This window comes from Heptranchias perlo, chromosome 1, assembly GCF_035084215.1.
Source record: "Heptranchias perlo isolate sHepPer1 chromosome 1, sHepPer1.hap1, whole genome shotgun sequence".
Classification (NCBI taxonomy): Eukaryota; Metazoa; Chordata; class Chondrichthyes; order Hexanchiformes; family Hexanchidae; genus Heptranchias; species Heptranchias perlo.
In genome coordinates this window covers 197890686-198179043 of record NC_090325.1, presented here as the reverse complement: position 1 = coordinate 198179043, position 288358 = coordinate 197890686, and the positions used below count along the sequence as shown (strand labels likewise).

The window sequence follows — 288358 nt, the reverse complement described above, 5'->3', positions numbered from 1 at the left end:
CAGGCTGGAGGACGGGACACATTCAGTAGTAGCCAAGCAGGAACGCTGGATGGTGCCTAAAGCTAAAGCACAAGGTGCATTCATTTGGACAACAGCAACAGTCTGAGGTGCGGGCCAGAACCAAGAGGCAGACAACATAGGGAGGGCGTTTCCCCCCTCTGCCCACCATTTTAAAACCTAACTTTTGCAAGTGACGCACGAAGGACTTGGTCTGTTTGTTTGTAGCTCCCTGATGAGCCGCAAGATGGCGAAACCGGTCGGAGTGTTCCAAGAAGGAACGATGGATGGTACTTCAGGCTGGAGGACGGGACACATTCAGTAGTAGCCAAGCAGGAACGCTGGATGGTGCCTAAAGCTAAAGCACAAGGTGCATTCATTTGGACAACAGCAACAGTCTGAGGTGCGGGCCAGAACCAAGAGGCAGACAACATAGGGAGGGCGTTTCCCCCCTCTGCCCACCATTTTAAAACCTAACTTTTGCAAGTGACGCACGAAGGACTTGGTCTGTTTGTTTGTAGCTCCCTGATGAGCCGCAAGATGGCGAAACCGGTCGGAGTGTTCCAAGAAGGAACGATGGATGGTACTTCAGGCTGGAGGACGGGACACATTCAGTAGTAGCCAAGCAGGAACGCTGGATGGTGCCTAAAGCTAAAGCACAAGGTGCATTCATTTGGACAACAGCAACAGTCTGAGGTGCGGGCCAGAACCAAGAGGCAGACAACATAGGGAGGGCGTTTCCCCCCTCTGCCCACCATTTTAAAACCTAACTTTTGCAAGTGACGCACGAAGGACTTGGTCTGTTTGTTTGTAGCTCCCTGATGAGCCGCAAGATGGCGAAACCGGTCGGAGTGTTCCAAGAAGGAACGATGGATGGTACTTCAGGCTGGAGGACGGGACACATTCAGTAGTAGCCAAGCAGGAACGCTGGATGGTGCCTAAAGCTAAAGCACAAGGTGCATTCATTTGGACAACAGCAACAGTCTGAGGTGCGGGCCAGAACCAAGAGGCAGACAACATAGGGAGGGCGTTTCCCCCCTCTGCCCACCATTTTAAAACCTAACTTTTGCAAGTGACGCACGAAGGACTTGGTCTGTTTGTTTGTAGCTCCCTGATGAGCCGCAAGATGGCGAAACCGGTCGGAGTGTTCCAAGAAGGAACGATGGATGGTACTTCAGGCTGGAGGACGGGACACATTCAGTAGTAGCCAAGCAGGAACGCTGGATGGTGCCTAAAGCTAAAGCACAAGGTGCATTCATTTGGACAACAGCAACAGTCTGAGGTGCGGGCCAGAACCAAGAGGCAGACAACATAGGGAGGGCGTTTCCCCCCTCTGCCCACCATTTTAAAACCTAACTTTTGCAAGTGACGCACGAAGGACTTGGTCTGTTTGTTTGTAGCTCCCTGATGAGCCGCAAGATGGCGAAACCGGTCGGAGTGTTCCAAGAAGGAACGATGGATGGTACTTCAGGCTGGAGGACGGGACACATTCAGTAGTAGCCAAGCAGGAACGCTGGATGGTGCCTAAAGCTAAAGCACAAGGTGCATTCATTTGGACAACAGCAACAGTCTGAGGTGCGGGCCAGAACCAAGAGGCAGACAACATAGGGAGGGCGTTTCCCCCCTCTGCCCACCATTTTAAAACCTAACTTTTGCAAGTGACGCACGAAGGACTTGGTCTGTTTGTTTGTAGCTCCCTGATGAGCCGCAAGATGGCGAAACCGGTCGGAGTGTTCCAAGAAGGAACGATGGATGGTACTTCAGGCTGGAGGACGGGACACATTCAGTAGTAGCCAAGCAGGAACGCTGGATGGTGCCTAAAGCTAAAGCACAAGGTGCATTCATTTGGACAACAGCAACAGTCTGAGGTGCGGGCCAGAACCAAGAGGCAGACAACATAGGGAGGGCGTTTCCCCCCTCTGCCCACCATTTTAAAGCCTAACCTTTGCAAGTGACGCACTAAGGACTTGGTCTGTTTGTTTGTAGCTCCCTGATGAGCCGCAAGATGGCGAAACCGGTCGGAGTGTTCCAAGAAGGAACGATGGATGGTACTTAAGGCTGGAGGACGGGACACATTCAGTAGTAGCCAAGCAGGAACTCTGGATGGTGCCTAAAGCTAAAGCACAAGGTGCATTCATTTGGACAACAGCAACAGTCTGAGGTGCGGGCCAGAACCAAGAGGCAGACAACATAGGGAGGGCGTTTCCCCCCTCTGCCCACCATTTTAAAGCCTAACCTTTGCAAGTGACGCACTGAGGACTTGGTCTGTTTGTTTGTAGCTCCCTGATGAGCCGCAAGATGGCGAAACCGGTCGGAGTGTTCCAAGAAGGAACGATGGATGGTACTTAAGGCTGGAGGACGGGACACATTCAGTAGTAGCCAAGCAGGAACTCTGGATGGTGCCTAAAGCTAAAGCACAAGGTGCATTCATTTGGACAACAGCAACAGTCTGAGGTGCGGGCCAGAACCAAGAGGCAGACAACATAGGGAGGGCGTTTCCCCCCTCTGCCCACCATTTTAAAGCCTAACCTTTGCAAGTGACGCACTAAGGACTTGGTCTGTTTGTTTGTAGCTCCCTGATGAGCCGCAAGATGGCGAAACCGGTCGGAGTGTTCCAAGAAGGAACGATGGATGGTACTTAAGGCTGGAGGACGGGACACATTCAGTAGTAGCCAAGCAGGAACTCTGGATGGTGCCTAAAGCTAAAGCACAAGGTGCATTCATTTGGACAACAGCAACAGTCTGAGGTGCGGGCCAGAACCAAGAGGCAGACAACATAGGGAGGGCGTTTCCCCCCTCTGCCCACCATTTTAAAGCCTAACCTTTGCAAGTGACGCACTAAGGACTTGGTCTGTTTGTTTGTAGCTCCCTGATGAGCCGCAAGATGGCGAAACCGGTCGGAGTGTTCCAAGAAGGAACGATGGATGGTACTTAAGGCTGGAGGACGGGACACATTCAGTAGTAGCCAAGCAGGAACTCTGGATGGTGCCTAAAGCTAAAGCACAAGGTGCATTCATTTGGACAACAGCAACAGTCTGAGGTGCGGGCCAGAACCAAGAGGCAGACAACATAGGGAGGGCGTTTCCCCCCTCTGCCCACCATTTTAAAGCCTAACCTTTGCAAGTGACGCACTAAGGACTTGGTCTGTTTGTTTGTAGCTCCCTGATGAGCCGCAAGATGGCGAAACCGGTCGGAGTGTTCCAAGAAGGAACGATGGATGGTACTTAAGGCTGGAGGACGGGACACATTCAGTAGTAGCCAAGCAGGAACTCTGGATGGTGCCTAAAGCTAAAGCACAAGGTGCATTCATTTGGACAACAGCAACAGTCTGAGGTGCGGGCCAGAACCAAGAGGCAGACAACATAGGGAGGGCGTTTCCCCCCTCTGCCCACCATTTTAAAGCCTAACCTTTGCAAGTGACGCACTAAGGACTTGGTCTGTTTGTTTGTAGCTCCCTGATGAGCCGCAAGATGGCGAAACCGGTCGGAGTGTTCCAAGAAGGAACGATGGATGGTACTTAAGGCTGGAGGACGGGACACATTCAGTAGTAGCCAAGCAGGAACTCTGGATGGTGCCTAAAGCTAAAGCACAAGGTGCATTCATTTGGACAACAGCAACAGTCTGAGGTGCGGGCCAGAACCAAGAGGCAGACAACATAGGGAGGGCGTTTCCCCCCTCTGCCCACCATTTTAAAGCCTAACCTTTGCAAGTGACGCACTAAGGACTTGGTCTGTTTGTTTGTAGCTCCCTGATGAGCCGCAAGATGGCGAAACCGGTCGGAGTGTTCCAAGAAGGAACGATGGATGGTACTTAAGGCTGGAGGACGGGACACATTCAGTAGTAGCCAAGCAGGAACTCTGGATGGTGCCTAAAGCTAAAGCACAAGGTGCATTCATTTGGACAACAGCAACAGTCTGAGGTGCGGGCCAGAACCAAGAGGCAGACAACATAGGGAGGGCGTTTCCCCCCTCTGCCCACCATTTTAAAGCCTAACCTTTGCAAGTGACGCACTAAGGACTTGGTCTGTTTGTTTGTAGCTCCCTGATGAGCCGCAAGATGGCGAAACCGGTCGGAGTGTTCCAAGAAGGAACGATGGATGGTACTTAAGGCTGGAGGACGGGACACATTCAGTAGTAGCCAAGCAGGAACTCTGGATGGTGCCTAAAGCTAAAGCACAAGGTGCATTCATTTGGACAACAGCAACAGTCTGAGGTGCGGGCCAGAACCAAGAGGCAGACAACATAGGGAGGGCGTTTCCCCCCTCTGCCCACCATTTTAAAGCCTAACCTTTGCAAGTGACGCACTAAGGACTTGGTCTGTTTGTTTGTAGCTCCCTGATGAGCCGCAAGATGGCGAAACCGGTCGGAGTGTTCCAAGAAGGAACGATGGATGGTACTTAAGGCTGGAGGACGGGACACATTCAGTAGTAGCCAAGCAGGAACTCTGGATGGTGCCTAAAGCTAAAGCACAAGGTGCATTCATTTGGACAACAGCAACAGTCTGAGGTGCGGGCCAGAACCAAGAGGCAGACAACATAGGGAGGGCGTTTCCCCCCTCTGCCCACCATTTTAAAGCCTAACCTTTGCAAGTGACGCACTAAGGACTTGGTCTGTTTGTTTGTAGCTCCCTGATGAGCCGCAAGATGGCGAAACCGGTCGGAGTGTTCCAAGAAGGAACGATGGATGGTACTTAAGGCTGGAGGACGGGACACATTCAGTAGTAGCCAAGCAGGAACTCTGGATGGTGCCTAAAGCTAAAGCACAAGGTGCATTCATTTGGACAACAGCAACAGTCTGAGGTGCGGGCCAGAACCAAGAGGCAGACAACATAGGGAGGGCGTTTCCCCCCTCTGCCCACCATTTTAAAGCCTAACCTTTGCAAGTGACGCACTAAGGACTTGGTCTGTTTGTTTGTAGCTCCCTGATGAGCCGCAAGATGGCGAAACCGGTCGGAGTGTTCCAAGAAGGAACGATGGATGGTACTTAAGGCTGGAGGACGGGACACATTCAGTAGTAGCCAAGCAGGAACTCTGGATGGTGCCTAAAGCTAAAGCACAAGGTGCATTCATTTGGACAACAGCAACAGTCTGAGGTGCGGGCCAGAACCAAGAGGCAGACAACATAGGGAGGGCGTTTCCCCCCTCTGCCCACCATTTTAAAGCCTAACCTTTGCAAGTGACGCACTAAGGACTTGGTCTGTTTGTTTGTAGCTCCCTGATGAGCCGCAAGATGGCGAAACCGGTCGGAGTGTTCCAAGAAGGAACGATGGATGGTACTTAAGGCTGGAGGACGGGACACATTCAGTAGTAGCCAAGCAGGAACTCTGGATGGTGCCTAAAGCTAAAGCACAAGGTGCATTCATTTGGACAACAGCAACAGTCTGAGGTGCGGGCCAGAACCAAGAGGCAGACAACATAGGGAGGGCGTTTCCCCCCTCTGCCCACCATTTTAAAGCCTAACCTTTGCAAGTGACGCACTAAGGACTTGGTCTGTTTGTTTGTAGCTCCCTGATGAGCCGCAAGATGGCGAAACCGGTCGGAGTGTTCCAAGAAGGAACGATGGATGGTACTTAAGGCTGGAGGACGGGACACATTCAGTAGTAGCCAAGCAGGAACTCTGGATGGTGCCTAAAGCTAAAGCACAAGGTGCATTCATTTGGACAACAGCAACAGTCTGAGGTGCGGGCCAGAACCAAGAGGCAGACAACATAGGGAGGGCGTTTCCCCCCTCTGCCCACCATTTTAAAGCCTAACCTTTGCAAGTGACGCACTAAGGACTTGGTCTGTTTGTTTGTAGCTCCCTGATGAGCCGCAAGATGGCGAAACCGGTCGGAGTGTTCCAAGAAGGAACGATGGATGGTACTTAAGGCTGGAGGACGGGACACATTCAGTAGTAGCCAAGCAGGAACTCTGGATGGTGCCTAAAGCTAAAGCACAAGGTGCATTCATTTGGACAACAGCAACAGTCTGAGGTGCGGGCCAGAACCAAGAGGCAGACAACATAGGGAGGGCGTTTCCCCCCTCTGCCCACCATTTTAAAGCCTAACCTTTGCAAGTGACGCACTAAGGACTTGGTCTGTTTGTTTGTAGCTCCCTGATGAGCCGCAAGATGGCGAAACCGGTCGGAGTGTTCCAAGAAGGAACGATGGATGGTACTTAAGGCTGGAGGACGGGACACATTCAGTAGTAGCCAAGCAGGAACTCTGGATGGTGCCTAAAGCTAAAGCACAAGGTGCATTCATTTGGACAACAGCAACAGTCTGAGGTGCGGGCCAGAACCAAGAGGCAGACAACATAGGGAGGGCGTTTCCCCCCTCTGCCCACCATTTTAAAGCCTAACCTTTGCAAGTGACGCACTAAGGACTTGGTCTGTTTGTTTGTAGCTCCCTGATGAGCCGCAAGATGGCGAAACCGGTCGGAGTGTTCCAAGAAGGAACGATGGATGGTACTTAAGGCTGGAGGACGGGACACATTCAGTAGTAGCCAAGCAGGAACTCTGGATGGTGCCTAAAGCTAAAGCACAAGGTGCATTCATTTGGACAACAGCAACAGTCTGAGGTGCGGGCCAGAACCAAGAGGCAGACAACATAGGGAGGGCGTTTCCCCCCTCTGCCCACCATTTTAAAGCCTAACCTTTGCAAGTGACGCACTAAGGACTTGGTCTGTTTGTTTGTAGCTCCCTGATGAGCCGCAAGATGGCGAAACCGGTCGGAGTGTTCCAAGAAGGAACGATGGATGGTACTTAAGGCTGGAGGACGGGACACATTCAGTAGTAGCCAAGCAGGAACTCTGGATGGTGCCTAAAGCTAAAGCACAAGGTGCATTCATTTGGACAACAGCAACAGTCTGAGGTGCGGGCCAGAACCAAGAGGCAGACAACATAGGGAGGGCGTTTCCCCCCTCTGCCCACCATTTTAAAGCCTAACCTTTGCAAGTGACGCACTAAGGACTTGGTCTGTTTGTTTGTAGCTCCCTGATGAGCCGCAAGATGGCGAAACCGGTCGGAGTGTTCCAAGAAGGAACGATGGATGGTACTTAAGGCTGGAGGACGGGACACATTCAGTAGTAGCCAAGCAGGAACTCTGGATGGTGCCTAAAGCTAAAGCACAAGGTGCATTCATTTGGACAACAGCAACAGTCTGAGGTGCGGGCCAGAACCAAGAGGCAGACAACATAGGGAGGGCGTTTCCCCCCTCTGCCCACCATTTTAAAGCCTAACCTTTGCAAGTGACGCACTAAGGACTTGGTCTGTTTGTTTGTAGCTCCCTGATGAGCCGCAAGATGGCGAAACCGGTCGGAGTGTTCCAAGAAGGAACGATGGATGGTACTTAAGGCTGGAGGACGGGACACATTCAGTAGTAGCCAAGCAGGAACTCTGGATGGTGCCTAAAGCTAAAGCACAAGGTGCATTCATTTGGACAACAGCAACAGTCTGAGGTGCGGGCCAGAACCAAGAGGCAGACAACATAGGGAGGGCGTTTCCCCCCTCTGCCCACCATTTTAAAGCCTAACCTTTGCAAGTGACGCACTAAGGACTTGGTCTGTTTGTTTGTAGCTCCCTGATGAGCCGCAAGATGGCGAAACCGGTCGGAGTGTTCCAAGAAGGAACGATGGATGGTACTTAAGGCTGGAGGACGGGACACATTCAGTAGTAGCCAAGCAGGAACTCTGGATGGTGCCTAAAGCTAAAGCACAAGGTGCATTCATTTGGACAACAGCAACAGTCTGAGGTGCGGGCCAGAACCAAGAGGCAGACAACATAGGGAGGGCGTTTCCCCCCTCTGCCCACCATTTTAAAGCCTAACCTTTGCAAGTGACGCACTAAGGACTTGGTCTGTTTGTTTGTAGCTCCCTGATGAGCCGCAAGATGGCGAAACCGGTCGGAGTGTTCCAAGAAGGAACGATGGATGGTACTTAAGGCTGGAGGACGGGACACATTCAGTAGTAGCCAAGCAGGAACTCTGGATGGTGCCTAAAGCTAAAGCACAAGGTGCATTCATTTGGACAACAGCAACAGTCTGAGGTGCGGGCCAGAACCAAGAGGCAGACAACATAGGGAGGGCGTTTCCCCCCTCTGCCCACCATTTTAAAGCCTAACCTTTGCAAGTGACGCACTAAGGACTTGGTCTGTTTGTTTGTAGCTCCCTGATGAGCCGCAAGATGGCGAAACCGGTCGGAGTGTTCCAAGAAGGAACGATGGATGGTACTTAAGGCTGGAGGACGGGACACATTCAGTAGTAGCCAAGCAGGAACTCTGGATGGTGCCTAAAGCTAAAGCACAAGGTGCATTCATTTGGACAACAGCAACAGTCTGAGGTGCGGGCCAGAACCAAGAGGCAGACAACATAGGGAGGGCGTTTCCCCCCTCTGCCCACCATTTTAAAGCCTAACCTTTGCAAGTGACGCACTAAGGACTTGGTCTGTTTGTTTGTAGCTCCCTGATGAGCCGCAAGATGGCGAAACCGGTCGGAGTGTTCCAAGAAGGAACGATGGATGGTACTTAAGGCTGGAGGACGGGACACATTCAGTAGTAGCCAAGCAGGAACTCTGGATGGTGCCTAAAGCTAAAGCACAAGGTGCATTCATTTGGACAACAGCAACAGTCTGAGGTGCGGGCCAGAACCAAGAGGCAGACAACATAGGGAGGGCGTTTCCCCCCTCTGCCCACCATTTTAAAGCCTAACCTTTGCAAGTGACGCACTAAGGACTTGGTCTGTTTGTTTGTAGCTCCCTGATGAGCCGCAAGATGGCGAAACCGGTCGGAGTGTTCCAAGAAGGAACGATGGATGGTACTTAAGGCTGGAGGACGGGACACATTCAGTAGTAGCCAAGCAGGAACTCTGGATGGTGCCTAAAGCTAAAGCACAAGGTGCATTCATTTGGACAACAGCAACAGTCTGAGGTGCGGGCCAGAACCAAGAGGCAGACAACATAGGGAGGGCGTTTCCCCCCTCTGCCCACCATTTTAAAGCCTAACCTTTGCAAGTGACGCACTAAGGACTTGGTCTGTTTGTTTGTAGCTCCCTGATGAGCCGCAAGATGGCGAAACCGGTCGGAGTGTTCCAAGAAGGAACGATGGATGGTACTTAAGGCTGGAGGACGGGACACATTCAGTAGTAGCCAAGCAGGAACTCTGGATGGTGCCTAAAGCTAAAGCACAAGGTGCATTCATTTGGACAACAGCAACAGTCTGAGGTGCGGGCCAGAACCAAGAGGCAGACAACATAGGGAGGGCGTTTCCCCCCTCTGCCCACCATTTTAAAGCCTAACCTTTGCAAGTGACGCACTAAGGACTTGGTCTGTTTGTTTGTAGCTCCCTGATGAGCCGCAAGATGGCGAAACCGGTCGGAGTGTTCCAAGAAGGAACGATGGATGGTACTTAAGGCTGGAGGACGGGACACATTCAGTAGTAGCCAAGCAGGAACTCTGGATGGTGCCTAAAGCTAAAGCACAAGGTGCATTCATTTGGACAACAGCAACAGTCTGAGGTGCGGGCCAGAACCAAGAGGCAGACAACATAGGGAGGGCGTTTCCCCCCTCTGCCCACCATTTTAAAGCCTAACCTTTGCAAGTGACGCACTAAGGACTTGGTCTGTTTGTTTGTAGCTCCCTGATGAGCCGCAAGATGGCGAAACCGGTCGGAGTGTTCCAAGAAGGAACGATGGATGGTACTTAAGGCTGGAGGACGGGACACATTCAGTAGTAGCCAAGCAGGAACTCTGGATGGTGCCTAAAGCTAAAGCACAAGGTGCATTCATTTGGACAACAGCAACAGTCTGAGGTGCGGGCCAGAACCAAGAGGCAGACAACATAGGGAGGGCGTTTCCCCCCTCTGCCCACCATTTTAAAGCCTAACCTTTGCAAGTGACGCACTAAGGACTTGGTCTGTTTGTTTGTAGCTCCCTGATGAGCCGCAAGATGGCGAAACCGGTCGGAGTGTTCCAAGAAGGAACGATGGATGGTACTTAAGGCTGGAGGACGGGACACATTCAGTAGTAGCCAAGCAGGAACTCTGGATGGTGCCTAAAGCTAAAGCACAAGGTGCATTCATTTGGACAACAGCAACAGTCTGAGGTGCGGGCCAGAACCAAGAGGCAGACAACATAGGGAGGGCGTTTCCCCCCTCTGCCCACCATTTTAAAGCCTAACCTTTGCAAGTGACGCACTAAGGACTTGGTCTGTTTGTTTGTAGCTCCCTGATGAGCCGCAAGATGGCGAAACCGGTCGGAGTGTTCCAAGAAGGAACGATGGATGGTACTTAAGGCTGGAGGACGGGACACATTCAGTAGTAGCCAAGCAGGAACTCTGGATGGTGCCTAAAGCTAAAGCACAAGGTGCATTCATTTGGACAACAGCAACAGTCTGAGGTGCGGGCCAGAACCAAGAGGCAGACAACATAGGGAGGGCGTTTCCCCCCTCTGCCCACCATTTTAAAGCCTAACCTTTGCAAGTGACGCACTAAGGACTTGGTCTGTTTGTTTGTAGCTCCCTGATGAGCCGCAAGATGGCGAAACCGGTCGGAGTGTTCCAAGAAGGAACGATGGATGGTACTTAAGGCTGGAGGACGGGACACATTCAGTAGTAGCCAAGCAGGAACTCTGGATGGTGCCTAAAGCTAAAGCACAAGGTGCATTCATTTGGACAACAGCAACAGTCTGAGGTGCGGGCCAGAACCAAGAGGCAGACAACATAGGGAGGGCGTTTCCCCCCTCTGCCCACCATTTTAAAGCCTAACCTTTGCAAGTGACGCACTAAGGACTTGGTCTGTTTGTTTGTAGCTCCCTGATGAGCCGCAAGATGGCGAAACCGGTCGGAGTGTTCCAAGAAGGAACGATGGATGGTACTTAAGGCTGGAGGACGGGACACATTCAGTAGTAGCCAAGCAGGAACTCTGGATGGTGCCTAAAGCTAAAGCACAAGGTGCATTCATTTGGACAACAGCAACAGTCTGAGGTGCGGGCCAGAACCAAGAGGCAGACAACATAGGGAGGGCGTTTCCCCCCTCTGCCCACCATTTTAAAGCCTAACCTTTGCAAGTGACGCACTAAGGACTTGGTCTGTTTGTTTGTAGCTCCCTGATGAGCCGCAAGATGGCGAAACCGGTCGGAGTGTTCCAAGAAGGAACGATGGATGGTACTTAAGGCTGGAGGACGGGACACATTCAGTAGTAGCCAAGCAGGAACTCTGGATGGTGCCTAAAGCTAAAGCACAAGGTGCATTCATTTGGACAACAGCAACAGTCTGAGGTGCGGGCCAGAACCAAGAGGCAGACAACATAGGGAGGGCGTTTCCCCCCTCTGCCCACCATTTTAAAGCCTAACCTTTGCAAGTGACGCACTAAGGACTTGGTCTGTTTGTTTGTAGCTCCCTGATGAGCCGCAAGATGGCGAAACCGGTCGGAGTGTTCCAAGAAGGAACGATGGATGGTACTTAAGGCTGGAGGACGGGACACATTCAGTAGTAGCCAAGCAGGAACTCTGGATGGTGCCTAAAGCTAAAGCACAAGGTGCATTCATTTGGACAACAGCAACAGTCTGAGGTGCGGGCCAGAACCAAGAGGCAGACAACATAGGGAGGGCGTTTCCCCCCTCTGCCCACCATTTTAAAGCCTAACCTTTGCAAGTGACGCACTAAGGACTTGGTCTGTTTGTTTGTAGCTCCCTGATGAGCCGCAAGATGGCGAAACCGGTCGGAGTGTTCCAAGAAGGAACGATGGATGGTACTTAAGGCTGGAGGACGGGACACATTCAGTAGTAGCCAAGCAGGAACTCTGGATGGTGCCTAAAGCTAAAGCACAAGGTGCATTCATTTGGACAACAGCAACAGTCTGAGGTGCGGGCCAGAACCAAGAGGCAGACAACATAGGGAGGGCGTTTCCCCCCTCTGCCCACCATTTTAAAGCCTAACCTTTGCAAGTGACGCACTAAGGACTTGGTCTGTTTGTTTGTAGCTCCCTGATGAGCCGCAAGATGGCGAAACCGGTCGGAGTGTTCCAAGAAGGAACGATGGATGGTACTTAAGGCTGGAGGACGGGACACATTCAGTAGTAGCCAAGCAGGAACTCTGGATGGTGCCTAAAGCTAAAGCACAAGGTGCATTCATTTGGACAACAGCAACAGTCTGAGGTGCGGGCCAGAACCAAGAGGCAGACAACATAGGGAGGGCGTTTCCCCCCTCTGCCCACCATTTTAAAACCTAACCTTTGCAAGTGACGCACTAAGGACTTGGTCTGTTTGTTTATAGCTCCCTGATGAGCCGCAAGATGGCGAAACCGGTCGGAGTGTTCCAAGAAGGAACGATGGATGGTACTTAAGGCTGGAGGACGAGACACATTCAGTAGTAGCCAAGCAGGAACTCTGGATGGTGCCTAAAGCTAAAGCACAAGGTGCATTCATTTGGACAACAGCAACAGTCTGAGGTGCGGGCCAGAACCAAGAGGCAGACAACATAGGGAGGGCGTTTCCCCCCTCTGCCCACCATTTTAAAACCTAACCTTTGCAAGTGACGCACTAAGGACTTGGTCTGTTTGTTTATAGCTCCCTGATGAGCCGCAAGATGGCGAAACCGGTCGGAGTGTTCCAAGAAGGAACGATGGATGGTACTTAAGGCTGGAGGACGAGACACATTCAGTAGTAGCCAAGCAGGAACTCTGGATGGTGCCTAAAGCTAAAGCACAAGGTGCATTCATTTGGACAACAGCAACAGTCTGAGGTGCGGGCCAGAACCAAGAGGCAGACAACATAGGGAGGGCGTTTCCCCCCTCTGCCCACCATTTTAAAACCTAACCTTTGCAAGTGACGCACTAAGGACTTGGTCTGTTTGTTTATAGCTCCCTGATGAGCCGCAAGATGGCGAAACCGGTCGGAGTGTTCCAAGAAGGAACGATGGATGGTACTTAAGGCTGGAGGACGAGACACATTCAGTAGTAGCCAAGCAGGAACTCTGGATGGTGCCTAAAGCTAAAGCACAAGGTGCATTCATTTGGACAACAGCAACAGTCTGAGGTGCGGGCCAGAACCAAGAGGCAGACAACATAGGGAGGGCGTTTCCCCCCTCTGCCCACCATTTTAAAACCTAACCTTTGCAAGTGACGCACTAAGGACTTGGTCTGTTTGTTTATAGCTCCCTGATGAGCCGCAAGATGGCGAAACCGGTCGGAGTGTTCCAAGAAGGAACGATGGATGGTACTTAAGGCTGGAGGACGAGACACATTCAGTAGTAGCCAAGCAGGAACTCTGGATGGTGCCTAAAGCTAAAGCACAAGGTGCATTCATTTGGACAACAGCAACAGTCTGAGGTGCGGGCCAGAACCAAGAGGCAGACAACATAGGGAGGGCGTTTCCCCCCTCTGCCCACCATTTTAAAACCTAACCTTTGCAAGTGACGCACTAAGGACTTGGTCTGTTTGTTTATAGCTCCCTGATGAGCCGCAAGATGGCGAAACCGGTCGGAGTGTTCCAAGAAGGAACGATGGATGGTACTTAAGGCTGGAGGACGAGACACATTCAGTAGTAGCCAAGCAGGAACTCTGGATGGTGCCTAAAGCTAAAGCACAAGGTGCATTCATTTGGACAACAGCAACAGTCTGAGGTGCGGGCCAGAACCAAGAGGCAGACAACATAGGGAGGGCGTTTCCCCCCTCTGCCCACCATTTTAAAACCTAACCTTTGCAAGTGACGCACTAAGGACTTGGTCTGTTTGTTTATAGCTCCCTGATGAGCCGCAAGATGGCGAAACCGGTCGGAGTGTTCCAAGAAGGAACGATGGATGGTACTTAAGGCTGGAGGACGAGACACATTCAGTAGTAGCCAAGCAGGAACTCTGGATGGTGCCTAAAGCTAAAGCACAAGGTGCATTCATTTGGACAACAGCAACAGTCTGAGGTGCGGGCCAGAACCAAGAGGCAGACAACATAGGGAGGGCGTTTCCCCCCTCTGCCCACCATTTTAAAACCTAACCTTTGCAAGTGACGCACTAAGGACTTGGTCTGTTTGTTTATAGCTCCCTGATGAGCCGCAAGATGGCGAAACCGGTCGGAGTGTTCCAAGAAGGAACGATGGATGGTACTTAAGGCTGGAGGACGAGACACATTCAGTAGTAGCCAAGCAGGAACTCTGGATGGTGCCTAAAGCTAAAGCACAAGGTGCATTCATTTGGACAACAGCAACAGTCTGAGGTGCGGGCCAGAACCAAGAGGCAGACAACATAGGGAGGGCGTTTCCCCCCTCTGCCCACCATTTTAAAACCTAACCTTTGCAAGTGACGCACTAAGGACTTGGTCTGTTTGTTTATAGCTCCCTGATGAGCCGCAAGATGGCGAAACCGGTCGGAGTGTTCCAAGAAGGAACGATGGATGGTACTTAAGGCTGGAGGACGAGACACATTCAGTAGTAGCCAAGCAGGAACTCTGGATGGTGCCTAAAGCTAAAGCACAAGGTGCATTCATTTGGACAACAGCAACAGTCTGAGGTGCGGGCCAGAACCAAGAGGCAGACAACATAGGGAGGGCGTTTCCCCCCTCTGCCCACCATTTTAAAACCTAACCTTTGCAAGTGACGCACTAAGGACTTGGTCTGTTTGTTTATAGCTCCCTGATGAGCCGCAAGATGGCGAAACCGGTCGGAGTGTTCCAAGAAGGAACGATGGATGGTACTTAAGGCTGGAGGACGAGACACATTCAGTAGTAGCCAAGCAGGAACTCTGGATGGTGCCTAAAGCTAAAGCACAAGGTGCATTCATTTGGACAACAGCAACAGTCTGAGGTGCGGGCCAGAACCAAGAGGCAGACAACATAGGGAGGGCGTTTCCCCCCTCTGCCCACCATTTTAAAACCTAACCTTTGCAAGTGACGCACTAAGGACTTGGTCTGTTTGTTTATAGCTCCCTGATGAGCCGCAAGATGGCGAAACCGGTCGGAGTGTTCCAAGAAGGAACGATGGATGGTACTTAAGGCTGGAGGACGAGACACATTCAGTAGTAGCCAAGCAGGAACTCTGGATGGTGCCTAAAGCTAAAGCACAAGGTGCATTCATTTGGACAACAGCAACAGTCTGAGGTGCGGGCCAGAACCAAGAGGCAGACAACATAGGGAGGGCGTTTCCCCCCTCTGCCCACCATTTTAAAACCTAACCTTTGCAAGTGACGCACTAAGGACTTGGTCTGTTTGTTTATAGCTCCCTGATGAGCCGCAAGATGGCGAAACCGGTCGGAGTGTTCCAAGAAGGAACGATGGATGGTACTTAAGGCTGGAGGACGAGACACATTCAGTAGTAGCCAAGCAGGAACTCTGGATGGTGCCTAAAGCTAAAGCACAAGGTGCATTCATTTGGACAACAGCAACAGTCTGAGGTGCGGGCCAGAACCAAGAGGCAGACAACATAGGGAGGGCGTTTCCCCCCTCTGCCCACCATTTTAAAACCTAACCTTTGCAAGTGACGCACTAAGGACTTGGTCTGTTTGTTTATAGCTCCCTGATGAGCCGCAAGATGGCGAAACCGGTCGGAGTGTTCCAAGAAGGAACGATGGATGGTACTTAAGGCTGGAGGACGAGACACATTCAGTAGTAGCCAAGCAGGAACTCTGGATGGTGCCTAAAGCTAAAGCACAAGGTGCATTCATTTGGACAACAGCAACAGTCTGAGGTGCGGGCCAGAACCAAGAGGCAGACAACATAGGGAGGGCGTTTCCCCCCTCTGCCCACCATTTTAAAACCTAACCTTTGCAAGTGACGCACTAAGGACTTGGTCTGTTTGTTTATAGCTCCCTGATGAGCCGCAAGATGGCGAAACCGGTCGGAGTGTTCCAAGAAGGAACGATGGATGGTACTTAAGGCTGGAGGACGAGACACATTCAGTAGTAGCCAAGCAGGAACTCTGGATGGTGCCTAAAGCTAAAGCACAAGGTGCATTCATTTGGACAACAGCAACAGTCTGAGGTGCGGGCCAGAACCAAGAGGCAGACAACATAGGGAGGGCGTTTCCCCCCTCTGCCCACCATTTTAAAACCTAACCCTAACCCTAACCCTAACCCTAACCCTAACCCTAATGCGCGGCCGCTGAAAAGCGAGCGACGCGTGAGGCATTCTGGGAGATTGAGTTTCGTTTAACGAGCGACCGGGTTTAAAAAGGAGGAAATCGGTGGGAAGTTTAATTAATTGTTTAAAATACCCTCATAATTAAAAGGCATAGCCGGAGGTGGGGGTTTGGAGAAGTAGCTTCATGTTTTTATCTTAAAAAATGAGGTGAGGCGGACAGGTAATCAAGCCCCGGGGTCAGCAGACAGTCAGACTCCGTGGCGCCAGAATGACCTGGAGCATTAAAACAGATTCAAAGGTTAAAAAGCAATATTTTTAAAAACATTACCTCAAAAAAAATAACCCCAAACATCTAAGATAAACTAAAGGAACATTAAAACATTAGGTTAAAAAATATAATTTAAAAATAACGAACACGTGGAGCGAAGGGGGCGGGGCCAGCCCTGCATGAGACAGGACTCATTACATACAGGACAGAAATTCTAACCAATCCCAGGTCAAGGCTAGCCTGCTTGTGGGCGGGAACAAAACTTCAGCCAACAGTAGCACACAGGGGAGGGGCCAGTCCAAGGCTCCGTACTTATAAGCAACTGTAAACAACGTTAAAATCCTTTCTCCCTGATGAAGCTTAAGGATAAGCGAAACGTCGGAGAAAAAAAAGATTCCAGGCCGGAGAACTTACTGAACGAAAGAGTTTTTGGATAGTACTGTTGCAGGCAGAGAACCATCGAAGCCAGAGAGCCACCGGAGGGGAGGTGAGACCGGTGGAAAAAGAGCCTTTCCAGGCGGGACAGCCGGCTGAGCTGGGGAGTGTTTGGAGGACGCAGTCCCAGGCAGGAGACCATCTGAGCCAGGGAGCCACCGTGGGGTGAGATTACAGTTACTAGCGGGGACCTCTATTACCAAATAGAAGCTAGTAACATCTTTTAAAACCTTTTGCACCTTTCTACACCCAGGGAATGGCTAACACTATGCGGAACACATGCAGGTTGTCTGACAACCGTACGCATATGAGGTCCGACCCTGGTACACATAGGTGTCTCCCCGTAGCCAGGGATGAATTTGCTACAACAGTGAGAATAATTTATAGAATTTTCCAGACAATCCACCATCTAATATTCTTAAAGGGCCAGAATCAGCCCCCTAAGGTCATCTTAAAACAAGCTGATAAACTAACCTGCTTTATAAAACCGGCAAAACCTTCACAGGAAACCCTAACCAAATTGGCTTTGAATTCAGAAAATTGGGCAAAACAGACCAGACAGATTCTAATTGAGCACTATACAACAAACCTGGAAGAATTAGAAAATGAATTTGCTCAGGCTGCAGTGACAGAGCGCCTGGAAGAAATGATGGCGAAAGCCACTAATTGGATTAAAAAGAGTCTTAGACATAAATTCAAAATTCAATCAATTGATGAGGCAAAGAGACATGTGGTGGGATTAGCATCACGGTTGACAGAGCAAGGGACCAGCACACAATTGAGGACAGAACAGCGGACCGGCACACGGACTAGGACGCCCCCACGCCATAGGCCAAATACCTGGGCAGCCTTGTTCCACCAGCCTGCGATCACAGCCCCCTCATGCCGCAGACGGACTGAAAACCCCCCCCCACCCCGTGGGCCAGCTGCCACGACTTTGTCACGCCACCGACGGACACCCCCACCCCGTGAGCCAACTGCCACAACCTCGTCAAGCCACCGACACACCCCCCCACCCTTTGAGCCAGCTGCCATGACTTCAGCACGCCACCGGCAGACCCCCCCACCCCTTGCACCAGTTGCCACGACTTCGTCACACCACCAACACACCCCCCCACCCTTGGAGCCAGCTGCCATGACTTCGTCATGCCACCGATGGACCCCCCCACCCCTTGCACCAGTTGCCACGACTTCGTCACACCACCAACACACACCCCCACCCTTTGAGCCAGCTGCCATGACTTCGTCACGCCACCGACAGACCCCCCCACCCCGTGGGCCAGCGACCCCGACTTCATCACACCACCAGCAGACCACTGAAACCCCCCCTTCCTTGCGGTCCAGGGCAGTGACCCCCCCTTCCCCGCCATCCAGGGCGGCGACTAGCCCTACCCCACCCCACAGGCCAAGGACCAGGATTTCCAATGTGGCCATCATTAGGGACCTGGACATCACACTTGGCTCTCAAGAGCCTGAGCCACGTAGACCCCAGCACTACATGGGGAACCAACATCAGACCGTATTAAACCAAATCACTAGGGATTCCTCAGACCCAAAACAAACAGAAGGGAGAACCCCTCCTACACCAGGGACAAATCCATGCACAACATTCCTGTACCCCAAAACCAGGGTCATGTACCAACCGCTCCCACAGAGACAAAAGAAAGACTGTACCAAACCAACCATCCCAAGAAATACAGCAGTTCTAGAGCCCGAGATCAGTGTCACAAAACAACCCCTTCCACAGAAACAAAGGAGCGACCAGACCGGACAGGTAAACCCAATAGACACAGAAATGAGGACAGGAACAATGAGAGCCCAGACAGACAACACAGTAGGAGAGGCAGAAATAGCTGAAGCCGAGGTAGGGAACACAATAGGGGAGGCAGGGGTAGCAGACATAGAAACAGAAAACACACCAACAGGGGCAGAACCTGACTCTGAAGGGGAAGATGCACAGAGAGTGACGAGGCACCCCAACACCAGCCGAAAAAACATTACCTGGAAATTGGAACCCAGAAAATCCATTTTAATAATAGGAGATTCCAACCTCTCCAAGATAAAAAGATGCCCAAATCCCACCACCCAAATTGATAGCTTTCCAGGAGCTAAATTCATTCATGTCACAGCAATTCTGGACAAATTGGAACCCTGTCCGGAGACCAAAAAGGTGGTGCTCTCAGTTGGCATTAATAATCGAACGCAGAGACCACTGACTGCAACCAAGCAACTGCAGTCATTACTTAAATTGGCTAAGAGCACATTCCCAAATGCTCAGATCTGGGTGCCGGAAATTAACTTCAGTAACTTACTTCCAGAAACGGAGAGGGATACAATCAGAGGAATTAACCAGCATATAAAAAAACAGAATTACATACCAGCAATTAATGCTAGATCCTTTAAAGTGGGGGCTGACCACATCCATTGGACAGATAGCACTGCCCATAACATAATAAACCAGTGGATGAAGTCTTTAAACTAAAAAGGACATTAACCCAAGAGAAGGGTAGATTACACCTGGGAAAAACTGTTATTAATATTTCCCAACTCTTTAACCCCACAGAGGTACAGGAGAGGGTTTTAAACAAGGGCCTTACATTTGTTCCAACCCCAAAACATTGTAAAGTACAAATTCAGGAAGATCTGAAAAGGTTTTACAGGAGAGTAAAACTGACCGATTACTTTAGCGATTCAGAAACAGACAAGCAACCTTTTACACCACCATCAGAATGGACCCCACCAAACAATAAAATAGAGCCAGAAATCCTAAACTTTATTAAACAGACTCAATCACAAATTGAAAAAATCCCTAAACAGACAGACAAGCAAAACCTCACTGGAAGAGAGAGACGGGCAATCATAGAACTTAGAAACAATCTAGATATAATCATAAAACCAGCAGATAAGGGCAGTAGTATAGTGATCATGGATAGGCAACAGTATCTACTTGAAGCTCACAGACAGCTTAATAATACAGCCCACTACACGAAATTAGCAGGACCAATTTACCAGGACACACGAAAAGAGATTGGAAACATTTTAACAGAACTAAAGAAATCTAAACACTTGAATCAGAAACAAGTGGAATACCTAAGGGGGGAACAACCACAACCCAGAAAATTCTACATACTACCCAAAATACACAAGCACCCTGACACATGGACTGTACCAGGAGAAATACCACCAGGAAGACCCATTGTGTCAGACTGTGGTAGTGAATCCTACAGGATAGCAGAATACATTGACTCATTCCTAAACCCCTTATCACAGAAGCACCCTAGCTACATTAAAGACACTTACCACTTCATAGAAATAGTGAACTCACTGACCGTACCCCCGAACGCAATACTCTTTACCATGGACATTGAAAGCCTATACACAAACATAGAAACAGACAGAGGCATACAGGCAGTGGAAAATATCCTTAGAAAGTTCCCCCAACCCCACAGACCAGATGCAGCCATAATCCAGCTATTACACCTAGGACTAACAAAAAATGACTTTGAATTCCAGGAGCAATTCTACCTACAGATTAAGGGCACGGCTATGGGCAAGAAATTTGCCCCGGCCTACGCAAACATATACATGGCAGACTGGGAAAACACAGTCTTTGAAAAGTGTTCCAAGCTCCCGATGTGTTATTACAGATACCTGGATGACATATGGGGAGTCTGGACTCACACAGAAACAGAATTGCAAGAATTTGTAGGTATTCTCAACAGTCACCACCAATCTATTAAACTTAAAGTTACAACACATAGAGAAAGTGTGGATTTCCTGGACACCACAGTATTTAAATTACAACAGGAGAATAACAGCCACAAGCTAGCAACAAAGGTATTCTTTAAAGAAACAGACACACACACACTCCTGCACATAAACAGCCACCATCCAAAACATACCTTTCGGGGGCTGGTGAAGTCACAACTGACACGTTTTCACCGCATATGCACAAACGGAGAGGACTTTAGGGAAGCCACCACAACCCTATTTACTGCACTGAGACAGAGAGGTTACACAAAAAGGTTCCTCAGGCACCTTAAGTCTGATTTCCTGAGGGGACTGAATAGCCCACGGCCAAACAGAGAAGTAGCAAGACTACCACTGATAACGACATACGATACAATGACCAAACTAATACACGGAGTGATTAAAACCCAATTTGGGAAACTAAAAGAGGATGTTGACACACTTAGTCGATACCACATAACGTCGGCATACAAAAGAACTCGGAACCTTCGCGACATGCTGGTTCGGAGTAGGATAAGAAAACAGACAACCCAGAACTGCACAAACCCAAAATGTGGGACGTGTAAATACCTAATAATCCGCAAAATGATACAAAATAGACACACAGGAAAAGCAGCCCTAATTAAACAAAGAATTACATGTGAACAGCACAATGCTGTTTATGCAATTCGATGCAAACAATGCCACATCTTGTATGTAGGAGAAACAGGGAATAGTCTAAGGATGAGGCTCACAGGGCACCTCAGTGCTATTAGAACAAAGGATGTATACAAACCTACCTCCCGACACTTCATGGAGCATGGTCTTGAATCCCTGGAATTTATGGGGTTGGAGACCAACATGAACTGGACAACCTCACAAAGGAAGAGGAGGGAAAAACACTGGATAACAACCCTACAAACTCAGTTACCAAAGGGCTTAAATCAGATCTAAAATGGGGGAAATCCAACATCAAAAAACAAAACTGCCCCGACCTTAATTACCACAAATCCCAACCCCAACTTGATAAACCTCCCAAACCGCAACCACACCACACCCTACCCTAATCACAATAAACAGAGCTAACCCCTACTGTTTAAGCTAACCAAAACCACTAAACCCCACACTGCCCACAACAAACAGACCAAAGCCCCAACCCTAACTACAAACAGACCACATCCATATCCCAAATCCTAACTCCAAATGCACCCCACTCTACCCCTAAAGCCTAACCGTAACTCTAATACAGCAAACCTAATCTCCCACCCCACCCCTAAAATCTAAGCCTAACACACCCCACCCTACTCCTAAACCCTGACCCTCACTTAACCCTACCCCTAATGCAACCCTAACCCATAACTCCAACCCCCCAGCCCTGAATCTAATCACAACTCTCCAAATGCACCCCACTCTACCCCTAAAGCCTAACCGTAACTCTAATACAGCAAACCTAATCTCCCACCCCACCCCTAAAATCTAAGCCTAACACACCCCACCCTACTCCTAAACCCTGACCCTCACTTAACCCTACCCCTAATGCAACCCTAACCCATAACTCCAACCCCCCAGCCCTGAATCTAATCACAACTCTCCAAATGCACCCCACTCTACCCCTAAAGCCTAACCGTAACTCTAATACAGCAAACCTAATCTCCCACCCCACCCCTAAAATCTAAGCCTAACACACCCCACCCTACTCCTAAACCCTGACCCTCACTTAACCCTACCCCTAATGCAACCCTAACCCATAACTCCAACCCCCCAGCCCTGAATCTAATCACAACTCTCCAAATGCACCACACTCTACCCCTAAAGCCTAACCGTAACTCTAATACAGCAAACCTAATCTCCCACCCCACCCCTAAAATCTAAGCCTAACACACCCCACCCTACTCCTAAACCCTGACCCTCACTTAACCCTACCCCTAATGCAACCCTAACCCATAACTCCAACCCCCCAGCCCTGAATCTAATCACAACTCTCCAAATGCACCCCACTCTACCCCTAAAGCCTAACCGTAACTCTAATACAGCAAACCTAATCTCCCACCCCACCCCTAAAATCTAAGCCTAACACACCCCACCCTACTCCTAAACCCTGACCCTCACTTAACCCTACCCCTAATGCAACCCTAACCCATAACTCCAACCCCCCAGCCCTGAATCTAATCACAACTCTGACCCTGGACCCTAACCCTGATGCACCCTACCCTACCCCTAAACACCTAACCCTAACCCTGATGCACCCTACCCTACCCCTAAACACCTAACCCTAACCCTGATGCACCCAACCCTACCCCTAAAACATAACCCTAACCCCACCCCACCCCTAAACACCTAACCCTAACCCTGATGCACCCCAACCTAACCCCAATATAGCCCTGAACCTAACTGCGACCCTGACCCTCACCTAACCCCAACACTAACCCCAGTGCAGCAACCCTAACCCTAACCTGAACCCCCCAACCTCAATACAACATAACCCTAACACTACGTAAAATAAAGGGTAGAGTTCCAACACCAATAATAATAACTAAATACGACATAGAGGCCATAAATTGGCAAAACCCAGGAACTGATTATAACCCCAGAGGGGGATCAAAGGATTACGGATCAAGAAATTACTAAGAAGCGATCGGCAAGAAAAAGAAGCCAGGTGGTAAGGTAAAGCGTGGGCCAACCAAAAGTGGCAGGTATAAGTGACAAGAAGCTCAAGGGATGAGTGAGAATACGAACACAAGAGGGTGTAACTACCCTCCTGCCCACACCATACAACCTAACATTCAGGAGTGACACGCTTTACATTACCACAGACAAAAAAAGATATAAATGCCAAGAAAAGAAAACCCAGAGAATATATCTTGCAAATACCTTAAATCTAAACTTGATCAGTGAGGTAGATGGTTAAATAACTTTTTGTTCCCCTTTTGCCCCCCCCACAAAAAAAGCAGCAAGCAACTTATAAAAATAGGGAGCACCAAGGAGGTTTTTTTAAATTTTAAAATCTAAAATATTTAAAAGGTGCACTTAAAATAAAGCATGGCTGGAAATGTGGGTCTGACAGACATGGAACTCATCTTCCCAAACCCCCCCCCCCCCCCACGAGGTTTGGGACAGCAATAAGGGCACAAAAGATTACATATTTTTTAAAAAAAGTTGTAGTTCCCATAGACACGGTCTCTGGACATGGATGCGGGGACGGCCCCTTTAAGAGATGCCTGGTGCTGCGGGGACGGCCCCTTTAAGAGATGCCTGGTGCTGCGGGGAACGCGACAGCAGGGAGCTGCTGGATATCGACCTCGGTTTTTTTAAAAGAAACCCTTTCCCCGGGGATCTGGAGGAGTGGGGGACACGGGTGAGAATCCGATAACTTTATCTAGTCTTTAGATTTTGAGCGTTCACCGGGTGATTTTTATCTTTGAAATCGGGTTTTTTTCTCAGCGACTGAAAAGCGAGCGCCGCGTGAGGCATTCTGGGATATGGAGTTCTCTCGGGTCAAACACGAGGGCAAGACCCGTAAATAAAAGGGTTTACTTGGTCTCTCTGGGGCTGGGGGACCTTTCTTTCCCCCTCCTCTCCCCCCGGGGGGCGGGTGGCAGCGGTTACGGGAGTTTTTATGGGGAATCGGACCTTGGAAATCAAAATTTTGTTCCACGCGGCCGCTGAAAAGCGAGCGCCGCGTGAGGCATTCTGGGATATGGAGTTCTCTCGGGTCAAACACGAGGGCAACGCTCTTAAATAAAAGGGTTTACTTTGGTTTTTTGGGGCTGGGGGACCTTTCTTTCCCCCTCCTCTCCCCCCGAGGGGGGTGGGTGGCGGCGGATTCGGGAGTTTTTTTGGGGAATCGGACCTTGCAAATCGGTTTTTTTCTGCGCGGCCGCTGAAAAGCGAGCGACGCGTGAGGCATTCTGGGAGATTGAGTTTCGTTTAACGAGCGACCGGGTTTAAAAAGGAGGAAATCGGTGGGAAGTTTAATTAATTGTTTAAAATACCCTCATAATTAAAAGGCATAGCCGGAGGTGGGGGTTTGGAGAAGTAGCTTCATGTTTTTATCTTAAAAAATGAGGTGAGGCGGACAGGTAATCAAGCCCCGGGGTCAGCAGACAGTCAGACTCCGTGGCGCCAGAATGACCTGGAGCATTAAAACAGATTCAAAGGTTAAAAAGCAATATTTTTAAAAACATTACCTCAAAAAAAATAACCCCAAACATCTAAGATAAACTAAAGGAACATTAAAACATTAGGTTAAAAAAATATAATTTAAAAATAACGAACACGTGGAGCGAAGGGGGCGGGGCCAGCCCTGCATGAGACAGGACTCATTACATACAGGACAGAAATTCTAACCAATCCCAGGTCAAGGCTAGCCTGCTTGTGGGCGGGAACAAAACTTCAGCCAACAGTAGCACACAGGGGAGGGGCCAGTCCAAGGCTCCGTACTTATAAGCAACTGTAAACAACGTTAAAATCCTTTCTCCCTGATGAAGCTTAAGGATAAGCGAAACGTCGGAGAAAAAAAGATTCCAGGCCGGAGAACTTACTGAACGAAAGAGTTTTTGGATAGTACTGTTGCAGGCAGAGAACCATCGAAGCCAGAGAGCCACCGGAGGGGAGGTGAGACCGGTGGAAAAAGAGCCTTTCCAGGCGGGACAGCCGGCTGAGCTGGGGAGTGTTTGGAGGACGCAGTCCCAGGCAGGAGACCATCTGAGCCAGGGAGCCACCGTGGGGTGAGATTACAGTTACTAGCGGGGACCTCTATTACCAAATAGAAGCTAGTAACATCTTTTAAAACCTTTTGCACCTTTCTACACCCAGGGAATGGCTAACACTATGCGGAACACATGCAGGTTGTCTGACAACCGTACGCATATGAGGTCGGACCCTGGTACACATAGGTGTCTCCCCGTAGCCAGGGATGAATTTGCTACAACAGTGAGAATAATTTATAGAATTTTCCAGACAATCCACCATCTAATATTCTTAAAGGGCCAGAATCAGCCCCCTAAGGGCATCTTAAAACAAGCTGATAAACTAACCTGCTGTATAAAACCGGCAAAACCGTCACAGGAAACCCTAACCAAATTGGCTTTGAATTCAGAAAATTGGGCAAAACAGACCAGACAGATTCTAATTGAGCACTATACAACAAACCTGGAAGAATTAGAAAATGAATTTGCTCAGGCTGCAGTGACAGAGCGCCTGGAAGAAATGATGACGAAAGCCACTAATTGGATTAAAAAGAGTCTTAGACATAAATTCAAAATTCAATCAATTGATGAGGCAAAGAGACATGTGGTGGGATTAGCATCACGGTTGACAGAGCAAGGGACCAGCACACAATTGAGGACAGAACAGCGGACCGGCACACGGACTAGGACGCCCCCACGCCATAGGCCAAATACCTGGGCAGCCTTGTTCCACCAGCCTGCGATCACAGCCCCCTCATGCCGCAGACGGACTGAAAACCCCCCCCCACCCCGTGGGCCAGCTGCCACGACTTTGTCACGCCACCGACGGACACCCCCACCCCGTGAGCCAACTGCCACAACCTCGTCAAGCCACCGACACACCCCCCCACCCTTTGAGCCAGCTGCCATGACTTCAGCACGCCACCGGCAGACCCCCCCACCCCTTGCACCAGTTGCCACGACTTCGTCACACCACCAACACACCCTCCCACCCTGGGAGCCAGCTGCCATGACTTCGTCATGCCACCGATGGACCCCCCCACCCCTTGCACCAGTTGCCACGACTTCGTCACACCACCAACACACACCCCCACCCTTTGAGCCAGCTGCCATGACTTCGTCACGCCACCGACAGACCCCCCCACCCCGTGGGCCAGCTACCCCGACTTCATCACACCACCAGCAGACCACTGAAACCCCCCCTTCCTTGCGGTCCAGGGCAGTGACCCCCCCTTCCCCGCCATCCAGGGCGGCGACTAGCCCTACCCCACCCCACAGGCCAAGGACCAGGATTTCCAATGTGGCCATCATTAGGGACCTGGACATCACACTTGGCTCTCAAGAGCCTGAGCCACGTAGACCCCAGCACTACATGGGGAACCAACATCAGACCGTATTAAACCAAATCACTAGGGATTCCTCAGACCCAAAACAAACAGAAGGGAGAACCCCTCCTACACCAGGGACAAATCCATGCACAACATTCCTGTACCCCAAAACCAGGGTCACGTACCAACCGCTCCCACAGAGACAAAAGAAAGACTGTACCAAACCAACCATCCCAAGAAATACAGCAGTTCTAGAGCCCGAGATCAGTGTCACAAAACAACCCCTTCCACAGAAACAAAGGAGCGACCAGACCGGACAGGTAAACCCAATAGACACAGAAATGAGGACAGGAACAATGAGGGCCCAGACAGACAACACAGTAGGAGAGGCAGAAATAGCTGAAGCCGAGGTAGGGAACACAATAGGGGAGGCAGGGGTAGCAGACATAGAAACAGAAAACACACCAACAGGGGCAGAACCTGACTCTGAAGGGGAAGATGCACAGAGAGTGACGAGGCACCCCAACACCAGCCGAAAAAACATTACCTGGAAATTGGAACCCAGAAAATCCATTTTAATAATAGGAGATTCCAACCTCTCCAAGATAAAAAGATGCCCAAATCCCACCACCCAAATTGATAGCTTTCCAGGAGCTAAATTCATTCATGTCACAGCAATTCTGGACAAATTGGAACCCTGTCCGGAGACCAAAAAGGTGGTGCTCTCAGTTGGCATTAATAATCGAACGCAGAGACCACTGACTGCAACCAAGCAACTGCAGTCATTACTTAAATTGGCTAAGAGCACATTCCCAAATGCTCAGATCTGGGTGCCGGAAATTAACTTCAGTAACTTACTTCCAGAAACAGAGAGGGATACAATCAGAGGAATTAACCAGCATATAAAAAAACAGAATTACATACCAGCAATTAATGCTAGATCCTTTAAAGTGGGGGCTGACCACATCCATTGGACAGATAGCACTGCCCATAACATAATAAACCAGTGGATGAAGTCTTTAAACTAAAAAGGACTTTAACCCAAGAGAAGGGTAGATTACACCTGGGAAAAACTGTTATTAATATTTCCCAACTCTTTAACCCCACAGAGGTACAGGAGAGGGTTTTAAACAAGGGCCTTACATTTGTTCCAACCCCAAAACATTGTAAAGTACAAATTCAGGAAGATCTGAAAAGGTTTTACAGGAGAGTAAAACTGACCGATTACTTTAGCGATTCAGAAACAGACAAGCAACCTTTTACACCACCATCAGAATGGACCCCACCAAACAATAAAATAGAGCCAGAAATCCTAAACTTTATTAAACAGACTCAATCACAAATTGAAAAAATCCCTAAACAGACAGACAAGCAAAACCTCACTGGAAGAGAGAGACGGGCAATCATAGAACTTAGAAACAATCTAGATATAATCATAAAACCAGCAGATAAGGGCAGTAGTATAGTGATCATGGATAGGCAACAGTATCTACTTGAAGCTCACAGACAGCTTAATAATACAGCCCACTACACGAAATTAGCAGGACCAATTTACCAGGACACACGAAAGGAGATTGGAAACATTTTAACAGAACTAAAGAAATCTAAACACTTGAATCAGAAACAAGTGGAATACCTAAGGGGGGAACAACCACAACCCAGAAAATTCTACATACTACCCAAAATACACAAGCACCCTGACACATGGACTGTACCAGGAGAAATACCACCAGGAAGACCCATTGTGTCAGACTGTGGTAGTGAATCCTACAGGATAGCAGAATACATTGACTCATTCCTAAACCCCTTATCACAGAAGCACCCTAGCTACATTAAAGACACTTACCACTTCATAGAAATAGTGAACTCACTGACCGTACCCCCGAACGCAATACTCTTTACCATGGACATTGAAAGCCTATACACAAACATAGAAACAGACAGAGGCATACAGGCAGTGGAAAATATCCTTAGAAAGTTCCCCCAACCCCACAGACCAGATGCAGCCATAATCCAGCTATTACACCTAGGACTAACAAAAAATGACTTTGAATTCCAGGAGCAATTCTACCTACAGATTAAGGGCACGGCTATGGGCAAGAAATTTGCCCCGGCCTACGCAAACATATACATGGCAGACTGGGAAAACACAGTCTTTGAAAAGTGTTCCAAGCTCCCGATGTGTTATTACAGATACCTGGATGACATATGGGGAGTCTGGACTCACACAGAAACAGAATTGCAAGAATTTGTAGGTATTCTCAACAGTCACCACCAATCTATTAAACTTAAAGTTACAACACATAGAGAAAGTGTGGATTTCCTGGACACCACAGTATTTAAATTACAACAGGAGAATAACAGCCACAAGCTAGCAACAAAGGTATTCTTTAAAGAAACAGACACACACACACTCCTGCACATAAACAGCCACCATCCAAAACATACCTTTCGGGGGCTGGTGAAGTCACAACTGACACGTTTTCACCGCATATGCACAAACGGAGAGGACTTTAGGGAAGCCACCACAACCCTATTTACTGCACTGAGACAGAGAGGTTACACAAAAAGGTTCCTCAGGCACCTTAAGTCTGATTTCCTGAGGGGACTGAATAGCCCACGGCCAAACAGAGAAGTAGCAAGACTACCACTGATAACGACATACGATACAATGACCAAACTAATACACGGAGTGATTAAAACCCAATTTGGGAAACTAAAAGAGGATGTTGACACACTTAGTCGATACCACATAACGTCGGCATACAAAAGAACTCGGAACCTTCGCGACATGCTGGTTCGGAGTAGGATAAGAAAACAGACAACCCAGAACTGCACAAACCCAAAATGTGGGACGTGTAAATACCTAATAATCCGCAAAATGATACAAAATAGACACACAGGAAAAGCAGCCCTAATTAAACAAAGAATTACATGTGAACAGCACAATGCTGTTTATGCAATTCGATGCAAACAATGCCACATCTTGTATGTAGGAGAAACAGGGAATAGTCTAAGGATGAGGCTCACAGGGCACCTCAGTGCTATTAGAACAAAGGATGTATACAAACCTACCTCCCGACACTTCATGGAGCATGGTCTTGAATCCCTGGAATTTATGGGGTTGGAGACCAACATGAACTGGACAACCTCACAAAGGAAGAGGAGGGAAAAACACTGGATAACAACCCTACAAACTCAGTTACCAAAGGGCTTAAATCAGATCTAAAATGGGGGAAATCCAACATCAAAAAACAAAACTGCCCCGACCTTAATTACCACAAATCCCAACCCCAACTTGATAAACCTCCCAAACCGCAACCACACCACACCCTACCCTAATCACAATAAACAGAGCTAACCCCTACTGTTTAAGCTAACCAAAACCACTAAACCCCACACTGCCCACAACAAACAGACCAAAGCCCCAACCCTAACTACAAACAGACCACATCCATATCCCAAATCCTAACTCCAAATGCACCCCACTCTACCCCTAAAGCCTAACCGTAACTCTAATACAGCAAACCTAATCTCCCACCCCACCCCTAAAATCTAAGCCTAACACACCCCACCCTACTCCTAAACCCTGACCCTCACTTAACCCTACCCCTAATGCAACCCTAACCCATAACTCCAACCCCCCAGCCCTGAATCTAATCACAACTCTCCAAATGCACCCCACTCTACCCCTAAAGCCTAACCGTAACTCTAATACAGCAAACCTAATCTCCCACCCCACCCCTAAAATCTAAGCCTAACACACCCCACCCTACTCCTAAACCCTGACCCTCACTTAACCCTACCCCTAATGCAACCCTAACCCATAACTCCAACCCCCCAGCCCTGAATCTAATCACAACTCTCCAAATGCACCCCACTCTACCCCTAAAGCCTAACCGTAACTCTAATACAGCAAACCTAATCTCCCACCCCACCCCTAAAATCTAAGCCTAACACACCCCACCCTACTCCTAAACCCTGACCCTCACTTAACCCTACCCCTAATGCAACCCTAACCCATAACTCCAACCCCCCAGCCCTGAATCTAATCACTACTCTCCAAATGCACCACACTCTACCCCTAAAGCCTAACCGTAACTCTAATACAGCAAACCTAATCTCCCACCCCACCCCTAAAATCTAAGCCTAACACACCCCACCCTACTCCTAAACCCTGACCCTCACTTAACCCTACCCCTAATGCAACCCTAACCCATAACTCCAACCCCCCAGCCCTGAATCTAATCACAACTCTCCAAATGCACCCCACTCTACCCCTAAAGCCTAACCGTAACTCTAATACAGCAAACCTAATCTCCCACCCCACCCCTAAAATCTAGGCCTAACACACCCCACCCTACTCCTAAACCCTGACCCTCACTTAACCCTACCCCTAATGCAACCCTAACCCATAACTCCAACCCCCCAGCCCTGAATCTAATCACAACTCTGACCCTGGACCCTAACCCTGATGCACCCTACCCTACCCCTAAACACCTAACCCTAACCCTGATGCACCCTACCCTACCCCTAAACACCTAACCCTAACCCTGATGCACCCAACCCTACCCCTAAAACATAACCCTAACCCCACCCCACCCCTAAACACCTAACCCTAACCCTGATGCACCCCAACCTAACCCCAATATAGCCCTGAACCTAACTGCGACCCTGACCCTCACCTAACCCCAACACTAACCCCAGTGCAGCAACCCTAACCCTAACCTGAACCCCCCAACCTCAATACAACATAACCCTAACACTACGTAAAATAAAGGGTAGAGTTCCAACACCAATAATAATAACTAAATACGACATAGAGGCCATAAATTGGCAAAACCCAGGAACTGATTATAACCCCAGAGGGGGATCAAAGGATTACGGATCAAGAAATTACTAAGAAGCGATCGGCAAGAAAAAGAAGCCAGGTGGTAAGGTAAAGCGTGGGCCAACCAAAAGTGGCAGGTATAAGTGACAAGAAGCTCAAGGGATGAGTGAGAATACGAACACAAGAGGGTGTAACTACCCTCCTGCCCACACCATACAACCTAACATTCAGGAGTGACACGCTTTACATTACCACAGACAAAAAAAGATATAAATGCCAAGAAAAGAAAACCCAGAGAATATATCTTGCAAATACCTTAAATCTAAACTTGATCAGTGAGGTAGATGGTTAAATAACTTTTTGTTCCCCTTTTGCCCCCCCCACAAAAAAAGCAGCAAGCAACTTATAAAAATAGGGAGCACCAAGGAGGTTTTTTTAAATTTTAAAATCTAAAATATTTAAAAGGTGCACTTAAAATAAAGCATGGCTGGAAATGTGGGTCTGACAGACATGGAACTCATCTTCCCAAACCCCCCCCCCCCCCCACGAGGTTTGGGACAGCAATAAGGGCACAAAAGATTACATATTTTTTAAAAAAAGTTGTAGTTCCCATAGACACGGTCTCTGGACATGGATGCGGGGACGGCCCCTTTAAGAGATGCCTGGTGCTGCGGGGACGGCCCCTTTAAGAGATGCCTGGTGCTGCGGGGAACGCGACAGCAGGGAGCTGCTGGATATCGACCTCGGTTTTTTTAAAAGAAACCCTTTCCCCGGGGATCTGGAGGAGTTGGGGACACGGGTGAGAATCCGATAACTTTATCTAGTCTTTAGATTTTGAGCGTTCACCGGGTGATTTTTATCTTTGAAATCGGGTTTTTTTCTCAGCGACTGAAAAGCGAGCGCCGCGTGAGGCATTCTGGGATATGGAGTTCTCTCGGGTCAAACACGAGGGCAAGACCCGTAAATAAAAGGGTTTACTTGGTCTCTCTGGGGCTGGGGGACCTTTCTTTCCCCCTCCTCTCCCCCCGGGGGGCGGGTGGCAGCGGTTACGGGAGTTTTTATGGGGAATCGGACCTTGGAAATCAAAATTTTGTTCCACGCGGCCGCTGAAAAGCGAGCGCCGCGTGAGGCATTCTGGGATATGGAGTTCTCTCGGGTCAAACACGAGGGCAACGCTCTTAAATAAAAGGGTTTACTTTGGTTTTTTGGGGCTGGGGGACCTTTCTTTCCCCCTCCTCTCCCCCCGAGGGGGGTGGGTGGCGGCGGATTCGGGAGTTTTTTTGGGGAATCGGACCTTGCAAATCGGTTTTTTTCTGCGCGGCCGCTGAAAAGCGAGCGACGCGTGAGGCATTCTGGGAGATTGAGTTTCGTTTAACGAGCGACCGGGTTTAAAAAGGAGGAAATCGGTGGGAAGTTTAATTAATTGTTTAAAATACCCTCATAATTAAAAGGCATAGCCGGAGGTGGGGGTTTGGAGAAGTAGCTTCATGTTTTTATCTTAAAAAATGAGGTGAGGCGGACAGGTAATCAAGCCCCGGGGTCAGCAGACAGTCAGACTCCGTGGCGCCAGAATGACCTGGAGCATTAAAACAGATTCAAAGGTTAAAAAGCAATATTTTTAAAAACATTACCTCAAAAAAAATAACCCCAAACATCTAAGATAAACTAAAGGAACATTAAAACATTAGGTTAAAAAAATATAATTTAAAAATAACGAACACGTGGAGCGAAGGGGGCGGGGCCAGCCCTGCATGAGACAGGACTCATTACATACAGGACAGAAATTCTAACCAATCCCAGGTCAAGGCTAGCCTGCTTGTGGGCGGGAACAAAACTTCAGCCAACAGTAGCACACAGGGGAGGGGCCAGTCCAAGGCTCCGTACTTATAAGCAACTGTAAACAACGTTAAAATCCTTTCTCCCTGATGAAGCTTAAGGATAAGCGAAACGTCGGAGAAAAAAAGATTCCAGGCCGGAGAACTTACTGAACGAAAGAGTTTTTGGATAGTACTGTTGCAGGCAGAGAACCATCGAAGCCAGAGAGCCACCGGAGGGGAGGTGAGACCGGTGGAAAAAGAGCCTTTCCAGGCGGGACAGCCGGCTGAGCTGGGGAGTGTTTGGAGGACGCAGTCCCAGGCAGGAGACCATCTGAGCCAGGGAGCCACCGTGGGGTGAGATTACAGTTACTAGCGGGGACCTCTATTACCAAATAGAAGCTAGTAACATCTTTTAAAACCTTTTGCACCTTTCTACACCCAGGGAATGGCTAACACTATGCGGAACACATGCAGGTTGTCTGACAACCGTACGCATATGAGGTCGGACCCTGGTACACATAGGTGTCTCCCCGTAGCCAGGGATGAATTTGCTACAACAGTGAGAATAATTTATAGAATTTTCCAGACAATCCACCATCTAATATTCTTAAAGGGCCAGAATCAGCCCCCTAAGGGCATCTTAAAACAAGCTGATAAACTAACCTGCTGTATAAAACCGGCAAAACCGTCACAGGAAACCCTAACCAAATTGGCTTTGAATTCAGAAAATTGGGCAAAACAGACCAGACAGATTCTAATTGAGCACTATACAACAAACCTGGAAGAATTAGAAAATGAATTTGCTCAGGCTGCAGTGACAGAGCGCCTGGAAGAAATGATGACGAAAGCCACTAATTGGATTAAAAAGAGTCTTAGACATAAATTCAAAATTCAATCAATTGATGAGGCAAAGAGACATGTGGTGGGATTAGCATCACGGTTGACAGAGCAAGGGACCAGCACACAATTGAGGACAGAACAGCGGACCGGCACACGGACTAGGACGCCCCCACGCCATAGGCCAAATACCTGGGCAGCCTTGTTCCACCAGCCTGCGATCACAGCCCCCTCATGCCGCAGACGGACTGAAAACCCCCCCCCACCCCGTGGGCCAGCTGCCACGACTTTGTCACGCCACCGACGGACACCCCCACCCCGTGAGCCAACTGCCACAACCTCGTCAAGCCACCGACACACCCCCCCACCCTTTGAGCCAGCTGCCATGACTTCAGCACGCCACCGGCAGACCCCCCCACCCCTTGCACCAGTTGCCACGACTTCGTCACACCACCAACACACCCTCCCACCCTGGGAGCCAGCTGCCATGACTTCGTCATGCCACCGATGGACCCCCCCACCCCTTGCACCAGTTGCCACGACTTCGTCACACCACCAACACACACCCCCACCCTTTGAGCCAGCTGCCATGACTTCGTCACGCCACCGACAGACCCCCCCACCCCGTGGGCCAGCTACCCCGACTTCATCACACCACCAGCAGACCACTGAAACCCCCCCTTCCTTGCGGTCCAGGGCAGTGACCCCCCCTTCCCCGCCATCCAGGGCGGCGACTAGCCCTACCCCACCCCACAGGCCAAGGACCAGGATTTCCAATGTGGCCATCATTAGGGACCTGGACATCACACTTGGCTCTCAAGAGCCTGAGCCACGTAGACCCCAGCACTACATGGGGAACCAACATCAGACCGTATTAAACCAAATCACTAGGGATTCCTCAGACCCAAAACAAACAGAAGGGAGAACCCCTCCTACACCAGGGACAAATCCATGCACAACATTCCTGTACCCCAAAACCAGGGTCACGTACCAACCGCTCCCACAGAGACAAAAGAAAGACTGTACCAAACCAACCATCCCAAGAAATACAGCAGTTCTAGAGCCCGAGATCAGTGTCACAAAACAACCCCTTCCACAGAAACAAAGGAGCGACCAGACCGGACAGGTAAACCCAATAGACACAGAAATGAGGACAGGAACAATGAGGGCCCAGACAGACAACACAGTAGGAGAGGCAGAAATAGCTGAAGCCGAGGTAGGGAACACAATAGGGGAGGCAGGGGTAGCAGACATAGAAACAGAAAACACACCAACAGGGGCAGAACCTGACTCTGAAGGGGAAGATGCACAGAGAGTGACGAGGCACCCCAACACCAGCCGAAAAAACATTACCTGGAAATTGGAACCCAGAAAATCCATTTTAATAATAGGAGATTCCAACCTCTCCAAGATAAAAAGATGCCCAAATCCCACCACCCAAATTGATAGCTTTCCAGGAGCTAAATTCATTCATGTCACAGCAATTCTGGACAAATTGGAACCCTGTCCGGAGACCAAAAAGGTGGTGCTCTCAGTTGGCATTAATAATCGAACGCAGAGACCACTGACTGCAACCAAGCAACTGCAGTCATTACTTAAATTGGCTAAGAGCACATTCCCAAATGCTCAGATCTGGGTGCCGGAAATTAACTTCAGTAACTTACTTCCAGAAACAGAGAGGGATACAATCAGAGGAATTAACCAGCATATAAAAAAACAGAATTACATACCAGCAATTAATGCTAGATCCTTTAAAGTGGGGGCTGACCACATCCATTGGACAGATAGCACTGCCCATAACATAATAAACCAGTGGATGAAGTCTTTAAACTAAAAAGGACTTTAACCCAAGAGAAGGGTAGATTACACCTGGGAAAAACTGTTATTAATATTTCCCAACTCTTTAACCCCACAGAGGTACAGGAGAGGGTTTTAAACAAGGGCCTTACATTTGTTCCAACCCCAAAACATTGTAAAGTACAAATTCAGGAAGATCTGAAAAGGTTTTACAGGAGAGTAAAACTGACCGATTACTTTAGCGATTCAGAAACAGACAAGCAACCTTTTACACCACCATCAGAATGGACCCCACCAAACAATAAAATAGAGCCAGAAATCCTAAACTTTATTAAACAGACTCAATCACAAATTGAAAAAATCCCTAAACAGACAGACAAGCAAAACCTCACTGGAAGAGAGAGACGGGCAATCATAGAACTTAGAAACAATCTAGATATAATCATAAAACCAGCAGATAAGGGCAGTAGTATAGTGATCATGGATAGGCAACAGTATCTACTTGAAGCTCACAGACAGCTTAATAATACAGCCCACTACACGAAATTAGCAGGACCAATTTACCAGGACACACGAAAGGAGATTGGAAACATTTTAACAGAACTAAAGAAATCTAAACACTTGAATCAGAAACAAGTGGAATACCTAAGGGGGGAACAACCACAACCCAGAAAATTCTACATACTACCCAAAATACACAAGCACCCTGACACATGGACTGTACCAGGAGAAATACCACCAGGAAGACCCATTGTGTCAGACTGTGGTAGTGAATCCTACAGGATAGCAGAATACATTGACTCATTCCTAAACCCCTTATCACAGAAGCACCCTAGCTACATTAAAGACACTTACCACTTCATAGAAATAGTGAACTCACTGACCGTACCCCCGAACGCAATACTCTTTACCATGGACATTGAAAGCCTATACACAAACATAGAAACAGACAGAGGCATACAGGCAGTGGAAAATATCCTTAGAAAGTTCCCCCAACCCCACAGACCAGATGCAGCCATAATCCAGCTATTACACCTAGGACTAACAAAAAATGACTTTGAATTCCAGGAGCAATTCTACCTACAGATTAAGGGCACGGCTATGGGCAAGAAATTTGCCCCGGCCTACGCAAACATATACATGGCAGACTGGGAAAACACAGTCTTTGAAAAGTGTTCCAAGCTCCCGATGTGTTATTACAGATACCTGGATGACATATGGGGAGTCTGGACTCACACAGAAACAGAATTGCAAGAATTTGTAGGTATTCTCAACAGTCACCACCAATCTATTAAACTTAAAGTTACAACACATAGAGAAAGTGTGGATTTCCTGGACACCACAGTATTTAAATTACAACAGGAGAATAACAGCCACAAGCTAGCAACAAAGGTATTCTTTAAAGAAACAGACACACACACACTCCTGCACATAAACAGCCACCATCCAAAACATACCTTTCGGGGGCTGGTGAAGTCACAACTGACACGTTTTCACCGCATATGCACAAACGGAGAGGACTTTAGGGAAGCCACCACAACCCTATTTACTGCACTGAGACAGAGAGGTTACACAAAAAGGTTCCTCAGGCACCTTAAGTCTGATTTCCTGAGGGGACTGAATAGCCCACGGCCAAACAGAGAAGTAGCAAGACTACCACTGATAACGACATACGATACAATGACCAAACTAATACACGGAGTGATTAAAACCCAATTTGGGAAACTAAAAGAGGATGTTGACACACTTAGTCGATACCACATAACGTCGGCATACAAAAGAACTCGGAACCTTCGCGACATGCTGGTTCGGAGTAGGATAAGAAAACAGACAACCCAGAACTGCACAAACCCAAAATGTGGGACGTGTAAATACCTAATAATCCGCAAAATGATACAAAATAGACACACAGGAAAAGCAGCCCTAATTAAACAAAGAATTACATGTGAACAGCACAATGCTGTTTATGCAATTCGATGCAAACAATGCCACATCTTGTATGTAGGAGAAACAGGGAATAGTCTAAGGATGAGGCTCACAGGGCACCTCAGTGCTATTAGAACAAAGGATGTATACAAACCTACCTCCCGACACTTCATGGAGCATGGTCTTGAATCCCTGGAATTTATGGGGTTGGAGACCAACATGAACTGGACAACCTCACAAAGGAAGAGGAGGGAAAAACACTGGATAACAACCCTACAAACTCAGTTACCAAAGGGCTTAAATCAGATCTAAAATGGGGGAAATCCAACATCAAAAAACAAAACTGCCCCGACCTTAATTACCACAAATCCCAACCCCAACTTGATAAACCTCCCAAACCGCAACCACACCACACCCTACCCTAATCACAATAAACAGAGCTAACCCCTACTGTTTAAGCTAACCAAAACCACTAAACCCCACACTGCCCACAACAAACAGACCAAAGCCCCAACCCTAACTACAAACAGACCACATCCATATCCCAAATCCTAACTCCAAATGCACCCCACTCTACCCCTAAAGCCTAACCGTAACTCTAATACAGCAAACCTAATCTCCCACCCCACCCCTAAAATCTAAGCCTAACACACCCCACCCTACTCCTAAACCCTGACCCTCACTTAACCCTACCCCTAATGCAACCCTAACCCATAACTCCAACCCCCCAGCCCTGAATCTAATCACAACTCTCCAAATGCACCCCACTCTACCCCTAAAGCCTAACCGTAACTCTAATACAGCAAACCTAATCTCCCACCCCACCCCTAAAATCTAAGCCTAACACACCCCACCCTACTCCTAAACCCTGACCCTCACTTAACCCTACCCCTAATGCAACCCTAACCCATAACTCCAACCCCCCAGCCCTGAATCTAATCACAACTCTCCAAATGCACCCCACTCTACCCCTAAAGCCTAACCGTAACTCTAATACAGCAAACCTAATCTCCCACCCCACCCCTAAAATCTAAGCCTAACACACCCCACCCTACTCCTAAACCCTGACCCTCACTTAACCCTACCCCTAATGCAACCCTAACCCATAACTCCAACCCCCCAGCCCTGAATCTAATCACTACTCTCCAAATGCACCACACTCTACCCCTAAAGCCTAACCGTAACTCTAATACAGCAAACCTAATCTCCCACCCCACCCCTAAAATCTAAGCCTAACACACCCCACCCTACTCCTAAACCCTGACCCTCACTTAACCCTACCCCTAATGCAACCCTAACCCATAACTCCAACCCCCCAGCCCTGAATCTAATCACAACTCTCCAAATGCACCCCACTCTACCCCTAAAGCCTAACCGTAACTCTAATACAGCAAACCTAATCTCCCACCCCACCCCTAAAATCTAAGCCTAACACACCCCACCCTACTCCTAAACCCTGACCCTCACTTAACCCTACCCCTAATGCAACCCTAACCCATAACTCCAACCCCCCAGCCCTGAATCTAATCACAACTCTGACCCTGGACCCTAACCCTGATGCACCCTACCCTACCCCTAAACACCTAACCCTAACCCTGATGCACCCTACCCTACCCCTAAACACCTAACCCTAACCCTGATGCACCCAACCCTACCCCTAAAACATAACCCTAACCCCACCCCACCCCTAAACACCTAACCCTAACCCTGATGCACCCCAACCTAACCCCAATATAGCCCTGAACCTAACTGCGACCCTGACCCTCACCTAACCCCAACACTAACCCCAGTGCAGCAACCCTAACCCTAACCTGAACCCCCCAACCTCAATACAACATAACCCTAACACTACGTAAAATAAAGGGTAGAGTTCCAACACCAATAATAATAACTAAATACGACATAGAGGCCATAAATTGGCAAAACCCAGGAACTGATTATAACCCCAGAGGGGGATCAAAGGATTACGGATCAAGAAATTACTAAGAAGCGATCGGCAAGAAAAAGAAGCCAGGTGGTAAGGTAAAGCGTGGGCCAACCAAAAGTGGCAGGTATAAGTGACAAGAAGCTCAAGGGATGAGTGAGAATACGAACACAAGAGGGTGTAACTACCCTCCTGCCCACACCATACAACCTAACCCTAACCCTAACCCTAACCCTAACCCTAACCCTAACCCTAACCCTAACCCTAACCCTAACCCTAACCCTAACCCTAATGCACTAACCCTAACCCTAACCCTAACCCTAACCCTAACCCTAACCCTAACCCTAATGCACTAACCCTAACCCTAACCCTAACCCTAACCCTAACCCTAATGCACTAACCCTAACCCTAACCCTAACCCTAACCCTAACCCTAACCCTAACCCTAACCCTAACCCTAATGCAGTGTAGCCTAACCCTAACCCTAACCCTAACCCTAACCCTAACCCTAATGCAGCGTAACCCTAACCCTAACCCTAACCCTAACCCTAACCCTAACCCTAACCCTAACCCTAACCCTAACCCTAACCCTAATGCAGCGTAACCCTAACCCTAACCCTAACCCTAACCCTAACCCTAACCCTAACCCTAACCCTAACCCTAACCCTAATGCACTAACCCTAACCCTAACCCTAACCCTAACCCTAACCCTAACCCTAACCCTAACCCTAACCCTAATGCAGGGCGTTTCCCCCCTCTGCCCACCATTTTAAAACCTAACCTTTGCAAGTGACGCACTAAGGACTTGGTCTGTTTGTTTGTAGCTCCCTGATGAGCCGCAAGATGGCGAAACCGGTCGGAGTGTTCCAAGAAGGAACGATGGATGGTACTTAAGGCTGCAGGACGGGACACATTCAGTAGTAGCCAAGCAGGAACTCTGGATGGTGCCTAAAGCTAAAGCACAAGGTGCATTCATTTGGACAACAGCAACAGTCTGAGGTGCGGGCCAGAACCAAGAGGCAGACAACATAGGGAGGGCGTTTCCCCCCTCTGCCCACCATTTTAAAACCTAACCTTTGCAAGTGACGCACTAAGGACTTGGTCTGTTTGTTTGTAGCTCCCTGATGAGCCGCAAGATGGCGAAACCGGTCGGAGTGTTCCAAGAAGGAACGATGGATGGTACTTAAGGCTGCAGGACGGGACACATTCAGTAGTAGCCAAGCAGGAACTCTGGATGGTGCCTAAAGCTAAAGCACAAGGTGCATTCATTTGGACAACAGCAACAGTCTGAGGTGCGGGCCAGAACCAAGAGGCAGACAACATAGGGAGGGCGTTTCCCCCCTCTGCCCACCATTTTAAAACCTAACCTTTGCAAGTGACGCACTAAGGACTTGGTCTGTTTGTTTGTAGCTCCCTGATGAGCCGCAAGATGGCGAAACCGGTCGGAGTGTTCCAAGAAGGAACGATGGATGGTACTTAAGGCTGCAGGACGGGACACATTCAGTAGTAGCCAAGCAGGAACTCTGGATGGTGCCTAAAGCTAAAGCACAAGGTGCATTCATTTGGACAACAGCAACAGTCTGAGGTGCGGGCCAGAACCAAGAGGCAGACAACATAGGGAGGGCGTTTCCCCCCTCTGCCCACCATTTTAAAACCTAACTTTTGCAAGTGACGCACTAAGGACTTGGTCTGTTTGTTTGTAGCTCCCTGATGAGCCGCAAGATGGCGAAACCGGTCGGAGTGTTCCAAGAAGGAACGATGGATGGTACTTAAGGCTGCAGGACGGGACACATTCAGTAGTAGCCAAGCAGGAACTCTGGATGGTGCCTAAAGCTAAAGCACAAGGTGCATTCATTTGGACAACAGCAACAGTCTGAGGTGCGGGCCAGAACCAAGAGGCAGACAACATAGGGAGGGCGTTTCCCCCCTCTGCCCACCATTTTAAAACCTAACTTTTGCAAGTGACGCACTAAGGACTTGGTCTGTTTGTTTGTAGCTCCCTGATGAGCCGCAAGATGGCGAAACCGGTCGGAGTGTTCCAAGAAGGAACGATGGATGGTACTTAAGGCTGCAGGACGGGACACATTCAGTAGTAGCCAAGCAGGAACTCTGGATGGTGCCTAAAGCTAAAGCACAAGGTGCATTCATTTGGACAACAGCAACAGTCTGAGGTGCGGGCCAGAACCAAGAGGCAGACAACATAGGGAGGGCGTTTCCCCCCTCTGCCCACCATTTTAAAACCTAACTTTTGCAAGTGACGCACTAAGGACTTGGTCTGTTTGTTTGTAGCTCCCTGATGAGCCGCAAGATGGCGAAACCGGTCGGAGTGTTCCAAGAAGGAACGATGGATGGTACTTAAGGCTGCAGGACGGGACACATTCAGTAGTAGCCAAGCAGGAACTCTGGATGGTGCCTAAAGCTAAAGCACAAGGTGCATTCATTTGGACAACAGCAACAGTCTGAGGTGCGGGCCAGAACCAAGAGGCAGACAACATAGGGAGGGCGTTTCCCCCCTCTGCCCACCATTTTAAAACCTAACTTTTGCAAGTGACGCACTAAGGACTTGGTCTGTTTGTTTGTAGCTCCCTGATGAGCCGCAAGATGGCGAAACCGGTCGGAGTGTTCCAAGAAGGAACGATGGATGGTACTTAAGGCTGCAGGACGGGACACATTCAGTAGTAGCCAAGCAGGAACTCTGGATGGTGCCTAAAGCTAAAGCACAAGGTGCATTCATTTGGACAACAGCAACAGTCTGAGGTGCGGGCCAGAACCAAGAGGCAGACAACATAGGGAGGGCGTTTCCCCCCTCTGCCCACCATTTTAAAACCTAACTTTTGCAAGTGACGCACTAAGGACTTGGTCTGTTTGTTTGTAGCTCCCTGATGAGCCGCAAGATGGCGAAACCGGTCGGAGTGTTCCAAGAAGGAACGATGGATGGTACTTAAGGCTGCAGGACGGGACACATTCAGTAGTAGCCAAGCAGGAACTCTGGATGGTGCCTAAAGCTAAAGCACAAGGTGCATTCATTTGGACAACAGCAACAGTCTGAGGTGCGGGCCAGAACCAAGAGGCAGACAACATAGGGAGGGCGTTTCCCCCCTCTGCCCACCATTTTAAAACCTAACTTTTGCAAGTGACGCACTAAGGACTTGGTCTGTTTGTTTGTAGCTCCCTGATGAGCCGCAAGATGGCGAAACCGGTCGGAGTGTTCCAAGAAGGAACGATGGATGGTACTTAAGGCTGCAGGACGGGACACATTCAGTAGTAGCCAAGCAGGAACTCTGGATGGTGCCTAAAGCTAAAGCACAAGGTGCATTCATTTGGACAACAGCAACAGTCTGAGGTGCGGGCCAGAACCAAGAGGCAGACAACATAGGGAGGGCGTTTCCCCCCTCTGCCCACCATTTTAAAACCTAACTTTTGCAAGTGACGCACTAAGGACTTGGTCTGTTTGTTTGTAGCTCCCTGATGAGCCGCAAGATGGCGAAACCGGTCGGAGTGTTCCAAGAAGGAACGATGGATGGTACTTAAGGCTGCAGGACGGGACACATTCAGTAGTAGCCAAGCAGGAACTCTGGATGGTGCCTAAAGCTAAAGCACAAGGTGCATTCATTTGGACAACAGCAACAGTCTGAGGTGCGGGCCAGAACCAAGAGGCAGACAACATAGGGAGGGCGTTTCCCCCCTCTGCCCACCATTTTAAAACCTAACTTTTGCAAGTGACGCACTAAGGACTTGGTCTGTTTGTTTGTAGCTCCCTGATGAGCCGCAAGATGGCGAAACCGGTCGGAGTGTTCCAAGAAGGAACGATGGATGGTACTTAAGGCTGCAGGACGGGACACATTCAGTAGTAGCCAAGCAGGAACTCTGGATGGTGCCTAAAGCTAAAGCACAAGGTGCATTCATTTGGACAACAGCAACAGTCTGAGGTGCGGGCCAGAACCAAGAGGCAGACAACATAGGGAGGGCGTTTCCCCCCTCTGCCCACCATTTTAAAACCTAACTTTTGCAAGTGACGCACTAAGGACTTGGTCTGTTTGTTTGTAGCTCCCTGATGAGCCGCAAGATGGCGAAACCGGTCGGAGTGTTCCAAGAAGGAACGATGGATGGTACTTAAGGCTGCAGGACGGGACACATTCAGTAGTAGCCAAGCAGGAACTCTGGATGGTGCCTAAAGCTAAAGCACAAGGTGCATTCATTTGGACAACAGCAACAGTCTGAGGTGCGGGCCAGAACCAAGAGGCAGACAACATAGGGAGGGCGTTTCCCCCCTCTGCCCACCATTTTAAAACCTAACTTTTGCAAGTGACGCACTAAGGACTTGGTCTGTTTGTTTGTAGCTCCCTGATGAGCCGCAAGATGGCGAAACCGGTCGGAGTGTTCCAAGAAGGAACGATGGATGGTACTTAAGGCTGCAGGACGGGACACATTCAGTAGTAGCCAAGCAGGAACTCTGGATGGTGCCTAAAGCTAAAGCACAAGGTGCATTCATTTGGACAACAGCAACAGTCTGAGGTGCGGGCCAGAACCAAGAGGCAGACAACATAGGGAGGGCGTTTCCCCCCTCTGCCCACCATTTTAAAACCTAACTTTTGCAAGTGACGCACTAAGGACTTGGTCTGTTTGTTTGTAGCTCCCTGATGAGCCGCAAGATGGCGAAACCGGTCGGAGTGTTCCAAGAAGGAACGATGGATGGTACTTAAGGCTGCAGGACGGGACACATTCAGTAGTAGCCAAGCAGGAACTCTGGATGGTGCCTAAAGCTAAAGCACAAGGTGCATTCATTTGGACAACAGCAACAGTCTGAGGTGCGGGCCAGAACCAAGAGGCAGACAACATAGGGAGGGCGTTTCCCCCCTCTGCCCACCATTTTAAAACCTAACTTTTGCAAGTGACGCACTAAGGACTTGGTCTGTTTGTTTGTAGCTCCCTGATGAGCCGCAAGATGGCGAAACCGGTCGGAGTGTTCCAAGAAGGAACGATGGATGGTACTTAAGGCTGCAGGACGGGACACATTCAGTAGTAGCCAAGCAGGAACTCTGGATGGTGCCTAAAGCTAAAGCACAAGGTGCATTCATTTGGACAACAGCAACAGTCTGAGGTGCGGGCCAGAACCAAGAGGCAGACAACATAGGGAGGGCGTTTCCCCCCTCTGCCCACCATTTTAAAACCTAACCCTAACCCTAACCCTAACCCTAACCCTAACCCTAACCCTAACCCTAACCCTAACACACTAACCCTAACCCTAACCCTAACCCTAACCCTAATGCAGCAACCCTAACCCTAACCCTAACCCTAACCCTAACCCTAACCCTAACCCTAATCCTAATGCAGCATTTTAAAACCTAACCCTAACCCTAACCCTAACCCTAACCCTAATGCACCCACTCTACCCCTAAAGCCTAACCGTAACTCTAATACAGCAAACCTAATCTCCCACCCCACCCCTAAAATCTAAGCCTAACACACCCCACCCTACTCCTAAACCCTGACCCTCACTTAACCCTACCCCTAATGCAACCCTAACCCATAACTCCAACCCCCCAGCCCTGAATCTAATCACAACTCTGACCCTGGACCCTAACCCTGATGCACCCTACCCTACCCCTAAACACCTAACCCTAACCCTGATGCACCCTACCCTACCCCTAAACACCTAACCCTAACCCTGATGCACCCAACCCTACCCCTAAAACATAACCCTAACCCCACCCCACCCCTAAACACCTAACCCTAACCCTGATGCACCCCAACCTAACCCCAATATAGCCCTGAACCTAACTGCGACCCTGACCCTCACCTAACCCCAACACTAACCCCAGTGCAGCAACCCTAACCCTAACCTGAACCTCCCAACCTCAATACAACATAACCCTAACACTACGTAAAATAAAGGGTAGAGTTCCAACACCAATAATAATAACTAAATACGACATAGAGGCCATAAATTGGCAAAACCCAGGAACTGATTATAACCCCAGAGGGGGATCAAAGGATTACGGATCAAGAAATTACTAAGAAGCGATCGGCAAGAAAAAGAAGCCAGGTGGTAAGGTAAAGCGTGGGCCAACCAAAAGTGGCAGGTATAAGTGACAAGAAGCTCAAGGGATGAGTGAGAATACGAACACAAGAGGGTGTAACTACCCTCCTGCCCACACCATACAACCTAACATTCAGGAGTGACACGCTTTACATTACCACAGACAAAAAAAGATATAAATGCCAAGAAAAGAAAACCCAGAGAATATATCTTGCAAATACCTTAAATCTAAACTTGATCAGTGAGGTAGATGGTTAAATAACTTTTTGTTCCCCTTTTGCCCCCCCCACAAAAAAAGCAGCAAGCAACTTATAAAAATAGGGAGCACCAAGGAGGTTTTTTTAAATTTTAAAATCTAAAATATTTAAAAGGTGCACTTAAAATAAAGCATGGCTGGAAATGTGGGTCTGACAGACATGGAACTCATCTTCCCAAACCCCCCCCCCCCCCCCCACGAGGTTTGGGACAGCAATAAGGGCACAAAAGATTACATATTTTTAAAAAAAGTTGTAGTTCCCATAGACACGGTCTCTGGACATTGATGCGGGGACGACCCCTTTAAGAGATGCCTGGTGCTGCGGGGACGGCCCCTTTAAGAGATGCCTGGTGCTGCGGGGAACGCGACAGCAGGGAGCTGCTGGATATCGACCTCGGTTTTTTTAAAAGAAACCCTTTCCCCGGGGATCTGGAGGAGTTGGGGACACGGGTGAGAATCCGATAACTTTATCTAGTCTTTAGATTTTGAGCGTTCACCGGGTGATTTTTATCTTTGAAATCGGGTTTTTTTCTCAGCGACTGAAAAGCGAGCGCCGCGTGAGGCATTCTGGGATATGGAGTTCTCTCGGGTCAAACACGAGGGCAAGACCCGTAAATAAAAGGGTTTACTTGGTCTCTCTGGGGCTGGGGGACCTTTCTTTCCCCCTCCTCTCCCCCCGGGGGGCGGGTGGCAGCGGTTACGGGAGTTTTTATGGGGAATCGGACCTTGGAAATCAAAATTTTGTTCCACGCGGCCGCTGAAAAGCGAGCGCCGCGTGAGGCACTCTGGGATATGGAGTTCTCTCGGGTCAAACACGAGGGCAACGCTCTTAAATAAAAGGGTTTACTTTGGTTTTTTGGGGCTGGGGGACCTTTCTTTCCCCCTCCTCTCCCCCCGGGGGGGTGGGTGGCGGCGGATTCGGGAGTTTTTATGGGGAATCGGACCTTGGAAATCGGTTTTTTTCTGCGCGGCCGCTGAAAAGCGAGCGACGCGTGAGGCATTCTGGGAGATTGAGTTTCGTTTAACGAGCGATCGGGTTTAAAAAGGAGGAAATCGGTGGGAAGTTTAATTAATTGTTTAAAATACCCTCATAATTAAAAGGCATAGCCGGAGGTGGGGGTTTGGAGAAGTAGCTTCATGTTTTTATCTTAAAAAATGAGGTGAGGCGGACAGGTAATCAAGCCCCGGGGTCAGCAGACAGTCAGACTCCGTGGCGCCAGAATGACCTGGAGCATTAAAACAGATTCAAAGGTTAAAAAGCAATATTTTTTAAAACATTACCTCAAAAAAAATAACCCCAAACATCTAAGATAAACTAAAGGAACATTAAAACATTAGGTTAAAAAAATATAATTTAAAAATAACGAACACGTGGAGCGAAGGGGGCGGGGCCAGCCCTGCATGAGACAGGACTCATTACATACAGGACAGATATTCTAACCAATCCCAGGTCAAGGCTAGCCTGCTTGTGGGCGGGAACAAAACTTCAGCCAACAGTAGCACACAGGGGAGGGGCCAGTCCAAGGCTCCGGACTTATAAACAACTGTAAACAAAGTTAAAATCCTTTCTCCCTGATGAAGCTTAAGGATAAGCGAAACGTCGGAGAAAAAAAGATTCCAGGCCGGAGAACTTACTGAACGAAAGAGTTTTTGGATAGTACTGTTGCAGGCAGAGAACCATCGAAGCCAGAGAGCCACCGGAGGGGAGGTGAGACCGGTGGAAAAAGAGCCTTTCCAGGCGGGACAGCCGGCTGAGCTGGGGAGTGTTTGGAGGACGCAGTCCCAGGCAGGAGACCATCTGAGCCAGGGAGCCACCGTGGGGTGAGATTACAGTTACTAGCGGGGACCTCTATTACCAAATAGAAGCTAGTAACATCTTTTAAAACCTTTTGCACCTTTCTACACCCAGGGAATGGCTAACACTATGCGGAACACATGCAGGTTGTCTGACAACCGTACGCATATGAGGTCGGACCCTGGTACACATAGGTGTCTCCCCGTAGCCAGGGATGAATTTGCTACAACAGTGAGAATAATTTATAGAATTTTCCAGACAATCCACCATCTAATATTCTTAAAGGGCCAGAATCAGCCCCCTAAGGGCATCTTAAAACAAGCTGATAAACTAACCTGCTTTATAAAACCGGCAAAACCGTCACAGGAAACCCTAACCAAATTGGCTTTGAATTCAGAAAATTGGGCAAAACAGACCAGACAGATTCTAATTGAGCACTATACAACAAACCTGGAAGAATTAGAAAATGAATTTGCTCAGGCTGCAGTGACAGAGCGCCTGGAAGAAATGATGGCGAAAGCCACTAATTGGATTAAAAAGAGTCTTAGACATAAATTCAAAATTCAATCAATTGATGAGGCAAAGAGACATGTGGTGGGATTAGCATCACGGTTGACAGAGCAAGGGACCAGCACACAATTGAGGACAGAACAGCGGACCGGCATACGGACTAGGACGCCCCCACGCCATAGGCCAAATACCTGGGCAGCCTTGTTCCACCAGCCTGCGATCACAGCCCCCTCATGCCGCAGACGGACTGAAAACCCCCCCCCACCCCGTGGGCCAGCTGCCACGACTTTGTCACGCCACCGACGGACACCCCCACCCCGTGAGCCAACTGCCACAACCTCGTCAAGCCACCGACACACCCCCCCACCCTTTGAGCCAGCTGCCATGACTTCAGCACGCCACCGGCAGACCCCCCCACCCCTTGCACCAGTTGCCACGACTTCGTCACACCACCAACACACCCCCCCACCCTTGGAGCCAGCTGCCATGACTTCGTCATGCCACCGATGGACCCCCCCACCCCTTGCACCAGTTGCCACGACTTCGTCACACCACCAACACACACCCCCACCCTTTGAGCCAGCTGCCATGACTTCGTCACGCCACCGACAGACCCCCCCACCCCGTGGGCCAGCGACCCCGACTTCATCACACCACCAGCAGACCACTGAAACCCCCCCTTCCTTGCGGTCCAGGGCAGTGACCCCCCCTTCCCCGCCATCCAGGGCGGCGACTAGCCCTACCCCACCCCACAGGCCAAGGACCAGGATTTCCAATGTGGCCATCATTAGGGACCTGGACATCACACTTGGCTCTCAAGAGCCTGAGCCACGTAGACCCCAGCACTACATGGGGAACCAACATCAGACCGTATTAAACCAAATCACTAGGGATTCCTCAGACCCAAAACAAACAGAAGGGAGAACCCCTCCTACACCAGGGACAAATCCATGCACAACATTCCTGTACCCCAAAACCAGGGTCATGTACCAACCGCTCCCACAGAGACAAAAGAAAGACTGTACCAAACCAACCATCCCAAGAAATACAGCAGTTCTAGAGCCCGAGATCAGTGTCACAAAACAACCCCTTCCACAGAAACAAAGGAGCGACCAGACCGGACAGGTAAACCCAATAGACACAGAAATGAGGACAGGAACAATGAGAGCCCAGACAGACAACACAGTAGGAGAGGCAGAAATAGCTGAAGCCGAGGTAGGGAACACAATAGGGGAGGCAGGGGTAGCAGACATAGAAACAGAAAACACACCAACAGGGGCAGAACCTGACTCTGAAGGGGAAGATGCACAGAGAGTGACGAGGCACCCCAACACCAGCCGAAAAAACATTACCTGGAAATTGGAACCCAGAAAATCAATTTTAATAATAGGAGATTCCAACCTCTCCAAGATAAAAAGATGCCCAAATCCCACCACCCAAATTGATAGCTTTCCAGGAGCTAAATTCATTCATGTCACAGCAATTCTGGACAAATTGGAACCCTGTCCGGAGACCAAAAAGGTGGTGCTCTCAGTTGGCATTAATAATCGAACGCAGAGACCACTGACTGCAACCAAGCAACTGCAGTCATTACTTAAATTGGCTAAGAGCACATTCCCAAATGCTCAGATCTGGGTGCCGGAAATTAACTTCAGTAACTTACTTCCAGAAACAGAGAGGGATACAATCAGAGGAATTAACCAGCATATAAAAAAACAGAATTACATACCAGCAATTAATGCTAGATCCTTTAAAGTGGGGGCTGACCACATCCATTGGACAGATAGCACTGCCCATAACATAATAAACCAGTGGATGAAGTCTTTAAACTAAAAAGGACATTAACCCAAGAGAAGGGTAGATTACACCTGGGAAAAACTGTTATTAATATTTCCCAACTCTTTAACCCCACAGAGGTACAGGAGAGGGTTTTAAACAAGGGCCTTACATTTGTTCCAACCCCAAAACATTGTAAAGTACAAATTCAGGAAGATCTGAAAAGGTTTTACAGGAGAGTAAAACTGACCGATTACTTTAGCGATTCAGAAACAGACAAGCAACCTTTTACACCACCATCAGAATGGACCCCACCAAACAATAAAATAGAGCCAGAAATCCTAAACTTTATTAAACAGACTCAATCACAAATTGAAAAAATCCCTAAACAGACAGACAAGCAAAACCTCACTGGAAGAGAGAGACGGGCAATCATAGAACTTAGAAACAATCTAGATATAATCATAAAACCAGCAGATAAGGGCAGTAGTATAGTGATCATGGATAGGCAACAGTATCTACTTGAAGCTCACAGACAGCTTAATAATACAGCCCACTACACGAAATTAGCAGGACCAATTTACCAGGACACACGAAAAGAGATTGGAAACATTTTAACAGAACTAAAGAAATCTAAACACTTGAATCAGAAACAAGTGGAATACCTAAGGGGGGAACAACCACAACCCAGAAAATTCTACATACTACCCAAAATACACAAGCACCCTGACACATGGACTGTACCAGGAGAAATACCACCAGGAAGACCCATTGTGTCAGACTGTGGTAGTGAATCCTACAGGATAGCAGAATACATTGACTCATTCCTAAACCCCTTATCACAGAAGCACCCTAGCTACATTAAAGACACTTACCACTTCATAGAAATAGTGAACTCACTGACCGTACCCCCGAACGCAATACTCTTTACCATGGACATTGAAAGCCTATACACAAACATAGAAACAGACAGAGGCATACAGGCAGTGGAAAATATCCTTAGAAAGTTCCCCCAACCCCACAGACCAGATGCAGCCATAATCCAGCTATTACACCTAGGACTAACAAAAAATGACTTTGAATTCCAGGAGCAATTCTACCTACAGATTAAGGGCACGGCTATGGGCAAGAAATTTGCCCCGGCCTACGCAAACATATACATGGCAGACTGGGAAAACACAGTCTTTGAAAAGTGTTCCAAGCTCCCGATGTGTTATTACAGATACCTGGATGACATATGGGGAGTCTGGACTCACACAGAAACAGAATTGCAAGAATTTGTAGGTATTCTCAACAGTCACCACCAATCTATTAAACTTAAAGTTACAACACATAGAGAAAGTGTGGATTTCCTGGACACCACAGTATTTAAATTACAACAGGAGAATAACAGCCACAAGCTAGCAACAAAGGTATTCTTTAAAGAAACAGACACACACACACTCCTGCACATAAACAGCCACCATCCAAAACATACCTTTCGGGGGCTGGTGAAGTCACAACTGACACGTTTTCACCGCATATGCACAAACGGAGAGGACTTTAGGGAAGCCACCACAACCCTATTTACTGCACTGAGACAGAGAGGTTACACAAAAAGGTTCCTCAGGCACCTTAAGTCTGATTTCCTGAGGGGACTGAATAGCCCACGGCCAAACAGAGAAGTAGCAAGACTACCACTGATAACGACATACGATACAATGACCAAACTAATACACGGAGTGATTAAAACCCAATTTGGGAAACTAAAAGAGGATGTTGACACACTTAGTCGATACCACATAACGTCGGCATACAAAAGAACTCGGAACCTTCGCGACATGCTGGTTCGGAGTAGGATAAGAAAACAGACAACCCAGAACTGCACAAACCCAAAATGTGGGACGTGTAAATACCTAATAATCCGCAAAATGATACAAAATAGACACACAGGAAAAGCAGCCCTAATTAAACAAAGAATTACATGTGAACAGCACAATGCTGTTTATGCAATTCGATGCAAACAATGCCACATCTTGTATGTAGGAGAAACAGGGAATAGTCTAAGGATGAGGCTCACAGGGCACCTCAGTGCTATTAGAACAAAGGATGTATACAAACCTACCTCCCGACACTTCATGGAGCATGGTCTTGAATCCCTGGAATTTATGGGGTTGGAGACCAACATGAACTGGACAACCTCACAAAGGAAGAGGAGGGAAAAACACTGGATAACAACCCTACAAACTCAGTTACCAAAGGGCTTAAATCAGATCTAAAATGGGGGAAATCCAACATCAAAAAACAAAACTGCCCCGACCTTAATTACCACAAATCCCAACCCCAACTTGATAAACCTCCCAAACCGCAACCACACCACACCCTACCCTAATCACAATAAACAGAGCTAACCCCTACTGTTTAAGCTAACCAAAACCACTAAACCCCACACTGCCCACAACAAACAGACCAAAGCCCCAACCCTAACTACAAACAGACCACATCCATATCCCAAATCCTAACTCCAAATGCACCCCACTCTACCCCTAAAGCCTAACCGTAACTCTAATACAGCAAACCTAATCTCCCACCCCACCCCTAAAATCTAAGCCTAACACACCCCACCCTACTCCTAAACCCTGACCCTCACTTAACCCTACCCCTAATGCAACCCTAACCCATAACTCCAACCCCCCAGCCCTGAATCTAATCACAACTCTCCAAATGCACCCCACTCTACCCCTAAAGCCTAACCGTAACTCTAATACAGCAAACCTAATCTCCCACCCCACCCCTAAAATCTAAGCCTAACACACCCCACCCTACTCCTAAACCCTGACCCTCACTTAACCCTACCCCTAATGCAACCCTAACCCATAACTCCAACCCCCCAGCCCTGAATCTAATCACAACTCTCCAAATGCACCCCACTCTACCCCTAAAGCCTAACCGTAACTCTAATACAGCAAACCTAATCTCCCACCCCACCCCTAAAATCTAAGCCTAACACACCCCACCCTACTCCTAAACCCTGACCCTCACTTAACCCTACCCCTAATGCAACCCTAACCCATAACTCCAACCCCCCAGCCCTGAATCTAATCACAACTCTGACCCTGGACCCTAACCCTGATGCACCCTACCCTACCCCTAAACACCTAACCCTAACCCTGATGCACCCTACCCTACCCCTAAACACCTAACCCTAACCCTGATGCACCCAACCCTACCCCTAAAACATAACCCTAACCCCACCCCACCCCTAAACACCTAACCCTAACCCTGATGCACCCCAACCTAACCCCAATATAGCCCTGAACCTAACTGCGACCCTGACCCTCACCTAACCCCAACACTAACCCCAGTGCAGCAACCCTAACCCTAACCTGAACCTCCCAACCTCAATACAACATAACCCTAACACTACGTAAAATAAAGGGTAGAGTTCCAACACCAATAATAATAACTAAATACGACATAGAGGCCATAAATTGGCAAAACCCAGGAACTGATTATAACCCCAGAGGGGGATCAAAGGATTACGGATCAAGAAATTACTAAGAAGCGATCGGCAAGAAAAAGAAGCCAGGTGGTAAGGTAAAGCGTGGGCCAACCAAAAGTGGCAGGTATAAGTGACAAGAAGCTCAAGGGATGAGTGAGAATACGAACACAAGAGGGTGTAACTACCCTCCTGCCCACACCATACAACCTAACATTCAGGAGTGACACGCTTTACATTACCACAGACAAAAAAAGATATAAATGCCAAGAAAAGAAAACCCAGAGAATATATCTTGCAAATACCTTAAATCTAAACTTGATCAGTGAGGTAGATGGTTAAATAACTTTTTGTTCCCCTTTTGCCCCCCCCACAAAAAAAGCAGCAAGCAACTTATAAAAATAGGGAGCACCAAGGAGGTTTTTTTAAATTTTAAAATCTAAAATATTTAAAAGGTGCACTTAAAATAAAGCATGGCTGGAAATGTGGGTCTGACAGACATGGAACTCATCTTCCCAAACCCCCCCCCCCCCCCACGAGGTTTGGGACAGCAATAAGGGCACAAAAGATTACATATTTTTAAAAAAAGTTGTAGTTCCCATAGACACGGTCTCTGGACATTGATGCGGGGACGACCCCTTTAAGAGATGCCTGGTGCTGCGGGGACGGCCCCTTTAAGAGATGCCTGGTGCTGCGGGGAACGCGACAGCAGGGAGCTGCTGGATATCGACCTCGGTTTTTTTAAAAGAAACCCTTTCCCCGGGGATCTGGAGGAGTTGGGGACACGGGTGAGAATCCGATAACTTTATCTAGTCTTTAGATTTTGAGCGTTCACCGGGTGATTTTTATCTTTGAAATCGGGTTTTTTTCTCAGCGACTGAAAAGCGAGCGCCGCGTGAGGCATTCTGGGATATGGAGTTCTCTCGGGTCAAACACGAGGGCAAGACCCGTAAATAAAAGGGTTTACTTGGTCTCTCTGGGGCTGGGGGACCTTTCTTTCCCCCTCCTCTCCCCCCGGGGGGCGGGTGGCAGCGGTTACGGGAGTTTTTATGGGGAATCGGACCTTGGAAATCAAAATTTTGTTCCACGCGGCCGCTGAAAAGCGAGCGCCGCGTGAGGCACTCTGGGATATGGAGTTCTCTCGGGTCAAACACGAGGGCAACGCTCTTAAATAAAAGGGTTTACTTTGGTTTTTTGGGGCTGGGGGACCTTTCTTTCCCCCTCCTCTCCCCCCGGGGGGGTGGGTGGCGGCGGATTCGGGAGTTTTTATGGGGAATCGGACCTTGGAAATCGGTTTTTTTCTGCGCGGCCGCTGAAAAGCGAGCGACGCGTGAGGCATTCTGGGAGATTGAGTTTCGTTTAACGAGCGATCGGGTTTAAAAAGGAGGAAATCGGTGGGAAGTTTAATTAATTGTTTAAAATACCCTCATAATTAAAAGGCATAGCCGGAGGTGGGGGTTTGGAGAAGTAGCTTCATGTTTTTATCTTAAAAAATGAGGTGAGGCGGACAGGTAATCAAGCCCCGGGGTCAGCAGACAGTCAGACTCCGTGGCGCCAGAATGACCTGGAGCATTAAAACAGATTCAAAGGTTAAAAAGCAATATTTTTTAAAACATTACCTCAAAAAAAATAACCCCAAACATCTAAGATAAACTAAAGGAACATTAAAACATTAGGTTAAAAAAATATAATTTAAAAATAACGAACACGTGGAGCGAAGGGGGCGGGGCCAGCCCTGCATGAGACAGGACTCATTACATACAGGACAGATATTCTAACCAATCCCAGGTCAAGGCTAGCCTGCTTGTGGGCGGGAACAAAACTTCAGCCAACAGTAGCACACAGGGGAGGGGCCAGTCCAAGGCTCCGGACTTATAAACAACTGTAAACAAAGTTAAAATCCTTTCTCCCTGATGAAGCTTAAGGATAAGCGAAACGTCGGAGAAAAAAAGATTCCAGGCCGGAGAACTTACTGAACGAAAGAGTTTTTGGATAGTACTGTTGCAGGCAGAGAACCATCGAAGCCAGAGAGCCACCGGAGGGGAGGTGAGACCGGTGGAAAAAGAGCCTTTCCAGGCGGGACAGCCGGCTGAGCTGGGGAGTGTTTGGAGGACGCAGTCCCAGGCAGGAGACCATCTGAGCCAGGGAGCCACCGTGGGGTGAGATTACAGTTACTAGCGGGGACCTCTATTACCAAATAGAAGCTAGTAACATCTTTTAAAACCTTTTGCACCTTTCTACACCCAGGGAATGGCTAACACTATGCGGAACACATGCAGGTTGTCTGACAACCGTACGCATATGAGGTCGGACCCTGGTACACATAGGTGTCTCCCCGTAGCCAGGGATGAATTTGCTACAACAGTGAGAATAATTTATAGAATTTTCCAGACAATCCACCATCTAATATTCTTAAAGGGCCAGAATCAGCCCCCTAAGGGCATCTTAAAACAAGCTGATAAACTAACCTGCTTTATAAAACCGGCAAAACCGTCACAGGAAACCCTAACCAAATTGGCTTTGAATTCAGAAAATTGGGCAAAACAGACCAGACAGATTCTAATTGAGCACTATACAACAAACCTGGAAGAATTAGAAAATGAATTTGCTCAGGCTGCAGTGACAGAGCGCCTGGAAGAAATGATGGCGAAAGCCACTAATTGGATTAAAAAGAGTCTTAGACATAAATTCAAAATTCAATCAATTGATGAGGCAAAGAGACATGTGGTGGGATTAGCATCACGGTTGACAGAGCAAGGGACCAGCACACAATTGAGGACAGAACAGCGGACCGGCATACGGACTAGGACGCCCCCACGCCATAGGCCAAATACCTGGGCAGCCTTGTTCCACCAGCCTGCGATCACAGCCCCCTCATGCCGCAGACGGACTGAAAACCCCCCCCCACCCCGTGGGCCAGCTGCCACGACTTTGTCACGCCACCGACGGACACCCCCACCCCGTGAGCCAACTGCCACAACCTCGTCAAGCCACCGACACACCCCCCCACCCTTTGAGCCAGCTGCCATGACTTCAGCACGCCACCGGCAGACCCCCCCACCCCTTGCACCAGTTGCCACGACTTCGTCACACCACCAACACACCCCCCCACCCTTGGAGCCAGCTGCCATGACTTCGTCATGCCACCGATGGACCCCCCCACCCCTTGCACCAGTTGCCACGACTTCGTCACACCACCAACACACACCCCCACCCTTTGAGCCAGCTGCCATGACTTCGTCACGCCACCGACAGACCCCCCCACCCCGTGGGCCAGCGACCCCGACTTCATCACACCACCAGCAGACCACTGAAACCCCCCCTTCCTTGCGGTCCAGGGCAGTGACCCCCCCTTCCCCGCCATCCAGGGCGGCGACTAGCCCTACCCCACCCCACAGGCCAAGGACCAGGATTTCCAATGTGGCCATCATTAGGGACCTGGACATCACACTTGGCTCTCAAGAGCCTGAGCCACGTAGACCCCAGCACTACATGGGGAACCAACATCAGACCGTATTAAACCAAATCACTAGGGATTCCTCAGACCCAAAACAAACAGAAGGGAGAACCCCTCCTACACCAGGGACAAATCCATGCACAACATTCCTGTACCCCAAAACCAGGGTCATGTACCAACCGCTCCCACAGAGACAAAAGAAAGACTGTACCAAACCAACCATCCCAAGAAATACAGCAGTTCTAGAGCCCGAGATCAGTGTCACAAAACAACCCCTTCCACAGAAACAAAGGAGCGACCAGACCGGACAGGTAAACCCAATAGACACAGAAATGAGGACAGGAACAATGAGAGCCCAGACAGACAACACAGTAGGAGAGGCAGAAATAGCTGAAGCCGAGGTAGGGAACACAATAGGGGAGGCAGGGGTAGCAGACATAGAAACAGAAAACACACCAACAGGGGCAGAACCTGACTCTGAAGGGGAAGATGCACAGAGAGTGACGAGGCACCCCAACACCAGCCGAAAAAACATTACCTGGAAATTGGAACCCAGAAAATCAATTTTAATAATAGGAGATTCCAACCTCTCCAAGATAAAAAGATGCCCAAATCCCACCACCCAAATTGATAGCTTTCCAGGAGCTAAATTCATTCATGTCACAGCAATTCTGGACAAATTGGAACCCTGTCCGGAGACCAAAAAGGTGGTGCTCTCAGTTGGCATTAATAATCGAACGCAGAGACCACTGACTGCAACCAAGCAACTGCAGTCATTACTTAAATTGGCTAAGAGCACATTCCCAAATGCTCAGATCTGGGTGCCGGAAATTAACTTCAGTAACTTACTTCCAGAAACAGAGAGGGATACAATCAGAGGAATTAACCAGCATATAAAAAAACAGAATTACATACCAGCAATTAATGCTAGATCCTTTAAAGTGGGGGCTGACCACATCCATTGGACAGATAGCACTGCCCATAACATAATAAACCAGTGGATGAAGTCTTTAAACTAAAAAGGACATTAACCCAAGAGAAGGGTAGATTACACCTGGGAAAAACTGTTATTAATATTTCCCAACTCTTTAACCCCACAGAGGTACAGGAGAGGGTTTTAAACAAGGGCCTTACATTTGTTCCAACCCCAAAACATTGTAAAGTACAAATTCAGGAAGATCTGAAAAGGTTTTACAGGAGAGTAAAACTGACCGATTACTTTAGCGATTCAGAAACAGACAAGCAACCTTTTACACCACCATCAGAATGGACCCCACCAAACAATAAAATAGAGCCAGAAATCCTAAACTTTATTAAACAGACTCAATCACAAATTGAAAAAATCCCTAAACAGACAGACAAGCAAAACCTCACTGGAAGAGAGAGACGGGCAATCATAGAACTTAGAAACAATCTAGATATAATCATAAAACCAGCAGATAAGGGCAGTAGTATAGTGATCATGGATAGGCAACAGTATCTACTTGAAGCTCACAGACAGCTTAATAATACAGCCCACTACACGAAATTAGCAGGACCAATTTACCAGGACACACGAAAAGAGATTGGAAACATTTTAACAGAACTAAAGAAATCTAAACACTTGAATCAGAAACAAGTGGAATACCTAAGGGGGGAACAACCACAACCCAGAAAATTCTACATACTACCCAAAATACACAAGCACCCTGACACATGGACTGTACCAGGAGAAATACCACCAGGAAGACCCATTGTGTCAGACTGTGGTAGTGAATCCTACAGGATAGCAGAATACATTGACTCATTCCTAAACCCCTTATCACAGAAGCACCCTAGCTACATTAAAGACACTTACCACTTCATAGAAATAGTGAACTCACTGACCGTACCCCCGAACGCAATACTCTTTACCATGGACATTGAAAGCCTATACACAAACATAGAAACAGACAGAGGCATACAGGCAGTGGAAAATATCCTTAGAAAGTTCCCCCAACCCCACAGACCAGATGCAGCCATAATCCAGCTATTACACCTAGGACTAACAAAAAATGACTTTGAATTCCAGGAGCAATTCTACCTACAGATTAAGGGCACGGCTATGGGCAAGAAATTTGCCCCGGCCTACGCAAACATATACATGGCAGACTGGGAAAACACAGTCTTTGAAAAGTGTTCCAAGCTCCCGATGTGTTATTACAGATACCTGGATGACATATGGGGAGTCTGGACTCACACAGAAACAGAATTGCAAGAATTTGTAGGTATTCTCAACAGTCACCACCAATCTATTAAACTTAAAGTTACAACACATAGAGAAAGTGTGGATTTCCTGGACACCACAGTATTTAAATTACAACAGGAGAATAACAGCCACAAGCTAGCAACAAAGGTATTCTTTAAAGAAACAGACACACACACACTCCTGCACATAAACAGCCACCATCCAAAACATACCTTTCGGGGGCTGGTGAAGTCACAACTGACACGTTTTCACCGCATATGCACAAACGGAGAGGACTTTAGGGAAGCCACCACAACCCTATTTACTGCACTGAGACAGAGAGGTTACACAAAAAGGTTCCTCAGGCACCTTAAGTCTGATTTCCTGAGGGGACTGAATAGCCCACGGCCAAACAGAGAAGTAGCAAGACTACCACTGATAACGACATACGATACAATGACCAAACTAATACACGGAGTGATTAAAACCCAATTTGGGAAACTAAAAGAGGATGTTGACACACTTAGTCGATACCACATAACGTCGGCATACAAAAGAACTCGGAACCTTCGCGACATGCTGGTTCGGAGTAGGATAAGAAAACAGACAACCCAGAACTGCACAAACCCAAAATGTGGGACGTGTAAATACCTAATAATCCGCAAAATGATACAAAATAGACACACAGGAAAAGCAGCCCTAATTAAACAAAGAATTACATGTGAACAGCACAATGCTGTTTATGCAATTCGATGCAAACAATGCCACATCTTGTATGTAGGAGAAACAGGGAATAGTCTAAGGATGAGGCTCACAGGGCACCTCAGTGCTATTAGAACAAAGGATGTATACAAACCTACCTCCCGACACTTCATGGAGCATGGTCTTGAATCCCTGGAATTTATGGGGTTGGAGACCAACATGAACTGGACAACCTCACAAAGGAAGAGGAGGGAAAAACACTGGATAACAACCCTACAAACTCAGTTACCAAAGGGCTTAAATCAGATCTAAAATGGGGGAAATCCAACATCAAAAAACAAAACTGCACCGACCTTAATTACCACAAATCCCAACCCCAACTTGATAAACCTCCCAAACCGCAACCACACCACACCCTACCCTAATCACAATAAACAGAGCTAACCCCTACTGTTTAAGCTAACCAAAACCACTAAACCCCACACTGCCCACAACAAACAGACCAAAGCCCCAACCCTAACTACAAACAGACCACATCCATATCCCAAATCCTAACTCCAAATGCACCCCACTCTACCCCTAAAGCCTAACCGTAACTCTAATACAGCAAACCTAATCTCCCACCCCACCCCTAAAATCTAAGCCTAACACACCCCACCCTACTCCTAAACCCTGACCCTCACTTAACCCTACCCCTAATGCAACCCTAACCCATAACTCCAACCCCCCAGCCCTGAATCTAATCACAACTCTCCAAATGCACCCCACTCTACCCCTAAAGCCTAACCGTAACTCTAATACAGCAAACCTAATCTCCCACCCCACCCCTAAAATCTAAGCCTAACACACCCCACCCTACTCCTAAACCCTGACCCTCACTTAACCCTACCCCTAATGCAACCCTAACCCATAACTCCAACCCCCCAGCCCTGAATCTAATCACAACTCTCCAAATGCACCCCACTCTACCCCTAAAGCCTAACCGTAACTCTAATACAGCAAACCTAATCTCCCACCCCACCCCTAAAATCTAAGCCTAACACACCCCACCCTACTCCTAAACCCTGACCCTCACTTAACCCTACCCCTAATGCAACCCTAACCCATAACTCCAACCCCCCAGCCCTGAATCTAATCACAACTCTGACCCTGGACCCTAACCCTGATGCACCCTACCCTACCCCTAAACACCTAACCCTAACCCTGATGCACCCTACCCTACCCCTAAACACCTAACCCTAACCCTGATGCACCCAACCCTACCCCTAAAACATAACCCTAACCCCACCCCACCCCTAAACACCTAACCCTAACCCTGATGCACCCCAACCTAACCCCAATATAGCCCTGAACCTAACTGCGACCCTGACCCTCACCTAACCCCAACACTAACCCCAGTGCAGCAACCCTAACCCTAACCTGAACCTCCCAACCTCAATACAACATAACCCTAACACTACGTAAAATAAAGGGTAGAGTTCCAACACCAATAATAATAACTAAATACGACATAGAGGCCATAAATTGGCAAAACCCAGGAACTGATTATAACCCCAGAGGGGGATCAAAGGATTACGGATCAAGAAATTACTAAGAAGCGATCGGCAAGAAAAAGAAGCCAGGTGGTAAGGTAAAGCGTGGGCCAACCAAAAGTGGCAGGTATAAGTGACAAGAAGCTCAAGGGATGAGTGAGAATACGAACACAAGAGGGTGTAACTACCCTCCTGCCCACACCATACAACCTAACCCTAACCCTAACCCTAACCCTAACCCTAACCCTAACCCTAACCCTAACCCTAACCCTAACCCTAATGCAGTGACGCACTAAGGACTTGGTCTGTTTGTTTATAGCTCCCTGATGAGCCGCAAGATGGCGAAACCGGTCGGAGTGTTCCAAGAAGGAACGATGGATGTTACTTAAGGCTGGAGGACGGGACACATTCAGTAGTAGCCAAGCAGGAACTCTGGATGGTGCCTAAAGCTAAAGCACAAGGTGCATTCATTTGGACAACAGCAACAGTCTGAGGTGCGGGCCAGAACCAAGAGGCAGACAACATAGGGAGGGCGTTTCCCCCCTCTGCCCACCATTTTAAAACCTAACCCTAACCCTAACCCTAACCCTAACCCCTAACCCTAACCCTAACCCTAACCCCTAACCCCTAACCCTAACCCTAACCCTAACCCTAACCCTAACCCCTAACCCTAACCCTAACCCTAACCCCTAACCCTAACCCTAACCCTAACCCTAACCCTAACCCTAATGCACTAACCCTAACCCTAACCCTAACCCTAACCCTAACCCTAACCCTAATGCACTAACCCTAACCCTAACCCTAACCCTAACCCTAACCCTAACCCTAACCCTAATGCAGCGTAACCCTAACCCTAACCCTAACCCTAACCCTAACCCTAACCCTAATGCACCCTAACCCTAACCCTAACCCTAACCCTAACCCTAACCCTAACCCTAACCCTAATGCAGCGTAAGCGTAACCCTAACCCTAACCCTAACCCTAACCCTAACCCTAATGCAGCGTAACCCTAACCCTAACCCTAACCCTAACCCTAACCCTAACCCTAACCCTAACCCTAATGCAGCGTACCCTAACCCTAACCCTAACCCTAACCCTAACCCTAACCCTAACCCTCACCCTAACCCTAACCCTAACCCTAATGCAGCGTAACCCTAACCCTAACCCTAACCCTAACCCTAACCCTAACCCTAACCCTAACCCTAACCCTAATGCAGCGTAACCCTAACCCTAACCCTAACCCTAACCCTAACCCTAACCCTAACCCTAACCGTAACCCTAATGCAGCGTAACCCTAACCCTAACCCTAACCCTAACCCTAACCCTAACCCTAACCCTAACCCTAACCCTAACCAAGAGGCAGACAACATAGGGAGGGCGTTTCCCCCCTCTGCCCACCATTTTAAAACCTAACCTTTGCAAGTGACGCACTAAGGACTTGGTCTGTTTGTTTGTAGCTCCCTGATGAGCCGCAAGATGGCGAAACCGGTCGGAGTGTTCCAAGAAGGAACGATGGATGGTACTTAAGGCTGCAGGACGGGACACATTCAGTAGTAGCCAAGCAGGAACTCTGGATGGTGCCTAAAGCTAAAGCACAAGGTGCATTCATTTGGACAACAGCAACAGTCTGAGGTGCGGGCCAGAACCAAGAGGCAGACAACATAGGGAGGGCGTTTCCCCCCTCTGCCCACCATTTTAAAACCTAACCTTTGCAAGTGACGCACTAAGGACTTGGTCTGTTTGTTTGTAGCTCCCTGATGAGCCGCAAGATGGCGAAACCGGTCGGAGTGTTCCAAGAAGGAACGATGGATGGTACTTAAGGCTGCAGGACGGGACACATTCAGTAGTAGCCAAGCAGGAACTCTGGATGGTGCCTAAAGCTAAAGCACAAGGTGCATTCATTTGGACAACAGCAACAGTCTGAGGTGCGGGCCAGAACCAAGAGGCAGACAACATAGGGAGGGCGTTTCCCCCCTCTGCCCACCATTTTAAAACCTAACCTTTGCAAGTGACGCACTAAGGACTTGGTCTGTTTGTTTGTAGCTCCCTGATGAGCCGCAAGATGGCGAAACCGGTCGGAGTGTTCCAAGAAGGAACGATGGATGGTACTTAAGGCTGCAGGACGGGACACATTCAGTAGTAGCCAAGCAGGAACTCTGGATGGTGCCTAAAGCTAAAGCACAAGGTGCATTCATTTGGACAACAGCAACAGTCTGAGGTGCGGGCCAGAACCAAGAGGCAGACAACATAGGGAGGGCGTTTCCCCCCTCTGCCCACCATTTTAAAACCTAACCTTTGCAAGTGACGCACTAAGGACTTGGTCTGTTTGTTTGTAGCTCCCTGATGAGCCGCAAGATGGCGAAACCGGTCGGAGTGTTCCAAGAAGGAACGATGGATGGTACTTAAGGCTGCAGGACGGGACACATTCAGTAGTAGCCAAGCAGGAACTCTGGATGGTGCCTAAAGCTAAAGCACAAGGTGCATTCATTTGGACAACAGCAACAGTCTGAGGTGCGGGCCAGAACCAAGAGGCAGACAACATAGGGAGGGCGTTTCCCCCCTCTGCCCACCATTTCAAAACCTAACCTTTGCAAGTGACGCACTAAGGACTTGGTCTGTTTGTTTGTAGCTCCCTGATGAGCCGCAAGATGGCGAAACCGGTCGGAGTGTTCCAAGAAGGAACGATGGATGGTACTTAAGGCTGCAGGACGGGACACATTCAGTAGTAGCCAAGCAGGAACTCTGGATGGTGCCTAAAGCTAAAGCACAAGGTGCATTCATTTGGACAACAGCAACAGTCTGAGGTGCGGGCCAGAACCAAGAGGCAGACAACATAGGGAGGGCGTTTCCCCCCTCTGCCCACCATTTTAAAACCTAACCTTTGCAAGTGACGCACTAAGGACTTGGTCTGTTTGTTTGTAGCTCCCTGATGAGCCGCAAGATGGCGAAACCGGTCGGAGTGTTCCAAGAAGGAACGATGGATGGTACTTAAGGCTGCAGGACGGGACACATTCAGTAGTAGCCAAGCAGGAACTCTGGATGGTGCCTAAAGCTAAAGCACAAGGTGCATTCATTTGGACAACAGCAACAGTCTGAGGTGCGGGCCAGAACCAAGAGGCAGACAACATAGGGAGGGCGTTTCCCCCCTCTGCCCACCATTTTAAAACCTAACCTTTGCAAGTGACGCACTAAGGACTTGGTCTGTTTGTTTGTAGCTCCCTGATGAGCCGCAAGATGGCGAAACCGGTCGGAGTGTTCCAAGAAGGAACGATGGATGGTACTTAAGGCTGCAGGACGGGACACATTCAGTAGTAGCCAAGCAGGAACTCTGGATGGTGCCTAAAGCTAAAGCACAAGGTGCATTCATTTGGACAACAGCAACAGTCTGAGGTGCGGGCCAGAACCAAGAGGCAGACAACATAGGGAGGGCGTTTCCCCCCTCTGCCCACCATTTTAAAACCTAACCTTTGCAAGTGACGCACTAAGGACTTGGTCTGTTTGTTTGTAGCTCCCTGATGAGCCGCAAGATGGCGAAACCGGTCGGAGTGTTCCAAGAAGGAACGATGGATGGTACTTAAGGCTGCAGGACGGGACACATTCAGTAGTAGCCAAGCAGGAACTCTGGATGGTGCCTAAAGCTAAAGCACAAGGTGCATTCATTTGGACAACAGCAACAGTCTGAGGTGCGGGCCAGAACCAAGAGGCAGACAACATAGGGAGGGCGTTTCCCCCATCTGCCCACCATTTTAAAACCTAACCTTTGCAAGTGACGCACTAAGGACTTGGTCTGTTTGTTTGTAGCTCCCTGATGAGCCGCAAGATGGCGAAACCGGTCGGAGTGTTCCAAGAAGGAACGATGGATGGTACTTAAGGCTGCAGGACGGGACACATTCAGTAGTAGCCAAGCAGGAACTCTGGATGGTGCCTAAAGCTAAAGCACAAGGTGCATTCATTTGGACAACAGCAACAGTCTGAGGTGCGGGCCAGAACCAAGAGGCAGACAACATAGGGAGGGCGTTTCCCCCCTCTGCCCACCATTTTAAAACCTAACCTTTGCAAGTGACGCACTAAGGACTTGGTCTGTTTGTTTGTAGCTCCCTGATGAGCCGCAAGATGGCGAAACCGGTCGGAGTGTTCCAAGAAGGAACGATGGATGGTACTTAAGGCTGCAGGACGGGACACATTCAGTAGTAGCCAAGCAGGAACTCTGGATGGTGCCTAAAGCTAAAGCACAAGGTGCATTCATTTGGACAACAGCAACAGTCTGAGGTGCGGGCCAGAACCAAGAGGCAGACAACATAGGGAGGGCGTTTCCCCCCTCTGCCCACCATTTTAAAACCTAACCTTTGCAAGTGACGCACTAAGGACTTGGTCTGTTTGTTTGTAGCTCCCTGATGAGCCGCAAGATGGCGAAACCGGTCGGAGTGTTCCAAGAAGGAACGATGGATGGTACTTAAGGCTGGAGGACGGGACACATTCAGTAGTAGCCAAGCAGGAACTCTGGATGGTGCCTAAAGCTAAAGCACAAGGTGCATTCATTTGGACAACAGCAACAGTCTGAGGTGCGGGCCAGAACCAAGAGGCAGACAACATAGGGAGGGCGTTTCCCCCCTCTGCCCACCATTTTAAAACCTAACTTTTGCAAGTGACGCACTAAGGACTTGGTCTGTTTGTTTGTAGCTCCCTGATGAGCCGTGAGATGGCGAAACCGGTCGGAGTGTTCCAAGAAGGAACGATGGATGGTACTTAAGGCTGGAGGACGGGACACATTCAGTAGTAGCCAAGCAGGAACTCTGGATGGTGCCTAAAGCTAAAGCACAAGGTGCATTCATTTGGACAACAGCAACAGTCTGAGGTGCGGGCCAGAACCAAGAGGCAGACAACATAGGGAGGGCGTTTCCCCCCTCTGCCCACCATTTTAAAACCTAACTTTTGCAAGTGACGCACTAAGGACTTGGTCTGTTTGTTTGTAGCTCCCTGATGAGCCGTGAGATGGCGAAACCGGTCGGAGTGTTCCAAGAAGGAACGATGGATGGTACTTAAGGCTGGAGGACGGGACACATTCAGTAGTAGCCAAGCAGGAACTCTGGATGGTGCCTAAAGCTAAAGCACAAGGTGCATTCATTTGGACAACAGCAACAGTCTGAGGTGCGGGCCAGAACCAAGAGGCAGACAACATAGGGAGGGCGTTTCCCCCCTCTGCCCACCATTTTAAAACCTAACTTTTGCAAGTGACGCACTAAGGACTTGGTCTGTTTGTTTGTAGCTCCCTGATGAGCCGTGAGATGGCGAAACCGGTCGGAGTGTTCCAAGAAGGAACGATGGATGGTACTTAAGGCTGGAGGACGGGACACATTCAGTAGTAGCCAAGCAGGAACTCTGGATGGTGCCTAAAGCTAAAGCACAAGGTGCATTCATTTGGACAACAGCAACAGTCTGAGGTGCGGGCCAGAACCAAGAGGCAGACAACATAGGGAGGGCGTTTCCCCCCTCTGCCCACCATTTTAAAACCTAACCTTTGCAAGTGACGCACTAAGGACTTGGTCTGTTTGTTTGTAGCTCCCTGATGAGCCGCAAGATGGCGAAACCGGTCGGAGTGTTCCAAGAAGGAACGATGGATGGTACTTAAGGCTGCAGGACGGGACACATTCAGTAGTAGCCAAGCAGGAACTCTGGATGGTGCCTAAAGCTAAAGCACAAGGTGCATTCATTTGGACAACAGCAACAGTCTGAGGTGCGGGCCAGAACCAAGAGGCAGACAACATAGGGAGGGCGTTTCCCCCCTCTGCCCACCATTTTAAAACCTAACCTTTGCAAGTGACGCACTAAGGACTTGGTCTGTTTGTTTGTAGCTCCCTGATGAGCCGCAAGATGGCGAAACCGGTCGGAGTGTTCCAAGAAGGAACGATGGATGGTACTTAAGGCTGCAGGACGGGACACATTCAGTAGTAGCCAAGCAGGAACTCTGGATGGTGCCTAAAGCTAAAGCACAAGGTGCATTCATTTGGACAACAGCAACAGTCTGAGGTGCGGGCCAGAACCAAGAGGCAGACAACATAGGGAGGGCGTTTCCCCCCTCTGCCCACCATTTTAAAACCTAACCTTTGCAAGTGACGCACTAAGGACTTGGTCTGTTTGTTTGTAGCTCCCTGATGAGCCGCAAGATGGCGAAACCGGTCGGAGTGTTCCAAGAAGGAACGATGGATGGTACTTAAGGCTGCAGGACGGGACACATTCAGTAGTAGCCAAGCAGGAACTCTGGATGGTGCCTAAAGCTAAAGCACAAGGTGCATTCATTTGGACAACAGCAACAGTCTGAGGTGCGGGCCAGAACCAAGAGGCAGACAACATAGGGAGGGCGTTTCCCCCCTCTGCCCACCATTTTAAAACCTAACCTTTGCAAGTGACGCACTAAGGACTTGGTCTGTTTGTTTGTAGCTCCCTGATGAGCCGCAAGATGGCGAAACCGGTCGGAGTGTTCCAAGAAGGAACGATGGATGGTACTTAAGGCTGGAGGACGGGACACATTCAGTAGTAGCCAAGCAGGAACTCTGGATGGTGCCTAAAGCTAAAGCACAAGGTGCATTCATTTGGACAACAGCAACAGTCTGAGGTGCGGGCCAGAACCAAGAGGCAGACAACATAGGGAGGGCGTTTCCCCCCTCTGCCCACCATTTTAAAACCTAACTTTTGCAAGTGACGCACTAAGGACTTGGTCTGTTTGTTTGTAGCTCCCTGATGAGCCGTGAGATGGCGAAACCGGTCGGAGTGTTCCAAGAAGGAACGATGGATGGTACTTAAGGCTGGAGGACGGGACACATTCAGTAGTAGCCAAGCAGGAACTCTGGATGGTGCCTAAAGCTAAAGCACAAGGTGCATTCATTTGGACAACAGCAACAGTCTGAGGTGCGGGCCAGAACCAAGAGGCAGACAACATAGGGAGGGCGTTTCCCCCCTCTGCCCACCATTTTAAAACCTAACTTTTGCAAGTGACGCACTAAGGACTTGGTCTGTTTGTTTGTAGCTCCCTGATGAGCCGTGAGATGGCGAAACCGGTCGGAGTGTTCCAAGAAGGAACGATGGATGGTACTTAAGGCTGGAGGACGGGACACATTCAGTAGTAGCCAAGCAGGAACTCTGGATGGTGCCTAAAGCTAAAGCACAAGGTGCATTCATTTGGACAACAGCAACAGTCTGAGGTGCGGGCCAGAACCAAGAGGCAGACAACATAGGGAGGGCGTTTCCCCCCTCTGCCCACCATTTTAAAACCTAACTTTTGCAAGTGACGCACTAAGGACTTGGTCTGTTTGTTTGTAGCTCCCTGATGAGCCGTGAGATGGCGAAACCGGTCGGAGTGTTCCAAGAAGGAACGATGGATGGTACTTAAGGCTGGAGGACGGGACACATTCAGTAGTAGCCAAGCAGGAACTCTGGATGGTGCCTAAAGCTAAAGCACAAGGTGCATTCATTTGGACAACAGCAACAGTCTGAGGTGCGGGCCAGAACCAAGAGGCAGACAACATAGGGAGGGCGTTTCCCCCCTCTGCCCACCATTTTAAAACCTAACCCTAACCCTAACCCTAATGCACTAACCCTAACCCTAACCCTAACCCTAACCCTAACCCTAACCCTAATGCACTAACCCTAACCCTAACCCTAACCCTAACCCTAACCCTAATGCAGCGTAACCCTAACCCTAACCCTAACCCTAACCCTAATGCACCCTAACCCTAACCCTAACCCTAACCCTAACCCTAACCCTAATGCAGCGTAAGCGTAACCCTAACCCTAACCCTAACCCTAACCCTAACCCTAATGCAGCGTAACCCTAACCCTAACCCTAACCCTAACCCTAACCCTAACCCTAATGCAGCCTAACCCTAACCCTAACCCTAACCCTAACCCTAACCCTAACGCAGCCTAACCCTAACCCTAACCCTAACCCTAACCCTAACCCTAATGCAGCGTAACCCTAACCCTAACCCTAACCCTAACCCTAACCCTAACCCTAACCCTAACCCTAACCAAGAGGCAGACAACATAGGGAGGGCGTTTCCCCCCTCTGCCCACCATTTTAAAACCTAACCTTTGCAAGTGACGCACTAAGGACTTGGTCTGTTTGTTTGTAGCTCCCTGATGAGCCGCAAGATGGCGAAACCGGTCGGAGTGTTCCAAGAAGGAACGATGGATGGTACTTAAGGCTGCAGGACGGGACACATTCAGTAGTAGCCAAGCAGGAACTCTGGATGGTGCCTAAAGCTAAAGCACAAGGTGCATTCATTTGGACAACAGCAACAGTCTGAGGTGCGGGCCAGAACCAAGAGGCAGACAACATAGGGAGGGCGTTTCCCCCCTCTGCCCACCATTTTAAAACCTAACCTTTGCAAGTGACGCACTAAGGACTTGGTCTGTTTGTTTGTAGCTCCCTGATGAGCCGCAAGATGGCGAAACCGGTCGGAGTGTTCCAAGAAGGAACGATGGATGGTACTTAAGGCTGCAGGACGGGACACATTCAGTAGTAGCCAAGCAGGAACTCTGGATGGTGCCTAAAGCTAAAGCACAAGGTGCATTCATTTGGACAACAGCAACAGTCTGAGGTGCGGGCCAGAACCAAGAGGCAGACAACATAGGGAGGGCGTTTCCCCCCTCTGCCCACCATTTTAAAACCTAACCTTTGCAAGTGACGCACTAAGGACTTGGTCTGTTTGTTTGTAGCTCCCTGATGAGCCGCAAGATGGCGAAACCGGTCGGAGTGTTCCAAGAAGGAACGATGGATGGTACTTAAGGCTGCAGGACGGGACACATTCAGTAGTAGCCAAGCAGGAACTCTGGATGGTGCCTAAAGCTAAAGCACAAGGTGCATTCATTTGGACAACAGCAACAGTCTGAGGTGCGGGCCAGAACCAAGAGGCAGACAACATAGGGAGGGCGTTTCCCCCCTCTGCCCACCATTTTAAAACCTAACCTTTGCAAGTGACGCACTAAGGACTTGGTCTGTTTGTTTGTAGCTCCCTGATGAGCCGCAAGATGGCGAAACCGGTCGGAGTGTTCCAAGAAGGAACGATGGATGGTACTTAAGGCTGCAGGACGGGACACATTCAGTAGTAGCCAAGCAGGAACTCTGGATGGTGCCTAAAGCTAAAGCACAAGGTGCATTCATTTGGACAACAGCAACAGTCTGAGGTGCGGGCCAGAACCAAGAGGCAGACAACATAGGGAGGGCGTTTCCCCCCTCTGCCCACCATTTTAAAACCTAACCTTTGCAAGTGACGCACTAAGGACTTGGTCTGTTTGTTTGTAGCTCCCTGATGAGCCGCAAGATGGCGAAACCGGTCGGAGTGTTCCAAGAAGGAACGATGGATGGTACTTAAGGCTGCAGGACGGGACACATTCAGTAGTAGCCAAGCAGGAACTCTGGATGGTGCCTAAAGCTAAAGCACAAGGTGCATTCATTTGGACAACAGCAACAGTCTGAGGTGCGGGCCAGAACCAAGAGGCAGACAACATAGGGAGGGCGTTTCCCCCCTCTGCCCACCATTTTAAAACCTAACCTTTGCAAGTGACGCACTAAGGACTTGGTCTGTTTGTTTGTAGCTCCCTGATGAGCCGCAAGATGGCGAAACCGGTCGGAGTGTTCCAAGAAGGAACGATGGATGGTACTTAAGGCTGCAGGACGGGACACATTCAGTAGTAGCCAAGCAGGAACTCTGGATGGTGCCTAAAGCTAAAGCACAAGGTGCATTCATTTGGACAACAGCAACAGTCTGAGGTGCGGGCCAGAACCAAGAGGCAGACAACATAGGGAGGGCGTTTCCCCCCTCTGCCCACCATTTTAAAACCTAACCTTTGCAAGTGACGCACTAAGGACTTGGTCTGTTTGTTTGTAGCTCCCTGATGAGCCGCAAGATGGCGAAACCGGTCGGAGTGTTCCAAGAAGGAACGATGGATGGTACTTAAGGCTGCAGGACGGGACACATTCAGTAGTAGCCAAGCAGGAACTCTGGATGGTGCCTAAAGCTAAAGCACAAGGTGCATTCATTTGGACAACAGCAACAGTCTGAGGTGCGGGCCAGAACCAAGAGGCAGACAACATAGGGAGGGCGTTTCCCCCCTCTGCCCACCATTTTAAAACCTAACCTTTGCAAGTGACGCACTAAGGACTTGGTCTGTTTGTTTGTAGCTCCCTGATGAGCCGCAAGATGGCGAAACCGGTCGGAGTGTTCCAAGAAGGAACGATGGATGGTACTTAAGGCTGCAGGACGGGACACATTCAGTAGTAGCCAAGCAGGAACTCTGGATGGTGCCTAAAGCTAAAGCACAAGGTGCATTCATTTGGACAACAGCAACAGTCTGAGGTGCGGGCCAGAACCAAGAGGCAGACAACATAGGGAGGGCGTTTCCCCCCTCTGCCCACCATTTTAAAACCTAACCCTAACCCTAACCCTAACCCTAACCCTAATGCAGCGTACCCTAACCCTAACCCTAACCCTAACCCTAACCCTAACCCGAACCCTAATGCATTCCCTAACCCTAACCCTAACCCTAACCCTAACCCTAACCCTAACCCTAACCCTAACCCTAATGCAGCGTGACCCTAACCCTAACCCTAACCCTAACCCTAACCCTAATGCAGCGTAACCCTAACCCTAACCCTAACCCTAACCCTAATGCAGCGTAACCCTAACCCTAACCCTAATGCAGCGTAACCCTAACCCTAACCCTAACCCTAACCCTAACCCTAATGCAGCGTAACCCTAACCCTAACCCTAACCCTAACCCTAACCCTAACCCTAACCCTAATGCAGCGTAACCCTAACCCTAACCCTAACCCTAACCCTAACCCTAATGCAATGCAGTAACCCTAACCCTAACCCTAACCCTAACCCTAACCCTAATGCAGTGTAACCCTAACCCTAACCCTAACCCTAACCCTAATGCAGCGTTACCCTAACCCTAACCCTAACCCCTAACCCTAACCCTAACCCTAACCCCTAACCCTAACCCTAACCCTAACCCTAAATGCCAAGAAAAGAAAACCCAGAGAATATATCTACGGATCAAGAAATTACTAAGAAGCGATCGGCAAGAAAAAGAAGCCAGGTGGTAAGGTAAAGCGTGGGCCAACCAAAAGTGGCAGGTATAAGTGACAAGAAGCTCAAGGGATGAGTGAGAATACGAACACAAGAGGGTGTAACTACCCTCCTGCCCACACCATACAACCTAACATTCAGGAGTGACACGCTTTACATTACCACAGACAAAAAAAGATATAAATGCCAAGAAAAGAAAACCCAGAGAATATATCTACGGATCAAGAAATTACTAAGAAGCGATCGGCAAGAAAAAGAAGCCAGGTGGTAAGGTAAAGCGTGGGCCAACCAAAAGTGGCAGGTATAAGTGACAAGAAGCTCAAGGGATGAGTGAGAATACGAACACAAGAGGGTGTAACTACCCTCCTGCCCACACCATACAACCTAACCCTAACCCTAACCCTAACCCTAACCCTAACCCTAACCCTAACCCTAACCCTAACCCTAATGCAGCGTAACCCTAACCCTAACCCTAACCCTAACCCTAACCCTAACCCTAATTCACTAACCCTAACCCTAACCCTAACCCTAACCCTAACCCTAACCCTAACCCTAACCCTAACACTAATGCAGCGACAACAGCAACAGTCTGAGGTGCGGGCCAGAACCAAGAGGCAGACAACATAGGGAGGGCGTTTCCCCCCTCTGCCCACCATTTTAAAACCTAACCTTTGCAAGTGACGCACTAAGGACTTGGTCTGTTTGTTTGTAGCTCCCTGATGAGCCGCAAGATGGCGAAACCGGTCAGAGTGTTCCAAGAAGGAACGATGGATGGTACTTAAGGCTGGAGGACGGGACACATTCAGTAGTAGCCAAGCAGGAACTCTGGATGGTGCCTAAAGCTAAAGCACAAGGTGCATTCATTTGGACAACAGCAACAGTCTGAGGTGCGGGCCAGAACCAAGAGGCAGACAACATAGGGAGGGCGTTTCCCCCCTCTGCCCACCATTTTAAAACCTAACCTTTGCAAGTGACGCACTAAGGACTTGGTCTGTTTGTTTGTAGCTCCCTGATGAGCCGCAAGATGGCGAAACCGGTCGGAGTGTTCCAAGAAGGAACGATGGATGGTACTTAAGGCTGGAGGACGGGACACATTCAGTAGTAGCCAAGCAGGAACTCTGGATGGTGCCTAAAGCTAAAGCACAAGGTGCATTCATTTGGACAACAGCAACAGTCTGAGGTGCGGGCCAGAACCAAGAGGCAGACAACATAGGGAGGGCGTTTCCCCCCTCTGCCCACCATTTTAAAACCTAACCTTTGCAAGTGACGCACTAAGGACTTGGTCTGTTTGTTTGTAGCTCCCTGATGAGCCGCAAGATGGCGAAACCGGTCGGAGTGTTCCAAGAAGGAACGATGGATGGTACTTAAGGCTGGAGGACGGGACACATTCAGTAGTAGCCAAGCAGGAACTCTGGATGGTGCCTAAAGCTAAAGCACAAGGTGCATTCATTTGGACAACAGCAACAGTCTGAGGTGCGGGCCAGAACCAAGAGGCAGACTACATAGGGAGGGCGTTTCCCCCCTCTGCCCACCATTTTAAAACCTAACCTTTGCAAGTGACGCACTAAGGACTTGGTCTGTTTGTTTGTAGCTCCCTGATGAGCCGCAAGATGGCGAAACCGGTCGGAGTGTTCCAAGAAGGAACGATGGATGGTACTTAAGGCTGGAGGACGGGACACATTCAGTAGTAGCCAAGCAGGAACTCTGGATGGTGCCTAAAGCTAAAGCACAAGGTGCATTCATTTGGACAACAGCAACAGTCTGAGGTGCGGGCCAGAACCAAGAGGCAGACAACATAGGGAGGGCGTTTCCCCCCTCTGCCCACCATTTTAAAACCTAACCTTTGCAAGTGACGCACTAAGGACTTGGTCTGTTTGTTTGTAGCTCCCTGATGAGCCGCAAGATGGCGAAACCGGTCGGAGTGTTCCAAGAAGGAACGATGGATGGTACTTAAGGCTGGAGGACGGGACACATTCAGTAGTAGCCAAGCAGGAACTCTGGATGGTGCCTAAAGCTAAAGCACAAGGTGCATTCATTTGGACAACAGCAACAGTCTGAGGTGCGGGCCAGAACCAAGAGGCAGACAACATAGGGAGGGCGTTTCCCCCCTCTGCCCACCATTTTAAAACCTAACTTTTGCAAGTGACGCACTAAGGACTTGGTCTGTTTGTTTGTAGCTCCCTGATGAGCCGCAAGATGGCGAAACCGGTCGGAGTGTTCCAAGAAGGAACGATGGATGGTACTTAAGGCTGCAGGACGGGACACATTCAGTAGTAGCCAAGCAGGAACTCTGGATGGTGCCTAAAGCTAAAGCACAAGGTGCATTCATTTGGACAACAGCAACAGTCTGAGGTGCGGGCCAGAACCAAGAGGCAGACAACATAGGGAGGGCGTTTCCCCCCTCTGCCCACCATTTTAAAACCTAACCTTTGCAAGTGACGCACTAAGGACTTGGTCTGTTTGTTTGTAGCTCCCTGATGAGCCGCAAGATGGCGAAACCGGTCGGAGTGTTCCAAGAAGGAACGATGGATGGTACTTAAGGCTGCAGGACGGGACACATTCAGTAGTAGCCAAGCAGGAACTCTGGATGGTGCCTAAAGCTAAAGCACAAGGTGCATTCATTTGGACAACAGCAACAGTCTGAGGTGCGGGCCAGAACCAAGAGGCAGACAACATAGGGAGGGCGTTTCCCCCCTCTGCCCACCATTTTAAAACCTAACCCTAACCCTAACCCTAACCCTAACCCTAATGCAGCGTACCCTAACCCTAACCCTAACCCTAACCCTAACCCTAACCCGAACCCTAATGCATTCCCTAACCCTAACCCTAACCCTAACCCTAACCCTAACCCTAACCCTAATGCAGCGTGACCCTAACCCTAACCCTAACCCTAACCCTAACCCTAATGCAGCGTAACCCTAACCCTAACCCTAACCCTAACCCTAATGCAGCGTAACCCTAACCCTAACCCTAATGCAGCGTAACCCTAACCCTAACCCTAACCCTAACCCTAACCCTAATGCAGCGTAACCCTAACCCTAACCCTAACCCTAACCCTAACCCTAACCCTAATGCAGCGTAACCCTAACCCTAACCCTAACCCTAACCCTAACCCTAATGCAATGCAGTAACCCTAACCCTAACCCTAACCCTAATGCAGTGTAACCCTAACCCTAACCCTAACCCTAACCCTAATGCAGCGTTACCCTAACCCTAACCCTAACCCCTAACCCTAACCCTAACCCTAACCCCTAACCCTAACCCTAACCCTAACCCTAAATGCCAAGAAAAGAAAACCCAGAGAATATATCTACGGATCAAGAAATTACTAAGAAGCGATCGGCAAGAAAAAGAAGCCAGGTGGTAAGGTAAAGCGTGGGCCAACCAAAAGTGGCAGGTATAAGTGACAAGAAGCTCAAGGGATGAGTGAGAATACGAACACAAGAGGGTGTAACTACCCTCCTGCCCACACCATACAACCTAACCCTAACCCTAACCCTAACCCTAACCCTAACCCTAACCCTAACCCTAATGCAGCGTAACCCTAACCCTAACCCTAACCCTAACCCTAACCCTAACCCTAATTCACTAACCCTAACCCTAACCCTAACCCTAACCCTAACCCTAACCCTAACCCTAACCCTAACACTAATGCAGCGACAACAGCAACAGTCTGAGGTGCGGGCCAGAACCAAGAGGCAGACAACATAGGGAGGGCGTTTCCCCCCTCTGCCCACCATTTTAAAACCTAACCTTTGCAAGTGACGCACTAAGGACTTGGTCTGTTTGTTTGTAGCTCCCTGATGAGCCGCAAGATGGCGAAACCGGTCGGAGTGTTCCAAGAAGGAACGATGGATGGTACTTAAGGCTGGAGGACGGGACACATTCAGTAGTAGCCAAGCAGGAACTCTGGATGGTGCCTAAAGCTAAAGCACAAGGTGCATTCATTTGGACAACAGCAACAGTCTGAGGTGCGGGCCAGAACCAAGAGGCAGACAACATAGGGAGGGCGTTTCCCCCCTCTGCCCACCATTTTAAAACCTAACCTTTGCAAGTGACGCACTAAGGACTTGGTCTGTTTGTTTGTAGCTCCCTGATGAGCCGCAAGATGGCGAAACCGGTCGGAGTGTTCCAAGAAGGAACGATGGATGGTACTTAAGGCTGGAGGACGGGACACATTCAGTAGTAGCCAAGCAGGAACTCTGGATGGTGCCTAAAGCTAAAGCACAAGGTGCATTCATTTGGACAACAGCAACAGTCTGAGGTGCGGGCCAGAACCAAGAGGCAGACAACATAGGGAGGGCGTTTCCCCCCTCTGCCCACCATTTTAAAACCTAACCTTTGCAAGTGACGCACTAAGGACTTGGTCTGTTTGTTTGTAGCTCCCTGATGAGCCGCAAGATGGCGAAACCGGTCGGAGTGTTCCAAGAAGGAACGATGGATGGTACTTAAGGCTGGAGGACGGGACACATTCAGTAGTAGCCAAGCAGGAACTCTGGATGGTGCCTAAAGCTAAAGCACAAGGTGCATTCATTTGGACAACAGCAACAGTCTGAGGTGCGGGCCAGAACCAAGAGGCAGACTACATAGGGAGGGCGTTTCCCCCCTCTGCCCACCATTTTAAAACCTAACCTTTGCAAGTGACGCACTAAGGACTTGGTCTGTTTGTTTGTAGCTCCCTGATGAGCCGCAAGATGGCGAAACCGGTCGGAGTGTTCCAAGAAGGAACGATGGATGGTACTTAAGGCTGGAGGACGGGACACATTCAGTAGTAGCCAAGCAGGAACTCTGGATGGTGCCTAAAGCTAAAGCACAAGGTGCATTCATTTGGACAACAGCAACAGTCTGAGGTGCGGGCCAGAACCAAGAGGCAGACAACATAGGGAGGGCGTTTCCCCCCTCTGCCCACCATTTTAAAACCTAACCTTTGCAAGTGACGCACTAAGGACTTGGTCTGTTTGTTTGTAGCTCCCTGATGAGCCGCAAGATGGCGAAACCGGTCGGAGTGTTCCAAGAAGGAACGATGGATGGTACTTAAGGCTGGAGGACGGGACACATTCAGTAGTAGCCAAGCAGGAACTCTGGATGGTGCCTAAAGCTAAAGCACAAGGTGCATTCATTTGGACAACAGCAACAGTCTGAGGTGCGGGCCAGAACCAAGAGGCAGACAACATAGGGAGGGCGTTTCCCCCCTCTGCCCACCATTTTAAAACCTAACTTTTGCAAGTGACGCACTAAGGACTTGGTCTGTTTGTTTATAGCTCCCTGATGAGCCGCAAGATGGCGAAACCGGTCGGAGTGTTCCAAGAAGGAACGATGGATGGTACTTAAGGCTGCAGGACAAGACACATTCAGTAGTAGCCAAGCAGGAACTCTGGATGGTGCCTAAAGCTAAAGCACAAGGTGCATTCATTTGGACAACAGCAACAGTCTGAGGTGCGGGCCAGAACCAAGAGGCAGACAACATAGGGAGGGCGTTTCCCCCCTCTGCCCACCATTTTAAAACCTAACTTTTGCAAGTGACGCACTAAGGACTTGGTCTGTTTGTTTATAGCTCCCTGATGAGCCGCAAGATGGCGAAACCGGTCGGAGTGTTCCAAGAAGGAACGATGGATGGTACTTAAGGCTGCAGGACAGGACACATTCAGTAGTAGCCAAGCAGGAACTCTGGATGGTGCCTAAAGCTAAAGCACAAGGTGCATTCATTTGGACAACAGCAACAGTCTGAGGTGCGGGCCAGAACCAAGAGGCAGACAACATAGGGAGGGCGTTTCCCCCCTCTGCCCACCATTTTAAAACCTAACTTTTGCAAGTGACGCACTAAGGACTTGGTCTGTTTGTTTATAGCTCCCTGATGAGCCGCAAGATGGCGAAACCGGTCGGAGTGTTCCAAGAAGGAACGATGGATGGTACTTAAGGCTGCAGGACAGGACACATTCAGTAGTAGCCAAGCAGGAACTCTGGATGGTGCCTAAAGCTAAAGCACAAGGTGCATTCATTTGGACAACAGCAACAGTCTGAGGTGCGGGCCAGAACCAAGAGGCAGACAACATAGGGAGGGCGTTTCCCCCCTCTGCCCACCATTTTAAAACCTAACCTTTGCAAGTGACGCACTAAGGACTTGGTCTGTTTGTTTGTAGCTCCCTGATGAGCCGCAAGATGGCGAAACCGGTCGGAGTGTTCCAAGAAGGAACGATGGATGGTACTTAAGGCTGCAGGACGGGACACATTCAGTAGTAGCCAAGCAGGAACTCTGGATGGTGCCTAAAGCTAAAGCACAAGGTGCATTCATTTGGACAACAGCAACAGTCTGAGGTGCGGGCCAGAACCAAGAGGCAGACAACATAGGGAGGGCGTTTCCCCCCTCTGCCCACCATTTTAAAACCTAACCTTTGCAAGTGACGCACTAAGGACTTGGTCTGTTTGTTTGTAGCTCCCTGATGAGCCGCAAGATGGCGAAACCGGTCGGAGTGTTCCAAGAAGGAACGATGGATGGTACTTAAGGCTGCAGGACGGGACACATTCAGTAGTAGCCAAGCAGGAACTCTGGATGGTGCCTAAAGCTAAAGCACAAGGTGCATTCATTTGGACAACAGCAACAGTCTGAGGTGCGGGCCAGAACCAAGAGGCAGACAACATAGGGAGGGCGTTTCCCCCCTCTGCCCACCATTTTAAAACCTAACCTTTGCAAGTGACGCACTAAGGACTTGGTCTGTTTGTTTGTAGCTCCCTGATGAGCCGCAAGATGGCGAAACCGGTCGGAGTGTTCCAAGAAGGAACGATGGATGGTACTTAAGGCTGCAGGACGGGACACATTCAGTAGTAGCCAAGCAGGAACTCTGGATGGTGCCTAAAGCTAAAGCACAAGGTGCATTCATTTGGACAACAGCAACAGTCTGAGGTGCGGGCCAGAACCAAGAGGCAGACAACATAGGGAGGGCGTTTCCCCCCTCTGCCCACCATTTTAAAACCTAACCTTTGCAAGTGACGCACTAAGGACTTGGTCTGTTTGTTTGTAGCTCCCTGATGAGCCGCAAGATGGCGAAACCGGTCGGAGTGTTCCAAGAAGGAACGATGGATGGTACTTAAGGCTGCAGGACGGGACACATTCAGTAGTAGCCAAGCAGGAACTCTGGATGGTGCCTAAAGCTAAAGCACAAGGTGCATTCATTTGGACAACAGCAACAGTCTGAGGTGCGGGCCAGAACCAAGAGGCAGACAACATAGGGAGGGCGTTTCCCCCCTCTGCCCACCATTTTAAAACCTAACCTTTGCAAGTGACGCACTAAGGACTTGGTCTGTTTGTTTGTAGCTCCCTGATGAGCCGCAAGATGGCGAAACCGGTCGGAGTGTTCCAAGAAGGAACGATGGATGGTACTTAAGGCTGCAGGACGGGACACATTCAGTAGTAGCCAAGCAGGAACTCTGGATGGTGCCTAAAGCTAAAGCACAAGGTGCATTCATTTGGACAACAGCAACAGTCTGAGGTGCGGGCCAGAACCAAGAGGCAGACAACATAGGGAGGGCGTTTCCCCCCTCTGCCCACCATTTTAAAACCTAACCTTTGCAAGTGACGCACTAAGGACTTGGTCTGTTTGTTTGTAGCTCCCTGATGAGCCGCAAGATGGCGAAACCGGTCGGAGTGTTCCAAGAAGGAACGATGGATGGTACTTAAGGCTGCAGGACGGGACACATTCAGTAGTAGCCAAGCAGGAACTCTGGATGGTGCCTAAAGCTAAAGCACAAGGTGCATTCATTTGGACAACAGCAACAGTCTGAGGTGCGGGCCAGAACCAAGAGGCAGACAACATAGGGAGGGCGTTTCCCCCCTCTGCCCACCATTTTAAAACCTAACCTTTGCAAGTGACGCACTAAGGACTTGGTCTGTTTGTTTGTAGCTCCCTGATGAGCCGCAAGATGGCGAAACCGGTCGGAGTGTTCCAAGAAGGAACGATGGATGGTACTTAAGGCTGCAGGACGGGACACATTCAGTAGTAGCCAAGCAGGAACTCTGGATGGTGCCTAAAGCTAAAGCACAAGGTGCATTCATTTGGACAACAGCAACAGTCTGAGGTGCGGGCCAGAACCAAGAGGCAGACAACATAGGGAGGGCGTTTCCCCCCTCTGCCCACCATTTTAAAACCTAACCTTTGCAAGTGACGCACTAAGGACTTGGTCTGTTTGTTTGTAGCTCCCTGATGAGCCGCAAGATGGCGAAACCGGTCGGAGTGTTCCAAGAAGGAACGATGGATGGTACTTAAGGCTGCAGGACGGGACACATTCAGTAGTAGCCAAGCAGGAACTCTGGATGGTGCCTAAAGCTAAAGCACAAGGTGCATTCATTTGGACAACAGCAACAGTCTGAGGTGCGGGCCAGAACCAAGAGGCAGACAACATAGGGAGGGCGTTTCCCCCCTCTGCCCACCATTTTAAAACCTAACCTTTGCAAGTGACGCACTAAGGACTTGGTCTGTTTGTTTGTAGCTCCCTGATGAGCCGCAAGATGGCGAAACCGGTCGGAGTGTTCCAAGAAGGAACGATGGATGGTACTTAAGGCTGCAGGACGGGACACATTCAGTAGTAGCCAAGCAGGAACTCTGGATGGTGCCTAAAGCTAAAGCACAAGGTGCATTCATTTGGACAACAGCAACAGTCTGAGGTGCGGGCCAGAACCAAGAGGCAGACAACATAGGGAGGGCGTTTCCCCCCTCTGCCCACCATTTTAAAACCTAACCTTTGCAAGTGACGCACTAAGGACTTGGTCTGTTTGTTTGTAGCTCCCTGATGAGCCGCAAGATGGCGAAACCGGTCGGAGTGTTCCAAGAAGGAACGATGGATGGTACTTAAGGCTGCAGGACGGGACACATTCAGTAGTAGCCAAGCAGGAACTCTGGATGGTGCCTAAAGCTAAAGCACAAGGTGCATTCATTTGGACAACAGCAACAGTCTGAGGTGCGGGCCAGAACCAAGAGGCAGACAACATAGGGAGGGCGTTTCCCCCCTCTGCCCACCATTTTAAAACCTAACCTTTGCAAGTGACGCACTAAGGACTTGGTCTGTTTGTTTGTAGCTCCCTGATGAGCCGCAAGATGGCGAAACCGGTCGGAGTGTTCCAAGAAGGAACGATGGATGGTACTTAAGGCTGCAGGACGGGACACATTCAGTAGTAGCCAAGCAGGAACTCTGGATGGTGCCTAAAGCTAAAGCACAAGGTGCATTCATTTGGACAACAGCAACAGTCTGAGGTGCGGGCCAGAACCAAGAGGCAGACAACATAGGGAGGGCGTTTCCCCCCTCTGCCCACCATTTTAAAACCTAACCTTTGCAAGTGACGCACTAAGGACTTGGTCTGTTTGTTTGTAGCTCCCTGATGAGCCGCAAGATGGCGAAACCGGTCGGAGTGTTCCAAGAAGGAACGATGGATGGTACTTAAGGCTGCAGGACGGGACACATTCAGTAGTAGCCAAGCAGGAACTCTGGATGGTGCCTAAAGCTAAAGCACAAGGTGCATTCATTTGGACAACAGCAACAGTCTGAGGTGCGGGCCAGAACCAAGAGGCAGACAACATAGGGAGGGCGTTTCCCCCCTCTGCCCACCATTTTAAAACCTAACCTTTGCAAGTGACGCACTAAGGACTTGGTCTGTTTGTTTGTAGCTCCCTGATGAGCCGCAAGATGGCGAAACCGGTCGGAGTGTTCCAAGAAGGAACGATGGATGGTACTTAAGGCTGCAGGACGGGACACATTCAGTAGTAGCCAAGCAGGAACTCTGGATGGTGCCTAAAGCTAAAGCACAAGGTGCATTCATTTGGACAACAGCAACAGTCTGAGGTGCGGGCCAGAACCAAGAGGCAGACAACATAGGGAGGGCGTTTCCCCCCTCTGCCCACCATTTTAAAACCTAACCTTTGCAAGTGACGCACTAAGGACTTGGTCTGTTTGTTTGTAGCTCCCTGATGAGCCGCAAGATGGCGAAACCGGTCGGAGTGTTCCAAGAAGGAACGATGGATGGTACTTAAGGCTGCAGGACGGGACACATTCAGTAGTAGCCAAGCAGGAACTCTGGATGGTGCCTAAAGCTAAAGCACAAGGTGCATTCATTTGGACAACAGCAACAGTCTGAGGTGCGGGCCAGAACCAAGAGGCAGACAACATAGGGAGGGCGTTTCCCCCCTCTGCCCACCATTTTAAAACCTAACCTTTGCAAGTGACGCACTAAGGACTTGGTCTGTTTGTTTGTAGCTCCCTGATGAGCCGCAAGATGGCGAAACCGGTCGGAGTGTTCCAAGAAGGAACGATGGATGGTACTTAAGGCTGCAGGACGGGACACATTCAGTAGTAGCCAAGCAGGAACTCTGGATGGTGCCTAAAGCTAAAGCACAAGGTGCATTCATTTGGACAACAGCAACAGTCTGAGGTGCGGGCCAGAACCAAGAGGCAGACAACATAGGGAGGGCGTTTCCCCCCTCTGCCCACCATTTTAAAACCTAACCTTTGCAAGTGACGCACTAAGGACTTGGTCTGTTTGTTTGTAGCTCCCTGATGAGCCGCAAGATGGCGAAACCGGTCGGAGTGTTCCAAGAAGGAACGATGGATGGTACTTAAGGCTGCAGGACGGGACACATTCAGTAGTAGCCAAGCAGGAACTCTGGATGGTGCCTAAAGCTAAAGCACAAGGTGCATTCATTTGGACAACAGCAACAGTCTGAGGTGCGGGCCAGAACCAAGAGGCAGACAACATAGGGAGGGCGTTTCCCCCCTCTGCCCACCATTTTAAAACCTAACCTTTGCAAGTGACGCACTAAGGACTTGGTCTGTTTGTTTGTAGCTCCCTGATGAGCCGCAAGATGGCGAAACCGGTCGGAGTGTTCCAAGAAGGAACGATGGATGGTACTTAAGGCTGCAGGACGGGACACATTCAGTAGTAGCCAAGCAGGAACTCTGGATGGTGCCTAAAGCTAAAGCACAAGGTGCATTCATTTGGACAACAGCAACAGTCTGAGGTGCGGGCCAGAACCAAGAGGCAGACAACATAGGGAGGGCGTTTCCCCCCTCTGCCCACCATTTTAAAACCTAACCTTTGCAAGTGACGCACTAAGGACTTGGTCTGTTTGTTTGTAGCTCCCTGATGAGCCGCAAGATGGCGAAACCGGTCGGAGTGTTCCAAGAAGGAACGATGGATGGTACTTAAGGCTGCAGGACGGGACACATTCAGTAGTAGCCAAGCAGGAACTCTGGATGGTGCCTAAAGCTAAAGCACAAGGTGCATTCATTTGGACAACAGCAACAGTCTGAGGTGCGGGCCAGAACCAAGAGGCAGACAACATAGGGAGGGCGTTTCCCCCCTCTGCCCACCATTTTAAAACCTAACCTTTGCAAGTGACGCACTAAGGACTTGGTCTGTTTGTTTGTAGCTCCCTGATGAGCCGCAAGATGGCGAAACCGGTCGGAGTGTTCCAAGAAGGAACGATGGATGGTACTTAAGGCTGCAGGACGGGACACATTCAGTAGTAGCCAAGCAGGAACTCTGGATGGTGCCTAAAGCTAAAGCACAAGGTGCATTCATTTGGACAACAGCAACAGTCTGAGGTGCGGGCCAGAACCAAGAGGCAGACAACATAGGGAGGGCGTTTCCCCCCTCTGCCCACCATTTTAAAACCTAACCTTTGCAAGTGACGCACTAAGGACTTGGTCTGTTTGTTTGTAGCTCCCTGATGAGCCGCAAGATGGCGAAACCGGTCGGAGTGTTCCAAGAAGGAACGATGGATGGTACTTAAGGCTGCAGGACGGGACACATTCAGTAGTAGCCAAGCAGGAACTCTGGATGGTGCCTAAAGCTAAAGCACAAGGTGCATTCATTTGGACAACAGCAACAGTCTGAGGTGCGGGCCAGAACCAAGAGGCAGACAACATAGGGAGGGCGTTTCCCCCCTCTGCCCACCATTTTAAAACCTAACCTTTGCAAGTGACGCACTAAGGACTTGGTCTGTTTGTTTGTAGCTCCCTGATGAGCCGCAAGATGGCGAAACCGGTCGGAGTGTTCCAAGAAGGAACGATGGATGGTACTTAAGGCTGCAGGACGGGACACATTCAGTAGTAGCCAAGCAGGAACTCTGGATGGTGCCTAAAGCTAAAGCACAAGGTGCATTCATTTGGACAACAGCAACAGTCTGAGGTGCGGGCCAGAACCAAGAGGCAGACAACATAGGGAGGGCGTTTCCCCCCTCTGCCCACCATTTTAAAACCTAACCTTTGCAAGTGACGCACTAAGGACTTGGTCTGTTTGTTTGTAGCTCCCTGATGAGCCGCAAGATGGCGAAACCGGTCGGAGTGTTCCAAGAAGGAACGATGGATGGTACTTAAGGCTGCAGGACGGGACACATTCAGTAGTAGCCAAGCAGGAACTCTGGATGGTGCCTAAAGCTAAAGCACAAGGTGCATTCATTTGGACAACAGCAACAGTCTGAGGTGCGGGCCAGAACCAAGAGGCAGACAACATAGGGAGGGCGTTTCCCCCCTCTGCCCACCATTTTAAAACCTAACCTTTGCAAGTGACGCACTAAGGACTTGGTCTGTTTGTTTGTAGCTCCCTGATGAGCCGCAAGATGGCGAAACCGGTCGGAGTGTTCCAAGAAGGAACGATGGATGGTACTTAAGGCTGCAGGACGGGACACATTCAGTAGTAGCCAAGCAGGAACTCTGGATGGTGCCTAAAGCTAAAGCACAAGGTGCATTCATTTGGACAACAGCAACAGTCTGAGGTGCGGGCCAGAACCAAGAGGCAGACAACATAGGGAGGGCGTTTCCCCCCTCTGCCCACCATTTTAAAACCTAACCTTTGCAAGTGACGCACTAAGGACTTGGTCTGTTTGTTTGTAGCTCCCTGATGAGCCGCGAGATGGCGAAACCGGTCGGAGTGTTCCAAGAAGGAACGATGGATGGTACTTAAGGCTGCAGGACGGGACACATTCAGTAGTAGCCAAGCAGGAACTCTGGATGGTGCCTAAAGCTAAAGCACAAGGTGCATTCATTTGGACAACAGCAACAGTCTGAGGTGCGGGCCAGAACCAAGAGGCAGACAACATAGGGAGGGCGTTTCCCCCCTCTGCCCACCATTTTAAAACCTAACCTTTGCAAGTGACGCACTAAGGACTTGGTCTGTTTGTTTGTAGCTCCCTGATGAGCCGCAAGATGGCGAAACCGGTCGGAGTGTTCCAAGAAGGAACGATGGATGGTACTTAAGGCTGCAGGACGGGACACATTCAGTAGTAGCCAAGCAGGAACTCTGGATGGTGCCTAAAGCTAAAGCACAAGGTGCATTCATTTGGACAACAGCAACAGTCTGAGGTGCGGGCCAGAACCAAGAGGCAGACAACATAGGGAGGGCGTTTCCCCCCTCTGCCCACCATTTTAAAACCTAACCTTTGCAAGTGACGCACTAAGGACTTGGTCTGTTTGTTTGTAGCTCCCTGATGAGCCGCAAGATGGCGAAACCGGTCGGAGTGTTCCAAGAAGGAACGATGGATGGTACTTAAGGCTGCAGGACGGGACACATTCAGTAGTAGCCAAGCAGGAACTCTGGATGGTGCCTAAAGCTAAAGCACAAGGTGCATTCATTTGGACAACAGCAACAGTCTGAGGTGCGGGCCAGAACCAAGAGGCAGACAACATAGGGAGGGCGTTTCCCCCCTCTGCCCACCATTTTAAAACCTAACCTTTGCAAGTGACGCACTAAGGACTTGGTCTGTTTGTTTGTAGCTCCCTGATGAGCCGCAAGATGGCGAAACCGGTCGGAGTGTTCCAAGAAGGAACGATGGATGGTACTTAAGGCTGCAGGACGGGACACATTCAGTAGTAGCCAAGCAGGAACTCTGGATGGTGCCTAAAGCTAAAGCACAAGGTGCATTCATTTGGACAACAGCAACAGTCTGAGGTGCGGGCCAGAACCAAGAGGCAGACAACATAGGGAGGGCGTTTCCCCCCTCTGCCCACCATTTTAAAACCTAACCTTTGCAAGTGACGCACTAAGGACTTGGTCTGTTTGTTTGTAGCTCCCTGATGAGCCGCAAGATGGCGAAACCGGTCGGAGTGTTCCAAGAAGGAACGATGGATGGTACTTAAGGCTGCAGGACGGGACACATTCAGTAGTAGCCAAGCAGGAACTCTGGATGGTGCCTAAAGCTAAAGCACAAGGTGCATTCATTTGGACAACAGCAACAGTCTGAGGTGCGGGCCAGAACCAAGAGGCAGACAACATAGGGAGGGCGTTTCCCCCCTCTGCCCACCATTTTAAAACCTAACCCTAATGCACTAACCCTAACCCTAACCCTAACCCTAACCCTAATGCAGCGACAACAGCAACAGTCTGAGGTGCGGGCCAGAACCAAGAGGCAGACAACATAGGGAGGGCGTTTCCCCCCTCTGCCCACCATTTTAAAACCTAACCTTTGCAAGTGACGCACTAAGGACTTGGTCTGTTTGTTTGTAGCTCCCTGATGAGCCGCAAGATGGCGAAACCGGTCGGAGTGTTCCAAGAAGGAACGATGGATGGTACTTAAGGCTGGAGGACGGGACACATTCAGTAGTAGCCAAGCAGGAACTCTGGATGGTGCCTAAAGCTAAAGCACAAGGTGCATTCATTTGGACAACAGCAACAGTCTGAGGTGCGGGCCAGAACCAAGAGGCAGACAACATAGGGAGGGCGTTTCCCCCCTCTGCCCACCATTTTAAAACCTAACCTTTGCAAGTGACGCACTAAGGACTTGGTCTGTTTGTTTGTAGCTCCCTGATGAGCCGCAAGATGGCGAAACCGGTCGGAGTGTTCCAAGAAGGAACGATGGATGGTACTTAAGGCTGGAGGACGGGACACATTCAGTAGTAGCCAAGCAGGAACTCTGGATGGTGCCTAAAGCTAAAGCACAAGGTGCATTCATTTGGACAACAGCAACAGTCTGAGGTGCGGGCCAGAACCAAGAGGCAGACAACATAGGGAGGGCGTTTCCCCCCTCTGCCCACCATTTTAAAACCTAACCTTTGCAAGTGACGCACTAAGGACTTGGTCTGTTTGTTTGTAGCTCCCTGATGAGCCGCAAGATGGCGAAACCGGTCGGAGTGTTCCAAGAAGGAACGATGGATGGTACTTAAGGCTGGAGGACGGGACACATTCAGTAGTAGCCAAGCAGGAACTCTGGATGGTGCCTAAAGCTAAAGCACAAGGTGCATTCATTTGGACAACAGCAACAGTCTGAGGTGCGGGCCAGAACCAAGAGGCAGACAACATAGGGAGGGCGTTTCCCCCCTCTGCCCACCATTTTAAAACCTAACCTTTGCAAGTGACGCACTAAGGACTTGGTCTGTTTGTTTGTAGCTCCCTGATGAGCCGCAAGATGGCGAAACCGGTCGGAGTGTTCCAAGAAGGAACGATGGATGGTACTTAAGGCTGGAGGACGGGACACATTCAGTAGTAGCCAAGCAGGAACTCTGGATGGTGCCTAAAGCTAAAGCACAAGGTGCATTCATTTGGACAACAGCAACAGTCTGAGGTGCGGGCCAGAACCAAGAGGCAGACAACATAGGGAGGGCGTTTCCCCCCTCTGCCCACCATTTTAAAACCTAACCTTTGCAAGTGACGCACTAAGGACTTGGTCTGTTTGTTTGTAGCTCCCTGATGAGCCGCAAGATGGCGAAACCGGTCGGAGTGTTCCAAGAAGGAACGATGGATGGTACTTAAGGCTGGAGGACGGGACACATTCAGTAGTAGCCAAGCAGGAACTCTGGATGGTGCCTAAAGCTAAAGCACAAGGTGCATTCATTTGGACAACAGCAACAGTCTGAGGTGCGGGCCAGAACCAAGAGGCAGACAACATAGGGAGGGCGTTTCCCCCCTCTGCCCACCATTTTAAAACCTAACCTTTGCAAGTGACGCACTAAGGACTTGGTCTGTTTGTTTGTAGCTCCCTGATGAGCCGCAAGATGGCGAAACCGGTCGGAGTGTTCCAAGAAGGAACGATGGATGGTACTTAAGGCTGGAGGACGGGACACATTCAGTAGTAGCCAAGCAGGAACTCTGGATGGTGCCTAAAGCTAAAGCACAAGGTGCATTCATTTGGACAACAGCAACAGTCTGAGGTGCGGGCCAGAACCAAGAGGCAGACAACATAGGGAGGGCGTTTCCCCCCTCTGCCCACCATTTTAAAACCGAACCTTTGCAAGTGACGCACTAAGGACTTGGTCTGTTTGTTTGTAGCTCCCTGATGAGCCGCAAGATGGCGAAACCGGTCGGAGTGTTCCAAGAAGGAACGATGGATGGTACTTAAGGCTGGAGGACGGGACACATTCAGTAGTAGCCAAGCAGGAACTCTGGATGGTGCCTAAAGCTAAAGCACAAGGTGCATTCATTTGGACAACAGCAACAGTCTGAGGTGCGGGCCAGAACCAAGAGGCAGACAACATAGGGAGGGCGTTTCCCCCCTCTGCCCACCATTTTAAAACCTAACTTTTGCAAGTGACGCACTAAGGGCTTGGTCTGTTTGTTTATAGCTCCCTGATGAGCCGCAAGATGGCGAAACCGGTCGGAGTGTTCCAAGAAGGAACGATGGATGGTACTTAAGGCTGCAGGACAGGACACATTCAGTAGTAGCCAAGCAGGAACTCTGGATGGTGCCTAAAGCTAAAGCACAAGGTGCATTCATTTGGACAACAGCAACAGTCTGAGGTGCGGGCCAGAACCAAGAGGCAGACAACATAGGGAGGGCGTTTCCCCCCTCTGCCCACCATTTTAAAACCTAACTTTTGCAAGTGACGCACTAAGGACTTGGTCTGTTTGTTTATAGCTCCCTGATGAGCCGCAAGATGGCGAAACCGGTCGGAGTGTTCCAAGAAGGAACGATGGATGGTACTTAAGGCTGCAGGACAGGACACATTCAGTAGTAGCCAAGCAGGAACTCTGGATGGTGCCTAAAGCTAAAGCACAAGGTGCATTCATTTGGACAACAGCAACAGTCTGAGGTGCGGGCCAGAACCAAGAGGCAGACAACATAGGGAGGGCGTTTCCCCCCTCTGCCCACCATTTTAAAACCTAACTTTTGCAAGTGACGCACTAAGGACTTGGTCTGTTTGTTTATAGCTCCCTGATGAGCCGCAAGATGGCGAAACCGGTCGGAGTGTTCCAAGAAGGAACGATGGATGGTACTTAAGGCTGCAGGACAGGACACATTCAGTAGTAGCCAAGCAGGAACTCTGGATGGTGCCTAAAGCTAAAGCACAAGGTGCATTCATTTGGACAACAGCAACAGTCTGAGGTGCGGGCCAGAACCAAGAGGCAGACAACATAGGGAGGGCGTTTCCCCCCTCTGCCCACCATTTTAAAACCTAACTTTTGCAAGTGACGCACTAAGGACTTGGTCTGTTTGTTTATAGCTCCCTGATGAGCCGCAAGATGGCGAAACCGGTCGGAGTGTTCCAAGAAGGAACGATGGATGGTACTTAAGGCTGCAGGACAGGACACATTCAGTAGTAGCCAAGCAGGAACTCTGGATGGTGCCTAAAGCTAAAGCACAAGGTGCATTCATTTGGACAACAGCAACAGTCTGAGGTGCGGGCCAGAACCAAGAGGCAGACAACATAGGGAGGGCGTTTCCCCCCTCTGCCCACCATTTTAAAACCTAACTTTTGCAAGTGACGCACTAAGGACTTGGTCTGTTTGTTTATAGCTCCCTGATGAGCCGCAAGATGGCGAAACCGGTCGGAGTGTTCCAAGAAGGAACGATGGATGGTACTTAAGGCTGCAGGACAGGACACATTCAGTAGTAGCCAAGCAGGAACTCTGGATGGTGCCTAAAGCTAAAGCACAAGGTGCATTCATTTGGACAACAGCAATAGTCTGAGGTGCGGGCCAGACCAAGAGGCAGACAACATAGGGAGGGCGTTTCCCCCCTCTGCCCACCATTTTAAAACCTAACCCTAACCCTAACCCTAATGCCCTAACCCTAACCCTAACCCTAACCCTAACCCTAACCCTAATGCACTAACCCTAACCCTAACCCTAACCCTAACCCTAATGCACCCTAACCCTAACCCTAACCCTAACCCTAATGCAGCGTAACCCTAACCCTAACCCTAACCCTAACCCTAACCCTAACCCTAACCCTAACCCTAATTGGAACCCTGTCCGGAGACCAAAAAGGTGGTGCTCTCAGTTGGCATTAATAATCGAACGCAGAGACCACTGACTGCAACCAAGCAACTGCAGTCATTACTTAAATTGGCTAAGAGCACATTCCCAAATGCTCAGATCTGGGTGCCGGAAATTAACTTCAGTAACTTACTTCCAGAAACAGAGAGGGATACAATCAGAGGAATTAACCAGCATATAAAAAAACAGAATTACATACCAGCAATTAATGCTAGATCCTTTAAAGTGGGGGCTGACCACATCCATTGGACAGATAGCACTGCCCATAACATAATAAACCAGTGGATGAAGTCTTTAAACTAAAAAGGACATTAACCCAAGAGAAGGGTAGATTACACCTGGGAAAAACTGTTATTAATATTTCCCAACTCTTTAACCCCACAGAGGTACAGGAGAGGGTTTTAAACAAGGGCCTTACATTTGTTCCAACCCCAAAACATTGTAAAGTACAAATTCAGGAAGATCTGAAAAGGTTTTACAGGAGAGTAAAACTGACCGATTACTTTAGCGATTCAGAAACAGACAAGCAACCTTTTACACCACCATCAGAATGGACCCCACCAAACAATAAAATAGAGCCAGAAATCCTAAACTTTATTAAACAGACTCAATCACAAATTGAAAAAATCCCTAAACAGACAGACAAGCAAAACCTCACTGGAAGAGAGAGACGGGCAATCATAGAACTTAGAAACAATCTAGATATAATCATAAAACCAGCAGATAAGGGCAGTAGTATAGTGATCATGGATAGGCAACAGTATCTACTTGAAGCTCACAGACAGCTTAATAATACAGCCCACTACACGAAATTAGCAGGACCAATTTACCAGGACACACGAAAAGAGATTGGAAACATTTTAACAGAACTAAAGAAATCTAAACACTTGAATCAGAAACAAGTGGAATACCTAAGGGGGGAACAACCACAACCCAGAAAATTCTACATACTACCCAAAATACACAAGCACCCTGACACATGGACTGTACCAGGAGAAATACCACCAGGAAGACCCATTGTGTCAGACTGTGGTAGTGAATCCTACAGGATAGCAGAATACATTGACTCATTCCTAAACCCCTTATCACAGAAGCACCCTAGCTACATTAAAGACACTTACCACTTCATAGAAATAGTGAACTCACTGACCGTACCCCCGAACGCAATACTCTTTACCATGGACATTGAAAGCCTATACACAAACATAGAAACAGACAGAGGCATACAGGCAGTGGAAAATATCCTTAGAAAGTTCCCCCAACCCCACAGACCAGATGCAGCCATAATCCAGCTATTACACCTAGGACTAACAAAAAATGACTTTGAATTCCAGGAGCAATTCTACCTACAGATTAAGGGCACGGCTATGGGCAAGAAATTTGCCCCGGCCTACGCAAACATATACATGGCAGACTGGGAAAACACAGTCTTTGAAAAGTGTTCCAAGCTCCCGATGTGTTATTACAGATACCTGGATGACATATGGGGAGTCTGGACTCACACAGAAACAGAATTGCAAGAATTTGTAGGTATTCTCAACAGTCACCACCAATCTATTAAACTTAAAGTTACAACACATAGAGAAAGTGTGGATTTCCTGGACACCACAGTATTTAAATTACAACAGGAGAATAACAGCCACAAGCTAGCAACAAAGGTATTCTTTAAAGAAACAGACACACACACACTCCTGCACATAAACAGCCACCATCCAAAACATACCTTTCGGGGGCTGGTGAAGTCACAACTGACACGTTTTCACCGCATATGCACAAACGGAGAGGACTTTAGGGAAGCCACCACAACCCTATTTACTGCACTGAGACAGAGAGGTTACACAAAAAGGTTCCTCAGGCACCTTAAGTCTGATTTCCTGAGGGGACTGAATAGCCCACGGCCAAACAGAGAAGTAGCAAGACTACCACTGATAACGACATACGATACAATGACCAAACTAATACACGGAGTGATTAAAACCCAATTTGGGAAACTAAAAGAGGATGTTGACACACTTAGTCGATACCACATAACGTCGGCATACAAAAGAACTCGGAACCTTCGCGACATGCTGGTTCGGAGCAGGATAAGAAAACAGACAACCCAGAACTGCACAAACCCAAAATGTGGGACGTGTAAATACCTAATAATCCGCAAAATGATACAAAATAGACACACAGGAAAAGCAGCCCTAATTAAACAAAGAATTGCATGTGAACAGCACAATGCTGTTTATGCAATTCGATGCAAACAATGCCACATCTTGTATGTAGGAGAAACAGGGAATAGTCTAAGGATGAGGCTCACAGGGCACCTCAGTGCTATTAGAACAAAGGATGTATACAAACCTACCTCCCGACACTTCATGGAGCATGGTCTTGAATCCCTGGAATTTATGGGGTTGGAGACCAACATGAACTGGACAACCTCACAAAGGAAGAGGAGGGAAAAACACTGGATAACAACCCTACAAACTCAGTTACCAAAGGGCTTAAATCAGATCTAAAATGGGGGAAATCCAACATCAAAAAACAAAACTGCCCCGACCTTAATTACCACAAATCCCAACCCCAACTTGATAAACCTCCCAAACCGCAACCACACCACACCCTACCCTAATCACAATAAACAGAGCTAACCCCTACTGTTTAAGCTAACCAAAACCACTAAACCCCACACTGCCCACAACAAACAGACCAAAGCCCCAACCCTAACTACAAACAGACCACATCCATATCCCAAATCCTAACTCCAAATGCACCCCACTCTACCCCTAAAGCCTAACCGTAACTCTAATACAGCAAACCTAATCTCCCACCCCACCCCTAAAATCTAAGCCTAACACACCCCACCCTACTCCTAAACCCTGACCCTCACTTAACCCTACCCCTAATGCAACCCTAACCCATAACTCCAACCCCCTAGCCCTGAATCTAATCACAACTCTCCAAATGCACCCCACTCTACCCCTAAAGCCTAACCGTAACTCTAATACAGCAAACCTAATCTCCCACCCCACCCCTAAAATCTAAGCCTAACACACCCCACCCTACTCCTAAACCCTGACCCTCACTTAACCCTACCCCTAATGCAACCCTAACCCATAACTCCAACCCCCCAGCCCTGAATCTAATCACAACTCTCCAAATGCACCCCACTCTACCCCTAAAGCCTAACCGTAACTCTAATACAGCAAACCTAATCTCCCACCCCACCCCTAAAATCTAAGCCTAACACACCCCACCCTACTCCTAAACCCTGACCCTCACTTAACCCTACCCCTAATGCAACCCTAACCCATAACTCCAACCCCCCAGCCCTGAATCTAATCACAACTCTCCAAATGCACCACACTCTACCCCTAAAGCCTAACCGTAACTCTAATACAGCAAACCTAATCTCCCACCCCACCCCTAAAATCTAAGCCTAACACACCCCACCCTACTCCTAAACCCTGACCCTCACTTAACCCTACCCCTAATGCAACCCTAACCCATAACTCCAACCCCCCAGCCCTGAATCTAATCACAACTCTCCAAATGCACCCCACTCTACCCCTAAAGCCTAACCGTAACTCTAATACAGCAAACCTAATCTCCCACCCCACCCCTAAAATCTAAGCCTAACACACCCCACCCTACTCCTAAACCCTGACCCTCACTTAACCCTACCCCTAATGCAACCCTAACCCATAACTCCAACCCCCCAGCCCTGAATCTAATCACAACTCTGACCCTGGACCCTAACCCTGATGCACCCTACCCTACCCCTAAACACCTAACCCTAACCCTGATGCACCCTACCCTACCCCTAAACACCTAACCCTAACCCTGATGCACCCAACCCTACCCCTAAAACATAACCCTAACCCCACCCCACCCCTAAACACCTAACCCTAACCCTGATGCACCCCAACCTAACCCCAATATAGCCCTGAACCTAACTGCGACCCTGACCCTCACCTAACCCCAACACTAACCCCAGTGCAGCAACCCTAACCCTAACCTGAACCCCCCAACCTCAATACAACATAACCCTAACACTACGTAAAATAAAGGGTAGAGTTCCAACACCAATAATAATAACTAAATACGACATAGAGGCCATAAATTGGCAAAACCCAGGAACTGATTATAACCCCAGAGGGGGATCAAAGGATTACGGATCAAGAAATTACTAAGAAGCGATCGGCAAGAAAAAGAAGCCAGGTGGTAAGGTAAAGCGTGGGCCAACCAAAAGTGGCAGGTATAAGTGACAAGAAGCTCAAGGGATGAGTGAGAATACGAACACAAGAGGGTGTAACTACCCTCCTGCCCACACCATACAACCTAACCCTAACCCTAACCCTAACCCTAACCCTAACCCTAACCCTAACCCTAACCCTAATGCAGCGTAACCCTAACCCTAACCCTAATGCAGTGTTCCAAGAAGGAACGATGGATGGTACTTAAGGCTGCAGGACGGGACACATTCAGTAGTAGCCAAGCAGGAACTCTGGATGGTGCCTAAAGCTAAAGCACAAGGTGCATTCATTTGGACAACAGCAACAGTCTGAGGTGCGGGCCAGAACCAAGAGGCAGACAACATAGGGAGGGCGTTTCCCCCCTCTGCCCACCATTTTAAAACCTAACCTTTGCAAGTGACGCACTAAGGACTTGGTCTGTTTGTTTATAGCTCCCTGATGAGCCGCAAGATGGCGAAACCGGTCGGAGTGTTCCAAGAAGGAACGATGGATGGTACTTAAGGCTGCAGGACGGGACACATTCAGTAGTAGCCAAGCAGGAACTCTGGATGGTGCCTAAAGCTAAAGCACAAGGTGCATTCATTTGGACAACAGCAACAGTCTGAGGTGCGGGCCAGAACCAAGAGGCAGACAACATAGGGAGGGCGTTTCCCCCCTCTGCCCACCATTTTAAAACCTAACCTTTGCAAGTGACGCACTAAGGACTTGGTCTGTTTGTTTATAGCTCCCTGATGAGCCGCAAGATGGCGAAACCGGTCGGAGTGTTCCAAGAAGGAACGATGGATGGTACTTAAGGCTGCAGGACGGGACACATTCAGTAGTAGCCAAGCAGGAACTCTGGATGGTGCCTAAAGCTAAAGCACAAGGTGCATTCATTTGGACAACAGCAACAGTCTGAGGTGCGGGCCAGAACCAAGAGGCAGACAACATAGGGAGGGCGTTTCCCCCCTCTGCCCACCATTTTAAAACCTAACCTTTGCAAGTGACGCACTAAGGACTTGGTCTGTTTGTTTATAGCTCCCTGATGAGCCGCAAGATGGCGAAACCGGTCGGAGTGTTCCAAGAAGGAACGATGGATGGTACTTAAGGCTGCAGGACGGGACACATTCAGTAGTAGCCAAGCAGGAACTCTGGATGGTGCCTAAAGCTAAAGCACAAGGTGCATTCATTTGGACAACAGCAACAGTCTGAGGTGCGGGCCAGAACCAAGAGGCAGACAACATAGGGAGGGCGTTTCCCCCCTCTGCCCACCATTTTAAAACCTAACCTTTGCAAGTGACGCACTAAGGACTTGGTCTGTTTGTTTATAGCTCCCTGATGAGCCGCAAGATGGCGAAACCGGTCGGAGTGTTCCAAGAAGGAACGATGGATGGTACTTAAGGCTGCAGGACGGGACACATTCAGTAGTAGCCAAGCAGGAACTCTGGATGGTGCCTAAAGCTAAAGCACAAGGTGCATTCATTTGGACAACAGCAACAGTCTGAGGTGCGGGCCAGAACCAAGAGGCAGACAACATAGGGAGGGCGTTTCCCCCCTCTGCCCACCATTTTAAAACCTAACCTTTGCAAGTGACGCACTAAGGACTTGGTCTGTTTGTTTATAGCTCCCTGATGAGCCGCAAGATGGCGAAACCGGTCGGAGTGTTCCAAGAAGGAACGATGGATGGTACTTAAGGCTGCAGGACGGGACACATTCAGTAGTAGCCAAGCAGGAACTCTGGATGGTGCCTAAAGCTAAAGCACAAGGTGCATTCATTTGGACAACAGCAACAGTCTGAGGTGCGGGCCAGAACCAAGAGGCAGACAACATAGGGAGGGCGTTTCCCCCCTCTGCCCACCATTTTAAAACCTAACCTTTGCAAGTGACGCACTAAGGACTTGGTCTGTTTGTTTATAGCTCCCTGATGAGCCGCAAGATGGCGAAACCGGTCGGAGTGTTCCAAGAAGGAACGATGGATGGTACTTAAGGCTGCAGGACGGGACACATTCAGTAGTAGCCAAGCAGGAACTCTGGATGGTGCCTAAAGCTAAAGCACAAGGTGCATTCATTTGGACAACAGCAACAGTCTGAGGTGCGGGCCAGAACCAAGAGGCAGACAACATAGGGAGGGCGTTTCCCCCCTCTGCCCACCATTTTAAAACCTAACCTTTGCAAGTGACGCACTAAGGACTTGGTCTGTTTGTTTATAGCTCCCTGATGAGCCGCAAGATGGCGAAACCGGTCGGAGTGTTCCAAGAAGGAACGATGGATGGTACTTAAGGCTGCAGGACGGGACACATTCAGTAGTAGCCAAGCAGGAACTCTGGATGGTGCCTAAAGCTAAAGCACAAGGTGCATTCATTTGGACAACAGCAACAGTCTGAGGTGCGGGCCAGAACCAAGAGGCAGACAACATAGGGAGGGCGTTTCCCCCCTCTGCCCACCATTTTAAAACCTAACCTTTGCAAGTGACGCACTAAGGACTTGGTCTGTTTGTTTATAGCTCCCTGATGAGCCGCAAGATGGCGAAACCGGTCGGAGTGTTCCAAGAAGGAACGATGGATGGTACTTAAGGCTGCAGGACGGGACACATTCAGTAGTAGCCAAGCAGGAACTCTGGATGGTGCCTAAAGCTAAAGCACAAGGTGCATTCATTTGGACAACAGCAACAGTCTGAGGTGCGGGCCAGAACCAAGAGGCAGACAACATAGGGAGGGCGTTTCCCCCCTCTGCCCACCATTTTAAAACCTAACCTTTGCAAGTGACGCACTAAGGACTTGGTCTGTTTGTTTATAGCTCCCTGATGAGCCGCAAGATGGCGAAACCGGTCGGAGTGTTCCAAGAAGGAACGATGGATGGTACTTAAGGCTGCAGGACGGGACACATTCAGTAGTAGCCAAGCAGGAACTCTGGATGGTGCCTAAAGCTAAAGCACAAGGTGCATTCATTTGGACAACAGCAACAGTCTGAGGTGCGGGCCAGAACCAAGAGGCAGACAACATAGGGAGGGCGTTTCCCCCCTCTGCCCACCATTTTAAAACCTAACCTTTGCAAGTGACGCACTAAGGACTTGGTCTGTTTGTTTATAGCTCCCTGATGAGCCGCAAGATGGCGAAACCGGTCGGAGTGTTCCAAGAAGGAACGATGGATGGTACTTAAGGCTGCAGGACGGGACACATTCAGTAGTAGCCAAGCAGGAACTCTGGATGGTGCCTAAAGCTAAAGCACAAGGTGCATTCATTTGGACAACAGCAACAGTCTGAGGTGCGGGCCAGAACCAAGAGGCAGACAACATAGGGAGGGCGTTTCCCCCCTCTGCCCACCATTTTAAAACCTAACCTTTGCAAGTGACGCACTAAGGACTTGGTCTGTTTGTTTATAGCTCCCTGATGAGCCGCAAGATGGCGAAACCGGTCGGAGTGTTCCAAGAAGGAACGATGGATGGTACTTAAGGCTGCAGGACGGGACACATTCAGTAGTAGCCAAGCAGGAACTCTGGATGGTGCCTAAAGCTAAAGCACAAGGTGCATTCATTTGGACAACAGCAACAGTCTGAGGTGCGGGCCAGAACCAAGAGGCAGACAACATAGGGAGGGCGTTTCCCCCCTCTGCCCACCATTTTAAAACCTAACCCTAACCCTAACCCTAACCCTAACCCTAATGCAGCGTACCCTAACCCTAACCCTAACCCTAACCCTAATGCAGCGTAACCCTAACCCTAACCCTAACCCTAACCCTAATGCAGCGTAACCCTAACCCTAACCCTAACCCTAACCCTAATGCAGCGTAACCCTAATGCAGCGTAACCCTAACCCTAACCCTAACCCTAACCCTAACCCTAATGCAGCGTAACCCTAACCCTAACCCTAACCCTAACCCTAATGCAGCGTAACCCCTAACCCTAACCCTAACCCTAACCCTAACCCTAATGCAGCGTAACCCTAACCCTAACCCTAACCCTAACCCTAATGCAGCGTAACCCTAACCCTAACCCTAACCCTAACCCTAACCCTAATGCAGCGTAACCCTAACCCTAACCCTAACCCTAACCCTAACCCTAACCCTAATGCAGCGTAACCCTAACCCTAACCCTAACCCTAACCCTAATGCAGCGTAACCCTAACCCTAACCCTAACCCTAACCCTAATGCAGCGTACCCTAACCCTAACCCTAACCCTAACCCTAACCTAACCCTAACCCTAACCCTAACCCTAACCCTAATGCAGCGTAACCCTAACCCTAACCCTAACCCTAACCCTAACCCTAATGCAGCGTAACCCTAACCCTAACCCTAACCCTAACCCTAACCCTAATGCAGCGTAACCCTAACCCTAACCCTAACCCTAACCCTAATGCAGCAACCCTAACCCTAACCCTAACCCTAACCCTAACCCTAATGCAGCACTAACCCTAACCCTAACCCTAACCCTAACCCTAACCCTAACCCTAATGCACCCTAACCCTAACCCTAACCCTAACCCTAACCCTAATGCAGCGTACCCTAACCCTAACCCTAACCCTAACCCTAACCCTAACCCTAACCCTAATGCAGTGACGCACTAAGGACTTGGTCTGTTTGTTTGTAGCTCCCTGATGAGCCGCAAGATGGCGAAACCGGTCGGAGTGTTCCAAGAAGGAACGATGGATGGTACTTAAGGCTGGAGGACGGGACACATTCAGTAGTAGCCAAGCAGGAACTCTGGATGGTGCCTAAAGCTAAAGCACAAGGTGCATTCATTTGGACAACAGCAACAGTCTGAGGTGCGGGCCAGAACCAAGAGGCAGACAACATAGGGAGGGCGTTTCCCCCCTCTGCCCACCATTTTAAAACCTAACTTTTGCAAGTGACGCACTAAGGACTTGGTCTGTTTGTTTATAGCTCCCTGATGAGCCGCAAGATGGCGAAACCGGTCGGAGTGTTCCAAGAAGGAACGATGGATGGTACTTAAGGCTGCAGGACGGGACACATTCAGTAGTAGCCAAGCAGGAACTCTGGATGGTGCCTAAAGCTAAAGCACAAGGTGCATTCATTTGGACAACAGCAACAGTCTGAGGTGCGGGCCAGAACCAAGAGGCAGACAACATAGGGAGGGCGTTTCCCCCCTCTGCCCACCATTTTAAAACCTAACTTTTGCAAGTGACGCACTAAGGACTTGGTCTGTTTGTTTATAGCTCCCTGATGAGCCGCAAGATGGCGAAACCGGTCGGAGTGTTCCAAGAAGGAACGATGGATGGTACTTAAGGCTGGAGGACGGGACACATTCAGTAGTAGCCAAGCAGGAACTCTGGATGGTGCCTAAAGCTAAAGCACAAGGTGCATTCATTTGGACAACAGCAACAGTCTGAGGTGCGGGCCAGAACCAAGAGGCAGACAACATAGGGAGGGCGTTTCCCCCCTCTGCCCACCATTTTAAAACCTAACTTTTGCAAGTGACGCACTAAGGACTTGGTCTGTTTGTTTATAGCTCCCTGATGAGCCGCAAGATGGCGAAACCGGTCGGAGTGTTCCAAGAAGGAACGATGGATGGTACTTAAGGCTGGAGGACGGGACACATTCAGTAGTAGCCAAGCAGGAACTCTGGATGGTGCCTAAAGCTAAAGCACAAGGTGCATTCATTTGGACAACAGCAATAGTCTGAGGTGCGGGCCAGAACCAAGAGGCAGACAACATAGGGAGGGCGTTTCCCCCCTCTGCCCACCATTTTAAAACCTAACTTTTGCAAGTGACGCACTAAGGACTTGGTCTGTTTGTTTATAGCTCCCTGATGAGCCGCAAGATGGCGAAACCGGTCGGAGTGTTCCAAGAAGGAACGATGGATGGTACTTAAGGCTGGAGGACGGGACACATTCAGTAGTAGCCAAGCAGGAACTCTGGATGGTGCCTAAAGCTAAAGCACAAGGTGCATTCATTTGGACAACAGCAATAGTCTGAGGTGCGGGCCAGAACCAAGAGGCAGACAACATAGGGAGGGCGTTTCCCCCCTCTGCCCACCATTTTAAAACCTAACTTTTGCAAGTGACGCACTAAGGACTTGGTCTGTTTGTTTATAGCTCCCTGATGAGCCGCAAGATGGCGAAACCGGTCGGAGTGTTCCAAGAAGGAACGATGGATGGTACTTAAGGCTGGAGGACGGGACACATTCAGTAGTAGCCAAGCAGGAACTCTGGATGGTGCCTAAAGCTAAAGCACAAGGTGCATTCATTTGGACAACAGCAATAGTCTGAGGTGCGGGCCAGAACCAAGAGGCAGACAACATAGGGAGGGCGTTTCCCCCCTCTGCCCACCATTTTAAAACCTAACTTTTGCAAGTGACGCACTAAGGACTTGGTCTGTTTGTTTATAGCTCCCTGATGAGCCGCAAGATGGCGAAACCGGTCGGAGTGTTCCAAGAAGGAACGATGGATGGTACTTAAGGCTGGAGGACGGGACACATTCAGTAGTAGCCAAGCAGGAACTCTGGATGGTGCCTAAAGCTAAAGCACAAGGTGCATTCATTTGGACAACAGCAATAGTCTGAGGTGCGGGCCAGAACCAAGAGGCAGACAACATAGGGAGGGCGTTTCCCCCCTCTGCCCACCATTTTAAAACCTAACCCTAACCCTAACCCTAACCCTAACCCTAATGCCCTAACCCTAACCCTAACCCTAACCCTAACCCTAATGCCCTAACCCTAACCCTAATGCACCCTAACCCTAACCCTAACCCTAACCCTAATGCAGCGTAACCCTAACCCTAACCCTAACCCTAACCCTAACCCTAATTGGAACCCTGTCCGGAGACCAAAAAGGTGGTGCTCTCAGTTGGCATTAATAATCGAACGCAGAGACCACTGACTGCAACCAAGCAACTGCAGTCATTACTTAAATTGGCTAAGAGCACATTCCCAAATGCTCAGATCTGGGTGCCGGAAATTAACTTCAGTAACTTACTTCCAGAAACAGAGAGGGATACAATCAGAGGAATTAACCAGCATATAAAAAAACAGAATTACATACCAGCAATTAATGCTAGATCCTTTAAAGTGGGGGCTGACCACATCCATTGGACAGATAGCACTGCCCATAACATAATAAACCAGTGGATGAAGTCTTTAAACTAAAAAGGACATTAACCCAAGAGAAGGGTAGATTACACCTGGGAAAAACTGTTATTAATATTTCCCAACTCTTTAACCCCACAGAGGTACAGGAGAGGGTTTTAAACAAGGGCCTTACATTTGTTCCAACCCCAAAACATTGTAAAGTACAAATTCAGGAAGATCTGAAAAGGTTTTACAGGAGAGTAAAACTGACCGATTACTTTAGCGATTCAGAAACAGACAAGCAACCTTTTACACCACCATCAGAATGGACCCCACCAAACAATAAAATAGAGCCAGAAATCCTAAACTTTATTAAACAGACTCAATCACAAATTGAAAAAATCCCTAAACAGACAGACAAGCAAAACCTCACTGGAAGAGAGAGACGGGCAATCATAGAACTTAGAAACAATCTAGATATAATCATAAAACCAGCAGATAAGGGCAGTAGTATAGTGATCATGGATAGGCAACAGTATCTACTTGAAGCTCACAGACAGCTTAATAATACAGCCCACTACACGAAATTAGCAGGACCAATTTACCAGGACACACGAAAAGAGATTGGAAACATTTTAACAGAACTAAAGAAATCTAAACACTTGAATCAGAAACAAGTGGAATACCTAAGGGGGGAACAACCACAACCCAGAAAATTCTACATACTACCCAAAATACACAAGCACCCTGACACATGGACTGTACCAGGAGAAATACCACCAGGAAGACCCATTGTGTCAGACTGTGGTAGTGAATCCTACAGGATAGCAGAATACATTGACTCATTCCTAAACCCCTTATCACAGAAGCACCCTAGCTACATTAAAGACACTTACCACTTCATAGAAATAGTGAACTCACTGACCGTACCCCCGAACGCAATACTCTTTACCATGGACATTGAAAGCCTATACACAAACATAGAAACAGACAGAGGCATACAGGCAGTGGAAAATATCCTTAGAAAGTTCCCCCAACCCCACAGACCAGATGCAGCCATAATCCAGCTATTACACCTAGGACTAACAAAAAATGACTTTGAATTCCAGGAGCAATTCTACCTACAGATTAAGGGCACGGCTATGGGCAAGAAATTTGCCCCGGCCTACGCAAACATATACATGGCAGACTGGGAAAACACAGTCTTTGAAAAGTGTTCCAAGCTCCCGATGTGTTATTACAGATACCTGGATGACATATGGGGAGTCTGGACTCACACAGAAACAGAATTGCAAGAATTTGTAGGTATTCTCAACAGTCACCACCAATCTGTTAAACTTAAAGTTACAACACATAGAGAAAGTGTGGATTTCCTGGACACCACAGTATTTAAATTACAACAGGAGAATAACAGCCACAAGCTAGCAACAAAGGTATTCTTTAAAGAAACAGACACACACACACTCCTGCACATAAACAGCCACCATCCAAAACATACCTTTCGGGGGCTGGTGAAGTCACAACTGACACGTTTTCACCGCATATGCACAAACGGAGAGGACTTTAGGGAAGCCACCACAACCCTATTTACTGCACTGAGACAGAGAGGTTACACAAAAAGGTTCCTCAGGCACCTTAAGTCTGATTTCCTGAGGGGACTGAATAGCCCACGGCCAAACAGAGAAGTAGCAAGACTACCACTGATAACGACATACGATACAATGACCAAACTAATACACGGAGTGATTAAAACCCAATTTGGGAAACTAAAAGAGGATGTTGACACACTTAGTCGATACCACATAACGTCGGCATACAAAAGAACTCGGAACCTTCGCGACATGCTGGTTCGGAGTAGGATAAGAAAACAGACAACCCAGAACTGCACAAACCCAAAATGTGGGACGTGTAAATACCTAATAATCCGCAAAATGATACAAAATAGACACACAGGAAAAGCAGCCCTAATTAAACAAAGAATTACATGTGAACAGCACAATGCTGTTTATGCAATTCGATGCAAACAATGCCACATCTTGTATGTAGGAGAAACAGGGAATAGTCTAAGGATGAGGCTCACAGGGCACCTCAGTGCTATTAGAACAAAGGATGTATACAAACCTACCTCCCGACACTTCATGGAGCATGGTCTTGAATCCCTGGAATTTATGGGGTTGGAGACCAACATGAACTGGACAACCTCACAAAGGAAGAGGAGGGAAAAACACTGGATAACAACCCTACAAACTCAGTTACCAAAGGGCTTAAATCAGATCTAAAATGGGGGAAATCCAACATCAAAAAACAAAACTGCCCCGACCTTAATTACCACAAATCCCAACCCCAACTTGATAAACCTCCCAAACCGCAACCACACCACACCCTACCCTAATCACAATAAACAGAGCTAACCCCTACTGTTTAAGCTAACCAAAACCACTAAACCCCACACTGCCCACAACAAACAGACCAAAGCCCCAACCCTAACTACAAACAGACCACATCCATATCCCAAATCCTAACTCCAAATGCACCCCACTCTACCCCTAAAGCCTAACCGTAACTCTAATACAGCAAACCTAATCTCCCACCCCACCCCTAAAATCTAAGCCTAACACACCCCACCCTACTCCTAAACCCTGACCCTCACTTAACCCTACCCCTAATGCAACCCTAACCCATAACTCCAACCCCCCAGCCCTGAATCTAATCACAACTCTCCAAATGCACCCCACTCTACCCCTAAAGCCTAACCGTAACTCTAATACAGCAAACCTAATCTCCCACCCCACCCCTAAAATCTAAGCCTAACACACCCCACCCTACTCCTAAACCCTGACCCTCACTTAACCCTACCCCTAATGCAACCCTAACCCATAACTCCAACCCCCCAGCCCTGAATCTAATCACAACTCTGACCCTGGACCCTAACCCTGATGCACCCTACCCTACCCCTAAACACCTAACCCTAACCCTGATGCACCCAACCCTACCCCTAAAACATAACCCTAACCCCACCCCACCCCTAAACACCTAACCCTAACCCTGATGCACCCCAACCTAACCCCAATATAGCCCTGAACCTAACTGCGACCCTGACCCTCACCTAACCCCAACACTAACCCCAGTGCAGCAACCCTAACCCTAACCTGAACCCCCCAACCTCAATACAACATAACCCTAACACTACGTAAAATAAAGGGTAGAGTTCCAACACCAATAATAATAACTAAATACGACATAGAGGCCATAAATTGGCAAAACCCAGGAACTGATTATAACCCCAGAGGGGGATCAAAGGATTACGGATCAAGAAATTACTAAGAAGCGATCGGCAAGAAAAAGAAGCCAGGTGGTAAGGTAAAGCGTGGGCCAACCAAAAGTGGCAGGTATAAGTGACAAGAAGCTCAAGGGTTGAGTGAGAATACGAACACAAGAGGGTGTAACTACCCTCCTGCCCACACCATACAACCTAACCCTAACCCTAACCCTAACCCTAATGCAGCCTAACCCTAACCCTAACCCTAACCCTAACCCTAATGCAGCGTAACCCTAATGCAGCGTAACCCTAACCCTAATGCAGCGTACCCTAACCCTAACCCTAACCCTAACCCTAATGCAGCGTAACCCTAACCCTAACCCTAACCCTAACCCTAATGCAGCGTAACCCTAACCCTAACCCTAACCCTAATGCACCCTAACCCTAACCCTAATGCAGCCTAATGCAGCACTAACCCTAACCCTAACCCTAACCCTAATGCAGCGTTAGAGTCGGAACCCTAATGCAACCCTAACCCTAACCCTAACCCTAACCCAAATGCAGCGTAACCCTAACCCTAACCCTAACCCTAATGCAGCGTAACCCTAACCCTAACCCTAACCCTAATGCAGCGTAACCCTAACCCTAACCCTAACCCTAACCCTAATGCAGCGTAAACCTAACCCTAACCCTAACCCTAACCCTAATGCAGCGTAACCCTAACCCTAACCCTAACCCTAACCCTAATGCACTAACCCTAACCCTAACCCTAACCCTAACCTTTGCAAGTGACGCACTAAGGACTTGGTCTGTTTGTTTATAGCTCCCTGATGAGCCGCAAGATGGCGAAACCGGTCGGAGTGTTCCAAGAAGGAACGATGGATGGTACTTAAGGCTGCAGGACGGGACACATTCAGTAGTAGCCAAGCAGGAACTCTGGATGGTGCCTAAAGCTAAAGCACAAGGTGCATTCATTTGGACAACAGCAACAGTCTGAGGTGCGGGCCAGAACCAAGAGGCAGACAACATAGGGAGGGCGTTTCCCCCCTCTGCCCACCATTTTAAAACCTAACTTTTGCAAGTGACGCACTAAGGACTTGGTCTGTTTGTTTATAGCTCCCTGATGAGCCGCAAGATGGCGAAACCGGTCGGAGTGTTCCAAGAAGGAACGATGGATGGTACTTAAGGCTGGAGGACGGGACACATTCAGTAGTAGCCAAGCAGGAACTCTGGATGGTGCCTAAAGCTAAAGCACAAGGTGCATTCATTTGGACAACAGCAACAGTCTGAGGTGCGGGCCAGAACCAAGAGGCAGACAACATAGGGAGGGCGTTTCCCCCCTCTGCCCACCATTTTAAAACCTAACTTTTGCAAGTGACGCACTAAGGACTTGGTCTGTTTGTTTATAGCTCCCTGATGAGCCGCAAGATGGCGAAACCGGTCGGAGTGTTCCAAGAAGGAACGATGGATGGTACTTAAGGCTGGAGGACGGGACACATTCAGTAGTAGCCAAGCAGGAACTCTGGATGGTGCCTAAAGCTAAAGCACAAGGTGCATTCATTTGGACAACAGCAATAGTCTGAGGTGCGGGCCAGAACCAAGAGGCAGACAACATAGGGAGGGCGTTTCCCCCCTCTGCCCACCATTTTAAAACCTAACTTTTGCAAGTGACGCACTAAGGACTTGGTCTGTTTGTTTATAGCTCCCTGATGAGCCGCAAGATGGCGAAACCGGTCGGAGTGTTCCAAGAAGGAACGATGGATGGTACTTAAGGCTGGAGGACGGGACACATTCAGTAGTAGCCAAGCAGGAACTCTGGATGGTGCCTAAAGCTAAAGCACAAGGTGCATTCATTTGGACAACAGCAATAGTCTGAGGTGCGGGCCAGAACCAAGAGGCAGACAACATAGGGAGGGCGTTTCCCCCCTCTGCCCACCATTTTAAAACCTAACTTTTGCAAGTGACGCACTAAGGACTTGGTCTGTTTGTTTATAGCTCCCTGATGAGCCGCAAGATGGCGAAACCGGTCGGAGTGTTCCAAGAAGGAACGATGGATGGTACTTAAGGCTGGAGGACGGGACACATTCAGTAGTAGCCAAGCAGGAACTCTGGATGGTGCCTAAAGCTAAAGCACAAGGTGCATTCATTTGGACAACAGCAATAGTCTGAGGTGCGGGCCAGAACCAAGAGGCAGACAACATAGGGAGGGCGTTTCCCCCCTCTGCCCACCATTTTAAAACCTAACTTTTGCAAGTGACGCACTAAGGACTTGGTCTGTTTGTTTATAGCTCCCTGATGAGCCGCAAGATGGCGAAACCGGTCGGAGTGTTCCAAGAAGGAACGATGGATGGTACTTAAGGCTGGAGGACGGGACACATTCAGTAGTAGCCAAGCAGGAACTCTGGATGGTGCCTAAAGCTAAAGCACAAGGTGCATTCATTTGGACAACAGCAATAGTCTGAGGTGCGGGCCAGAACCAAGAGGCAGACAACATAGGGAGGGCGTTTCCCCCCTCTGCCCACCATTTTAAAACCTAACCCTAACCCTAACCCTAACCCTAACCCTAATGCCCTAACCCTAACCCTAACCCTAACCCTAACCCTAATGCACTAACCCTAACCCTAACCCTAACCCTAACCCTAACCCTAATGCACCCTAACCCTAACCCTAACCCTAACCCTAACCCTAATGCAGCGTAACCCTAACCCTAACCCTAACCCTAACCCTAACCCTAATTGGAACCCTGTCCGGAGACCAAAAAGGTGGTGCTCTCAGTTGGCATTAATAATCGAACGCAGAGACCACTGACTGCAACCAAGCAACTGCAGTCATTACTTAAATTGGCTAAGAGCACATTCCCAAATGCTCAGATCTGGGTGCCGGAAATTAACTTCAGTAACTTACTTCCAGAAACAGAGAGGGATACAATCAGAGGAATTAACCAGCATATAAAAAAACAGAATTACATACCAGCAATTAATGCTAGATCCTTTAAAGTGGGGGCTGACCACATCCATTGGACAGATAGCACTGCCCATAACATAATAAACCAGTGGATGAAGTCTTTAAACTAAAAAGGACATTAACCCAAGAGAAGGGTAGATTACACCTGGGAAAAACTGTTATTAATATTTCCCAACTCTTTAACCCCACAGAGGTACAGGAGAGGGTTTTAAACAAGGGCCTTACATTTGTTCCAACCCCAAAACATTGTAAAGTACAAATTCAGGAAGATCTGAAAAGGTTTTACAGGAGAGTAAAACTGACCGATTACTTTAGCGATTCAGAAACAGACAAGCAACCTTTTACACCACCATCAGAATGGACCCCACCAAACAATAAAATAGAGCCAGAAATCCTAAACTTTATTAAACAGACTCAATCACAAATTGAAAAAATCCCTAAACAGACAGACAAGCAAAACCTCACTGGAAGAGAGAGACGGGCAATCATAGAACTTAGAAACAATCTAGATATAATCATAAAACCAGCAGATAAGGGCAGTAGTATAGTGATCATGGATAGGCAACAGTATCTACTTGAAGCTCACAGACAGCTTAATAATACAGCCCACTACACGAAATTAGCAGGACCAATTTACCAGGACACACGAAAAGAGATTGGAAACATTTTAACAGAACTAAAGAAATCTAAACACTTGAATCAGAAACAAGTGGAATACCTAAGGGGGGAACAACCACAACCCAGAAAATTCTACATACTACCCAAAATACACAAGCACCCTGACACATGGACTGTACCAGGAGAAATACCACCAGGAAGACCCATTGTGTCAGACTGTGGTAGTGAATCCTACAGGATAGCAGAATACATTGACTCATTCCTAAACCCCTTATCACAGAAGCACCCTAGCTACATTAAAGACACTTACCACTTCATAGAAATAGTGAACTCACTGACCGTACCCCCGAACGCAATACTCTTTACCATGGACATTGAAAGCCTATACACAAACATAGAAACAGACAGAGGCATACAGGCAGTGGAAAATATCCTTAGAAAGTTCCCCCAACCCCACAGACCAGATGCAGCCATAATCCAGCTATTACACCTAGGACTAACAAAAAATGACTTTGAATTCCAGGAGCAATTCTACCTACAGATTAAGGGCACGGCTATGGGCAAGAAATTTGCCCCGGCCTACGCAAACATATACATGGCAGACTGGGAAAACACAGTCTTTGAAAAGTGTTCCAAGCTCCCGATGTGTTATTACAGATACCTGGATGACATATGGGGAGTCTGGACTCACACAGAAACAGAATTGCAAGAATTTGTAGGTATTCTCAACAGTCACCACCAATCTGTTAAACTTAAAGTTACAACACATAGAGAAAGTGTGGATTTCCTGGACACCACAGTATTTAAATTACAACAGGAGAATAACAGCCACAAGCTAGCAACAAAGGTATTCTTTAAAGAAACAGACACACACACACTCCTGCACATAAACAGCCACCATCCAAAACATACCTTTCGGGGGCTGGTGAAGTCACAACTGACACGTTTTCACCGCATATGCACAAACGGAGAGGACTTTAGGGAAGCCACCACAACCCTATTTACTGCACTGAGACAGAGAGGTTACACAAAAAGGTTCCTCAGGCACCTTAAGTCTGATTTCCTGAGGGGACTGAATAGCCCACGGCCAAACAGAGAAGTAGCAAGACTACCACTGATAACGACATACGATACAATGACCAAACTAATACACGGAGTGATTAAAACCCAATTTGGGAAACTAAAAGAGGATGTTGACACACTTAGTCGATACCACATAACGTCGGCATACAAAAGAACTCGGAACCTTCGCGACATGCTGGTTCGGAGTAGGATAAGAAAACAGACAACCCAGAACTGCACAAACCCAAAATGTGGGACGTGTAAATACCTAATAATCCGCAAAATGATACAAAATAGACACACAGGAAAAGCAGCCCTAATTAAACAAAGAATTACATGTGAACAGCACAATGCTGTTTATGCAATTCGATGCAAACAATGCCACATCTTGTATGTAGGAGAAACAGGGAATAGTCTAAGGATGAGGCTCACAGGGCACCTCAGTGCTATTAGAACAAAGGATGTATACAAACCTACCTCCCGACACTTCATGGAGCATGGTCTTGAATCCCTGGAATTTATGGGGTTGGAGACCAACATGAACTGGACAACCTCACAAAGGAAGAGGAGGGAAAAACACTGGATAACAACCCTACAAACTCAGTTACCAAAGGGCTTAAATCAGATCTAAAATGGGGGAAATCCAACATCAAAAAACAAAACTGCCCCGACCTTAATTACCACAAATCCCAACCCCAACTTGATAAACCTCCCAAACCGCAACCACACCACACCCTACCCTAATCACAATAAACAGAGCTAACCCCTACTGTTTAAGCTAACCAAAACCACTAAACCCCACACTGCCCACAACAAACAGACCAAAGCCCCAACCCTAACTACAAACAGACCACATCCATATCCCAAATCCTAACTCCAAATGCACCCCACTCTACCCCTAAAGCCTAACCGTAACTCTAATACAGCAAACCTAATCTCCCACCCCACCCCTAAAATCTAAGCCTAACACACCCCACCCTACTCCTAAACCCTGACCCTCACTTAACCCTACCCCTAATGCAACCCTAACCCATAACTCCAACCCCCCAGCCCTGAATCTAATCACAACTCTCCAAATGCACCCCACTCTACCCCTAAAGCCTAACCGTAACTCTAATACAGCAAACCTAATCTCCCACCCCACCCCTAAAATCTAAGCCTAACACACCCCACCCTACTCCTAAACCCTGACCCTCACTTAACCCTACCCCTAATGCAACCCTAACCCATAACTCCAACCCCCCAGCCCTGAATCTAATCACAACTCTGACCCTGGACCCTAACCCTGATGCACCCTACCCTACCCCTAAACACCTAACCCTAACCCTGATGCACCCAACCCTACCCCTAAAACATAACCCTAACCCCACCCCACCCCTAAACACCTAACCCTAACCCTGATGCACCCCAACCTAACCCCAATATAGCCCTGAACCTAACTGCGACCCTGACCCTCACCTAACCCCAACACTAACCCCAGTGCAGCAACCCTAACCCTAACCTGAACCCCCCAACCTCAATACAACATAACCCTAACACTACGTAAAATAAAGGGTAGAGTTCCAACACCAATAATAATAACTAAATACGACATAGAGGCCATAAATTGGCAAAACCCAGGAACTGATTATAACCCCAGAGGGGGATCAAAGGATTACGGATCAAGAAATTACTAAGAAGCGATCGGCAAGAAAAAGAAGCCAGGTGGTAAGGTAAAGCGTGGGCCAACCAAAAGTGGCAGGTATAAGTGACAAGAAGCTCAAGGGTTGAGTGAGAATACGAACACAAGAGGGTGTAACTACCCTCCTGCCCACACCATACAACCTAACCCTAACCCTAACCCTAACCCTAATGCAGCCTAACCCTAACCCTAACCCTAACCCTAACCCTAATGCAGCGTAACCCTAATGCAGCGTAACCCTAACCCTAATGCAGCGTACCCTAACCCTAACCCTAACCCTAACCCTAATGCAGCGTAACCCTAACCCTAACCCTAACCCTAACCCTAATGCAGCGTAACCCTAACCCTAACCCTAACCCTAATGCACCCTAACCCTAACCCTAATGCAGCCTAATGCAGCACTAACCCTAACCCTAACCCTAACCCTAATGCAGCGTTAGAGTCGGAACCCTAATGCAACCCTAACCCTAACCCTAACCCTAACCCAAATGCAGCGTAACCCTAACCCTAACCCTAACCCTAATGCAGCGTAACCCTAACCCTAACCCTAACCCTAATGCAGCGTAACCCTAACCCTAACCCTAACCCTAACCCTAATGCAGCGTAAACCTAACCCTAACCCTAACCCTAACCCTAATGCAGCGTAACCCTAACCCTAACCCTAACCCTAACCCTAATGCACTAACCCTAACCCTAACCCTAACCCTAACCTTTGCAAGTGACGCACTAAGGACTTGGTCTGTTTGTTTATAGCTCCCTGATGAGCCGCAAGATGGCGAAACCGGTCGGAGTGTTCCAAGAAGGAACGATGGATGCTACTTAAGGCTGCAGGACGGGACACATTCAGTAGTAGCCAAGCAGGAACTCTGGATGGTGCCTAAAGCTAAAGCACAAGGTGCATTCATTTGGACAACAGCAACAGTCTGAGGTGCGGGCCAGAACCAAGAGGCAGACAACATAGGGAGGGCGTTTCCCCCCTCTGCCCACCATTTTAAAACCTAACCCTAACTCTAACCCTAACCCTAATACCCTAATACCCTAACCCTAACCCTAACCCTAACCCTAATGCAGTAACCCTAACCCTAACCCTAACCCAAACCCTAACCCTAACCCTAATGCAGTAACCCTAACCCTAACCCTAACCCTAATGCAGCGTAACCCTAACCCTAACCCTAAACCCTAACCCTAACCCTAACCCTAATGCAGCGTAACCCTAACCCTAACCCTAACCCTAATGCACTAACACTAACCCTAACCCTAATGCAGCGTAAACCTAACCCTAACCCTAACCCTAATGCAGCGTAACCCTAACCTTAACCCTAACCCTAATGCAGCGTAACCCGAACCCTAACCCTAACCCTAATGCAGCGTAACCCTAAACCTAACCCTAACCCTAATGCAGTGTAACCCTAACCCTAACCCTAACCCTAATGCAGCGTAACCCTAACCCTAACCCTAACCCTAATGCAGCGTAACCCTAACCCTAACCCTAATGCAGCGTAACCCTAACCCTAACCCTAACCCTAATGCACTAACCCTAACCCTAACCCTAACCCTAATGCAGCGTGGGCCAATCAAAAGTGGCAGGTATAAGTGACAAGAAGCTCAAGGGTTGAGCGAGAATACGAACACAAGAGGGTGTAACTACCCTCCTGCCCACACCATACAACCTAACCCTAATGCAGCGTAACCCTATCCCCAACCCTAACCCTAATGCAGCGTAACCCTGACCCTAACCCTAATGCAGCGTATCCCTAACCCTAACCCTAACCCTAATGCAGCGTAACCCTATCCCCAACCCTAACCCTAATGCAGCGTAACCCTGACCCTAACCCTAATGCAGCGTATCCCTAACCCTAACCCTAACCCTAATGCAGCGTAACCCTAACCCTAACCCTAACCCTGACCCTAACCCTAACCCTAATCCTGGCCCTGGAGGGGGCGGGGGGTGTCACCGAGAATCCTGGCCCGGAGGGTCACCGTGAATCATGGCCCGGGGGGAGGGGGGAGTCACCGTGATTCCTGGTCCCGCCTGGGGGTCACCGAGAATCCTGGCCCCGCAACGGGGGGGTGGGGTCACCGAGAATCCTGGCCCCGTGAGGGGGGCGGGTCACCGAGAATCCTGGCCCCGCGGGGGTCACTGAGAATCCTGGCCCCGTGGAAGGGATCACTGAGAATCCTGGCCCCGCGGTCGGGGGGGGGGGGGTCACTGAGAATCCTGGCCCGACGCCTGTTCTGATCATCGGTACACATTTTATAGATATGGTCCTTCAACAGGAGTTGGGCCTCTCATTAATATATTTAAGGGGCCTAACGCCTGATTTGTGTGTCTGCCTGGGACTCCTAAAAAATGGTACTCTTGAATTTAGCAGTGGGACCAACGCCTGTGCAGATTGGGCGCAGGCTGTCCCACTGCTAAAGTGGTCTACTTTGTGCCAATTTTACGCCCAAAAATTGGCTCAACGCATACCAATTTCTACCCCTGTGTGTGTTGTAAATATACTAATAAGGCTTTTAATGAAAACAAAAGGAGTGGTTGAGGGAAACCTAGAGGGTGTGGTGACAGGGACAGAGAAAACGTTAATGAATTGTCAAATATGTTGCGGTAAGGGAAAAGGGTGAGGGATCTTCCAAGCAGTGCAAGCAGCAACAAAGTCAAATGTTGAACATCTGCACAGTGACTATCGGAGAAGAAAGACACACAAAAGATGCAGAGTAGTCTCCAAACCCCTTTCTAGGAAGGAGAACATGAGAGGGATGATTCATTTAAACAGCATACTTAGCTGCCTCCTGATTCAACCACAGAAACTTTCAGTGTAAATACAGTGGACTGAGTTATGTTAAAATTATACCGACAGCGAAAAGAATGGATGTACCAAACTGATTGCCACCCTCCCATTTTACAATGTTTCTACCACCTTTCTCATCTGCAGCCATACATCTTCTCTAGATGATTCTCCTTAGGTTGTGCAAGAACCTCAATCCTTTCACTAGGTCTTGCAGTGATAGTAGCAGAAGACACCGCCCATATTGGCGCCTGGTTTCCCCAGTGCAGTGCAGTAAGGTTAAAATGCAAGGACTCATTGGATATTGGACAGATTCTAGGACTGGACAAAATTATAAACTAACAGTACAGAACTGATCATTTTAGTAGTTCAAATTCAGGATCAATTTTTTGTAAATGTAATAAAAGACAGTCCCGAGGTACAGTTATAGACTATAACATGACAAACTAAAATTGCATAGCATTAAATGGCATTGGCACAAGAAATGCATTATAACAGAAATGTGGGTGGAACATATTTCAAAGTAATGCACAGAGTTGGCTCTCATGAAATAGTTTTACTTTTTAAAAATTTGTTCTCAGGTTGTGATGGGGCTCCATTTATTGTTCATCCTTAGCTGCTCTGACAATGTGGTGGACCTTCTGCTTGAACTGCTGCTGTCTTAGTGGTGCTGGTGGTGCCATAATAGTGTTCAAAGAATCACAGAATGGTTACAGCACAGAAGGAGGCCATTCTGCCTGTCAAGCCCATGCCAGCTCTCTGCAAGAGCAATCCAGTTAGTCCCACTCCCCTGCCCTTTCCCCACAGCCCTGGAATTTTTTTCCCCTTCAAGGACTTATCCAATTCCCTTTTGAAAGGCACGATTGAATCTGCCTCCACCACCCCCTCAGGTTGTGCATTTCAGATCATAACCACTCACTGCGTAAAAAAGTTTTTCCTCACGTCGCCTTTGGTTCTTTTGTTGAATAGGGAGTTCCAGAATTTTGATCCAGCAAGGATGAAGAAACGATACATGTCCAAGTTAGGATGGTGTGTGACTTGGAGGAGAATGTCTATCATTCTGAAATCTTGGAAGTATTTTATATTTTTAAAAAGATTTTGAATTGTGTTTTAATTATCCAAGTATCTAGAGGATTTTGTGGAGTGTTATATAAGTTTTACTAATAGGTTTACTATTTCTGAGGTTTCTTTTCTCACTAAGGGTTGAATACACATTGTTTAAAGTGCTGATCAGGCAGGTTTAACAGTATAACAACTAATAGATTCTCCATGTCTGATAGGGGAAGGATACAGGATGTTAACAAACGGTTAGCAATTAATAATTTGTCAGGCGTAAGGAAAGAGTTGTGTTTATTGCTAGTTACTACAATAATAATTTTAACAACAATTCATATTTTGTTACTTTAATGACCCTCAACTGTAAGCAGAAATCCCTTCCCATCACTGACCTTTGTCCTGCCTAATTAGAGGAACTTTCAATGCTGGCCACTTTGGTCCTGATTTCCAAAGTATTTGCGGTGGAAGGTACAACATAACAGATTTACACAATGACAGGAGTGAGTGTTTGAATTATTCAATGAACATGTGGAAAGTTTACATTATTACTGAGAAGGACACTTCTTTCCCCTCTTCCACAGAAAAAGGAAAATGAACAGATCTCAATAACTCAACATATGACTTTCGAAACAAACAGCTGCTTTTTCCTTATAATAAAACTTACCATTGAAGGTTACTGGGTTACTTCAGCCAATCAGTCTTTGAACCACTTCATTTATTACCTGATTTACTGCATGTTTGTGCTGAGTCCACAATATACTCAAACATCTAGTTTATTGAATTGTCTGAGAACTGTTGTAACGGTTTTCCCCTCTCCCCAATAAAATACATCAGCACAGAATGTTTCAAGACTGCCTCCAAACTAGACAGAGAGAGAGAGAGATTTCCATTTATCTTCATATGGGACATCCTTTATGTACCAAGAATCATTTTCTATTTTGTTGATCCGTGTAAGATTTTCCTTGGCTTAAACTATTAAAGTTACGAATTTAATTTTGTGGCAATAAAATGTTGTTGAATTTATTTATGATAATATGCAATTTCACGTTGAAGTCATAGATAAATATACCTCCCTAATGCTTTGGAATTACGAAAGACTATTTAGAGAAAACAAAATTAGCCAAATTGTATAACATATGGATCTTCTTTAATCGGGACAGAAAGACATCACACTTCACGGGGACCAGCAAAACAGTCCTTCTGATCAAGGGCTATTTGCTGGAGTTTGTTATCCTCCACTGACTAAAATATACCTTCATCTGTAGATCGTGTACACGAATATATATCCAGAAATGCTTACCCACTGGTGCTCCAGGCAGCCTTTGATTTTTTTGGTTCTGCTAGTTCCAATATTCTGTCAATATAAATTGTTGAAAGCAATTCTTTGTTAATTTCAAATCTACATGATAAAGAACTTATTTCTTATATCCATGTGAGGTGCAGTCAGTAACCACTGATAAACTACAATTTCACTGCATCAATCTAAGGTGGGAAAATAGTCCAGAATCTATTCTCTCCTCTAGTGAAGGTGGTAACACATTCTTGGATACAGTCCCACATCACTGACCACCCTCCTGTACCTCACACCAGTGCCCATTGCCCATTGCTCATGTGTGAGTATGAGCAGGCTTGTCTGGGAGGGTGGACATTGCACTACAGCATGATCCTGCCTAACCAGATACTGTCTGTCACCCCATGTCTGAACTCACACATTGTTCAGCAGGGGTCCCTAGATAACAATCAGGATGTTTTCACCTCCCTACCTAGCACACCAACCACGTCAAAGAGGCCATCCCCTATGGACAGGCCCTGCGAATACACAGGATCTGCTCAGACGAGGAGGAACGCAATGGACACCTACAGACGCTGAAAGACGCCCTCGTAAGAACGGGATATGACGCTCGACTCATCGATCAACAGTTCCGACGGGCCACAGCGAAAAATCGCATAGACCTCCTCAGAAGACTAACACGGGACGCAACCAACAGAGTACCCTTCGTCGTCCAGCACTTCCCTGGAGCGGAGAAACTACGCCATGTTCTCCGCAGCCTTCAACATGTCATCGATGACGACGAACACCTCGCTAAGGCCATCCCCACACCTCCACTACTCGCCTTCAAACAGCCACCCAACCTCAAACAGACCATCGTTCGCAGCAAATTACCCAGCTTTCAGGAGAACAGCGTCCACGAATAAAAGTTATCTGTTTTTATTACACCGGGTCATTTTCTGTCTTTCTCTTCCTTTCGGATGTTTCTCCCTCTCTCTCTCTGTTTTGTGTTCTGGCCGTTTGCATATTCGGTGGTCCTGTAGGTAACACCTCTCTGTCTGAACACTTTGATTGCCTTGACAACGGGCAGTTGGAAAGATTATCTGTAATCACCAGGTATTGTTCTCTGAATATAAATGCGAAACGTTCAAGGATTTCCACATTCACCTGACGAAGGAGAAAGCCTCTGAAAGCTTGTGATTTTCAAATAAAATTGTTGGACTATAACCTGGTGTTGTAAGATTCTTTACATTTAGCACATTGAGGCCATTTGTAACACCCCTATTGCCATCTCAGCTGAGATTAGCTAAAAGCACAGAACAGGGCCTCCCACAGTGGGTCCTCACTGTTCTTTGTTTTCTTATTCAGAGCAGTATTACATCAAAATCTTTTTCAACATAGTTTATCAAAGTTCTATCGTATACATAACATATATCGAAACTCCCTGCTATTCTAAATTTTGAAAAATGCAACACAGCTCACTTACCTTGTACTTGGATGTGACACAGGGCGGAATACTGTTATACAAAAACAGAGATACTTTAAGAACCCTGGGTAGGAATTTCCATATTCAAATTATCTTTAGTCACTCTCAACATCCAGGTTTAATGTGTCTGATATGTACAATATGCAAATTAAACATATATGATGTTATAAGGCTGCCTAATATATGTTTAATTAAAACTCTTCTGCAGTAATAGTGAAGAGGGGAGGGAGTGGGTGAAGGCATAAAGGGGGTGGGGTGAATGAAGAGGGAGGAGTGAAGGTGTAATGGAGGGAAGGTGAGAGTAAATGAAGGTGGAGTGTGAGTGAAGGGAAAGGGGTGAAATGGTGATGGAGGGAGGTTGAGGGGTGAAGGGGATAAGGTGAGGTGAAATGGTGGTGGGGGAAGGTGAGTCAAGGGGAGATGGAGGGAGTGATTGGGTAAAGATGGGGGGAGGTCAGTGTTACTGGTTCAAGCTGCAGACATGGAGACGTGTCCGGACGAAAATCCTTTTGCTTTAAGGTGAATTTTGGCCTCGATGAAGCGGCAGGTTTTTTTTCTGTGAGTTTGTGGATTAAGGGGCTCAGATGCTGGGTCCCGAGTCCGGGGACCAAGTTGGACTCAGGGCCCGAGGGGCAGCAACAGCCGCCGCGGGAGAGAAGGGTCCAGACATTCATCCCGCTATAAAATAAAGTCCGGGGTCCGGTCCGAGCTCAGAGAAGGTTCATGTCCGACCGGCTGCTCTCACTCGGTGCCCCCGGGGTCAGGCCTACCAGTACCGGCCCGACTTGTCATCGTGACCTCTCGTCGCCTAATATCCAGCCGCTCTGGGCCGTTGCTCCGGTTACCGAGTTCCGCCCACAGTGACCGAGCAATGGAGTGAAAGGTGAGAGCCCAGCATTGGGAATCCGCATCTCTGGGACTGTTGAACATGACGCGAACTGGGGACATAAGAACACAAGAAATAGGAGCAGGAGTAGGAGTAGGCTATAAAGCCCCTCGAGCCTGTTCCCGTTCAATCAGATCATGACAGATAGAAGTTTACAACATGGAAACAGGCCCTTCGGCCCAACATGTCCATGTCGCCCAGTTTATACCACTAAGCTAGTCCCAATTGCCTGCACTTGGCCCATATCCCTCTATACCCATCTTACCCATGTAACTGTCCAAATGCTTTTTAAAAGACAAAATTGTACCCGCCTCTACTACTGCCCCTGGCAGCTCGTTCCAGACACTCACCACCCTTTGAGTGAAAAAATTGCCCCTCTGGACCCTTTTGTATCTCTCCCCTCTCACCTTAAATCTATGCCCCCTCGTTATAGACTCCCCTACCTTTGGGAAAAGATTTTGACTATCTACCTTATCTATGCCCCTCATTATTTTATAGACTTCTATAAGATCACCCCTTAACCTCCTACTCTCCAGGGAAAAAAGTCCCAGTCTGTCTAACCTCTCCCTATAAGTCAAATCATCAAGTCCCGGTAGCATCCTAGTAAATCTTTTCTGCACTCTTTCTAGTTTAATAATATCCTTTCTATAATAGGGTGACCAGAACTGTACACAGTATTCCAAGTGTGGCCTTACTAATGTCTTGTACAACTTCAACAAGACATCCCAACTCCTGTATTCAATGTTCTGACCAATGAAACCAAGCATGTCAAATGCCTTCTTCACCACCCTATCCACCTGTGACTCCACTTTCAAGGAGCTATGAATCTGTACTCCTAGATCTCTTTGTTCTATAACTCTCCCCAACGCCCTACCATTAACGGAGTAGGTCCTGGCCCGATTTGATCTACCAAAATGCATCACCTCACATTTATCTAAATTAAACTCCATCTGCCATTCATCGGCCCACTGGCCCAATTTATCAAGATCCCGTTGCAATCCTAGATAACCTTCTTCACTGTCCACAATGCCACCAATCTTGGTGTCATCTGCAAACTTACTAACCATGCCTCCTAAATTCTCATCCAAATCATTAATATAAATAACAAATAACAGCGGACCCATCACCGATCCCTGAGGCACACCGCTGGTCACAGTCCTCCAGTTTGAAAAATAACCCTCTACAACCACCCTCTGTCTTCTGTCGTCAAGCCAATTTTGTATCCAATTGGCTACCTCACCTTGGATCCCGTGAGATTTAACCTTATGTAACAACCTACCATGCGGTACCTTGTCAAAGGCTTTGCTAAAGTCCATGTAGACCACGTCTACTGCACAGCCCTCATCTATCTTCTTGGTTACCCCTTCAAAAAACTCAATCAAATTCGTGAGACATGATTTTCCTCTCACAAAACCATGCTGACTGTTCCTAATCAGTCCCTGCCTCTCCAAATGCCTGTAGATCCTATCTCTCAGAATGACCTCTAACAACTTACCCACTACAGATGTCAGGCTCACCGGTCTGTAGTTCCCAGGCTTTTCCCTGCCGCCCTTCTTAAACAAAGGCACAACATTTGCTACCCTCCAATCTTCAGGCACCTCACCTGTAGCTGTCGATGATTCAAATATCTCTGCTAGGGGACCCGCAATTTCCTCCCTAACCTCCCATAACGTCCTGGGATCTTCGACTTCAACTTCGCTTTCCCGCCCGATCCCCATATCCCTTGATTCCCTTAGTGTCCAAAAATCTATTGATCTCAGCCTTGAATATACTCAAGGATTGAGCATCCACAGCCCTCTGGGGAAGAGAATTCCAAATATTCACGTTCAGAACCCCTAGGCATGCAAGCGAAGGGTTTCCTTTGGCCTATGTGTGAGATCCAAGCCTAAGATGTGAGGGGAATTTGTGGCAAAAAGGTTAAACAATTGCAGGGAAGGAGTACTCTGGTCTACTCCAACCTGTCACTAACTACCCATGATGGGAACTCGTCTCAGAATGGACACGGTGTGCGGACAACAGTGTGAACTGAGAGTTTGGTAAGTGTGGGAGTTTAAGGGTTAATCTCTTTAAAATCTAGTGCATATTGCTATCAACTGTTTAAGTTCAATTTTAAAGTTTACATTTTTAAGTTTCTGTCAGGCTTCAGCAGAGAGAGCTGCTGTGGTCAGTTAATTGGTTAGCTAGATTAAACTGGTACCTGAAGGTGGGGCAGGCCTGACTCATCTGAGTCACAAACTGTAGAAATACAGGGGCCTGTCAGTGCGTCAGCACGGGGTGCAGTCAACACAGTGTGAACTGCTGAGAGTTTGGTAAGTGTGGGAGTTGGGGGAAGGAGGTGCTGCTTTGCCTTGCTTTTCCTAACTTTTTCCCCAGAGCGGCAGTGGACCTGAGCGTAGAAGACTGAGATTGGGGAATAAAAGCAGCAGCAGACCTGCAACAAGAGACAACTACTGTGCGACGTCACCGGTGAGGCAGGAGAGTCCGAGAGGTGAGCACAGTATAAAAGGAGAGACCTAGAGCGGGTGGAGAGTCTGAGATTCTAAGGCAAGTCATGGCAGCACAGCTCGCACCCGTGATCTGCTCCTCCTGCACTATGTGGGAAGTCATGGACACTACCAGTGTCCCTGGTGACCATGTGTGCAGGAAGTGTGTCCAGCTGCAGCTACTGGCTAACCGTCCTTCGGAGCTGGAGCTGCGGGTGGATTCACTGTGGAGCATCCGCGATGCTGAGACGATCGTAGATAGCACGTTCAGTGAGGTGGTCACACCGCAGGTAAAGATTACGCAGTCAGAAAGGAAATGGGTGACCGCCAGGCAGAGTAAAAGGACTAGGCAGGTAAAGCAGGAGTCCCCTGGGGCCATCTCCCTCTCAAACAGATATTCTGCTTTGGATACTGTTGGGGGAGATGGCTTATCAGGGGAAAGCAACAATAGCCAGGTTCGGAGCACCACGGGTGGCTCTGCTGCACAGGAGGGGAGGAATAAGAGTGGCAGGACTATAGTGATAGGGGATTCAATTGTAAGGGGAACAGATAGGCGTTTCTGCGGCCGCAAACATGACTCCAGGATGGTATGTTGCCTCCCTGGTGCTCGGGTCAAGGATGTCACGGAGCAGCTGCAGGGCATTCTGGAGGGGGAGGGTGAACATCCAGCAGTCGTGGTCCATATTGGTACCAATGACATAGGTTTTAAAAAAGGGATGAGGTCCTGCAAGGTGAATTTAAGGAGTTAGGAGATAAATTAAAAAGCAGGACTTCAAAGGTAGTGATCTCAGGATTACTACCGGTGCCACGTGCTAGTGAGTATAGGAACAGGAGAATAGACAGGATGAATGCGTGGCTGCAGGGATGGTGTAGGAGGGAGGGATTTAGATTCCTGGGACGTTGGGACCGGTTCTGGGGAAGGTGCGACCTGTACAAGTGTGACGGGTTACACCCGAGCAGGACTGGGACCAATGTCCTTGCAGGGGTGTTTGCTAGTGCTGTTGGGGAAGGTTTAAACTAGAGTGGCAGGGGGATGGGAACCTGAGCGGGGAGTCAGAAGGGAATAAAGTTGAGAGCAGCAAGAGAGGGGAAGACCCAGGGGAAATCTACAATACAAATAGTACAAACAGTTGTTCAAGAACAAGTGAAAGGGAAAAGCGTAGAGCAGCGGAAAGAAAGTGTACTTTAGGCACGACAGATAAAATAAAAACTAGAAGGCGTAAGGTGATTAACCCAGCATCAAAGCTGTGGCAGGGGGTTGGGAAGCTGAGCAGGGTGACAGAGGAAAGCGTGTCAGGGAGGGACAGAAGGTATGGAGTAAAAGGTAAAGTGTTAAAAAAGGAAAAAGCAGGAACTAAGTGTCACAAAACATATTTGAAAGTTCTTTATCTGAATGCACGTAGCATTCGTAACAAAATGGACGAGTTAACGGCACAAATAACGACGTATGGGTATGATCTTGTGGCCGTTACAGAAACATGGCTGCAGGGTGACAACGACTGGGAATTAAATATGCCAGGGTATTTAACAATCAGGAAGGACAGGCAGGAAGGAAGGGGAGGTGGGGTGGCTATGTTAATAAGGGAAGGAATCACTGTAATACAGAGAAATGATATTGGGACAAAGGATCAGGATAATGAAACAGTTTGGGTAGAGATAAGGAATAATAAGGGGAAAAAAACACTCGTGGGCGTAGTATATAGGCCTCCTAATAGTTGCAACTCTGCTGGAAGAAGTATTAATCAGGAAATAGTCGGGGCATGTAATAAGGGAACAGTTATAATTATGGGGGATTTTAACTATCATATCAACTGGACAAATCAAATTGGGCAGGGCAGCCTTGAGGAAGAGTTTATTGTGTGTATTAGGGATGGATTTCTTGAGCTGTATGTAACTGATCCTACAAGGTGGCAAGCAACCTTGGACCTGGTCCTGTGTAATGAGCCAGGATTAATTAATAATGTCCTAGTTAAGGATCCCCTTGAAATGAGTGACCATAACATGGTTACATTCCATATCCAATTAGAGGGTGAGAAGGTTGGTTCTCAAACAAGCGTACTGAGCTTGAATAAAGGAGACTATGATGGTATGAGAGCGGAATTGATTAAAGTGGACTGGGAAAATAGATTAAAGGGTAAGACGGTACATGAGCAGTGGTGTTCATTCAAGGAGTTATTTTACAACTTTCAAAAAATATATATTCCACTGAGGATGTCACGGAGCAGCTGCAGGGCATTCTGGAGGGGGAGGGTGAACAGCCAGTAGTCGTGGTCCATATTGGTACCAACGACATAGGTAAAAAAAGGGATGAGGTCCTGCAAGGCGAATTTAAGGAGTTAGGAGATAAATTAAAAAGCAGGACTTCAAAGGTAGTGATCCCAGGATTACTACCAGTGCCACGTGCTAGTGAGTATAGGAACAGGAGAATAGACAGGATGAATGCGTGGCTGCAGGGATGGTGTAGGAGGGAGGGATTTAGATTCCTGGGACGTTGGGACCGGTTCTGGGGAAGGTGCGACCTGTACAAGCGTGACAGGTTACACCCGAGCAGGACCAGGACAAATGTCCTGGCGGGGGTGTTTGCTAGTGCTGTTGGGGAAGGTTTAAACTAGAGTGGCAGGGGGATGGGAACCTGAGTGGGGAGTCAGAAGGGAATAAAGTTGAGAGCAGCAAGAGAGGGGAAGACCCAGGGGAAATCTACAATACAAATAGTACAAACAGTTGTTCAAGAACAAGTGAAAGGGAAAAGCGTAGAGCAGCGGAAAGAAAGTGTACTTTAGGTACGACAGATAAAATGAAAACTAGAAGGCGTAAGGCGATTAACCCAGCATCAAAGCTGTGGCAGGGGGTTGGGAACCTGAGCAGGGAGACAGAGGAAAGCGTATCAGGAAGGGACAGAAGATATGGAGTAAAAGGTAAAGTGTTAAAAAAGGAAAAAGCAGGAACTAAGTGTCACAAAACATATTTGAAAGTTCTTTATCTGAATGCACGTAGCATTCGTAACAAAATGGACGAGTTAACGGCACAAATAACGACGTATGGGTATGATCTTGTGGCCATTACAGAAACATGGCTGCAGGGTGACAACGACTGGGGATTAAGTATGCCAGGGTATTTAACAATCAGGAAGGACAGGCAGGAAGGAAGGGGAGGTGGGGTGGCTATGTTAATAAGGGAAGGAATCACTGTAATACAGAGAAAAGATATTGGGACAAAGGATCAGGATAATGAAACAGTTTGGGTAGAGATAAGGAATAATAAGGGGCAAAAAACACTCGTGGGCGTAGTATATAGGCCTCCTAATAGTTGCAACTCTGCTGGAAGAAGTATTAATCAGGAAATAGTCGGGGCATGTAATAAGGGAACAGCTATAATTATGGTGGATTTTAACTATCATATTAACTGGACAAATCAAATTGGGCCGGGTAGCCTTGAGGAAGAGTTTATTGAGTGTATTGGGGATGGATTTCTTGAGCAGTATGTAACTGAACCTACAAGGGGGCAAGCAACCTTGGACCTGGTCCTGTGTAATGAGCCAGGATTAATTAATAATGACCTAGTTAATGATACCCTTGGAATGAGTGACCATAACATGGTTACATTCCATATCCAATTAGAGGGTGTGAAGGTTGGTTCTCAAACAAGCGTACTGAGCTTGAATAAAGGAGACTATGATGGTATGAGCGCGGAATTGATTAAAGTGGACTGGGAAAATAGATTAAAGGGTAAGACGGTACATGAGCAGTGGCGTTCATTTAAGGAGTTATTTTACAACTTTCAAAAAATATATATTCCACTGAGGAAAAAATGGTGTAAAAGAAATGACAGCCATCCGTGGCTAAGTAAGGAAATTAAGGATAGTATCCGACTAAAAACAAGGACATATAAGGTAGCCAAACTTAGTGGGAGGATAGAAGATTGGGAAGTCTTCAAAAGACAGCAAGAAGTAACGAAAGGATTGATTAAGAAAGGGAAGATAGATTATGAAAATAAATTAGCAAAAAATATAAAAACAGATAGCAAGAGTTTCCACAGTCATATAAAAAGAAAAAGGGTGGCTAAGGCAAACGTAGCTCCCTTAGAGGATGAGACCAGGAAATTAATGGTGGGAAACATGGAGATGGCAAAAATGCTGAACAAATATTTTGTTTCAGTCTTTACGGTAGAGGACACTAAGAATATCCCAACACTGGACAAACAGGGGGCTCTAGGGGGGAGGAGCTAAATACGATTAAAATCACTAAGGAATTGGTGCTCAGTAAATTAATGGGACTCAAGGCGGATAAATGCCCTGGACCTGATGGCTTACATCCTAGGGTCTTGAGGGAAGTGGCAGTAGGGATTGTGGATGCTTTGGTAATAATTTTCCAAAATTCTCTGGACTCGGCAAAGGTCCCGGCAGATTGGAAAACTGCCAATGTAACACCCTTATTTAAAAAGGGTAGTAGGCAGAAGGCTGGAAATTATAGACCAGTTAGCTTAACATCGGTGGTGGGTAAAATTTTGGAGTCTATTATTAAGGAGACAGTCGCAGAACATTTGGACAAACATAATTTAATAGGACAAAGTCAGCATGGCTTTACAAAGGGGAAGTCATGTCTGACAAATTTGCTTGAGTTCTTTGAGGATATAACGTACAGGGTGGATAAAGGGGAACCAGTGGACGTAGTGTATTTGGACTTCCTGAAGGCATTCGACAAGGTGCCACATAAAAGATTATTGCTCAAGATAAAGAATCACTGGATTGGGGGTAATATTCTGGCATGGGTGGAGGATTGGTTATCTAACAGGAAGCAGAGAGTTGGGATAAATGGTACATTCTCGGACTGGCAACCTGTAGCCAGTGGTGTTCCGCAGGGGTCGGTGCTGGGTCCCCAACTCTTTACAATCTATATTAACGATTTGGAGGAGGGGACCGAGTGTAACATATCAAAGTTTGCAGATGATACAAAGATGGGAGGGAAAGTAGAGAGTGAGGAGGACATAAAAAACTTGCAAGGGGATATAGACAGGCTGGGTGAGTGGGCGGAGATTTGGCAGATGCAATACAATATTGGAAAATGTGAGGTTATGCACTTTGGCAGGAAAAATCAGAGAGCAAGTTATTTTCTTAATGGCGAGAAACTGGAAAGTACTGCAGTACAAAGGGATCTGGGGGTCCTAGTGCAAGAAAATCAAAAAGTTAGTTTGCAGGTGCATCAGGTGATCAAGAAGGCCAACGGAATGTTGGCTTTTATTGCTAGGGGGATAGAATATAAAAACAGGGAGGTATTGCTGCAGTTATATAAGGTATTGGTGAGACCGCACCTGGAATACTGCATACAGTTTTGGTCTCCATACTTAAGAAAAGACATACTTGCTCTCGAGGCAGTACAAAGAAGGTTCACTGGGTTAATCCCGGGGATGAGGGGGTGGACATATGAGGAGAGATTGAGTAGATTGGGACTCTACTCATTGGAGTTCAGAAGAATGAGAGGCGATCTTATTGAAACATATAAGATTGTGAAGGGGCTTGATCGGGTGGATGCGGTAAGGATGTTCCCAAGGATGGGTGAAACTAGAACTAGGGGGCATAATCTTAGAATAAGGGTCTGCTCTTTCAAAACTGAGAAGAGGAGAAACTTCTTCACTCAGAGGGTAGTAGGTCTGTGGAATTTGCTGCCCCAGGAAGCTGTGGAAGCCACATCATTAAATAAATTTAAAACAGAAATAGACAGTTTCCTAGAAGTAAAGGGAATTAGGGGTTACGGGGAGCGGGCAGGAAATTGGACATGAATTTAGATTTGAGGTTAGGATCAGATCAGCCATGATCTTATTGAATGGCGGAGCAGGCTCGAGGGGCCGATTGTCCTACTCCTGCTCCTATTTCTTATGTTCTTATGTCTCTGTCAATGTCCATCACATGAGCATCTGGATTAAACACATATGAGTAAATTTTTTTTTATTCGTTCATGGGATGTGGGCGTCACTGGCGAGGCTGGCATTTATTGCCCATCCCTAATTGCCCTTGAGAAGGTGGTGGTGAGCCGCCTTCTTGAACCGCTGCAGTCCATGAGGTGAAGGTTTTCCCACAGTGCTGTTCGGAAGGGAGTTCCAGGATTTTGACCCAGCGACGATGAAGAAACGGCGATATATTTCCAAGTCGGGATGGTGTGTGACTTGGAGGGGAACGTGCAGGTGGTGGTGTTCCCATGTACCTGCTGCTCTTGTCCTTCTAGGTTGTAGAGATCGCGGGTTTGGGAGTTGCTGTCGAAGAAGCCTTGGCGAGTTGCTGCAGTGCATCCTGTGGATGGTACACACTGCAGCCACTGTGTGCCGGTGGTGAAGGGAGTGAATGTTTAGGGTGGTGGATGGGGTGCCAATCAAGCGGGCTGCTTTGTCCTGGATGGTGTCGAGCTTCTTGAGTGTTGTTGGAGCTGCACTCATCCAAGCAAGTGGAGAGTATTCCATCACACTCCTGACTTGTGCCTGGTAGATGGTGGAAAGGCTTTGGGAAGTCAGGCGGTGAGTCACTCGCTGCAGAATACCCAGTCTCTGACTGGCTCTTGTCGCCACAGTATTTATATGGCTGGTCCAGTTAAGTTTCTGGTCAATGGTGACCCCGAGGATGTTGATGGTGGGGGATTTGGTGATGGTAATGCCATTGAATGTCAGGGGGAGGTGGTTAGACTCTCTTGTTGGAGATGGTAATTGCCTGGCACTTGTCTGGCGCGAATGTTACTTGCCACTTATGAGCCCAAGCCTGGATGTTGTCCAGGTCTTGCTGCTTGCGGGCTCAGACTGCTTCATTATTTGAGGGGTTGCGAATGGAACAGAACACCGTGCAATCATAACCTTATGATGGAGGGAAGGTCATTGATGAAGCAGCTGAAGGTGGTTGGGCCTAGGACACTGTGGTATAGAGACTCTGATATCTAGAGCAACAAGGTTGCTGGCATGTCTCATACTGCTTTTTGCGGGTCCTTTCACCACACTGAAGGCAGATGTCCATTGTACTGCTGATGAGCAAGCTGGGAGACCTGGAATGACAGCAACTGGAAGGTATTACCTGGAGAGGAAGTTGGAGAAGACATACGACATGCTTGTATATACAGGGTTCGGCACCTACCATGTTAGAGAGCCAAGCTGTAGCTGTGGGAATACCTCATCACCAACTACAGGAATCATAGGTCAATGGGGTATGGTATTTGTGCATGATGTGACAGGGAGGATGGTGGAAATGAACACCACATTTTATGTGTGGGAAGTAAGTGGGGTCTTCTTGCGGTTGAGGTAGCTCTAAAATAGCACATCTGGCGATGGGAGTTCTGAGGCAGACTCAGTAATCGGATATGTGAATCAACAACAACAATTTGCATTTATATAGCATCTTTAACGTAGTAAAACGTCCCAAGGCGCTTCACAGGAGCGATTATCAAACAAAATTTGACACTGAGCCACATAAGGAGGTAATAGGACAGGTGGCCAAAAGCTTGGTCGAAGAGGTAGGTTTTAAGGAGTGCCTTAAAGGAGAGAGAGATGGAGAGGTTTAGGAGGGACTTCCAGAGCTTAGGGCCTAGGCAGCTGAAGGCACAGCCGCCTATGGTGGAGTGATTAAAATCGGTGACGCGTAAGAGGCAAGAATTGGAAGAGCGCAGAGATCTTGGAGGATTATAGGGCTGGAGGAGGTTACAGAGATAGGATGGGGCAAGGCCATGGAGGGATTTGAAAACAAGGGTGAGAATTTTAAAATCGAGGCATTCCCGGACCCTGTATATACAAGCATGTCGTATGTCTTCTCCAACTTCCTCTCCAGGTAATACCTTCCAGTTGCTGTCATTCCAGGTCTCCCAGCTTGCTCATCAGGGCCTGGACAGCGCTGCCTGTGGTTGTCAAAGTCACTGTGGCCCTTAAGTTTATGCCATGGGGTTGTTCCAGGCGACATCGCCCAGTTCATTGTCCACCACTGCATTAGAGAGGTGACGAGGCTGTCTACGCCAGGAGCAACACCATCTCTCTTTCCCCATGGACAGCGCGAAGCAGGATGAGAGAGCACTCGGCTTTGCCTACTTTGCAGGCTTCCCCAGGGTCCATTGGGTTATAGAGTACTCACATTACTGTGTTGGCATCTTCCTCAACAGAAAGGGATACCACCCCCTCAACATACAGCCCGTTTGCGACCAAAGGCAGTGCATGATGCAGCAACCATGATGCCATCATCCCGTGCCAGTCCTCTGCCTCACCTCAATCCCAATCAGACCCTCAGGTTACAGGCTGGCTACTTGGTGATAAGGAGTATCTTCTCCAGACGTGGCTCATGACTCCTGTCAGGAACCCAGGCACAGACAACGAGAGCTATGCCGCCAACAAACATCTCATTGAGCAGACTACCGGCATGCTCAAACAACGGTTCCACTACATGGAGCGTTCTGGAGGAGCTCAGCAGCATGCTCCATGACCGTATCTCCAAATGTGTGGTGGATTACTGAATGCAGTAGCCAGGGGGAACCAGCCCTTACCACCAGCGCCCCTAGCTCTCAGAAAACAACTCACACAAGAGTGCTTCACCCATTAGCTGCAATTACCAGTTGAGATTGCCTAAATTAAATTCATACAGGGCCCCTAAAGGAGACTTCCATCCCATCCTTTGGCTGGATTTAAACCAATATCCCAAACATGCATAATACTTAGAAATTATAATCCCCAGAGATAGATCCACTTTTGTCAAAGTCAATTTGAAACCTGTTTGTGGTTCCTGTGGGGGAGTTCACCAGAAAACTTTGTATGAACAGATTGCACATAAGCAGGGATTTAGGAGTCCTTAAAAGTGTGAAAATTTTTATTTGAAAATCTTTCTTTCTTCGTAGATTGATTTCCCTCCCACGCACAGGATGCAGCATTGAGCTGATTGTGATTTGAACAAAATTAGCTGGACTGCTTTATCTCTCTTTGATGCACACTACTTCCCATGTCTCCTCCCCCACCTTAAATATAATCAAATATTTTACCACCACTTTCAATGTTTCTGTTGGGCAAAAGAAAATGTGTTCAATATCCCTGCTGTCTGCAAAAGGGATTTTTCTCTGCTTATCTGTCAGCTGCTCAGAGACAGCAGAAAAAGCACGCATGAGACCCATCTACTCTCACTGCATTATAGCGGAAAATGGGACTAACTGGATACTCTTACAAAGAGCCAGCAAGGGCTCGATGGGCTGAATAGCCTCCTTTTGTGCTTTAACCATTCTATGATTACAAGCCACGGTTTCACCATGGCATGCTAAATTGCTCAGAACTACCTTGCTTCAGGATTTACATACTGAGATTTCCCCCTCTATGTGGAAGAAACTTTGCAAGGACAATTATCTTGGACTAACTTGGAATAGGAATTTTTGACTTGTCACCTCTAAGGTAGGAATTTGAGCTGTACTGTGAGGGGTTTGTTCCCTGACCACTTGACCATGGACTATTATTAATAACATCTAGTTTGATGTCTGACAATTGGATCATCCATTGTTCTCAACAAGGGTAACAATTCAAATTTAGGGAGAATCTTAAAAGGAGAAAAGCGAAGGAACTAAAACTGCATAAAAGCCACACAAAAGTGTCTTTAATATTTTACTTAAACCACAGATACAGTTTTAGTAATCAGCCCCTGATTTGCCAAGTGTATTTTGAATAGAGTGTAGGCTGGATTTTTTTGCCTGCCCTCAAAGATTTTTCAGTGGATTTGTGGGTGGGTAGAATGTAAAATTGCTCTGCCATGTCCCCGATTTTCTTAGAATCTTCCATTTCCTGCTGCCCAAGCCCAGCAGTGGACATTATACCTATCTACATATGGAAAGTCAATGCAAATGTGGAACTATGTCCTCTAACATATCACCCCCCATTTGTCTCACTACTAGACTGAACAACAGGGACATCTGTCAGTCTCAAGTCTCTGGTTTTCCAAAGGTAGAGCAGGGAGACTCATGAATTTGTTTTGTGCTGCAGTGTCTATATAATTACTCTGTGATAGTTTTCACTGGCCCAAAGAGGACACCTTCACCCCTACACTATGGCAGCCCCCCAAAACTCCACCCCCATTTCAGCTGGATTTCCAGACAGTGGCCAAGGTTTCTACCTCCAATATTCATATGACCCCAAGACTAGAAGACCAGTCAGAGTCAGGGGTGAAAGTCCTGCCTCCCTCCCCTTCCCATCCCCCAGAGATGTGCCCAAATGAAAAAAACATGGAAAATCTTAAGTTCTTGCATTTACACCTATGAACACAGCAATCTACTCTATTTCATATATTGGAAGTGGATTGATCAGCTATAAAACATAGATTAGCTGCATTACCGTCACTCAATAATTCTATAAGATTCCAATGTCCCTCCACTTAAACCAAAATGTTTCACTGTTCTCAATCAAAGGCGAGCATGTTTTTCTTGAGTACAGTGACTATAACAATCTGCAGCTCTGTTATTTCTGAGTTGAACAGTAGATTGCAGAAGTACTACAAACAGTAATCATCACACAATTTCCAAATTCTATGTCAGACAGGTCTGCAGAAATTTCTTGGTGTAAATCTAGTTAATGAATCAATGAAGAGTGCTCCAGTCCCAATAGTCACTAAATTAGAAATATACAATGTAATCCTTGGAGCAAATGATAAAATAGAAAGGTGTACAGTGACTATTTATTACAATTCACTGGACAGCTGTTTCTAATAGTATAACCTTAGATGTGCAATCAAGTGCGAAATATATATCACTGTGCAAAAAGTATATTTTTTTCCCATCCCAAATTTGTTTTTACAACTATTTCTTTAGATTAAAAAAAATCAGTTTCTACATCACACAATCGAATGTGACCCGTATTTTAGTAAAAATATGATGAAAGGGCAGTGATTCAAAGCAGAAGTAGAATCGTGTACAAATTAACTCTTCAGCAGATCACCAGCAGGGCAATTAGTTCCTTGGCATCTTGTATGCTTGTTGGTATTTGTGACCCATCTTCTGCGACATGGGTTCCAATGAGGAAAAGCTTCCTTTCGTCACCTAGCTCAGCGAGGGAAAGTTGCTCATGGATTTCTGAAATAGTACATGCCCCTTCAATATCCTGAAAGACAATAATAAAACCCAATGTTAGCATCTTACAGACAAGTAATTACCCATTTAACATTTTGTTACAGGTTCCAAATTCTTTAGTAATTGCTGGAAAACAGGAACACAATAAAACACACGGCAACATATGGAGAAAGGTCTAAACCAGGGCAACACGAAATACACATCTAAAATGTTGAATAATATCGATACACTGATGACTCTCAAACCAAGACAATGGGCATGTAAATAACATTCTTCCTGTTCCATATTGTGCAGAATAGGTATATTTAATTCAATTGGTAACCCTCCAGTTCCCGAACAAAACTTCAATATCCATGTTTGAAAGATTGTAATTAAGCTACTACTTTGTGACTTCTCTCAGCGTTCTAGCATGCAGCTATCAAGGTCCAGTGCTTTTTCTGCTTTGAGTTCCACTAATTTTTTCAGTTCTATTTCCTTATTTATAGTTATCCTATCTAACTGCTCCAGTTCCTCCTTCTTGTACCCTTTCATTCCCACTACCACGCTCTTCTGTGAAAATTGAAGTGAAGTGCTCATTTAATATCTCCACCATTCCTTCATCCTCCATAAAAGATTTCCTTTTTCACCTTTAATCGGTCCTACCCTTTTATTCAGCTGCCCCCTCACAGCCTTTCCAATCTTTTTTTCTTCCCATGGGCCCTCTTATAAAGGGCAACAAAAAAACGTTGTAGCTGGTGATGTTAGCTCGCCTCCAGAATGGGCGTACCAGCACCACACTTCCCTCTCAATCACCCCTCCCCATAGCTGCCCATACTGGTACAGACACCTGCCAGCATTATTTATATTGGATGACTTTGTCCTGACCCCAGCTACTCTGGTGGAGCGGTCAGCTGCGGAGGGGCATTCCCACGATGCCGCACTTGCGGTGGGATCTTTGGGTCGGATATTTTTAGTCTGCTTTGTCGTTGTTGGGGAAAAAACTGTTTGCCATTAATTAGCTTGCAAAACAGTGCTGCAAAATTTAAGTCAGAAATAAAATATCAGTATGGAAGGAATGCACCTTACAGTTACAGAATCATAGAAAGGTTACAGCATGGAAGGAGGCCATTCGGCCCAATGAGTCCACGTCAGCTCCAAGCATGAGCAATCCAGCTGGTCCCACACCCCGCCCTTTCCCCGTAGCCCTGCAAATTTTTTCCTTTCAAGTACTTATCCAGTTCCCTTTTGAAGGCCATGATTGAATCTGCCATCACCATCCCCTCTGGCAGTGCATTCCAGATCCTAACCACTCGCTGTGTAAAAATGTTTTTCCTCATGTCACCTTTGGTTCTTTTGCCAATCACCTTAAATCTGGTCCTTGACCCTTCCACCAATGGAAACAATTAGAACCATAGAACCATAGAAAAGATATAGCACAGAAGGGGGCCATTTGGCCCATCGTGTCCGCGCCAGCTCGAAGAACAACCAGGTGCGCATTCTAATCCCACCTTCCGGCACCCGGTCCGTAGTCCTGCAGCTTACAGCACTTTAGGTGCAGGTCCAGGTACTTTTTTAAAAAGTTGAGGGTCCCTGCCTCTACCACCAATTTGGGCAGCGAATTCCATACACAGACCACCCTCTGGGTAAAAAGGTTTTTCCTCATGTCCCCTCTAATCCTTCTAATGTCCCTAGATAGGTTCTCTCTATCTACTCTGTCTATACCCTTCATGATTTTGAATACCTCGATCAAATCTCCTCGCAACCAAGGATCTTTGGGTCGGATATTTTTAGTCTGCTTTGTTGTTGTTGGGAAAAAACTGTTTGCCATTAATTAGCTGCAAAATTTAAGTCAGAAATAAAATATCAGTATGGAAGGAATGCACCTTACAGTTACAGAATCATAGAAAGGTTACAGCATGGAAGGAGGCCACTCGGCCCATTGAGTCCAAGGAGAACAATCCCAGCATCTCCAGTCTACAACCCCAGCTTCTCCTTCATTGCAAGAGGATTTGATTCCAGGAGCAAGGATGTCTTACTGCAGTTATACAGGGCCTTGGTGAGACCACACCTGGAGTATTGTGTGCAGTTTTGGTCTCCTTACCTAAGAAAGGTTATACTTGCCATAGAGGGAGTGCAGCGTAGGTTCACCAGACTGATTCCTGGGATGGCAGGACTGTCGTATGAGGAGAGATTGGGTCGACTAGGCCTGTATTCCCTTGAGTTTAGAAGAATGAGAGGGGATCTCATTGAAATATGTAAAATTCTGACAGGGCTAGACAAACTGGATGCAGGGAGGATGTTTCCCCTGGCTGGGAGGTCCAGAAAGAGGGGTCACAGTCTCAGGATACGGGGTAGGGCATTTAGGACTGAGATGAGGAGAAATTCCTTTGCTCAGAGGGTGCTGAACCTATGGAATTCTCTACCACAGAAGGCTGTGGAGGCCAAGTCACTAAATATATTTAAGAAGGAGCTAGATAGATTTCTAGACACAAAAGGCATCAAGGGGTATGGGGAGAGAGCGGGAATATGGTATTGCGATAGAGGATCAGACATGATCATATTGAATGGCGGAGCAGGCTCGAAGGGTCGAATGGCCCACTTCTGCTCCTATTTTCTATCCACGTAACTCAGGTCCCTCATTCCCGGAATCATTCTAGTAAATCTCTTCTGCACCCTTTCTAAGCCCTTCACATCTTTCCTGAAGTGCGGTGCCCAGAACTGGACACAATACTTCAGTTGTGGCCGAACCAGTGTTTTATAAAGGTTCATCATGACTTCATAGTTTTATACTCTATGCCTCTAATTGCAAAGCCCAGGATCCCATATGTTTTTTAAACTGATTTCTCAACCTGCACTGCCACCTTCATCGATTTGTGCACATATACCTCCAGATCTCTCTGTTCCTGTACCCCTTTTAGAGTTCTCTAGTTTATATTGCCTCTCCTCGTTCTTCCTACCGAAATGTATCACTTCGCATTTTTCTGTGTTAAATTTCATCTGCCACGTGTCCGCCCATGCCACCAGCCTGTCTATATCCTCTTGAAGTCTATCACTATCCTCCTCACTGTTTACTACCCTTCCAAGTTTTGTGTCATCTGCAAATTTTGAAATTGTGCCCTGTACACCCAAGTCCAAGTCATTCATGTATATCAAGAAAAGCAGTGGTCCCAGCACTGACCCCTGGGGAACACCACTGTACACCTCCCTCCAGTCCGAAAAAACCACCGTTCACCATTACCCTGTGTTTCCTGTCATTTAGCCAATTCTGTATCCATGTTGCTACTGCCCCCTTTATTCCATGGGCCACAATCTTGATGATAAGCCTACCGTGCAGCACTTTATCAAACGCCTTTTGAAAGTCCATATACACCACATCAACTGCATTGCCCTCATCTACCCTCTCTGTTACCTCATCAAAAAACTCCATCAGGTTAGTTAAACACAATTTGCCTTTAACAAATCCATGCTGGCTTTCCCTAATCAATCCACCCTCGTCCAAGTGATTGTTAATTCTGTCCCAGATTATCGTTTCTAAAAATTTCCCCACCACTGAGGTTAAATTGACTGGCCTATAGTTGCTGTGTTTATCCTTACACCCATTTTTGAACAAGGGTGTAACATTTGCAATTCTCCAGTCCTCTGGCACCACCCTTGTATCTACGGATATTTGGAAGATTATGGCCAGTACCTCCGTAATTTCCACCCTTACTTCCCTCAGCAACCTAGGAGGCATCCCATCCAGACCGGGTGACTTATCTACTTTAAGTACAGCTAGACTTTCAAGTACCTCTTCTTTATCAATTTTTAGCACATCCAGTATCTCAACTATATCTTCCTTTACTGAGGCTATGGCAGCATCTTCTTCCTTGGTAAAGACAGAAGCAAAGTACTCATTTAATACCTCAGCCATCCCCTCTGCCTCCATGAGTAGATCTCCTTTATGGTTCATAATTGGCCCCACCCATCCTCTTACTACCTGTTTACTGTTTACATGCCTGTAGAAGTATTTTGGATTCCCTTTTATGTTGGCTATTCTCATATTCTCTTTGTCCCTCTTATTTCCTTTTTCAATTCCCCTCTGAACTTTCTATATTCTGCCTGGTTCTCACTTGTGTTATCAACCTGACATCTGTCATAAGCCCCTTTTTTCCGTTTCATCTTACTCACTATCTCTTTTGTCATCCAGGGAGCTCTGGCTTTAGTTGCCCTACTTTCTGCCTCATGGGAATGTGCCGAGACTGTACCCGAACTATGCTCTCCCATGACACTTGCTCCACTTGGCCCGCCTCATTCCTGAGAACAAAGTCCAGCACTGCGTCCTTCCTCTTGGGCCGCAAACGCACTGGTTAAGAAAGTCATCCTGAACACATTTCAAAAATTCCTCCGCCTCTGTGCCCCTTATATTATTATTGTTATCCCAGTCTATATTAGGATAGTTGAAGATAGTTTATGTCTGTGCTTACTTAACAGTAGCCAAGCAGCAACACAGTAGGCCAGACATGTCCAGGCTTTTTGGTCAATCCCATGAAGCCTTGTGAGCCGCCTATTAGGGGTAGATTTTTATGGTCTTGCACCTGGGCATATTGGATTGTCTGGGCACAGTGAATACAGGAAAATCTGCTCAAAGGAGTTTAAATCCATCTATCCATTCATTTGCATATATCTCAAATTGACAGATTTTGATCCACCAATTAGACAAACAGCATTAAGAACAGCCCTTTCCAAACCTCTAGGCCCACAAAATTCCAACAGGACATATTACCAAAGACTGCATGGGCTTCGAGGGGTAGGTTTTTAAAAAAATTTGTTCATGGGATGTGGGCATCGCTGGCGAGGCCGGCATTTATTGCCCATCCCTAATTGCCCTTGAGAAGGTGGTGGTGAGCCGCCTTCTTGAACCGCTGCAGTCCGTGCGGTGAAGGTTCTCCCACAGTGCTGTTGGGGAGGGGCTTGGACTTTCAGGATTTGACCCAGCGACGATGAAGGAACGGTGATATATTTCCAAGTCGGGATGGTGTGTGACTTGGAGGGGAACGTGCAGGTGGTGTTGTTCTCATGTGCCTGCTGCTCTTGTCCTTCTAGGTGGTAGAGGTCGTGGGTTTGGGAGGTGCTGTCAAAGAAGCCTTGGCGAGTTGCTGCAGTGCATCCTGTGGATGGTACACACTGCAGCCACAGTGCGCCGGTGATGAAGGGAGTGAATGTTTAGGGTGGGGGATGGGGTGCCAATCAAGTGGGCTGTTTTATCTTGGATGGTGTCGAGCTAATATTGAATCGGGGACAGAGACTCGATAAAATTAACAAAAGTAAAGCAACAGTAATGAAGAAAATAATAGCACTAAAGAGTCACAAATCCCCAGGACCAGACGGTTTCCATCCCAGGGTTTTAAAGGAAGTAGGTGAGCAGATTGCAGATGCCCTAACTATAATCTTTCAAAGTTCTCTAGATTGGAAAATTGCACATGTCACTCCGCTTTTTAAGAAAGGAGAGAGAGGGAAACCGGGGAATTATAGACCAGTTAGCCTAACATCTGTTGTGGGGAAATTGCTGGAGTCTATAATTAAGGATAGGGTGACTGAACACCTCGAGAATTTCCAGTTAATCAGGGAGAGCCAGCATGGATTTGTGAAAGGTAGGTCGTGCCTGACAAACCTGATTGAATTTTTTGAAGAGGTGAATAAAGTAGTGGACAGGGGAATGTCAATGGATGTTATTTATATGGACTTCCAGAAGGCATTTGATAAGGTCCCACATACGTGACTGTTAGCTAAGAAAGAAGCCCATGGACTCAAGGGAAAAGTACGGACTTAGTTAGGAAGTTGGCTGAGCGAAAGGCGACAGAGAGTAGGGATAATGGGTAAGTATTCACATTGGCAGGATGTGACTTGTGGAGTCCCGCAGGGATCTGTCTTGGGGCCTCAATTATTCACAATATTTATTAACGACTCAGATGAAGGCATAGAAAGTCTCATATCTAAGTTTGCTGATGACACAAAGATTGGTGGCATTGTAAGCAGTGTAGATGAAAACATAAAATTACAAAGTGATATTGATAGATTAGGTGAATGGGCAAAACTGTGGCAAATGGAATTCAATGTAGACAAATGTGAGATCATCCACTTTGGATCAAAAAAGGATAGAACAAGGTACTTTCTAAATGGTAAAAAGTTAAAAACAGTGGATGTCCAAAGGGACGTAGGGGTTCAGGTACATCGATCATTGAAGTGTCATGAACAGGTTCAGAAAATAATCAATAAGGCTAATGGAATGCTGGCGTTTATATCTAGAGGACTAGAGTACAAGGGGGCAGAAATTATGCTGCAGCTATACAAAACCCTGGTTAGACCGCACCTGGAATACTGAGAGCAGTTTTGGGCACCGCACCTTCGGAAGGACATATTGGCCTTGGAGGGAGTGCAGCGTAGGTTCACTAGAATGATACCCGGTTACGAGGAGAGATTACACAAATTGGGGTTGTATTCTCTAGAGTTTAGAAGGTTCAGGGGTGATCTGATCGAAGTTTATAAGATATTAAGGGGAACGGATAGGGTGGATAGAGAGAAACTATTTGCGCTGGTTGGGGATTCTAGAAGTAGGGGGCACAGTCTAAAAATTAGAGCCAGACCTTTCAGGAGTGAGATTAGAAAACATTTCTACACACAAAGGGTGGTAGAACTTTGGAACTCTCTTCCGCAAACGGCAATTGATACTAGCTCAATTGCTAAATTTAAATGTGATATAGATAGCTTTTTGGCAACCAAAGGTATTAAGGGATATGGGCCAAAGGCAGGTATATGGAGTTAGATCACAGATCAGCCATGATCTTATCAAATGGCGGAGCAGGCACGAGGGGCTGAATGGCCTACTCCTGTTCCTATGTTCCTTTCTTGAGTGTTGTCGGAGCTGCACTCATCCAGGCAAGTGGAGAGTATTCCATCACACTCCTGACTTGTGCCTTGTAGATGGTGGAAAGGCTTTGGGGAGTCAGGAGGGGAGTCACTCGCCGCAGAATTCCCAGCCTCTGACCTGTTCTCGTAGCCACAGTATTTATATGGCTGGTCCAGTTAAGTTTCTGGTCAATGGTGACCCCCAGGATGTTGATGGTGGGGGATTCGGCGATGGTAATGCCATTGAATGTCAAGGGGAGGTGGTTAGACTCTCTCTTGTTGGAGATGGTCATTGCCTGGCACTTATCTGGTGCGAATGTTACTTGCCACTTATGAGCCCAAGCCTGGATGTTGTCCAGGTCTTGCTGCATGCGGGCTCAGACTGCTTCATTATTTGAGGGGTTGCGAATGGAACTGAACACTGTGCAATCATCAGCGAACATCCCCATTTCTGACCTTATGATGGAGGGAAGGTCATTGATGAAGCAGCTGAAGATAGTTGGGCCTGGGACACTGCCCTGAGGAACTCCTGCAGCAATGTCCTGGGGCTGAGATGATTGGCCTCCAACAACCACTACCATCTTCCTTTGTGCTAGGTACGACTCCAGCCACTGGAGAGTTTTCCCCCTGATTCCCATTAACTTCAATTTTACTCGGGCTCCTTGGTGCCACACTCTGTCAAATGCTGCCTTGATGTCAAGGGCAGTCCCTCTCACCTCAACTCTGGAATTCAGCTCTTTTGTCCATGTTTGGACCAAGGCTGTAATGAGGTCTTGAGCCGAGTGGTCCTGGCGGAACCCAAACTGAGCATCGGTGAGCAGGTTATTGGTGATTAAGTGCCGCTTGATAGCACTGTCGACGACACCTTCCATCACTTTGCTGATGATTGAGAGGAGACTGATGGGGCGGTAATTGGCCGGATTGGATTTGTCCTGCTTTTTGTGGACAGGACATACCTGGGCAATTTTCCACATTGTCGGGTAGATGCCAGTGTTGTAGCTGTACTGGAACAGCTTGGCTAGAGGCGCAGATAGTTCTGGAGCACAAGACTTCAGCACTACAGCTGGGATGTTGTCGGGGCCCATAGCCTTTGCTGTATCCAGTGCACTCAGCCGTTTCTTGATATCACGTGGAGTGAATCGAATTGGCTAAAGATTGGCTTCTATGATGGTGGGGATATCGGGATGAGGTCGAGATGGATGATCCACTCGGCACTTCTGGCTGAAGATGGTTGCAAACGCTTCAGCCTTGTCTTTTGTACTCACGTGCTGGACTCCGCCATCATTGAGGATGGGGATGTTTGCAGAGCCTCCTCTTCCCGTTAGTTGTTTAATTGTCCACGACCATTCACGACTGGATGTGGCTGGACTGCAGAGCTTTGATCTGATCCGTTGGTTGTGGAATCGCTTAGCTGTCAGGCAAGGGGGCTGCATGTGGTCCATAGGCTGCAGTTTGGACAATCGTGCAGTAGAAATAGTGCTACATGTAGGTGCATAACACAGTAACCAAGTACGGTCCATATAACATACCTGTGGAAAATACCGGAATTCAAGTTTACCGGTTTTTTGTGAACCCTGATGAGGCACATACCTGCTTGTTGGCTAAAACAACAACAGGAAGTGTTGCATCTCTTTGGACCAGTTGGTGAAGCTCCTTTTTTGCAGTTGGCATCCGAATATGGTCTGCTGAATCCACCACGTAAACCAGAGCCTGTGACCCAGGTAGATGAGAGGACCAACATTGACGCAAAGATTCACCACCGCCAACTTCAAGATAAAACACAACAGATGATACAACAGAATCAGTGGGAAAATTACTGTACCGAAGATGATCATTTGGACCATCGTGCTTGTGCTGGCTCTCTGAAAGAAATATCCACTTAGTCTCATTCCCTTGTGCTTTTCCCATATCCCTTTAAATTTTAGTTTTTCAAGTATTTATCCACTTCTTTTTTAAAAGCTGTTATGGAATCTGCTTCCATTGCTGTTTTTGGTTGGGGATTTCATCTATCCTCTATATTAAAAACAATTTTCCTAACCTCTTCTTTTGTTGATGATCTTAAATTTCACCTAGTTTACTGACCAGCAGTAATAGATGTTCCCTATTTACGCTATCTATAACCCTCACAATTTTGTCCAAAGATTTCCTCTTAACCTCGTTTATTTTAATGAAAAGAGCCCCAGTTTCTCTAGTTCCTCCTTATAACTGAAGCCTCTCGTCGTGTATCATTCTAGTGAATCTCTGTACCCTCAACATGGCCTTGACATCCTCCCTAAAGTAAGGCATCCAAAATTAGACAATATTCTAACTGTGGCATTACCAATTATTTATACAGATTTAGCATTACCTTTTTGTCCCTATTAGTAAAACCTAGAACCCCATATTCTTTTCTTACAGCTTTATTGACCTAGTCCCTCTCCTCACTGTGCTGCACATCATTCCTGGATTATTAGCTTCAACAACTCTGTCATGTGCATTTAAATAAACCAAAAATAAACAAACAGCAAATAAAATGGTTATAATGATTGGCTTTCATTACTCTCAAACTGTCCCACCATTTCACCATCCCCAGCCTCCTGTGTGACTGTGTCCATGGTTAGGTGTCACAAACAAGGGAAAAACAGTTTCAGATCCAGATACAGCCTGAGATCATGGAGCAGGGGAGAGACGAATCCTGGACCTGCTATTTTATCTCACTCAGCAATAGTTCTTTGACTGGTTGTTACAAAATATCAGCTTTTTAAATGTTGGCATTAATGTGTTTAAAACATTATCTTATTTTAGCAACTGGTGTCAATAGAAATTCAATAGGTAACTATGTCTAATGTTAGTAGGCACTGTTATAAACACATAGGAAGTAGTGTTTATTTTTTAGTGAATCAAGGTCCCTAGTGTAGTTAACATTCTCTAAATTAAGAACAATTTAAAGGAGTAAACTCCTTAAAGGGAGTGGTAAGTAGTTTTTCTTTCCTTTTTTTTCTCTTGACATTGTAGTTGTTGTTAAGCTAACTTAAGGGTTAAGTCATGGCAGGAGATCCCACAGCCGTGTCATGTTCCTCTTGTAGGATGTGGGAATTCAGGGATCCTTCCTGTATCCCTGATTCCTTCACCTGCGGGAAGTGTGTCCAGCTGCAGCTATTGTTTGACCGCTTGACGGCTCTGGAGCTGCGGATGGACTCACTTTGGAGCATCCGCAATGCTGAGAAAGTCGTGGATAGCATGTTCAGTGAGTTGGTCACACCGCAGATAAAAATTACTGAGGGAGATAGTGAATGGGTGACCAACAGACAGAGGAAGAGTAGGAAGGCAGTGCAGGGGTCCCCTGCGGTCATCTCCCTCCAAAACAGGTATACCGTTTTGGATACTGTTGGGGGAGATGGCTCACCAGGGGAAGGTGGCAGTGGCCAGGTTCATGGCACCGTGGCTGGCTCTGCTGCACAGGAGGGCAGGAAAAAGAGTGGCAGAGCTATAGTGATAGGGGACTCGATTGTAAGGGGAATAGACAGGCGTTTCTGCGGACGCAACCGAGACTCCAGGATGGTATGTTGCCTCCCTGGTGCAAGGGTCAAGGATGTCTCGGAGCGGCTGCAGGACATTCTGGAGGGGGAGGGTGAACAGCCAGTTGTCGTGGTGCATATAGGCACCAACGATATAGGTAAAAAACAGGATGAGGTCCTACAAGCTGAATTTAGGGAGTTAGGAGTTAAACTAAAGAGTAGGACCTCAAGGGTAGTAATCTCAGGATTGCTACCAGTGCCACGGGCTAGTCAGAGTAGGAATGACAGGACAGCTAGGATGAATACGTGGCTTGAGAGATGGTGCAAGAGGGAGGGATTCAAATTCCTGGGACATTGGAACCGGTTCTGGGGGAGGTGGGACCAGTACAAATTGGACGGTCTGCATCTGGGCAGGACTGGAACCAATGTCCTAGGGGGAGTGTTTGCCAGTGCTGTTGGGGAGGGTTTAAACTAATATGGCAGGGGGATGGGAACCGATGCAGGAAGTCAGTGGGAAATAAAGTGGTGACAGAAACGGAGAGTGTACAGAACATGACCGGACAGATGGTCTGAGAAAGCAGGGCAAAGACCAGGGAAGTCTAGATTAAACTGCATTTATTTCAATGCAAGAAGTCTGATGGGCAAGGCAGATGAACTCAGGGCATGGATGGGTACATGGGACTGGGATGTTATAGCTATTACTGAAACATGGCTAAGGGAGGGGCAGGACTGGCAGCTCAATGTTCCAGGGTACAGATGCTATAGGAAAGATAGAGCAGGAGGTAAGAGAGGAGGGGGAGTTGCGTTCTTGATTAGGGAGAACATCACGGCAGTAGTGAGAGGGGATATATCCGAGGGTTCGCCCACTGAGTCTATATGGGTAGAACTGAAAAATAAGAAGGGAGAGATCACTTTGATAGGATTGTACTACAGACCCCCAAATAGTCAACGGGAAATTGAGGAGCAAATATGTAAGGAGATTACAGACAGCTGCAAGAAAAATAGGGTGGTAATAGTAGGGGACTTTAACTTTCCCAACATTGACTGGGACAGCCATAGCATTAGGGGCTTGGATGGAGGGAAATTTGTTGAGTGTATTCAGGAGGAATTTCTCATTCAGTATGTGGATGGCCCGACTAGAGAGGGGGCAAAACTTGACCTCCTCTTGGGAAATAAGGAGGGGCAGGTGACAGAAGTGTTAGTGAGGGATCACTTTGGGACCAGTGATCATAATTCCATTAGTTTTAAGATAGCTATGGAGAAGGATAGGTCTGGCCCAAAAGTTAAAATTCTAAATTGGGGAAAGGCCAATTTTGATGGTATTAGACAGGAACTTTCAGAAGTTGATTGGGAGAGTCTGTTGGCAGGCAAAGGGACGTCTGGTAAGTGGGAGGCTTTCAAAAGTGTGTTAACCAGGATTCAGGGTAAGCACATTCCTTATAAAGTGAAGGGCAAGGCTGGTAGAAGTAGGGAACCTTGGATGACTCGGGAGATTGAGGCCCTAGTCAAAAAGAAGAAGGAGGCATATGACATGCATAGGCAGCTGGGATCAAGTGGATCCCTTGAAGAGTATAGAGATTGCCGGAGTAGAGTTAAGAGAGAAATCAGGAGGGCAAAAAGGGGACATGAGATTGCTTTGGCAGATAAGGCAAAGGAGAATCCAAAGAGCTTCTACAAATACATAAAGGGCAAAAGAGTAACTAGGGAGAGAGTAGGGCCTCTTAAGGATCAACAAGGTCATCTATGTGCGGAACCACAAGAGATGGGTGAGATCCTGAATGAATATTTCACATCGGTATTTACGGTTGAGAAAGGCATGGATGTTAGGGAACTTGGGGAAATAAATAGTGATGTCTTGAGGAGTATACATATTACAGAGCGGGAGGTGCTGGAAGTCTTAACGCGCATCAAGGTAGATAAATCTCCGGGACCTGATGAAATGTATCCCAGGATGTTATGGGAGGTTAGGGAGGAAATTGCGGGTCCCCTAGCAGAGATATTTGAATCATCCACCGCTACAGGTGAGGTGCCTGAAGATTGGAGGGTAGCAAATGTTGTGCCTTTGTTTAAGAAGGGCGGCAGGGAAAAGCCTGGGAACTACAGACCAGTGAGCCTGACATCTGTAGTGGGTAAGTTGTTCGAGGGTATTCTGAGGGACAGGATCTACAGGCATTTGGAGAGGCAGGGACTAATTAGGAACAGTCAGCATGGTTTTGTGAGAGGAAAATCATGTCTCACGAATTTGATTGAGTTTTTTGAAGGGGTAACCAAGAAGATAGATGAGGGCTGTGCAGTAGACGTGGTCTACATGGACTTCAGCAAAGCCTTTGACAAGGTACCGCATGGTAGGTTGTTACATAAGGTTAAATCTCATGGTAGCCAATTGGATACAAAATTGGCTTGACGACAGAAGACAGAGGGTGGTTGTAGAGGGTTGTTTTTCAAACTGGATGCCTGTGTCCAGCGGTGTGCCTCAGGGATCGGTGATGGGTCCGCTGTTATTTGTTATTTATATTAATGATTTGGATGAGAATTTAGGAGGCATGGTTAGTAAGTTTGCAGATGACACCAAGATTGGTGGCATTGTGGACAGTGAAGAAGGTTATCTAGGATTGCAACGGGATCTTGATAAATTGGGCCAGTGGGCCGATGAATGGCAGATGGAGTTTAATTTAGATAAATGTGAGGTGATGCATTTTGGTAGATCGAATCGGGCCAGGACCTACTCCGTTAATGGTAGGGCGTTGGGGAGAGTTATAGAACAAAGAGATCTAGGAGTACAGGTTCATAGCTCCTTGAAAGTGGAGTCACAGGTGGATAGGGTGGTGAAGAAGGCATTCGGCATGCTTGGTTTCATTGGTCAGAACATTGAATGCAGGAGTTGGGATGTCTTGTTGAAGTTGTACAGGGCATTGGTGAGGCCACACTTGGAGTACTGTGTACAGTTCTGGTCACCCTATTATAGAAAGGATATTATTAAACTAGAAAGAGTGCAGAAAAGATTTACTAGGATGCTACCGGGACTTGATAGTTTGACTTATAGGGAGAGGTTAGACAGACTGGGACTTTTTTCCCTGGAGAGTAGGAGGTTAAGGGGTGATCTTATAGAAGTCTATAAAATAATGAGGGGCATAGATAAGGTAGAGAGTCAAAATCTTTTCCCAAAGGTAGGGGAGTCTATAACGAGGGGGCATAGATTTAAGGTGAGAGGGGAGAGATACAAAAGGGTCCAGAGGGGCAATTTTTTCACTCAAAGGGTGGTGAGTGTCTGGAACGAGCTGCCAGAGGCAGTAGTAGAGGCGGGTACAATTTTGTCTTTTAAAAAGCATTTGGACAGTTACATGGGAAAGATGGGTATAGAGGGATATGGGCCAAGTGCAGGAAATTGGGACTAGCTTAGTGGTATAAACTGGGCGACATGGACATGTTGGGCCGAAGGGCCTGTTTCCATGTTGTAACTTCTATGATTCTATGATTCTATAATGCAGCATTTCCAACACTGATAATTTTGGTTGAAACTCATTTGTAGCAATTAGATTAAATTGTTATAGCTACAGCCAAATGACTGAGATAAAATAGTAGTTCCAGGATTAACCACTTAGAGGAAGAAGCAGGCACACGAGCACAGCCTGTAATTACATGTGGAGTCTGGGACATTGGAACTTTCTAACCGTAACCAAGATAAATAGGAATATCCTCTCTATGCTTACAACAGAAAATATAGAAACATAGAAAATAGGAGCAAGAGTAGGCCATTCGTCCGTTCGGGCCTGCTCCGCCATTCAAAACGATCATGGCTGATCGTCTAACTCAGTACCCTGTTCCCGCTTTTTCCCCATATCCCTTGATCCCTTTAGCATTAAGAAATATATCTATAGAATCATAGAATCATAGAAGTTTACAACATGGAAACAGGCCCTTCGGCCCAACATGTCCATGTCGCCCAGTTTATACCACTAAGCTAGTCCCATATCCCTCTATACCCATCTTACCCATGTAGCTGTCCAAATGCTTTTTAAAAGACAAAATTGTACCCGCCTCTACTACTGCCCCTGGCAGCTCGTTCCAGACACTCACCACCCTTTGAGTGAAAAAATTGCCCCTCTGGACCCTTTTGTATCTCTCCCCTCTCACCTTAAATCTATGCCCCCTCGTTATAGACTCCTCTACCTTTGGGAAAAGATTTTGACTATCTACCTTATCTATGCCCCTCTTTATTTTATAGACTTCTATAAGAAGTCTCTTGAATACATCTAATGACTTGGCCTCCACTGCCTTCTGTGGTAGAGAATTCCACAGGTTCACCACCCTCTGAGTGAAGAAATTTCTCCTCATCTCGGTTCTAAATGGCATACCTCTGGTTCTGGACTCCCTAGCCATCGGGAACATCCTCCCTGCATCTAGTCTGTCTAGTCCTGTTGGAATTTTATGTGTTTTGATGAGATCAACTCTCATTCTTCTAAGCTCTAGTGAATATAGGCCTAGTCGAACCAATCTTTCCTCATACGTCAGTCCTGCCATCCAGGAATCAGTCTGGTAAACCTTTGTTGCACTCCCTCCATGGCAAGAACATCCTTCCTCAGATAAGGAGACCAAAACTGCACACAATACTCCAGATGTGGTCTCACCAAGGCCCTGTATAACTGCAGTAAGACATCCTTGCTCCTGTACTCAAATTCTCTTGCAATGAAGGCCAACATACCATTCGCCTTCCTAATTGCATGCTGCATTGAATGCTCTCTTTCAGTGACTGGTGTACAAGGACACTCAGGTGTCATTGCACCTCCCCTTTTCCCAATCTATCACCATTCAGATAATAATCTGCCTTTCTGTTTTTACAACCAAAATGGATAACCTCACATTTATCCACGTTATACTGCATCTGCCATGGTTCTTGCCCACTCACCCAACTTGTCTAAATCACATTGGAGCCTCTTTGCAGCTCACATTGCACCCCAGCTTTGTGTCATCTACAAACTTGGAAATGTTACATTTAGTTCCCTCATCCAAATCATTGATATATATTGTGAATAGCTGGGGCCCAAGCACTGATCCCTGCGGTACCCCACTAGTCACTGCCTGCCACCCGGAAAAAGACCCGTTTATTCCTACTCTCTGTTTCCTGTCTGTCAACCAATTCTTAATCCATTGCCAGTATATTCCCCCCAATCCCATGTGCTTTAATTTTGCACACCAACCTCTTGTGTGGGATCTTATCAAAAGCCTTCTGAAAATCCAAGTACACCACATCCACTGGTTCTCCCCTATCTATTCTACTAGTTACATCCTCAAAAAACTCCAGAAGATTCCAATTCCATCGGAAGTTCCTGGGGGGGGCGGTGGTGTCTACCTTTGAGTCTTTGGCCTGCCCAGGGACCCACGTGGAGAATGAAGCTTGAGACCGGGACTACCCCGTCAGGCCTCATTTCAATGGCGGGAGCAGGGCAAGCTCCATCTCCCCCTCCCAAGGAGAGCCCTGGAAATTCTGGGGCAATGTTAAAAGGAACAGAGAGCTGGTGATCTGAGTCTCTACCCCTTTTTCCTGAACTTTGTACCTGGGTAACTGCCCTACCATTTCCTCTCACTAATCATGAGCAAGATCATAGGAGATTGACTAGTAATAAGAAACAAGACCTACCCATGTATGAAGACCTTCAGTATGGAGTGGTGTCTCTTTACGTGTTAATCATCCTTTTCCCTCTCAAAAGTTACCCATAGAGTATTCTCTACATCTAGAGGTTTTAATCAGCTAACATTTTAACTTACTCTCTAGAAATTCTATCTCAGCTTCTTCAGTCTTAACGCTCACACTGTTAAACATCTTTGTGGGTCCATGGCTCCTTTTCACTGTGCTGGTGGACAGACTGTGCAGCACACTAGTCTTCCCTGCACCATCAAGTCCAACTACAAGAATTTGTTTCACGTTTTCCTCATCCTTTTAAAAAAAATAAAAGTTTAAATTATTTGAGACAAACAGCAAAAGGTTAACTTGGTCTTTTGCAAAATATTTCAGAAGTCACAAAGAGAATTTCTGTCATAGCCACTTCCAGAGGAATATTCTGTGTGTATTGTCAGGTCAAGATGAGTGTATAAAAAAGTCCACTACAACTTGTGCCCAGGTCAGATCTAACATAATTGAATAAAGTATGAAGCTCCCTCTACCACATGACCATAATCCTCTTTGAGCAATTTCTATTAAAGCTTTTTTCCCTCAAGAATGATGTGTTCACCGGTTCCCAGTTACTGACATCAGTTTTTCAGTTTTAAGCCTCTTACTCCTGCTTAAATTGGTAAACAGTGACACAAGTACTCAGGTTGACAAAATAGTTTTGTTTTATCTTTGAAACCAGTAAGCTAGTTACGACCAAGCACTGGGTAGATAGATACCAGTAGATTGGAAACAGACCAATGTGGTGCCCATATTAAGAAAGGGCGACAAAACATGCAACGACAGACCTATTAATCCCACCTTCATTCCATGTAAAATAATGGAATCGATTATTAGGAGTAAACTTAAAGATTACCTCTATATGCTGAGGTTAGAATATAACAGGGACTTGTTAGAGGAGTTGGGTGGGGTGGGGGGAGTACTGAGTGGGGAGTCGCAGTACTTGTTTTGGGATCACCACTGTTTCTCATTAACATGAATAATCTGGACTCAGAAATTCAATCCAAAATTGGAGATGATACCAAACTAGGAAGGGGGGGGGGGGGGAGGTGAGAACAGAAGGGGTGGGGCTGGAGAGTGGGGCGGGTGGGAGTTGGGATCAGCGGAAGCAGCTCAAAAATTACGGAATGAACTGGACCAAATAAGTATGTGTGTAGAACAATGGCCGATGCTGTTTAATGCAGACAAATGCAAAGTACTGCACATAGGAAAGAAAAATAGGTAAGAATGAAGTTGAAGGAGAACTAGGAGTCTTAGTAGACTTGACACTAAATATGTGCAACCAATGCACAGCAGCAATCAATAAAGCCAATAGAATGTTGAATTGCATAGTTAAAACAAGTCTGAGGAAGTCATGATCAAACTGTATAGACCACACTTTGAGTATTGCGTCGACTTCTGCTCATTGAGAAAAAAAGGAGTCAAAAAACAGAAGAAATACAGGGGCCTGTAGTGCAACCAGCACTGAGTGCAACGGAGCACAGCTGAGAGTTTGGTGAGTGTGGGAGTTTGGTGAAGTGCGGGAAGGAGGTGCTACTTTTCCTTGCTTTTCCTAACTTTTTCCGCAGAGCGGCAGTGGACCTGAGCGTCAGAAGACGGAGAGTGGGGATAAAAGCAGCAGCAGACCTGCAACAAGAGAAAACTACTGTGCGACGTCACAGGTGAGGCAGGAGAGTCCGAGAGGTGAGCACAGTATAAAAGGAGAGTCCGAGAGCGTGAGGAGAGTCTGAGAGGCAGTGTAAATCTAAGGCAAGTCATGGCAGCACAGCTCACACCCGTGATATGCTCCTCCTGCACTATGTGGGAAGTCATGGACACTACCAGTGTCCCTGGCGACCATGTGTGCAGGAAGTGTGTCCAGCTGCAGCTACTGGCTAACCGTATTTCGGAGCTGGAGCTGCGGGTGGATTCACTGTGGAATCCGCGATGCTGAGACTATCGTGGATAGCATGTTCAGTGAGGTGGTCACACCGCAGGTAAAGATTACGCAGTCAGAAAGGAAACGGGTGACCGCCAGGCAGAGTAAAAGGACGAGGCAGGTAGAGCAGGAGTCCCCTGGGGCCATCTCCCTCTCAAAAAGATATACCGCTTTGGATACTGTTGGGGGAGATGGCTTATCAGGGGAAAGTAGCAAGAGCCAAGTTCGTTGCACCACAGGTGGCTCTGCTGCACAGGAGGGGAGGAAGAAGAGTGGCAGGGCTATAGTGATAGGGGATTCCATTGTAAGGGGAACAGATAGGTGTTTCTGCGGCCGCAAACGTGACTCCAGGATGGTACGTTGCCTCCCTGGTGCTAGGGTCAAGGATGTCACGGAGCGGCTGCAGGGCATTCTGGAGGGGGAGGGTGAACATCCAGTAGTCATGGTCCATGTTGGTACCAATGACATAGATAAAAAAGGGATGAGGTCCTGCAAGGTGAATTTAAGGAGTTAGGAGATAAATTAAAAAGCAGGACCTCAAAGGTAGTGATCTCAGGATTACTACCAGTGCCACGTGCTAGTGAGTATAGGAACAGGAGAATAGACCGGATGAATGCGTGGCTGCAGGGATGGTGTAGGAGGGAGGGATTTAGATTCCTGGGACATTGGGACCGGTTCTGGGGAAGGTGGGACCGGTACAAGCGTGACGGGTTACACCCGAGCAGGACCGGGACCAATGTCCTTGCGGGGGTGTTTGCTAGTGCTGTTGGGGAAGGTTTAAACTAGAGTGGGAGGGGGATGGGAACCTGAGCGGGGAGACAGAAAGGAGTAAAGTTGAGAGCAGCAAGAGAGGGGAAGACCCAGGGGAAATTTACAATACAAATAGTACAAACAGTTGTTCAAGAACAAGTAAAAGGGAAAAGCGTAGAGCAGCAGAAAGAAAGTGTACTTTAGGCACTACAGATAAAGTGAAAACTAGAAGGCGTAAGGCAATTAACCCAGCATCAAAGCTGAAGGTCAGGCTGGGGTGTGTGGTGCAACGAAGAGTTCTATATACAAACGCACGGAGTATAAGGAATAAATTAACTGAACGACAGGTTCAAATTCAAATTGGAGGGTATGACATGTTAGCTATTACTGAGACATGGCTGCAGGATGGTCAAGATTGGGAACTAAATATACCAGGTTATAAGGTCTACAGGAGAGATAGGGAAAATGGAAGAGGGGGAGGAGTAGCCTTAGTGATTAGAGATGAAACCACTTCAATGATAAAGGGGGATATAACGAGGGGTAAGCAGCCAACAGAGACCTTATGGGTTGAATTGAGAAATAGGAAAGGATCTAGGACTATAATGGGTGTTGTGTATAGGACCCCTGGCAGCAGCTCTGAAGTGCTGGATTGTATAAATGCAGAGATTAGACAAGCGTGTAAGAAAGGCATAGTGGTCTTAATGGGGGACTTTAACCTTCACGTAGATTGGGAAAAGCAGACTTGCAACTGTCAGAAAGGTAGTGGATTTCTTGAGTGTGTCCGGGATAGTTTTCTACAGCAGTATGTCCGAGAGGCAACAAGGGAGCATGCCATTCTGGATTTAGTAATGAGTAATGAACCAGATTTAGTTAACAGTTTGACTGTGCGTGAACATCTATCCAATAGCGATCATAACATGATTGAGTTCAAGGTAGTGTTTGAAAGGGAAAAAAAGTGAATCAGCTGCTAAGATTCTAGACTTGGGTAAGGCCGACTTCAATGGGATGAGACAGAGACTGTCCACAGTAAACTGGGCAAATCTGTTAATGGGTAAAACGACTGATGATCAGTGGGAAATGTTTAAAGAAACATTTAACGCGATACAGAATCGGTTTATACTCCTGAGGGGCAAGAACTCTACTTGCCAAAAAAAAGAGGTACGGGACAGTATAAGACATAAGGAAAGCGCATACAAAAAGTCAAAAAATGATACAGATCCTGGCGAATGGGAAAGATACAAAGATCAACAAAGGGTCACAAAACAGATAGTAAGAGCTACAAAAAGAGAGTATGAAAAGAAACTTACAAGGTATACCAAAACCAATACGAAGAACTTTTATAGTTATATTAGGAAAAAGAGGGTGGTCAGGAGCAGTGTTGGCCCCTTAAAAACTGAAAGTGGGGATACTGTCATTGACAATGGGGAAATGGCGGACATGTTGAATAATTACTTTGCGTCAGTATTTACAGTAGAAAAAGAGGATAGCATGCCGGAAATCCCAAGAAAACTAATATTGAATCGGGGACAGGGTCTCAATAAAATGAACATAAGTAAAACAACAGTAATGAAGAAAATAATAGCACGAAAGAGTGACAAATCCCCAGGACCAGATGGTTTCCATCCCAGGGTTTTAAAGGAAGTAGGTGAGCACATTGCAGATGCTCTAACTATAATCTTTCAAAGTTCTCTAGATTCAGGAACTGTCCCTCTGGATTGGAAAATTGCACGTCACTCCGCTTTTTAAGAAAGGAGAGAGAGGGAAACCAGGGAATTATAGACCAGTTAGCCTAACATCTGTTGTGGGGAAAATGCTGGAGTCTATAATTAAGGATAGGGTGACTGAACACCTCGAGAATTAGAGCCAGACCTTTCAGGAGTGAGATTAGAAAACATTTCTACACACAAAGGGTGGTAGAAGTTTGGAACTCTCTTCCGCAAACGGCAATTGATACTAGCTCAATTGCTACATTTAAATCTGAGATAGATAGCTTTTTGGCAACCAAAGGTATTAAGGGATATGGGCCAAAGGCAGGAATATGGAGTTAGATCACAGATCAACCATGATCTTATCAAACGGCAGAGCAAGCACGAGGGGCTGAATGGCCTACTCCTCGTTCCTATATTCCTATTTAAGCACTGGAGGTAGTGCAGAGAAAAGCCACAAGACTAATCCCTGGTGTTACACTTCTCAATTATGTGGAAATAGCAGAGAAACTAGGACGTTTCAGCCAGTAACGGATGTGTCTGAAAGTTGATCTTAAAGAGATATGAGATAATTAAGGATATGGAAAAGGTAACTTGGAAAATTACTTTAAATTAAATAGCGAGAGCAGGACAACAAGATCAGAGGTGGAAACTAGTAAAAGGCAAATTTAGGACTGATAAATTCTTCTTCACACAAAGAATGGTCAACAGATGCCCTAACTATAATCTTTCAAAGTTCTCCAGATTCAGGAACTGTCCCTCTGGATTGGAAAATTGCACATGTCACTCTGCTTTTTAAGAAGAGAGAGAGAGGGAAACCAGGGAATTATAGACCAGTTAGCCTAACATCTGTTGTGAGGAAAATGCTGGAGTCTATAATTAAGGATAGGGTGACTGAACACCTCGAGAATTTTCAGTTAATCAGAGAGAGCCAGCATGGATTTGTGAAAGGTAGGTTGTGCCTGATAAACCTGATTGAATTTTTTGAAGAGATGACTAAAGTAGTGGACAGGGGAATGTCAATGGAAATTATTTATAAGGACTTCCAGAAGGCATTTGATAAGGTCCCACATACGTTACTGTTAGCTAAGAAAGAAGCCCATGGACTCGAGGGAAAAGTACAGACTTAGTTAGGAAGTTGGCTGAGCGAAAGGCGACAGAGAGTAGGGATAATGGGTAGGTACTTACATTGGCAGGATGTGACTAGTGGAGTCCCGCAGGGATCTGTCTTGGGGCCTCAATTATTCACAATATTTATTAATGACTTAGATGAAGGCATAGGAAGTCTCATATCTAAGTTTGCCGATGACGCAAAGATTGGTGGCATTGTAAGCAGTGTAGATGAGAACATAAAATTACAAAGTGATATTGATAGATTAGGTGAATGGGCAAAACTGTGGCAAATGGAATTAAGTGTAGACAAATGTGAGGTCATCCACTTTGGATCAAAAAAGGATAGAACAGGGTACTTTCTAAATGGTAAAAAGTTAAAAACAGTGGATGTCCAAAGGGACTTAGGGGTTCAGGTACATAGATCATTGAAGTGTCATGAACAGGTGCAGAAAATAATCAATAAGGCTAATGGAATGCTGGCGTTTATATCTAGAGGACTAGAGTACAAGGGGGCAGAAGTTATGCTGCAGCTATACAAAACCCTGGTTAGACCGCACCTGGAGTACTGTGAGCAGTTCTGGGCACCGCACCTTTGGAAGGACATATTGGCCTTGGAGGGAGTGCAGCGTAGGTTTACTAGAATGATACCCGGACTTCAAGGGTTAAGTTACGAGGAGAGATTACACAAATTGGGGTTGTATTCTCTGGAGTTTCGAAGGTTAAGGGGTGATCTGATCGAAGTTTATAAGAATTTAAGGGGAATGGATAGGGTGGATAGAGAGAAACTATTTCCACTGGTTGGGAATTCTAGAAGTAGGGGGCACAGTCTAAAAATTAGAGCCAGACCTTTCAGGAGCAAGATTAGAAAACATTTCTACACACAAAGGGTGGTGGAAGTTTGGAACTCTCTTCCGCAAACGGCAATTGATACTAGCTCAATTGCTAAATTTAAATCTGAGATAGATAGCTTTTTGGCAAACAAAGGTATTAAGGGATATGGGCCAAAGGCAGGTATATGGAGTTAGATCACAGATCAGCCATGATCTTATCAAATGGCGGAGCAGGCACGAGGGGCTGAATGGCCTACTCCTGTTCCTATGTTCCTATATGGAATGCACTCCCAGAATAGTGGAGACAAAAACCCTGGAATCATTTAAGAAACAATTAGGTGCTGGATTGGGAGGAGTGTCGGCTGCTTCTGGATGGATTCAGAATGGCCTTCCTCATCTGAAATTATCTTGTGCTCTTGTAATACTGACATAAGTGAAAATGTAGAGCATTGTCTGACTTCACACTTCCAGCCAGCAACATATGTTGGAAAGTCAGGGATTGCGTAACGACCCCACCAGGAGCACAGGTCAAAAAGAATGTAACTTTAACTTTCCTTCTTTTTTGTGAACCTTGCGCTTATGGTGTGGGATGATAGTGCTGAGGAATGGAACATTTTCCATTTTGGACACTGAGTGTCAGCTTTAATCACTCCCAGCTCAGACACAAGGTAAAGCTTTCTCTACCTTCACTATAGACAAACATCCTCAATTGCACCTGTGAGACATTTTTCCATTCTCTGCATCAGCCATGCTAGGGCCTCTTTGGCTGAAATTGTCAACTTAGCGCCAAATTAGGGACACTTGAGCTGTCGGCCTATGCCCATAGCAACGAGATTGGTAAGTTTTAAATATACACAGGCTGTGCACGGAGCAAGTTTCAGCTTGCAGATTAAATCTACATTTTTAAAAAGTTCCTAACAAAATCCTACAGGTAGAAACCTGCCCTTCTCATTCATGTAAATAAAGCAGTGCACTGAAACATCCAGATTGATGTCTTCCAGATAAATGATTCAGCTATCCAATGGATTCACTTGGTTAGAACAGCAGCATGTTTTTGAACAGATAGTACAGGCAAGAAATCTGACCAAGCAATTTAAACAATAGGCCACTGCACAAGTCTAGGCGTCCTATGCTGTTTACAGATCAGGAATCATCAGCAATAGGGAACACGAGAGAAAGCAATAAAATAAGTGGAGGCAAGAAACAAGAAGAAAAAAAAGATATTGTGAAAGTTACCTACTCAAAGAGGTAATGTCATCATGGTCCTTGAGACACATGATGACACTCTATTCCCTTATGTTTTTGGGTCTCTTCTACCTTTCACACTCTAGATTTCTTGGCTTCCTTATTTTAGATGAGTGCTAACACTCTATGGCCTCGAGGGTATCTTCACTGGCTCTGATAAGCTCGGTAATGTACCGAAGATAACGTGACAGAAAAATCTTTCTGCTAACTATTGTAGCTATTGGAAGTATCCTACTCTTCCACAGGATCTTTCCATGGTAAATGAAAAGCAGCAGAGCATCCCAAAATCAGATCTTCTATCAAACTGCATTAGGGTTAGGGTTAGGGTTAGGGTTAATGCAGCACTATCCCACTCCCCCACCCTATCCCTGTAGCCCTGCAAATTTTTTACTTTCAAGTACGTATCCAGTTCCCTTTTGAAGGCCATGATTGAATCTGCCTCCAACACCTCCTCAGGCAGTACATTCCAGATCTTATCCACTCACTGTGTAAAAAAGATTTTCCTCATTCCAAGTTTCATGTCAGCTGCAAATTTTAACATTTTGTCCTGTGCACCCAAGTCCAAGTTATTATTATATATCAAGAAAAGCAGTGGTCCCAGCACCGATCAAGCAAATTTATTTCACAACAGATGAAGGAGCAAATAAATAATAGCATAATGCATACAACTGCAGTAAAATTATATTATTTAACCCTTTGAAAGGACAACAACAAATGTTTGTAATAGGAACATGGGAATGTATAGGACCAGAAAGACCACTATAGCCCTGTCTCTATGCTAAATTACTATTCATGTTAATTAACATTTTATATACATAGTGATTCATTTCTACTTATATTTCTTATCACTGTGGGAGCTACACTGATCTGACTTAACTCTTGATGATTCCAAACCAGCTTTCTCTGATTTGTAGGTATCAACTTATTTAAATGCCCCTGAAACAATTGCTGGGGCTATTTGGATTTACGTAACGAACAACTCAATTCAAAAGGGAGCTTTCAGTCATACACATAACTGAACCAATCACACAGCGTTGTTTATGTTTGAATTGTGTGGTTTAGTTCCTTTGGAAGCTTATAACCTTAGAGACAAAGAACCAAATATCATGACATATGCATTGTTTAGACTGGCAACATGGGATTTAACAGCAGCTGGTTTTTAAATTCTTTTATTATGATTAGATTTATAGGAACAGTCACCAAGCCACCTGAAGGATATTTTAACATCTCCTTTAAAGCAGATAGAGTCCTTCATTAAAACTACCTGTAAGTTCTTTCCACCCACAAATTCTTCCAATCCCCACAGCCAGAGATGGCTTGAGATCAGCAAACAAACAGAAGCTTCTGCCAACATCCAAATTGATCTTTGACATTGTCACGGCCACTATTTTAGAATCAAGGCACATTGCACAGTTACATTGTTCCATTGTCCACTTGTTTGTACCACCTGTAACACACTAACATTTTTATTAGAAGTCATCCGTTGATCTCACCTGCTGGATGAGTGAATTTTTCCAGTGTGATGCCAACCATACAGCCCATGAAAATTTGAGGTTCAATCTCCATTCTATGCTGAATTTGCTCATGTAAGGAGATGGAAGACAGCTAGGGGTCTCACTCCCTCTCACAACACTTCCTGGAAGTGCATTTGTCTGGATGTTGAAAGAGGACATTTGGGCTCGGCCCTGATGCTATGAATAACCTGATGACACTCACTGTCGAGGCCACATGAAGGATGGCCTCTTGCTACAAGATGGCAACCATAGTCTATGGCACATTACCCCAGCAATGAGTCAGTACCTTCAGGAGAGAAGGGGGAGGGGAGAATATCAGCAGAGAAAAAAATTTGGTTGGTAAAGTTTGTTAAATGGAAAGAGTCTTAATGGAAATTTGTTTGATGAAACTTCATTTGTGGCATAAATCATGGTGCAACACATCATTTATGCAGGGCTACGGGGAAAGAGCAGGGGAATAGAACTAACTAGATTGCTCTTACAAAGAGCCGGCATGGGCTCGACGGGCTGAATGGCCTCCTTCTGTGCTGTAACCATTCTGTGATTCTATTGTATCATTTATATCTGACATCATGACAAAACTGATCTACAACCCTTTCCCTGAACAAAAAAAATTACCAAACAATTTCCTGAAGCCAATACCTCTTTAAAGAACTGGATCCTGCTGTGAGGTTTAAGGGCAAACTTTCCAACCATTCTTTGAGTTTAAAAGGCTGTCCATACATGGGTTATGTTTACAGTCTGTAGCGTGGCTTCTTCAGCAAAGTATGTACAATTTGAAGGGTTTTTGGCAACTACGTACGTAAGGCGATTTCAGAAAGCAGGTAAAACACATTTTTAAATTAAATATCCACTGGGTGGCATTTCTTGCAGAGCTGGGAGCAGCAGCAAGGTGGTGAGTGGGAGTGGTGCCGAGACAGCAGCAGCCAGTAAAGAGACGAGTGGGAGCGTTGCCAAGAGAGCAACAGCCAGTAAAGGGGCGAGTGGGAGCGGTGCCGAGGAGCAGCAGCCAGTAAAGAGACGAGTGGGAGCGGTGCCGAGGAGCAGCAGCCAGTAAAGGGACGAGTGGGAGCGTTGCCAAGAGAGCAACAGCCAGTAAAGGGGCGAGTGGGAGCGGTGCCGAGGAGCAGCAGCCAGTAAAGGGACGAGTGGGAGCGTTGCCAAGAGAGCAGCAGCCTGTAAAGGGGCGAGTAGGAGCAGTGCCGAGAGAGCAACAGCCTGTAAAGGGGCGAGTAGGAGCAGTGCCGAGAGAGCAACAGCCTGTAAAGGGGCGAGTAGGAGCGGTGCCGAGAGAGCAACAACCTGTAAAGGGGCGAGTAGGAGCAGTGCTGAGAGAGCAGCAGCCTGTAAAGGGGCGAGTAGGAGCAGTGCCGAGAGAGCAACAGCCTGTAAAGGGGCGAGTAGGAGCAGTGCCGAGAGAGCAGCAGCCTGTAAAGGGGCGAGTAGGAGCGGTGCCGAGAGAGCAGCAGCCTGTAAAGGGGCGAGTAGGAGCAGTGCCGAGAGAGCAGCAGCCTGTAAAGGGGCGAGTAGGAGCAGTGCCGAGAGAGCAACAGCCTGTAAAGGGGCGAGTAGGAGCAGTGCCGAGAGAGCAACAGCCTGTAAAGGGGCGAGTAGGAGCAGTGCCGAGAGAGCAGCAGCCTGTAAAGGGGCGAGTAGGAGCAGTGCCGAGAGAGCAGCAGCCTGTAAAAGGGCGAGTAGGAGCGGTGCCGAGAGAGCAGCAGCCTGTAAAGGGGCGAGTAGGAGCAGTGCCGAGAGAGCAACAGCCTGTAAAGGGGCGAGTAGGAGCAGTGCCGAGAGAGCAACAGCCTGTAAAGGGGCGAGTAGGAGCGGTGCCGAGAGAGCAGCAGCCTGTAAAGGGGCGAGTAGGAGCAGTGCCGAGAGAGCAGCAGCCTGTAAAGGGGCGCGTAGGAGCGGTGCCGAGAGAGCAGCAGCCTGTAAAGGGGCGAGTAGGAGCAGTGCCGAGAGAGCAACAGCCAGTAAAGGGGCGAGTAGGAGCGGTGCCGAGAGAGCAGCAGCCAGTAAAGGGGCGAGTAGGAGCGGTGCCGAGAGAGCAGCAGCCAGTAAAGGGGCGAGTAGGAGCAGTGCCGAGAGAGCAGCAGCCTGTAAAAGGGCGAGTAGGAGCGGTGCCGAGAGAGCAGCAGCCTGTAAAGGGGCGAGTAGGAGCAGTGCCGAGAGAGCAACAGCCTGTAAAGGGGCGAGTAGGAGCAGTGCCGAGAGAGCAACAGCCTGTAAAGGGGCGAGTAGGAGCGGTGCCGAGAGAGCAGCAGCCTGTAAAGGGGCGAGTAGGAGCAGTGCCGAGAGAGCAGCAGCCTGTAAAGGGGCGCGTAGGAGCGGTGCCGAGAGAGCAGCAGCCAGTAAAGGGGCGAGTAGGAGCGGTGCCAAGAGAGCAGCAGCCTGTAAAGGGGCGAGTAAAACTTGGGGATCTTTCTGTGGGTAAACAGTGAATGATTGATCCATTGGTGGGCGAATGGGGAACTAGGGGATGGAGACCGGGGATTCTCACTGGAAGAACTAAAAGGGAAGGAAAAGGAGGATTTTTGCACCATGGGATGCTCCATTATAAATGGCTATTGTGGTAGAGGCTAAAACATCATTTAAAAGGAAAGGGATAAGTATCTGAAAAGGAGGATTATAAAAGGATATGGGGGAATGGAGTTACAGGAGAGAGCGCCAGCACCAACACTGGGGGCCGAATGGCCTTCTTCTGTGCTGTAATTTCTATCATTCTATGAAAACTCTTCCTTATTGAGTCCGAGCCCAGGGAGTGGTTTAGAAATGTTGGTGCTGAGCTGAGTTTAGGACCATTTATCCTGTGAAAGATGCCCCAAATACTGAGCTCTCTGCCCTTTGTGCAATCTCTCAATTTGGTTCAGGTTGGTCTGTGCTGCCTGGTTTTGACGTGTGAAATCCAAGTTCAGATCGGCTCTGCCTCAGGCTCCCCCTTCATGTGGAACCCGAGTCCAAACCAGAGTCCAAGGAGATAGGGAGAGAGATGGGGCCTGTTAAAAGTGGCATTGACTGGGGAGCCTGAACGCACCCTGTGCAGTGCAGGGGGATTCTAGCTGTAGTTACAGGGTGAATATCAGCAGGTTATAGGATTACGACTAGTTTTAGGTAGGATGTCAGAGTGTGATACTTATTACTAGCAGTTACATATAGACTATCAGTGCATTATTGTATTACTATTGGTTATGAGTGGAATCTGATTACTACTAGTTATTGATGTAACTTCAGTGAGTTACTATTAGTTACTGGTGGAATCAAAGTTAACTCCCACCTCTGTTGCCACCCCCCCACCACACCGTGAATCCCTCCCCCTCCCTCGGTTTCCCCCCTCCCCCTGTTTCCCCCCTCCCCCTCCCTCGGTTCCCCCCCTTCCCCTCGCTACGGGAGTCCTCCTGATTCTCGGAACTTCTTGCACAACAGCTGCTGGCGTGAAACCAGGAGCAAAAATACTAAGCTACAGGGGACCCGAACTTTACAAGATAAATGCAACAACATTTGCAGATGTCATGTGATCAGATGTCACATGATCAGACCTCCAGAAATACTTCCACCCAGAGTTGGCAACCCTACTTAGAACAGAGATTGGGTCGACTGGGACTATATTCACTAGAGTTTAGAAGAATGAGAGGTGATCTCATCAAAACATATAAAATTCTAACAGGACTAGACAGACTAGAAGCAGGGAGGATGTTCCCAATGGCCGGGGAGTCCAGAACCAGGGGTCACAGTCTCAGGATACGGGGTATGCCATTTAGAACCAAGATGAGAAGAAATTTCTTCACCCAGAGGGTGGTGAACCTGTGGAATTGTCTACCACAGAAGGCAGTGGAGACCAAGTCATTAGATGTATTCAAGAAGGAGATATATTTCTTAATGCTAAAGGGATTAAGGGATATGGGGAAAAAGCGGGAACAGGGAACTGAGTTAGACAATCAGCCATGATCATTTTGAATGGCGGAGCAGGCCCGAAGGGCCAAATGGCCTACTGTTGCTCCTATTTTCTATGTTTCTATGTTTCCCACCAGCAGCTCAATTAAAGATGCTGCTCCTGCCACCATTAAAACGTTTTACTCTGCATGTGTGCCTTCAACTGGTGAGATCCTTCATGCATGCACAAAACCAAACTTTCCATATCCCAGAGCAGTTTTCATTACAGACAGGCCCATTTCTGTATTATTCTGCATTGTGGGAAATGGGGCCTCCATTATAAGGAGACTGTGATCTTCAAGCAGAAGCATGTGAGGTCCTGGTCTCATGCACGGAACTCTCCCCACATGTGAGAATCAGTAGGCCTGGGCAATTGAGTGAATAAGAATGAGGTTAATAGATCTTGAGTTAATTTTCAGCATCCATCTGCTGGCTGGGAGCTCCCACAGTTAGAGAGTTAGCAGAGGCCTAAAGCTGGCTCTGGTGGAAGAGAGAGATACACACGGAGGAAGACATACCTATGTACAATAATAACATAGGAAAGCATGGATTGAGAAAAATCCATTCATCCTTCAAACTAACTCCATCACAGAAAATGTGCAATCAACCCTATTGTGGAGTCTGCCCCACCTATCTAATCTCGAGAAAAAGTTTTGCTTTGTTTCTCATTGGCCCCTACTCCCAAAGATAGTCAAGTAAAGTTCTACATTTTCATAGAAAGTACAACATGGAAACAAGCCATTTAGCCCAACCAGTCTATGATGGTGTTTAACCCCCACGCAGACTGTAATCCTAATCCCATGTGCTTGATCGGTTCCCATATCCCTTTATCCCCCTGTCCTTCAACACCCCATCTAACCTATTCTTAAAAGTTGGCATGATCTCTCTGTTTCAATCACTAACTCCAGTAGTGCATTCCACAGTCTCACAATCCTCTATGTAAAAAGGTTTCTACAGCTCTCTGTCCTAAATCTCTTACATTTAATCTTATATTTATGTCCCTTGTTCTAGACCCATCATCCAATGGAAACAGTCTGCTTCTATCTAATCTGTCCAGTCCCTTCATAATTTAAATACTCCTATCATATCATCCCATGATCGACTCTGTTCTAACGAAAACAGCTCCAATTTTCAAGTCTTTCTTTGTATTTAGATTTCCTTATATTAGGCCGTATCCTAGTGAATCTGTGCAGTACCCTCAATTGCCTCAATATTCTTTCTATAATGTGGAGCCCAAAACTGCATTCAGTTCTCCAACTATAGTCTTACTAAAGTTTTATACAGTTTCACCATTACATCTCAACTTTTATACTTTATACTTCTTCACATTCAGGTTTCTATTAGCTTTTTTAATGACGGTATCCACTTGAGGTGCTGCTTTTAATGTCTTGTGAACATGAACCCCTAAATCTCTCTGCTCTTCCATCATCCAGCTTTCCCTCATTCAAAGTATACTTTTATTTTTTTTAAACCAAAATATACCACCTCACATTTACTGACATTGAATTCCATTTTTTGCCATTTTTTTTGCCCATTCCATCATCTTATCAACGTCTCCTTGCAGCTTCCTTTGGTCCTCAGAATTATTTACAGTGCCTCTTACTCTGAGATTACTTAATAAAAACATAAGAAATAGGAGCAGGGTTAGGCCATACGGCCCCTCGAGCCTGCTCCGCCATTCAATAAGATCATGGCTGATCTTCGAAATCAATTCCACTTTACCACTCGATCCCCATATCCCTTCATTCCCTTAGAGTCCAAAAATCTATCGATCTCAGTCTTGAATATACTCAATGACTCAGCATCCACAGCCCTCTGGGGTAGAGAAATCCAAAGATTCACAACCCTCTGGGAGAAGAAATTCCTCCTCATCTCAGTCTTAAATGGCCGACCCCTTATCCTGAGACTATGCCCCCTAGTTCTAGACTCTCCGGCCAGGGGAAACAGCCTCTCAGCATCTACACTGTCAAGTCCTCTAAAAATTTTATACGTTTCGATGAGATCACCTCTCATTCTTCTAAACTCCAGAGGATTTAGGCCCATTTTACTCAATCTCTCCTCACAGGACAACCCTCTCATCCCAGAAATCAATCCAATAAATCACCGTTGCACCGCCTCTAAGACAAACATATCCTTCCTTGGATAAGGAGACCAAAACTTATACACATTACTCTAGGTGTGATCTGACCAAAGCCCTGTACAATTGTAGCAAGAATTCCTTACTCTTGTACTCCAACCCCCTTGTAATAAAGGCCAACATACCATTTGCTTTCCTAATTGCTTGCTTTTAAAAAAAATCCTGTTGATAGGTCCCATTGTGTTCATCAATCCCTCTGATAGTCCAAAGAGTGGTAAGAATGTGGGTCGCGCTACCACAAGGAGTAGTTGAGGCGAATAGCCTAGATGCATTTAAAGGGAAGCTAGATAAACACAAGAGGGAGAATGGAATAGAAGGATATCCTGATAGAGTTAGATAAAGATGGTGGGAGGAGGCTCGTATGGAGCATAAAGGCCAGCATAGACCATTTGGGCAGAATGGCCTGTTTCTGTGCTGCAGACTCAATGTAACTATGTAAATCCTCAGAACCTGATTGTTTCCACCCAGGGTTTTAAAGGAAGTAGGTGAGGAAATTATAGGTGCTTTACCCATAGTCTTGCAAAGCTCTCCCGATAATGGCCACTTCAGTGTGGGCAGAGGTTAAAGAGTAAACATGTAGGTGTCTGATATAGCTTACTGATGGGTGTCTATCTTAGAAGAACATAAGAAATAGGAGCAGGGGTAAGCCATACAGCCCCTGTTCCACCATTCAATAAGATCATGGCTGATCTTTGACCTCAACTACACTTTCCCACCCGATCCCCATATCCTTTGACTTGTTATCCTGAGACCAAGCCCCCTAGTTCTAGATTCTCCGGCCAGGGGAAACAGCCTCTCAGCATCAACCCTGCCAAGTCCTCTAAAAATGTTATTTGTTTCGATGAGATCACCTCACATTCTTCTAAACTCCAGAGGATATAGGCCCATTTTACTCAATCTCACCTCATAGGACAACCCTCTCATCCCAGAAATCAATCCAATAAATCATTGTTGCACAATCTCTAAGGCAAGTATATCCTTCCTTAGATAAGGAGACCAAAACTGTACACAGTACTCCAGGTGTGGTCTGACCAAAGCCCTGTACAACTGCAGCAAGACTTCCTTATTCTTGTACACCAACCCCCTTGCAATAAAGGCCAACATACCATTTTTTTCCTAATTGCTTGCTGTACCTGCATGTTAATTTTCTGTGTTTTGTGTACAAGGACACTCAAATCCCTCTGAACACCAACATTTAATGGTTTCTCACCATTTAAAAAATATTCAGTTTTTCTGTTTTTCCTACCAAAGTGAATAACCTTGCATTTCCCCACATTATACTCTATCTGCCACGTTCTTACCCACTCACTTAACCTGTCGATATCCCTTTGCAGACTCTTTGCATCCTCCACACAGCTTACTTTCCCACCTAGCTTTGTCTCATCAGCAAACTACCATACCTTGCACTCGGTCCCTTCATCTAAGTCATTAATATATATTGTAAATAGCTGAGGCCCAAGCACTGATCCCTGTGGCACCCCGCTAGTTATAACCTGCCAACCCGAAAATGACCCATTTATTCCGACTCTCTGATTTCTGTCCGTTAACCAATCCTCGCTAATATATTACCCCCAATCCCATGAGCCCAAGAAACATAGAAACATAGAAAATAGGAGCAAAAGTAGGCCATTCGGCCCTTCGGACCTGCTCCGCCATTCAAAATGATCATGGCTGATCATCTAACTCAGTACCCTGTTCCCGCTTTTTCCCCATATCCCTTGATCCTTTAGCATTAAGAAATCTATCTATCTCCTTCTTGAATACATCTAATGACTTGGCCTCCACTGCCTTCTGTGGTAGAGAATTCCACAGGTTCACCACCCTCTGAGTGAAGACATTTCTCCTCATCTCGGTTCTAAATGGCATACCCTGTATCCTGAGACTGTGACCCCCTGGTTCTGGACTCCCCGGCCATCGGGAACATCCTCCCTGCATCTAGTCTGTCTAGTCCTGTTAGAATTTTATATGTTTCGATGAGATCATCTCTCATTCTTCTAAACTCTAGTAATATCAGCCTAGTCGACCCAATCTCTCCTCATACGTCAGTCCTGCCATCCCAGGAATCAGTCTGGTAAACCTTCGTTGCACTCCCTCCATGGCAAGGACATCCTTCCTCAGATAAGGAGACCAAAACTGCACACAATACTCCAGATGTGGTCTCACCAAGGCCCTGTATAACTGCAGTAAGACATCCCTGCTCCCGTACTCAAATCCTCTTGTAATGAAGGCCTACATACCATTCGCCTTTCTAACTGCTTGCTGCACCTGAATGCTCGCTTTCAGCGACTGGTGTACAAGGACACCCAGGTCTTGTTGCACCTCTCCTTTTCCCAATCTATCACCATTCAGATAATAATCTGCCTTTCTGTTTTTACAACCAAAGTGGATAACCTCACATTTATCCACGTTATACTGCATCTACCATGGTTCTTGCCCACTCACCCAACTTGTCTAAATCACATTGGAGCCTCTTTGCATCCTCCTCACAGCTCACATTCCACCCCAGCTTTGTGTCGTCTGCAAACTTGGAAATGTTAAATTTAGTTCCCTCATCCAAATCATTGATATATATTGTGAAAAACTGGGGCCCAAGCACTGATCCCTGCGGTACCCCACTATGGGCCCCAACAACATCCCGGCTGCAGTGCTGAAGACTTGTGCGCCAGAACTAGCTGCGCCTCTAGCCAAGCTGTTCCAGTACAGCTACAACACTGGCATCTACCCGACAATGTGGAAAATTGCCCGGGTATGTCCTGTCCACAAAAAGCAGGACAAATCCAATCCGGCCAATTACTGCCCCATCAGCCTACTCTCAATCATCAGCAAAGTGATGGAAGGTGTCGTCGACACTCGGCATCGGACCACTAGGCACCGGACACGACAAAGGCAAACCAAGCCCAGTCGACCCTGCAAAGTCTTCCTCACTAACATCTGGGGACTTGTGCCAAAAATAGGGAGAGCTGTCAAGCAACAGCCTGACACAGCCATAACTCACAGAATCATACCTTTCAATCAACATCCCAGACTCTTCCATCACCATCCCTGGGTATGTCCTGTCCCACCGGCAGGACAGACCCACCAGAGGTGGCGGTACAGTGATATACAGTCAGGAGGGAGAGGCCCTGGGAGTCCTCAACATTGACTCTGGAACCCATGAAATCTCATGGCATCAGGTCAAACATGGGCAAGGCAACCTCCTGCTGATTACCACCTACCGCCCTCCCTCAGCTGATGAATCAGTCCTCCTCCATGGGGAAGGACTGAGGGTAGCAAGGGCACAGAATGTACTCTGGGTGGGGGACTTCAATGTCCATCACCAAGCGTGGCTCGGGAGCACCACTACTGACCGAGCTGGCCGAGTCCTGAAGGACATAGCTGCCAGACTGGGCCTGCGGCAGGTGGTGAGCGAACCAACACGAGGGAAAAACCTACTTGACCTTGTCCTCACCAATCTACCTAACGCAAATACATCTGTCCATGACAGTATTGGTAGGAGTGACCACCGCACAGTCCTCATGGAGACAAAGTCCCGTCTTCGCACTGAGGACACCATCCAACGTTGTTGTGTGGCACTATCACCATGCTAAATGGGATAGATTCAGAACAGATCTAGCAACTCAAAACTGGGCATCCATGAGACGCTGTGGGCCATCAGCAGCAGCAGAATTGTATTCCAGCACAATCTGTAACTTCATGGCCCGGCATATTCCTCACTCTACCATTACCAACAAGCCAGGGGATCAACCCTGGTTCAATGAGGAGTGTATAATAGCATGCCAGGAGCAGCATCAGGCATACCTAAAAATGAGGTGCCAACCTGGTGAAGCTACAACACAGGACTACATGCATGCTACACAACGGAAGCAACATGCTATAGACAGAGCTAAGCAATTCCATAACCAACAGATCAGATCAAAGCTCTGCAGTCCTGCCACATCCAGTTGTGAATGGTGGTGGACAATTAAACAACCAACGGGAGGAGGAGGCTCTGTAAACATCCCCATCCTCAATGATGGCGGAGTCCAGCACGTGAGTGCAAAAGATAAGGCTGAAGCGATTGCAACCATCTTCAGCCAGAAGTACCGAGTGGATGATCCATCTCGACCTCATCCCAATATTCCAACCATAACAGAAGCCAGTCTTCAGCCAATTCGATTCACTCCATGTGATATCAAGAAACAGCTGAGTGCACTGGATACAGCAAAGGCTATGGGCCCCGACAACATCCCGGCTGTCATGCTGAAGACTTGTGCTCCAGAACTAGCTGCGCCTCTAGCCAAACTGTTCCAGTACAGCTACAACACTGGCATCTACCCGACAATGTGGAAAATTGCCCAGGTATGTCCTGTCCACAAAAAGCAGGACAAATCCAATCCAGCCAATTACCGCCCCATCAGTCTACTCTCAATCATCAGCAAAGTGATGGAAGGTATTGTCGACAGTGCTATCAAGCGGCACTTACTCACCAATAACCTGCTTACCGATGCCCAGTTTGGGTTCCGCCAGGACCACTCGGCTCCAGACCTCATTGCAGCCTTGGTCCAAACATGGACAAAAGAGCTGAATTCCAGAGGTGAGGTGAGAGTGACTGCCCTTGACATCAAGGCAGCATTTGACCGAGTGTGGCACCAAGGAGCCCTAGTAAAATTGAAGTCAATGGGAATCAGGGGGAAAACTCTCCAGTGGCTGGAGTCATACCTAGCACAAAGGAAGATGGTAGTGGTTGTTGGAGGCCAATCATCTCAGCCCCAGGAAATTGCTGCAGGAGTTCCTCAAGGAAGTGTCCTAGGCCCAACCATCTTCAGCTGCTTCATCAAAGACCTTCCCTCCATCATAAGGTCAGAAATGGGGATGTTCGCTGATGATTGCACAGTGTTCAGTTCCATTCGCAACCCCTCAGGTAATGAAGCAGTCCGTGCCCGCAAGCAGCAAGACCTGGACAACATCCAGGCTTGGGCTGATAAGTGGTAAGTAACATTCGCGCCAGACAAGTGCCAGGCAATGACCATCTCCAACAAGAGAGAGTCTAGCCACCTCCCCTTGACATTCAATGGCATTACAATCGCCAACATCCTGGGGGTCACCATTGACCAGAAACTTAACTGGACCAGCCACATAAATACTGTGGCTACAAGAGCAGGTCAGAAGCTGGGTATTCTGCGGCGAGTGACTCACCTCCTGCCTCCCCAAAGCCTGACCACCATCTACAAGGCACAGGTCAGGAGTGTGTTGGAATACTCTCCACTTGCCTGGATGAGTGCAGCTCCAACAACACTCAAGAAGCTTGATACCATCCAGGGCAAAGCAGCCCGCTTGATTGGCATCCATTACCCTAAACATTCACTCCCTTCATCACCGACGCACCGTGGCTGCAGTGTGTACCATCCACAGGATGCACTGCAGCAACTCGCCAAGGCTTCTTCGACAGCACCTCCCAAACCCGCGACCTCTACCACCTAGAAGGACAAGGGCACCACCTGCACGTTCCCCTCCAAGTCACACACCATCCCGACTTGGAAAAATATATCGCTGTTCCTTCATCGTCGCTGGGTCAAAATGCTGCAACTCTCTTCCTAACAGCACTGTGGGAGAACCTTCACCACATGGACTGCAGCGGTTCAAGAAGGCAGCTCACCACCACCTTCTCAAGGGCAATTAGGGATGGGCAATAAATGCTGGCCTTGCCAGCGATGCCCACATCCCATGAACGAATAATAAAAAAACACATCCACTGGTTCTCCCCGATCTACTAGTTACATCCTCTAAAAACTCCAGTAGATTTGTTAAGCATGATTTCCCTTTCATAAACCCATGCTGACTTTGTCCAATCCCATTAATGCCTTCCAAGTGTTCTGTTATCACATCTTTTATAATAGACTCTAGCATTTTCCCTACTACTGATGCTAGGCTAACTGGTCTGTAATTCCCTGTTTTTTCTCTCCCTCCTTTTTTAAATAGGGGGGTTACATTTGCCACCCTCTGTAGGAACTGTTCCAGAGTCTATAGAATTTTGGAAGATGATCACCATTGCATCCACTATTTCCAGGGCCACTTCCTTTAGTACTCTGGGATGTAGATTATCAGGCCCTGGGGATTTGTCAGCCTTTAGCCCCATTAATTTCCCTAGTACTATTTTTTTTTAACTAATACTGGTTTCTTTCAGTTCCTCCCTCTCAGTAGACCCTTGGTTCCCTAACATTTCTGGCAGGTTATTTGTGTCCTCCTTTGTGAAGAAAGTATGTGTTTAATTGTTCTGCCATTTCTTTGTTCCCCATTATAATTTCCCCCATTTCTGACTGTAAGGGACCTACATTTGTCTTCACTAATCTTTTTCTCTTGACATATTTATAGAAGCTTTTACAGTCAGTTTTTATGTTCCCTGCTAGTTTACTCTCATACTCTATTTTTCCTCTCTTAATCTATCTCTTTGTCCTCCTTTGCTGAATTCTGAACTGCTCCCAATCCTCAGGCTTGCCGCTTTTTCTGGCAATTTTATATGTCTCCTCTTTGGATCTAATACTATCCCTAATTTCTTTTGTAAGCCATGGTTGAGCCACCTTTCCTGTTTTATTTTTGCGCCAGACTGGAATGAATAATTGTTGTAATTCCTGCACACGTTCTTTAAATATTAGCCGTTACCTATCCACCGTCATCCATTTTTGTAAAGTTCCCCAATCTATCATAGCCAACTCATACCTCATACTTTCGTAATTTCCTTTATTTAGAGTCAGGACCCTAGTTTCGGATTCAACTACTTCACTCTCCATCTTAATGAGGAATTCTATCATGTTATGGTCGCTCTTCCCTAAGGGACCCCGAACAACAAGATTGTTAATTAATCCTTTCTCACTGCCCAATACCCAGTCTGTTCTCTAGTTGGTTCCTCAATGTATTGGTCTAGAAAACCATCACGTACACACTCCAGGAATTCCTCCCCCACAGTATTATTGTTAATTTCGTTTGACCAATCTATATGTATATTAAAGTCACCCATGATTATGGTTGTACCCTTCTTGCATGCGTCTCTAATTTCCTGTTTAATGCCCTCCCCTACATCTCCACTACTGTTTGGGGGCCTATAGACAACCCCCACCAATGTTTTCTGCCCCATGGTGTTTCTTAGCTCCGCCCATACAGATTCCACATCGTGATTTTCCAAGCCAATATCCTTCCTCACTATTGCATTGATTTCCTCCTTTACTAACAACGCTACCCCACCTCCTTTCCCTTTTTGCCTGTCCTTCCTAAATATTGAATACCCCTGGATGTTCAGTTCCCATCCTTGGTTACCCTGCAACCATGTCTCCGTAATCGCAACTATATCATAACCGTTAATATCTATCTGCGCTGTTAAATCATCTAGCTTATTGCGAATGCTCCGCGCATTAAGACACAATGCCATTAGACTTGTCTTTTTAAGATTGCTAGTCATCTTAGTTTTATTTTGCACTATGGCCCTATTTGTTTTTCACCTTTGTTTTCTCTGCCTTCCACTTTTGTTTCTATCCTTATTTCCCCTCCTCTGTCTCCCTGCTAAGATTCCCATCCCCCTGCCATTCTAGTTTAAACCTTCCCCAACAGCACTAGCAAACACCCCCGCGAGGACATCGGTCCCGGTCCTGCTCGGGTGTAACCCGTCCCGCTTGTACAGGTCCCACCTTCCCCAGAACCGGTCCCAATGTGCCAGGAATTTAAATCCCTCCCTCCGACACCATCCCTGCAGCCACGCATTCATCCGGTCTATTCTCCTGTTCCTATACTCACTAGCACGTGGCACTGGTAGTAATCCTCAGATCACTACCTTTGAGGTCCTGCTTTTTAATTTATCTCCTAACTCCTTGAATTCACCTTGCCGGACCTCATCCCTTTTCTTACCTATGTCGTTGGTACCGATATGTACCACGACTACTGGCTGTTCACCCTCCCCCTCCAGAATGCCCTGCAGCCGCTCCGTGACATCCTTGACCATCGCACCGGGGAGGCAACATACCATCCTGGAGTCACGTTTGCAGCTGCAGAAACGCCTATCTGTTCCCCTTACAATTGAATCCCCTATCACTATAGCCCTGCCACTCTTATTCCTCCCCTCCTGTGCAGCAGAGCCACCCGTGGTGCCACAAACTTGGCTCTTGCTGCTTTCCCCTGATAAGCCATTCCCCTAACAGTATCCAAAGCGGTATATCTGTTTGAGAGGGAGATGGCCCCAAGGAACTCCTGCTCTACCTGCCTAGTCCTTTTACTCTGTCTGGCGGTCACCCATTTCCTTTCTGACTGCATAATCTTTACCTGCGGTGTGACCACCTCACTGAACGTGCTATCCACGATAATCTCCGCATCGCGGATGCTCCAAAGTGAATCCACCCGCAGCTCCAGCTCCGAAATGCGGTTAGGCAGTAGCTGCAGCTGGACGCACTTCCTGCACACATGGTCGCCAGGGACACCGGTAGTGTCCATGACTTCCCACATAGTGCAGGAGGAGCATATCACAGTTGCGAGCTCTGCTGCCATGACTTGCCTTAGATTTACACTGCGTTCACCTCTCGGATTCTCTTCCCGCTCTCGGGACTCCCTTTTAAACTGCGCTCACCTCTCAAACTCTTTTCCCGCTCTCGGACTCTCCTTTTACACTGCATTCATCTCTCGGACTCTCTTCCTGCTCTTGGGACTCTCCTTTTACACCGCGCTCACCTCTTGGAACTCTCCTTTTACGCTGCGCAAATATATACTTGTAGAAGCTCACAGCACTGGTGTGAAAAGTACAATTGTCACACTGGTATAATAGATTTTTGGTACTTTTAAGAGGTTGGGCCAAGTGTAGGGAGCTTTAAGCTTCCTTTCCCCCAAGAATACCTGATGAAGCTGTATGCCCAAAATTGAAAAGTGGCCCATTCCACAAAACTCTCATCCTTCACCTTCGTGACCATAAAGTTGTATTTTTTTTGAAAAAGGAAAACAAGTTAAACTTATTTCCTTTCAAACAGGTTCTTGTGCAGGATGCACCCCCGTGGTGAGGTATGGGCCTGTCCAGGTGTGGCACAGCAAGAAATATTGATAAAGCTAAGCTATGGAATGAGAAACGTTGCCCAAATTTCATAGCAAGCAGTGTGACTTGAGGAACGATTTAAGCTCCTGCTGATGGGCAAAAAGTAACCATGTAAATGGAATCTGTTGAAGAGGAAAGTTTATAAAATCCGGAAGTAAAGCACCAATTAAAGCAGTCTCCGATATTTGCTGCAAGTGATGACCAATTAACTTTTTATGGACTAAATTATGCAGGTGTGTGGGAAGGTTATCAAGTATTTGCATAAGTAGTAAGAAATAAAATATAGAATTAAACTACTCAATACATTATGACGAATACCAATTAGCTGCTGCACTTTTAAAGCATTAATTGAATGCCAGGTTCTGACACAATATGTTATCACCTGGCTTAAAACATTGCCAATTATTTGTATTCTACATATCCTACAAGTTAAAGTGTTTTTCAGAGCTGTTGAAGCAGTACTTGTTTCACTTACAAGGCAGGGGACCTTATACCAGGCATACAATACTCAGCCTCTTGAAAGAGTTCAACAAATATAATGCAGAGTAGGGAGGTTATGCTAGAACTAATAAAACACTAGTTAGGCCACAGCTTGAGTACAGTTCTGGTCACCACATTACAGGAAAGGTGTAATTGCACTGTAGAGTAAACAGAGGAGATTTTTGAGGATGTTGCCAGAACTGGAGAATTTTAGCTATGGGGAAAGATAGGATAGGCTGCAGTTGTTTTCTTTGGAACAAAGGAGGCTGAGGGGAGATTTAATTGAGGTGTATAAAATTATGAGGTCCTAGATAGAGTGGATAGGAAGGACATATTTCCCTTCGCAGAGAGGTCAATGACCAGGGGGGCACAGATTTAAAATAATTGGTAGAAGGATTAGAGGGGAGCTGAGGAGAATTTTTTTCACCCAGAGGGTGCTAGTGGTCTGGAACTCACTGCCTGAAAGGATGGTAGAGGCAGAAACCCTCATCACATTTAAAAAGTACTTGGATATGCACTTAAGTGCTGTAACTTACAAGGTTACAGACCAAGTGCTGGAAAATGGGATTCGGCATGATAGCTCTTTTTTGGCTGGCACAGATACATTGGGCTGAATGACGACCTTCTGTGCCGTAAATTTCTATGAGTAGTATTAACAACAAAGAGAATGCAGTGGTCCAAAACTGTGGCCTCCTGCACCTCCCCTTGTCAGATTTACCATCTGGCCTCGTCTGTATAGCACCAAGTTTATAAAGTATATTATTATTTTTTTTAATGCAAGTACAGCAGCTGTTGCACATGCTCAACTGTACACACAGCATACTGTACTCAATGTACACTGTACACACAGCATACTGTACTCAATGTACACTGTACACACAGCATACTGTACTCAATGTACACTGTACACACAGCATACTGTACTCAATGTACAGTGTTCACACAGCATACTGTACTCAATGTACACTGTACACACAGCATACTGTACTCAATGTACAGTGTTCACACAGCATACTGTACTCAATGTACACTGTACACACAGCATACTGTACTCAATGTACACTGTACACACAGCATACTGTACTCAATGTACAGTGTTCACACAGCATACTGTACTCAATGTACACTGTACACACAGCATACTGTACTCAATGTACACTGTACACACAGCATACTGTACTCAATGTACACTGTACACACAGCATACTGTACTCAATGTACACTGTACACACAGCATACTGTACTCAATGTACAGTGTTCACACAGCATACTGTACTCAATGTACACTGTACACACAGCATACTGTACTCAATGTACACTGTACACACAGCATACTGTACTCAATGTACACACAGCATACTGTACTCAATGTACACACAGCATACTGTACTCAATGTACACTGTACACACAGCATACTGTACTCAATGTACAGTGTACACACAGCATACTGTACTCAATGTACAGTGTTCACACAGCATACTGTACTCAATGTACACTGTACACACAGCATACTGTACTCAATGTACACTGTACACACAGCATACTGTACTCAATGTACACTGTACACACAGCATACTGTACTCAATGTACAGTGTTCACACAGCATACTGTACTCAATGTACACTGTACACACAGCATACTGTACTCAATGTACACTGTACACACAGCATACTGTACTCAATGTACAGTGTACACACAGCATACTGTACTCAATGTACACTGTACACACAGCATACTGTACTCAATGTACACTGTACACACAGCATACTGTACTCAATGTACACTGTACACACAGCATACTGTACTCAATGTACACTGTACACACAGCATACTGTACTCAATGTACAGTGTACACACAGCATACTGTACTCAATGTACACTGTACACACAGCATACTGTACTCAATGTACACTGTACACACAGCATACTGTACTCAATGTACACTGTACACACAGCATACTGTACTCAATGTACAGTGTACACACAGCATACTGTACTCAATGTACACTGTACACACAGCATACTGTACTCAATGTACAGTGTACACACAGCATACTGTACTCAATGTACACTGTACACACAGCATACTGTACTCAATGTACACTGTACACACAGCATACTGTACTCAATGTACACTGTACACACAGCATACTGTACTCAATGTACAGTGTACACACAGCATACTGTACTCAATGTACACTGTACACACAGCATACTGTACTCAATGTACACTGTACACACAGCATACTGTACTCAATGTACACTGTACACACAGCATACTGTACTCAATGTACACTGTACACAGCATACTGTACTCAATGTACAGTGTTCACACTGTGTAATTCTCAGTGTTCACACTGTACACACGTGCTGGGGAATAGCAGGTTACTTCTTAGACATTCGGGCCATTTTTTTGGCTGCCACATTCTCGCTTCCGCTGGTAAAACTGCCTCTTATTGTAAACAGATCCGGTTCGACTGCAGTGAGAGCACAAGGTCGTCACGAAGCCTTCGGTTAGTTTGCACTGATATAATTGCTGAGTTTATTCATTCCCTGTGTATCCAATGCAGGAGAGGGAGCTTCTCGATATTCAATTTACAATAAAACCAGACCATTCTGCCTGTGCCAGCTCCTTAATTGGAGATGTTTTTGCTAATCCATTCTTACTCTTTTATAATTTTCCTTTTTAAATACGTATCCAATTAATCCCAGTCCTGGGCCCCGAGCTCCCGTGGTGGAGCCCACGGCGGAAGCTTTAACTCTAAGTCCCGGCGCTAACCTCCGCTTCAATCGCCTCTCGGGCTTCGCCGAACAGCCTCTCCCAGGCGGCGTAGATGATGCCTCCGACCAGAGCGACCGTCACTCCGATCAGCCCGATCCGATAGATCTCGTACATCTGGAAATGATGGAAACCGACCTCCGGAGTCAGCGAGAAGCAGGCGGGCGGGGCGCTGCGCACATTCCGGGTCCGCTCCGAGCCGCCGCCTCACAGCCTGAAATGCAGCAGCCGAGGGGAAGAGGAACCGGCTCCACCTCGGGTCACAGCGGAGGCGGCACCGACCCGCTCACCTCACCTCACCTCACCGACACCGCCCTCTGTGAGCGGAGCCGTCGCATTGTGATCAGCTGCATCCGTCAGCCGGCACCGAGCAGCCTCGGCACCTCCGGCCATTGCAGCCGGAGCTCCTTTCTACCATGGGGAGGGTCAAATCACTGTCACTGGCAGTACAGAGCCCCCCCCCCGTCCATGGGGAGGGACAGACAGACAGACAGACAGACACTGTCACTACAGAACCCACCCCGTCCATGGGGAGGGACAGACAGACAGACACTGTCACTACAGAGCCCCCCCCCCAGTCCATGGGGAGGGTCAAATCACTGTCAGTGGCAGTACAGAGCCCCCCCCCCCCGTCCATGGGGAGGGACAGACAGACAGACAGACACTGTCACTACAGAGCCCCCCCCCCCCAGTCCATGGGGAGGGACAGACAGTCACTGTCACTACAGAACCCACCCCGTCCATGGGGAGGGACAGACAGATACTGGCAGTACAGAGCCTCCGTCCATGGGGAGGGACAGGCAGTCACTGTCACTACAGAGCCCCCGTCCATGGGGAGGGACAGGCAGTCACTGTCACTACAGACCCCTGTCCATGGGGAGGGTCAGGCAGTCACTGTCACTACAGACCCCTGTCCATGGGGAGGGACAGGCAGTCACTGTCACTACAGAGCCCCCGTCCATGGGGAGGGACAGGCAGTCACTGTCACTACAGACCCCTGTCCATGGGGAGGGTCAGGCAGTCACTGTCACTACAGACCCCTGTCCATGGGGAGGGTCAGGCAGTCACTGTCACTACAGACCCCTGTCCATGGGGAGGGTCAGGCAGTCACTGTCACTACAGACCCCTGTCCATGGGGAGGGTCAGGCAGTCACTGTCACTACAGACCCCTGTCCATGGGGAGGGTCAGGCAGTCACTGTCACTACAGAGTCCCCCCCCCCCCACCCCGGTCCATGGGGAGGGACATGCAGTCAATGTCACTACAGAGCCCTTGTCCATTTTATTTGTAGTTACCCATCATTAAACTTTGCTGTTCTGGTCATTTCCCTCATTCTCTTCCTCCTCATGACCCAATTCCGTCACTTTTTTTTAGAAAAACTTACTCATGTTTAATTTACCTTTTCTCTATCACCCTGGATTCAGCACTGCCGCTTTTAAAAGTGTTCTTAACACCTCCTTCCGAGACTATTCTTAGTGACTCAGTTTCTGCTTTTTGTGCAGTTTTCTAGTCTTTCAAAATAGTGCCATAATTTTACGCTCTTAATGCATTTGAACAAACCACCCTTTCCTGACAATTTAATCAAAAATTAATTTTTAAGTTGAATTACTGATGCACTCCACCCAAAATTGTGGTTTTTTAAAAAAAAATACCAATTTATCCATTTTCTCCTAGCATCTTGAAGAGCTCCCATAAGATGTTTGCACAGGCAGGATGAGTGTAGTTTATCTCTATTTAAATATTTACTTTAGAGCAGATCACGATGGGAGCTATTTACCGCTGCTATAAACAGTTCCCCGAAGAATGCTTGAATGACTTTTGATTCTATAATAGAAGGTTTGCCTATCAGATTCCACAATTCAGGCAAGTTTCTGAAACCCTGCAACTTTGGCTATAATCCTTCATTTTGAAATCCAGCACTGCCATTATTGCAAGATTAAGTCACTCAAATTGGTCCCAGAGCTTCCTGGAAATATGAGCCAGCTCCCTGTGTTTATGTTGCCAAATCCACTTTCCATTGGCTGGAGACAGACCGGTAGACCCAAATAAAACCAGCTCTACAGAAACCGGATTTAATAATATAAATGCCAATAGCAGCTCCCAGAATCTGACCAATATAAAAGTCCCTTTAGACAATCGTGCCTCTTAAAAGCAAATTGAAATTACCAAAACAGACAAAATAGCTGGTGTAGCATTCTTTAGATCAAAAGCAAAATACTGCAGATGCTGGAAATCTTAAATAAAAACAGAAAATGCTGGAAATACTCCCAAGTCAGTCAACATCTGTGGAGAAAGAAACAGAGTTAATGTTTCAGGTCGATGACCTTTTGGAAGAAGTTAAAGATTTAAGTTTTTAAGCAAATACAGAGCCAGGGAAAAAGGGGAGGGCAGGAGTGATTAAATGACAAAAGGGATGATGGTGCAAGGGTCAAAATCCTGGAACTCCCTTCCTAACAGCACTGTGGGAGAACCGTCACCACACGGACTGCAGCGGTTCAAGAAGGCGGCTCACCACCACCTTCTCAAGGGCAATTAGGGATGGGCAATAAATGCCGGCCTTGCCAGCGACGCCCACATCCCGTGAACGAATAAAAAAAAAAGGGTGGTAATGGGACAAGAAACAAAAGATTGATCAGGAGTAGCTGTAAATGGCAACAGCAGAACCATTACCAGCACCTGCTGACTGAAAAATTGGGAGCGGTGGTTATGATCTTAAGTTAGGAACATAGGAACAGGAGTAGGCCATTCAGCCCCTCGTGCCTGCTCCAGGATTTTGACCCAGCGACGATGAAGGAACGGCGATATATTTCCAAGTCGGGATGATGTGTGATTTGGAGGGGAACGTGCAGGTGCTGTTGTTCCTATGTGCCTACTGTCCTTGTCGTTCTATGTGGTAAAGGTCGCGGGTTTGGGAGGTGCTGTTGAAGATGCCTTGGCGAGTTGCTGCAGTGCATCCTGTGGATGGTACACACTGCAGCCACGGTGCGCCGGTGATGAAGGGAGTGAACGTTTAGGGTGGTAGATGGGGTGCCAATCAAGCGGGCTGCTTCGTCCTGAATGGTGTCGAGCTTCTTGAACGTTGTTGGAGCTGCACTCATCCAGGCAAGTGGAGAGTATTCCATCACACTCCTGACTTGTGCCTTGTAGATGGTGGAAAGGCTATAGGGAGTCAGGAGGTGAGTCACTCGCCGCAGAATACCCAGCCTCTGACCTGCTTGTGCAGCCACAGTATTTATGTGGCTGGACCAGTTAAGTTTCTGGTCAATGGTGACCCTCAGGATGTTGATGGTGGGGGCTTTGGCGATGGTAATGCCATTGAATAGCAAGGGGAAGGTGGTTGGACTCTCTTGTTGGAGATGGTCATTGCCTGGCGCGAATGTTACTTGCCACTTATCAGCCCAAGCCTGGATGTTGTCCAGGTCTTGCTGCATGCGGGCACGGACTGCATCATTATCCGAGGGGTTACGAATGGAACTGAACACTGTGCAATCATCAGCGAACATCCCCATTTCTAACCTTGTGATGGAGGGAAGGTCATTGATGAAGCAGCTGAAGATGGTTGGGCTTAGGACACTGCCCTGAGGAACTCCTGCAGCAATGTCCTGGAGCTGAGATGATTGGCCTCCAACAACCACTACCATCTTCCTTTGTGCTAGGTCTGGTAACCCCAATGTAGAGGAGACTGCATTGTGAGCAGCGAATACAGTATATTAAATTGAAAGTAGTACAAGTAAATCGCTGTTTCGTTTGGGACCCTGGACGGTGGGAATGGAGGAGGTGAAGGGACGGGCGTTGCATCTCCTGCGCTTGCACGGGAAAGTGCTGTGGGAAGGGGGCGTTGGGGTAATGGAAGAGTGGACCAGGGTGTCATGAAGGAAATGGTCCCTTCAGAATGCTGAAAAGGCAGATGTGTTTGGTGATGGCATCGTGCTGGAGATGGCAGAAATGGCAGAGGATGATACGTTGAATGTGGAGGTTGGTGGCATGGAAGGTGAGGACAAGGGGGACCCTATCATGTTTCTGGGAGGGGAAGGGGTGAGGAAATGGGATTCGATCGAGGGCCGAGTGAAGTTCAACGGAAGCTCGAGGAACAGCACCTCATCTTTCGATTAGGCACTTTACAACCTTCCCGACTCATTGATTTAATTAACAGGGTACTTTCTAAATGGTAAAAAGTTAAAAACAGTGGATGTCCAAAGGGCCTTAGGGGTTCAGGTACATAGATCATTGAAGTGTCATGAACAGGTGCAGAAAATAATCAATAAGGCTAATGAAATGCTGGCCTTTATATCTAGAGGACTGGAGTACAAGGGGGCAGAAGTTATGCTGCAGCTATATAAAACCCTGGTTAGACCGCACCTGGAGTATTGTGAGCAGTTCTGGGCACCGCACCTTCGGAAGGACATATTGGCCTTGGAGGGAGTGCAGCGTAGGTTTACTAGAATGATACCAGGACTTCAAGGGTTAAGTTACGAGGAGAGATTACACAAATTGGGGTTGTATTCTCTGGAGTTTCGAAGGTTAAGGGGTGATCTGATCTAAGTTTATAAGATATTAAGGGGAACAGATAGGGTGGATAGAGAGAAACTATTTCCGCTGGTTGGGGATTTTAGGAGTAGGGGGCACAGTCTAAAAATTAGAGCCAGACCTTTCAGGAGCGAGATTAGAAAACATTTCTACACACAAAGGGTTGTAGAAGTTTGGAACTCTCTTCCGCAAACGGCAATTGATACTAGCTCAATTGCTAAATTTAAATCTGCGATAGATAGCTTTTTGGCAACCAAAGGTATTAAGGGATATGGGCCAAAGGCAGGCAAATGGAGTTAGATCACAGATCAGCCATGATCTTATCAAATGGCGGAGCAGGCACGAGGGGCTGAATGGCCTACTCCTGTTCCTATGTTCCTAACTTAAGATCATAACCACCGCTCCCAATTTTTCGGACAGCAGGTGCTGGTAATGGTTCTGCTGTTGCCATTTACAGCTTGTCCAGATCCATCTTTTGTTTCTTTACTTGTCCCATTACCACCACCTTTGCCTTGCACCATCATCCCTTTTGTCATTTAGGAACAGGAGTAGGCCATTCGGCCCCTCGTTGAACTTCACTAGGCCCTCTCTTTTTGTAGCTCTTACTATCTGTTTTGTGACCCTTTGTTGATCTTTGTATCTTTCCCATTCACCAGGATCTGTGCCATTTTTTGCCTTTTTGTATGCCTTTCCTTATGTCTAATACTGTGCCTTACCTCTTTAGTTGTCCATGGCTGTTTTTTTTTGGCAAGTAGAGTTCTTGCCCCTCAGTGGTATAAACCGATTCTGTATCACGTTAAATGTTTCTTTAAACATTTCCCATTGATAATCAGTCGTTTTATCCATTAACAGATTTGACCAGTTTACTGTGGACAGTCTCCGTCTCATCCCATTGAAGTCGGCCTTACCCAAGTCTAGAATAAGAACATAAGAACATAAGAAATTGGAGCAGGAGTAGGCCAATCGGCCCCTCGAGCCTGCTCCGCCATTCAATAAGATCATGGCTGATCTGATCCCAACCACAAATCTAAAGAACACAAGAAGTCGGAGCAGGACCCGGCCACATAGCCCCTGGGCCCTCTCCGCCACCCACAGGGCATTGACCGATCCGAACTCAGCTTCATGTCCAATTTCCTGCCCGCTCCCCATAACCCCTAATTCCCTTTACTTCTAGGAAACTGTCTATTTCTGTTTTAAATTTATCTAGTGATGTAGCTTCCACAGCTTCCTGGGGCAGCAAATTCCACAGACCTACCACCCTCTGAGTGAAGAAGTTTCTCCTCATCTCAGTTTTGAAAGAGCAGCCCCTTATTCTAAGATTATGCCCCCTAGTTCTAGTTTCACCCATCTTTGGGAACATCCTTACTGCATCCACCCGATCAAGACCCTTCACAATCTTATATGTTTCAATAAGATCGCCTCTCATTCTTCTGAACTCCAATGAGTAGAGTCCCAATCTACTCAACCTCTCCTCATATGTCCGCCCCCTCATCCCCGGGATTAACCGAGTGAACCTTCTTTGTACTGCCTCGAGAGCAAGTATGTCTTTTCTTAAGTATGGAGACCAAAACTGTATGCAGTATTCCAGGTGCGGTCTCACCAATACCTTATATAACTGCAGCAATACCTCCTTGTTTTTATATTCTATCCCCCTAGCAATAAAAGCCAACATTCCGTTGGCTTTCTTGATCACCTGCTGCACCTGCATACCAACTTTTTGATTTTCTTGCACTAGGACCCCCAGATCCCTTTGTACTGCAGTACTTTCCAGTCTCTCGCCATTAAGAAAATAACTTGCTCTCTGATTTTTCCTGCCAAAGTGCATAACCTCACATTTTCCAATATTATATTGCATCTGCCAAATCTCCGCCCACTCACCCAGCCTGTCTATATCCCCTTGCAGGTTTTTTATGTCCTCCTCACTCTCTACTTTCCCTCCCATCTTTGTATCATCTGCAAATTTTGATATGTTGCACTCGGTCCCCTCCTCCAAATCGTTAATATAGATTGTAAAGAGTTGGGGACCCAGCACCGACCCCTGTGGAACACCACTGGTTACTGGTTGCCAGTCCGAAAATGAACCATTTATCCCAACTCTCTGCTTCCTGTTCGATAACCAATCCTCCACCCATGCCAGAATATTACCCCCAATCCCGTGATTTTTTATCTTAAGTAATAATCTTTTATGTGGCACCTTGTCGAATGCCTTCTGGAAGTCTAAATACACTACGTCCACTGGTTCCCCTTTATCCACCCTATACGTTATATCCTCGAAGAACTCAAGCAAATTTGTCAGACATGACTTCCCCTTCATAAAGCCATGCTGACTTTGTCCTATTAAATTATGCTTATCTAAATGTTCCGTTACTGTCTCCTTAATAATAGACTCCAAAATTTTACCCACCACAGATGTTAAGCTAACTGGCCTATAATTTCCAGCCTTCTGCCTACTACCCTTTTTAAATAACGGTGTTACATTAGCAGTTTTCCAATCTGCCGGGACCTCTCCTGAGTCCAGGGAATTTTGGAAAACTATCACCAAAGCATCCACAATCCCTACTGCCACTTCCCTCAAGACCCTAGGATGGAAGCCATCAGGTCCAGGGGATTTATCCGCCTTGAGTCCCATTATTTTACTGAGTACCATCTCTTGAGTGATTTTAATCGTATTTAGCTCCTCCCCCCCGAGTTTGTCCAGTGTTGGGATATTCTTAGTGTCCTCTACTGTAAAGACTGAAACAAAATATTTGTTCAGCATTTTTGCCATCTCCATGTTTCCCACCATTAATTTCCCGGTCTCATCCTCTAAGGGACCTATGTTTGCCTTAGCCACCCTTTTTCTTTTTATATAACTATAGAAACTCTTGCTATCTGTTTTTATATTTTTTGCTAATTTCTTTTCATAATCTAACTTCCCTTTCTTAATCAATCCTTTAGTTACTTTTTGCTGTCTTTTGAAGAATTCCCAATCTTCTATCCTCCCACTAAGTTTGGCTACCTTATATGTCCTTGTTTTTAGTCGGATACTATCCTTGATTTCTTTACTTAGCCACGGATGGCTGTCATTTCTTTTACACCCTTTTTTCCTCAGTGGAATATATTTATTTTGAAAGTTGTAAAATAACTCCCTAAATGAACACCACTGCTCATGTACCGTCTTACCCTTTAATCTATTTTCCCAGTCCACTTTAATCAATTCCGCTCTCATACCATCATAGTCTCCTTTATTCAAGCTCAGTACGCTTGTTTGAGAATCAACCTTCTCACCCTCTAATTGGATATGGAATTCAACCATGTTGTGGTCGCTCGTTCCAAGGGGATCCTTAACTAGGACATTATTAATTAATCCTGACTCATTACACAGGACCAGGTCCAAGGTTGCCTGCCCCCTTGTAGGATCAGTTACATACTGCTCAAGAAATCCATCCCTGATGCACTCAATGAACTCGTCCTCAAGGCTGCTCTGCCCAATTTGATTTGTCCAGTTAATATGATAATTAAAATCCCCCATAATTATGGCTGTTCCCTTATTACATGCCCCGACTATCTCCTGATTAATACTTCTTCCAGCAGAGTTGCAACTATTAGGAGGCCTATATACTACGCCCACTAATGTTTTTTTTCCCTTATTATTCCTTATCTCCACCCAAACTGTTTCATTATCTTGATGCTTTGTCCCAATATCATTTCTCTGTATTACAGTGATTCCTTCCTTTATTAACATAGCCACCCCACCTCCCCTTCCTTCCTGCCTGTCCTTCCTGATTGTTAAATACCCTGGCATATTTAATTCCCAGTCGTTGTCACCCTGCAGCCATGTTTCTGTAATGGCCACAAGATCATACCCATACGTAGTTATTTGTGCCGTTAACTCGTCCATTTTATTACGAATGCTACGTGCATTCAGATAAAGAACTTTCAAATCTGTTTTGTGACGCTTAGTTCCTGCTTTTTCCTTTTTTAACACTTTACCTATTACTCCATACCTTCTGTCCCTTCCTGTTACGCTTTCCTCTCTCTCCCTGCTCAGGTTCCCAACCCCCTGCCACTTTAGTTTAAACCCTCCCCAACAGCACTAGCAAACACTCCTCCTAGGACAGCGGTCCCGGCCCTGCCCAGGTGCAGACCGTCCGGTTTGTACTGGTCCCACCTCCCCCAGAACCGTTTCCAGTGTCCCAGGAATTTGAATCCCTCCCCCTTGCACCATTCCTCTAGCCACGTATTCATTTGAAATATCCTCCTATTTCTACTCTGACTAGCACGTGGCACTGGCAGCAATCCTGAGATTACTACCTTTGAGGTCCTATTTTTTAATTTACCTCCTAACTCCCTATATTCTGCTTTTAGGACCTCATCCCCTTTTTTACCTATATCGTTGGTGCCTATGTGCACCACGACAGCTGGCTGTTCGCCCTCCCCCTCCAAAATGTTCTGTAGCCGCTCCGAGACATCCTTGATCCTTGCACCAGGGAGGCAACACACCATCCTGGAGTCTCGGTTGCGGCCGCAGAAACGCCTGTCTATTCCCCTTACAATTGAGTCCCCTATCACTATAGCTCTGCCACTCTTTTTCCTCCCAGCCTGTGCAGCAGAGCTACCCGTGGTGCCAGGAAGTTGGCTGCTGCTGCCTTCCCCTGATAAGTCATCCCCCCCAACAGCATCCAAAGTGGCATATCTGTTTGAGAGGGGGATGGCCACAGGGGACCCCTGCACTACCTGCCTGCATCTCTTACTCTTCCTGGTGGTCACCCATTTACTTCCTGCCTGTATACCCTTTACCTGCGGTGTGACCAACTCGCTAAACGTGCTATCCACGAGTTTCTCTGCATCGCGGATGCTCCACAGTGAGTCCACCCGCAGCTCCAGCTCCGAGATACGATCGGTCAGTAGCTGCAGGTGGACACACTTCCCGCACACATGGTCGGCAGGGACACTGGTAGTGTCCATGACTTCCCACATCTTGCAGGAGGAGCATATCACGGGTGCGAGGTCTGCTGCCATGACTTGCCTTAGCTGAGTTACCCCTTTTAAATTACGTTGAAATTAGAAAATGTTAACTATACTAGGGACCTAGGTTCACTAAAAAAAAACACTATCTGCTATAAAACCTGCAGATTTTCCCTTTCTTATTACTTTACTTACAGTAAAATGGTAGAAATACTCACCTGAACCTACTCACCAATCAGCTGCCTCCCCTGTGCCGCGTCACTTTCTGACTGGTGACGTCACCCCGAACTGCCGCTGGTCTCAGAGTCTCGCTCTCAGAGTAAGCTCTGGTCTCGCTCTCTCCACACTGTTTATATCTCCGCTCTGGTCTCGCTCTCTCCCGCCGCTCACCGACTGGACTCTCGCTCTCTCTGCGCTGTTTTTATCCCCGCTCTGGTCTCGCTCTTTACCGCCGCTCACCGACTGGACTCTCGCTCTCTCTGCGCTGTTTTTATCCCCGCTCTGGTCTCGCTCTTTACCGCCGCTCACCGCTCTCAGGTCCACTACCGCTCTGCAGGAAAAGCAAGGCAAAGCAGCACCTCCTTCCCCCACTTTACCAAACTCCCACACGTACCAAACTCTCAGCACACTGTGTTGTCCTCACAACCGTCAGCTGATTCACTCTTTTTCTCTTTCAAACACTACATTGAACTCGATCATGTTATGATCACTATTGGATAGATGTTCACGCACAGTTAAGCTGTTAACTAAATCTGGTTCATTACTCATTACTAAATCTAGTATGCGTTGCCCCCAGGAAATACTGCTGTAGAAAACTATCCCGAACACACAAGAAATTCACCACCTTTCTGACAGTTGCTAGGCTGCTTTTCCCAATCTATGTGAAGGTTAAAGTCCCCCATTAAGACCACTATGCCTTTCTTACACACTTGTTTAATCTCTGCATTTATACAATCGAGCACTTCAGAGCTGCTGCCAGGGGTCCTATACACAATTCCCACTCTAGTCCTAGATCCTTTCCTATTTCTCAATTCAACCCATAAGTTCTCTGTTGGCTGCTTACCTCTCGTTATATCCCCCTTTATCATTGAAGGGATTTCATCTCTAATCACTAAGGCTACTCCTCCCCCTCTTCCATTTTCCCTGTCTCTCCTGTGGACCTTATAACCCAGTATATTTAGTTCCCAATCCTGACCATCCTGCAGCCATGTCTCAGTAATAGCTATCAAGTCATACCCTCCAATTTGAATTTGAACCTGTAGTTCATTTAATTTATTCCTTATACTCAGTGCATTTGTATATAGAACTCTTAGTTGGGCCACACACCCTAGCCTGACCTTCAGCTTTGATGCTGGGTTAATCGCCTTACGCCTTCTAGTTTTTATTTTATCTGTAGTGTCTAAAGTACACTTTCTTTCTGCTGCTCTACGCTTTTCCCTTCCACTTGATCTTGAACAACTGTTTGTACTATTTTGTATTGTAACTTCCCCCTGGGTCTTCCCCTCTCTTGCTGCTCTCAACGTTACTCCCTTCTGACTCCCCGCTCAGGTTCCCATCCCCCTGCCACTCTAGTTTAAACCTTCCCCAACAGCACTAGCAAACACCCCCGCGAGGACATTGGTCCCAGTCCTGCTCGGGTGTAACCCGTCTCGCTTGTACAGGTCGCACCTTCCCCAGAACCGGTCCCAACGTCCCAGGAATCTAAATCCCTCCCTCCTACACCATCCCTGCAGCCACGCATTCATCCTGTCTATTCTCCTGTTTCTATACTCACTAGCACGTGGCACTGGTAGTAATCCTGAGATCACTACCTTTGAAGTCCTGCTTTTTAATTTATCTCCTAACTCCTTAAATTCACCTTGCAGGACCTCATCCCTTTTTTTTTAAACCTATGTCTTTGGTACAGATATGGACCACGACTACTGGCTGTTCACCCTCCCCCTCCAGAATGTCCTGCAGCCGCTCCGCAACATCCTTGACCCTAGCACCAGGGAGGCAACATACCATCCTGGAGTCACGTTTGCGGCCACAGAAACGCCTATCTGTTCCCCTTACTATTGAATTCCCTATCGCTATAGCCCTGCCACTCTTCTTCCTCCCCTCCTGTGCAGTAGAGCCACCCGTGGTGCCACAAACTTGGGTCTTGCTACTTTCCCCTGTTAAGCCAACTCCCCCAACAGTATCCAAAGCAGAATATCTGTTTGAGAGGGAGATGGCCCCGGGGACTCCTGCTCTACCTGCCTAGTCCTTTTCCTCTGTCTGGTGGTCACCCATTTCCTTTCTGTCTGTGTAATCTTTACCTGCGGTGTGACCACCTCACTGAATGTGCTATCCACAATAGTCTCAGCATCACAGATGCTCCACAGCGAATCCACCCGCAGCTCCAGCTCCAGCTCCGAAATGCAGTTAGCCAGTAGCTGCAGCTGGACACACTTCCTGCACACATGGTCGCCAGGGACACTGGTAGTGTCCATGACTTCCCACATAGTGCAGGAGGAGCAGATCACGGGTGCGAGCTGTGCTGCCATGACTTGCCTTAGATTTACACTGCGTTCACCTCTCAGACTCTCCTCCCGCTCTCGGTCTCTCCTTTTATACTGTGCTCACCTCTCGGACTCTCCTGCCTCACCTGTGACGTCGCACAGTAGTTTTCTCTTGTTGCAGGTCTGCTGCTGCTTTTATTCCCCACTCTCCGTCTTCTGACGCTCAGGTCCACCGCCGCTGCTCTGCAGAAAAAGTTAGGAAAAGCAAGGCAAAGCAGCGCCTCCTTCCCGCACTTCACCAAACTCCCACACTCACCAAACTCTCAGCTGTTCACTCTGTACTCCGTGCTGTTGCACTACAGGCCCCTATATTTCTACAGTTTGTGATTCATGAGTCGGGCCTGCTCCACCTTCAGGAACCAGTTTAATCTAGCTAACCAATTAACTTACTACAGCAGCTCTCTGCTGAAGCCTGACAGAAAGTTAAAAATTTAAACTTTAAAATTGAACTTAAACAGTTGATAGCAATTTACACTGGATTTTAAAGAGATTAACCCTTAAACTCCCATTCACCAAACTCGCAGCTGCTTCACTCTGTCCTGCCGCACTCCTGCCCTCCACCCTATCACAAACCTTCTCTTTTGTTCTTTCCTCCCCCCTCCCCCTTTTCCCTGAGACTGTACCTGCTTAAAAACCGTTAAATCTTTAACTTCTTCCAGTTCTGATGAAAGGTCATCGACCTGAAATGTTAACTGTTTTTCTCCACAGATGCTGCCTGACTTGAGTATTTCCAGTATTTTTGGTTGTTATTTATGTAACACTGTTTAAGCTTTGTACTGTTTCTTTTGATCCTCTTGAAGAGTCATCACAGCTTAGCATTAAGACTGACGCCCTACATGTTAAAAGAATCAGATTTATTAATTTCCAAAACTCATTGATAAAAAGAATCTGTCACTGAAAATCAGAAATTTACACCATTGTGATAAATCCAGGTGGTAGCAGCATAAAGTGCCAGCAACTCTATCATTTCCTAGTAAATGAACACCAGCGTCATTTATTAATGTATCTTGAAAACTAGGAGTATACCTGGTAATGCAGCAAAAATCACTGATGCAATTTAACATTCACTTCCACCTTTTAAAGTTCCACAAAAGTACTCCTCTCAATGATAATTTTACCATAAATGCCATATGCCACCCAACATTTCAAGCTGCTGCACAGCTATTGAGCACTTTAATTTCACCAGTTTTGAACAGTAAATAAACTAAATGACACACAAGTTAACACAATGTAACTTCTAATATAAACTCTCAAGATTCTGGTGATAATCCTAGTAGACACTTCATTATACGTCAGCAATTTGAACTGATAAAGATGAATGCTGATGAGAACCAAACAAATAATTCATAAGTTCAAAAAATGATAATTGCCTGTAGATGCACCAGTAGAGAGACTGCATCTGGTACAAATTAAACATTCATACACTTAAATGGTCTTCACATTGAGTACTTTATTATTAAAGCTTCAGTAACACTACAATGTGTCATACACTGATTAAGATTTAACAGTCTCTATGCACATGCAGAATACGTATCCCACAATCCGACAGTGTCACCATCACGTATCCCACAATCCGTGTGTCACCACCCCCCTTTTCCACCCTTTTTCTTTTTTTGTTGCTGTTTTTTCTTGGAGGCAGCAGAAGGCTTCTGTTGCCGAGGGGGCACAATGTTGCTGGAAGATGCAACTGCTGCTGCAATCCCAGGTCGTGGGGATGTGGGTGGGCTGCTCACAGTCTTGCTGGCATCACTGGAATAAAAAGGTTGAGTTATCGTTAACTGGGCTGTAAAGTACAGCAACTAAAAACATTCAACCACCAACGGTGAGCTTGCAGGGACATTACAAAGATCACAGAATGGTTACAGCACAGGAGGCAGCCATTCGGCCCCCCGCCAGCTCTTTGCAAGAGCAATTCAATTAGTTCCATTCCCCCGCTCTTTCCCTTGCAAATTTTTTCCCAAGTATTTATCCAATTCCTTTTTGAAAGCCACAATTCAAACTGCTTCCATCACCCTTTCAAGCAGCGCACTCCAGATCATACCTACTTGCTATGTAAAAGCGCTTTTCCTCATGTCACGTTTAGTTCTTCTGCCAATCACCTTAAATCTGTGTCCACTGGTTCTCGACCCTTTTGCCAATGGGAACAGTTTCTCTTCATTTACTTTATCTAAACCCTTCATGATTTTGAACAATTCTATCAAATCTCCTCTCAATCTTCTCTGCTCTAAGGAGAACAACCCGAGCTTCTCCAGTCTATCCATGTAACTGAAGTCCCTCATTCCTGGAAACATTCTAGTAAATCTTTTCTGCATCCTCTCTAAGGCCTTCGCATACTTCCTAAAGTATGGTGCCCAGAATTGGACAATACTCTAGCTGTGGCCAAACCAGTGTTTTATAACGGTTCATCATGTCAAGTGCCAGGCAATGACCATCTCCAACGAGAGAGTCTAACCACCTCCCCATGACATTCAACGGCATTACCATCGCCGAATCCCCCACCACCAACATCCTGAGGGTCACCATTGACCAGAAACTTAACTGGACCAGCCACATAAATACTGTGGCTACAAGAGCAGGTCAGAGGCAGGGTATTCTGTGGTTACTGACTCACCTCCTGACTCCCCAAAGCCTTTCCAACATCTACAAGGCACAAGTCAGGAGTGTGATGGAATACTCTCCACTTATCTGAATGAGTGCAGCTCCAACAACACTCAAGAAGCTCGACACCATCCAGGACAAAGCAGCCCACTTGATTGGCACCCCATCCACCACCCTAAACATTCACTCCCTTCACCACCGGCGCACCGTGGCTGCAGTGTGTACCATCCACAGGATGCAATGCAGCAACTTGCCAAGGCTTCTTCGACAGCACCTCCCAAACCCACGATCTCTACCACCTAGAAGGACAAGGATAGCACGCACATGGGAACACCACCACCTGCATGTTCCCCTCCAAATCACACACCATCCCGACTTGGAAATATATTGACTTTCCTTCATCGTTGCTGGGTCAAAATCCTGGAACTCCCTACCTAACAGCACTGTGGGAGAACCTTCATCACGCGGACTGTAGCGGTTCAAGGCGGCTCACCACCACCTTTTCAAGGGCAATTAGGGATAGGCAATAAATGCTGGCCTTGTCAGCGATGCCCACATCCCATGAACGAATAAAAAAAAAAAAAAAAAAATTCAGCCTGGTTCTCACTTGTATTATCAACCTGATATCTGTCATACGCCCCCTTTTTCTGCTTCAGCATACTCTATCATTTTCATCATCCAGGGAGCTCTGGCTTTGGTTGCCCTACCATTCCCCCTCGTGAGAATGTACCTAGACTGTACCCAAACCATCACCTCTTTAAAAGGCCGCCCATTGTTCGATTACAGTTTTGCCTGCCAATCTTTGATTCCAATTTACCCGGGCCAGATCAGTTCTCAACTCACTGAAATTCGTCCTCCTCCAATTAAGTATTTTGACACTAGATTGCTCCTTGTCCTTTTCCATAATTAATCTAAACCTTAAGATACTATGATCATTGTTCCCTAAATGTTCCCCCACTGACACTTGACCTACAGTGTGTGTTAAATTTATTAAACCGTTTAAGAGTCAAAGTACTAAAAAAAAAATCAGAATTTAACCATTGGTATCCGTATTAAGCCACATAAATATAATTCAGCACATATGGTCCTTTCGATGGCAAGCTGCTATTAATCTGCTCAAGAGGCCATAGAAATTTACAGCACAGGTCACCATTCAGCTCATCATGTGCCGGCTCTCTGCTAATCCAAAACTAATCCCACTCCTCTGCTCTCTTCCCATAACTATCTTTCTCCACATCAAATGTTTATCCACTTTTCTGTTTAAAAATGAAATGGTCTCTGCTTCAACCATTTCCTGTGGCAAAGCCTTTCATGCTCCAACTCCATGTGCACAGAAATTTCTCCTAACCTTTCTCAATGACTAAATTGATGATCCCTTCATCACTGACTCCCTAACCAGAGGAATTAAGTCTTTCTCTAGTCATCCCATCAAAACTATTTATCATTTTAAAAACCTCGATTTGATCTTCTCTTGGCCTTCTCTACTCCAGTTGAAAGTCTCAGTATCTCCCATCCCTCCACATTACTAAAGTTTCTCATCCTTGGCATCATCCTGGTGAATCTACATTGCGCTTATTTCTTTAATGCCCTTTCCAGAATGGGACACGCTTTAATTGCACACAGTACTTTAACTGTGGCCTAATCATTGCCGTGAATAAATTTACCAATAAATTTATGTACTCTTGTGTTCTATGCCCTTATCTGTAGAACACAGACCATTCTTCATCTGTGAGCGTAGGCAGTGAATGAGAACATCATTGCAATGCCTGATCTTCTCAACCCCAGCGTCATATGTGCACATTCCAGTATGAGCCATCCCAACGCCACATCAGTAGGAACCTTGGCATCTTTCTCCCCATTGCATTACTGAGGAAACCAACTGCAGTGACCCACTGAAAACTAAACGTTCATTCCTTCAGGAATTCTGTATGAGTAAAACATGAGATTTATCCGTTCCTTTCTACATCACTTATCACCCCCAGTTAATTCTGGAGAGGATCGAGGTACCCACTTCGTAACCTTATCTCAACTACCCTGTATCATGGTTTTACTTTTTCTCTACATCAGCTGTGTCTGGACTGTGACCTATGGACCACATGTGGCCTGAGTCTGGGCAATACATCCCTCAATCCCAGCCAATTTAGTCCTAGTTACACTCATGTTTCTTAATTGCTGGTTTGTTTAGTTTACATGTGAGCCAGGAGGTATGGAAAGGGATATAGCCTCATTGATGGATAAATCTTAAATCAGAGCACAAAGATCTGTTACTAGCAGCAACTTTGAGATATAAGCACATTAGTGCAAACATGGATCTAAATTTTATGGGCCTGAGGCAAGAGAAAAACCTGGACGCACCTGCTCCACGGGCTGCCCAAATACCATCTGCCCCTACCTCTGACACAATCAGATTCCTTCCCTGTTCTTTGCCAATCATCCACTCACTGTAGAATTTTTTTTTTTTAAATTCGTTCATGGGATGTGGGCGTCGCTGGCGAGGCCGGCACTTATTGCCCAAAGCTAATTGCCTTTGCGAAGGTGGTGGTGAGCCGCCTTCTTGAACCGCTGCAGTACGTCTGGTGAAGGTTCTCCCACAGTGCTGTTAGGAAGGGAGTTCCAGGATTTTGACCCAGCGACGATGAAGGAACGGCGATATATTTCTAAGTCGGGATGGTGTGTGACTTGGAGGGGAACGTGCAGGTGGTGTTGTTCCCATGTACCTGTTGCTCTTGTCCTTCTAGGTGGTAGAGGTCGCAGGTTCGGGAGGTGCTGTCGAAGAAGCCTTGGCGAGTTGCTGCAGTGCATCCTGTGGATGGTACACACTGCAGCCACTGTGCACCAGTGGTGAAGGGAGTGAATGTTTAGGGTGGTGGATGGGGTGCTAATCAAGCGGGCTGCTTTGTTCTGGATGGTGTCGAACGTCTTGAGTGTTGTTGGAGCAATAAATACCGATGTGAAATATTCATTTAGGATCTCACCCATCTCTTGTGGTTCCGCACATAGATGACCTTGTTGATCCTTAAGAGGCCCTACTCTCTCCCTAGTTATATGGCTGGTCCAGTTAAGTTTCTGGTCAATGGTGAGGGATTCAGCAATGGTAATGCCGTTGAATGTCAAGGGGAGGTGGTTAGACTCTCTCTTGTTGGAGATGGTCATTGCCTGGCACTTGTCTGGCACGAATGTTACTTGCCACTTATCAGCCCAAGCCTGGATGTTGTCCAGGTCTTGCTGCATGCGGGCTCAGACTGCTTCATTATTTGAGGGGTTGCGAATGGAACTGAACACTGTGCAATCATCAGTGAACATCCCCATTTCTGATCTTATGATGGAGGGAAGGTCATTGATGAAGCAGCTGAAGATGGTTGGGCCTAGGACACTGCCCTGAGGAACTCCTGCAGCAATGCCCTGGGGCTGAGATAATTGGCCTCCAACAATCACTACCATCTTCCTTTGTGCTAGGTATGACTCCAGCCACTGGAGAGTTTTCCCCCTGATTCCCATTGACTTCAATTTTACTAGGGCTCCTTGGTGCCACACGGTCAAATGCTGCCTTGATGTCAAGGGCAGTCACTCTCACCTCACCTCTGGAATTCAGCTCTTTTGTCCATGTTTGGACCAAGGCTGTAATGAGGTCTGGAGCCGAGTGGTCCTGGCGGAACCCAAACTGAGCATTGGTGAGCAGGTTATTGGTGAGTAAGTGCCGCTTGATAGCACCTTCCATCACTTTGCTGGTGATTGAGAGTGGACTGATTCGGCAGTAATTGGCCGGATTGAATTTGTCCTGCTTTTTGTGGACAGGACATACCTGGGCAATTTTCCACATTGTCGGGTAGATGCCAGTGTTGTAGCTGTACTGGAACAGCTTGGCTAGAGGCGTAGCTAGTTCTGGAGCACAAGTCTTCAGCACTACAGCCGGGATGTTGTCGGGGCCAATAGCCTTTGCTGTATCCAGTGCACTCAGCTGTTTCTTGCTATCACGTGGAGTGAATCGAATTGGTTGAAGACTGGCTTCCGTGATGGTGGGGATATCGGGAGGAGGCCGAGATGGATCATCCACTTGGCACTTCTGGCTGAAGATGGTTGCAAACACTTCGGCCTTGTTTTTTGCACTCATGTGCTGGACTCTGCCATCATTGAGGATGGGGATGTTTGCAGAGCCTCCTCCTCCTGTTCGTTGTTAATTGTCCACCAGCATTCGCGACTGGATGTGGCAGGACTGCAGAGCTTTGATCTGATCCGTTGGTTGTGGAATCGCTTAGCTCTGTCTATAGCGTGTTGCTTCCCCTGTTTAGCATGCACGTAGTCCCGAGTTGTAGCTTCACCAGGTTGGCACCTCATTTTTAGGTACGCATGGTGCTGCTCCTGGCATGCTCTTCTACACTCCTCATTGAACCAGAGTTGATCCCCTGGCTTGTTGGTAGAGTGAGGAATATGCCGGGCCATGAGGTTACAGATTGTGCTGGAATACAATTCTGCTGCTGCTGATGGCCCACAGCGTCTCATGGATGCCCAGTTTTGAGCTGCTAGATCTGTTCTGAATCTATCCCATTTAGCACGGTGGTAGTGCCACTCAATACGTTGGATGGTGTCCTCAGTGCGAAGACGGGACTTTGTCTCCACGAGGACTGTGCGGTGGTCACTCCTACCAATACGGTTATGGACAGACGCATTTGCGACAGGTAGATTGGCACATTGTAAGCAACAATCCTACACTAGCAAACACTTACAGTTCAGATGCTGCACCTGATGTTGCTCCTTGAGTTCCTTTCCCTATTGGTTCCTTCTTCTTACCCTTTTTTCTCCCACGATAGTATGAGCGCTCCCGCATGGGAAGCCATCGTTCAGGATCTGGAGGCACTTTGGGATCATAATTTTTGGGCAGTTTACCTACACAATAAAAGATAAACAGGCCGGTTATACATGATGAGTGCCCTTTGATGTTCATTGATTTAATTTTATAAAGTGGAATCATGAACATTTGCATTAGGTGTTAGGAGAAAGAAGAAGTGACAATTGGAGCACAGGTGTGATCCTCCATGCTGCTGTACTCCAGATCTGACCCGTATGTTTGAGGAGTGGCCAAGCTGATACCAGTTATCTCTCCAGGAAAGCGGGAGGAAAGACAGCTGTTGTGTAATAATTTCTAACATCAACTGCTTTCACAAAATTGCTATCTTAACACACTGCTTGTGGTTACAGTGAGCACTTCAGGTGGAGGCCAGAAACAAAGTAATGAGCAAGAGCAACTCCATCTATCCAAAGTAACACATCCTAAATGATCAATAACAAAGACTATAATAGAAAAGTCAGGAGTGGCTATTTCAAGCTGATTGCTGGAAGTGGGGAGTGGTGGGAGGGAGAGAGAGAAACGAGCAATATAAAAAAAAAAGCACCTTTCTTTTTCTTCTTTTTTTTCTTTGTATCACCTTGTCTTTAAAAGAAAAGGAAAAACAAATTAGGAAGGAGTGACAGTAGGACGGGTGCAACCAAAACAGAACGTATTCAATTTTTCTTAGTCTCACATGATTCCAGTTCAAGACGCAGAAGCCAAACTGCATTACTGTGGAAATTTCAGAGACATGATGGTCTTCATAGATGCTGCAGCATCACATTACGTTCTTAACACCATGCAATGGTCAAATCAAATTCAGATGTAAACACAAGTACAGCCATCACCTAACATTCACAAATAGAATGATTCCTCCAATGGTTCAGGCACAAGAAGCGACTATGAAATCTGGTGCTTCCAGCGGAGAACGATGCTCTCAGGAGCGTCTCTTGGGAAACTGGAAGTAGCAGCAGCCCACGATTTCCTATCCATTAATTTTAATTGATGGTTAGCCGCAGGCAACCATGAATCCTCAAAATGTACTTCACGCGAGTGCCATTCCCCATTGGAGTCATCCCTATAATATAAACCAACCAATGTCAGGACACATGACTAGCAGTACTTGCACAGCCCGCTAGTTCAGCATTAGTGCAAAACAGTACTGCTTTGTACCAATACTGAGGAGTGTGAATCAGGTACAAAGGTCCAAACTAACTCCAAAGTAAAGTAGAATGACTCCTCCTCCCAGAGTCTCACTCCATTTCATTCTGTGTTGGAAGGTCGGGCCCTGACCCTGAAATCGGGCTGAATTTACACTATAATAACTGCACCGCCAGAGTACAATGAAACTGCTTCACACCAGTGTCACAATTCTAGCGTGAATGAAACCTAGATCTAAAACTACTGGTATGTTCTGTCTACATTAACACCAAAGTGCAATTTTAAGCCCGTTCCACATACCCACGTTCTTTCAGTTGGCTTTCACCTGCCACTTTTGCAGCCTTTTTCCGTATGTATGTGGCACCATGTGAATTCTCTAAGGCATCAACATCTACTTTGAAAGACATAGTGTCAGGTGAAGGTAGGTGCTTGCTAAGTCTGGACAGAAGAATGTTTAGGAAATTGAAGTGAAATTATTAAACCCTCTTATTTTTATTAAATTATTTATACATTTTACTATCAACAGCAAACCCTTACCAATATTTGTAATCAAATATGCCCAAATTACAGAACACAACTTGTTTACAAATAAATTTCTATACTGTGCATCCCATCCCCTGCCATTGGTGGTGGAGTGTCAGTCACTTGCTGTATGACATTCCATCCAGAGAGTTCTCTGCCTCTTCACCGCCACTCCTTTAAAAACCATTTCAAACCCCTCTTTTCTCCCCAGCCTTCAATCGCCCTTCCTAAACTCTCCCTTGGGTTGGTGCTCTGTTCCTTTGTTAGTACTCTAAAGTGCCTTAAGATGTTCTGTATGTTAAAGCTACTACAAAAATGCAAATAGTTGTTGCATAAAAAGGATACGTCTTGGCTTTTTCGGAGTCCACCAATGAATACGCAGAGATGAGTTGTGCCAAAGTCCGGACATCCTCAGGATTTTGTCTAGAAAAGACAAAACTAGCACTATTCTGGTTATGAAACAAAAGCATGATTGCCTTTTACCTATATTCTTCATATATGCAAACACTATCAAGCATTTTGATTTCAGGAAATAGTTCTTTGTATGGGATGCATGTGTCTGTCACTAACATACAACACCCCAATTCTCAGTATACTTATAAGTGGTAGAAATGTCTGAATGCAACATGAAGGAGCCTTTAGAAATTACACAATAATGCCTTGGGTTGACTCTTCCCCCCCCCCCCCCTTTAAGGGGGTGTTTCCATTTTCATTTGGCTAACATCATAGAGGACAATAAATATTTAAAATTCTACTACACAACTCATTAGGGCACCACTGCCCCTTTGTGTCCTGCTTAATAATAGAATCTGCATCATTATTTGAGATTCTGTACCAAATTTCTAAAATAAATATGTTGGTGGAGGAGAGATGGTAAAGATATGGAGTCTCTTTCCAGCTCCCCCCAGGAGAAAAAAAAACATAAGCCCAAAAGAATGTCACATTTAGCAATGCCACAAATCATGATATATACATACACACATTAGTAGCATTCTTGCAAACATGAGTTAAAAGTAAGTGGCTGTGTTTGATAAGGGGGGGGGGTGGGGGGGCCTTGCCTTTGTTCTCAAGAAACTATCTTAATTACTCTAAAGTGTCATGATGTGGAGATGCCGGTGATGGACTGGGGTTGACAATTGTAAACAATTTTACAACACCAAGTTATAGTCCAGCAATTTTATTTTAAATTCACAAGCTTTCGGAGATTTTCTCCTTCCTCAGGCAAATGTTTCAAGATGTAGGCTTCAAGGAGATCTTGAAACATTTGCCTGAGGAAGGAGAAAATCTCCGAAAGCTTGTGAATTTAAAATAAAATTGCTGGACTATAACTTGGTGTTGTAAAATTGTTTACAACTCTAAAGTGTAACATCTTCTGATTTGCAGGTGTTAATGCCTTTAGAATCGGTAAATTGCTCCCCAGCCTTTCAATTCTCAATCAAAAATTGTTTTGATGAATTTTATAACAGTAATGTCAGAATCAATGCAGTTTTGCTGAGGTTGCATGCTAAATAGAACTGGCTAGCTTGCATCATGAAATGGCCATGGATTGTGTTAAAGATATTACCAAACTAAATTGTAACTTCAAAATTTATCTCTTTCCTTCTTCAAAGACTAGGCAAATAAAAAGATTATTGCAGATTTTTCAGGTCTTCTTGGAATCTTAAGGCTGTTCTGACAAAAGAGTTCTGAGCATTTTGTTCAAAGAAGCACAATAAGCTGGACTGCTGCTGTTCAATGCAGTGTGAAGGGCTTTTTAAAAAAAAATCCAAGAGCGTTCTAACTGCTGAGAGAGGCTAGAGGGAGAGAGCACTGAGGAACTGTATGATGTTATTAATCATACCTGTCTTATACTCTAGCACTAGTCTAAATTTGCTATATTTTATAACTCTCCTTGATTCTGTAAATAAATTGTATCAGTTGTTTTAACCTGTCAAATCTCTGATCTGCAATTACTATTTCCCTTTATCCCAAATATATAAGCTCAGCACGAGACTATATTTAATCCAGTCGTAATACTGCAATTGGAATAATTACTAATCCCAATTTCATGCATTCCACAGGGCATGAACACAAAAAGAGGGAAATGTCAAAACATAAAAAGGGACATGGCCCACTTTCACTAACTGTCACCATTAAATGAGAAAAATGACACTAAAGAACCCCAAATCATAACAGTTAAGGATGGTTTTCCTTTGCTTTAGCTCAATATTGGCAACAGTGCCAAAAACAATGCAAAACGCAATAATATATTCAAGTCCATCAAACATTGAAGGAATTACTCACTGAAAAATTACCAAGCAGTAGCATTGCTCTTCCAATGACCATTACAAAAATCCCTACTTTCAAAATTAAAACTTTTTTAAAAAATTGCAGAAATACTGGAAGCTAACTTTTAAAATATATATATCTCGTTGGGTTTTCTCTCCAACGAGGCTTCACTGCTGCCATGTATTTCCTACCAGCATGGAGTGAAGAACAGTCTGAGCTGAAAATCTCTCTGAAACCATCATGCTGCTCATTGCCAACTGAACATTTCATCTGGGCAAAATCAGATGCTCCTGCCCATACTTCCTTCTTGTCCTCAAAATGGGACAATAGACCACTGTTTGGGATTCCATCCTGCAGCAAGCAGCACAAACGCCCAAGTGAGAAGGACTACTGTCTGTAATTCAGCATTCAACTACTTTTGAAAACCATAATCTATTCTCCACCTCACTCGAGGCTTAGCGTCACCATATAGCTTGCTGGAGGATGCAGTGATCACCAGTTAGATACATTTTCACAAGACAGTCCACGTTATAGCATAACTAAAACCAAGTTCTCCCAAGGCAGTGCAAAGTGACCTTGCCATCTGATTTGAAAGCTAATGCCCCAGATCACCAATCCACATTTGAAAGACTCAAATGGTTCATTCTCGGACTGGCAACCAGTAGCCAGTGGTGTTCCGCAGGGGTCGGTGCTGGGTCCCCAACTCTTTACAATCTATATTAACGATTTGGAGGAGGGGACCGAGTGTAACATATCAAAGTTTGCAGATGATACAAAGATGGGAGGGAAAGTAGAGAGTGAGGAGGACATAAAAAACCTACAAGGGGATATAGACAGGCTGGGTGAGTGGGCGGAGATTTGGCAGATGCAATACAATATTGGAAAATGTGAGGTTATGCACTTTGGCAGGAAAAATCAGAGAGCAAGTTATTATCTTAATGGCGAGAAACTGGAAAGTACTGCAGTACAAAGGGATCTGGGGGTCCTAGTGCAAGAAAATCAAAAAGTTAGTATGCAGGTGATCAAGAAGGCCAACGGAATGTTGGCTTTTATTGCTCGGGGGATAGAATATAAAAATAGGGAGGTATTGCTGCAGTTATATAAAGTATTGGTGAGACCGCACCTGGAATACTGCATACAGTTTTGGTCTCCATACTTAAGAAAAGACATACTTGCTCTCGAGGCAGTACAAAGAAGGTTCACTCGGTTAATCCCGGGGATGAGGGGGTGGACATATGAGGAGAGGTTGAGTAGATTGGGACTCTACTCATTGGAGTTCAGAAGAACGAGAGGCGATCTTATTGAAACATATAAGATTGTGAAGGAGCTTGATCGGGTGGATGCGGTAAGGATGTTCCCAAGGATGGGTGAAACTAGAACTAGGGGGCATAATCTTAGAATAAGGGGCTGTTCTTTCAAAATGAGATGAGGAGAAACTTTTTCACTCAGAGGGTGGTGGGTCTGTGGAATTTGCTGCCCCAGGAAGCTGTGGAAGCTACATCATTAAATAAATTTAAAACAGAAATAGACAGTTGCCGAGAAGTAAAGGGAATTGGGGGTTACGGGGAGCGGGCAGGAAATTGGACATGAATTTTGTTTTGAGGTTAGGATCAGATCAGGATTGGCCTACTCCTGCTCCTATTTCTTATGTCCTTATTGCAATCTAAATTGCTAAAATATATAAAAAGAATTAAACCATACCTCCACAGCTGCTCCAAATCACTGATTGCTTCCTTCTGCCGCCCATATTTCAGCTTAAAGTTGGCTGCTTCTCTTACGAGTGACAAATGAGCTGGCGAATTCGGCTATATTTAAAAACAAAATAATAATTCACAGTGCCACATTAGATGATCTACCTTTGATGCAGTATTCATTCTCTGAATGTAGAAGTATGAAGCAGTCTGGAGCCCATTCTTGGAGACCCTCTCAACATAAACTTCCCCTTCAGTGCAGCAACACCTCCATTGGCCATGAGAGGCACCAATGCCAACTAACATGACCACTAGTATTCAGGACCCCTACCCACTATGCCCAAACCTAAATAACCCCAGAATCCAGGGCCAAACAGCTGCCTTCGCCCCTCAAGCTGCATGGCTCCCAGTGTAAACATGTGGCAACACATTCTTCCCGCAGGCACCATGCAGTCAGGATGCACAGTGACTCCATAAACTATGCATGGGAATGTACGCTTGTAAAATGTGTGCAATTATACACAAATATACAATATTCTAACAAAATATCTATGTGAATGTACCTTTGATTGTACAATAGCTTGAACCCACAACATTCTGACTCAGGTGAGAATGCTACCAACTGAGCCAAACTGACAAGACATTTATCAAATGCCTTCCGAAAATTCAAATAAATTATATGCACTGAATAGTCCTCATCTACATGTTCAGTTATCTCAAGGATTTAAACAGAATGGTGAGACCCGGTTCCTTGTTTCAAAACTCATGCTGAACATTTCCTATGGTCTCTGCTCATGAGGTGAACAAACTGAGGGGAGTGCGTCTGAAAAACATGGACAATGTGAATGCCGCGATATATAAATTGGGCGGAAGCCTATTCCATCCAGAGTGCATGTGTGATTATTCTATCATGGATTTTCTATCACGTGGATTATTCTATTACCCACCTTTCAAGCAATCCTGCTACATCCAGACTCCACATATGATTGATTGTGATGGGAGGTCCATGAAAAAACAAACTACCACCTGTTGGTTACCTACTATAAAGAACATTAAAATCCTCCTTTCACTCCACTGGAAAAAAAAATCAAGCCATGCTCCGACTAAGCCCCTATGCCTTTTTAAAAGTGACAACGGATCCTGAATCAGCTCCCTTCTCTGGGAGCATGTTTCACATTCACTATCACGTGGAAGGATTTTTTTTCTAATCTCTATCCTTGCTTGAATCTTGTGAACTTTGTACGGTGTCCACTAGTCCATTGTCCAAATTAAATAGCTTGCTTTCTTCCGCCTCATCACTACCTTTCATTATTTTAAAGGCCTGTATCATGTCTCACCTCAATTTTGTCTCCAGCAAAAATGAGTAATTTGTGCCTTTACTCATAAATTGATCCCTTAAGGCCTGAAATCAACCTGGTCACTCTTCTCTGAACCCTTTCTAATGCACCATACTCCAGAACTGGCTTCACCATTAATCAATACAATGCAAGAATAACTTATTTTGACTTGAAATGCAATGCTCTCCAGATTCCACAGTACCTAATTTGCTTTAATGATAATGCCACAGGCCAGTGCTTTCAGGATATCAATGGTCTCATTCAAATCCTTTTCAGCCTCAGCCATTGGAGACTCTCAGTTATACACATTTACTGTTACCTGTTCTTGTATGCATTACCTTAATTTATCCACATAAAAATCCATCTATGACATCTCAGCTTTATAATCGATCAAAGACTCTCAACACGACTGGTTACTTTTTCCTCAGGCACAGCATTTTCCATCTCATATCAAACAATACCAGTAGGGTTGTAGGAATTCCAGTGCATATTCACAGAAATATGGATACTTCCAAATGGCATATAAAAGCAGTTAATACTGTCAATGAATTCATTGCAAATGAGAGATATAAAAGTTTCAGAATGTGATTACAAAATACAAGTACAGACATATATCAACTCAATGGAATATCCTCAGTCTAGCTGTTACTTGTAGAATGCAATTGGTTATAAATTGTAACTTAGACCAATATCTAGCTCTATTGCTAACTACGACAGGCGCAAGCTTCAGCTTTATTTTCTTGGGAAGCGCATCTCCGTCAAGACATTAAATAAATTGGAAGGTTCACAAAGGTGTACATGGAGAAGACAAAATAAAAGCAAAGGACAGGATAGATCTACCAGATCTTTCAATATAGTTCAGAGTGCTTCATCTAAACAGTTCCTCAGCTACATCTAACATTAAGATCCCAATCTTGTATAAAAGTAAGCAGAAAACACTATCCAATTTACAAGTATGGGTTGGTACAAGAAGTTTCTCTACATAAAAGTGTAGGAAATACAAGACAGCTACCTATTGCCAGTTCAATATTCTATCCATTGACTTCATGTTCAATGGCTAGCTCATCTTTAAGATGGCTTATTTTCTTTTTTAATTCACCCTCACCCTAGCTTTAGAAGTATATCATGGTATGTAATTGGGAAAGCCAGACAGACTGCATTGATCTTTTCCAGTCTGGCCTATTCCTATGTATTATCAATCATATTTTATAGGCACTGGATTGTATACTTCAGCTGCAATGAGTAATAATTCACTATTTATTTCCTTATCTTGTACTTGATATTTGAATACGACACAAAAATGACAAGTACACAGCAAGATATTTACCTGATGTTCTTGGTACCACTGGATAGCTTGGCTGAAGATCTCTATTGCACTATCAATATCTTCCTCGTGACTATACATGGTAACTAATGCAGACACCTATTAATACACAGAATAATATTTTCATTGGACAGAACTTTAAAGTGCAATCTCAGAAAATCTAAAACTGTTCATCTTTCTAATGAACTACTAACTTCAGATTTGTAGAATTTCCAAGAAAGTCTATACAATTAGAAATTCCATGCAAACCTGCAAAGCAAACATGGTCATAAAGCATGGAAAAAAGTGTGCCCAGGGTGCAAATCATGTCAATTGACTCAAAACCCCATTAATTAAACCCCCCGATTTCATTATCTCAAAACACAAATTTACTATCCATTAAAACTTTTTTCAAAAAAGAAACCAATGAACAACCAGCTCTACCACAAAAAAAGCCAATCGAATCCATGAAACAATCCCATCTTCCAATAATTTTTTTCAGGGGCCAAGGGCTTGTCTTCAGTTCCATACCTGGACCTACGATTCACCTTCTCCCCACCCTCAATTTTTCTGGGATCTCCATGGAATCACCTCCAGCCTGTTGTTAGGAACGAGACTCTCATAAAACATGTTTTTGTTTACTTAGTGCAGCAAGTGCCCACACTGCTGTATGTGTAAAATGTGTGACTGAGATCAGAATTAGCACGAGCTCCAGGCTTCATTCCTGGGAGCTCACAAGACACAGCAACAGCGTTTTGAATTAACAGTGAGAAAAGGCAGGAACATGCAGATTATCTGCATTGCTCAATGCCAGTGTCACGTTTTGGGATTTTTGTCCCTTTTTTCGAAGAAAGGATTTGAAAAAAAAGTTACTTATAATGTTTGAGTTTTTAAGCAAAAAGTGTAACAAGAGGCACCCAGATGGAAGGTGTTTAATTTGCTAAATGGAAGTTAGAATCATAAAGGTTACAGCATGGAAGGAGACCATTCGGCCCATCAAGTCCCCGCCGGCTCTATGCACAAGAAATCCAGCTAGTCCCACTGCCCCGCCCCTATCCCCGTAGCCTTGCACATTTTTTCCCCCTTCAAGTACTTATCCAGTTCCCTTTTGAAGGCCATGATTGAATATGCCTCCACCACTTCCTCGGGCAGTACATTCAAGATCCTAACCACTCGCTGTGTAAAAAAGTTTTTCCTCATGTCACCTTTGGTTCTTTTGTCAATCATCTTAAATCTGGTTCTTGACCCTTCTGCCAATGGGAACAGTTTCTCTCTGTCCAGACTAATGATTTTGAATACCTCTATCAAATATCCTCTCAACCTTCTTTGTTCCAAGGAGAACAATCCCAGCTTCTCCAGTCTATCCACGTAATTCAAATCCCTCATCCCTGGAATCATTCGAGTAAATCTCCTCTGCAACCTCTCTAAGGCCTTCACATCTTTCCTAAAGTGCGGTGCCCAGAACTGGACACAATACTCCAGTTGTGGCCATAGAGTCATAGAGTCATAGAGTTATACAGCACGGAGAGAGGCCCTTCGACCCATCGTGTCTGCGCCGGCCATCAGCCCTGTCTACTCTAATCCCATATTCCAGCATTTGGTCCGTAGCCTTGTATGCTATGGCATTTCAAGTGCTCATCCAAATGCTTCTTGAATGTTGTGAGGGTTCCTGCCTCCACAACCCTTTCAGGCAGTGAGTTCCAGACTCCAACCACCCTCTGGGTGAAAAAGTTCTTTCTCAAATCCCCTCGAAACCTCCCGCCTTTTACCTTGAATCTATGTCCCCTTGTTATAGAACCCTCAACGAAGGGAAAAAGCTCCTTAGTATCCATCCTATCTGTGCCCCTCATAATTTTGTACACCTCAATCATGTCCCCCCTCAGCCTCCTCTGCTCCAAGGAAAACAAACCCAATCTTCCCAGTCTCTCTTCATAGCTGAAGCGCTCCAGCCCTGGTAACATCCTGGTGAATCTCCTCTGCACCCTCTCCAAAGCGATCACATCCTTCCTGTAGTGTGGCGACCAGAACTGCACACAGTACTCCAGCTGTGGCCTAACCAGTGTTTTATACAGCTCCATCATAACCTCCTTGCTCTTATATTCTATGCCTCGGCTAATAAAGGCAAGTATCCCATATGCCTTCTTTACCACCTTATCTACCTGTTCCGCCGCCTTCAGGGATCTGTGAACTTGCACACCAAGATCCCTCTGACCCTCTGTCTTGCCTAGGGTCCTCCCATTCATTGTGTATTCCCTTGCCTTGTTAGTCCCTCCAAAGTGCATCACCTCGCACTTTTCCGGGTTAAATTCCATTTGCCACTGTTCCGCCCATCTGACCAACCCATCTATATCGTCCTGCAGACTGAGGCTATCCTCCTCGCTATTTACCACCCTACCAATTTTTGTATCATCAGCGAACTTACTGATCATACCTTTCACATTCATATCCAAATCGTTAATGTAGACCACAAACAGCAAGGGCCCCAGCACAGATCCCTGTGGTACCCCACTGGCCACAGGCTTCCAGTCACAAAAACAACCTTCGACCATCACCCTCTGCCTTCTGCCACAAAGCCAGTTTTGTATCCAAAGTGCCAAGGCACCCTGGATTCCATGGGCTCATACCTTCTTGACCAGTCTCCTGTGGGGGACTTTATCGAAGGCCTTACTGAAATCCATGTATACCACATCCACTGCGTTACCCTCATCCACACGCCTAGTCACCCCCTCAAAAAATTCAATCAAATTAGTCAGACATGATCTTCCCTTGACAAAGCCATGTTGACTATCCCTGATTCATCCTTGCTTCTCCAAGTGGAGACTAATTTTGTCCTTCAGAATTTTTTCCAATAATTTTCCTACCACTGATGTTAGGCTCACTGGCCTGTAGTTCCCCGGTTTTTCCCTACTCCCCTTCTTGAATAATGGTACTACATTAGCGGTTCTCCAGTCCTCTGGCACATCCCCTGTGGCCAGAGAGGTTCTGAATATATGTGTTAGAGCCCCCGCAATCTCCTCCTTTGCCTCACACAGTAGCCTGGGATACATTTCGTCCGGGCCTGGGGATTTATCCATTTTTAGGCCTGCTAAAACCGCCAATACCTCCTCCCGCTCGATGTTAATATGTTCGAGTATATCACAGTCCCCCTGCCGTATTTCTATGTCTACATCGTCCTTCTCCATAGTGAAAACAGATGCAAAAAATTCATTTAGAACCCCTCCTACATCTGCCGGCTCCACACACAGATTGCCATTTTTGTCCCTAATGGGCCCTATTTTTTCCCTAGTCATCCTCTTACCCTTAATATACTTATAAAACATCTTAGGATTTTCCTTTATTTTGCTCGCCAGTGTTATTTCATGGCCCCTCCTTGATCTCCTAATTTCTTTTTTAAGTATCCCCCTGCACTTTTTGGACTCCTCTAGGGCTTCCTCCGTTCTTAGCCTTTTGTATCTGCCAAAAGCCCTCCTTTTTTTCCTAATCCATTCTCGTATATCCTCTGACATCCAAGGTTCCCTGGAGTTCTTGGAACCACCCTTGACCTTTACGGGAACATGTTGCCATTGTATGGTCTCAATCTCCCTTCTGAAAGACTCCCATTGCTCCGATGCGGATTTTCCTACAAGCAGCTGATCCCAGTCCATTTTGGCCAGATCCTGCCTTATCCTATTAAAATCGGCCTTCCCCCAATTTAGAACCTTTATTTCCGGCCCCTCCCTGTCCTTTTCCATGACCACCTTAAATCTCACCGAATTATGGTCACTGTCACCAAAGTGCTCACCTACTAGCACTTCTTCCACTTGGCCGGCCACATTCCCTAGAATTAGGTCCAGTACCACCCCCTCTCTTGTAGGACTTTCCACATGCTGGCTCAAAAAGCTCTCCTGGATGCACGTTAAGAATTTTGTACCCTCTAAGCCTTTTACACTCTGAGTATCCCAGTTAATATTGGGGAAGTTGAAATCCCCCACTATTATTACCCTATTATTTGCACAATTTTCTGAGATTTGCCTACATATCTGTTCCTCTATCTCCCCCTGACTGTTTGGGGGCCGATAGTACACTCCCATCAAAGTGCTTGCCCCCTTTTTGTTTTTAAGCTCCACCCATATGGCCTCATTTGAGGAACCTGCTAATATATCATCCCTCCTTATGGCAGTAATTGATTCTTTAATTAATATTGCGACCCCCCCTCCTCTTATACCTCCCCCTCTGTCTCGCCTGAAGATTCTGTAACCCGGAATATTGAGCTGCCAGTCTTGCCCCTCCCTCAACCATGTCTCTGTGACAGCAACAATATCATACTCCCATGTGTTTATCAACACCTTCAGTTTATCCACCTTATTCGCAAGACTCCTTGCATTAAAATAGATGCCATCCAGCCTTGCCCTCACATATTTGCCCTGTCTTCCAAGCTGACTTGTTTTTTTCTCTATATTTGGCTGCACATTACCCCCTATTGTAGCTCCAGTGTTTTATAAAAGGTTCATTATGACTTCCTTGTTTTTGTACTCCATGCCTCTATTTATAAAGCCCAGGACCCCGTAAGCTTTTTTAACCGCGTACTCAACCTGCCCTGTCATCTTCAATGATTTGTGCACATATACCCCCAGATCCATTTGTTCCTCTACCCCTTTTTAGAATTGTGCCCTGTAGTTTATATTGCCTCTGCTCATTTTTTCTACCAAATGCATCACCTCGCATTTTTCCGCGTTAAACATCATCTGCTACATGTCCACCCATGCCACCAGCCTGTCAATATCCTTGAAGTCTATCACTATCTTCCTCACTGTTCACTACCCTTCCACGTTTTGTCATTTGCAAATTTTGAAATTGTGCCCTGTACACCCAAGTCATTAATATATATCAAAAAAAGCAATGGCCCTAGTACTGACCCCTGGGGAACACTATTGCATATCTCCCTCCAGTCTGAAAAACAACCGTTCAGCACTAGTTTCCTATTACTTAGCCAATTTCATATCCATGCAACCATCTTCAGCCAGAAGTGCCGAGTGGATGATCCATCTCAGCATCCTCCCGATATCCCCACCATCACGGAAGCCAGTCTTCGGCCAATTCGATTCACTCCACGTGATATCAAGAAACGGCTGAGTGCACTGGATACAGCAAAGGCGATGGGCCCCGACAACATCCCAGCTGTAGTGCTGAAGACTTGTGCTCCAGAACTAGCTGCGCCTCTAGCCAAGCTGTTCCAGTACAGCTACAACACTGGCATCTACCCGACAATGTGGAAAATTGCCCAGGTATGTCCTGTCCACAAAAAGCAGGACAAATCCAATCCGGCCAATTACCGCCCCATCAGTCTACTCTCAATCATCAGCAAAGTGATGGAAGGTGTCGTCGACAGTGCTATCAAGCGGCACTGACTCACCAATAACCTGCTCACCGATGCTCAGTTTGGGTTCCGCCAGGACCACTCGGCTCCAGACCTCATTACAGCCTTGGTCCAAACATGGACAAAAGAGCTGAATTCCAGAGTTGAGGTGAGAGTGACTGCCCTTGACATCAAGGCAGCATTTGACCGAGCGTGGCACCAAGGAGCCCGAGTAAAATTGAAGTCAATGGGAATCAGGGGGAAAACTCTCCAGTGGCTGGAGTCATACCTAGCACAAAGGAAGATGGTAGCGGTTGTTGGAGGCCAATCATCTCAGCCCCAGGACATTGCTGCAGGAGTTCCTCAGGGCAGTGTCCTAGGCCCAACCATCTTCAGCTGCTTCATCAATGACCTTCCCTCCATCATAAGGTCAGAAATGGGGATGTTCGCTGATGACTGCACAGTGTTCAGTTCCATTCGCAACCCCTCAAATAATGAAGCAGTCTGAGCCCACATGCAGCAAGACCTGGACAACATCCAGGCTTGGGCTCAATAATGGCAAGTAACATTCGCGCCAGACAAGTGCCAGGCAATGACCATTTCCAACAAGAGAGAGTCTAACCACCTCCCCTTGACATTCAACGGCATTACCATCGCCGAATCCCCCACCATCAACATCCTGGGGGTCACCATTGACCAGAAACTTAACTGGACCAGCCACATAAATACTGTGGCTACGAGAGCAGGTCAGAGACTGGGTATTCTGCGGCGAGTGACTCACCTCCTGACTCCCCAAAGTCTTTCCACCATCTACAAGGCACAAGTCAGGAGTGTGATGGAATACTCTCCACTTGCCTGGATGAGTGCAGCTCCAACAACACTCAAGAAGCTCGACACCATCCGAGATAAAGCAGCCCGCTTGATTGGCACCCCATCCACCACCCTAAACATTCACTCCCTTCACCACCGGCGCACTGTGGCTGCAGTGTACACCATCCACAGGATGCACTGCAGCAACTCGCCAAGGCTTCTTCGACAGCACCTCCCAAACCCGTGACCTCTACCACCTAGAAGGACAAGAGCAGCAGGCACATGGGAACAACACCACCTGCACGTTCCCCTCCAAGTCACACACCATCCCGACTTGGAAATATATCGCCGTTCCTTCATTGTCGCTGGGTCAAAATCCTGGAACTCCCTTCCTAACAGCACTGTGGGAGAACCGTCACCACACGGACTGCAGCGGTTCAAGAAGGCGGCTCACCACCACCTTCTCGAGGGCAATTAGGGATGGGCAATAAATGCTGGCCTCGCCAGCGACGCCCACATCCCGTGAACGAATAAAAAAAAGCCCTCTTTATTCCATGGGCTTCAACTTTGATGACAAGCCTATTATGTGGCACTTTATCAAACACCTTATGGCAGTCCATATACACATCAACCACATTGCCCTCATCGACACTCTTACCTCATCAAAAAACTCAATCACGTTGGTTAAACACGATTTGCCTTTAACAAATTCGTGCTGGCTTTCCTTAATTAGTCCACACTTGTCCAAGCTACTGTTACTTTTGTTCCAGATTATCATGTCTAAAAGTTTCCCCACTACCAAGGTTAAACTGACAGGCCTGTAATTGCTGGGTTTATCCTTACACCCTTTTGACATCCTGACGTGATTTTTATTTTGTATCGTTACAAAACGATAGGTTGTACTTCTTGAATTAAGTGAGATTGATCATGACTGTCGTACTGTATGTTCGTCTTATTGTGAAGTAAAGTAGCTTATTGATCCGCATCAGGCCACGTCTCACCAAGTCTTTGCTCAGTCTGCCTTCAGAGAGATTGAAGAATCACTTGTGTAAATGACATGAATATCCAATCCAGATCACAAGGGAATGCTAATATTACATCCCTGGGTTATGCTATCGTGCAAGTAGATATACAACAGTTCGAGTTAACCATTATAAAAATAAGATGCTCAACTGTTACAGCAGCGACTGGCACCATTAAATCCAAGCAGAATACAAAAACTGCATTAAGTACTTCGTAATTGACATAATCCAAACACTCAATCCAATGGAGAGAGGAGATTCCTTATGTTCTTATGAGAGGGAATTGAGTTAAGGCTAACCAGTTAAAAAGACTCAGAACAACAACATGGAAATTACATAGATGTCGCTCTTTCAGATTGCGCCTGGAATTCTGCCAAAAGTGGTAAAACTATACTAACAAATAATGTGTACAATCCCAGGCTGAGGAGGGGAAACCAGTGGCTGAGATTAGGGAAAGAGAAACTGGCAACACAGACGGGGCAGTGAAGGAGCCAGAGGGTGGCAACGGGAATTGGCTGAGCCAGTCACTGTGCTGTGAACTGGAAACAAAACTGGCATCCAACTCATGCAAAACCAGATTGATTCCAGAAAGCAGGGCTTCACGTGAATTAATTTTTAAATTATAGCTATGTTTCAACGTAGAAACTCAAGTATGCTCATCAACTTCCCAGATGTGTATCTATCCCCGCCCCTAGCTATAAAGGAAGCAGGACTGTCAGGAAAGGTGATGGTTATTGAAACCAATACTCTGTGCTCCCTGACTTTGAGGTCTTGACTCTTAACCATCTGGTGACTTTGGATATGTCAAATTTACAAAAACACAAACCATCTCTGTGTTGAACTTTATAGTAGTCAGTTAATGTCGCACAGTTATGGAGCAAGATATTTCCGTTCAAAATTAAACATCTTGCTGGCTATTCAGGATCCACGTCTGTAGACACAGCTCATTATAGTTTGGAGAGGAGGATAATGATGCCAAATTTTTCACATCAGCATTTAAAAAATATTTTAAATTAAATTCTACAAAATTATATCACAGGTTTTTCATATTTACAAAAGACAGATACTACTGAGAAGTACTGATAATCAATTGAATGTCAGTATCTTTAACATATCTCTGATCCTAATTCTTGTTCAGGGGTGAGCAAGAAATGGCAGGTCACTTCTGAATGATAAATCTCAATTAAGCTCTGAGGATAGGATATGAATCAATCAATTCACTGGCTACACATCTTAAAAACAAAACATGCCTCAAATAATCACATCAGTCTCCACATTCTTTGCAATACGATTATAGATTATATAACTTACCATCCCTAGTTTATTCAACTTTTCATCAATCGATCTTAAGATGTCACATGCTTTTGTAACATGACCTTTAGAGAAGACAAACAGGAATATAAACAAGATTAAGAAAGAGTTCAACATCATAACACTTCCATTTCAAAAATGCTACCACCCCCATCCCCAGAAAAGGCCGTTCACACCCCAGAACAAACTCCTAAAAATATTTATCAAGTGTTCATCTGAAAGTAATGAGCTTTTGTAATACCAATATGTTAACATATCAGTATTTACGGAGAGGGATAAGGCCATAAGAGATAGGAGCAGGAGTTGACCATTTAGCCCTTCAAGCCTGCTCCAACATTTAATGAGACCATGGCTGATCTGATTTTTACCTCAACTCCACTTTTCCCCATATCCTTTGACTCCCATGCTGATCAAAAATTTGTCTAACTCAGCTTTGAATGTATTCAATGACTCAACCACCACAGCTTTTTAGGGTAAAGAATTCCAAAAGATTCACCACCCACTGGGAGAAGAAAGTCCTCCTCATTTCCATCTTAAACAGGCGACCCCTTATTCTGAGACTATGCCCCCTAGTTTTAGATTCCCCCATGAGGGATAACATCCTCTCAGCATCTACCCTATCGAGTCCCCTCAGAATAGAGGGGGAGGGTGAACAGCCAGTAGTCGTGGTCCATATTGGTACCAACGACATAGGTAAAAAAAGGGATGAGGTCCTGCAAGGTGAATTTAAGGAGTTAGGAGATAAATTAAAAAGCAGGACTTCAAAGGTAATGATCTCAGGATTACTACCGGTGCCACGTGCTAGTGAGTATAGGAACAGGAGAATAGACAGGATGAATGCGTGGCTGCAGGGATGGTGTAGGAGGGAGGGATTTAGATTCCTGGGACATTGGGACCGGTTCTGGGGAAGGTGGGACCGGTGCCAGCGTGACGGTTACACCCGAGCAGGACCGGGACCAATGTGCTCGCGGGGGTGTTTGCTAGTGCTGTTGGGGAAGGTTTAAACTAGAGTGGCAGGGGGATGGGAACCTGAGTGGGGAGTCAGAAGGGAATAAAATTGAGAGCAGCAAGAGAGGGGAAGACCCAGGGGAAATCTACAATACAAATAGTACAAACAGTTGTTCAAGAACAAGTGAAAGGGAAAAGCGTAGAGCAGCGGAAAGAAAGTGTACTTTAGGCACGACAGAAAAAATAAAAACTAGAAGGCGTAAGGTGATTAACCCAGCATCAAAGCTGTGGCAGGGGGTCGGGAACCTGGGAGACAGAGGAAAGCGTGTCAGGAAGAGACAGAAGGTATGGAGTAAAAGGTAAAGTGTTAAAAAAGGAAAAAGCAGGAACTAAGTGTCACAAAACATATTTGAAAGTTCTTTATCTGAATGCACGTAGCATTCATAACAAAATGGACGAGTTAACGGCACAAATAACTACGTATGGGTATGATCTTGTGGCCGTTACAGAAACATGGCTGCAGGGTGACAACAACTGGGAATTAAATATGCCAGGGTATTTAACAATCAGGAAGGACAGGCAGGAAGGAAGGGGAGGTGGGGTGGCTATGGTAATAAACCAAGGAATCACTGTAATACAGAGAAATGATATTGGGACAAAGGATCAGGATAATGAAACAGTTTGGGTAGAGATAAGGAATAATAAGGGGCAAAAAACACTCGTGGGCGTAGTATATAGGCCTCCTAATAGTTGCAACTCTGCTGGAAGAAGTATTAATCAGGAAATAGTCGGGGCATGTAATAAGGGAACAGTTATAATTATGGGGGATTTTAACTATCATATTAACTGGACAAATCAAATTGGGCAGGGCAGCCTTGAGGAGGAGTTTATTGTGTGTATTAGGGATGGATTTCTTGAGCAGTATGTAACTGATCCAACAAGGGGGCAAGCAACCTTGGACCTGGTCCTGTGTAATGAGCCAGGATTCATTAATAATGTCCTAGTTAAGGATCCCCTTGGAATGAGTGACCATAACATGGTTACATTCCATATCCAATTAGAGGGTGAGAAGGTTGGTTCTCAAACAAGTGTACTGAGCTTGAATAAAGGAGACTATGATGGTATGAGAGCGGAATTGATTAAAGTGGACTGGGAAAATAGATTAAAGGGTAAGACGGTACATGAGCACTGGTGTTCATTCAAGGAGTTATTTTACAACTTTCAAAAAATATATATTCCACTGAGGAAAAAGGGTGTAAAAGAAATGACAGCCATCCGTGGCTAAGTAAAGAAATTAAGGACAGTATCCGACTAAAAACAAGGACATATAAGGCAGCCAAACTTAGTGGGAGGATAGAAGATTGGGAAGTCTTCAAAAGACAGCAAAAAGTAACTAAAGGATTGATTAAGGGAAGATAGATTATGAAAATAAATTAGCAAAAAATATAAAAACAGATAGCAAGAGTTTCTATAGTTATATAAAAAGAAAAAGGGTGGCTAAGGCAAACGTAGGTCCCTTAGAGGATGAGACCGGGAAATTAATGGTGGGAAACATGGAAATGGCAAAAATGCTGAACAAATATTTTGTTTCAGTCTTTACGGTAGAGGACACTAAGAATATCCCAACACTGGACAAACAGGGGGCTCTAGGGGGGAGGAGCTAAATACGATTAAAATCAGAAAGGAATTGGTACTCAGTAAAATAATGGGACTCAAGGCGGATAAATGCCCTGGACCTGATGGCTTACATCCGAGGGTCTTGAGGGAAGTGGCAGTAGGGATTGTGGATGTTTTGGTAATAATTTTCCAAAATTCTCTGGACTCAGCAAAGGTCCCGGCAGATTGGAAAACTGCTAATGTAACACCCTTATTTAAAAAGGGTAGTAGGCAGAAGGCTGGAAATTATAGACCAGTTAGCCTAACATCTGTGGTGGGTAAAATTTTGGAATCTATTATTAAGGAGACAGTAGCGGAACATTTGGATAAACATAATTTAATAGGACAAAGGCAGCATGGCTTTACGAAGGGGAAGTCATGTCTGACAAATTTGCTCGAGTTCTTTGAGGACATAACGTACAGGGTGGATAAAGGGGAACCAGTGGACGTAGTGTATTTAGATTTCCAGAAGGCATTCGACAAGGTGCCACATAAAAGATTATTGCTCAAGATAAAGAATCACTGGATTGGGGGTAATATTCTGGCATGGGTGGAGGATTGGTTATCTAACAGGAAGCAGAGAGTTAGGATAAATGGTTCATTCTCGGACTGGCAACCAGTAGCCAGTGGTGTTCCGCAGGGGTCGGTGCTGGGTCCCCAATTCTTTACAATCTATATTAACGATTTGGAGGAGGGGACCGAGTGTAACATATCAAAGTTTGCAGATGATACAAAGATGGGAGGGAAAGTGGACAGTGAGGAGGACATAAAAAACCTACAAGGGGATATAGACAGGCTGGGTGAGTGGGCGGAGATTTGGCAGATGCAATACAATATTGGAAAATGTGAGGTTATGCACTTTGGCAAGAAAAATCAGGGAGCAAGTTATTATCTTAATGGCAAGAAACTGGAAAGTACTGCAGTACAAAGGGATCTGGGGGTCCTAGTGCAAGAAGATCAAAAAGTTAGTATGCAGGTGCAGCAGGTGATCAAGAAGGCCAACGGAATGTTGGCTTTTATTGCTCGGGGGATAGAATATAAAAACAGGGAGGTATTGCTACAGTTATATAAGGTATTGGTGAGACCGCACCTGGAATACTGCATACAGTTTTGGTCTTCATACTTAAGAAAAGACATACTTGCTCTCGAGGCAGTACAAAGAAGGTTCACTCGGTTAATCCCGGGGATGAGGGGGCGGACATATGAGGAGAGGTTGAGTAGATTGGGACTCTACTCATTGGAGTTCAGAAGAATGAGAGGCGATCTTATTGAAACATATAAGATTGTGAAGGGGCTTGATCGGGTGGATGTGGTAAGGATGTTCCCAAGGATGGGTGAAACTAGAATCATAGAAGTTTACAACATGGAAACAGGCCCTTCGGCCCAACATGTCTATGTTGCCCAGTTTATACCACTAAGCTAGTCCCAATTGCTTGCACTTGGTCCATATCCCTCTATACCCATCTTACCCATGTAACTGTCCAAATGCTTTTTAAAAGACAAAATTGTACCCGCCTCTATTACTGCCTCTGGCAGCTCGTTCCAGACACTCACCACCCTTTGAGTGAAAAAATTGCCCCTCTGGACCCTTTTGTATCTCTCCCCTCTCACCTTAAATCTATGCCCCCTCGTTATAGACTCCCCTACCTTTGGGAAAAGATTTTGACTATCTACCTTATCTATGCCCCTCATTATTTTATAGACTTCTATAAGATCACCCCTTAACCTCCTACTCTCCAGGGAAAAAAGTCTCAGTCTATCCGACCTCTCCCTATAAGTCAAGCCATCAAGTCCCGGTAGCATCCTAGTAAATCTTTTCTGCACTCTTTCTAGTTTAATAATATCCTTTCTATAATAGGGTGACCAGAACTGTACACAGTATTCCAAGTGTGGCCTTACTAATGTCTTGTACAACTTCAACAAGACATCCCAACTCCTGTATTCAATGTTCTGACCAATGAAACCAAGCATGCCGAATGCCTTCTTCACCACCCTATCCACCTGTGACTCCACTTTCAAGGAGCTATGAACCTGTACTCCTAGATCTCTTTGTTCTATAACTCTTCCCAACGCCCTACCATTAACGGAGTAGGTCCTGGCCCGATTTGATCTACCAAAATGCATCACCTCACATTTATCTAAATTAAACTCCATCTGCCATTCATCGGCCCACTGGCCCAATTTATCAAGATCCCGTTGCAATCCTAGATAACCTTCTTCACTGTCCACAATGCCACCAATCTTGGTGTCATCTGCAAACTTACTAACCATGCCTCCTAAATTCTCATCCAAATCATTAATATAAATAACAAATAACAGCGGACCCAGCACCGATCCCTGAGGCACACCGCTGGTCACAGGCCTCCAGTTTGAAAAACAACCCTCTACAACCACCCTCTGTCTTCTGTCGTCAATCCAATTTTGTATCCAATTGGCTACCTCACCTTGGATCCCGTGAGATTTAACCTTATGTAACAACCTACCATGCGGTACCTTGTCAAAGGCTTTGCTAAAGTCCATGTAGACCACGTCTACTGCACAGCCCTCATCTATCTTCTTGGTTACCCCTTCAAAAAAATTCAATCAAATTCGTGAGACATGATTTTCCACTCACAAAATCATGCTGACTGTTCCTAATCAGTCCCTGCCTCTCCAAATGCCTGTAGATCCTGTCTCTCAGAATACCCCCTAACAACTTACCCACTACAGATGTCAGGCTCACCGGTCTGTAGTTCCCAGGCTTTTCCCTGCAGCCCTTCTTAAACAAAGGCACAACATTTGCTACCCTCCAATCTTCAGGCACCTCACCTGTAGCTGTCGATGATTCAAATATCTCTGCTAGGGGACCCGCAATTTCCTCCCTAACCTCCCATAACGTCCTGGGATACATTTCATCAGGTCCCGGAGATTTATCTACCTTGACGCGCGTTAAGACTTCCAGCACCTCCCTCTCTGTGATATGAACTAGGGGGCATAATCTTAGAATGAGGGGCTGCTCTTTCAAAACTGAGATGAGGAGAAACTTCTTCACTCAGAGTGTAGTAGGTCTGTGGAATTTGCTGCCCCAGGAAGCTGTGGAAGCTACATCATTAAATAAATTTAAAACAGAAATAGACAGTTTCCTCGAAGTAAAGGGAATTAGGGGTTATGGGGAGCGGGCAGGAAATTGGACATGAATTTAGATTTGAGATGAGGATCAGATCAGCCATAATCTTATTGAATGGCGCAGCAGGCTCGAGGGGCCGATTGGCCTACTCCTGCTCCTATTTCTTATGTTCTTATGTAATCTTGTACGTTTCAATAAGATCTCCTCTCATTCTTCTAAACTTCAATGAGTATAGACCCAACCTGTTCAATCTTTCCTCATACCCAGAATCAACCTAGTGAACCTTCTCTGAACTGCCTCCAATGCAAGTATATCCTTCCTTAAAATAAGGGCACCAGAACTATATGCCGTCCTCCAGGTATGGTCTCACCAGCACCCTGTACAGTTGTAGCATGACTTCCCTGCTTTTATACTCCATCCCCCTAGAAATAAAGGCCAATATACCATTTGCCTTCCGGATTACCTGCTGCACCTGTATGTTGAATTTTTGTGTTTCATGTACGAGGACACCCAGATCCCTCTGTACCGCAGCATTTTGTAGTATTTCTCCATTCAAATAATATTTTGCTTTTTTATTTTTCCTCCCAAAGTGGATGACTTCACATTTTCCCACATTATATTCCATCTGCCAAATTTTTGCCCATTCGCTTAACCTGTCAACATCCCTTTGCAGACACTTTGTGTCCTCATCGCAACCTCCTTTTCCACCTATCTTTGTATCATCAGCAAATTTGACCACAAGACACTCTGTTCCTTCATCCAAGTCATTGATATATATTGTAAATAGTTGAGGCCCCAGCACTGATCCCTGCGGCACCCCACTAGTTACAGATTACCATTTTGAAAATGACCCTTTTATCCCGACTCTCTGTTTTCTGTTAGTTAGCTAATCCTCTATCCATGCCAGTATATTACCCCCAACACCAATATGCCTACCTTGGACCAAATATAGCTGTGCCATCGTCATCTTGATTTCTACTGCACTTTCTGGGTGTTGTTCCAAGAACTCCTTAAGAGTCAAAATAAAGTTAAAGCATTGATATTAACTATGATACTGTTAAATTCTGTTATAACTCAGCAAAACAAATAGCCTGTTACTTCACAGTAAAGTTTTATGAGCTTTAGAAATTGTACATTGCAACCAAAAGCTTGTCCAACCAATGCACAAAGCGCCAGATTGCTATACCCAGATCACATGGAATAAAACATGGATACACAGCCCATGGAATAACAGAAGATGTGGGTATGGTTCTTAATGAATATTTGCATCTGTCTTCACAAAAAAAGAGGAGGACGATGCAGGCATTGTAGTTAAAGAGGAGGAGTGTGAAATATTGGATGGGATAAACAGTGAAGAAGGAAATATTAAGGAGGTTCGCATCTTTGAAAGTAGATAAATCGCCAGGCTTGGATGAAATATCTCCCAGGTTGTTGAGAAGCAAAGCAGGAACTAGCAGAAGCTCTAACCATTTTCCAATCCTGCCTGGCTACAGGCGTGGTGCTGGAGGATTGCCAATGTTATACCGTTGTTTAAAAAAAGGGGAGAAAAGGATAGACAGAGTAATTACAGGCCAGTCAGTCTAAGCTCAGTGGTGGCCAAATTATTGGAAACAATTCTGAGGGACAGTATTAATCGTCACTTAGAAAGGCATGGATTGATCAAGGACAGACAGCATGGATTTGTTAAGGGAAGGTCGTGTTTGACTAACTTGATAGAATTTTTTGAGGATGTAATAAGGAGGGTCAATGAGGGTAGTGCATTTGATGTAGCCTACATGGATTTTAGCAAGGCTTTTGACAAGGTCCCACATGGCAGACTGGTCAGAAAAGTAAAAGCCCATGGGATCCAAGGGAAAGTGGCAAGTTGGATCCAAAATTGGCTCAGTGGCAGGAAGCAAAGGGTAATGGTCGACGGGTGTTTGTGACTGGAAGGGGTATATACATAATATTGATAATGAGGAAGAAAGCTGTAGACCGCAGGAAGGTATCAATGGGCTGGTCAGGTGGGCAGAAAAGTGGCAAATGGAATTCAATCCAAAGATGTGAGGGGTACGGCATTTGAGGAGAGCAAACAAGGCAAGGAAATACACAATAAACGGGAGGATACTGAGAGGTGTAGAGAAACAGAGGGACCTTGGAGTGCATGTCCACAGATCCTTGAAAGTAGCAGGACAGGTAGATAAGGTGGTTAAAGCGGCATACGGGATACTTTCCTTTATTAGCCGAGGCATAGAATATAAGAGCAGGGAGCATAGATTTAAAGTAACCCCTTCCAGTCACAAACACCCGTCGACCATTACCCTTTGCTTCCTGCCACTGAGCCAATTTTGGATCCAACTTGCCACTTTTCCTTTTACTTTCCGACCACTCTGCCATATGGGACCCTGTCAAAAGCCTTGCTAAAATGCTAGAACCGTATAAAACACTGGTTAGGCCACAGTTTGAGAACTGCGTACAGTTCTGGTCACCACATTATAGGAAAGATGTGATTGCACTAGAGAGGATACAGAGGATGTTGCCAGGACTGGAGAATTTTAGCTATGAGGAAAAATTGGATAGGCTGAGGTTGTTTTCATTGGAAGAGGAGGCTGAGGGGTGATTTAATTGAGGTGTATGAAATTATGAGGGACCTAGATAGGGAGGACCTATTTCCCTTAGCAGAGGGGTCAGTGACCAGGGAGCACAGATTTAAAGTAACTGGTAGAAGGATTAAAGGGGAGCTGAGGAGAATTTTTTTTCACCCAGAGGGTGGTCGGGGTCTGGAACTCACTGCCTGAGAGGGTGGTAGAGGCAGAAACACTCAGCCTCATTTAAAAAGTACTTGGATGTGCACTTGAAGTTCGGTAACCTACAAGGCTACGAACCAAATGCTGGCAATTGGGATTAAGATGGATAGTTTTTTTAAGCAGACACAGGCACAATGGGCCAAATGGCCTCCTTCTGTGCCATAACTTTCTATGATTCTATGAAATAAAAAGGGGCAGCGGCAGCATGGATATGAAGTTGGTTAAGTGACCGGAAACAGAGAGTAGTGGTGAACGATTGTTTTTTGGACTGGAGGAAGGTATACAGTGGTGTTCCCCAGGGGTTGGTACTAGGATCACTGCTTTTTAAAAAAAAATCTACTATTGACTTGGACGTACAGGACAATTTCAAAATTTGCAGATGACGCAAAACTTAGAAATGTAGTAAACAGTGAGGAGGATAGTAATAGACTTCAAGAGGATAAAGACAGGCTGGCAGAATGGGCGGACACACGGCAGATGAAATTTAATTGTGAAGTTATACATTTTGACGGGAAGAACGAGGAGAGGCAATATAAACTAAATGGTACAATTCGAAAGGGGGTGCAGGAACGGAGATCTGGGGATATATGTGCACAAATCTTTGAAGGTGACAGGACAGGTTGAGAAAATGGTTTAAAAAATCATATGGGATCCCAGGCTTTATAAATAGAGGCATGGAGTACAAAAGCAAGGAAGTTATGTTGAACCTTTATAAAACACTGGTTGAGCCATAGCTGGAATATTGTGTCCAATTCTGGGCACCGCACTTTAGGAACAATGTGAAGGCCTTTGTGAGGGTGCAGAAGAGATTTACTAGAATGGTTCCAGGGATGAAGGACTGCAATTACGTGGATAGACTGGAGAAGCTGGGGTGTTCTCTTCAGAGCAGAGAAGATTGAGAGGAGATTTGATAGAAGTGTTCAAAATCATGAAGGGTTTAGATAAAAGTAAATAGAGAAACTGTTCCCATTTATGGAAGGGTCGAGAACCAGAGGACACAGATTTAAGGTGATTGGCAAAAGAAGCAAGGCAATATGAAGAAAAACTTTTTTACGCAGCGAGTGGTTATGATCTGGAATGCACTGCCTGAAAGGATGGTGGAAGTAGATTCAATCATGGCTTTCAAAAAGAAATTAGATAAATGCTTGAAGGGAAAAAGCAGGGGACTAACTGGATTGTTCTTACAAAGAGTCGGCACAGGCTCAATGGGCCGAATGGCCTCCTTCTGTGCTGTAGGGTCAGATCACTATACGCAGCTCACTATACTTATGATATTAAGCTGGCCAATAGACCCAGAAAGGAAACAGAGGGTTAACAAAAAAAAGCACATGGGTAGAGTCGTGCAGATAGACTGTATTACATAGCTTATTGCATTTTTGCAGCTTTCCCCAAGTGCTAATGAGCAGCCCAATAACATTTCTAAACCCTGATCCACGAGAAGCATGAGCAGCTAAAACCGGTGAGCAGATATCACAAATTCCATTCTCCCACCGAGGGAAGGGTATTGATGGATAAAGTTGCGTGCAGAATGCAAAAGGATGCAACTTTTGGAATCAAATTTTTATAAACATAATGCATTCCATCATAGGTACAGAATTAAGAATGCTCATTTACCTTTGGATCATCAGATGTTCTATTGGTCCTACATTTGTGAACCCTTTTTTGTAGATTTGTATATTATTTGTCATTGTATGAATTTTCTTTACACAGTACAGCAGTGGTATGTATATTAGTATTTGGCATGGATGTTATATACTTGGATGACATGGAGAGCTGAGAGCCAGCACTGTGTTAGCAGATGCTCAAACGGTCATTTCCAGTCCTATACTTTCCAAATGTTCCTAAACCAATTTTAAGGATAAGGCCAAGAATACTATGAATTAAGAGATATTCTTCTTGTTCTGTACACTTCCCTTGTTTATTTTTGAAATTCATTATAATATTCATCTTTAGCTATTTGCAAGAGGTAAGTGTGGTTCCTTGCAGGTTTGGTGTACTAATATATCAGATGGTGTGGAACTGAGTCATGCACATTTACAAAGGTCCTAGGTTTGGATCTGGACTGTGCAGAGTTAACTGATCTCAGCTGGGATGACACTGACTAAAATTATTCTCTGCAGTTCTGGGTTTGGTCTGGGGAGGAGGGCAAGTGGGAAAAAAAAGGAGTAGGCAATGTAAATGGGCCAGGTTCCACAGCACTGGCAGCCAAAACAAATGGAACTGCTTCTCCTTAGTGGTTCTGTGTATTAGAGTACAGTGGAATATTACAAACCTCTCATTTTCCTGCACCAAACAGAAAGCCCTGCTGAGTAACAGTGCCATCTTTTGAAATTTGGGAAATGTAAACTTTTTGGAAGTGCCCAAGAATAAACCACTAGCAAGGTTTACTATAGGAGTTTTACTTGAGCTTAAGAAACCTGCGTAATAACAATTAGCATTTTGATGGCGCATTGGTAAACGTTACACACTTTGGTTGTGCATGTTGTGAGCAGTTTCATATCACCATTTAAGCAAGAGATCAGATCTCACAAGAAAGCCAAGATTTAAAAACTTGCATTTATAAAGCATCTTATTATGTTTTTTAGAAACATCCCAAAGCACTTCATATACAATGATTTGTTTTTAAGTACAGTCACTATTGTTAGGTAGGCAACAACAGCAAGGACCCACAAGCATCACTAAGATGAATAAGTAGCTAACTTGCTTTCAGTGACACTCAATAGTATAAAACTCATATTGGATGCAAGGATGGGCATGTGTGAGTCAAAGGCACTCAACTTATAAAAACTAAAACACTACAGGTTTGATGGAGTCAACAATAAACCAAGTTTAATTATAGCCTATAGTTCTATTTATCCAAACTGATTTACCTGCAGGAGCTGGATAGCCTTGATATGTTGTTTCTCTCGGCACAGTTGTGCTGCCTGAATTAATACTGGTAGTGGAGTCTCTGGGTTCTGCTTCTGCAAACTTAATGTTAGCTTTCGACATTGATCAGCCTAAGCACAAAAATTTCATAATATTTATTTCCAACATATTATACCACAGCCTTCTGACCACTTCTTTAAAAATTGTGAAATTTATGGAGGTAGTTTTATTCTGTTCGGAGTCCTTTTTCTTTGGAAAAAAAAGCAACAGTGGCAGGCTTTATGGGGGTCCCCAAAAGTTCCATGAAGCTGATCAGTGACGACATCCAAACAATGCAATTCATAATTGTACAACTTGATTGAGCGATTATCAGTTCATAGCTGTCAGCACATCACACACTGGCATTGTTAAAATCAGTTCCTGGATTTTGTTTTGGTGACGAATCAGTAAAAAAACAATTTTCTCCCAAATGAGGAAAACCTGGAAATTTCCCACTGTTCTCTGACCAAAGATCAAGTCCACAGATAGTGTGTGTATTGCATCCATGTATCAGTATGCACTCTAGGTTCTGTACTATCAGCAGGAAAATAGACGACTGCAATTTGGATATTTTCTTAAGGGGACCTGGATCTTCCTTTATGTAAAGGACGGGTAATAGAGGACAGAGGCTTCCAGCATTTGGAGGTACTGCAGCAAGGACTATATTCTTTTTATTACAAACATCAGTCTTACAGTCCCAGTTAGGCATGTATGTATGTAGAAAGGACAGCAGTGCACCGACACAGTTACCGCATTGATAGTCCCCAAAGAACTTCAGTCAAAGTCTACTGTTAAAAGCAAGCTTGCAATTGTTACCCTCTGCATTATCTCCAACTATCTATTATCTCACCATCATAGTGGCTATTAAGTTACCAGAGCCACAGCAATAAATATAGGAGCCTAGATTTACCAATTGGCACCCAGAGATGCCTGCCCCAACCACGGCCAAATTTCTGCCCCAGGGTCATTAACACATTGAAAAGACTCCTCGCCCTGTGGCAGGGAATTCTACCAAAACTGGAGTGAAAGATTGTCTGTGGCCTCCAGCAGCACAGGGATCGAGGAGGGGAGGCAGGGACACTATGCAGCACGTCTGAGGGAGTTTATGGCCCCATCCTCTCTCGATTTGCCACGAAACTGGCAGCAGGAAACTGGAAAATCTAGTATAGGAGCTTCTATTCTACTTCAAGTGGGGTTAAGTAAGAGCCCAATGCTGTGCCCTATGGAAGTGGTGTAGCTTGTACGTACCCTTTTTAAGTCTCTTGCCTGTTTTCTTCAGTTTTAGAAATGGTCAAAAAAAAAGTTAAATTAGGAAAAATCAGTTTACATTTTATCAAGACTTTTTGGGCTCCAATTTTTGCCACTGATTTTCTTCCCTTAAAAATAAAACCTGAAAAAAGTACAGGTCTTTATATTTATTGGCAACAGAAACTGACTCATGATCCTTAATTACACAAAACTTGAGGTGAAAAAGCACAAGAGTTGGAGTTTGGATTGTTGACTATAATTCAGTGGTCACTAGTGTTTGTTGTCAGGCAGAGATCAGTGAATTTTTAGTTTTGATGTAATGATTTGCACAATGCAAGTCTTCACAAGGTTACAGATTTGAAACTGTTTGAGAGTTTGGCTCAAAATATTTTTACAACAATGTGTGTGTTCAGACAGCTGAAAACCCCATAAACCACAAGCACCAAAAATGGTGACTTATGAATGACCTTAAAATACACAAAAGAATATTTGCAACTACTTGCAGTTGTACTTTGATGTGCTTTCCATGCCACGTTCCTTGATGTAGGCCAAATCGTACCATTTTTATTCCCACAACAGCTATTGTGTATCTGGCAGTGAAAACATATCCAACCTACACAATAGGTACAAATCCAGCAGATTTCTCCTAGATGCTGGTCGTTGGTTAAATAAATGACCACTTCCACTTAAAAATATTCTTTCCTTTTAATTTTAACTTTAAAAATTGCCAGCTTTTACTATTCTTTAAACAACCCAGTTGAGTAATCATTACAACAAGAGCTAAAAGATAAAACGGTCGCTGATTTTATTTCCCACCAACAATAAAGTTGAATCTACATGCTGTGGAGAACCCATCCTGAGCACAACAAGCTTTTTACTTACACTTTGACATTGTGCTACAAGAGTCTATAAGCATTACGTAACAATCACAGTTTTACCAACAGCTTACCAAACATTTCTATAGTTTGCAATGTGGACAAATAGTAAAAATAATTTTTCAAAAATATACATGCCTAAGTTGTTACCGTGGCACACATGTTAATAGGCAGTTGAGGGGGGTGGGTGCGGAAGAGATTTATAAAGCATTAGATTTTCACGTTACCTGATTTGTATGCATGGCTAACAAAGCCTTGTTGAATTCTACGGCTTGCAGTTGTTTCTGGGTGAGTTTATGTTCCACCCCTTCTGTATTGGTCAGTTTTACTTTCTTCTTTGAATCAAACACATTTTGGTCCTACAAGAAACAATTTCAGACTTGGATTACAAGCATGAAACTATAAAAGGCGGCGCTGCTAACGTCACTATAGAAAAGGTGTGAAAATTATTGAAGGGTAGTGCCACAAGAGGAAGAAATGGACACAAAGAAGGCAGTCCAAACTAGAGACCAATGTTCACAAAGCAGCTCAAACATGTTAATGCGGAACACAATTCCTATTTTCTTTACATTCTAATTTTAAAATGGGAGTAATTCCTTGTTGCTTAATGTTTGGCCGTTTTTAGGAAAGTACAAATTTACAGCAAGGTTTTAAGGGGCTAAGAGATCACACAGGAAACTCCAACCAAGCTAATTTAAACATTTTCAATGTAATTTAAAAAAAATCCCTTAAAAAGGGAGATTCAGAAAAAATTCTTTACATCGTTAGAATGTGGAATTCTCGGTCACAAATTGTTGTTGAAAGAATCTATAAATTCTTTTTAAAAGGAAATTAGATAGAGTCTTGAAAAAGAGGAATATTAAAGGCTACGAAGAGTGAGATTAGACCACAGTGCTCAGATGGAGAAAACCACTGGCACAGAGTTGATGGGCTGAATTCTGTGCCATAACATTCTATAACTTCAGTTTGATTAAAGTCTAATAAAATCAGCATCACCTGAAAGTACAAATCAGTGACTATAGGCAAGCAAACATGCATATAATTTGCACCTTACTTAAGGAGCAAGGAGCATGATTGTTACGGAGGTGGAAGTAGGCAGTCTTTGTGATGGAGAGGATATGGGGGTCAGATACTCAACTCAGGGTCATCTAGGATGCAAACAGTCTGGTTCAGCCTCAGACTGTGTCCGGGGAGGGAGATGGAATTGGTGGCAAGTGTACAGAGTTTGTGGCAGGGCCGAAAGACGATGGCTTCAGCTTTCCCAATGTTTAACTGGAGGAAACTGCAGCTCACCTAGGCCTGGATGTTGGACAAGCATTCTGACAATAGAGGCAGTGGAGGGACCGAGAGAGGTGGTGGAGAGGTAGAGATGGGTGTTGTCAGTGTATACATGGAACCTGACTCCATGTGTACGTTTGATATCACCAAAGAGCAGCATGTGGAGGAAGAGGAAAGGGCCAAGGATAGATCCTCGTTAGTTAGTTAGGAGATACATCAACTGATCCAAGCTGACACTTAGTAGAAGATTAAGGCAAAATGGAAACGCTAAATTAAAATTGCACTTTGGTCTTTAACCACAGAAAAGGAGGATACAATATCTGATGTAAAGAGAAAGCTATAGATTAGTGAATGAATTGGTATAAACAGAAGCTGTAAACAGGGAAAAAAAACTTTTCACCCAGGGTTGAACAAATAGGTGACAAAACTGGTGATAACAACATAAGGCATAGAAGGAGTAGGCCACACGGCTCCTCGAACCTGCTCCACCATTCAATAAGGTCACGGCTGATCTTCGACCTCAACTCCACTTTCCCGCCATAGCCTCATATCCCTTGATTCCCTTAGTGTCCAAAAATCTAATTGCGCTCAGTCTTGAATATATTCAATGACTGAACATCCACAGCCCCCTGGGGTACAGAATTCTAAAGATTCAAAACCCTCATACTGAAGAAATTTTTCCTCATCTTAGTCTCAAGATAAGGGGTCGACCATTTAGGACCATGACTCCTAGTTCTAGATTCTCCAGCCAGGGGAAACAGCCTTTCAGCATCTACTCTGTCAAGCCCCCTCAGAATCTTATACATTTCAAGGAGATCACCTCTCATTCTTCTAAATTCAAGAGTATAGGCCCATTCTACTCAATCACTCCTCATAGGACAACCCTCTCATCCCAGGAATCAACGTAGTGAACCTTCGTTGCATCCCCTCTAAGACAAGTATATCCTTCCTCAGGTAAGGAGACCAAAACTGTACACAGTACTCCAGGCGTGGAGTCATCAGAGTCCTATATAATTGCAGCAAGACCATCTTACTTTTATACTCCAACCCCCTTGCAATAAAGGCCAACATACCATTTGCCTTTCTAATTGCTTGCTGTACCTGCTTGTTAACATTCTGTGATTCGTGTACAAGGACACCTAAATCCTTCTGAATACCAACGTTTCTTACTCTCACCTTTTAAAAAAATTATTCTGCTTTTCTATTCTTCCTACCAAAGTGGATAATGTCACATTTCCCCATGTTATACTCTGCTACCATCTCGCCCACTCACTTAAACTGTCTATATCCCTTTGCAGACTGTGTCCTCCTCACAGTTTACTTTCTCACCTAGCTTTGTATCGTCAGCAAACTTGGATAAATTGCACTCGGTCCCTTCATCCAAGTCTTTGATATAGATTGTAAATAGCTGAGGCCCAAGCACTGATTCTTGCGGAACCCCACTAGTTACAACCTGTCAACCTGAAAATGGCCTGTTTATAACTACTCTGTTTTCTGTCTGTTAACCAATCCTCAATCCATGCTAATATATTACCCCCAATCCTATGAGCCCTAATCTTGTGTAACAACTTATCGAATGCCTTTTGAAAATCCAAATATACAACATCCACTGGTTTCCCCTTATCTACCCTGCTATTTACATCCTCAAAAAACTAAAATTTGTCAAACACGATTTCCCTTTCATAAAGCCATTTTGACTCTGCCTAATCATATTAATTTCTAAGTGCCCTGTTACTATGTCCTTAATAGATTCTAACATTTTCCCTACTACTGATGTCAGGCTAATTGGCCTATAGTTCCCGTTTTCTCCCTCCCTCCTTTCTTGAATAGCAGGATTATATTTGCATTAGTTATAACCTTCCAAAGGTCTTGATGCACGAATAGGACTGGGTGATTGGAAATTTGGGCTAGGACTGTGATGCTCCTACAATGGAATAACCTGCCAACGTTTACTGTGTAGACTTACAAGGAACAGCCATTTGAATTAGATATTGGGAGGAGCCCAAGGAAAAGTCTACAGAAATACCTTCAGCAAGGAGTAAATTGGTAAAAAAGCAGTAATTATGTCCTTATTTCATTTTTTAAAAAAAATTAATGCTATCCAAAATCAACAAGTCTCTATATTCTGATGATGGTAATTAAGCATCAACATTCCTACCTTTCAGTAAATTGGATCTGAACATGGACTGATAACTTACCTTGTTGAGGGTAATAATGTTATTGGCAGTTACAGCAAGGAGTCCAACATCTGAAGGCCTGCAGAAAAGAAATAAAATGTAGACATAACTCCAACTCGGAAGTATACGTTTCAATGTTCTAAATATGTGACCTCCAACTCTCCTTATTGCTTACTTCAGTTTGATCACTTGATTGTAAAGTTGCAAAGCATCATCTGTGCGCCCCTGGAGCTGCATGACATAGGCCATCTGAGCATGAATTATTGCTAGCTCAGCATCAATATCCTCATCGGTTATGTCCTACAAAGGATATCCAGCAGAAGTAGATTATAAACACGAATATTCAGGAAGAAAAGGATCTTTTGAAACTCAAGTCAGCATTTGGACAGATATTACAGAACACAGAGTCTAGGCAAATAATCACAACAAATTAATCAGGAAGAATATAGCAAATTGTAAAAGCTCTTTAAAGTAGTTTCAACAAATTGAATGTAAACCATTCTGTATGTAATGTTTACTAAAACTTCTGATATATCACCAAATATTAAACATATTAATACTCTGTATACCCAAGTCCAGATAATCACTTCAAAGTCTGCAGATGACACGAAACTCGGAAAGATGGTAAACAATGTAGAGGATAGTAATAGACTTCAAGAGGACATAGATGGACTGGTGAAATGGGCAGACACGTGGCAGATGAAATTTAATGCAGAGAAATGTGAAGTGATACATTTTGGTAGCAAGAATGAGGAAAGGCAATATAAACTAAATGATACAATTTTAAAGGGGGTGCAGGAACACAGAGGCCTGGGGTGTATGTACACAATTTTTTGAAGGTGGCAAAACAAGTTGAGAAGGCTGTTAAAAAAGCATATGGGATCCTGGGCTTTATAAAGAGAGGCACAGAGTACAAAAGCAGGGAAGCTATGCTAAACCTTTGTAAAACACTGGTTAGGCCTCAACTGCAGTATTGTGTTCAATTCTGGGCACCACACTTTAGGAAGGATGTCATGGCCTTAGAGAGAGTGCAGAAGAGATTTATTAGAATGGTACCAGACATGAGGGACTTCAGTTATGTGAAGAGACAGGAGAAGCTGGGCTTGTTCTCTTTAGAGAAGAGAAGGTTAAGAGGAGATTTAGTAGAGGTGTTCAAAATCATCAACAGTTTTGATACAGTAAATAAGAAATTGTTACCAGTGGCAGAAGGGTCGGTAACCAGAGGACACAGATTTAAAGTGATTGGCAAGAGAACCAGAGGAGACAAGAGGAAGCATTTTTTTAAAAATGCAGCGAGTTGTTATGATCTAGAATGCACGGCCTGAAAGGGTGGTGGAAGCAGAATCAATAACCACTTCCAAAAAGGGAATTGGACAAATATTTGAAGGGAAAAAATTCACAGGGCTATGGGGAAAGAGAACGGGAGTAGGTCTACTTGGATAGCTCCGAAGAGCCAGCACAGGCACGAGGGGCTGAATGGCATCCTTCTGTGCTGTATCATACTATGATATCATTGCTACTAACACTCCCACAATTTTCTATGCGACTGGTGAACTACAGGTTTTTGACATTAACAATGTATTTGCTTCAAAGTAACGCTACCACAAACATTATATTTCTGAATTAGAAAATAAGGCAATAAGAGGCAAACATCATGTAATGAAGTGGCAAGGGGTGAGCTTGCCCCTGTATTTCCCTAAAGGTAAGTTTCCAATCTCACCTGATGAACTGGTGCCATTCAGACAGAGGCCAACAAGAGAATTTAGAGGGATCGCCTGACGCTGTGGGTCATATAGAAATTTATAGAATAGGAGGCCATTTGGCCCATCGTGTCTGTGCCAGCCGAAAAAGAGCTATCCAATCTAATCCCACTTTCCAGCACTTGGTCCGTAGCCTTGTAGGTTACGGCACTTCAAGTGCACATCCAGGCACCTTTTAAACGTGATAAGTGTTTCTGCCTCTACCACCCTTCCAGGCAGTGAGTTCCAGACCCCCACCACCCTCTAGGTGAAAAATATTTTCTCTTCAGCTCCCCTCTAATCCTTCCACCAATTACTTTAAATCTATGCCCCCTCCCCCGGTTACTGACCTCTCTGCGAAGGGAAATAGGTCCTTCCTATCCACTATCTAGGCCCCTCACAATTTTGTGCACCTCAATTAAATCACCCCTCAGCTTCCATTGTTTCAAAGAAAACAACCCCAGCCTATCCAAACTTTCCTCATAGCTAAAATTCTCCAGTCCTGGCAACATCCTCGTAAATCTCCTCAATACCCTCTCTAGTGCAATCACATCTTTCCTGTAATGTGGTGACCAGAATTGTACGCAGTACTCAAGCTGGGGCCTAACTAGTGTTTTATACAGTTCCAGCAAAACCTCCCTGCTCTTATATTCTATGCCTCAGCTAATAAAAGGAGAGTATCCCGTATGCCTTCTTAACCACCTTATCTACCTGTCCTGCTACCTTTAAGGATCTGTGGACATGCACTCCAAGGTCCCTCTGATCCTCTACGCCTCTCAGGATCCTCCCATTTATTGTGTATTCCCCTGCCTTGTTTGCTCTCCCCAAATGCATTACCTCACATTTCTCCATTGGCCACTTTTCTGCCCACCTGACCAATCCATTGATATCTTCCTGCAGTCTACAGCTCTCCTCCTATCAACCACACGGAAAATTTTTGTATCATCGGCAAACTTCTTAAATGTAGGGGGCACGATTAAGTCCAAATCATTGATATATACCACAAATAGCAAGAGGCCTTGTACTGAGCCCTGCGGAACTCCACTGGAAACAGCCTTCTAGTCACAAAAACACCAGTCGACCATTACCCTTTGCTTCCTACCACTGAGCCAATTTTGGATCCAACTTGCCATTTTCCCTTGGATCCCATGGGCTTGTACTTTTCTGACTAGTCTGCCACGTGGGACCTTGCCAAAATCCATGTAGACTACATCAAATGCGCTACCCTCATCGACCCTCCTTGTTACCTCCTCAAAAAATTCAATCAACTTAGTCAGACATGACCTTTCTTTAACAAATCTATGCTGACTGTCCTTGATTAATCCATGCCTTTCTAAATGACGATTAACACTAACCTTCAGAATTGTTTTCTATAATTTGCCCACCACCAAGGTTAGGCCGACTGGTCTGTAATTCCTCGGTCTATCCCCTTCATTTTTAAAAAAGGTTTCAACATTAGCAGTCCTCCAGCACCACGCCTGTAGCCAGCGAGGATTGGAAAAATGATGGTCAGAGTCTCCACTATTTCCTTCCTTGCTTCTCTTAACAGCCTGGGATACATTGCATCCGGGCCTGGCGATTTTTCTACTTTCAAATATGCTAATCCCCTTAATAGTTCCTCCCTCACTATGTTTATCCCATCCAATATTTCACACTCCTCCTCCTTCACTACAATCCCAGTATGGTCCCCCTCCTTTGTGAAGACAGACGCAAAGAATTCATTGAGAAACATACCCACATCTTCTGCCTCCACACAAGTTACCTTTTTGGTCTCTAATAGGCCCTACTCTTTCCTTAGTTATCCTCTTGCTCTTTATGTATTTAGAAAACATCTTTGGGTTTTCCTTGATTTTACTTGCCAAAATTCTTTCATGCCCTCTCTTTGCTTTCCTAATGTCCTTTTTAATTTCACCCCTACACTTTCTATATTCCTCTCTGCTTTCTGCAGCATTGAGCTCTCGGTATCTGACATAAGCTTCCCTTTGCCTTATCCTACCCTGTATGCTCCTTGACATACGAGAGGACAAGCATTAAAGGGTTCACTACCTTTGTAGATAAAATCGCCAGGCCCGGATAAAATGTATCCCAGGCTGCTAAGAGAAGCAAGGCAGGAAATAGCAGAGGCTCTGACCATTTTCCAATCCTCCCTGGCTATAGGTGCGGTGCTGGAGGACTGCTAATGTTGCACCTTTGTTTAAAAAAGGGGACAGACTGAGGAATTACAGACCAGTTGGCCTAACCTTGGTGGTGGGCAAATTGTAGAAAACAATTCTGAAGGACAGTATTAATCGTCATTTAGAAAGGCACGGATTAATCAAGGACAATCAGCATGGATTTGTTAAGGGAAGGTCATGTCTGACTAAATTGATTGAATTTTTTGAGGAGGTAACAAGGAGGGTCGATGAGGGTAGCACATTTGATGTAGTCTACATGGATTTTAGCAAGGCTTTTGGCAAGGTCCCACATGGCAGACTGGTCAGAAAAGTAAAAGCCCTTGGGATCCAAGGGAAAGTGGCAAGTTGGATCCAAAATTGGCTCAGTGGCAGGAAGCAAAGGGTAATGGTTGATGGGTGTTTTTGCAACTGGAAAGCTGTTCTCAGTGGGGTTCCGCAAGGCTCAGTACTGGGTCCCTTGCTTTTTGTGGTATATATTAATGATTTGGATTTGAATGTGGGGGGCTTGATCAAGAAGTTTGCAGATGATACAAAAATTGGCCATAAGGTTGATAGTGAGGAAGAAAGCTGTAGGCAGATATCAATGGACTGGTCAGGTGGGCAGAAAAGCAGCAAATGGAATGCAATCCACGGTTTTCACAGGGGTGGGAGTCCAACCCGCTCCCAGGAGGCAGGTTGGTCGCTAAAACCTTTCAAGGAGGCTGCAAGCCTCCACTTTTGCAGATTTTGCAATTTCAACCCCAGGGGACCAGGATTCCCAGGCCTTCTTTATGCCTCCTGAGAGGAGGTGAGAAGGCCCGAAACTGCAGGTAAGTGCCGGCACAGCTTGTGGGCCCGGAGAAGCAGGAGTGCTTCCTCCAGGCCCAACAAGCCTACCTGCAATGAGCCCCCAATGATAGTGGACCCCCCCTCACAAAATCAATCATGGGCCCCCGATCCCCCCCTTCCCAGCAAAACAATCGCAGACCCCTGATCCTGACCCCCCCCACTTCCAATAACCTCCATGCCCACCGGTGCCCTCCCTTGCCAACCAGTCCCCCATCCATACAATCAAAGGCGTACCTGAACACGTCTTCTCCCTGGCTGCTCTCCCGTCCAACTGAGACCAGACCGTCAATCAGGCCAGCCAGTTGGACGGCAAACCGACAAAAAAAAAACGTTCTTACATCAAAATCGTATTTGACCCCCCCGCCCCCTTCCCAGCTCAGGGTCAAAATAATGCCCCAGGTGTCACTGGAGAGATGTTTACTGATATGAGTTGATAAAGCATTACCATTGCCGAATCCCCCACCACCAACATCCTGGGGGGGTGGGGGGGTCACCATTGACCAGAAACTTAACTGGACCAGCCGCAAATACTGTGGCTACAAGAGCAGGTCAGAGGCTGGGTATTCTGCGGCGAGTGACTCACTCCTGATTCCCCAAAGCCTTTCCACCATCTACAAGGCACGAGTCAGGAGTGTGATGGAATACTCTCCACTTGCCTGGATGAGTGCAGCTCCAACAACACTCAAGAAGCTCGACACTATCCAGGACAAAGCAGCCCGCTTGATTGGCACCCCATCCACCACCCTAAATATTCACTCCCTCCACCACCAGCGCACTGTGGCTGCAGTGTGTATCATCCACAGGATGCACTGCAGCAACCTGCCAAGGCTTCTTTGACAGCACCTCCCAAACCCACAACCTCTACTATCTAGAAGGACAAGGGCAGCATGCACATGGGAACACCACCACCTGCACATTCCCCTTCAAGTCTATCCTGACTTGGAAATGTATCGGCCGTTCCTTCATAGTCGCCGGGTCAAAATCCTGTAACTTCCTAACAGTACTGTGGGAGTTGCTTCACCATATGGTCGGCAGAGGTTCAAGGCTCACCACCACGTTCTCAAGGGCAATCAGGATGGGCAATAAATACAGGCCTTGCCAGCAACACCCACATCCCATGAATGAATAAAAAAGATTTGCTATCTTTTGTTGCACAATTATGGAGAGATTCTGTCCAATCAATTCTATACTCAATTCACTGTATGCGATTAATGCCAATAAAATTTACACAACTTATTGAAGTCAGGCAACAGACCATTATTCTCTCAAATACTCACAGTATCTTCTGAAAATGATTGCCGACACAGTTCTAGAACAAAACAAAAAGTATGATTAGAAATACAAAACTCAAACAACTGCCGTTTATGTTTGGTGCTCTGTTAGGCTTTTGTAGCCATTTCTAACGTTATTAACATATGGTATGTCCTCATATCAATTAATTTCATGCAAAATGAATTTACCTTCAGCTTCCTGAAGTTTATTCATAGCCTGAGGCAGTTTGCCCTCACCAATCAAAGTGCAGGCAGCATTGTAACATAGTTCGTATGAAGTTTCAGGTAAGCCTAAATCTTCCTGTGCAATAAAACAAAAACATGTTCTACTTTATTTTTGACAAAGAAAAAAAAGTGTCAAATCCAATTACTACACAGCAGCACGAGTTTGCCAGAAATTTCACGTTACCTACAGAGTTTAATTAATCTGCGTACTTCAGCTAAGAACAGAAAAATACCGTCTGAAACTAGAATCATAGAAAATTTACGGCACAGAAGGAGGACATTCGGCCCATCATGTCCGTGCCGGCCAAAAATGAGCCACCCAGCCTAATCCCACTTTCCAGCACTTGGTCCGTAGCCTTGTAGGTTACGGCACTTCAAGTGCATATTCAAGTACTTTTTAAATGTGATGAGGGTTTCTGCCTCTACCACCCTTTCAGGCAGTGAGTGCCAGACCCACACACCCTCTGGGTGAAAAAAATTTTCCTCAGCTCCCCTCTAATCCTTCCACCAATCACTTTAAATCTATGCACCCTGATTATTGACCTCTCTAATAGGTCCTTCCTATCCACTCTATCTAGGTCCTTCATTATTTTGTACACCTCATTTAAATCACCCCTCAGTTTCCTCTGTTCCAAAGAAAACAACCCCAGCCTATCCAATCTTTCCTCATAGCTAAAATTTTCCAGTCCTGGCAACATCCTCGTAAATCTCCTCTATATCCTCTCTAGTGCAATCACATTCTTCCTATAATGTGGTGACCAGAATTGTCCGCAGTACTCAAGCTGTGGCCTAACCAATGTTTTGTACAGCTCTAGCATAACCTCCCTGCTCTTATATTCTATGCCTCGGCTAAAAAAGGAAAGTATCCCGCATGCCTTCTTAACCACCTTATCTACCTGTCCTGATACCTTCAGGGACCTGTGGACATACACTCCAAAGTGCCTCACTTCCTCTACACTTCTCAGTATCCTCCCATTTATTGTGTACTCCCTTGCTTTGTTTGCCCTCCCCAAATGCATTACCTCACACTTCTCCGGAGTGAATTCCATTTGCCACTTTCCTGCCCACCTGACCAGTCCATTGATATCTTCCTGTAGTCTACAGCTTTCTTCCTCACCATCACCCACAAGGCCAATTTTTGTATCATTTCTAAACTTCTTAATCATGCCCCCTACCTTCCAAATCATTAATATGTACCATAAAAAGCAAAAGGACCTAGTACTGAGCCCCGTAGAACCCCACTGGAAACAGCCTTTCAGTCACAACACCAATCGACCATTCCCCTTTGCTTCCTGCCACTGAGCCAATTTTGAATCCAACTTACCACTTTCCCTTGGATCCCATGGGTTTGTACTTTTTTGACCAGTCTGCCATGTGGGACCTTGTCAAAAGCCTTGCTAAAATCCATGTAGACTACATCAAATGCACTTCCCTCCTCAACCCCCCTTGTAACTTCCTCAAAAAATTCAATCAAGTTAGTCAGACACGACCTTCCCTTAACAAATCCATGCCGACTGTCCTTGATTAATCCATGCCATCCTAAGTGACGGTTTATCCTGTCTTCAGAATTGATTTCAATAATTTGCCCACCACCGAGGTTAGACTGACTGGCCTGTAATTACTGGGTCTATCCCTCACTCCCTTTTTAAATAATGGTACAACGTTAGCAGTCCTCCAATTCTCCAGCACTACACCTGTAGCCAGGGAGGACTGGAAAATGATGGTCAGAACCGCTCGTATTTTTGCTTCTTTTAACAGCCTGGGATACATTTCTCCCAGGCCTGGTGATTTATCGACTTTCAAAAGATCCTAATCCTCTTAATATTTCCTCTTTCACTATGTTTATCCCATCCAATATTTCACACTCCTCCTCAACTACAATGTTTGCATCATCCCTCTCCTTTTTGAAGACAGACACAAAGTATTCATCAAGAACCATACCCACATCTTCCACCTCCACACATAGAAACATGAAAGGTAACCTAATAGGCCCTACTCTTTCCTTAGTATTCCTCTTGCTCTTTATGTATTTATAAAACATCTTTGGATTTTCCTTGATTTTATTTGCCAGTATTCTTTCATGCCCTCTCTGCTTTCCTAATTTCCTTTTTAATTTCACCCCTGCACTTTCTATACTCCTCTCAGCTTTCTGCAGTATTTAGCTCTCGGTATCTGACATAAGCTTTCCTTTTTTGCCTTATCTTACCCTGTATGCTCCTTGACATCCAGGGGGCTCTAGATCTGGCAGTCCCAACCTTTATCTTTGTGGGAACATGTTTACTCTGAGACCCTTGAATGCCTCTGTTCTGACGTTGAGGTTTGGGTGGGATGCTCCCTCAAAACTTCAGCTGTTAACCGGTCTTCTGTTTCAGATAATGAGTGAACTGTTGAGCATTTCCAGAGTTTTTATGAGTTCAGATTTCCAGTATTCTCAGGTTTCTTTTTTTAATCTCTTTACACTCCTATGGTGGCCAGTTTTGGGAGTGGCCCTTTAGAAAATTGCAAACTGGACAGCTAAAGGTCTTGTTTTCCATGCTGGAATTTATTTTTTTTAAATGGCTGTTTGCATACATGAATCTATCCAACTGTGCACGTGTGAAATTGTGAGCGGTGTGTGCGTCATAATCCCACATGCACAAAAGCCAGTCCACTCAAGCATTCAGAAATGCAAACAAGCCCAATTTGTACCCCTCAGCATGGCAGACTATTTTGCACATATACCTATCCTTTTTTTTAAAAAAATGAAATGCCCATCCCTGGACAGTTGGCACTGATCAAAGGTGGTCAGTCACATTTGTTCTTGTATATAAATGGAACAAGCTACAGCGAAAGGCAAGTCTCTCACATTTAATCCTAATGCTTGCTGTGGACAAAGAAACTTTAAAAAATGTACTGTAGTACCAATGGACAATGAATTAACAACTAACAAGGTTTTTCCACAGTCCGTTGAATGCTTGAAAGATGTAGCTCAAAAGATAGCCCCCCACACAACCTTGAATACAGCAATAACCCACTTCTCACCTGCATCATGTGCCTTAGCCAAGACCAGTTTTATACAATTCGCACATAAGAACATAAGAAATTAGAGCAGGAGTAGGCCATACCGCCCCTCGAGCCTGCTCCGCCATTCATTCAATCAGATCATGGCTGATCTTCTACCTCGACTCCACTTTCCTGCCCGATCCCCATAAGTCCAAAAATCTATCCATCTCAGCCTTGAATAAACTCGTGATGTGGAGATGCCGGTGATGGACTGGGGTTGACAAATGTAAACAATCTTACAACACCAAGTTATAGTCCAACAATTTTATTTGAAAATCACAAGCTTTCGGAGGCTTCCTCCTTCGTCAGGTCACCTGACGAAGGAGGAAGCCTCCGAAAGCTTGTGATTTTCAAATAAAATTGTTGGACTATAACTTGGTGTTGTAAGATTGTTTACATTTGAATAAACTCAACAACTCAGCATCCACAGTGCTCTGGGGTAGAGAATTCCAAATATTCCCGACCCTCTGAGTGAAGAAATTCCTCCTTATCTCATTCTTAAATGCCCGACCCCTTATCCTGTGACTATGCCCTCCAGCCAGGGGAAACAACCTCTCAACATCTACCCTGTCAAGCCCCCTCAAAATCTTATGTTTCAATGAGGTCACCTCTCATTCTTCTAAACAGGAAAAGTGATCCACCCGTACCTAACTGAAGAAGTTAAGGATAGTATTAGATTAAAAGAGGCCTATAATGTTGCCAAGAGTAGTAAGCCTGAGGATTGGAAGAGTTTTAGAAACCAAAGGACGACCAAAAAATTGATAAAAAGGGAGGAAACAGAATAATTGCAGAAGCTCTTACAATCCGTTTTTATATTTCTTGCTAGTTTACATTTCATCACTTGGGGAACTATGCAAAGAGCTACATATTGGGATATCTTCCACTTAACCCCCAAATTAAAACAAATTAGCTAACTGATATATCTTTTTAACAATGAAAGAGACTATGCCACTTCTCACACGGTGGGAGTATTACCCAGTTTGATAAGCTGCGTGTATTCATGTTGTTTCACACATGAAAATGTTATGACTTTGCGGGTGATCGGTGCTGCATGGGGTCATCTACATTCGGGTCATATGAAGTCATAGGAATCCAAACTGTTCACTTTGACCTGAATTTAAACCGAAACAAACCAATTGAAGTAACACCAACCCGCTGGCATGAGAGGATGGATAGGATCATGATGTATGCAGGAAGCGCATCATTTGAAAAATACCCTACCCCACATCGATATCTTTATTCTGCATCCTCCACACATTATAAGAGCATACCAAAGTAATACGAATGTAGGAAAGCAATACCCCTGCACAGGAACTATAACTACAGAAAGGAATGTAATGTGGCAAAAGTTGTCAAAAAAAATCACAGGGAAAGTTGCACTGTGTGGTGAAAATTGAGATATTGCATTGCAACAAATCACTTGCACATATCTGTTCCCTTGAGAGAAGCTCAATTGGGATTATTTTATCGTCCCTGAAGCCAGTAGTTTGTCTATCTTGAATGCGACCATGATGGGTTTAGCCACCTGCAGCACCCTATCACCAAGGAATTTCAGTGATGTGTGACATGCCTTATTTTCATTTGTTAACAGGATGTAGGTGACACTGGCAAGGCTGCAATTATTACCTATTCCTAGTCACCCAGAGAAGGTGATAGTGGACCAAAAAATTGATAAAAAGGGAGAAAATAGAATGACAGTAAACTAGCAAGAAATATAAAAACATTGTAAGAGCTTCTACAAGTATGTAAAAAGGAAGAGAGTAGAGAAAGTAAACGTGGGTCCCTTAGAGGCTGAGACAGGAGAAATTATATTAGGGAATAAGGAAATGGCAGAGACGTTAGATGCAAAATATGTTTGTCTTCACAGTAGAAGTCATGATGAACCTTCAAAAAAACACTGGTTCGGCCACAACTGGAGTATTGTGTCCAGTTCTGGGCACCGCAATTTTGGAAGGATGTGAAAGCCTTAGAGAGGGTGCAGAGGAGATTTACTAGAATAAGTCCAGGGATGAGGGATTTAAATTACGTGGATAGACTGGAGAGGCTGGGATTGTTCTTCTTGGAACAGAGACGGTTGAGAGGAGGTTTGACAGAGGTATTCAAAATCATGAAGGGTCTAGACAGAGTGGATAGAGATAAACTGTTCCCATTGGCAAAAGGGTCAAGAGCCAGAGAGCATAGGTTTAAGGTGATTGGCAAAAGAACCAAAAGGTGATATGAGGAAAAATTTTGCTTTTTTTTAATAAACACTGCGAGTGGTTAGGATCTGGAATGCACTGCCCAAGGGAGTGATGGAGGCAGATTCAATCATGGCCTTCAAAAGGGAACTGGATAAGTACTTGAAATGAAAAAACGTGCAGGGCTACAAGGATAGGGCGGGGCAGCGGGACTAGGTGGATTGCTCATGCATAGAGCTGGCACGGACTCGATGGGCTGAATGGCCTCCTTCCGTGCTGTAACCTTTCTATGATTCTAAGACTCAAAAAACATACCAAAAATAGTGGGGAACCAAGGGGCTAATGACAGTGAGGAACTTAAAAGTAATTAAGATTAGTAAAGAAAAAAGTGCTGCAGAAATTAAAGCCAACAAATCCCCTGGACCTGATGGGCTACATCCTAGGGTTCTAAAAGAGGTGGCTGCAGAGATAGTGGATCCATTGGTTTTGATCTTCCAGAATTCCTTAGATTCTAGAACGGTCCCAGTGGATTGGAAGGTAGCAAATGTAACCCTGCTATTCAAGAAAGGAGGAAGAAAGAAATCAGGGAACTACAGGCCAGTTAGCCTGATATCAGTCGTCGGGAAAATGCCAGAATCCATTAATAAGGAAGTGATAACAGGGCACTTAGAACATCATAATATGATTAAGCAGAGTGAACATGGTTTTATGAAAGGGAAATTGTGTTTGACAAAACTATTACAGTTTTTTGAGGATGTAACTAGCAGGGTAGATAAAGGGGAACCAATAGATGCAATATATTTGGATTTTCATAAGGCATTCGATAGGGGGCCACATAAAAGACTGTTACACAAGGGCTCATGGGGTTGGGGTAATATATTAGCACAGATAGAGGATTGGTTAAAGGACAGAAAACAGCAGGAATAAACGGGTAATTTTCAGGTTGGCAGGCTGTAACTAGTGGGGTGCCGGAAGGATCAGTGCTTGGGCCTCAGCTATTTATATTCTATATTAATGACTTAGACCATAAGAGATAGGAGCAGGAGTAAGCCATTCGGCCCCTTAAGACTTAAAAGACGGGACTAGGTGTAATGTTTCCAAGTTTGCTGATGATACAAAGCTAAGTGGGAAAGTAAGCTGAAAGGAGGACGCACAGAGTCGACAAAGGGATATAGAGAAGTTAAACGAGTGGGCAAGATCCATAGAAAAGATACAGCACAGAAGGGGGCCATTCGGCCCATCGTGTCTGCGCCAGCTCAAAGAACAACCAGGTGCCCATTCTAATCCCACCTTCCAGCACCCGGTCCGTAGCCCTGCAGCTTACAGCACTTTAGGTGCAGGTCCAAGTACTTTTTAAAAAGAGTTGAGGGTCCCTGCCTCTACCACCAATTCGGGCAGTGAATTCCATACACCCACCACCCTCTGGGTAAAAAAGTTTTTCCTCATGTCCCCTCTAATCCTTCCACCAATCAACTTAAATCTATGTATCTATGTCCTCTAGCTCTTGAACTCTCTGCTAGGGGAAACAGGTAATTCGTGTTGACTCTATCTGGGCCCCTCAGAATTTTGTACACTTCAATCAAGTCTCCCCTCAGCCTCCTCTGCTCCAAGGAAAACAACCCCAGCCTATCCAATCTCTCCTCATAGCTGCAATTTTCAAGCCCTGACAACATTCTTGTAAATCTTCTCTGCACTCTCTCCAGAGCAATTATGTCCTTCCTGTAATGTGGTGACCAGAACTGCGCACAATATTCCAGCTGTGGCCTTACCAGCGTTTTATACAGTTCCATCATTACATCCCTGCTTTTGTATTCTATACCTCAGCTAATAACAGAGAGCATTCCGTATGCCTTCTTCACAACCTTATCTACCTGTACTGTCACCTTCACGGACCTGTGCACATGCACTCCAGGGTCTCACTTCCTCTACCCCTCTCAATATATTCCCATTTACTGCATATTCCCTTTTACTGTTTGCCCTCCCTAAGTGCATTACCTCACACTTCTCCGGGTTGAACTCCATTTGCCACTTTTCCGCCCACTCCACCAACCCATTGGTATCTTCTTGGAGTCTACAGCTATCCTCTTCACTATCAACTACACGGACAATTTTTGTGTTGTCTGCAAATTTGCCAATCATGCCCTCTACATTCAAGTCCAAATCATTAATATATACCACAAACAGCAAGGGACCCAACACTGAGCTCTGTGGCACACCACTGGAAACGGATTTCCATTCGCAGAGACATCCATCGACTTTTACCCTTTGTTCCCTGTTACTGAGCCAATTTTGGATCCAATTCGCCACATTTCCCTGTATCCCACGGGCTTTTACCTTTCTTACCAGTCTGCCATGTGGGACCTTGTCAAATGCCTTACTAAAATCCATGTGGACAACATCCACTGCACTACTCTCATCAATCCTCCTTGTCACTTCCTCAAAGAATTTAATCAGATTTGTAAGGCATGACTTTCCCTGAACAAATCCATGCTGACTATCCCTGATTAAACCATGCCTTTCCAAGTGACAGAATCAATACTGAGAGATAGGATAAACTAATAGTTTGCCCACCACCGAGATAAGACTGACCAGCCTATAATTGTTCGGCCTTTCCCTCGTACCCTTTTTAAACAATGGTACTACATTTGCAGTCTTCTAGTCCTCTGGTACCTCCCCTGCATCTAGTGAGGATTGGAAAATGATCCTCAGAGCATCTGCTATTTCCTCCCTGGCTTCCTTCAATAGCCTAGGAAACAATCCATCCGGCCCTGGTGACTTATCAACTTTCAAGGATTCCAGTCCCTCTAGTACTTCCTCTCTCGTTATGTTTACCTTATCCAATATTTCACATCTCTCCTCTTTAACTACTACGTCCGAATCATCCCTTTCCTTCGTGAATACGGAGACAAAACATTCATTTAAAACCCTACCCACATCCTCTGCTTCTACACACAAGTTACCCTTATCATCCCTGATAGGTCCCACCTTTTCCTTAGGTATCCTCTTGTTCTTAATGTACTGAAAAAACATCTTTGGGTTTTCTTTAATCTTACTGGCTAATATTTTTTCATGCCCTCTCTTTGCTTTCCTTATTTCCTTTTTTACATCATCCTTGTACTTTCTATACTCCTCTCGGCTTTCTGTGACAGTCATAAGCTTTCTTTTTCTGCTTTATCTTGCCCCGTATACTTCTAGACAACTAGGGGGCTCTAGATTTGGCAGTGCCACCCTTTTTCTTTGAGGGGACGTGTCTGCATTGTACCCGTAGAATTTCACTTTTTAGTGCCTCCCACTGACTTCTCCTCAAGTAGTTGTGTCCAGTCCACTTCTGCCAAATCACCCCTTAGTTCTGTAAAATTTGCCTTCCCCCAATTTAAAACGTTTACTCCTGATTTAACTCTGTCCTTTTCCATAATAATGCTAAAACTAACTGAATTGTGGTCACTATCCCCAATATGGTCACCCACTGTCACTTCACCCACTTGCCCATCTTTATTTCCCAGGACTAAATCTAGAATTGCATCCCCTCTTGTTGGGCTTTCAACGTACTGGCTAAAAAAGTTCTCCTGCACACCGATCAAGAACTTTGCGCCCTCTGTGCCCCTCACATTGTTTGAGTCCCAGTTGATGTTAGGGTAGTTGAAGTCCCCTCCTATTATTGCCCTCTTACTTTTGCCTACATAGTTGTTCTATTTCCCTTTCGCTATTCGGGGGTCTATAGTACACTCCTAGTAGTGTGACTGCCCCTTTTTTATTTCTTAGCTCAACCGCTATGGCCTCAATTGATGATCCATTTAGCATATCATCCCTTCTCACAATTCTAATTGATTCTTTAACCAATAATGCTACCCCCCCCTCCTTTTTTATCACCCACTCTATCCTGTCAATTATCCCCCTCTTTAAGCCAGGTTTTCTTTATAGCAATGATATCATGCTGCCATGTGTCTATCTGTGCCCTTAGCTCATCTGCTTTGTTTGTAATACTCCTTGCATTGAAGTATATACCCTTTAACCCCATCAAATTCCTGTGCTGAACACTATTTAACCTTTACTTTTGCCTTTGAGTGGCTAACTATGTCACTAACTGCTTTTCTACTTTCCATTTCCTGGTCTACTTTCCGTTTCCTGGTCTGAATTTGTCCTATCTGTACCTGTCCTTTGGTTCCCACTCCCCTGCCATACTAATTTAAACCCTCCCCAACAGAACTAGCAAATGCCCCACGAGGATATTGGTCCCGGTTCTGCTTGTACGGGTCCCGCCTTTCCTAGAATCGGTCCCAATGCCTCAGGAATTTAAACTCCTCCCTCCTACATCTCAAGCCACACATTCATCTGGTCTATTCTCCTATTTCTGCTCTCGCTAACACATGGCACTGGGAGTAATCCTGAGATTACTACCTTAGAGGTCCTGCTTTTTAATTTATTTCCTAACTCCCTATATTCTGCTTGCAGGACCTCATCCTTTTTTTTTAAAACCGATGTCGTTGGTACCAATATGGACCAGGACCTCTGGCTGTTCACCCTCCCCCTCCAGAATGCCCTGCAGCCGCTCTGCAACAGCCTTGACCCTAGCACCAGGGAGGCAACATACCATCCTGGAGTCACGTCTGCAGGCGCAGAAACGCCTATCTGTTCCCCTTACGATGGAATCCCCTATCACTATTGCTCTCCTATTCTTTTTCCTCCCGTCCTGTGCAGCTGAGTCACTCGTGGTGCCATGGTCTTGGCTCTTGCTACATTCCCGATAAGCCATCTCCCCCAACAATATCCATAGCAGTATATCTGTTTGAGAGGGAGATGGCCCCAGGGGACTCCTGCTCTACCTGCCTAGTCCTTTTACTCTGCCTGGCGGTCACCCATTTCCTTTCTGCCTGCGTAATCTTTTCCTGTGGTGTAACCACCTCACTGAACATGCTATCCACGATAATCTCAGCATCGCAGATGCTCCACAGTGAATTCACCCGCAGCTCCAGCTCCGAAATGCGGTTAGCCAGTAGCTGCAGCTGGACATTTCCTGCACACATGGTCGCCAGGGACACCAGTAGTGTCCACGACTTCCGCAGGAGAAGCATATCACGGGTGCGAGCTCTGCTGTCATGACTTGCCTTAGATTAAGCTAGTTAGTTACTCCCTTTAAAAGGAGTTTACTCCTTTAAATTACTCTTAATTTAGAGAATGTTAACTACACTAGGGACCTTGATTCACTAAAAAAACACTACTTGCTATAACTAAATTAATTTTAGAAGAAGGTGGCAGTTGGAGTACAAGGTGGGGAAATGTGAGGTTATTCACTTTGGGAGGAAGAACAGAAAAACAGAATAATTTTAAAATGGTGAGAAACTATTAAATGTTGGTGTTCAGCAAGATTTGGGTGTCCTTGTCCATGAAACACAAAATTAACATGCAGGTTCAGCAAGCAATTAGAAAGGCAAATGGTATGTTAGCCTATATTGCAAGGGGGTTGGAGTACAAGAGTAAGGAAGTCTTACTACAATTCTACAGGGCTTTGAGACCACACCTTGGTACAGTGTAGTTTTGGTCTCCTTACCAAAGGAAGGATATACATAGAAAATAGCAGGAGTAGGCCATTCGGCCCTTCAAGCCTGCTCTGCCAGTCAATAGGATTATGGCTGATCCTCTATCTCAATACCATATTCCCGCTCTCTCCCCATACCCCTAGGTGCCTTTTGTGTCTAGAAATCTATCTCGCTCCTTCTTAAATATATTCAGTGACTTGGCCTCCACAGCCTCCTGTGGTAGAGAATTCCACAGGTTTACCACCCTCTGAGTGAAGAAATTTCTCCTCATCTCAGTCCTAAATGTTATACCCCGTATCCTGAGACTGTGACCCCTCGTTCTGGACCCCCCAGCCAGGGGAAACATCCTCCCTGTCTAGCCCTGTCAGAATTTTATATGTTTCAATGAGATCCCCCACTCATTCTTCTAAACTCGAGTGAATACAGGCCGAGTCGACCCAACCTCTCCTCATACGACAGTGCTGCCATCCCAGGAATCAGTCTGGTGAAACTTTGCTGCGCTCCCTCTATGGCAAGTATATCCTTTCTTAGGTAAGGAGACCAAAACTTTGCACACAATACTCCAGGTGTGGTCTCACCAAGGCTCTGTATAACTGCAGCAAGACATCCTTGCTCCTATACTCAAATCCTCTTGCAATGAAGGCCAACATACCATTTGCCTTCTTAACTGCTTGCGGTGCAATGAAGATTCACCAGACTGATTCCTGGGATAAGAGGGTTGTCCTATGAGGAGGGATTTAGAAGAATGGACCTATATTCTCTGGAGTTTAGAAGAATGAGGGGTGATCTCATTGAAACATAAAATTCTTAGGGAGCTTGACAGTGTAGATGCGGAGAGGCTGTTGCCCCTGGCTGGAGAGTTCAGAACTAGAGGGCATAGTCCCAGAATAAGGGGTGGGCGATTTAGGATTGAGATGAGGAGGAATTTCTTCATCTCAGAGGGTTATGAATATTTGGAATTCTCTACCCTAGAGGGCTGTGGAGGCTCAGTGGTTGAGTATATTCAAGACTGAGATTGATAGATTTTTGGACTCAAGGAAAATGGGGAAATCGGGCGGGAAGCAGACTTGAGGTCGAAGATCAGCCATGATCTTATTCAATTGTGCAGCAGGCTCGAGAGGCCATATGGCCTACTGCTGCTCCTATTTCTGATGCTCCCACAATGCTGTTTGGGTGGAATTCCAGGATTTTGACCCAGTAACAGATGTCCAAGTCAGGATGGTGACTTGTAAGGAAACTTGGAGCTGATAGCGCTCCCATAATATTGTTGCTCTTGTCCTCGGTGTTGGTCATGGGGTTGGGAAGTACTACTGAAGCAAGCTTAGCAAGTTGCTGCAGTGCATCCTTTAAATAGTGCGTACTGAAACCATGTTGCTCCAGTGATGGAGGGAGTAGATAATGAGTTCAGTAGCAAGGGCATCGATCAGGTGATCTGCTTCATCTGGATGGTGTTGGTCAACTTGAGTGTTGCTGGGGATGCACCCATCCAGCCAAGTGGTGAAAATTCCATCACACTCCTGACTTGGACCTTGGTAGATAATAGCGAGGCTTTGAGGGGCCAGGTGGTGAGCCACTCGTCACAATAGTACCAGCCTCTGTCCTGCTCTTGTTGCTACAATGTTGATATGGCTGGTGCAGTTAAGCTTCTGGTCAATGCTGGTCCCCAAGGTGTTGATGGTGGAGGACTTGGCAATCCTGGTGCCAGTGAAGATCAGAAGGAGATGGTTGGGATTTCTTTAATTGGAGATGGTAGTTACCTGATACTTGGCTAACATCCAGGCAAGGGCTGACAAGTCCAAGGACCTGATGGGCTGTTTCATTATTAGAGGAGTTGTGAATGGAGCTGAATACTGGAATCACTTCCAACCTTATGATGGAGGGAAGGTCATTAACGAAGCAGTTGAAGATAGTTGGGCTGAGGGCAATGCCTTGAGGAACTCTTGCAACAATGTTCCAGGTCAGTGATGACTAACCTCCAACAACTATCTTTCCATGTACTGGGTTTGATTCCAACCAGTGGAGGGTGTCCTCTTGACCACTCCCACTGACCTTAAACACAGTCGAATCCTGCCTTGATGTTGTCAAGGACAACTATTTTCACCTCTCCTCCGGCATTGAGTCTTTTATCCATGTCTTGATCATGGCTGCGATGAGCTCTGGAGCCAAGTGGCTCTTTAAGAACCTAAGCAAAGTTTTGGTGAGTAGGTGCTGTTTGATGACCCCTTCCAGCACTGGTCGTCAATGGGAGGAGGGAGATAGGCCAGGTTATGTTAACCTTGTTTTTGTTGATTGGACATACCTGGGCAATTGTCCACATTGTTGGGTAGATACCAGCATCATAACTGCATTGGAACAACTTCACTAGTTGGGGCAGCTAGTTCTGATGCACAGGTCTTTAGTACTACAAGCAGGATGTTGTCAGGGGCTATCTCCTTCCTTGTGTCCAGTACATTAGCCGCTGCTTAATGTCACGTGGAGTGAGCCAAATTGGCTGAGCATTGGTATCTATGGTAAGAGGAGGCAGATAGGGTCATCCACCCACTTGCAAACACTTCAGCCTTGTCTCTTGCATTTACATGCTAGGCTCCACCATGGTTGAAGATGGTAGGTTCATGAAGCCTCTTCCCTGTTACTTCCCCCATTGTCCACCACCATTCTCAGCTGGATGTGTTAGGGCTACAAATCTTTGCTCTGTATATAGCCTGCTATTTTTGATGTTATAGCTTATAGGTAGGTGCCTCATTCTAGGGTAATACCAATGCTGCTCCTGGTGTGCTGTTCTACACTCTCCACTGAACCAGGGTCGCTCTCCCAGCTTGACAGTAATGGAGGAGCGAGGGATGTGCTGCGCCTTGAGGTTACAGATGATGGTAGTATATAATTCTGCTACTGTTGATGCCTCACAGAGCCTCATGGATGTCTATTTTAGGGCTAGTAGATTTGTCCCACCTAGCACAGTGGTAGTGCCTTGTTATAAGTTTAGGGGCCGCTATATATACACACACCATCTCAGGTTCAATGCTATCAATCATTCCCATTTTGCCCTTATAGGAGTTCACAGAATTCCACTGATGCCCGAAAAAGTTGAGAATTAATCTGATTTATTAACAAACGGACAGCTGGCCAAAGCCTTGATTGAACAATTACAGCTAACGTTTAAAATGTCACCTAACTTTTTAAACAACATCTACAAATAAATAAGTTTTTATTTCAGATTTCCAGAATCTTGAGTATTTGGCCTTTGATCTACAAATAAATACTTAGTGTTCCTAGTGTTTGCCCATGAAGTTAGTCAAGAATAGATTTCAGCACATCACTTTGCTTATACTGTTGCTAACATTCTCAAGATCGTTGCACAACCTTGCGAGAAAGTGGGAGAGGTCTGGATGTATCCAAGTCTAGAACGGGAATGTTAAGTCGTCTGTGTATTTCTAGCATTTTACGTTTTCATATCAGATTTTAGGCATTTGCAATTTTTTAATTTTTTTTGTCTAAGAGTGTAACTCATTCTTAAAATATTTAATATAGGAACTTAAAGCAAGAAAAGTTATTACACAATAAATCTCTGCATTACCCTCAAAAGACATGGTAAAAGAAAAAGGTAATCAAATATGTAGTACACTTCCTTTGATAGAAAGAATCTGATACTTACAGGGGAGAAATTTTCCCAGGTACTTAAAGCTGCCACAACAGCAGAAAGGTTGGTCTTCCTTTCCTCTTCGTAGTCATCTTGTGAGTTTCGAATTAAATCACGATAAACTGATAAACAGTCTTCATAACGTTCCAATCTATACAACTGAATTTACACAATAGGTAAAGCTACCAATACAGACAACAGAACGGCTATTAAGCAACATTAGAATCTTAGCATGTGTCTCCATTCTGTGGTAAATGCACCGCCAATTGCAAGTCCAAAGGTATACTTTAATCAATACATTTGATACATTAAGCTAGACTATTAAAGCAAACAAGTTGCTCTATAAGCAAAGATTTTCTTTTATTGATCCCTCCGCCACATTTTACTCGTTAACCAGAACCCCTCTCACCCATCTCCCCCTCCTTATTAAGCTGCACTGGCTCCCTGTGCCCCACTACATTGACTTCAAGATCCTTGTCCACATCTTCAAATTTTGCCAAGGTCTTGCTCCACCCTATCTTAATGAGTTCTTCTATTTGCATGTTCCAGCCTGTACCTCCACCCTTTAGACACTGGATTACTATTCCTTCCTCACTGCCTCTGTTGCCACTAATTCAGTACTCCTTGGAACTTTTCCAAAGATGCTTCTTCTTGCTACTGTTTTCCTCTCTTCCAATTGTCTCAAAAATCTCTCTCTCTCTCTCCATAATTGTTCCAGACTCCTGCTCTACCTTTCTCTTGCCCCTTGTAACGTGCTTTGAGATACCATTCTCTATGAAGCTAATTTTTTATGCTCTTCTACAAGCTTGATGCAATTAAAAGGTTACGCATTTTCTGGCATTGTCCTATAAGATGCAGTTGTTCTTAAAAAGTGGTTTAAAAGACAATGCATCATGCAGGAATACTTCTCAATGCATGGTTGGGGCAAGTTGGCATGGTTTCCCATGGAAGCAGCAGCAAGTGTCCTCTACTACATCAACTGTACGAACACAGCAGAAATTTTGGGACCTCAGGCAAAAGGTAGGAAGATCTCACAAAACTTGCATTCTTAATCACTGTACAGTTACTTGAAATGGAAACAGCTCACGTAAGTGGCACGTAATGCTTTGACCCAGGAATTATTGAAGCCTCAGGCAACTGAAGACCTCATTAATAAAAGGGGCGATTCATTGGTGAACTAGTTATTAAATCTAATTTTGAAGTGCAGACAAAATCTCCAGAAATGCTCATGAGTCATGTGACTGAAATGAAAGTGAATGGTTTAGAAATCAGAGTAACTGCTACAATTCCTGACAATCTGGCTCCTGGTGCAGTCGTATCAGGACACATCAGCCTTCTCTTTACTTAAATAAAGTCCATGTGGTTGTAATTTTAATCCAATTGATTCATTTTGTTCATGCAGAAATACATAATATAGATACTATAGCACAATTTAGTGTGTTAAGAGAATGGGCAAATATTTTAGCATCAAGACAAACAAAATTGACACAATTCATGTCTTTAACTGATAATACAGATCAGACATGAACATTTTATTGCCTACACATTACCCTTCATGAAGATTTTATTACTGCGGGAAGGAATTGTTCATTAATAAACACCCTGGCTGTAGATTTCTATTCTCTTTTGCCACAAAAACAATTTCTGGGATAGATTCTCAGTTAACAAGTGCTTGTAGGTGAGCACTTTGGTGACAGTGACCATAATTCGGTGAGATTTAAGGTGGTCATGGAAAAGGATAGGGAGGGGCCGGAAATAAAGGTTCTAAATTGGGGGGGGAAGGCCGATTTTAATAGGATAAGGCAGGATCTGGCCAAAATGGACTGGGATCAGCTGCTTGTAGGAAAATCCGCATCGGAGCAATGGGAGTCTTTCAGAAGGGAGATTGAGACCATACAATGGCAACATGTTCCCGTAAAGGTCAAGGGTGGTTCCAAGAACTCCAGGGAACCTTGGATGTCAGGGGATATACGAGAATGGATTAGGAAAAAAAGGAGGGCTTTTGGCAGATACAAAAGGCTAAGAACGGAGGAAGCCCTAGAGGAGTCCAAAAAGTGCAGGGGGATACTTAAAAAAGAAATTAGGAGATCAAGGAGGGGCCATGAAATAACACTGGCGAGCAAAATAAAGGAAAATCCTAAGATGTTTTATAAGTATATTAAGGGTAAGAGGATGACTAGGGAAAAAATAGGGCCCATTAGGGACAAAAATGGCAATCTGTGTGTGGAGCCGGCAGATGTAGGAGGGGTTCTAAATGAATTTTTTGCATCTGTTTTCACTATGGAGAAGGACGATGTAGACATAGAAATACGGCAGGGGGACTGTGATATACTCGAACATATTAACATCGAGCGGGAGGAGGTATTGGCGGTTTTAGCAGGCCTAAAAATGGATAAATCCCCAGGCCCGGACGAAATGTATCCCAGGCTACTGTGTGAGGCAAAGGAGAAGATTGCGGGGGCTCTAACACATATATTCAGAACCTCTCTGGCCACAGGGGATGTGCCAGAGGACTGGAGAACCGCTAATGTAGTACCATTATTCAAGAAGGGGAGTAGGGAAAAACCGGGGAACTACAGGCCAGTGAGCCTAACATCAGTGGTAGGAAAATTATTGGAAAAAATTCTGAAGGACAAAATTAGTCTCCACTTGGAGAAGCAAGGATGAATCAGGGATAGTCAACATGGCTTTGTCAAGGGAAGATCATGTCTGACTAATTTGATTGAATTTTTTGAGGGGGTGACTCGGCGTGTGGATGAGGGTAACGCAGTGGATGTGGTATACATGGATTTCAGTAAGGCCTTCGATAAAGTCCCCCACAGGAGACTGGTCAAGAAGGTATGAGCCCATGGAATCCAGGGTGCCTTGGCACTTTGGATACAAAACTGGCTTTGTGGCAGAAGGCAGAGGGTGATGGTCGAAGGTTGTTTTTGTGACTGGAAGCCTGTGGCCAGTGGGGTACCACAGGGATCTGTGCTGGGGCCCTTGCTGTTTGTGGTCTACATTAACGATTTGGATATGAATGTGAAAGGTATGATCAGTAAGTTCGCTGATGATACAAAAATTGGTAGGGTGGTAAATAGCGAGGAGGATAGCCTCAGTCTGCAGGACGATATAGATGGGTTGGTCAGATGGGCGGAACAGTGGCAAATGGAATTTAACCCGGAAAAGTGCGAGGTGATGCACTTTGGAGGGACTAACAAGGCAAGGGAATACACAATGAATGGGAGGACCCTAGGCAAGACAGAGGGTCAGAGGGATCTTGGTGTGCAAGTTCACAGATCCCTGAAGGCGGCGGAACAGGTAGATAAGGTGGTAAAGAAGGCATATGGGATACTTGCCTTTATTAGCCGAGGCATAGAATATAAGAGCAAGGAGGTTATGATGGAGCTGTATAAAACACTGGTTAGGCCACAGCTGGAGTACTGTGTGCAGTTCTGGTCGCCACACTACAGGAAGGATGTGATCGCTTTGGAGAGGGTGCAGAGGAGATTCACCAGGATGTTACCAGGGCTGGAGCGCTTCAGCTATGAAGAGAGACTGGGAAGATTGGGTTTGTTTTCCTTGGAGCAGAGGAGGCTGAGGGGGGACATGATTGAGGAGTACAAAATTATCAGGGGCACAGATAGGATGGATACTAAGGAGCTTTTTCCCTTCGTTGAGGGTTCTATAACAAGGGGACATAGATTCAAGGTAAAAGGCGGGAGGTTTAGAGGGGATTTGAGAAAGAACTTTTTCACCCAGAGGGTGGTTGGAGTCTGGAACTCACTGCCTGAAAGGGTTGTGGAGGCAGGAACCCTCACAACATTCAAGAAGCATTTGGATGAACACTTGAAATGCCATAGCATACAAGGCTACGGACCAAATGCTGGAATATGGGATTAGAGTAGACAGGGCTTGATGGCCGGCGCGGACACGATGGGCCGAAGGACCTCTATCCGTGCTGTATAACTCTATGACTCTATAACAACAACTTGCATTCATAGTGTCTAACACATCCCAGGGCACTCCACAGGATTGTTATCAGACAAAAATTGACACCGAGCCAAAGGAGATATTAGGACAAGTAATTAAAAGCTTGGTCAACGAGGTAGGTTTTAAGGAGAGTCTTAAAAGGAGAGAGATTTAGAGAGGGAATTCCAGAGCTTAGGGCCTAGACAGCTGCTAACATGGGGCAAAGGGAGTAAAGGATGCACAAAAGGAGTAAAGGATGCACAAAAGGCCAGAGTTGGAGGAACACAGAGATCTAAGGGTTGTAGGGCTGGAGGAGGTTACAGAGATAGGGAGAGATGAGGCCATGAAGGGATTTGAAAATATGGATAAGAATTTCTTTTTTTTTTTAAAAAGTGTTCCCAGACCGGGAGCCAATGTAGGAATGCGAGCCCAGGGGCGATGGATGAACGGGACTTGGTGCGAGTTAGGATATAGGCAGCAGAGTTGGAGGAGCTCAAGTTTATAAAGGGTGGAAGATGGGAGACCGGCCAGGAGAGCATTGGAATAGTCGAGTCTAGAGGTAACAAAGGCATGGATGTTTCAGCAGCAGATGAGCTGAGGCGGGGTGGAGACAGGCAATGTTAGGGAGGAAGAAGTGATGGAACGGATGTGATCAGAAGCTCATCTCAGGGTCAAATAGGTCACCAAAGGTGCGAACGTTCAGGTTCAGGTTCAGCCAGTGGCCAGGGAGAGGGATGGAGTCGGTGACTAGGGAACAGAGTTTCTAACGGGGACCAAAGACAATGGCTTCGGTCTTCTCAGGGAGGGAATTCCAGAGCTTGGGGCCCAGGCAGCTGAAGGCACGGAAGAGAAATGCTACCCCGTATTCAGCCTGGGTCTGCACCAAAGTCAGGGGAATCCATTTCCTGTGAGTAATGTCATGATAGGTCCATTAGTAATCTTAAAAACTTCAAGCAGGTCACCTAGAAATCTTTTTCCAAAGACAATAACCCTAACTTCCTTAATCTTGCCCCATAATTTAAACTCCATGAATCACCATGTTATACCTTCTCAAGGCCAATAATATGTGATTAGGCAATCAGAAGTACAGTATGCCTGATGGGTCCGACAAGCATTTCAAATTTATACTATAGCCCTCTGCAGATGTAACTTATACCTTATTTAGATTTTGATTTAAAAGTTAGGTATTTTTAGCAGCATTGCCAATCTCCTTTGCTATAGGGTGATAACATTTACTTCAGCAGCCAACAGGTAAGACACGAGGAAATCTTTACATACTACTTGGCCATAAAGCTCCTTTAACTTGTCAGTCTGCTGGTCGACACTTTCAATGGTCTTCAGTGCAGTTTCTATGCGGTTCAGTCTGTATTCACAGTAAGCCTTCTCAAAGGCAATTGCATCACTGAAAAAGCGATAGAAGGAGCAAAACAAAGTTATTTTCGATGGACTCGAATTTTTTTTTAAAAACTGTTGTATTCACACTTAATCATTCCACACATTTTTCAAAACATGGTCCTAAAAATGTTGAACTAAAAATACAGATTCCCTTGCTGTAAAACACACCAATGGTGACATATCTTTTGATTTATTAAGTCTGGATATCAGCAATGTCACATTATACTATAACAAAACATAGAATGCATGCATAATTTAAGCTAAGGTTTTCCAAACAAAGTAACCAACCCAAAAATGCGTGGTATCACATTACAACAATATAACAATGACTACGCTTCAAAAAGTGCTTCATTTGCTGTGAAGCACTTTGGGATATCCTGATATCGTGAAAGGTACTATGTAAATTCTTTTAGTACTGCTTGATAAAGTTCAACCAAAAACATTGAGCCCATCTATTTGGCCTTATTCTACACACGAGATAATGAAATCTACGTACTGAGCAAACATGTGTTTCATGTTTTGGTTATTTGTATCTTACCTGATAAGCACCTTGGTGTGAGTGTGGATTATATTAAGAGCTTCCTTAAAATTCCCATTGTGGACCAGACAGACCACTTTACAATGCAGGGCAGTCACATCATCCTTGTCATCTTGCAGGACTAGAGAAAATCAACATGGGCTGAAGTTTCACAATTTAATTTTCTTAAAGTATAGCATCACAACTATAAAGGAACTCAAGGAAAACTAAACCAACAAATGTGCAAACAGCTATTCTAAAATGTTCCTGTGGCCATAAAGATGCTTCCCTCATTTCACTAAATTCATTGCTGTCTCTATCATTCCCCTAATCTTAATCATGCTCTATTATGTAGAATGTACAGCATAGAAACAGGCCATTTTAAAAAAAAAATTCATTCATGGGACGCGGGCATCGCTGGCGAGGCCAGTATTTATTGCCCATCCCTAATTGCCCTTGAGAAGGTGGTGGTGAGCCGCCTTCTTGAACCGCTGCAGTCCGTGGTGACGGTTCTCCCACAGTGCTGTTCGGAAGGGAGTTCCAGGATTTTGACCCAGCGACAATGAAGGAACGGCGATATATTTCCAAGTCGGGATGGTGTGTGACTTGGAGGGGAACGTGCAGGTGCTTTGTTCCCATGTGCCTGCTGCCCTTGTCTTTCTAGCTAGTAGAGGTCATGGATTTGGGAGGTGCTGTCAAAGAAGCACCTCCCAAATACACAGGGTCTGCTCAGATGAGGAGGAACGCGATGGACACCTACAGACGCTGAAAGACGCCCTAGTAAGAACGGGATATGACGCTCGACTCATCGATCAACAGTTCCGACGGGCCACAGCGAAAAATCGCATAGAACCTCCTCAGAAGACTAACACGGGACGCAACCAACAGAGTACCCTTCGTCGTCCAGTACTTCCCCGGAGCGGAGAAACTACGCCATGTTCTCCGCAGCCTTCAACGTCATCAATGACGACGAACACCTCGCTATGGCCATCCCCACACTTCCACTACTCACCTTTAAACAGCCACCCAACCTCAAACAGACCATCGTTCGCAGCAAATTACCCAGCTTTCAGGAGAACAGCGTCCACGACATCACACAACCCTGCCACGGTAACCTCTGCAAGACATGCCAGATCGTCGACACAGATATCAACATCACACGAGAGGACACCACCCACCAGGTGCATGGTTCATACTCCTGTGACTCGGCCAACGTTGTCTACCTCATACGTTGCAGGAAAGGATGCCCCAGAGCATGGTACGTTGGCGAGACCATGCAGACGCTGCGACAACGGATGAACGGACACCGCACAACAATCGCCAGACAGGAGGGTTCCCTCCCAGTCGGGGAACACTTCAGCAGTCAAGGACATTCAGCCACCGACCTTCGGGTAAGCATACTCCAAGGCGGCCTTTGAGACACACGACAACGCAAAATCGTCGAGCAGAAATTGATAGCCAAGTTCCGCACCCATGAGGACGGCCTCAACCGGGATCTTGGGTTCATGTCACGCTACACGTAACCCCACCAGCAAACAAATGTTATCTGTTTTTAATATAACGGGTCATTTGCTGTCTTTCTCTTCCTTCCGGATGTTTCTATGTTTCTGCCTCTCTCTCTTTTATTTTGGTTGTTTGTATATTCGGTGGCCTTGTAGGTAACACCTCTCTGTCTGCACACTGTGATTGCCTTGGCAATGGGCAGTTGGAAAGACTATCTGTAATCACCAGGTATTGTTGTGTGATTTATAAATGCGAAGGGTTCGAGGATTTCATTTCCACATTCACCTGAGGAAGGAGGAAGCCTCCGAAAGCTTGTGAATTTCAAATAAAATTGTTGGACTATAACTTGGTGTTGTAAAATTGTTTACAGCCTAAGCCTGGATGCGGGCACGGACTGCTTCATTATCTGAGGGGTTGCAAATGGAACTGAACACTGTACAATCATCAGCGAACATCCCCATTTCTGACCTTATGATGGAGGGAAGGTCATTGATGGAGCAGCTGAAGATGGTTGGGCCGAGGACACTGCCCTGAGGAACTTCTGCAGCAATGTCCTGGGGCTGAGATGATTGGCCTCCAACAACCACTACCATGTTCCTTTGTGCTAGGTATGATTCCAGCCACTGGAGAGTTTTCCCCGATCCCCACTGACTTCAATTTTACTCGGGCTCCTTGGTGCCACACTCGGTCAAATGCTGCCTTGATGTCAAGAGCAGTCTTTCTCACCTCACCTCTGGAATTCAGCTCTTCTGTCCACATTGGGACCAAGGCTGTAATGAGGTCTGGAGCAGAGTGATGCTGGCAGAACCCAAACTGAGCATCGGTGAGCAGGTTATTGGTGAGTAAGTGCCGCTTGATAGCACTGTCGATGACACCTTCCATCACTTTGCTGTTGATTGAGAGTAAACTGATGGGGCGCTAATTGGCCGGATTGGATTTGTCCTGCTTTTTTTGTGGACAGGACACACCTGGGCAATTTTCCACATTGTCGGGTAGATGCCAGTGTTGTAGCTGTACTGGAACAGTTTGGCTGGAGGCGCGGCTAGTTCTGGAGCACAAGTCTTCAGCACTTCAGTCGGTATGTTGTCGGGGCCCATAGCCTTTGCTGTATCCAGTGTACTCAGCCGTTTCTTGCTATCACGTGGGGTGAATCGAATTGGCTGAAGACTGGCTTCCGTGATGGTGGGGATATCGGGAGGAGGCCGAGATGGATCATCCACTCGGCACTTCTGGCTGAAGATGGTTGCAAATGCTTCAGCCTTGTCTTTTGCACTCACGTGCTGGACTCCGCCATCATTGAGGATGGGGATGTTTACAGAGCCTCCTCCGCCCGTTAGTTGTTTAATTGTCCACCACCATTCATGACTGGATGTGGCAGGACTGCAGAGCTTTGATCTGATCTGTTGGTTGTGGAATGGCTTAGCTCTGTCTATAGCATATTGCTTCTGCTGTTTAGCATGCATGTAGTCCTGAGTTGTAGCTTCACCAGGTTCGCACCTCATTTTTAGGTACACCTGGTGCTGCTCCTGGCATGCTCTTCTACACTCCTCATTGAACCAGGGTTGATCCCCTGGCTTGATGGTAATGGTAGAGTGAGGAATATGCCAGGCCTTGAGGTTACAGATTGTGCTGGAATACAATTCTGCTGCTGCTGATGGCCCACAGCGCCTCATGGATGCCCAGTTTTGAGCTGCTAGATCTGTTCTGAATCTATCCCATTTAGCACTGTGGTCGTGCCAAACACGTTGGATGGTGTCCTTAGTACGAAGATGGGGCTGCGTCTCCACGAGGATGGTGCGGTGGTCACTCCTACCAATGAAGTCATGGACAGATGCATCTGCGATAGGTAGACTGATTAGGACCAGGTGAAGTAGATTTTTCCCCAGTGTTGGTTCGCTCACCACCTGCCGCAGGCCCAGTCTCGCAGCTATGTCCTTCAGGACTCGGCCAGCTCGGTCAATAATGGTGCTACCGAGCCACTCTTGATAATGGACACTGAAGTCCCCCACCTAGAATACATTTTGTGCCCTTGCTACCCTCAGTGCTTCCTCCAAGTGGTGCTCAACATGGAGGAGGACTATTTCATTAGCTGAGGCAGGGCAGTAGGTGGTAATCAGCAGGAGGTTTCCTTGCCCATGTTTGACCTGATGCCATGAGATTTCATGGAGTCCAGAGTCAATGTTGAGGACTCCCAGGGCCACTCCCTCCTTTGTACATCACTGTGACACCACCTCTGGTGGGTCTGTCCTGCCGGTGGGACAGGACATACCCAGGGATGGTGATTGAAGAATCTGGGACATTGGCTGAAAGGTATGATTCTGTGAGTATGACTATGTCAGGCTGTTGCTTGACTAGTCTGTGGGACAGCTCTCCCAATTTTGGCACAAGACCCCAGATGTTAACGAGAAGGACTTTGCAGGGCCGACTGGGCTTGGTTTGCCTTTGTCGTGTCCGGTGCCTAGTGGTCCGATGCCAGGTGGCCCGTCTGGTTTTATTCTTATGACTTTTGGCCCAACCGGTCCATGCCAGTGTTTATGCTCCACATAAGCCTCCTCCCACTCTACTTCATCTCACCCTCTTAGCATAACCTTCTATTGCTTTCTCCCTCATCTGTTTACCTAGCTTCCCCTTAAATGCATCTATGCTATTCACCTCAACTACTCCTTGTGGCAGCAAGTTCCACATCCTAACCACTCACTGGGTAAAGAAGTTTTTCCTCAATTCCTTATTGGATTTATTTGTTCTGCGTGCGCCTGAATGTTCAATATGTACACCCACCAGGCAAATCTTTCCACTAGCTGTGCCAAGTCAGAAAATTGGGCCTCTGATCTTACTTTGCACCCTTTACCACCACCAGTATATGAAATCACATTGATTAGAATATATTAGCATAGCTAATGTACCTCTTTCCTGCTTATTGGGAAAGTGGATTTCAATAATTCTAATTAAGTCTTGATTGGGTGCCCTAATTAATAGCAAGTGGTAAGTTAAGCTACATTGTATTGGGCATTGTGGCATTATTTCCTGGGCAGTGAGTAAAGAAAGTGCCTTAACTATTGCATCTTATACTCTTAAATTTCTTTCCAATATTCTCCCCTCCTCCTCCTTACTGGGGTACAGTTTCACAGGCGCTCGCAGTCAGCCAGTATCTCAACCCAAGTCCCTGACAAATAGTTGAAAAGTTGTAATTAATCCGTCAACACTCGGTTCCCTCTGCTGAAAGCACCGTTCTTACCATTTTTGAGCAATGCTTTGCTTCTCCAAATGCCGATTCCTGTGCTATCCTGAATGACCCTCAACAACTTGATGAGGGAGAAAGGAATAGAAGGTTATGCTAATAGGGTCCCCAAGGCAGCTTTATCCCCTCAACTGTTGTTTTCCTGCCCCTCCGAATCTCCCAATCTTCGATTTTGATCCCAAAAAGAAAACAACTTTTCTTCCCACTGTTCTCACAGTGACCGACATTAAGTTTCAACCTGTTAACTCCCTGGGTTCCACTAAACCCACAAGGCCCCCCCCACCCCCATGGACTCCACTAAGCCTTAGATAAGGGGGTGGTGCCAGAGGACTGCAGAATTGCAAATGTTACACCCTTGTTCAAAAAAGGGTGTAAGGATAAACCCAGCAACTACAGGCCAGCAATTTAACCTAGGTGATGGGGAAAACTTTTAGAAACGCTAATCTGGGACAGAATTAGCAGTCGCTTGGACAAGTGTGGATTGATTAGGGAAAGCCAGCACGGATTTGTTAAAGGCAAATCGTGTTTAACTAAGCTGATAGAGTTTTTTGATGAGGTAACAGAGAGGGTAGATGAGGACAATGCAGTTGATGTGGTGTATATGGATTTCCAAAAGGTGTTTGATAAAGTGCCACATAATAGGCTTGTCATTAAGACTGAAGCCCATGGAATAAAGGGGGCAGTAGCAGCATGGATACAAAATTGGCTAAGTGACAGGAAGCAGAGAGTGGTGGTGAACGATTGTTTTTCAGACAGGAGGGAGGTGTATAGTGGTGTTCCCCAGGGGTCGGAACTAGGACCACTGCTTTTCTTGATATATATTAATGACTTGGACTTGGGTGTACAGGGCACAATTTCAAAATTGGCAGATGACACAAAAATTGGAAGTGTGAACAGTGAGGAGGATAGTGTTAGACTGCAAGAGGATATAGACAGGCTGGTGAAATGGGCTACAGGGATAGGGCAAGGAGGTGGGACTAGCTGAATTGCTCTTGCAGAGCCGCACGGACGTAATAGGCCAAATGGCCTCCTTCCGTGCTGTAACCTATGATTCTATGAAATCCCCCCAGACTCCACCAAACCCCCCCAGGCACCCCCAGACTCCACCAAATCCCAACCCCACCCAACCCCCCAGGCAAATGGAATTCAATCCAGAGAAGTGTGAGCTAATGCATTTGGGAAGGGCAAACAAGGGAGTACACAATAAATGGGAGGATACTGAAGTGTAGAGGAACAAAGGGACCTTGGAGTGCATGTCCACAGATCCCTGAAGGTAGCAGGGACAGGTAGATAAGATGGTTAAGGCAGCGTACGGAATACTTTCCTTTATTAGCTGAGGCATAGAATATAAGAGCAGGGAGATTATGGTAGAACTGTATAAAACACTAGTTAAGCCACAGCTTTAATATTGCGTATAGTTCTGGTCACATTACTGGAAAGATGTGATTGCACTAGAGAGGGTACAGAGGAAATTTACATGGATGTTGCCAGGACTGGAGAATTTTAGCTGTGAGAAGATTGGATAGGCTGGGCAGACATGATAAGCCAAATGGCCTCCATCTGTGCCCATCGTGGGATTGGGGCTAATATACTGGAATGGATTGAAAATTGGTTGAAAGACAAGAAACAGACAGTAGGAATAAATGGGTCTTTTTCAGGGTGGCAGGCACTGATTAGGCCCCAGCTAGGGTTTTCCCTCACTGGGGGGTCCAGAATGAGGGGTCACAGTCTCAGGATATGGAGTAGGACATTTAGGTCTGAGATGAGGAGAAATTTCTTCACTGAGAGGGTGATGAACCTGTGGAATTCTCTACCGCAGAAGGCTGTGGAGGCCAAGTAAATGAATATATTTAAGAAGGAGCGAGATAGATTTCTAGACATAAAAAGGCATCAAGGGGTATGGGGGAAGAGCAGGAAGATGGTATTGAGATAGAGGATCAGCCATGATCATACTGAATGGTGGAGCAGGCTCAAAGGGCCGAATGGCCTACTCCTGCTCCTATTTTTTGTTTCTATGCGCTGTAACTTTCCATGATTCAATGAAATCCCCCCCACCACCGTTACCCCCCCCGCCCCCCGGACGACTCCACCGTTATCCCCCGCCCCCGGACGACCTCCCCCCGCAGGACTCCACCGTTACCCCCCCGGACGACTCCACCAAACCCCAGCCCATGGAAAGCTTTGAGGCGGAACACCGTGAGTGCTTCTCCCGGGGGAGCAGTTCTCAGTCGCTGCCCGTGACACCGACCGGCCTCACTGAGACACGTCGCCCTAAGGCCGCGACAGCTCCTCGGCCCCACCATTTCCCTTACTTTTGTTGAGTGATTTCAGGGCCCGGCTGTAATCCCCGTTCTGGCCACAGCGGTTCACCTCTGTCCACAGCGCCGTCACTGAACCACCAGCCCCGCCGCTCCCGCTCGCCATTGCCCCGCCACTGGCTTCACCTGGGCTGGGCCGCTCCGACTCACCGCCCGCCGCAGCACCACCTCCCGGCCGGGCGCCGCTCCCGTCACAGCGCCACCTCCCGGCTGGGCGCCGCTCCCGTCACAGCGCCACCTCCCGGCCGGGCGCCGCTCCCGTCACAGCGCCACCTCCCGGCCGGGCGCCGCTCCCGTCACAGCGCCACCTCCCGGCTGGGCGCCGCTCCCGTCACAGCGCCACCTCCCGGCCGGGCGCCGCTCCCGTCACAGCGCCACCTCCCGGCCGGGCGCCGCTCCCGTCACAGCGCCACCTGCTGGCTGGGCGCCGCACCCGTCACAGCGCCACCTGCTGGCTGGGCGCCGCTCCGATTCTAACAACTACTTGCATTTATATATTGTAAACAATTTTACAACACCAAGTTATAGTCCAGCAATTTTATTTTAAATTCACAAGCTTTCGGATGTGGAAAAAAAATTTAAAATAAAATTGCTGGACTATAACTTGGTGTTGTAAAATTGTTTACAATTGCATTTATATAGGAACAGCTGGTCCATCAAGCCCGCCCACGCGGCCTTTAATGTCGTAAAACGTCCAAAGAACACACCCTAAACCCCCCCTTCTTATAAAAGGTGGGCCTAAAAACACAAAAAAAGAAATAAAAAAGAGGGAAAAAAAAGAAAAGAAAAAAACTGTCCTAAGGCTCTTCATGGGATGGATTTTCAAACAAAATTTGACACTGAGCCACATAAGGAGATATTAGGACAGGTGACCAAAAGTTTGTTCAAAGAGATAGGTTTTAAGGAGCGTCTTAAAGGAGTGAGGCGGACAGGGTTAGGGAGGGAATTCCCAAGCTTAGGCAGCTGAAAGCACGGCAGCTAATGGTGGAGCGATTAAAAATTGGGGATGTGCAAGAGGCCAGAATTGGAGGAGCGCAGAGACCTCGGAGGATGTAGGGCTAGAGGAGGTTACAGAGATAGGGAGGGGCGAAGCCATGGTGAGAAACAAGTATACAGTATTAAGAGAAAGAGGGTGGCTAAGATAATGTGAGCCCCTTAAAGATAGGCGCAGGTGATATTGAAAGTGAGGAAATGGCAGATTACTAAATAATTATTTTGTATCGGTCATAAGAACATAAGAAATAAGAGCAGGAGTAAGCCATGCGGCCCCTCGAGCCTGCTCCGCCATTCAATAAGATCATGGTTGATCTTCGACCTCAATTCCACTTTCCTGCCCAATCCCCATATCCCTTGATTCCACTAGAGTCTAAAAACCTATCTATCTCAGCCTTGAAAATATTCAATGACTGAGCATCCACAGCCCTCTGGGGTAGAGAATTCCAAAGATTCACAACCCTCCAAGTGAAGAAATTCCTCCTCTGTCTTAAATGACCGACCCCTTATCCTGAGACTATGCCCCCTAGTTCTAGACTCCAGCCAGGGGAAACAACCTCTCAGCATCTACCCTGTCATAGAATCATAGAAATTTACGGAATGGAAGGAGGCTATTCGACCCATTGTGTCTGTGCTGGACAAAAAAGACCTATCCAGCCTAATCCCACTTTACACCACTTGGTCTGTAGCCTTGTAGGTTACAGCACTTCAAGTGCATATCCAAGTACTTTTTAAATGTGATGAGGGTTTCTGCCTCTACCACCCTTCCAGGCAGTGAGTTCCAGACCCCTAACACCTTCTGGATGAAAAAAATTTCCTCAGCTCCCCTCTAATCCTTCTACCAATTACTTTAAATCTATGGCCCCTGGTCATTGACCTCTCTGTTAAGTGAAATAGGTCCTTCCTATCCACTGTATCTCGGCCCCTCATAATTTTATACACCTCAATTAAATCTCCCCTCAGCCTCCTCTGTTCCAATGAAAACAACCCCAGCCTATCTAATCTTTCCTCATAGCTAAAATTCTCCAGTCCTGGCAACATCCTCATAAATCTCCTCTGTACCCTCTCTAGTGCAATCACATCTTTCCTGTAATGTGGTGACCAGAACTGTATATATCCAAGTTTGCTGATGATACCAAATTAGTTGGCAGTGTAAATATTGTGGATGGGAGCAGAAAGTTGCAAAGGGACATTGATAGGTTAAGTATTTGGACAAATCTGTAGCAGATGGAGTTCAATGAAGTGTGAGGTCATCCACTTTGAACCTAAGAAAGGTAGATCAGAGTATTTTCTAAATGGCGAGAAGCTAGGAACTATGGAGGAGCAGAGAGATTATGGGGTCTAAGTACAGTAATCACTAAAAGCGAGTGGACAGGTACAAAAAAATATTAAAAAGTGAATGGAATTTAGGCTTTTATCTCAAGGGGGCTGGGATACAAAGGGGTGGAAGTTATGTTATAGTTATATAAAGTTCTTCACCTCAGGAAGGATATATTGGCCTTGGAGGGGGTGCAGTGCAGATTCACCACAACGATACCGGGACTAAATTAGTTAAATTATGAGGACAGGTTGCATAGACTAGGCTTGTATTCCCTTGAGTATAGAAGATTAAGGGGTGATCTGATTGATGTTTAAAATGATTAAAGGAATAAGAACATAAGAAATAGGAGCAGGAGTAGGCCATTCGCCCCCCCCCCCAAGCCTGCTCTGCCAAGGAATTAATAGGGTAGATAGAGAGAAACCAGACCAAAGGGGCTAGAGCTAGGACATTCAGGAATGATGTCAGGAAGCATTTCTTCACACAAAGGGGAGTGGAAATCTGGAACTCTCTCCCCCAAAAAGCTGTTGAGGCTGGGGGTCAATTGAAAATTTCAAAACTGAGATTGATAAATTTTTGTTAGGTAAGAGTATTAAGGATAACAGAACCAAGGCGGTTAGATGGAGTTAAGATACAGATCAGCCGTGATCTAATTGAATGGTGGAGCAGGCTCGAGGGGCTGAATGGTCTCTTCCTGTCCCTATGTCCCTATGACAAACCTCACAATCTCGCGGCAGCACCAGCTACCAACCAGACGTGTGTGTGTGTGGATGGGTGTATATGTGGGTGGGTGAGTGTAGGTGTGGTGTGGGGGCATGGGTATGTGTGTAGATGGAGTGTGGGGCTGTGTATGTGGGTGGGTGGGTAGGTATGTGTGTGTAGGTGGGTATATGGGTGTATTTGTAGGTGGAGTGTGGTTGTGAGGTGTGGGTGTATGTGGGTGTGTGTGTGTATGTAGGTGGGTGTGGGTGTGTGTATATGAGTATGTGAATGGGTGTGTGTGTAGGTGGGTGGGGTGTGTGTAGATGGGGTGTGTGTGTATGTGTTTATGTGGGTGGACCTATAATGCAGGGCACCAAGGTTCAAAAGTCAAGGTAAATAAGGAAGTAGTGAACAGGTGATGCCAAGCTTGGGTTTTTACAAGTTCCAGGATGAAGAAAAGGTACAGTTTATGTAAATTGCCTTCCTGAGGCTTTGCAGCCTGTTCTTGAATACTTTCTGTAGTGAATCTCCTGAGGTCTGTTGTTCAGCATCAGTGCTCTCCAATCCCACTGGTTTACTCTATTTTTAAATTACATAGATAATTTGCATAAATAAATTGCACCTTTCACGTTCTCAGGATGTCTCAAAGTGCTTCACAGCCAATGAAAGTACTTTTGAAGTGTAGTCACTGTTGTAATGTAGGGAAACACAGCAGCCAATTTGGGCACAGCAAGTTCCCACATACAGCAATGTGATAATGACCAGATAATCTTTTTTAGTGATGTTGGTTGAAGGAAAAATATTGGCCAGGACACTGGGGGAGAACTCCCCTATTTTTCTTCAAAAAGTGCCATGGGATCTTTTACATCCACCTGAGGGTCTGATCCATATAGACATTTAAAATGATCTATTTATTAATATAAGATGCCCTTTAATTCATAATACTGTTTCTTAATATAAAGTGTCCTCTCTTCCTCCTCCCCTACCCCATCCCCTCCAATTATCTCCCTAACCCCTCTTCACTCGATCACTGCACTTGGTCTTGTGTCTCCAATGTGCAACATGAGATCAACTAATGGATATATTTATCTGTAGATCTCCTATTGTGGCTCACTGTTAGTCCAGGGCCTAAAGAGGGGTTTCTGATGTTTATTGTGGCCCTGTACAGAGGTCCCTGTTATTGTTACTAAATTCCAAAACCTGTGCTGCGAAAGAAGATCCCTCACTGAATGGGTGCATTGCATTCTGAAATTTGTAATCCAAGCCAGTCACAAACTACAGTAGCAGTGGTACAACACAAATGAGTGGAGCTGATCCTGACTGTTTAAATCAGGAACCACTAACAGTTAAAAATCTGTGAGCAGCATGGGAATATCTTCATTTGCTGGAAAAGCAGAAACCACTAATACAGAGCAACAATCTTTATATTGTTTTCTAATGCTGTATTTAAGATTGCAGAAAATTGGTTCTTTAAACCTCTGAATTAATTAACAGAATTACAACTTTGCTAAATGATGCCTAAAGTACCTTGTCTGCAAATACACCCAATACATTGTGTCTTTAACATACGAAGTTATAGTCCAGCAATTTTATTTTAAATTCACAAGCTTTCGGAGATTTTCTCCTTCCTCAGGCAAATGTTTGCATGAGGAAGGAGAAAATCTCCGAAAGCTTGTGAATTTAAAATAAAATTGCTGGACTATAACTTGGTGTTGTAAAATTGTTTACAATTGTCAACCCCAGTCCATCACCGGCATCTCCACATCTTTAACATACAACAGCATAGAATATGGTGAAAGCAGGGCGTTCACCCAGTAATGGCCAACTACTCCCTCAATCAACTGATCATTCGCTGTGTGCAAATTGACTACTGTTTGCACTTCTAAAAGTAATTCATTTGCCATTGAGCACTTTAGGACTTCCCCAAGATGTAAAGGGCACTATATAAATGCAAGTTCTTTCTTTAGTAGAACAGTGTGGAATGCTTTGGCTCCCAAAATATGGTGCACAACATACAGAGTACCAAAAAAAAGTTGAGTGATTCTAATCTTCAATTTGTAGCACCGGGTAGAGGCTAAATAAAACCTGTGGTTACAATATAAAGGAGGGAGTAGCTGACTTTCTCGCCTATATAATTGGAAGGAAAAAATAAAGTAGATTTACATAAAAGAGCACAACAGCATTATTTAAAATCAATTTCACTTCATATCATACAGCACTTGAAATTCCTTTTTATTAATCACATTTTTCAGAATGTTACAAGTACAAAGCATAAACTCTGACCCAGTCTAATAAAATCAACATTAGTTTCATCATTACTGCTTTAAATGTAATGTGTTTATGAGTACATGGAGCAGTCAGCTGCTTTTCATTAGCTGTTTAAGAGTGTAGTTGAAGGTAAATTATGAACTAAATTAAGTCGCCATTCAGAAAAGTTTGCTCACATAACTATCACTGCACCATCGTACATTTAGTAACAAGAATAAACAAAAACGCTTCCCAATGTCCCATTTGATAAATGCACGAGATGATGCAGTACTCAACCATACAGACCAGAAGATCCTTAGTTCAACCTCTGGTGTGGACTGAATTAGTCAATTGCTACAATGGATTTCAGGATCCCAAGGCCAGCAAGGAGAAACTTGGCAGGCAGAGATCCTGCTCGCTATTGAGTGACCCCTACTGAAAAACATGTGAAACAGCAGCGAGCTTAACTTGGGTTAATGAGTACAATAACACTCATTGTCCAGGTTCTCACATTACAAATTGCCACAAGGCCACTAATGCCTGGGATATACCGGGTAAGAAAAGTGGAAAAGAAATTCTAAGCATTAAAAAAACTGAACATTTCCAATGATTTTTAGAAGCCATATTCAGTCAATATTATTTCTTTCCACTTTCATTTAGCAACATCACTGCTTAAAACAGTCCTGTTAAGGAATGCAATTACAAATTATTTTAAAAAGGAGCTAATATTTAAACACCAAGTAACAATAAGTATCCTCACACCAATAATGGGTAAGACAAGTTGTACTTTATTTTAGCTAAAACAAAATCCTTTACTTAAAATCAAAAGTCATACATAGAAATAGAGGAGAGTTCTGTTTAAAAAAAAAAGCTGGAAATAAAACTGAACAAGATTACTCGTCCCCTCCCTTCACCCCCGACATCAATCCTTCATCCTTAACAAGTTGGTCCCAGTAATCTGATTCTATCCAATGTATGTTATCTACTGGTGTAGTGCGCCAATAATGCCATGAGGTCAGGGGAGCAGAGTCACACAACATCAGAGGAACAGTACACCACTGGGACATCAAACACCAGAGTGGACCAGAGATATTCACCCCTTATCATCATATTTTTATGGGGAAAAAAAACTTGTGATTAAAATAATTGTCATGCATCAGGTTTTTTAAAAAAAACAGATGACTTGCAGACATACATGCAGGGTGGCAATAATCATTATCCCTCTGACATATTTGTTTTGAAGGGGTGAGCATTAAGCTCCAATTTCCACCATTTTCTGTTTTGATTTCAGATTTCCAACATTTGCTGTCTGTTTCTTCAGTTAACACTTCTATTTAAGTATCAATAGTGGCTTTGTGATGTTACGCTGCTACCAGCACTTCTCACTCCACAGTAAGCTGCACGCTGTCCGACGGACCTTGCTGCTGGTCATACTTTCGTGCTGAAACAATACAAAACAACATGATAAATTAAAATAGATTTTAAATAAAAACTGTGTTACTGATTCAAAAAAAAAGTTTGCTGAGTAAAATGTAACAGTCTTATATTGAAGTTTCCTTCCAAACTCAGAAAATTACAAATTTAGCAACTACATGAGTAGATTGGAACAGGCCTCATCTTCAATTATACTCACTGGCCCGAGACCCCTGCAGTGGACATTGCTGATTCACTGGTCTGAGATGTCAGACAGTGGGAAATACCAACAACAAGTTGCATCACAGGATTATGCTTGACAGTTAACACCAAGAGTGTGAAGACTTGTGATTTATGTAAGAATTAATATATTTTTTTAAGAATGCAAGCTTCACCAGCAAGGGAACAAACAACTTTACAAAGAATATAGAAATATTTGGAGGACAAAGTAATGACCAACCAAAATTATGCGTTATGTATCGCTAATAAGAACTTTGAGTGCAATTACATTTTTTTAAAATTCGTTCATGGGATGTGGGCGTCGCTGGTGAGGCCGGCATTTATTGCCCATCCCTAATTGCCCTTGAGAAGGTGGTGGTGAGCTGCCGCCTTGAGCTGCTGCAGTCCGTGTGGTGAAGGTTCTCCCACAGTGCTGTTAGGAAGGGAGTTCCAGAATTTTGACCCAGCGACAATGAAGGAACGGCGATATATTTCCAGGTCGGGATGGTGTGTGACTCGGAGGGGAACGTGCAGGTGGTGGTGGTGTTCCCATGTACCTGCTGCTCTTGTCCTTCTAGGTGGTAGAGGTCGAGGGTTTGGGAGGTGCTGTCGAAGAAGCCTTGGCGAGTTGCTGCAGTGCATCCTGTGGATGGTATACACTGCAGCCACAGTGCGCCGGTGGTGAAGGGAGTGAATGTTTAGGGTGGTGGATGGGGTGCCAATCAAGCGGGCTGCTTTATCTTGGATGGTGTCGAGCTTCTTGAGTGTTGTTGGAGCTGCACTCATCCAGGCAAGTGGAGAGTATTCCATCACACTCCTGACTTGTGCCTTGTAGATGGTGGAAAGGCTTTGGGGAGTCAGGAGGTGAGTCACCCGCCACAGAATACCCAGCCTCTGACCTGCTCTTGTAGCCACAGTATTTATGTGGTTGGTCCAGTTAAGTTTCTGGTCAATGGTGACCCCCAGGATGTTGATGGTGGGGGATTCAGCGATGGTAATGCCATTGAATGTCAAGGGGAGGTGGTTAGACTCTCGCTTGTTGGAGATGGTCATTGCCTGGCACTTGTCTGGCGCGAATGTTACTTACCACTTATCAGCCCAAGCCTGGATGTTGTCCAGGTCTTGCTGCATGCGGGCTCGGACTGCTTCATTATCTGAGGGGTTGCGAATGGAACGGAACTCTGTGCAATCATCAGCGAACATCCCAATTTCTGACCTTATGATGGAGGGAAGGTCATTGATGAAGCAGCTGAAGATGGTTGGGCCTAGGACACTGCCCTGAGGAACCCCTGCAACAATGTCCTGGGGCTGTGATGATTGGCCTCCAACAACCACTACCATCTTCCTTTGTGCTAGGTATGACTTGAGCCACTGGAGAGTTTTCCCCCTGATTCCCATTGACTTCAGTTTTACTCGGGCTCCTTGGTGCCACACTTGATCAAATGCTGCCTTGATGTCAAGGGCAGTCACTCTCACCTCACCTCTGGAATTCAGCTCTTTTGTCCATGTTTGGACCAAGGCTGTAATGAGGTCTGGAGCCGAGTGGTCCTGGCGGAACCCAAACTGAGCATCGGTGAGCAGGTTATCGGTGAGTAAGTGCCGCTTGATAGCACTGTCGACGACACCTTCCATCACTTTGCTGATGATTGAGAGTAGACTGATGGGGCGGTAATTGGCCGGATTGGATTTGTCCTGCTTTTTGTGGACAGGACATACCTGGGCAATTTTCCACATTGTCGGGTAGATGCCAGTGTTGTAGCTGTACTGGAACAGCTTGGCTGGAGGCGCAGCTAGTTCTGGAGCACAAGTCTTCAGCACTACAGCCGGGATGTTGTCGGGGCCCATGGCCTTTGCTGTATCCAGTGCACTCAGCCGTTTCTTGATATCACGTGGAGTGAATCAAATTGGCTGAAGACTGGCTTCTGTGATGGTGGGGATATCGGGAGGAGGCTGAGATGGATCATCCACTCGGCACTTCCGGCTGAAGATGGTTGCAAACGCTTCAGCCTTGTCTTTTGCACTCACGTGCTGGACTCCACCATCATTGAGGATGGGGATGTTTGCAGAGCCTCCTCCTCCTGTTAGTTGTTTAATTGTCCACCACCATTCACGACTGGATGTGGCAGGACTGCAGAGCTTTGATCTGATCTGTTGATTGTGGAATCGCTTAGCTCTGTCTATAGCATGTTGCTTCCGCTATTTAGCATGCATGTAGTCCTGAGTGGTAGCTTCACCAGGTTGGCACCTCATTTTTAGGTACGCCTGGTGCTGCTCCTGGCATGCTCTTCTACACCCCTCATTGAACTAGGGTTGATCCCCTGGCTTGTTGGTAATGGTAGAGTGAGGAATATGCCAGGCCATGAGGTTACAGATTGTGCTGGAATACAATTCTGCTGCTGCTGATGGCCCACAGCGCCTCATGGATGCCCAGTTTTGAGCTGCTAGATCTGTTCGAATCATAGAATCATAGAAGTTTACAACATGGAAACAGGCCCTTCGGCCCAACATGTCCATGTCGCCCAGTTTATACCACTAAGCTAGTCCCAATTGCCTGCACTTGGCCCATATCCCTCTATACCCATCTTACCCATGTAACTGTCCAAATGCTTTTTAAAAGACAAAATTGTACCCGCCTCTACTACTGCCTCTGGCAGCTCGTTCCAGACACTCACCACCCTTTGAGTGAAAAAATTCCCCCTCTGGACCCTTTTGTATCTCTCCCCTCTCACCTTAAATCTATGCCCCCTCGTTATAGACTCCCCTACCTTTGGGAAAAGATTTTGACTATCTACCTTATCTATGCCCCTCATTATTTTATAGACTTCTATAAGATCACCCCTTAACCTCCTACTCTCCAGGGAAAAAAGTCCCAGTCTGTCCAACCTCTCCCTATAAGTCAAGCCATCAAGTCCCGGTAGCATCCTAGTAAATCTTTTCTGCACTCTTTCTAGTTTAATAATATCCTTTCTATAATAGGGTGACCAGAACTGTACACAGTATTCCAAGTGTGGCCTTACTAATGCCCTGTACAACTTCAACAAGACATCCCAACTCCTGCATTCAATGTTCTGACCAATGAAACCAAGCATGCTGAATGCCTTCTTCACCACCCTATCCACCTGTGACTCCACTTTCAAGGAGCTATGAACCTGTACTCCCAGATCTCTTTGTTCTATAACTCTCCCCAACGCCCTACCATTAACGGAGTAGGTCCTGGCCCGATTCGATCTACCAAAATGCATCACCTCACATTTATCCAAATTAAACTCCATCTGCCATTCATCGGCCCACTGGCCCAATTTATCAAGATCCCGTTGCAATCCTAGATAACCTTCTTCACTGTCCACAATGCCACCAATCTTGGTGTCATCTGCAAACTTACTAACCATGCCTCCTAAATTCTCATCCAAATCATTAATATAAATAACAAATAACAGCGGACCCAGCACCGATCCCTGAGGCACACCGCTGGTCACAGGCCTCCAGTTTGAAAAACAACCCTCTACAACCACCCTCTGTCTTCTGTCGTCAATCCAATTTTGTATCCAATTGGCTACCTCACCTTGGATCCTGTGAGATTTAACCTTATGTAACAACCTACCATGCGGTACCTTGTCAAAGGCTTTGCTAAAGTCCATGTAGACCACGTCTACTGCACAGCCCTCATCTATCTTCTCGGTTACCCCTTCAAAAAACTCAATCAAATTCGTGAGACATGATTTTCCACTCATAAAACCATGCTGACTGTTCCTAATCAGTCCCTGCCTCTCCAAATGCCTGTAGATCTTGTCTCTCAGAATGCCCTCTAACAACTTACCCACTACAGATGTCAGGCTCACCGGTCTGTAGTTCCCAGGCTTTCCCCTGCCGCCCTTCTTAAACAAACGCACAACATTTGCTACCCTCCAAACTTCAGGCATCTCACCTGTATATATCTTGAATATATCCCATTTAGCACGGTGGTAGTGCCACACAACACGTTGGATGGTGTCCTCAGTGCGAAGATGGGACTTCGTCTCCACGAGGACTGTGCGGTGGTCACTCCTACCAATATGGTCATGGACAGATGCAATTGCGACAGGTAGATTGGTGAGGATGAGGTCAAGTAAGTTTTTCCCTCGTGTTGGTTCGCTCACCACCTGCCGCAGGCCCAGTCTGGCAGCTATGTCCTTCAGGACTCGGCCAGCTCGGTCAGTAGTGGTGCTACCGAGCCACTCTCGGTGATGGACATTGAAGTTCCCCACCCAGAGTACATTTTGTGCCCTTGCTACCCTCAGTGCTTCCTCCAAGTGGTGCTCAACATGGAGGAGGACTGATTCATCAGCTGAGGGAGGACGGTAGGTGGTAATCAGCAGGAGGTTTCCTTGCTCATGTTTGACCTGATGCCATGAGATTTCATGGGGTCCAGAGTCAATGTTGAGGACTCCCAGGGCTACTCCCTCCTGACTGTATATCACTGTACCGCCACCTCTGGTCGGTCTGTCCTGCCGGTGGGACAGGACATACCCAGGGATGGTGATGGAAGAGTCTGGGACTTTGGCTGAAAGGTATGATTCTGTGAGTATGGCTATGTCAGGCTGTTGCTTGACTAGTCTGTGGGACAGCTCTCCCAATTTCGGCACAAGTCCCCAGATGTTAGTGAGGAGGACTTTGCAGGGTCGACTGGGCTTGGTTTGTCGTTGTCGTGTCCGGTGCCTAGTGGTCTGATGCCGGGTGGTCCGTCCGGTTTTATTCTTATTATGACTTTTCATAGCGAGATTTTACAACTGAGTGGCTTGCTCGGCCATTTCAGAGGGCAATTAAGAATCAACCACATTGCTGTAGGTCTGGAGTCACATATAGGCCAGGCCGGGAAAGGACGGCAGGTTTCCTTCCCTAAAGGACATTAGTGAACCAAATGAGTTTTTACGACAATCCGGTAGTTTCATGGCCACTATTACTGATACTAGTATTTCAATTCCAGATTTTTATTTAATTAATTGAATTTAAATTCGCCAGCAGCCGTGGCAGGATTTGAACTCATGACTCTGGATTATTAGTCCAGGTCTCTGGATTACTGGTCCAGTAACAGGAGTAGGCCATTCAGCCCCTCGAGCTTGTTTGCCATTCAATTATATCATGGCTGATTTCTACCTCAACTCCATTTACATGCCTTTGATCCATATATCCCTTGATATCCTTACCTAGCAAAAATCTATCAATCTCAGTTTTTAAAATTTCAATTGTCCCAGAAGCTTTAGGAAGAGAGATTTCCACTAAGCTTTGTATGAAAAGGTGTTTCCCAATTTTACCCCTATCTGGCCTAGCTCTAATTTTATTATTGTAACAGGTCACTGATCAGAAATTTAGCCAATTTTCAAAACTATGCTAAATGCAAATTAACTAATTTTAATTTAGCCACAAAGATCCAAAGAACAAACTGGGACTGGCCAGAAGTACTCAATGGTCTTTTTCGATCTTACGTAACTTGTATATCTATCATGCCTTATGGACACGCCTCAGGACATCCCAAAACACCTCACAGCTAATTTCTGAAGTGCAGTCACTATTGTAATGTAGGCAAACAACAAGTAAAAAAAGAATTTGTGCACAGCAATGTCCCACAAACAGCAAATGAATGAATGATCAGATAATCTGTTTGATGGTGTTGGTTGATGGAGGAAAATTTGTCACGGCTCTTTAAATAATACCATGAGACCATTTACATCCTGCTGGGCAGGCAGACAGGGCCTGGGGTCAATGGCTCATCCGAAAAACCATATTTCTGACAAGGCAGCACTCCTAGTGGGGCTTGAACTCACAACATTTTGATGCAGAGCTGAGTGTGCTACCGACTGAGCCAAGCTGGCATTACATAGCAGGGTTCAAAAGTACAAAAATTACATAGAAATTATAACACGGAAACAGGCAATTTGGCTCAACCAGTCTGTGTTGGTGTTTATCTTCCACACGCAGTATCCTAATCCCATGTGCCTGCTCTGTTCCCATATCCCTTTATCCCCCTTTCCTTCAACAACCTATCTAACCCATTCTTAAAATTTGAGATGGTCCCTGCTTCAATCATTAATCCAGCAGTGAATTCCACAGCTTCACAACCCTCTATGTAAAACTTTCTGTTGCTCTCTGTCCTAAATCGCTTCTTTTTAGCTGGCATCTATATCCCCTCATTCTAGACCCCCACAACCACTGAAAAAAGTCAATTTATACCTACTTTGTTCCAAACCTTCAAAATTATATCATCCTATAATTTCCTCTGTTCCGAAAGGGAAGCTCCTGTCTCCCAAACTCCATGAGATCCCAAATGAACTGCGGAAAACATAAAATTCCCTAGGATTCTAGAACGGTCCCAGTGGATTGGAAGGTAGCAAATGTAAACCCACTATTCAAGAGAGGGAGAAAACAGGGAACTACAGACCAGTTAGCCTAACATCAGTCATCGGGAAAATGCTGGAATGCATTATTAAGGAAGTGGTGACAGGGCACTTAGAACATCATAATATGATTAAGCAGAGTCAACATGGTTTTATGAAAGGGAAATTGTGTTTGACAAATTTATTAGAGTTTTTTTTGAGGATGTAAGTAGAAGGGTAGATAAAGGAGAACCAGTGGATATAGTATAAAAGGCTGTTACGCAAGATAAGGGCTCATGGGGTTGGGAGTAACATATTAGTATGGATAGAGGATTGGTTAACAGATAGAATGCAGAGAGTGGGGATAAACGGGTCATTTCCAGGTTGGCAGGTTGTAACTAGTGGGGCTTGGGCTTCAGCTATTTACAATCTATATTAATGACTTGGATGAAGGGATCGAGTGTAATGTATCCAAGTTTGCTGACGATACAAAGCTAGGCAGGAAAGTAAGCTATGAGGAGGACACAAAGGGTCTGCAAAAGGATATAGACAGGTTAAGGTGAATGGGCAAGAAGGAGTATAATGTGGGAAAATGTGAGGTGATTCACTTTGGTAGGAAGAATAGAAAAACAGAATATTTTTTAAATGGTGAGAAACTATTAAATGTTGGTGGTCAGAGGCATTTGGGTGTCCATGTACAAGAAACACAAAAAGTTAGCATGCAGGTACACCAAGCAATTAGGAAAGCAAATGGTATGTTGGCCTTTATTGTAAGGGGGTTGGAGTATAAGAGTGAGGAAGTCTTACTACAATTGTACAGGGCTTTAGTGAGACCTCACCTGGAGTACTGTGTACAGTTTTGATCCCCTTATATAAGGAAGGATATACTTGCCTTGAGGTGGTGCAACGAAGGTTCACTAGATTAATTCCTGGGATGAGAGAGTTGTCTTATGAGGAGAGATTGAGTAAAATGGGCCTATACTCTCTGGAGTTTAGAAGAATGAGAGGTGATCTCATTGAAACATAAGATTATGAGAGGGCTTGACAGGGTAAATGCTGAGAGGTTGTTTCCCCTGGCTGGAGAGTCTAGAACTAGAGGGCACAGTTGCAGGATAAGGGGTCGGCCGTTTAAGACGGCGGAATTTCTTCACTCACAGGGTTGTGAATCTTTGGAATTCTCTATCCCAGAGGGCTGTGGATGCTGAGTCGTTGAATATATTCAAGGCTGAGATAGATAGATTTTTGGACTCTAGGGGAATCAAGGCATATGAAGATTGGGGAGGAAAGTAGAGTTGAGGTCGAAGATCAGCCATGATCTGATTGAATGGTGGAGCAGGCTCGAGAGGCCGTGTGTCCTGCTCCTGCTCCTATTTCTTATGTTCTAACAAAATAGCTCCAACGTTTCAAGTTTTACTTTGTATTTGTAAGGACACATTTCTGCACTCCGTTTTATTAATCCTTCAGTGTTGCAATTTTGAAAGACCCATTTTTGAAAAAGTTATTCTAAGAACATTGTATTTAAACCCAGAAAGCTTATAAGACAGATGTGTAACAAGATCTGGAAACTAGGATTGGTTGGAAGATTGAGGACTTGTTTGCAGTCTGTCAGTGTGAATCCCAACTGTAGTAATCCAAAACATTTAGATACAAACTGGACTTTTTGGTGTGACGAGCCAGTACGTTTTACATTGAATTACTAATAAATGGATTTTTTAAAGCATTCTGGATAGTAAAAATTTTGAAATCTCTCCCACCGCAATCTTACTGGAACCTAAAATAAGAAATTTACATCATTACAATCAGCTCAACTTAGTGGCCAGAATAGGCAGAAGTAACTATTTAATAACAGCAGCTGGTTCTACAGAACATTGTGAAAACTGTTTGAGGACATGCAATTGAATTTTTAGGGAGTTATCCCGATTCAGAAAATACAAATTGTGGATCATTCAGCTTTTGGTTTTGTGCGAAGTTTTCTTGAACGGTAATACACAGAAAACATAGCTGTACATTTTAAAACACAAAACCCCCCATTACAAATAATTGGGTTCCCACCAAGGCTCTTGCCAGTTTATCCAGTGAACAGCTCAGCCAAAAGAGAAAGGATCACCCCAAACTGGATCCTCATTCTGGGCTGCATTAGCTGATCTCTGCCAGGGCAGTAATAGAGGTTCTCTCAGCAACCCTGGTTGGGGGAAGGTCCAGGGTTCAGTAACGTAGTGGTTATGTTACTGGGTTAGTAATCCAGTGAACATGACTTCAGATCCCACCATAGCAGTTTGAATTCTGGAAAAAGCTGGCATCATTAAAAGTGTTGCAAAAACCCAACTGTTCACTAATGTCCTTTGGGGAAGGAAACCTGCCATCCTTACCCGGTCTAGCCCATATGTGACTTCAGTCCCACGCCAATGCGGTTGACTCTGAATTGCCCTCAGAAGAGGGTTAGCAGCCCATTAGTTGTATCAAACTACTGTAAATGCAGCAGTTCAGGAAAAAGGTCCATCACCACCTTCTAGGGGCAACTAGGGATGGGCAATAAATGCCAGCCTTGCCAGTGTCACCCACATTCTGAGAATGAATTTTTAAAAAATCAAAGATGATTTCTTCCATTAAGTTAATTAGCCAAAAATATCCAGAGACTTACTATTACAAAATTCAAGCATTTGTGCCATATCATTACTGACATAACATGCTTACCAATGTAGTACATGTCTAATTGTTGTCGTAAGCGAACTTTTTGTAAGTTGTCATAAAAGTTGGGCTCAGGTGTTGGGTCAGCAGCTGGGACAGTAAATATTCTCATGATCTTCCTTTTATTTCTAAAATAAAAAAATCAAGAGTAACTTTACAAAGTCAGTCAAGTTATAAATGAAACAACATCACAAGATAATTATGAATGAGGGAGGCCATTCGGCCCATCCATCCAGAAGGACCCTAAGGTCCCTCAATTGCAGCATCCCATTGGTTCTTAAATGATATCAGGGTTCTACTCTTTCATCGGAGAGTGCATTCCATGTCTTGATCACCGTTTGTGTAAAAACATTCCAGATGACAGCCCTAAATGAGGCTTTTAATTGCTTTAAACTTGTTACCTTTTCCATACACTTTACAATTATATATCCATTTATATGGTCACCTCTTTGACGTCTCCTTTCAGAACCTGAGTTTCTCCAGTATTTCCTCATAACGCAAACCTCTAAGACTAGGGACTGCGCATGGCATTAGACTGTCAAATGTCTCTATTGTTTCTCGGTGACTAGAAATGGATTAACATAAAAATGTGGTCAGACAAGAACACTGCAGAATTTGGTCATGACTTCCTCTGACTTGTAATGTTTTGTCTGTTTAGCTTAACATTATGTTGGCTTTGGTGATTGCTGCTCTGCTTTGGTTGGACATTGAGTGTCATGTCTACCAAGACCCCTAGGACTCCTTCAACTTCATAGTTAGCCATTTCAACACCATTTCTAGATTATATGTGTTGCATATTTTCCTTCCAATGTGAAGTATTTTACATTTGTCTGTATTAAATAGTGTCAGGCCTTGATCTGCCACCACACATTGTCCAACTCATTCAGTAATTTCTGAGCTGCCTCCAATTCCACTGCCCTTCTTTAATTGGTATAATCTGAAAATGTGGCCAATTTGCATTGGGTTTCTGAGTCCAAGTCATTGAGGTAAATTAGAAACAGTTATGGTGCCAGCCGGAAAGGGGGAGGGGGTGAAAAGGGGGTGAAGGGGGTGAAAAGGGGGGGGGAGGGGGTGAAAAGGGGGGGGGGAGGGGGTGAAAAGGGGGGGGGGAGGGGTGAAAAGGGGGGGGGGAGGGGTGAAAAGGGGGGGGGGAGGGGTGAAAAGGGGGGGGGAGGGGTGAAAAGGGGGGGGAGGGGGTGAAAAGGGGGGGAGGGGGTGAAAAGGGGGGGGAGGGGGTGAAAAGGGGGGGGAGGGGGTGAAAAGGGGGGGGAGGGGGTGAAAAGGGGGGGGGGAGGGGGTGAAAAGGGGGGGGGGAGGGGGTGAAAGGGGGGGGGGGAGGGGGTGAAAAGGGGGGGGGGAGGGGGTGAAAAGGGGGGGGGGAGGGGGTGAAAAGGGGGGGGGAGGGGGTGAAAAGGGGGAGGGGGTGAAAAGGGGGGGGGGAGGGGGTGAAAAGGGGGGGGGAGGGGGTGAAAAGGGGGGGGGAGGGGGTGAAAAGGGGGGGGGAGGGGGTGAAAAGGGGGGGGGAGGGGGTGAAGGGGGGGGGAGGGGGTGAAAAGGGGGGGGGGAGGGGGTGAAAAGGGGGGGAGGGGGTGAAAAGGGGGGGAGGGGGTGAAAAGGGGTGAAAAGGGGGGGAGGGGGTGAAAAGGGGGGGAGGGGGTGAGAGGGGGGGGAAAGGGGGGGAGGGGGTGAGAGGGGGGGGAAAGGGGGGGAGGGGGTGAGAGGGGGGGGAAGGGGGGAGGGGGGGGAAGGGGGGAGGGGGGGGAAAGGGGGAAGGGGGGAGGGGGGGGAAAGGGGGGAGGGGGGGGAAAGGGGGGAGGGGGGGGAAAGGGGGGAGGGGGGGAAAGGGGGGAGGGGGGGAAAGGGGGGAGGGGGGGGAAAGGGGGGAGGGGGGGGAAGGGGGGAGGGGGGGGAAGGGGGGAGGGGGGGAAGGGGGGAGGGGGGGGAGGGGGGAGGGGGGGGAAAGGGGGGGAGGGGGGGAAAGGGGGGAGGGGGGGAAAGGGGGGAGGGGGGGAGGGGGGGGGAAAGGGGGGAGGGGGGGGAGGGGGGGAGGGGGGGGAGGGGGGGAAAGGGGGGAGGGGGGGGGAAAGGGGGGAGGGGGGGGGAAAGGGGGGAGGGGGGGGAGGGGGGGGGAAAGGGGGGAGGGGGAGGGGGGGGGGGGAAAGGGGGGAGGGGGAGGGGGGGGGGGGAGGGGGGGGAGGGGGGGAGGGGGTGAAAAGGGGGGGGAGGGGGTGAAAAGGGGGGGGAGGGGGTGAAAAGGGGGGGGAGGGGGTGAAAAGGGGGGGAGGGGGTGAAAAGGGGGGGAGGGGGTGAAAAGGGGGGGAAAGGGGGGAGAAAGGGGGGAGGGGGAGAAAGGGGGGAGGGGGGAGAAAGGGGGGAGGGGGGGGAAAGGGGGGAGGGGGGGGAAAGGGGGGAGGGGGGGGAAAGGGGGGAGGGGGGGGAAAGGGGGGAGGGGGGGGGAAAGGGGGGAGGGGGGGGAAAGGGGGGAGGGGGGGGAAAGGGGGGAGGGGGTGGAAAGGGGGGAGGGGGGGTTTAGAGAGCCCGGGGGGGGGGGGTTTAGAGAGAGCCCGGGGGGGGGGGGGTTTAGAGAGAGCCCGGGGGGGGGGGGGGTTTAGAGAGAGCCCGGGGGGGGGGGGGGTTTAGAGAGAGCCCGGGGGGGGGGGGGGTTTAGAGAGAGCCCGGGGGGGGGGGGGGGGGGTTTAGAGAGAGCCCGGGGGGGGGGGGGGGTTTAGAGAGAGCCCGGGGGGGGGGGGGCCGCACTCACTCACTTGCGCGCGTACATGAGGAGGCCGAAACTGGCCAGAATGGCGATCAGATAAACGTTGGTCGCATCGTTCCAGGCCTCGTGCACCGTGTAATCCATCCCGGCCTCGTCCGCCATCACCCCGTAACCGGCCATCCACAAACCCGGGGCCCCGCCACCGACCAACAACACAAGGGAGACAAACGTCATCAAAATGAGCCGGAAACCAAAGCAGCGGGTTGAAAGGTGACGCGCCTCCGCCCGGGATCGGGGGGGGAAGGGGGATATGGGGGGGGGGGAAGGGGGATATGGGGGGGGGGGAAGGGGGATATGGGGGGGGGGGGAAGGGGGATATGGGGGGGGGGGGGAGGGGGATATGGGGGGGGGGGGGAGGGGGATATGGGGGGGGGGGGGAGGGGGATATGGGGGGGGGGGGAGGGGGATATGGGGGGGGGGGGGGAGGGGGATATGGGGGGGGGGGGAAGGGGGGGGGGGGGAAGGGGGATATTGGGGGAAGGGGGATATGGGGGGAAGGGGGATATGGGGGGCAGGGGGATATGGGGGGGGGGGGGGGATATGGGGGGGGGGAGGGGGATATGGGGGGGGGGGGGGGGATATTGGGGGGGGGGGGGGAAGGGGGATATGGGGGGGGGGAGGGGGGGGGAGGGGGGGGGATGCGGGGGGGGGGGGAAGGGGGATATGGGGGAAGGGGGATTGGGGGATATGGGGAAGGGGGATAAGGGGGAAGGGAGATGGGGGTGGGGATATGGGGAAGGGGGAAAAGGGGGATAAGGGGGAAGGGATATGGGGGGGGGGGTGGGGATATGGGGATGGGGGATATGGGGGAAGGGGGATATGGGGGAAGGGGGATGGGGGGATAAGGGGGAAGGGGGATATGGGGGGGGGATTGGGCGGGGGATATGGGGGGGGGGGATTGGGCGGGGGATATGGGGGGGGGGGATTGGGCGGGGGATATGGGGGGGGGGGATTGGGCGGGGGATATGGGGGGGGGATTGGGCGGGGGATATGGGGGGGGGGATTGGGCGGGGGATATGGGGGGGGGGGATTGGGCGGGGGATGGGGGGGGGGATTGGGCGGGGGATGGGGGGGGGGGGATTGGGATGGGGGGATTGGGCGGGGGATGGGGGGGGGATTGGGCGGGGGGGGGGGGTCGGGGCGGGGGGAGCCGGGGACGATTCGGGGGATGGGGGGGGGGTCGGGGGATGGGTGGGATCGGGGGGGAGTCGGGGATGGGGGGGGGGGGAGTCGGGGGATGGGGGGGGGGGAGTCGGGGGATGGGGGGGGGGGAGTCGGGGGATGGGGGGGGGGGAGTCGGGGGATGGGGGGGGGGAGTCGGGGGATGGGGGGGGGGGAGTCGGGGGATGGGGGGGGGGAGTCGGGGGATTGGGGGGGGGGGAGTCGGGGGATGGGGGGGGGGAGTCGGGGGATGGGGGGCAGGTTGTTCCAGTGCACTCGGTGTTTCTGCTTTAAACTGTCTGATGGTCTGAATTGGCGGTGAGCAAACCGGCCTCGGTCAGTCTCAGCCACAGACCATCTCTCCGGACGGGTCCAGACATTAAATTCAAAGGTCCTGGGTGATTTTGTTTTGTGTTTTCGGCCCCCCTTTTATAAGAAGGCGGGCGGGGCGGGGGGAGGAGGGGGTTTCGGGTGTGTTCATGTGCAGTGAACCAAAAAACCCCAAAATAAGCGTCAAATTATAATTTTATTATCGCGGTCCTGGATGTGTTCCAGCCCCCGGGTGATTGATGCAGGGGATCTTTCTAAAGTAACCGGATTGATTGACAACAATATCAGTGTTAAAGAATTTAGTCAGGTCGTGATTTTTCTGCATAGGAACTGAAGTAGGCCATTCAGCCCCTTGAGCCTGTTCTACCATTCAATTCGGTCATGGTGGATCTGTATCTTAATTCCACTTATCCCTTCATACTCTTACCCAACAAAAATCTACCAACAACAACTGCATTTATATAGTGCCTTTAATGTAGTCAAACATCCCATGGCACTTAGATCAATCCCCAGCTACATGGCAACTACAGTTCAGAAAAAGGCCATTAGGCCCAACTGGTCTATGCCAGTGTTTATGCTCTACACGGGCCTCCTCCATCCCTACTTCCATCTAATCCTATCGGGATACCCTTCTATTCCTTTCTCCCCCATGTGCTTACCTAGTTTCCCATTGCAGAAGCCCTAACTATAACCTTCCAAAGTTTTCTCGATTCAGGAACCATTCCTTTAGATTGGATAATTGCACATGTCAGTCCACTATTTAAGAAAGGTGAGAGAGGGAAACCAGGGAATTATAGACCAGTTAGCCTAACATCTGTTGTTGGGAAATTACTAGAGTCTATAATTAAGGATAGAGTGACTGAATACCTTGAAAATTTTCTGCTGATCAGAGAGAGCCAGCATAGATTTGTAAAGGGTAGGTCATGCCTGATGAACCTGATTGAATTTTTTGAAGAAGTGACTAAAGTAGTGGACAGGAGAATGTCTATGGATGTTGTTTACATGGACTTCCAGAAGGCATTCGAGAAAGTCCCTCATAAGAGACTGTTAGCTAAAGCTGAAGCTTGTGGAATTGAGGGCAAATTATTGACCTGGTTAGGAAATTGGCTGAGCGGCAGGAGACAGAGTAGGAATAATGGACAGGTACTCAGATTGGCAGGATGTGATTCGTGGTGTCCCAAAGGGATCTGTGTTGGGGCCTCAGCTATTGACTGTATTTATTAATGGCTTAGATGACAGGATAGAGAGCCACATATCCAAGTTTGTTGATGAAACATAGCTAGACTGCGTTGTAAGCAGTGTAGATGGAAGCATAAAATTACAAAGCAATATTAATAGATTAAGTGACTGGGCAATACTGTGGCAAATGGATTTCAATGTAGACAAGTGTGAGGTCATCCACTTTGGACCTAAAAAGTGTAGATCAGAGTACTTTCTAAATGGTGAAAAGCTCGAAACAACGGATGTCCAAAGAGACTTAGGAATCTATGTACGTAGATCATTAAACTGTCACGGACAGGTACAGGAAATAATCAAAAAGGCGAATGGAATGCTAGCCTTTATATCTAGAGGACTAGAATACAAGGGGGTAGAAGTTATGCTGCAGCTATACAAAGCCCTGATTAGACCACATCTGGAGCACTGTGTTCAGTTCTGGGCACTGCACCTTAAGAAGGATATATTAGCCTTGGAGGGAGTGCGGCGTAGATTTACTAGAATAATACCTGGACTCCAAGGGTTAAATTACGAGGAGAGATTACACAAACCAGGGCTGTATTCCCCAGAATTTAAAAGATTAAGGGGTGATTTGATCGAAGTTTTCAAGATATTAAGGGGAACTGATAGGGTATGGAGAGAAAATATTTCTGCTGGTTGGGGAGTCTTGGACTAGGGGACATAGCCTAAAAATTAGAGCCAGGACATTCAGGAGTGAAATTAAGAAACATTTCTGCATGCAAAGGGTGGTAGGAGTTTGGAACTCTTCCGCAAACAGCAGTTGATGCCAGCTCAATTGTTAATTTTAAATCTGAGATTGATAGATTTTTGTTAACCAAAGGTATTAAGGAATATGGGGTTAAGCTGGATATATGGAGTTAGGTCACAGATCAGTCATGATCTCATTGAATGGTGGAACAGGCTTGAGGGGCTAAATGGACTACTCCTGTTCCTATGTTCCTTTAAATGCATCTATGCTATATGCCTCAACTACTCTCGTGGTAGCGTGTTCCACATTCTTACCACAATGTGGATTCTTTCCTGAATTCCTTATTGGATTGATTAGCAACTATTTTATATTTATGACCTCTAGTTTTGGACTCCCCCACAAGTGGAAACAGTCTTCAAAGTTTCAATTGATCCAGTATCCACAGCCTTTTTGGGGAGAGAGTCCCAGATTTCCACTACCCTTTGTGTGAAAAAGTGCTTCCTGATTTCACTCCTGAATGGCCTAACTCTAATTTTAAGATTACACCACCTTGTTCTAGATTCCCCACCAGAGGACATAGTTTCTTTGTATCTACTCTAATGAATCCCTTATCATTTCAAACACCTCAATTATATCACTTCTCAACCTTCTAAGCTAAAGGGAATACAAATCCTGTTTATGCAACCTGTCCTCAAAAATAAAACCCTTTAAGCCCTGCTAGCGGTCTGGCAAATCTGCGCTGCACCCTCTCCAAGGCCAATAAATCTTTCCTGAGATTTGGTGCCAAAACTGAACTCCGTACTCCAGAAGGGGTCTGACCAAAGCTCTGTACAATCATTTATTCACTTTTGTATTCCAACCCCCTTGAGATAATGGCCAACATCCCATTAGCCTTTTTGATTATGTTTTGTACCTGTGCCCTAAAGATTTAGTGATTTGTGTATATGTCTCTCACCGTTTAAAAAAAAAATTCCGATTTGAATTTCTTGGATCCAAAGTGGATGACCTCACGTTTCCCCACATTGAACTCCATCTGTCATAATTTTGCCCACTCACTTAATCTGTCTGTGTCCCTTTGTGATTTCCTGCTCCCATCTACACAACATATTGTGTCTCCCAACTTAGTGTCATCTGCAAATTTGGATATACAACTCTCTATTCCTTCATCCAAGTCATTGATAAATATAGTGAAAAGCTGAGGCCCAATACAGATATTTGGGGAACATCATTTGCCATATCCTGCCAATCAAAGTACCTTTATCCCTACTCTCTGTCTCCTACCCAACCCTTGTCACAAGGTTGCCTCCAATTCCATGTGCTTTCATTTTTGCTAATGAGCTCTTGTGCAGAACCTTATCGAATGCCTTCTGGAAGTCCAGATAGAAAACATCCATAGATACTCCCCCTATCCCCCTATATTAGTGACCTCTTCAAAAAATTCAACTAGATTAGTTAGACATGACCTACCCTTCACAAATCCATGCTGACTCTCTTTGATCAACTCATACTTGTCCAAGTGCTCAGTCACTGTCTCTGATGATAAAGACCCTTTGACAAACAGCTCTATTGCCAGGAGCTATAGGCTGTAGATTTATATTTTGCTGCCTGCATTCAGTTTATTCATCAGTCTGGAACCATTTGGTGCTTGAGATTTACGAGACAGGCAGATCAATTTGGATTTAGAAAGACAAACCAAGTCATAACAGGTTTTCAGAGGGAGACGGACTGAGAGAGGATTTAGCAAAGGCACTAGCTAAGCATTAAAATATTAAAGAAAAAGATGGACCAAGTAATAGAGGATCTAGGAGTGTTGGCTGAAAGAAGTTAAAATGGTAGGTTTTGAGGAAGGATCGGGAGGAAGTGGAAAAGACGTTTAGGGAGGGAGTTTCAGAGTTACAACATGGTTGTGTCCCACTGCACTTTCAGTGTAATTACTTTCTTTTAAATGTAATTGATCTACAGTAAAGTCTGTTCTTGCAATTTTAGCTTTTTTTTGTTTTTTTCTAGTTTGGCGTGAGAAATGCCTACTGGGGCAGAAAATTAGTAAGCGAGTTTGGAAGGTAGAGGAAACAAAGACTAGAAAATAGACAACTAAGGGTTTTGGCAGTGCTTAATGGTATATACTTCAATGCAAGGAGTCTAGTGAATAAGGCAGATGAGCTGAGGGCACAGATAGACACGAGGAAGTATGATATCATAGCTATTACTGAAACATGGCTTAAACAGGAGCAGGAGTGGCAGCTCAACATTCCTGGTTACTGGGTTTTCAGAAGAGAAAGAGAGGGAGATAAAAGGGTGGGGGTGGCATTATTGGTTAAAGAAACAATTACATCTGTGAGGAGGGATGATATGTTAGAAGGATCATCAAATGAGGCCATATGGGTTGAACAAAAGAACAAAAAAGGGGCAATCACACTGCTGGGAGTGTACTATAGACCCCAAACAGTCAGAGGGAGAAAGAAGAAAAAATATATAGGCAAATTTCTGAGAAATGCAAAAACATTAGAGCAGTAATAGTAGGGGATTTCAACTACCCTAATATTAACTGGGATAGAATCAGTGTTAAAGGTATAGAGGGTGCAGAATTCTGAAAATGCATTCAGGAGAACCTTTTTAGCCAGTACGTAGCAAACCCAGCAAGAGAGGGGGCAGTTCTGGATTTAGTTTTACGGAATGAAGCTGGGCAGGTGGAAGGGGTATCAGTGGGAGAATATTTTGGTGGTAGTGATCAAAATTCAGTTAGATTTAGCGTAGTTGTGGAAAAGGACAAAGATAGACCAGGAGTAAAAGTTCTCATTTAGGGAAAAGCCAATTTTACTAAGCTGAGATGTGATTTAGCAAAAGTGGACTGGAAACAGCTATTTGAGGATAAATCAGTGTCAGAGCAGTGGGATGCATTCAAGGAGGAGATAGTGAGGGTTCAGAGCAAATATGTTCCCACAGAGAAAAAGGGAGGGGCTGCCAAATCTAGAGCCGCCTGGATGTCAAAGAGCATAGAGTGTAGGATAAGGCAAAAAAGGGAAGCTTATGTCAGATACTGAGAGTTCAATACTGCAGAAAGCCTAGAGGAGTATAGAAAGTGCAGGGGTGAAATTAGAAAGGAAATTAGGAAAGCAAAGAGAGGGCTTGAAAAAATATTGGCAAGTAAAATCAAGGAAAATCCACAGATGTTTTATAAATACATAAAGAGCAAGAGGATAACTAAGGAAAGAGTAGGGCCTATTAGAGACCGAAAAGGTAACCTATGTGTGGAGGTGGACGATGTGGTTAAGAAGGCTTTTGGGATACTTTCCTTTATTAGCTGAGGCATGGAATAGAAGAGCAGGGAGGCTATGCTAGAACTATATAAAACACTAGTTAGGCCACAGCTAGAGTACTACGTACAGTTCTGGTCTCCACATTACAGGAAAGATGTGATTGCATTAGAGAGGGTACAGAGGAGATTTATGAGGATGTTGCAGGACTAGAGAATTTTAGCTATGAGAGAAGATTGGATCGGCTGGGTTATTTTCTTTGGAACAAAGGAGGCTGAGGGGAGATT

General features: G+C 46.4%; 3 protein-coding genes across 4 annotated transcripts; all 3 read right to left on the bottom strand.

Moving 5' to 3' along the window:
* Nucleotides 1–130995: 130995 nt before the first annotated feature.
* LOC137331278 (ADP-ribosylation factor-like protein 9) lies at nt 130996–176383 on the bottom strand. The gene is made up of 4 exons (XM_067994978.1): nt 175962–176383; nt 148611–148779; nt 140938–141113; nt 130996–132514 (listed from the first exon to the last, which is right to left on the bottom strand). Exons 1-4 carry the CDS (start codon nt 176076–176078, stop codon nt 132341–132343), a joined length of 636 nt encoding a protein of 211 aa, XP_067851079.1. The 5' UTR covers nt 176079–176383; the 3' UTR covers nt 130996–132340.
* Nucleotides 176384–189407: 13024 nt separating this feature from the next.
* srp72 (signal recognition particle 72) lies at nt 189408–262882 on the bottom strand. The gene is made up of 19 exons (XM_067994965.1): nt 262691–262882; nt 255659–255779; nt 255004–255127; nt 249787–249930; nt 235343–235454; nt 235160–235191; nt 229317–229441; nt 229163–229220; nt 225914–226045; nt 223527–223655; nt 218807–218879; nt 212161–212225; nt 203707–203802; nt 201053–201156; nt 197429–197506; nt 196862–196999; nt 195966–196003; nt 195300–195459; nt 189408–189726 (listed from the first exon to the last, which is right to left on the bottom strand). The coding sequence occupies exons 1-19, from the start codon at nt 262800–262802 to the stop codon at nt 189558–189560; spliced, it is 2010 nt and encodes a 669-aa protein (XP_067851066.1). The 5' UTR covers nt 262803–262882; the 3' UTR covers nt 189408–189557.
* Nucleotides 262883–268723: 5841 nt separating this feature from the next.
* smim19 (small integral membrane protein 19) lies at nt 268724–281585 on the bottom strand. Of its 2 annotated transcripts, none has more exons than XM_067976476.1 (3): nt 281404–281585; nt 278633–278754; nt 268724–269397 (listed from the first exon to the last, which is right to left on the bottom strand). In XM_067976476.1, the coding sequence occupies exons 1-3, from the start codon at nt 281574–281576 to the stop codon at nt 269339–269341; spliced, it is 354 nt and encodes a 117-aa protein (XP_067832577.1). In that variant the 5' UTR covers nt 281577–281585; the 3' UTR covers nt 268724–269338. The 2 variants fall into 2 exon arrangements, with proteins under 2 accessions (XP_067832577.1, XP_067832517.1); XM_067976416.1 differs by having other exon boundaries at nt 281392–281583.
* Nucleotides 281586–288358: the final 6773 nt, after the last annotated feature.

Bases quoted from the DNA above. Each gene is read 5' to 3' on its own strand.
- LOC137331278 (XM_067994978.1), bottom strand. From the start codon at position 176,078: ATGTACGAGATCTATCGGATCGGGCTGATCGGAGTGACGGTCGCTCTG. The intron at 148,780-175,961 runs GTTAGCGCCGGG...TTTTTTTAAAAG, and splicing joins GAGAGGCGATTGAAGCGGAG to GATGAGGAAAACGTGAAACA. The intron at 141,114-148,610 runs GTAAGTTAAAAT...TTTATCTTGAAG, and splicing joins TGAGATAGAATTTCTAGAGA to TTGGCGGTGGTGAATCTTTG.
- srp72 (XM_067994965.1), bottom strand. From the start codon at position 262,802: ATGGCGAGCGGGAGCGGCGGGGCTGGTGGTTCAGTGACGGCGCTGTGG. The intron at 223,656-225,913 runs GTAACGTGAAAA...TTTTGTGCTTAG, and splicing joins TAGCCATGCATACAAATCAG to GCTGATCAATGTCGAAAGCT. The intron at 203,803-212,160 runs GTAAGTTATATA...GTGTATTAATAG, and splicing joins AGTTGAATAAACTAGGGATG to GTGTCTGCATTAGTTACCAT.
- smim19 (XM_067976416.1), bottom strand. From the start codon at position 281,576: ATGACGTTTGTCTCCCTTGTGTTGTTGGTCGGTGGCGGGGCCCCGGGT. The intron at 278,755-281,391 runs GTGAGTGAGTGC...TTTTTATTTTAG, and splicing joins CTCCTCATGTACGCGCGCAA to AAATAAAAGGAAGATCATGA. The intron at 269,398-278,632 runs GTAAGCATGTTA...GTATTGTTTCAG, and splicing joins ATTAGACATGTACTACATTG to CACGAAAGTATGACCAGCAG.